The sequence below is a fragment of the Siphateles boraxobius genome, unplaced genomic scaffold (assembly GCF_051911475.1).
Source record: "Siphateles boraxobius isolate OS27281-9 unplaced genomic scaffold, OSU_SipBor_1 41, whole genome shotgun sequence".
In the NCBI taxonomy this organism is placed as follows: Eukaryota; Metazoa; Chordata; class Actinopteri; order Cypriniformes; family Leuciscidae; genus Siphateles; species Siphateles boraxobius.
The window spans coordinates 8,283,893-8,572,250 of NW_027509042.1; the positions used below are offsets into that span (position 1 = coordinate 8,283,893).

A 288,358-nucleotide genomic window follows, 5' to 3' on the forward strand; every position below is an offset into this window, starting at 1 on the left:
AAGATTTGAAAGCTACTGTGGCTGTGAAGATTTTTGATTACTTTTTTGTTTCAAAAAGCAAACACCTTTAGAAGATTGAAAATATTCAATACAGCTTTAGAAGACGTAGAATACAGCACATAAACCATGTGAGACAATGTATGATTATACAATTGTATTGAAGCACATGTAAAATCAGTCCAATGGCGTGACGGGACGTCAGAGGCGGGTGACGTCATGAACCAGGAAGTAAATAAGCCTTTACTGTCTATGGTTCAAACTCAGCCGTGACAGCTTCTGTGTCTTCACAAGCGCTATACCAGTATGTGAAACTGTCCCTGTTATTTGGTGTTGTCTATTTCTATATATATAAATATATATATATATATATATATATATATATATATATATATATATATATATATATAATATTATATATACCGTAATTCCTCAAATAAAAACCGGGGCCTTTATTTACGTGAATTGCAGAAGGTAACCGGCTTTTATTTGAAGCAGGCTTTTATTAGAGGCAGGCCTTTATTTCTAATTCCATCTTTTTCATAAATAATAGGATTGGGCCGATAGACGATGCAATCATCTATTGCGATGGCTGACAGACATCAGTATGTTGAGACGGCATTGCGATCCCCCCGCCCGCCCTGTTTCCATGGTGATGCGTCATGCTTGGCACGCACGTGATTCACCACAGCCAAAATAGCGCTGCATGAGAGATGTAGCACTTTTTTTTAAAAATATTAACAAACTTGCTTAAACTTCCAAACTCCGATTCTCAAATACATGTAAGAGAGTTTGTTGTGTCGTTTAAAAACCTTTAATGTATAAATGATCTTGATCTGTAACGTAAGATGTTTGTTTGGGCCACAGCAAGTGAATTCATCAGTTTCTCACGAAATACATTAAAGTAAGTGGCCGGTGAACTGGGAGAAGAACAGAGTAAACTTAATAGTTACTTGCACTGTGATATGAATAAAACCCCTCGGCAAATATATTTGAATGAATTGTTATTACCGCTTCCATAGACACTATTGTGTATTTTACAAACTATAAATGTATTGTTCTTCTTATGTTCTATAAATTGTATGTATTTAAATGTCTGAAACCTAAAATAAACATGATGTGGTTAAAAACACTGAATAGTTGTGATATACGGTATGACAAGCGCTGAAAGCTCAGCGTGAAAGCACAGTTTGAATCTGGCAGTTATGTCGCGTGAGAGCGGGCCGACATCGATGATGAAATGTAGAGGAAAATATCTAGTGGAAAATGAGTATGTTACGTTATGTCATTATATGAAAGGCACAGGAGATTACCTATCAACACTAAATTTTCCCCGGCCTTAATTTGAGACCGGCCTTTATTTGTCTGTGTTGACCCCGCCCCCGGCCACTATTAGAGGCCCGGCGTTTAATTGACCACCGGTTTTTATTTGAGGAATTACGGTATATCAGTATGGCGAGCAAGCAGCAGTTCAGAATGTGTGTGCACCCCTGCCCACGTTATTTAACGGGTGGGGACACACGTTCTTTGTGTTGTTTGTTTGGGAGAGGAGAATGCACGGTCAGCGCTCGAGGGCGCTGACTGTGAGCACTGTGATGTGCTTCCACTGCGGACGCTCTGATCCCGCCTGGCGTTCTTTAGCGAGTACGCCCAGGCCCGCGTTCCCCAAAGCTCAGGTCCCGCTGCTGCTGAGGCACAGCGAAGGCTTCAGACTTGGGGTTCGCAAATGGATCTGTCAGCGGGGTTAGAGACGGGCTCTGCCTTATCTCTGCCCTCACCTGACAGAGCCAGTGCACTGTATCAGGGTTCGGAAGCACGCGCTGCGGTTTCTTCCGCCCACTGTTAGATCTGTTAGTATCTCGGAGACGTCTCCCTGTCCACTCCTCTCGGACTGGATGCGATCGTACAGACGTGGCCGAGGCTACGGCCGAGGTGGTGGTGGTGATGGCGCAGTGGATAAGACACATGCCTTTGGTGTGAGAGACCGAAGTTTGAATCCACTGTTAGACACCAATGTGTCCCTGTGCAAGACACTTCACCCCTAGTTGCTCAAGAGACGTGCTACCTCTGACAAATATAGCAATTGTAAGTCACTTTGGATAAAAGCGTCAGCTAAATGAATAAATGTAAATGTACGTTTGTATGCTTTCCCCCCGATTGCTCTGCTCCTGCGAGTTCTGGAGAGAGCTCGCAGGGACCATCTGCGCCTGCTTCTTATAGCCCCGCGGTGGCCGAGCAGAGTATGGTTTGCAGATCTAGTGTCTCTTCTCAACGGGCCTCCTATGGAGCTTTCCGTCAGGAGAAACCTGGGGCCTCATTTAGAAATCTCTGCGTAGGATCCTTACTAAAAATGTACGTGTGCCAGAAAGCCAAAAATGGCTTACGCAAAAAAATATTCAGACTTATAAAACCGTGCGTACGCCAGAACCTGCGCAGAATTCACTTTATAAATCGCAGTCAGCAGAAGATTGTGCGCACATGCGTTTTCACCCCGAAGCAACCATATATGGAGCTTACAACGCCTAGTTTTACTATGCATATCCTCATCTGCATATCATTTGCATATGATTATTCATCCACGTGATAACATGTTTAATGGTACAAGACATTAGGAAAATATGAAATACAGATGTGCCGTCACATTAGTTACATTAATACAAATCATTTAGTAGCCTATCCTTTCCCTTGTTTTTGAATAAATAAATAAAATAGTTTAAAATACATTTCAGAAAGTTTTTCTCAATCTTTTCCACTGGCCGAATATTATTTTTAATTGATTTATATTTTTAATGGAAACAGATAGACCTTGTTGTGCATTAATTGCACAAAATTTTTTCTCAGACAATCTACTATTATCATGATAAGCAATTATCTCTGTAGTTAAAACATTAAAACACAGCATGCCAGAGGAAAAGTGTTCAAAAGCATTGCATCCACAACAAATATTTCTATTTATTGAATATAAAAAATGTTGTAACTTCTCAGTAATGATTTCATGTAGTTTAAGTGTTTAACTTCATTAATGAGAATGGCATATTTATTCTAAATGTTTATTTCAGAAGTAAAACAGTTTAAATCATTCTTTTATTTATTTAAACTGCTATTGTGAACATGCTTTTTTTTGTTATTGTGAACTGTATTTATGATTAGGACTTTTTAGGGTGTTTTTAGTTAATCTGCCGTTAGATGTAGGCTAGCCTATATGCGTCAGTTTCACTTAACGGCTTGGTGAGTAAAATTATATTTGTATGATCTTTCTGTATAATTTTCTTTAGATTTTCTGTCTAAAAGAGAACAAAAAGACATTTAATTCCAGCTCACCATCGGTGTCGCCAAACTGCTCCATCTCCAAATTGTTCGTACGCGTGGGTCAGAGTTTGCGTGCAGGTGCGCAAATTTTCCCGTCAAGTTTGTTTTTATAAATGACAACTTATGCGTCGGAAGTGCCGTACGCCTCTTTCAGGGCCTGTTTTGTGCGTATGCAAGGGTTATAAATGAGGACCCTGCTGTCCCAAGTAGAGGGCTCGATATTTCACCCTCGTCCCAAACTGTGGAACCTGTGGGCTTGGCCTCTGAGGGGGCCCAGCTCATAGGGTCAGGTCTCTCAACCGAGGTTGTGGAGACCATTCTACAATCCAGAGCTCCCTCCACGGGGAAACTTTATGGCCTGAAGTGGAAGGTTTTCACTTCATGGTGTAGTGACTGTCAGCTGGATCCAGTTAACTGCCCGGTTGGTACAGTGCTGGAGTTTCTGCAGGATCGGTTCACTGCAGGTCTATCCCCGTCCAGTCTGAAGGTTTATGTGGCGGCCATAGGTGCTTACCACATTCCTTTGGGTGGAATGTCTGTGGGTTAAAGACCCTTTGGTATCTCGTTTCCTACGTGGCACGTTGAGGCTGGGGCCTGCTGCGCGCACTAGGGTTCCAACTTGGGACCTGGCGATTGTCCTCCAAGGCCTTTCCCAGGCTCCCTTCGAGCCCTTGGAGGAGGTTTTCTGACATTAAAAACTCTGTTCCTCCTCGCTATTTCATTTCTAAAGAGAATAGGAGATCTTCAGGCTCTGTCGGTTGCTCCCTCGTGCTTGGAATTTTTACCCGGCATGGTTAAAGCGTTCCTTTATTCTAGGCCGGGTTATGTTCCCAAGGTCCCCACTAATGTGGCCAGATCTATAGTACTGCAGGCCTTCTGTCTTCCTCCGTTCCAGGATAGGGACCAGGAAAAGCACAATTTGCTATGCCTGGTTAGGGCATTGGATGCTTACGTCCGCAGACTGTGGCGTAAATCCGAACAGTTATTTGTCTGTTTTGGACCCCATAATAAGGGATTCCCTGCATCTAAGCAAAGAATGAGCAAGTGGGTGCCTGAGGCTATCTCACTTGCTTATGAGTCGACCGGACAGCCTTCCCCTATGGCTGTTCGGTCTCACTCAACTAGGAGTATGGCGGCCTCTAAGGCCTTATTGTCAGGAGTTCCTCTACAAGACGTTTGTGATGCGGCAGGCTGGTCCTCACCTCACACATTCGTTAGGTTCTATTCACTGGACTTGGACTCTACACCAGGGTCCCGAGTGCTCTCGTCCTTGCGTCCCCTGCCATATCTCCTACGTGCCTGTAAGCGACTTGTTCAGACCTTATGAAGCTGTTTCGGCTGGGTTTGAACAGGCTTATATACTTCCTGGTTCATGACGTCACCCGCCTCTGACGTCCCGTCACACCATTGGACTGTTTTACATGTGCTTCAATACATAATCACGCAAAGCGTTCCCTTAGTGTCAATCGACACAACGTCTTGTTCCCTCTTCAGGAAACCGAGGTTACAGTCTTAACCGAGGCATTATTCATAGAGGTTTTAGACCAACATGAGGGTGAGTAAATGATGACAGAATAGACATTTTTGGCAACTAACCTTTTAATTAGTTAACTAGTCATTTAGTGTTTTCTTTACCTTCAAACTTTCTTACCAGCCGTAATCTTTAACCACTATTACACACCTCCCTATAGACAAAAGAACAAATGTTAGATTATATAATATTTGATATTTGAGTGCCAGGAAAACTCAGTTTGAGTTTGTCGCTTTATTTATTATTTAAGACATGTTGGTCATTGTGAATACATTCGGATACCAGTTGAATTTTTGGTTGCTCTTTAAATTCAGCGAGCCTCTGATTTTCAGATTGAATTGCAATTGTTTTTTGGGGACAGATGCTTCAGTGCAGTCAAGGTATTTCTATTTATCAAAATTGATGGATTCCTGACCTTGTGGGGGTGTTTAAGACATTTGCATCATGTTGACTCTATTGACAGCAAAAGAATAAACGTGAAATATCTCAAGGGCAAAAAAAAATTTCTGTTCAAGAGTCTTGCATGTTTGTTTATAGGACTTTTTCGATTTTGAAAGACTGCTACAAGTCAGCCTGAGATTATTTCAACGATGATAGTGCATATTGCTTCACGTTCATAATCATGTTCTTTTAACATCAAGAGCAGCACATTTGATCTCCAGATTAAAGTCTCAAACTTTTTATTTAGACTTGAGAGTTAAATACAGATTATAAAGTATGCATTTTAATTATTAAGATCTAGACCTAAATCAAGGATAACTTCAGCCTCTCATTTTCATCTTTTGAAAGTGATTAATGATCATCGCTTGTTTCAGTTCAAGAGAAAAGTGTGGCATTAGGGATTGGGTGCATGATGTACATTTCTATCCACTAAAAATCTGATTTTGCAGCTGTTTTTGAGACCTTCGTGATGTACATATTGTTCCTCTGTTATGGCAGCAGGAGCCAAGGCCATCAAAATCTCAGCCAGGAGGACATGGGCTGCTAGAACCGAACATTATTTCCATGGTATTTCCTTCAAATATAGTCTGTTTAGGACCATGACTTGTGCTTCATTGCAATGTGCTTCATGGCAAGTTATAGTCTAAATCGCATAATTTCCCAACCTGAAATTATTTGTTTATTTTCAGTCTCATAAAAGACATATACGTAATATACAACCAAAACAAAATCGTATGTTTTGGGAGGTAAATTAAATTACAATTAAATATACACTCTGGAATGCACAGTTGCATAAATGCATACGAAAAGATTATTACCTTGAGCTGAACACGCTCAAAACAGTGGAGACGATCGTGGACTTCAGGAGGAACAGCCCAGCACTCCCCCCATTCACCATCATGAACAGCACTGTGGAAGCAGTGGAGTCATTCAGGCTCCTGGGCACTTCCATCTCTCAGGACCTGAAGTGGGACAATCACATTGACTCCATTGTGAAAAAAGCCCAGCAGAGACTGTACTTCCTTCTCCAGCTGAGGAAGTTCAACTTGCCACAGGAGCTGCTGATTCAGTTCTACTCAGCCGTCATTGAGTCTGTCTTATGCACTTCCATCACTGTCTGGTTTGGTTCAGCTACCAAATCAGACATCAGGAGACTACAACGGACAGTCCGGACTGCGGAGAGGATTATTGGGGCCCCCCTGCCAAACCTCCAGGACCTGTACTCTTCCAGAATGAGGAAGAGAGCAGGTAAAATCATCACAGACTCCACTCACCCTGGACACCACCTGTTTGAACTGTTACCGTCAAGACGGCGACTCAGATCACTGGCCACAAGAACATTTTGGCACAGGAACAGTTTCTTCCCGCAGGCCATTTCCCTCCTGAACAGTTAACACTCCTCCCAAGGCATATGCCTTAAGTGTAATACTCCCACTGTTTAGTGCAATACCCTACAACTCAGGTGATACTTATATGTAGATTTATTTATTTATAATATTTAAAACACTATAAATATGTTCATAATCTGAAAATGTTTATTCTGACTAAACCCAACTGTGATACTTTTATTCTCATATATTTTTATTTTTATTTTTTATTCTTATAATTTGTAGTATTATGTTTCTTGTTGTATTTGTATTTGTATATGTCCACTGGAAGCCTCAGTACCAAAACAAATTCCTTGTGTGTGCAAGCACAATTGGCAATAAAGCTCTTTTTGATTCTGATTCTGATTATGTGCCCCTTAACCTGTTTAATCCCAAATTGTTTCTTGCAATTTGAGTAGATGCATATTACTCCTTAGACCTCCATAACACTCAAACAATATTCCCTCTTTAATTTTATGTTGGCTAAGTTAGTGCAATATTAGGTTTTATACTCAGTCACAAAAGTGACCAGTGGGAAACACCATAGTCAGAATTCGTCAGAATTCATACAAATTCTTCAATTAGACCTATTTACACAACACATTCCAAGACATCCAATGCCTCGTTTTGTAATTTCATGAAGGAGGCTTAGTGAGGTGAAAAGGTTGTCATGTACAAAGTTACACCCTGGAGGAACTTCTGCTTGTTCGGCTAGACCCCCATGGGCCAGACCATGACTACACTTGGGCCCTGTCCTAGGCCAGTTTCAGGGAGATGTGTGTGCACTCATTCAGTGCACTGAAGATGGGCCGTACGTTGTAGAAAGGGTTGTTTGTGGTCATGTGTGACCTGCAATTGTTTTTGTGAATAAAATTATATGAAAACACTTCAACTAAGGCATCAGTAAACCCTCATAGAAATTTTATTAATACGCATTCAAGTGATTCTGAGAACGTAAAGTTGAGTTACTGAGTTCAAATGAAAAAAGAAATCAAATTGGCTCCGAACATCTATATACAAAATTCATATACATTTTGAAAGGATATATTTAATCTAGACCCTCAATTAATGGTTGCTTGTGCACTGAAATGGAATGTATATTTGACCTGGTTGCAAATTTTTTTTAAGGGAATGTTCACCCTAAAATTAAAATGAAGTCATCATTTACTCACCCTGGTGTTGTTTTAATGTCGTATGCCCTTCTTTCTTTTATGGACCACAAGAGGAGATTTTTTTTTTATCTCCCACTTACGCTCATCCATATAATGGCAGTAAGTAGCGACCAGCATCAAGCTTTTTTTAAAAAGACGCAAAAGTACATCAGAATGATCCCATGCAACACTTGTCGTATATTCCAACTGTTCTGGGTGTATACAATATGAAAGTTAATGCATTATTTAACAAAAATTCAGACCTTGGCCATTGGTATTCAGTGCAAAGCAGCACAACGTGCACGTTCTTGTGACCCTGTAAGCGCTGCAGTTCACTCTCTCACCCAGAAAAAGCACCCCATTTGTGAGAAATCAACATTAACAAAAACGCGACATGAAATACAATCCATGTACCTTCTTCTCTGAGGTGAATATATCCGTTTGTTATCGTGTTCACATCTTTCACCTGTCATTCTGTCTGTCCGGAGAAATTAAACTTAGTGAAGAAAGTACAAGGATTTTTTGTGATTTCTTGGCATTGTATTTCGTTGTGGCGAGGGAGGCGTGGTTTAGCGAAGTCTGTAGCGGGAGAGAGAGGAGGGAGCCGAGCGGTAAGTAGGTCAAGTGCAAATGACGAACACCTGTGTCTGATTGCAGTAATTGGCGTGGAGAGACCGCTTATAAGCCGGCTGGAACAAGAGAGAGACAGAGAGAGACGGACTGAGGACTCGCCCGTGCAGCCAGTAAAAACAGCGCTCCTTACTTGCCTGTTGTTCAGTGTGTTTTGTGTAAGTTGATCGCCGCAGCGCTTGCACGACGATTGTGCTCTATGTGCGCCTTTTCTGTTGATTATTTTCTGTTAATAAAGCGAGTCCCAGTCACGCCGACGCCCCTTCCTTCCTTCCTAAAAGAACCTGAACCTCATCACACTGGTGCCGAAACCCGGGAAGGAAGAAGAACGCCGCCGCTGTCATGCAGTCCCCGTCAGGAATGCCATTTGCGGAGATCATCCAATCGCTCGCGGGTCTGCATCAAGAACACCATCAAGCACTGATGGCCAAGGAGGAGGAGCAAGACCGACGGTTCGAGACGCTTCTCCGAGCCCAGCAGGATGACCGCTAGCTGTTCCGGAGCTGGATAGACCGGGAGGTTTGGGCCTCCCCTTCATCTCCAGCCATGGCCTCGGCTCTGCCCATGCCTTTCAACAAAATGGGTCCACAAGATGATCCAGAGCCTTTCATCGATTTGTTTTGAGAGGTCAGCCAAGGCCTGGGGCTTGCCCCCCTCGGCCTGGCCAATGCGGCTTATCCCGTTGCTCTCCGGAGAGGCACAGGTGGCCGCACACCAACTGCCAGTCCAGAACCTCCTGGTCTATGAAGACCTGAGGCGTGCCATCCTACAGCGGGTCAGTCGGAACCCAGAACAACACCGGCAGAGGTTTAGGTCACTGGACCTCGAAGAATCCGGCCAACCCTTCGCCTTGGCAAAGTAGCTCCGGGACTCCTGCTGCAAATGGCTGATGGCCGACGGGAGCGACGTCGAGGACATCATCGACAAGGTGGTGCTGGAGCAGTTCATGGCGTGGTTACTGAAGAAGACTGTGCAATGGGTCCAGTGCCACTGCCCGATGCCGCTGAACCAGGCCATCCAACTGGCGGAGGACCAGGTGGTGGCATGTCCAGTGGTCGGTGAACCCCTACCAGCTGCTTCTCTCTCTCTCTCTCTTCCCATGTGTCTTTCCCCAATCCTCTTCCTAAACCTGTCCCCTTTCCCAGGTCCAGAGGAGGCTTCACGCCCCGACCAGCACCCCGGTGGAGGACTGGGGCCATGGCAGAGCCAGTTCCCCGCGCCCAGAGCACCCCCCAGGCGGGTGGCCTCGAGTTCCGGCAGCACCACAGCATCTCCCATGCCTCCGTTCTCTCCATGGCAATTCCTTGACCCGCTTCCCGACACTAGGGCGGCGGGGATGTCTGGGCCGGCCTGTTGGCGTTGCGGGGACCCTGGTCATTTTGTCGACTGGTGCCTGGTGATGGAGGTGGGGACACTGGTCAGGGTCCCCGACACACTGCAGGCTGCCCCCGATCAAGCTGGCCTGTACCAAAAACCAGTGAGTATAAAGGGGGGTATGTATCAGCCTTTGGTGGATTCAGGTTGTAACCAAGCCTCCATACATCAAAGCCTGATTCAACCTGAGGCATTGGATAATAGCCGCATGGTAAGGGTACGGTGTGTGCACGGGTAAGTTGTGGAGTATCCCTTAATGCCAGTCGCTATTCAATTTCGGGGACAAAAGCATAGTGTAGAGGTGGTCGTTAGCCTGCACCTGCAACACCCGCTAATTTTGGGGACAAATTGGCCAGGTTTTAAAGTATTATTGGGATACTTATGTGCAGGTGCCCCTGGGACAAAAAGAAAGCGGGGGAAAGGAGCTGTAGCTCAGGTGGGAGAGGCTGAATCGGGATCCTCTGGGACTTGAGGCCAAGGCACGGCGACCAAGACACGACGTTCATGTCACAAACCATTCGCAAACTTTATGAATTATTGGGCATTAAATCGATTCGCACCAGCGTCTATCACCCACAAACAGACGGCCTGGTGGAACGATTTAATCGCACGTTTAAAACCATGATTCTAAAGTTTGTGCGGGAAGACGCCAAAAATTGGGATAAGTGGCTAGAACCCCTCTTGTTCGCTGTACGCGAGGTCCCGCTAGCCTCCATGGGGTTTTCCCCCTTCGAGCTTCTCTATGGGCGTCAGCCCCGCGGGGTGTTGGACGTCCTTAGGGAAACTTGGGAGGAGGGACCTTCAAATAGTAACAATGAAATTCAAAGGGCCCTATTATAACGATCTGAAACGCAAGTGTCAAAGCGCAAAAGCGCAAGTAACTTTGTGGGCGGTTCCTGGCGCTGTTGCTATTTTCCCGGCGGGATAAATGCCTCTTGCGCCTGGCGCAAATCTAAAAGGGGTTGGTCTGAAGTAGCTTCATTATTCATAGGTGTGGTTTGGGCGTAACGGGAAACAAACCAATAAGAGCTTTATATCACATTCCCTTTAAGAGCATGATGTACGAGGTGCGCTTGTTCCATGGCGCAATACTATTATAACGGCGCATTTACCAGGCGCGCTTCAGAATCGGTTCTCAGCCGAGGAGATCGATGTTCTCGCAAGGGCCGTAAAAGAAAGAGAAGTGACATTGGGGTTGGGACAAACCCACCCAAATTAGCTTCGGTTAAACATGCATATAATAATTTGGGTAAATGTGTAAGCTTTATGCCTATTTTCCCCATCGTCATGGACACAACAATGATTTCCCTCGTGTTTTAATATTTTTCCTTATAATAATGTATCATTTGCAAAAAGTTAAATGCATCTGTGAAGAGAGAGATGCGAGATTCTATGAGAGAATCATCTACAGTGTATGCGTGTTGTTCACACTCTGTATTATGGCAAGACATGCGCGCTTAAAATAGCATCTGAATGTACGCGCAACGCACCATTGACTTTAGACTAGTTTTTTTCTGGTCAGTGGCGCAATTGTTTTATAGAATAGCAAAATAGCATGAAGGAAAGTTTGCGCCAGAACACACCTCCTCTTTGCGCTGAACCGCCCCGGGGAGCGCAAGTGTATTTCTTAGTTAACCAACGTGTGTCTGTGGAGGGAAAAGTCTGCTTTGCGCAGGTGCAAAATAGGAATGATACATGCGTCAGTGTACAAAGTCATTTGCGCCGGGTGCAAGATAGGGCCCACTATGTCCTGGACCCGAGAACAAAACTCCACACTTTGGGCCGGCTATCTATGAAGAATTTGTTACTGGCTCAGGACAAACAAAGTCGGCTGTACAACAGGGGGACTAGACTATGCGAATTTGCACCGGGAGATGAAGTGCTTGTATTGCTCCCTACTTCTAGTTCTAAATTACTCACGAAGTGGCAAGGACCCTTTGAGGTCACACGGCGAGTTGGAGATCTCAATTATGAGGTTGTCCGAACAGATAGGGACAGGGCACATCAACTTTACCACCTCAACCTCCTTAAAAAAAGGGAGTGAGCTGGAGTCAGTGATGCTGGCGACGGTGGTGAGTGGAGAGGAGGATCTCGGTCCAGAGGCGAACACAAAACCTCAATCTCTCGCTCTGGCACCTGGAGGAGACCACCTCTCACCCTCCCAGATCACTGACATACGCAATTTACAAGCAGAATTTGCTGATGTGTTCTCGCCCCTGCCTGGCCGGATGGATCTCATTCAGCACCACGTTGAGACAGAGCCGGGCATAGTAGTACACTGCCGGCCATATCGCTTGCCTGATCATAAGAAAAAAGTAGTGAGGCGGAGTAGGCAGCGGCATATGCAGCGAATTAGAGGCTATGCTAAGCTATTACTAGACATGGGAGTAATAGAAGAATCCAATAATGACTGGGCGAGCCTGATGTGCCTAAAACCGACGGCTCGGTCCGGTTCTGTGTGGATTATCGCAAGGTGAATGCTGTGTCGAAATTCGACGCTTATCCAATGCCAAGGGTTGACAAACTACTTGAACGGCTGGGTACCGCTCGCTTTTATTCGACACTGGATTTAACAAAGAGATATTGGCAGATCCCCTTGTCTCCCATGTCCAAAGAGAAGACAGCTTTCACAACACCGTTTGGATAACACCAATTTGTCACTCTTCCTTTCGGCTTGTTCGGGGCTCCGGCAATCTTTCAGCGTCTGATGGACAGAATTCCCCGGCCGCATGCTGCATATGCCGCTTCCTACTTGGATGATTTCATCATCTATAGTAATGACCAGGGCCACACGGAATCAGCGAACTTTTTTTGTGATTTCTGTGCTGAATTTTTGGAAAAATCTGCGGAATTATGCGAAATGGTTTTAAATGTGTTAAACAGGTCTTAGAGTATTGGAACTGAAAACATTACAAATATAAAATATTCACTTCTTAATTTTTATTTAAGGTTTACAATACAAATACAAATAGAACAACAAAACTAGATCTCTCTTATCCTCCATCCACTAAAGATGGAGAAAATATTACTTTATCAATTGTATTGTATACAAATCATTAAACATAAAAATGAGATCTGCTGCAACAGGTGGCTTGCCCACTGGCTGGAGGAGAATAGCAAGAGCACAACGGCCACAAGCATCTGTTGTTTCATCTGCAATTACATAAACAGGAGTTCCATGTACAGCCTTCTTGATGTCCTCCAAATACTGAAGAAATAAGTTTGGAAGGTAATCAGAGCGTAGGTGAGATGGAGCTGGAATTGACCCTCCCTGTTTGCAGTACTTCTGTAAAAATGAGGAAAATTGAGTTTTTTTCCAGAGGGATGTCAGCTTCTATGAAGGTCTTTATGAAATCATAAACGAACTCCTTTCTTTCAGCTGTAGATGGAGTCTTATGCTGCGTTCACACCGGACGCGAATAGCGCGAATACGCCTCATTCGCGCGTCAAGTTCGTGCAAATGGCGCGATTTGAGCGTCTGGCGCGTTACGCGCAAATGGTGCATTTTGTGCATTCACGCGTTTGACGAGAATTCGCATCTGCCGCCCGAGTTGAAAAATCTGAACTTTGGCGTCAATTCGCACCGCGTTAACCAATCAGGAGCCTAGCTGCCTGCTGTCACTCAGGAGGTAAAGTGACGTAAACTCCCGCTCGGAATCTTTCATTCCAAAATCACTGACAGCTATGGAGGAAAAATTAATTCTTGCTGTAAGCAGTCACCCAGAATTGTACGATTCCACTTTTTTTACAGAGACAGGTACAAAAAGGACCTTGCTTGGAAGAGGGTCAGTGAGGAGATTGGGCAACCTGGTAAGTTGTAAATACAAATTAATCTTTAATATTTGTCCACTTCTTTACGATAGAAATACTACAGTCACTGTAATTTCTTGAACAAGAACATGTGGACATGCAAACTCCAGGCGCAGCTCCTGGAGCAAATGATGAAATTCGCCGAACTGGGAACGCCTCCGGAGGGTCTGGTGGACCCAAGTACGGCGACGACGACCCATACGCCGCTGTTCTGCTCTCCAGAGCAAATACAGAGCGGTGACTCTCTCCACGAATGCTGGATCAACATCAGCCATCTTGTAAAAAGATGGCCGTCAACGGGTTTCGCCTCCAGAGTTTCATCGGATTTCGCCTCCGACGCGCGTGACGCGCGTAAATTGCGCTTCAAACTTTTGTTTTTTACGTGCGTCATTTTCGCTCTTGACGCGCGAATGGATTCAAAGTGGTCAAGCGTATAACTAGACGCGGTAGGCGCGAATTTGACGCGCTATTCGCGTCCGGTGTGAACGCAGCATTAGACATACAGGAGGCCAATATCTGCGTTCTAAATGATGCTGGGGGGGGGGGGGGATAAAGTATTTTAATTAGACACATTAAATTAACGCTACTCGGTTACTAACGTAACCTCGGTTCTCTCTAAAGAGGGAACGAGTATTGCGTAAGTTTATCAAGTTTAGGCAACTGCTGCAGCCTACCAGTGAGCCCGGCGTGACGTCACGCCCAATGAAGGGCGCCCGCGCCTTCATAGCGTCACAGCCCGCCAGAATGGGCGTGGCTTAGCCTATAAAAGTAGGGGCTGTAGGCTGACTTCCCTGGTTTTTCTTCGACTGAAGGGAAGTCGCTGGTGGCGCAAGCACGGGCGGTTACGCAATTCTCGTTCCCTCTCTAGAGAGAACCGAGGTGATGTTAGTAACCAAGTATCGTTCTCTTACGAGAGGTTCTCTTGTATTGCGTAAATTTAGCTTACGCTACGGGAACACTTTGTCAACGCCGTGCGCGCCAAGCATCCACCATGAGACCCCGAACTTTCAGGGGAACCCCATAAGTGGAAAAAATAAGGTGGCCAGCCACGCGGGCCATCACTTGTACATAAGCACACATAGGGAATACAGAGCAGCGCGCCGGTCTGTATAGGCACATGGCACATACCCTACTAGTGCATCTCAACCAGAGCTGAGTCACGTGAGAGTGATCTGAGCAGTAAGATCTGGGCAGAATACACCTCTCCTTCAAACTGACAAAAGTTTAGCCTTTAAGGCAGGAACTTCTAGGTTATAAAACCTGACAAAGGTAGACGGAGAGCTACAGCCCGCCGCTACACATATGTCATGGATAGAAATCCCACTGGACCAAGCCCACGACGATGCCACGCCTCTCGTGGAATGAGCCCTGATGCCCAGAGGGCATTGCAGACCTTTTGACGCGTAAGCAGCTGCTATAGCGTCCACTATCCATCTGGACAGGCTCTGTTTCGAGGAGGGGAGACCCTTGGTGCGCCCACCAAACGAAACAAAAAGCTGTTCTGAACGCCTGAAGGAGGCGGAGCGCGTAATGTAAAATCTCAGCGCCCTGACAGGGCAAATAACTTGCACTCTGAATGGAGTGCCCATCACTTTAGGAACATAGCCATGTCTAGGTCTGGGCCCGAACTCAAGACACGACGCGTTGACAGACAGCGCATGCAGGTCCCCCACACGTTTTACTGACGACAGTGCAGTCAGAAAGACGGTTTCCAGTGATAGATATTTCAACCCCACGGAGTCTAGTGGTTCAAATGGAAAAGCTTTCAGGGCCTCGAGGACCGATGAAAGATCCCACATAGGAACCGACGGGGGGCGCGGCGGGTTCATCCTTATAGCTCCTCTAAGGAAGCGGATGACCAACTCATGTCTTCCCAGTGACTGGCCGTGCGTTGATTCTGCGAATGCTGCCACGGCCGCCACATATACTTTGAGCGTGGATGGGGACCTCCCCTTATCCAACAGCTCTTGTAGGAAGGTGAGCAAATGCGCCACCCCGCATGTCCGTGGGTCCAGACCTCTGTCGGTGCACCATCCGGAGAACACCGACCATTTAGACGCGTAGAGCCTTCTCGTGGAAGGAGCTCTAGGCTGCGTGATCATGTTCATCACTCCTTCTGGCAGGGCAACGAGTACCCGTTGATCAACCATGCGTGCAGAGACCAGCGCTCTGGATGGGGATGCCAGATCGCGGCGCGAGCCTGAGAGAGGAGATCTGCCCTCACCGGAATCGGCCACGGAGCTGTAAGTGACAGCCGTGCTAGTTCCGGGAAGCGAATCTGGTTCTCCCAACACCGGCCTATTAGGAGCACCGAGTGGCTCGTTTCCCTGATTCTCTTGATCACCAGTGGTAACAGAGAGACCGGAGGGAAAGCATATAGCGGGAGGCTGGGCCAAACCTGGGCCAGCACGTCCTCGTCCTTCGAGAAGAACGTCGGGCATTGAGCTTTGTCTTTTAACGCAAATAGGTCGACTTCCGCTCTGCCGAATAGGCGCCACAGCTTCTGGACCGTTTGGGGGTGCAGGGACCCTTCCCGTGGGGGAACATTGTCCCTGGACAGTTTGTCTGGGCCGTCGTTCAAATGGCCAGTCACATGCGCCGCCCTCAGCGAACGCAGGTGCATCTGAGACCAAATAAGGAGGCGTTCCGTCAGATTGCAGAGATTTCTGGATCTGACACCGCCCTGACGGTTTACATAGGATACCACAGACATGTTGTCCGAGCGGACAAGAACATTTTGGTCCTGTATGAACGGGAGGAAGCGCTTCAGCGTGTTCTCGACCGCTATCATTTCCAGACAGTTTATGTGAAAACACTTCTCTTGGTCTGACCACTGGTCGAAGACCGGTCTGCCCTCGAACAGCGCGGCCCAACCCGAGTTGGACGCGCCTGTCGAATGACTTTCTGATAAGAGATGGTTTCCATAATCACTCCCTGCTGGTACCAGTCGGCTACTAACCTGGGCTGCAGAGCGCTATGCAGGTCTGAGTCAGTCTGATTTTCTGGCCGCCAGAAACCCAGGCTCGGCGGGACGCGCAAGCATTCAACCAGCGTTGGAGCGGGCGCATGCACAGTAGGCCCAGCTGAAGCACCGCTGCAGCTGATGCCATACAGCCCAACATCCTTTGAAATGTTTTCAAAGGGAGAAAACTGCCCTTCTGGAAAGATGCGGGTAGGTGGCGAACACGGCGCGGGCGCTGTGTCGATAAACGAGCCGTCATGGTCACCGAGTCCAGTTCTATTCCTAAAAAGGAAATAGACTGGCTGGGCAGTAATGAGCTCTTGGTCCAGTTGACCGTGAGACCCAAGCTTTCCAAGTGACTGAGAAGCACTGTTCTGTGAGATAAAAGTTGTGTCTCTGACTGTGCCATTATCAGCCAATCGTCCAGATAGTTCATTATTCGCAGCCCCTGACTTCTCAGGGGGGCGAGCGCCGCGTCCATGCACTTCGTAAATGTACGGGGTGCTAGGGACAGGCCGAACGGCAGGACGGTGTATTGATATACCTGACCGTCGAAGGCGAATCTCAAAAATTGACTGTGACGGGGTATTATCTGAATCTGAAAATAGGCATCCTTCAGATCTAGAGAAATAAACCAGTCCCTCGGGCGAACGTGCGCATGGACTTTCCTGGTCGTAAGCATTTTGAACGGTCTTATCGCAAGCACTTTGTTCAAATGTCTTAGATCTAGGATAGGTCTGAAGGCTCCGTCCTTCTTGGGTACGAGAAAATATCGGCTGTAAAAACCTGACTCGCTCAGCGGTACCTTTTCTATAGACCCTTTGCACAGCAGCTTTGCTATTTCTGCGTGAAGTAGGTGTGCATTCACTGCATTCACTATCGTCGCGGTCCGGGCATGAAAGCACGGGGGACGGCGAATGAATTGAAGTGTATAGCCCTGGTTTATTGTGCTCAGCCCCCATTCTGAAATCCCTGGGATAGTTTCCCACGCAGCTATGTGAGCCGCTAGGGGGCGAATGGCCTCCGGATTCAGATCACCGCCATTTGTGGGCTTGTGAAACTGAACCGGAGCCGAAAGCGCGGCGCGGGACACGCGCGTCTTTTCGGAGGCGATGTGTCTGTTAGTAAGCGTGAGCGCTCGTGAGCGGCCACGTAACTTATATTCTTAACCTGACATGTATGAGGCTGTTCTGGCCGTGTGACAGAGCGGGCATAAAATAGGCGTGAGCACAGAGTTGTGGGTACGTTTCCTACATCTAGCACTCGAGCGGCATTTGCCAGCTTTATGAGAGTGGGCTCTGCGGGAGACACGGGGGGTATCGTGTTTCTGTGCAAGTGTGAACACCAAGATGTCTACACTCAAGACACCAACGGCGTGAGCCGGATAACCAGACATTATACTCACTTGAGATTTCTCTGGGTCGCCGCGAGAACGGCGGATGTGTGCAGGCGAGCGGGTTGCATTACCGGCTCGTTGGCTGCCAAATACACCGCTGCAGTAGCCTTATCTAAGGGGACTGACAAGGCGAGACATTTCGACGGCGGCGCGCAAGCCCGTCCGGGTCATGCAGAGAGCTCTAGAGGGCTCTGCATGACGCGCGAACGGGGACGCGAGGGCGGGGTAGCTCTCTTGTAACGTAAAAAGAGCTAGCCGCGTGCTCGTTGGTCGAGCAGAACTGTATAAACATTTCTGCTCTTACCACGCATCCAGTACGTCGCGGATGTTGATGCCCGTCGCGGATGTTGATGCCCTCTCAAGCTCTCTGCATGACCCGGACGGGCATCAACATCCGCGACGTACTGGATGCGTGGAAAGAGCAAAACTTGTAACGTAAAGAGAGCTAGCCGTGTGCTCGTTGGTCGAGCAGAACCGGGAACAGCGTTTGTATGAGGGCGCGCGCACAAGTAGTGGGCACGGGACCTACATGTGACAGATGATGCATGACGCGCAAACGGGGACACCAGGGCGGGGTAGCTCTCTTGTAACGTAAAGAGAGCTAGCTGCGTGCTCGTTGGTCGAGCAGAACTGTATAAACATTTGTGCTCTTACCACACATCCCGTACGTCGCGTATGTTGATAACCGTCCGGGTCATGCAGAGAGCTCCAGAGGGCTCTGCATGTCGCGCGAACGGCGACGCGAGGGCGGGGTAGCTCTCTTATAACGTAAAGAGAGCTAGCCGCGTGCTCGTTGGTCGAGCAGAACTGGGAACAGTTTTTGTATGAGGGCGCGCGCACTAGTAGTGGGCACGGGACCTACATGTGACACAGATGATGCCCGTCCGGGTCATGCAGAGAGCTCGAGAGGGCCCTGCATGACGCGCGAAACGGGGGCGCGAGGGCGGGGAAACTCTCTTGTAACGTAAAGAGAGCTAGCCGCGCGGCGCTGTGGTTAAAGACTTCGATTCGAGCCCCTACTTTTATACGCTAAGCCACGCCCATTCTGGCGGGCTGTGACGCTATGAAGGCGCGGGCGCCCTTCATTGGGCGTGACGTCACGCTGGGCTCACTGGTAAGCTGCAGCAGTTGCCCGCAGGGCAGCCAATGAGCACGCGAGATGGCCTGCTCTAGGTCTGCTAGCTGCTGCACTGCGTTGACAATGAATACAAAATTAAGGATAATTTTTTGGCTTCAATATCTCGATAAGATGGATCTTTCCCGTAGCGTAAGCTAAACTTACGCAATACGAGAGAACCTCTCGTAAGAGAAAAATACGTTCACCAAGCTCATAGTCACATTATTATACTATCCCATTCTATTAGGCTATACTTTTCCCATAATAAATGTTCCCCCCAAAAAACAAATAAGTATTCTGAATTTATATGCACACCCATGCTAAGTTGACTAAAACGAGGAATAAAAAAAATCATCTTTTGGAAATTGATCTTAATGCTTCATTAAAAAACTCCTACCTTTAAGGATCAATTAATGAACTTTCTATTCATAAAAGAATCCTGAAAATGCCCCACATCATCATAACACACTCTTCATCATACCTAGAGATTGGCATGGGGAACTTTCCATAAGATCATCTCTCAATGCAAATCAAACCAGCTATTAGGCTAACTGAAATAAAACCATGCTAATCTCTAAGTATGGTGAAGGGTATGTGATGATGTGGGATATTTTAATTCCAAAGGCCAAGGGAACTTTATCAGGATGCATAGTATCCTGGATCCATGAAATTTATGGGAATTTAACATATGCACACTGTATTTTAAGGAAGAACATTTATTTATTTAGGCTACATTATTCATTCAAAAAGAAAATTGGTGTCCTTAAAGGTTGGAGTTTTCCTCATTTTTTTAATGAAGGAATTAAGATTAATTTCCAAAAGATGATTTTTTTTTCCTCTTTTAAGTCAACTTTAGCATGGGTGTATTCACTTATGCTGACCTCTGTATGTATGTGTACACACACACACACACACACACACACGCACACACAATTAGATATATTGTTGTTTATAGCAGTATATATCACATTAAATGAAAGCACTATACAACGTGTTAAAAAAATTGTAGTGCTGGGTTGTATGATGACAAAAAAATGAATTACGGTATTTTTAAGAAGCTGGTGTTAGTTGTTCTTTTATTTTTTTATTTTTTCTTAGTCTTTATATTGGCTTATTTTTATGCCAGGAGTACATATATTATAAAAACATAGCATATATACAAATGTATTATCAAACGGTTTGTAATCAAATAAACTAATACAAGTGCTTGGTTTACTGGTTAAATTAAATAATGTGAAATGGTTTGATTTTTGGTATAAAAAATTATAATAAAGAAATATATTATTAGCCTATTGTTATTATTATTTCTTCGATTGAGGTACGTTCGATTGTACAATAATATTTCTGTGATAATTTCATCATGTTAAACCGAAATTTATTTTGAAGGGGTTCTGAGTGTATCTGACAATGAAATGCTGGATAAACGTACACAAATCTGCGGCTCTCGTTTACAGAGACTCGCAGACAAATCAGACTTTAATAGCAGTCTTTAATATTCACAGACACTTGTCAATATAGCGATTTGATAGGCTACTATAATCGGCAGTGAGACTGTAGTTAGTTATTTCAGCTTTGGGCCGGTATTGCGATAGCAAATAGTAGCAAATAGGCCTATACACACAACCCAGCACTGTTCTCATCATGATAAATTTAGGTTGTATATTGGATAATGACACTTTTCATTACTTTTCAACACAAAGAAAATATAACTTTAAATAAAACTTACCAAGAGCAGTCCCATTTCTATTCTTGTGGCGAGCGGATTTGAGATGCTCCAGTGCCGTCTGTCGCCTCAGGTAATCAACGGAGTGTTGACAGGCTTTACAAAACATGACTCCCCCATCCTCATAAAAATCGTTTGTAAATTCTTTCTCTCTGTCCTGTGCCGTGATTTTTGCAGACAAATGACATTTCTTTAATTCCTTCAGAATTAAAGAAACGTCAGTTTTATTTTAGCATTCACTCTCTCTCATTAATGAAACGAAACACCAATCAGTGCAGCCTACTACCCCTCACAATCGCGCGACCGCGTGCAGGTTGTAGCCTGCTTGTCAATGACGGGTACAATCTGCGGAGGTTTCTGCGGGAGTCTGCGGGCACAGATTCCGTGCGGGCCTGGTTATGACTGGCAGCGTCATATGCAGCATTTGCGGGCTGTTCTGAAGATGCTGAGAAGGACTGGGCTCACGGCACACAAAAAGTGTGCGATTGGGCGTGTGGAAGTTAGGTAACTGGGCTTCCACTTGGGTCATGGTCAGGTGCGTCCCCAAATTGACAAGATGGCCTCAGTTGCAATCTGAATGAGGCCCAAGACCAAAAAGGAGGTTAGACAGTTCCTGGGGCTGGCGGGATATTACAGGAGGTTTGTTCCTAACTATTTGGACCTCGCCTGCCCGCTGAGTGATTTAACTAAAAAGGAAGAACCAGATACGGTCCAGAGGACGGAGCGGTGCCAGCAGGCTTTTACCCAGATAAAGGCTGCTTTATGTGGCGGACCGCTCTTACATGCTCCTAACTTTTCTATCCCCTTTATCCTACAGACAGACGCGTCGGACAGGGGGCTGGGCGCAGTCCTGTCCCAGGACATAGAGGGTGAAGAGTCGTACATAAGTACGTAAGCTCTCCAAGAGAGAGACTATATACAACACCATCGAAAAGGAGTGTTTGGCCATCAGGTGGGCCGTTCTCACCTTCCGCTATTATCTCTTGGGACGGGAGTTCGCCCTCTGTTCGGACCATGCTCCCCTGCAGTGGCTCCACCGCATGAAGGATACCAACGTGCGGATCACCCGTTAGTATCTGGCTTTACAGCCTTTTAAGTTCAAGGTGGTCCACAGGCCGGGTGCACAGATGGCCGTGGCTGACTTCCTCTCCAGGAGGGGGGTGGGGATTGGTGGGAGGGTTATGGTGGGGGGTGGGGGGACGGGGGGACGGGGGGTGCAGGTCGGATGGCTCATGTGAACCTCATCACATTCGTGTTTAATAATACATAAAATTTCATTTAGTATATCCCAAAAACACTTTCGTGTTGCATGGGATCATTCTGTGATACTTATACGTCTTTTTTTTAAAAAAAAAAAGCTTGATGCTGGTTGCTCTTCACTCAATTCAATTCAATTCAATTCAAATTTATTTGTATAGCGCTTTTCACAATACACATTGTCTCAAAGCAGCTTTACAGAAATTGCATTTCGGAAATGTACATAGAAAAATACAGTTAGTTAATCAAGTATTAATTTATGGCATAACATATCGCCGGCTTTGAGTCGTCTCTTCACAGGCGTCGAGTCGTCTCTTCACAGGCGTTGGGGCATCTGAAGTCTCCGTGAGAGGCTGGATACAAACTGGAGCTGACGAACGCTATTTACCTCGGGACTAGCGTCCCGAGATAACAGCAGAAAGGCAGATGGGAAATAATTAGCATAGCTGATGTTCATAATGTTAATGCATTCGAACCGATTCAGCAGTATCAAAGGTTAAGCATTAAGTGAATGCTTGGTTAAAGAGATGCGTCTTTAATCTAGTTTTAAACTGGGACAGCGAGTCTGAGGCTCGTACAATATCAGGAAGGCTATTCCAGAGTTTAGGAGCTAAATGCGAGAACGCCCTCCCTCCTTTAGTGGACTTAGATATCCTAGGAATGACCAGAAGCCTCGAATTTAGTGATCTTAAAGAGCGCGATGGATTGTATGGCGATAGAAGGTCTGTTAAATACACAGGAGCTAAACCATTTAGGGCTTTATAGGTCAGTAGGAATACTTTGTAATTGATACGTAACTTAATAGGTAACCAGTGTAGAGATGATAAAATAGGTGTTATATGATCATATTTTCTTGATCTAGTAAGAACTCTAGCAGCTGCATTTTGCACTAACTGTAGCTTGTTAATTGAGGATGTAGGACAGCCAGCTAATAAAGCATTACAGTAATCTAGTCTCGAGGTCATGAAAGCATGAACTAACTTTTCTGCATCAGAAACAGATAGCATGTTGCGTAGCTTAGCAATGTTTCTAAGGTGGAAAAAGGCTGTTCTTGTAATATATGAAATATGATTTTCGAAAGTCAAGTTGCGGTCTAGTATAACACCCAGGTCTTTTACTGTAGTGGATAAAGTAACAGGACATCCTTCTAAATTAAAGTTGTATTGTAAGGGATTTTGTGGGTAGTTTTTTGGACCAATAAGTAGTACCTCCGTTTTATCTGAATTTAATAGCAGGAAATTACACGTCATCCAGCATTTTATATCATTTAGACACTCTGTCAATTTAGATAAGTTAGTGTTTTCATCTGGTCGTGATGAGATATATAATTGAGTGTCATCAGCATAACAGTGGAAATTAATTCCATGTTTTCTTATAATATTACCAAGTGGCAGCATATATATTGAGAATAGCAGAGGGCCTAACACCGATCCTTGCGGCACTCCATAGTCTACTGACGTTATCTTTGATTTTTCCCCATTTAGACAGACAAAATGGTAACGGTCTGATAAGTAAGATCTAAACCAGCTTAATGCCTGTCCCTGAACACCAGTGTAGTTTTGTAGTCGATCCAGGAGTATTTTATGATCGATAGTGTCGAACGCAGCGCTTAGATCGAGTAGAACTAGTATTGAGATACAGCCTTGGTCAGAAGCTAAAAGTAAATCATTTGTAATTTTAACTAGCGCAGTTTCTGTGCTATGATGCGGTCTGAATCCCGACTGGAATTTTTCATAGATATCATTTTCTTGTAAGAAAGAGCACAATTGAGCGGACACAATTTTTTCTAGTATTTTAGACATAAATGGAAGATTTGAGATGGGTCTGTAATTTGCTAAGTTATTTGGATCTAATTGCGGTTTCTTAATGAGAGGTTTTATTACTGCCAGCTTGAATATTTTTGGAACATGACCTAAAAATAAAGACGAGTTAATAATATTAAGAAGAGGCTCTTCGACTACAGGTAACACTTCTTTCAGTAGTTTAGTGGGTATTGGATCTAATAAACATGTTGTTGGTTTCGATGCAATGATAAGTTTATTTAGCTCTTCCTGTCCTATAGTTGTAAATCGGTGTAGTTGTTCTAGAGGGGCCATAATTGAGGCTGAATCATAAGACATCATAGAGGATTGTATATTTACAATTGTGTTTCGGATGCTTTCTATTTTCTCATTGAAGTAATTCATAAAATCATTACTACTATATTGTAATGGAATATTTTGCTCTGGTGATGTTTGTTTATTTGTTAGTCTAGCCACGGTGTTGAATAAAAACCTTGGATTATTTTGGTTATTTTCTATTAGTTTGCGGAGATGCTCAGCCCTTGCTGCTTTTAGAGCCTTTTTATAACGTGACATACTGTCTTTCCACGCGATTCTAAAGACCTCTAAATTAGTTTGTTTCCATTTACGCTCTAAGTTACGAGTTTCTCTCTTGATTGCATGCGTAGCACTGTTGTACCATGGTGCTTTAGTTTTCTCTCTTACCTTTTTTAATCTAATTGGTGCAACAATATCTAGTGTACTAGAGAACATGGTGCTCAAACTGCTAGTCATTTCCTCTAGTTCATCTGTTTGTTTGGGTGCACTGCGCAGCTGAGATAGATCAGGTAAGCTATTTGAGAATCTATCTATAGTGGTTGGAAGGATTGTTCTGCCTGGTCGATAACGTTGCGCAACGTGACAAATTTCAGCAGTACGTATTATACAAGTTACCATGTAATGATCAGTGAGATCATCACTTTGCGGTATAATATTTATATCAGTTGGATTGGTTCCATATGATATAATTAAATCTAGTGTATGATTTAGACGATGAGTGGGACCGCTGACGTTTTGCGTGACCCCAAAGGAGTTTAATAAATCTGTAAACGCAGTCCCTAACGCATCATTTGTATTATCTACGTGTATGTTAAAGTCTCCAACAATTATTGCTTTATCGACATTGACCAATAGATCTGAGAGAAAGTATGCAAACTCTTTTAGGAAATCAGCATAGGGCCCTGGAGGTCTATATAGGGTAGCCAAGGCTAGAGATAATATGGATTTGTTTCTTGCATCTAAGAGCGTAACATTTAGCACAAGTACTTCAAACGAATTAAACCTGTGACCTGTTTTCTGAGTAACATTAAGAATATCTCTATAGATTGTTGCAACCCCGCCGCCACGACCGATCAGACGGGGCTCATGCTTATAACAGTATCCTGGTGGAGTGGACTCATTTAGACCGAAATAATCATTTGGTTTAAGCCAGGTTTCAGTAAGGCAAAGTACATCGAAACTATTATCTGTGACCATTTCATTTACAATAACCGCCTTAGGTGTGAGCGATCTAATGTTTAGAAGACCTAGCTTTAGAAATTGTTTTTGTTCACTGATATTTAGATTTTCTGGTTTAATTACAATAAGATTTTTGCTAGATCCTACACTAGATTTATTGTTTGGCCTCACTAAGCGAGGAATAGACACAGTTTCTATATAATGTTCTACACTACTTATATCAATTAAGTTGGGACAGCAAAGACTGTGATTTGGACTTTGACTTACTAGTCATATGGTGTGTAACGTCTTGGAGATGTTGTCGGACAGAACAGCCGCTCCGATTCTGCTGGGGTGCAGGCCATCAGCACGGTAGAGCCTAGGTCGCTCCCAGAACAGATTCCAATTATTTACAAAGAGCAGTTTCTGTTCATTACACCATGACATTAACCATTCATTTAGAGCAAATAATCTACTGAACCTTTCTTGTCCTAGTCGGTACGTGGGAAGCGGTCCAGACACGATGATAGTTGCTTCAGGCGATGTGCTGCGAACCGTCTCGATCAGGCTTCTGTAGTCCTTCTTCAGAACCTCCGTCTGCCGCAGCCTGATGTCGTTCGTCCCGGCGTGTAGGACCACAGCTCCGACGCGCTCGTCACCGTTCAGGATCTCGGGAATCTGTGCAGCGACATCAAGAACACGAGCACCAGGAAAACAGTGAGTGCGCACCTTACGCTTACCTGAGGTAGCACGGACATGACGGACCATGGAAGTGCCGATGATCACGGCGGCGTCACGTTCCGGCTCGCGAAGAGGGGAGAAGCGGTTCCGGGTGGAGATCTCGAAGACCGGGAGGGGGGGGGAAGTCCTTGGTCTGGTCCTGGCTCGTGTCTTCCGCTGTGGGATCACCCAGGGTCCGTGGTGTTGCCTCGGTGCCGGAGTGAATGAAGGCAGAGATGATCGCGTCCTCCTGGGCAGAGAAACGCACGGAGTAGACGAAGTCGGAGTCAAAAAGTTACTAACCACTGACTTGTGAGCATCGGCGCGTGATGTTTCGAGCGTTGATCGCCGATCTCGCAGCTCGGCTTGCTTCACCAGCAGAACGCGGATCTGTTTTTCACTGCCATTATATGGATAAAAATTCTCCTTTTGTGGTCCATAAAAGAAAAAAGGGCATACAGCATCAGAACAATTTCATTTTAGGGTGAGCAATCCCTTTAAATGAACTAAATGAAATGCCTGCAATATAATCACAAAACACTAGATAAATAATTAGTTTGTGCGTGGATCAAATATTAGTTTAAATATCCATAGCATTTTACAATAATTTTAATCATAGCAATACTAATTGCACTAATGTCTTCTGCCAAAGCACATACCCAGACCCACAGCTGTGGCAAAACCCAGTTCATTGGTTATGGCCTGATTGAAACTTCAGCAAAATTAATCAAGTAGATTGAATTTTCAGTCCAAACAAAGCAAAAACAATCAATGACACTCTGAAATAAATGGGCGTTGAAACATTCTAAAATGAGCAGAGTCTCAGAGGCAAGCTAAAATTTAATTAAAGTCAGACATTCATTTAGGTTATTGGAACTTTAACTAAATTACAAGAGTAGTAAATGACTGAACCTCAGAATCATTTTTGGAATGAAGAAACTGGAAAAAATATGATGCCGGCCCGTGATCCAAACGTAGAACTTGAGTTGGGGAGAAATAATTAGCCTTGATGGCCAAGGAGAGCATGTTGATGCATGTGCTATTTGAAATAAGCTGAAGATGAAATACTTTTTGTTGTTGTTGTTGGCTAATGCCCTAAATACCATGCAGAGTTTGAGCATTTCAGCCATGAACTCGTTTGCATGCACCATACACACCACCAACACTTTAAAAATCCATCAACACTTCAAAATGTGTAAGCTTACATGTTCAGAAAATTTCATTTTTTCTTATTGTCAAAAAAATAAAAGAGGGCAAATAGGGTAAGCTGTGCAATTTTAATTAAATTGTGCTCTGGAAATGAGAGAAAACTAATAATTATATTTCAGTATGTCTGCTATTTAGTTTTTTAATATTCATCATGAATGGTTTGAATATTCATTTCCTGCATTTAGAGGATAAACTTGCTATGCCTATTGGTTATGCCAATGGCACAGCTTACCCCTATGCATTTGACACACTTTACCCCAAAGCTACCATTTTTGGTAAAATTCTTTATTCAATAATTCATAGCTAAATGTAGGCCAAATCATTTACAATAGTTTTAAACATTCTCAATTCACCAACATATAATGCATGTTACACATTATACATACAGTTAAACTCATTTTTAAATTAATTTGCTTTTGACATAACATTGTTTATTTTCCATGTAGAATATTTTTTTTGACATGCAAAGCATAAAAACATTTTCTAACAAAACTGTTAGAAGGACATGAGAGGGCAAAAGCTGCCATACAAATTAAAACACTAAGGAGTGGGTGGAATAATGGGTGTTGGATGTAAACACATGCCTGCTGGTCTTCATTTTATCAGACATTTCTGTATTCATGAGATTTCACATGCTATGAGGCACTCAGCAATCCGTTATGACACCAAAAGACACTTCTACACTTTCTCTGCATCATCCTAACTGCCAAACACCCACACAAAACCATCCTGATAGCACGGGGAACACAGCAAGAAATAATTGATGTGCTCTGTGTGCTTGTTTTTTTCACCCTCAGTTTGACACCTACTGAGGGTACCAGTGCCAGAACGTGGTGGCACTATCCAGATGCATCCAGACAAAGATGTTTCCTTCAGGGAGTAAAGGTTATTTCACTAGAATTTTCAATTTTATTTTCAGACAAATAAATAATTATAAATCTGTGTTTTTCTGTCAGTCTGTTTTTGAATTACATTAAGTCAACTGAATATATTAAGTGAGGAAAATGAAAAAAGTAAAATATATGCAAGCTAAAATGGATAGCGAAATGTTGATTCTGTAGCTCTGCATCAATACGTTTTTCTGAATCGTTCCCTATCCCCTATATTGTCTCAGTTTGTCTTAGTCTTGTTTGAGTCACTATTTCAGTTGCAACCCAGGCTCATGGGAAATACGTTACTCTGCCTACATTTTTGCAAAAACTGAAATACGTACCTCCAGGTACGTTTCCCTGCACTTTTCGGGTGAAAAGTCCACCAGAGGCGTGAGGTGGTATAATTTTTTCTCCGTTCCAGATGGTTAAATAAAGGTTATAAAAATGACAATACCAGTAATGTTCAGACTTCTCAGTAGGCCTATACACTCATTTTAATATAAATTAGGAATTTATTTCCACGCTTTTGAGGTGCCACACAGGCAGCCCAGTCGCATGGCAGTTCGTGATATGGTCACGTCATTTAATCTACTGGTTCGTGACACATTTATTTCATTATTTTCGTGATATCAGCATTTTTACTTCCCATTTACTTCTCTTCAAACAATAATGAGCTGACTGAGTCCGAAAGGCCCTTTAGGTCTTTTCAGCTGAAAAAAAGAGAAAAGAGAATATCATTATGTAATATATATTGGATTATTTAATGGAAAAATTACTGATTTACCTTACAAATATTTGTTGTTACATTATTAGGCATTAAAAGCATGGTAAGTGTTGTGATTAATATGCATTTACAACAAATATCACTTTAAAACTACCAATACTGAGGTAAAAGCACGGACAGATTTGTGGTTACTGTCCTTTTACCACACCTATCACAGTAAAACTAAGGTTACGGTTGTAAACGCATGGTAAGGTGTTGTGGCACCTCAAAAGCGTGGAAATAATTCCTAATTTATAATAAAATGAGTGTATAGGCCTACTGAGAAATCTGTACATTACTCATATTATTGTTTTTATAACCTTTATTTAACCATCTGGAACGGAGAAAAAACGATACCACTTAGCGCCTCTAGTGGACTTTTCACCCGAAAAGTGCAGGGAAACGTACCTGGAGGTACGTATTTCAGGTTTTGCACAAATGTAGGCAGAGTAACGTATTTCCAATGAGCCTGGGTTGCTCAGTTCTCCCTTCACAGTCTGTCATTGTTTGGTCACTCTTACATTTAATGTGTAATGCTCTGCCAGTTTGCCTGCCTATCATTAAACTTCGTGTTGGAACTCTAATCATTGTCTTCATAGTTGTGACATATATTGTGCCATTCACCATGTAGAAAATAGTAATTGTGTTAACAAGTGACTGATTTCAGCGCAGCTTCAGCTTCTATTTATAATGTTGGGGGCCGGATGCTTTCTTGAGAGCATTTGTTTGGACAGGAAATCTGATTAGAAGCTGAAGTGCAGAGTGATGTCATCAAAATCATTGATCCATATTGGCGGAAGTGAGAGACTGAAAGTATTGAACGCTTATATCTTCTAAATGTGAATTTTGTCATTGTTTTGGAGCACACTAGCCTATCTAGTAAAAGGCTGACATATTAATACTAAAAGCCCAAAAAGTTGAATTTGGATTTCATGGGGACTTTAAACGCAATCTACACATGACACACAAATAACACACATTTTTGATGCAATTTTAAAACGTTTAATTCAATACATAGAGCTAATGATGCAATTACTCTCATACATGAGAAAAAATGCCTCAAACACATATATTACACAATGTGTGTTATTATTAGTTATCAGTGATCATGTTTACTAGTTTTATAAATTGTTAAACTAATTATATATATATTCTGTGAGTTTGTTTGTATATGGGCTTGTAATGCATTCTAAGATTGCAATGTTGTTTTAAGCCGGGTGCACACTGTGCGATTTTGGCCACGATTTGGCCGTCTGAGACAAATTCTGCAAATCATAAAAGAATCCTATGATCCTCTTTGATCGTTAGTTTGACATATTCAGACAGCCGATTAATGACCATTGAGATCAAATTTTACCTCAGAAGAAATTCTGGCAGTGTCAGAAGACACTCCCAGTCAAATTTGACTGAACGCGTCATTGATTGATGATGTGACACTCCGGACAAGTTTTCTTGCGTGCGTGCATTTTTAACACGTCTTGACTGTCGTACAGTCTGACATTAATGACAACTGAGATCTTACAGTAGCCGCGTTTCCATTACCCTTCAAATTGCGCAAATTGAAATTGAAAATTTAAAATACGCCCTATGGAAACGCGTCAATTTTGCAAAAACTCCCATTTATCGCAACATACGCTCACATGGGGTGGTTTTTCAGGCAATTCGAAAGATAAATATTTCACAAAACTGCGATTGAAACCGTGGTCACCTGACGTAGATGACGTGGTATGTTTGGACAGATTGCGAGACAGAGTCCTTTATTAAATTCATAAAAGACAAAAGAATTACAGGAATACTGGATTCTAAACCTCAAAGAAATGCCACAATCAAGACCAAGAAGCAGATATGAGAAACACCCAGAAACACCTCATATGTGCCACTCTCAAGAATAAGGGTCTTTCCTTGTCATCAATGCTTGGATAACGCACATACCTCTCCTTTTAATAATAATGGCCAGTGCGGTGGCTGGGATATACATAAACCTACCAACGTCCATTGCCATGATTTTTGGAATGACTTATCACGAGAGGAAAAAAATAAGTTTTAGCCGCATAACAACGGTTAATGGAAATGCCGTAATTTTGCATTAGTTTTTTGTCGACATTTAGAAAAAGTTGCAAACATTTTGCGCAAATCTGTAATGGAAACGTGCCTAGTGTGACATAGCTTACAGCGATGATCATGTTTGTACAGTCTGACATGCAACAATTGTAAATGACTATTATAAAGCGCACAAGTGGCTTTAGAATTTGGCCATGGTGTATATAGCTATGTTTCCATCCACCTATTTATATGTGAATTTTTGGGTTAAAAATGTGCATAAATTCAAAAAATGTGCATAAAATACTTGATGCGCAACAAAACAACAGAGGATGTGATTTGATAACTGGACTAACCAGTGGACTAATTTCATTGCACAGCATCTCAAATGTTGGTTTGATCATTCTGAAATGTCTGAGCCAAAGTCATCAAAATGGTTGGGTATAATTACCTCCCAGAACCGTCTCAAAGATTGCCTTCCCAAACAGCAGATCAGTCTGAAATATAGTGCTTGAGTCAAATGAACATGTCCTTATTTCTCATTAGAGACCTTGGCAAATCTGTTTTAAGTTAGGTTTCTGTTTAGCATTAAACATTTATGCTCCCCACTAATTCTTTGTAAGTCCTTCATAGGCTACAAAAGAGCTGCTATGTAATCATCTCTACTGCAAGTTTGCTTAAATCCCATCTCTAAACCATCTGCTCCATTTACTCAAGCATAATAAAGGATTATGGCACTGGATTATGGGGGTCTTGTTAACAAACCATGATACTACAGAGAAGGCTTAGATAAATGCGTATTGCTGAATTTTACGATACAAGACTGCAGTTCTACTGGATTTCTGCTCATATGGTCCTCTTTAGCCATTCACAATACTCTTGGTCTGAAGTCAAAAAATTTCAGCGCTAATAACTCTGAGATGATCCAGGAGAGAAGCGGTGTGGAGGAAGGAGGCCAAACACCTGGCACACTGAGAGAAAGAAAAAGAGAGAGAGGCACTAATGGGATATTAATAAGCCCTTTATGAGGCTGAAACTTCATTACTGTGCTGGCAACAATGTCCACTATTACGAAAGCAGTACAATGCTTGAGCTGTGTTTAAATTGACTTTTGTTTATAAATGCTTATAACAATTTTCTTTAAATGATGTGCTTATGGTGGTCATGTCGGAAAAGATCGTATTCATGAGTCGAACTCACATGAAGTAAATACGACTGGGAAGCTTGGGATTTTCTTTAAGCCCAGAGTTTACGAGTTGAGGGCATGTCAGTGAGAAACGTGGCAGAATGCCACAATATAGCCCTACTTTTAGGTATTTAGCAGTGACCTTTTCAGGCTTTTTTATTAAAAACAAAATAAGCTAAGTGCACAAAATATAATAGCATTGTAATATAACAATAAAATATGTAACGAAAACATTTACATCATAAATTAATTAACCCGTAAGACTTGCTTTCATCTTCTAACACAAATGAAGATATTTTTGATGAAATCTGAGAGCTTTCTGTCCCTCCATTGACAGCTACGCAACTGACACTTTCACGCTTTAAAAAGTTCATAAAGAGATCGTAAAACTAATCCATATGACCTGAGTGGTTTAGTCAAAATTTTCCGAAGAAACATGATCGCTTTAAATGATGAACAGATTTAATTTAGGCTTTTATTCACATTTAAACATTGATCAGGGAACATAAACAGAAGCTCAACCGAACCTGCTTGACACGCATGAACAAACCTCTTGCGGAAACTCAAACTTGCTGCATATGGTATAGACAGGCGTATGTCATGGACAACAAACTCAGGTGCATTTTATTGATGGCATTTTGAATGCACAGAGATACTGTGACGAGATCCTGAGGCCCATTGTTATGCCATTCCTCCACGGCCATCACCTCATGTTGCAGCATGATAATGCACGGCCCCATGTTGCAAGGATCTGTACACAATTCCTGGAAGTTGAAAACATCCCAGTTCTTACATGGCCAGTGTACTCACCGTACATGTCACCCATTGAGGATGTTTGGGATGCTCTGGATCGGCATATACGACAGCGTGTTCCAGGTCCCGCCAATATCCAGCAACATCGCACAGCCATTGAAGAGGAGTGGACCAACATTCCACAGGCCACAATCAACAACCTGATCAACTCTAGGAGAAGGAGATGTGTTGCACTGCGTGAGGCAAATGGTGGCAAATACTGACTGGTTTTCGGACCCCCAATTTTATGAAGAGAAACGATCGCTTTACATGAACAGATTTATTTTAGGCTTTTATTCACATATAAACATTGATCAACATAAAGAAGTTGTGGTAAACGGAAGCTCAAGCATGTTCACTTGATGTGCGAGAACTCAAATTGACACCAGTTTGTTACAATTTTAGCAATAATCCTACTTGTTTTGATATTTTGTGTTCTGATACAGTGACATTCATACATTTTTAAGTTTGTCTGAAATGTACAAATACTTTTTTATCACTAGAATACCTAAAAGCAAAGCAAGGTGGGTAATTCTTACATTATAAAAAGAAAAAATTTAGTATTTTTATGTCATTATCAAAATTCTGAAATTCAAAAAGCTATTGATTTATCTTTTTGGGTCCTTTTTAAATTCTTGTGATCACAATTTGGATAGGCAGCTTTTTCACATTCCTTGCCGTGCGTAAAGGATGTTTTCAACCTATTCTCCACCTTGAACTACCGTTCTTCATGCTCAAGGACGTTTGCAAGTGACGTTGCCATCCCTGGCCTGGTGAACCAACACCATTCATAGCTTCCCTTTGTCATTTTTTTCCCATTGCCATCTCAGACTCTTACTAAAGCAAATATTAATGAAGAAAAAAAATTAAAGGCCCCGGGAGTGGGGAGAATAAAACACCTTTTGTGTGGCGTGAAATGAAATTTGGGTCCAAACAGGTTTAGTAGCCTTGGGAATTATTGGAGGTTTTGCCTATCAGATTTAAGGGAATGTTATAATTTGGATGTGAGGGGTGTACTGTGTGTCAGGCAGGTGGGCAGTGGGGGTCCGACTGTATTACCTTGGTTTTTCTTTGTTCCTCTCTTTCGTACTTCATCTCTTTCACGTATGAAGACGTGACTCACTGATAACTCTGAATGAAGGACAGTGCTTATAAACCATCCATCCCTCATCAGAACAACTGAGAAGCTGCCTCTTCACGTTATTACGTGACAACCCTTTGTATCTGTTGGACATTGGCACCTGAAGAAAAACAAAACCTTGAAGTCCAATTTTGTTTCTTTTTTGTGTGTGTGTGTGTTTGTAGTGCTTGGATCCCCCTCCCCAGGGGAGAGAAACCTGTGAAACCAGCTTTTGAAGACCATGACATCCAACATTTCGTTCTTTCTCTGCTTGTTGCTGGTGTCTCTGGGTTCGACTGCAGTCATCACCGGGGTGAGTGACCCTTACAACTTGCAGGTCCTGTGTAGAACACTATAGAACACAAACACTCAATTATTTCTTTTGTTTATTCAATCCTAATAGTAACATTGTTTGGAAATCACTGTTTGAGTATCAAATTTGATTGAAAATATATATTTCATTTGAGGTATTTTTTTTACAATTATTTACTGCATCTATAAATTTTAAGTGCCATTGATGTGTAAGTTTTGTGGTAGACCTTCTTTTCATTCCACTATGTAAAACAAATTACATTATATTTAATTTCTGCAGTGTAGAACTATCATTGGAGTAATACTGAGTGGAGATTTCTGTTTATTATTCATGTATGTGTGTATCTAGATAGATAGATAGATAGATAGATAGATAGATAGATAGATAGATAGATAGATAGATAGATAGATAGATAGATAGATAGATAGATAGATAGATAGATAGATAGATAGATAGATAGATAGATAGATAGATAGATATAATTATAAGTTTGCATAATCCAGAATATGGAAGAAAATGCTGATAATTTTAACAAAATAAGGGAATCATAAAAATTGCTAAAATATTTAGTATGTCCTGAATAAGCCGTTTCACATAACAGTAAACATCTAAATGTATACATTATGTATATTTATATGATTTATTTATTATTTTATATTTATTTATTTGTTTGCTTTTGATTTGTGTCTGGTTCAGGGACAATACAGACTGTTGAAAAAATTCATAATGCTCTTTTTATTTTTTTATGTTAACTTATTAAAAGAAGTCAAGTCATTTGTTGTCATCAATCCTCATTCTTACAAAAGTTTTACCATGTTAATTGAAAAAAGAGGATTTGCTAGTCATTATTTATCTTTAGAAAATCAAAACAATGCATGGCAGTTGATTTTATAAAAGGTACAAAACTATTTTTGTTAATATCGTGACTTCCTAGATAACCTTTCTTAAATTTGGCCAGAATCAGTTTGCTAAAGGGTATTAACTCCAATAGCTGATGTTAGACTCCCATTTAGACAAATCAAAGCTTTGCATTTCACTTTTAACATGGCATGTTTCCAGATTTTAATGGGCACACAATTAAATAATGTGATGTAATAATAAAACAATACATTTAATACTGCTAGGCACATATTCATTAGGGATGCACGATATATCGGCCATCATATCGGTATCGGTCGATATATGTTCATTGTAATGTTATTGTTATCGGTTTCATAAGAAAATGTGGCCGATATATTAAAGCTGATAAATAATGTTTTTTTTTCCTTCAGCTGAGACACTTCAGACATTTAAAAAATTTGGATTTAGATTTATCAGCCAATGTATTGGTTTTTGGCTTTCAAATATAAAGATTTATCAGTTATCCTTCTCAGCCAAAATTTTCATATTGGTGCATCCCTAATAGTCATTCATGCATGCATCTAATCGATCGTTCCTTAGCACTGTAAAGTTTAAACTCAGAGTTTAAACAGAGCATTTCTAGGGTCAGCAGAGATGCTGTGCTGTCTGACATGAATGTGTAGGGATGCTCAAATGCATTTCCTTCACACCTGTCAGGACAGTAAAGCCTACAGCACTCTCAAAATATGCGAGAGTGCTGTCAGAACAACCCCAGGCCTAATGGAGATGGAGGCATGGCATTTTCAAACACAATGAGACCATCATCCTACACAGCCTGTCAGGGCAAACCAGTAGCCTGGATCCATGAGAGAAAATCCTATGCCACCCATGGGCTTAGGCTCAATATATAGCTTTAAAAATACATTGTATGGTGGATGAGGTGGAGTGGACACACTGAACATTTCATCACTGATATGCTTGCTTACTAGAGTCAAAAGTGGACATGTTGATGTATTTATAATGAGAAAGAGCCCTAAGACCTGTGTGTGTGTGTGTGTGTGTGTGTGTGTGTGTGTGTGTGTGTGTGTGTGTGTGTGTGTGTGTGTGTGTGTGTGTGTGTGTGTGTGTGTGTGTGTGTGTGTGTGTGTGTGTGTAGGCATGTGAGAAGGACTCTCAGTGTGGAGGTGGCATGTGTTGTGCAGTCAGCCTGTGGATCCGGAGCCTGCGAATGTGCATCCCAATGGGTCAGAAGGGAGAAGACTGTCATCCAATGAGCCACAAGGTTCATTTCCTCACTTTCCTCCTCACATTCATTATGATTTTTTTATGTTCCTGTTTTTTATAATCTTTCATTTCGATTTAGGTGCCATTTTTTGGGACAAGACTCCATCATACATGCCCATGTCAGCCCAGCCTATTCTGCATCACCACAGCCGATGGCAAGTCCAAATGTCTCCCGCCATTTCCTTTCCAGGATCAATACCTATGATGAAGATCCTTGATCTCTGTATTGCATGCTAATGTTTGTATAAAGTGTATAGTTGTAAAAGTGTTTTAGATCTATTTATTGAATTTATTTAATCTTCATGAAAAATGAATAGAAAGTAAGAAAATAGAAATTATAGAAAATAAATTAGCAAATGAGGTCATAAAATGCAAACAGTATTGGCAAAATGTCAGAATATGACCTAAATAAATATTTCCATTGCACAAAAGGTTCTTTATAGTGTAAAAAGGTTCTTTCTATTACTAAAATGTTCTTCACAGTATGAAAATGAAATGGTTCTTTTAAGAACTGTTTGCTGAAAGGTTATTTGGGGAACCAAAAATGGTACTACTATGTCATCGCTGTGAAAATCCACTTTTGGAACCTTTTTTTTAAAGTGCCCCATATGCTTTTTCGAATATCACCTTTCATGCAGTGTGTAGCTGTTTGTGAATGTAAAAGGTCAGAAAAGTTTTAAAGATAAAATTGCACAACAAATAAAGTTATTGTCTCCTAAAAGAAAGAATTGATTCTTTTTGATATCGAAAAGAGTCGTCAGTAATTCCAGACTCGCTTCCTGTTACATACCTCCGTAATAATGCCGGCCTATGGTCTTCATTGGCTGCCCACGAACAACGTCTACTTTGACCAGCCCTCAAACACTGTAGGTGTAGCTGAGGCCTGGAAGAGTTTGGTTTGTGTTGTCAGTATGTAAAGAAGAGGCTGTTTTCAGCGCAGTGAATCCACTTTGCATGCACTTCATTCTAAGCACTTTATGCAATTCTCGAACTGGAATTGATACAGAAAAAAAACAAAAAAATATCACTGTGTGTATACAAGCACTGAGGAAACCTCAGGAGCTGAAATTCAAATATGGTAATAGGTGTTTCGTTTCCAACACACGCTGTAAGTCTGACCAATCAGAGCAGATTAGGCTTTTGGGAAGGAGGGGTTTAGAGAGACTGAATCTTCGAACAAACCGTTTTCAGACTCTTTGAGAAATTGGATGATATGCAACGTATATTATGAGAACAAGTATTTTTTTGACTTTGGATGCATGTAAACCTATTGTAGGAGACCTCCAAAACAAAATTAGAAACCTTTAAAATAGCATAATAGGGGCACTAGAGTGTAGTATCAGATTATAATTGTATTTATATAAATACCATGGTACTAAATGATTACTGTATTTATTTGCCATAGTATTTACGTGACACTCCAAGGTACTTCAAATAATAGTGGTATTAGTATGGAACATATGCAAAATATGCATGTTTGAAAGAAAATGTGCTACTACCATGGTACTGTTTTGTAAAAAGATTTTTGGTGCATTTATCTTGCTATTTCATAGTAAATATAATGCAAATCAAATAATAATGAATATCTATTTAAGTCCTGCTATCACAAATATCTCTATTTAAAGTAACTATTCAATTGGTTTAAGTATCCAAATACTCCGTGGCATTTTGTGTAGATTAGTGTTTGGGCTTATAGAGGATGTGTCAAAGCACTCGGGCAGTACTTTTCTTAAAATGCTTACTCTAGTATTCCTCACTTCAGTGTGTCATTGTGAGGGAACTGTCCTGGGAATGGGGCCACTGTCACTTTATTTACTCTCCATTGCAGCCCTGAAGAACACTGAGTACTGGAGCTGGAACACTGTGTAAAATTGTGTCTTTGTTAAAATAACTGACACACTTAAAGAACGAATATAAAAACTCATCTGTACGTTTTAAATAGGCTTTCCCTTTTGAAGAACCCTTTAAGTCCACTAAGGTCCAATTGCTTGAACAAAATAAAGAGTAAGCCACATCCATAAATTGGAGAGAAGTTTACACTGCGCTGTTGCATGGATAAAATATTCATGGCCTGCTTTTCAAGTAAATATGTCTTTCCATCAGACTATAACTGCTGTTTTAGTGCACTAGATGGAAGGAGTCCAAAAAGAAGGCAATATGTGTGGTGCATCTTACACAAGACGGGAATGCAGGGCAAATAGAAATGCTTTTTTATTAAAGCAAGTCCCTTGGTCCATATGTTTTCCTTTGGGCGCTGCAGCCACCATTCTGATCAGCATGGCAAGACAGAAACTGCTCTAAAAACAGTATGTTGTTCATATATAATATTGTTGTGTTAACAGCTCAGCAGATTGTGGCCTATTTCTGTCTCTCCTCTGGGCCTTCCATGGATGGCAAAGGCCGTTTAAATAAAACACTCCAATTAGCTGATGGAGCTTTTCCTGTATGACTTTTATCCTTCTGTGGAACACAAAATAAGATATTTTGAAAATCAATTGGGTCCAAAACATTGTTAAAATAAATAATCATTAAAAAAAATTGGTGAGATATATATCAAAGAAGAAAGTCATACAGGTTTGGAACAGTGATTTCTTTTAAATTATCTTGTTAAATTTATGTTTTTCCCTCACTCCAAAAAAAATGATATGATCAATAAGAAATGACAACAAATGTTTTTACATTGCTTTAACTCATCAAAACAATTTTCAACTTTTTTTTAATAAGTTATACAAGATTCATTTCATTTTTTAAGTCAGTTTAATGCAATTTAAGTTGAAATGACTTGAACATCCAAGTTGATTGTACTTAAAAAATTAAGGCAGCAACTTTTTTGTTTTTTTTACAGTGGTTAGAATTCTTTACAGGCATGTACGTAACTACATACTCAGGATTGGGCGGGGTGTAATGTAATCATTTAAGAAAAAACAATAGTTGACTGCTAACCTAAAAATTAAGGGCAAACCGCACCTTCAATGTCTGTGGTGTTTATGACCTTGTCTCTTTTTGATCCCTTTTTTAAACAGAAATATTTTCCCTCTTCAGGTATTTCCTGCTTTCATCTATAAAGCCGCTCTCTGGGATGTACTGTTTACATTTATTGAAGACAAATAATCTTATTTCACATCTCCAGTGGCCTGTATTCATTCTGTCAGTGCAACGCACCAGATGACACAAATGTAGCGCTGGAGTGGTGCTGAGGGGAGGTTCAGGAAAAAAGGGCTCTGTATTATATAACTGTCTGTAGGAAGGGGGGGGGGGGGGGGGGGGGGGTGGAAACGCAGCCAAAAAATTTCTCCCTGGATGAGTGTGTCTGAAACATCACATTACAGCTTAGGGTTTTTTCCTCACAACATCTAATGAGATGGAGGCTTAGCACAATATGTACAAAAACCACATGTTTTACAGTACATCAGTTTAGTCTGACATGGCATCAAAATCCCCTTTTAATGCCTTGTTGGCCTTTTGCTTGCATTTGTCCTCACATTTGAATCATGTATTGCTTTAGCACACCAACACAGTACATTTATAATCATTTATTTTAATTAAAATACAAATCATGGTCTCCTCAACACTGACCCATCAGCCAAATTTGCATGTGTCCACTAAAAACTATTTTCTGGTATTTAAAGGGACTGTGAGAGAGACTTGATTTATTCACTTTAGTCCATGTGATTGTAAAAAACCACTGGCCATTTTGTTCACACAAAAAGTCATAGCAAATATATTACATATCAGTTATAAAGAGTTCCAGAATATAAATAAATCATCTTTTTACATTATTTACATCGATATGTGGATTGCATAAATGTGGATATGGATCTGATATGCAACATTGGTCTTTTTCGCCTCTTTCTGACAGAAAAGATCACATGCTACAGTGGCCCCCCAAAAAAGTATCAGGACATGTATGAATGACATTGCATTAGATAACAAAATATCAAGTGGCATTCATTTAATACAAAGAAAAGCACATTAATGGAACAAAATTCAACTGGGCTTAAATAGGGGAGGCTGGAGAGTGTTTTAACACAGAGTGAGTTTAACCAATCAGAAATGAGCTCACTATACATGATGACTCTGGAAGCTGTAAGACTAAAAAATATGAATGATTTATGATGAGGCAAAACAATTGTGAGGCAAAAGACATTTATGTTTATATTTAATGTATTTGTATATATTAATATTTTGAAATTGTATTATATTTTATATTTCATTGTTTTTGAAAATATATAATATAATGTAATATAATGTAAATATTTACCCTTTATTTCCCTTTTTGTATTGAAATGGATTTGGCAGTTAGTGATGGGGGTGGTGCATTAATCATGATTTTAAACAAATATATCTGATTACCACAAGAAATGAATGCACAAAAGTTAAAACATACTACATTATTTATATTAATGTTGCACCCATTTCCAGTAGAAGGGTGGCTTGTTAAAGCAGTACTTGTAAAGTCAAGTAAAGTTTGTCCTTGACCTGAATTTATACTGTTTAGGGAGAAGTATTAGAATCATAAACTGCTTTAATTTGAAGAAGACAAATATGGGAATATTATAATCAAAATATGACGTTTAAACACTCCCCGGTCTCACTACTTTTTGGGGCCACTGAATGTTGACGAACAGGCAGAGTCGGTGAAAACAAGTGAGTAGAACACTTCAAATCACACAGTAGGGCTCCATGGGTGTTTGTGTAGTCAGGCAACACGGCAGACAGGCTCTTAATCTCATCCTCAACTCCTTATTGAATATGAAACATATTATGGGATTCGCCCCCGCTTGGGCGAACGTCAACCACACGGCCGCGGTCAGGAACACCTGAGGAAGCGCGTTTCCCTTCACAAACACCCGGATATAGCACGAGACAATGTATGGCGCCCAGAACAACAGAAACGCCAGCGTTATCATGTAATACATCTTTCCTATCCGTTTTTCCATCTTGAACTCGTCCAGCACGAGCAGCCTACGGTTGGCGTTGTGTGACGCTTGTCTGATGCCCACTAACGTCGGCGGCGTCGGACCGCGTCCAAACCCCGCGATCCAGTTGGCAGCGGCCTGGCCCGTCGCGCCAGGTCCGTGAAAGGTCCAGTTCTGGCTGATAGCCGGAACCAGCTGCGCTGGTTTCATTTTACGGTGGTCGTAAACAAAACACAGCATTTTGACATACACGACGTGCGTCGTGGCCACAATCACAGCCAGCATGAGCATGAAGCCCAGCGTGTCGTTGGCTTTCACGTATCTGTGCTCAAATACGCACTGCTCTTCCTCGCGAATAAATTTGTAGGTCCCGACGTCGAAGACAGGTGGAAATGCCATGGCGACCGAAAGCGTCCACACCATACATATCACCGCGACGCATGTCCATAGCGTCATGCGTTTGGAGTAGAACCTGTGGTGCGCGATGGCCATATAGCGCGTAACGCTGACGCAGAACAGGAGAAACGCGATGTGGAAGCAGAACAAGACAGCCATGAACGCAATGATCTTGCAGCTGAGGATGCTGTAGCTCCATAGGGAGCCGCTGTTGATGGAGATCATCACGAACGGGAAGCACACAGCCGAGCGGATGATGTCTGCGACGCACAGGTCGAGGAGGAAGTAATATGGAGCCTTGTGGAGCGAGCTGTCTTTCAGCACCAGCACGGAGAGCACGGTGTTCCCGAGCAGGCTGATGCAGGTGATGAGCCCCAAAGACGCCAGTTTGACCGCAGACGCAGTGATGGCATAATTCTGGAGCGAGGGGTTGCTTCCCCCTGGATCACTTGTGTTCGCCATCTGTGCAAGCACAACCCAGCCTGGGCTTTGTAATCCGACATTAAGCAGTCCTGGTCCCCCAGTTTGATATACAAAATATCAGCCCTAAACAATTAGTCGAGTCTTTTATATGACCATACCTCTAGCCGTTTGGAGAGCCAAGACATCATTTTGTTCATGTCAGCGACGCCCGATTCTTCATTCTTAAAACCAGATGCTGGGTAATCCATTGTTTGTTGAAGAAAACACACCCTAATAAACACGTATCCGTATCACTCCCCATTGATCCGACGATCTGAAAATCGCGCTCTTGTAGGCCGAAAACAACCGAAGACCTATCAATCGAAACATTATTTTTTAAATAAACAACAGCCTATATACGTACGCATCCAGTCTATTGTGGAGATCGCGGCGGAGCATGTAGTCGTCTTGTCTAGTGCGTTCTTGTTTTGGGGGAGATGAAGGGGGGGAGTATAATGGGAACCTCCGATGACAGCAACGCTGGGTCCGTCTGGAGAGAGGTGCGATTCTGACACAGTCTACACTAGAAGCAGCCTATGACGCCTCGCGATGCGTCGCGCCGCAACGGCAAGGCTGTCTACACTGATGCTGTAGGCCTACGTCATCTTGGGACGTTCGCTAACGCGGGCCAATCAGCTGTTAGCTCGATGATTTCGACAACAGTTAAATATATGTATACATCTTTATATAAAGCCTACTACTTTCTATGTAACATTAAAATCTTTGTTATATGCATAGGCCTAACTGTAGCATTACTAAAAAATAAAATAATATTTTTGCAAAATGCTTACTAAAAAAAATAGTTAGGGAAAATAGTTGATTTAAACCAGTACAGCAGAGACCACATCAGTTGGATCTCATGAAACGGCCAGTTCTTTAAATATAGCGATTCAAATTAATCACCATCTGAGAAGGGCTGTGGTTTTAATTTATATTAATTCGACAATGATCAATTAACAGTTGTGATGTTAGTGGCACATGAAATGAAATATGTTCGACTTTGGACACTTAAGCCACACTTTTAATGTCTGAGTGTAACTGCCTTATAGCCTATAGAAAATCTTAAACCAAGTGGTACTGCAAACAAACTAGATTTTTTTCTTAGAAGAACTATATGTTTAGCTACTTAAGCCATTTCTGCAATTATTTTTAAGAAACGGGTCCCAATGTCAAATTTAGTCGATGTACCCCTAGTAGAGTATTTAGACCAGTCTTAACACAGTTCGTGGTGGCAGCTCATGCCGTGTGTAAGGTGGGCGGAGAGCTGTCCGTGGTGCTGAAGTGTTATTTTGACTGATATTTGTCAATCAGCGCGCTGTTGACTTGATGAAGTCACTAAACCTGAGAACAGTAATAGAAATAAGCCCTTTGAAGTCACACTGTGACATGAGAGAGGGAATATATCAAACAAATGTCCAGGGCAAGGTGTGTGCCTGAATCGAGGGTACTTCATTCCAGGAGAGAAGCAGCACCAGTCAGTTTTGTGATGAATAGCGTCATCTAGTGTTTAGATATTGTCATGCAATTAAGCACAATTTCAGCTATTTCGATAGATACATCGCATAAAATATGTCTAATAGCAATCCTGTTGAAACAAAATATTAAACCAAGTGACATTCACTGTAAAGAAATCTTTATTTCTTTCAATCAATCAAACACACCCTTACCTTCATTGCTCCGCCCCCAAAACACACAAACACGCAAGGCATTGGATGTATCTTTATCATAGCTGAAACAAAGCAAAATTATGCTTAAAGTGAAGATGATGAACGAACGACAAGGAAGAACAAAAAAAGAACTTACAGTACACAAGAGTGTATACAAGCAAGAGTTTGTTGTTGGTCGCCAGCAGCACACTTGGGGCCTATACCCTGAAGTCGGTTTATGTGGCTAGCCAGTTATGTTTCAATGTAGTTTACGCCAAACCCTGGGTTTTTGGCACCATGAAAGATATCCACGGCTATCCTGCTGCGGGACAGGTTATGTTCCAGGTAAGAGATCTCAAAATGCAACTGGACCAATCAGCTCTGAGCAAAGTGACACATCTCTGATGCAGTAAAGCCACTCCCAATGTTTCTACTCCAAATTAAAGGTCACTAAATAGCAAATGATTTTTAAAGACAAAATCTTCTGGCTTTTAGCAATGCTTATTTATAAAAATAATTTTGTATGCTTTACATATTATTTATGTAATTAGTATACCCTTTATCCATTATACATGTACAATTTTAGTTGATCAATTGTTATTAAGCATGTAGTAGTAATTGAATGGGTAATATAGCCTAAATAAGCTTTAGAATCAAAAGATAAAGCTATAAAAATGACTACATATGAGCTTAAATGTTCAATTCTCTCTATACCAACTTTATAAACTAACTATTACTTACACTAGTATAGCAAGATATTTTCTTGTAGTTGTCCTCTTTCATAGCTCTTTTCTTCTTGCTGAGTAAATTTGTTTAAATTCTTAATATTTTTCAATCTCGAAATATTCTGCAGAAGAGAGAAATGAATCTCAGTTTCACTGTTCCACAGCATGTGATTGGCTGTTCTCTACTGATGTCACACCTATAAACTCCTAAACTCAGCTTCAAAGACTGAGCTGACAGAAAAAGTTGATGATCAGCGTTATGGTACCAACGAAGCTTGATTGGATTGGTTTGGTTTGGTTTTTGTCAACTCGAAACTAATCCTAACCCTGAGTTTGTTCAACTACTATCATGGTACAGGGCCCAGTGACAAACAATGACACTCAAAACTGTCCTGTTGCCATTGTTGGGCAAGCTAATTCACTACACTGAAGCTACTACCTGGGAAATGTAGCAAGCTAAGCTACATGAATATGGCAAAAGTAATTTACAACATCTAAGCTATTTTTTAAATATTCATTTTTATATTGAACCAACTTAATTCCAAATCAATGCTATCTCTGTGATCAATAAAACTGTCAGTCAAACAGATAGGCAGGCATCATTTGTCAGTTCAATTGTTCATTCAACACCTGTTCCAAACCAATTTGGCAACAAAAAACAAAACCATACCTTTATAAAACCATATAACTTTATAAAACTACAACAAAACCAGGTATCGTGAGTGTATGCATCTTTCCATTAAGTACATTTCTCACGTGTCAGCCCAAGGATCGAGATTGGTAGTGATGTCACCATCCGGAGCAGAAGGTGGTAGTAATGCACCAAAAAGCTGGCTTTGGGCCCAATGAAATCCGTTTTATTTATTTTTTGGACTCCCATTTTAATGGTTAAATTCAATTTTAGTAATCAAACAGCTAATTAATTGAAATCATGAAACTTATACAATTTAACAATAATTTATTAAAATGACATTTTGGGGCACTATGAATTTTCTTTTTTTTTTTACACCAAGTTCTGTTTTATTTTTTTATTTTTCTTGATTGCTGTAAGGATCCACTGGAGGGAAGTTGTCGAGAGAACCCAGGTGTATTTTATTTCAAAGAAGATCAAACATGAAACAAATACTTGACAAAGACTCTTGGATGTGACGTGAACAGTCTCTTGTGCGGCAGGCACGACGTGAACAGTCTCTTGTGTGGCAGGCACGACGTGAACAGTCTCTTGTGTGGCAGGCACGACGTGAACAGTCTCTTGTGTGGCAGGCACGACGTGAACAGTCTCTTGTGTGGCAGGCACAATGTGAACAGTCTCTTGTGCGGCAGGCACGACCAGTGATGGGAATAACGGCGTTATAAATAAATGGCGTTACTAACGGCGTTATCTTTTTCAGTAACGAGTAATAAAACGAATTACTGTTTCCCCCGTTACAACGCAGTTACCGTTACTGACAAAATAATGTGGCGTTACTATAATTGATCTCACTGAAGCAGTTTTCATCCGAGTAGGCTCTCTCTCCGCCATAGGACCTGCAAAGTTGTTTTTCTTGTGTGTGTGTGTGTGTGTGTGTGTGTGTGTGTGTGTGTGTGTGTGTGTGTGTGTGTGTGTGTGTGTGTGTGTGTGTGTTTATGAGGCGAGAGAGACCGAGTGTGTCCGAGAGCGCGCTCAACAGTTGCGCAAGAGAGACAGAGGGTGTCCGAGCATTATATAGTTTGTTTATAAATAGATGACAAATTTCAGCATTAGAATAATCTCTATAGCCTATTGGTATCATCTGTAACGTTTTAATTAATTTACATGGTTATAAAAGTAAAATCTAAAAAATAACCTGCAGGGAACGTTCTGGGAATGTTATAAAAATAAAACCTAAAAATAACAGGGAACGTTCTGGGAACGTTCTCTTTAGGTTATAAAATAAAACCCGAAAATAACCTGCAGGGAACATTCCCAGAAAACATCTTTGTTTGACAGTTGTAAACACGTGCGGCAAACATGCCTAGAATTTGGCTTAAATAACCTCTGATGATGACATTCTCTGTAGGTTATAAAAATAAACCCCCAAAATATTATATTTTATTATTATTATAATTTTTTTGGTAAATTGTTCAGTATTATATCGAGAGAGCACTTCTTGTTAAACGGTTTGCTTTTGTGAGGAAGAAAATACTTAGGCTATACAGTATGTCTACTAGTTGTGAAGTTGTGTAACAGTTTTAGCATTTTAATATGCACTACAAAGAGTATGTATATTTTTTATTATTATTTATTCATTTCGGTACATTTGTTAAGTAGCATAATTTATTTTTAAACTTATTTGTTGGCCAGTTGTGGTCTGTGCGATATTAAGTAACCATCTATGTTTTATTGTTCTACTATAATGATAATATTTAGAACAATATATTGAATTTAATAGGTGTCTCTCACATTGTCCCACAGCAACATTTAAATAGTATAGATTAGTGTTCAATCTTTTATAATAATAATTTATTCTATTAAGTGTCCATTTCATTCATTTACATATTTAATACTGGGGGCATCCAAGTTATTTGACATAGGCCTATTTGAACATTTTTTAAAAAAGTAACACAATAGTTACTTTCTTCTTACTTTCTTACTTTTATAAGGATGCAACTCAGTTACTAACTCAGTTACTATTTGTGAGAAGTAACTAGTAACTATAACTAATTACGTTTTTAATTAACATGCCCAACACTGGGCACGACGTGACGAGTCTCTTGTGCGGCAGGCACGACGTGAACAGTCTCTTGTGTGGCAGGCATGATGCGAACAGTCTCTTGTGTGGCAGGCACGCCGCGAACAGCAGAACGTGAACAGTCTCTTGTGCGGCAGGCACGGCGTGAACAGTATCCTGTGCGGCAGGCACGACGTGAACAGTATCTTGTGTGGCAGGCACGACGTGAACAGTCTCTTGTGCGGCAGGCACGATGTGAACAATCTCTTGTGTGGCAGGCACGACGTGAACATTCTCTTGTGCGGCAGGCACGACGCGAACAGCACAATCGTGAACAGTCTCTTGTGCGGCAGGCACGACGTGAACAGTTTCTTGTGCGGTGGCCATGATGTGATGCGCAGGCTCGGCAGGACTGACGTGAAGTGCAGGCTCGGCAGGACTGACGTGAAGTGAAGCTCGGCAGGACTGACGTGAAGCAGCTCAGGCTGGGCAGGACTGACGTGAAGCTCAGGCTCGGCAGGACTGACGAGAAGATCAGGCTGACGTGAAGATCAGGCTGAACAGGCATGACGTGAAGAGACTCAGACTTGGTAGGCATGATGTGAAGAGACTCTGGCTTGACAGGCATGACTTGAAGAGGCTCTGGCTTGGTAGGCATGATGTGAAAAGACTCAGAATGGGCAGGCATGACGTGAACAGACCCAGGATGAGAGGATACTGTGGGTTTGCTGTGTTCCTCATCCGCAAAACCCACAGTAAAAGTTGAGCCACTTAACAAAAAGGGCATAGCCAATATATTCCTCTATGGAAAAATGAATTTTCCCCCCAGGCAGTTCATAGCGCACGGGTTCGTCAATTCAAACCTAAAAATGTCTTTTAAAGCCACGTCATTAAAATCTACCTGGTAGCATAGTTCACAAAATTCCTCCACATATGTTTCCAGGGGACGATTCCCTTGGCGTAGATTTAGGAGGGTAACCGTGGGGTTCATGGTGGGCAAGTATTCTGTAAGATCCACTGGAGGCAAGTTGTCGAGGGAACCCAAGTGCAGTTTATTTCAAAGAAGATTAAACATGTAACAAAAACATGGCGTGGCATGAAAAAATCAAAATCAAGACATGAACATGAACGTAGACTTACAAACAGTAGACAACAGGAAACAATACTTGACAAAGACACATGGCAAACATGAGGGCTTAAATACACAGACTAATGACAAGACAAGGGACACCTGTGAACAATGAACAGACGATTAACCAATGACAAGACACATGGCAGGATCACATGACAAACAGGGAATCACATGACAGACATGGAACATGACATGAACAAACCAAAAAGTGACGGAAACAGGACTAAATCGTGACAATTGCATTTTAATGGTTTAATTAAATTGTAATAACCAATTATTTAAAATTTATTTTGACGGGTTGCCATGTAGACCTTTGAATCTGTGTGTTTTTATGATGACGATAGTTTTTGTGTTTGTGTTAAATAGATTAAACAGCGCGTCTGTGCCATTCATTCACAGACACATACGCAGAGCATGCATGATTCCTATTTAAATAGTCTTTATGCGGTTTAATATCCACAGACACTAGTCTATATCGCGATTTTATTTAAGTTTAGTGACCTACTTTTCATCCAAGGTCTGACAAATTCCGTGAAATTCCACGTTACAGTAGGTAAATTCTGTTTTTATGCCTGGATTCTGCAATTCCGTCCGTGTTTTCCACATCGCGGGAATGAATTCATATGGCCCTATGGTTCCCAATGCCAACCACCATAAAACACAAAGAATATTTTAGCTTGAGCTTTAGAGATGCTAGGGGAAATGTAGCTTGTGTGGACACTACCGCACTAGATCAAAAAAAGAGCTTCGCTACTGAAAAGTTATTTGATTCAGAAAACAGCGACGCTACCCCCCACGCTACTGAGAAATGTAGTTAAACTAGTAGCTACTGTCCAACACTGCGTGTTACTATAACATTACAACAACAGTCAACAGCATATATTGGTTCTGTGAAACATAGCAAAACCAATGTTACTCATGAATGGAGCAGAAACATTTTCAGGATTTCCCCCTTCGGTCTCTCCAGCGCTCGAAAGCTTGGAAACCCAAAGCTCTTGCCTGATCATAACCCTTTTTTCCAGTGATAGTCCTCTGAACTTTTCTTTTTTGTAATATCTCTCAGCCATCTGTCTTTCTACAATCTCCCTCTTGCTCACTCTCTCTTTTCCCTCATCATGTGTGGACACGCCCCCTGCTGCTGATTGGCTACAGGTGTGTTGTGGTGCTCCTGTGATCCACTTTCAACAGTGTTTCTCAGAAATCACTTACTCTGCACCGTAATCCTTTAAAATTGTTTAAATAGTAAAGAAGTTCATTTTGAAATTATTATTAATATACTTTAACAGACAGTATTGAAGTCTTTGAGACTCCAAAGATAAAGGTGAAAAGTGAAGTCAGTCTCAGCAGAAGATTGGGATCAATGAATAAATGAAAGGATTCAGTCACAAATGATAGGCTATGTGTATGTGAACATATTTACGAAAACAACAACAACAGAGACAGATATAAACTTTTTCATGTGGTTATGTTTTCCTTCACTGTTGTCATCACAGGTTTTATTTATTTATTTATTTATTTGATTTTGGCTCCACCTTGTGGTCTTTGTCGGAATGAATGTGACATATTTGGGCAGTTCATCTAAATAAATAATTAAATAAATAACTGCTTACAGTATAAAAAACATTTCTCCTTATATATACATTTTGACCTAAAATGTTGTTTGTTGTTGGTACAATACAACTGTTTTCTGTGTAATGTTAAATGATAATTGTCGTTCATTATTCCGTTCAATGTCAATATGATTGAGTTAAATACTTTCAATTAGATTTTAGGTGTATTTTTGATTATATTCGTGGTTTTCATTGCCATTAACTTACTTTAGCATGCTAACAGGAATTCTCTTTTATGCTCTGCATTCTTATTAAGTATAGATCATAATAATAATAGTAAAGTCATCTTATTGTTCAAAGGTCAGTAGTGAAAATATGTAAAATTGTCCTACCTGTGTCATGTCAGAAGGAGATAAAGGGCTCTTTGTTTTTTTCTACAATAGGCAAATATCAGCTATTGTTCCTTTGTGTCTCGGGGACGGATAACGCTTATGAGCCTTAAGAAGAACAGAGTCCTCTCGTTTCATTTGCTTAATTACCTAATTAACACAACTCTAATTACTCCCGTTTTGAGCATGAGTGCATATTGAGAAGATGTTACATAACGTAATCCTCAATTAATTTGTTTTAGAGTGCCAATTTATTACAACAAGACCTAATCCACAAGGGCATCAGTCATGCCAAATCTACATGATGTCAATACGATCCAAACAAAATAGGCCTTCTTTTATTTTCGTTTTGGGAAACATGCAACATGTAAGTCTTGAGAAAACGGCCTGGATTTTTCTGGAAACATCTGGAATATGTATTAAAGTTGTGTTTTATTATAGTGGTGACCTTTTTAACCTTAATGGGGAATGTTATTTACTATATACTACTATATAACATGTTAGAGAAATTCACATAGACACATTCTCTATAAATAATTTCAAAGGCAGATGATAAAGGTGTACAAATACAATATAATCTGTGTTATTTTATAGTGTTGTGTCATCCGTAAGTCCATTAAAAAATTTTTTTTTAAATTAAAAAAAGTCCATGCATTCATGACTGTAAGTTGATGAAATTAAATAACTCTTTATACAAAAGCAACAGATACCTACAAAACGCTGATGCATTTAAAATAAAAAATCGATTTGACCCAAATAATTTGGATAATCATTAAAAAGGTGAAAAGATAGGCTTAGATGTATTTCCTGTCTCATGTGCATACTGGTTTGAAACATATTTTTAAATATATTCTAATATAATCAATCTGATATGTTGGTTTGCTGCTCAAGAAACATTCATTAAAAAGTGTTATTAGAAATAAAACATTGATGGTAATAATAAATGTTTCTTGAGCATCAAATCAGCATATTCGAATGATGCTGAAAATTCAGCTTTATCCTCACAGGAATAAATTACCTTTTTAAAGTATATTAAAGTAAAAAACTGTTCTTCTAATGTAATAATAGTTCATAATATTACTGTTTTTACTGTATTTTTTATTAAATAAATGCAGCCTTGGTGAGCGTAAGAGACTTCTTTCAAAAGCATCTTTTTTTTAATGTTTTCAAACTTTTGACAGGTACTGTATCTGTATCTTTTAATGTTTTTTTTTGTATATCAGAAGATGTCTGTCTCTTTCTTGAAAGTATTCTTTGTTACTAACAGTGGACACAAAGTAGAAAAATAAGTCAAAATGGAGTATTTCTCCATGAAGGGTGTGTCTGTGATGGATGTATCCGTCTCATGCCTGCAGGCGTGTAGTTTTTCTGGATAAGAATATAGGCCAGTGACGCCCCTTGACATTAGATTTCATACCGTTAGTAATATGTCCTGGGACAAAGCATTGTAATGCATCTCCTTGTGCTCTGTAAATGTCAAAACAGTGTTTATGAGGTACATTGGATTTTTGGAGAATTCTTCAGATGACAAGTCAATGTTATTCCAACAATCAATTTAATAAAATAGAAACAATGGTAGCTCTGGGATGCATGTTTTGCTGCAGGGTTATTACCGTTAACTATATATATATATATATATATATATATATATAACATTCCTGTTAATTGAAACAAAGCTGAAATAAAATAAAATATAATATAAATATTATTTGAAAAACTTAAACTAAATGAAAATTAGAAATGTTTCCTTATTGGCAATAAACTGAAGTAAGTTTAAGTTGAAGTTGAAGCACTAAAATTATTAACTGAAATCAAAACTAAAACTGAGATGAATAAATAACGCTACAGTAAATAGCAATGTTATGAAATTAATAGAATGACAAAACCACATAGCGAAATTACTAAAAATGTAATTAAAATTAACAGGAAAACTCAAAATATAAAACTAAAAGCTAATTCAAAATATTAATAAAACTATAATAAAAATAAAATTGCCATATTCTAATTGGCTTGTCAAGGGATTGAAGTCTTTTTTCATTGGTTTGAAGTGCTGGGGAGACAATCACAGTAAATATCAGAATTTAAGGGGGGAAAAAAGCCCCAGATTACTTATAATTCACCGGATCAATTATTTTATGATATAGCCTACATTAAACTTTTGACTGAAATAATTTGAACTCACTTTCCACTGTTAATTAACTGAAATTAACTGTTATTACTTTCACTACAACTATTAATATTCTCTTTATCTCTAGCAACCAATACTTCCCTACGCATTTATTTTATGACAAAACTATAAATTTAGCTCCAAGTGTCTGCAGGAAAAACCCTATTCCAGAGGGTGGCGCTCTATATCCGTGAAACACATCAACTTGGGCCCATAAAGCAACATTAAGTTTCTTTCAAAAAATTACTGTGCATTTCAGTCCTTGATCAAGGACAGTCAGATCTCTCCCTTATTCCAAGATCTTAGATTAATACTGCTCACACTGAATGCTAACCAGCCTACAGAACTGACCAAATGATAATAGGCTACTTTTTCCTATTTTTTTAAACATTTTTTTAACGAGTTATCTAATTATATAAGTTTATATAAGGTTTACTTCACACCTACAATAACTGTTCCCTGCTCACTTTTGGGATTCCTCTTGAAATGTATTTGTGGGTAGCTGATATGAAATACTTTTGGGTATAAGAATTTCATATCAGCTACATATATATAATCTTTGTATAGGCCTATATGTTTGAGTTGCAGTTATACATGTATTATACCCTTATACATATCATTAATATAAAATATTTTGTGCTACCTTTATTAATTAGTTCCAGGAGACTTAAATGAATATTGTACTATAGTAGGCTATAATATTATGTGAATTGTGAATTTAGTTACGCCTAAATCTGGTTATAACCACTGTGTAGTTAATAGATTATAGTATGCTGCTATTTAGACTATTAAATCCCCACATTCTCTGCACTTCCCTTCTTATGGGTTGTCCTTAGCCTGAACTTTCACCCCCCACCTTGTCTTGCTTCACTGGACAATTTAGAGGAAAAGACGACAGAAATTCTGTATTTACATCAGTTGAAATTACCAAACTAGCAAGCAAAATTTTTTAGAATTATGCCAACCGTGAAATAAGGTAATCCCGTTTTCTATGTAACTTACGTAGCAAGCATATCTCTGACTTTTTGACACACTTTTGTTTTGCAGCGCAAAGATCTGCAATGAATGTTGTTTACAGCAGGTGGATGTGGATATGACGTCACGGGCGTAGAACATCAAAAAATAACAACATCCAAATCCGCGATTCTCTCTCTTTTCTGTGTGTGCAAAGGCGCAATAAACTGTAATAACATACGAAGCAGCTCCGTGTAGAAAGGCGGCGTGAAACGGGCTCGAAACTGCTGCGTTGCTCCCAGTCCAGTGTTTGCAGTTGAAGTTAGTACCGCTGGCGGAGTGATATATTTGTTGGTTATTTACAGTGCGTTTTATAGCACGCGCTCATGGTATATACAAGATCGCGTGAAGAGTTGAATTTGTAATCGTGCACAAATTTCCGTGTCTATCTCGTCCCTGTCAAACCCCGGTAAGTTCATTCACCTCCTGTATTCTGCAACATTTTAGGGCACAATATGGACACAGTTTGTCTTTGTTATCTAATTGTTGCCTTATTGTTTTTAAGCAATATTGGCGTAATGAGCAAATTAACAAACAACATTATTGTTCGCGTGCATAACGTTAATAACTGCTCGATGCATTTTAATTGTAGTCTTTAAGTACTTTTTCAGAAGTTAGCTCTTTAGCTAGCAAGTTACGGCTGTTCGTTTTTTGTTTTGTTTGTGTAAACAACATATCGTTATACATGTGTGACAGCTCTGGTGTGATGTGATGCGTAAAGACAAAGTACGTTATTGAAATCGCGATTCGTTGCTATCGATGGCGTAAAAGTTTGCGAGCCGAGATTTCTTTCGGTGTTCAGTGTATTATAGGGGTCTTTTCCCCACGTGTTCCCTCAACCACAAACACTTCTACTGGTGCATCTCTTCGTTTGGAGTTAAATATAACATTAACAGTGCAAACGAAATCTGTTGAGAATATCGCGACAGTTTCCCTCGTGCATTAAAAAAAAGTTCAGTGCAGTTCTTATCATCCGGTTAGGTTATGGAGTTGAGAGCTGAAGCGTTCAGAATTAAGTGTTCAGCAAGAGCAGGCTGTGTTTCAAAACCTAGTGAGTTGCCTAGTTAGACAGCATTTTGAGGATCATATGGGTTATGAACGTTAGAATAAACGCTGTCTTGTCTCAGGGTTTGAAATGGAGACACAGCCGAAGTACAGCTCGAGTAAAATTGCTTTTCAACATCACTGTTGTAACAAGTGTCAGAGATAAATGTGCCTTAGCTCGTACTTTCTGAATGTGAACCACACAACCGGTGGATAAATATCCTACATTTAGGCTACTTAATAAAAGTCTATCAAATGTTTGAAAAAGTGGAGGAAATAAACTTTTAAATTGTATGTAGCTTTCTTGTACAACACAATAAAAGAAGCTCTTTTCGTTTAGTAAAATGTCAGTTTTAAATGTTATTTATAATAAGCCTGAAACATTCTACACATTACTATATTTGGTCCCACAATCGTTTTTTATTACTAAATATATATTTTAAATATTATTTTCTGTTGTTCAAACATTCACAAATTAAATAAACAGAACATTTGTACATACTCATAGCCTACTCACAATTATTTTTACATATTTTAGAATGTTTTATTTTATAGTATTTATCTGTTTGCATACATATTCAATGGATCCAGATGTTAATCAGTAAGTGCAGATTTTTATTTTGAAAGTGGAAAGGAATAAGAAATGTTGCTTTTTGCATTTGTTTGTGTATGTATATTATTGTTAATATAATTTAAGGGCATAAACTGAAATGACTAATCATTAATTGTATTATTTACCATTACCATTTCCCCCCCCCTCATTGATTCTCATAAATGTAACTTTTACACAACTTTTCAAATCACACTTGTAAATGGGAAAGCAGCAGCTTTAGCACCCAGCGTTGGTAAGGCTCAGTTCTTTGGATTAGTCATTGTCTGAGGGAAGGAGAAGACAAAAAAGATTTTTTTTTTTTTTGTAGGAGAAGGAAAGTAAACAGCCTCCAACAAGCGAACCTTGACAACCCAGATTAAGGAAAACATTGGAGATCAAACAGTGCTGCTGCTGGGCCGTTGTCATGAGCTGCCTGAGAGAGAGAGAGAGAGAGAGAGAGAGAGAGAGAGAGAGAGAGAGAGAGAGAGAGAGAGAGAGAGAGACTGTTTGAACAGGCACTGGAGTTTGTGCTCACTTATGCAGAAATGGACCTCTGCAAACGTAGACTGACCCAGGATTAAAAGCACTAGCTGAACTTTTCTATACAACTTTTCGGCCTTGATGCTCAACAGCAGGAGAGCCTGTTATTTCATCCGTTTTATGATGGGCGCGCACTACTGTACTCACCAAGTACCCGTAGTAAAAAAAGACAAATCTTATGCCTCCATGCTGTATTTTCCTTCCCCATATATACTTTTTCAGATTCCAAAAATAGACTTGGGCGTAATGTTACTCCGTCATGGTATTACAGGAAAAGCGTGCAAAATTTTAATTCCAAAGCTAGTGTTTTCAGATTTACTCGCAATCGTTCAGAAGATCATGATGAGTCAGATGTGTGTAGTGGTTACCGCACAGAAAGGTTATTAACATCTTCACTGAGGTAAAGTGCATTTAAATGAACTGTAATCTGAGAATCGTGGAGGTTAAAGACAGCTCACCGAATAATGCATGAAGTTGTGATGTCTGAATCATAACGTGGGATAGAGGTTGCTGCGTCCCGTGTCTTGCTGTGTGTTCGGGCAGCTGTTGTCTCTCTTTAGCGTGTGGCTTTCATGCTGGGTTGCCTGGCTAGAGAAGCCAGGCCGTTGGCCAGTCGCTGGACGGCTTAGGGTGAGGATGCAGCCAGGATCTTGTTTCTATGGCAACTCTGAACGCTGTCAACGTTCGGCAATACGTTTTTTTTTTTTTATAAGTTCATTATAGCTTGTTGTTGTTGCCACCTCAAAGTCCCACTGCGGAATCCAGGTACTTTATCATGTGTGTACTTGCAGGCAGTTGAAAAGTGGACTGGAAGTTGCCACTTTTTTTCTTTTTGGGTGAAAATGTGATGAACCTTTCTTTCTTTCTTTCTTTCTTTCTTTCTTTCTTTCTTTCTTTCTTTCTTTCTTTCTTTCTTTCTTTCTTTCTTTCTTTCTTTCTTTCTTTCTTTCTTTCTTTCTCACTATATACCAGTCAAAATGTTGAACACATTTATGTATTTAGCCTACTTGTTTACATTTAGAATAATAGTAAAATCATTAAAACTATAAATATCACTAATGGAAGTATTGGATTGTAAGTGACACATTATTATTTTTTTAATTGTATAAGAGTCATCAAAATTGCCACCCGTGTCTAGATTTCAACTGAGGTGCCATCTGGGATGCTTTTTAAATGGTATTAAATGATTTCTATTTATCCTGGACATTTGACAGCTGCTTTTTCTTCAATAGTCATACCAACTAATGCAATTATTTTCATATTTAGCATCATTTCACATTTATCTGCCAAAGTATATAAAAAAAAAAAATGAAAGCATGAGCCTTTAGATCAAATATTTTTAAGATGATGAATGAACCTTAATGATTTATTTAACTTTATGATGTGAAACTTAATTCATTCACTTCTGTCCAAATGCATGACTAGTAGTGTATTTATATTCAAAATGTACTAAAATCGAATGAAAAGAGTTTGAATCCATGCAAAAATGGTTTAGTGATCAATGTATAGTAAAGAGAAGGTCACTGATTTGTTAACATAGAAATTGTTGACTTCTAGCTATAGTCATCTTGTATGTCCTTTTATTGGATTGTAAATCCAAATGGATCGGATTAGAGGCTGGATTAAATGTTGAAATGGTGTGATACTCACAAGTCGCTTTATGCCAGCTGTGAAGTTGACAGCTGAGCTAGGATCAGCTCGTTGGATCAGTTTCTCACTGATCTAGCCCCGAAGAGCTGAAGAGCAGCAGCCAATGCCTGAATTTCTGAATCCTTAAGCAATATAGATGCTGCTCTTTCCAGTAATTCAAATCATTGCATTTGTTGACATTTATGTCATGCATAATGTGCATGAATTCTTTCCAGCATTTTTTCTTTGCAAAAATTGGCTTTGATATTGATAGAGTTCAGAAAGAAATAGCCGGAAAAGGTACAGCACGCGAGAACTGCATACAGAGGTTTTCATTTCTTGTGTGAATATTTAAATATATATTTTTATTTTTTATTTTTTATCTGCTGTAATGCAATAGTTCTGCTCAACTGGTTTACCCAGTAGTTCATAATCAGATTTTTACAAATAAAAATGAATTAATTACATACATTTTATTTATTTTAGGTTTAATATATTTTTATTATTTTTATATCTAAACATTTTTTTTTTTAAATAAAATGAGTTAGGGCTGGGCGATATGACCCAAATCTTATATCACGATATGAGTAATTTTATTTTATGATAATGATTTATGACAATATAGTTATTTTTGCTTCAAAATCATATCGAAAGTTGATATTTCATAAATCTCATCACCAATCACAAAAAATGAATACTAGCTAACATGAAAGCTCATTGGAAATTAAATAAACTGTGATAAAATAGGATAAAAAAACCTACTATAGAACAAAGATACAAATGAAGTAGACCTACCTGAAAAACTGCTAGCACTAAACGGTAGGTCTATAAAAATAATACATAAAATGTGGAAAGTAATCAAATGTACAAAAAACACTACATAGTCTTCACTGTGTAAATTAAATATACATTTATTCTTATTGAAGTTACAAAAGTGTTTCAGTCAGGAGCAATGAATTTGTTTGATTAACATCAATGGCACAGACTGCAGCAGATATATTAGGTTGCTGTCACTTTAAGACCGGATGCACTGATCTAATATACTGATACACATTAGGGTGACCACCTGGTTATTGCTCTGTTGCTGGACAGTAGATGTGATTTTGTGCAATTTTTGGGAAATGTGTGTGAGATAAATTTACTACTATTATACTATGTAAATATTGATTTTCATTAGTTGGAAAGACTATTTGGGATCATATTGGATGATAATGTTCTAAATCGTCTATAAGCTTTGTTAATTGTGACCGGTTCTGTGACTGGCACTCAATTTGCCCAGGTTCAATTGATACTACTAAATACAGTAGCCAACATTTGAAGTGAATCAAAAAAGTTCATCAAAGTTGTCCCAAGACAAGAATGGGTATTGTTCATGTTTAACTTTAATGAAAGGTTTTGATCCACTTCAAATGTTGACTATAATGAACTGAATTACAGCGACTTGTTTATTTTCCTTTATTAGACTATGCAAACAATAAATCAGCAGAAATATACATTGATGTCTCATTAGTGGCTTTTTCTATGGCCCGCTATATGTATAATAACTAAATACATAATAACATAAAACGTATAATAATATAAAAACAGATTCAAATAATACGTTTTCATGGCGGTGCAACACGTTAACATCACGTGAGCTTAACCGCGATAGAGACGATAGTCCAAAATCTCTACTGGTTGACAAATATCTTTTTTCCAGATAATTTTCAACCCATTTTATCTGATATTATCAAAACTCAATTTTGATAAAACTGTATAAGCTTGAAAACATCATCTTGGCGACATATATAATTAGCAGATTTCACAACAGCAATGTTTTTTTTTTACATTGCAGAAATTAAAATGTGTTCGTTTATAATGCATAAAAACACATGCACATGATCAAAAGATGTAAGACATTCACATACAGAAACTCTGAGCCATATGCTTTAATATACCTCAGCTGGCTATGGAGACCTTCACACCAGTTTTCACACAGAGTTCAGAATTTACACATCATAACCTCTATTGCACTTCTGAAATCAGAGCAGTGTTGCTGCTGCAGTAAATAACATAAATGTATACGATAAATCTAAATCTCACTGCTTGCCTTATCATGACACGTTCAAAACTTTTTCACATTGTTGGCTCTTGACTTTTGTATGATCTCAGATCCATACATCAGGGCCAGTAGTTCAGATTTGCTCCAAAGCAAATATGATGAATGGATATTATTTTAGACTGCATGGTAGAAAATATATTTAGACGTATTTGTTTTGATATATCATGAATATGTATTGTTTTATTTTAATAATAATAATAATAATAATACTATTTATGTATTATTATTATTATTATATTTTTTTTACATGAAGACTTTACCACTTGTCAAGCCATCAGAGTAACAAGTTCTGAAAATGATTTACAATGCTTAAAGAATACTTTCAAAACAGAGGAGAAACATATTTGGAAAAGCATAGAGTAGATGCTGATATTGTTGACTGGTAATTAATGTGCGTTTTGTCTCAGCCTGTGAGACGTTTTGTCTCTGCTTACGTGTTTGTTAAAGGGACATCGTTTAAGTGCCCTCCAAGGGAATCGAGTTTTTCCTCCCTCTCAATAGCAGCATGCTCTCAATTAGAGTATGTTTAATCAGGAAACCGGCTCGAGTACTAATTACCTTATCATAGCATGCATGTTAATTAGTTTTGTGAGAAGGTTTCTTTTTTTCCAATTGAATGTTCAAATGAATTCAAAGGAGAAAAAAAATTGATGAAACTTTTCTTTGATCTTCTGTTTACAACTATATGTATGTATGTGTGTTTATACCAAAATGTGGCCTATTTGCTGGTTTGAACTTCGAAGCAATTCTGGTGGTCTTAATTGACGTGTTGCTTGTTTATTTGATATGTAAGGTCTCATCTGATGGATCATTATGAAAGCATGGTAATTATCTTAAACGCTCAACTCAAGAGCAAACCTGCCTCATTCACATGAAAGCGCTCACGTACGGCCTTTTTTGCTTGCCGCTTTGAAAAACCGACTGAAAGTGAATCATTTTGAGTCATTGTAACCTCACTTCAAGAAGCTGCTTGAAAGATGCTCCTCGCAGCTCTTGGATGGAGCCCAATCTGTGCTTGACGTGCTCTAAAGGCTAGAAGACACACTGACTCGCTGTTATATCCACGAGTTGCCATACATGTGGTTTTGCTCTTTGTGCACCAGATTACCCAGGCAAATTGAAATGTTTACTGAAGTGCTATGACAACATTTATTTCAGGTCCAGAAAGTTCCTGACAAAAATCTGTAGTTTGTCAAACAGGTGGTGATATCCAAACCCTAAAGAAAAAATCAAACTCTGTAACAATGAACCACCATTTTTTGGTTCTTTGTTTTTCTAGTGCAGAGCGAAGTGTTGAGAAAGATGCCTGAGAAATGTACTTGGGGATTACTGGATATTTCTCTAAAAGCATTTTGATGTTATGAATGAGCATAATGTACGATCTTCTGAAGCGTGGATTGATCAATTGGCCAATGCCGAGTGAACTTCAAAGCTCGAAAATGAGAGAATCAATCTTTTGATTTAATATCATAGAGCGGCGAGATGGGAATTTTGAGTGCATTTCTGTGTACTTCATATACAATTGTTTACAGTGATTAAATGGATACTTTCAGGAGGGTTTATCACTTTGCTATGATTTAGTGTAATGGTTAGAGCAAATTACACTTTGATTAATGAAAAATGTATCCATATTCAAAAACAAATGTCAACCTAAATTGAATTCAGGTTGTGGAACATTTTTTTTTTTTATTGACGGTAAAGCCATAAAGAAAAATCATATTCATCAGTACTGCAACATTGACTGTTGATGTTTGTATATTTGTGGTTTCAGACACCTCAACGAGACTAAAGGGATTTAAGCATACAGTCTACAATCACCTGTCAATTTACCTGCTGAAACAGTAAGAAACTTCATACTTATTCTTTTTACACAAGCTCTTTTTCATTTACAATGGATTGTAATGCTACTTAAATTGTCTTTTTCCACACATTTGTTTTTCTTTTTTTGGTCACCACTGATATATCAGCCCATATTTATATATTTTGAGATCATCAGCATTGACTGATATTTGTTGTTTTTGTTGAGAATTATTACATATAGAGCATACATTATATTTGCATTTATATGGGAAATTGATCACCCCAATCAGCCATTAATAACACGTTTGGTCTACGTGTCACAGTTTTGCATTAAAAGACTCTAAACAATCTGCAGAACAGTAAAAATGGAGTACAGCTTCAACAATCAACTCCAAATGCAACCTAATAATAAATAATAATAATATGTTTATTTTTTAATAGAGGCTTTCAAGATTCCAAGGTCGTTTCACAAAATAATACAAACATTCAATTTCAATTCAATTTCATACAAATTAATTCCTAAGCATAATAGATATGACATCTGAAGTTATCATTCTTGAGAATTACTATTCTCCTTAAGTTTAGATAGTCCTCCAATGGCCCTTGCCAATCATGGCCTCCTAATAGTCCCCATCCACTGAATTGTCTCTCTCACTGTCTCTCCTCTCTCCACCTATAGCTTATGTGTGAGCGCACTGGCGCTGTTGTACTGTGGCTGCTGCACACTGGTGGTGGTTGAGGAGAGATCCCGACATGATTGTAAAGCGCTTTGGGTGTACAGTAGTAGTAGTACATATGAAAAGGGCTATATAAATGCCTCATTCATTCATTCATTCTCAGTGGTAACTGGCAGTCGAATAACCAAATTATTTAGTCATGGGTTTTAAACGGGCACGACGGCAAATGGATGTCAAGTAAATGATGCAATTTATTCCCCTTTTCCTCCTCCTCGCCAGGCGGGCTGCCACGGGACTTCTGCCAGCCTTAAATAAGTGTTACCCAGATGGCACTTGCATGACGCCCACTTGGTTACAGAATTGTTCCGCGGGAATAACTCGGCTTGCCACAACAAGCAATAGGTCAATTGAGCAGTGAGTGCCTGTTGCTTGACCCGTTTTGCATATGCAAATCTGCTAATGTTGTGTCATTTCGGTAAATTCCAGGGGAAGGCAGGCTCTCGGGGCTTCCTAAATGAATTGGAAAGGAGCCCAGTTAATGAGGGCGGAGGGGAGAGAGGTAAAAAGAGGAGACGCTTGCTTCCTCAGCTCACTTCCTTTTGCAAGTACATCACTTCCAAGTGTCTCGGCTTTGCGCGAGCTGTGGTAAAGGGACATGTCTGTAGTTGGGCTCTCGTGGTAACTTGGATAAGTAATTTTTTTTTTGACCTCTCTTGCTCTTTTTGTTTTTTTGAACAAAATTCTATTTTTAGGAGGTGTGGAAGACAATGCCATGGTGTTTTCTCTCTCTTTTCACTCCATCGGCGTCCACTTTCGATACCTATTTATTCCTCTCTCTTTTTCTTTCCCTGTCTTTCTGCTTTGTCTATCCTTTTCTCACTTTCACCTTCCAACCCAACCTCTTTTATTTTCTGCCACACTTTTTACGCTTCATGGCGTGTAGGCGGGCTGCTCTATGGGTGTCTTCTGTTTTTTTCCTGGTCTTTACAATTTTTGCTTGTCAGATTGTACGAAATGTTCCCAGTGAAATCTTGGGTAAAGGCCACGGCTTTTATTGCGGACAGTGCGATATACATCTTTGTTGAATTTGGTCACAATTAACAGTGTTGTTTGGCTGTTTTACTGTACATCAGTCATGTCATGTTTTGACATCCTTATTGACAACCTAAATTGGAATGGTACTATGTAAATATTGGCAACGCTTTGCCTGGAAAATATACAAAAAAGAATTGTTATAGAAATGTCTTAGTTTCAGAATTTGTCACAACTTGTACAGTGTGTGCCCCGACTTAAGTGAACTGTGTTCTCTACATCTCCCTAACATGCCACAGCTGCAATCGATGCTGGCCGAGCCGACAGCAGGAGCAGGACAATGAGATGATTTTCTTCTGCCAAGACTTAAGTAAACAATCCAACAATCCATAGGCCCGAAAAAACCCTCACAATACAAGCTCAGCTTACAACAACCCAAAGACCTTGTTTTCATTTCTCATGCTTTTTACTAAACAAACACTCACACTGCATATCACAATTTTTACCCCATTGGCAGCCTGTTACATTTTGTAACATTATAGTTCTCTTACGAGAGTATCTCTCGTACTGCGTAATATCTTACGCTATGGGGAAAACTCTTTTCCACGAGATATTGAAGCCAAAAATTATCCTTTAATTTTGATTAATGTTAAACGCTGTGCGGCAGCGTGCAGACATAGGCAAGACGGCTCGCGCGCCTATTGGCTGCCCTGCGGCAACAGCAGCAAGCCTATCGAGAGAGGCCCTGCGTGACGTGACATCCAATGGGGGCGCTTCGCGCCCATTTCGTCACGTCCCGCCAGAATAGGCGTGGCCTTGGCCTGTAAATACACTCGACAGGCTGATACAAACTGATTTTCATCTCTTCAGCGAAGCACTACTGCATCGCTGGATCCGGAGTGAGAAGCCACGCCGTCTGATAGTAAGCCTTCTGCGGGACGAGCCTTCGAGCCTGAAGCCGCTGGCCTTCACCTCGCCGCCTTCAGCCGCCGTACCTGCTACGCTTTCCGGCGTTAATATCCTTTTTCACTGCTAGAGTGTGTGTTCGCCGTCGCGACTCACACTCTCTCTCTCTCTCTCTCTCTCTCTCTCTCTTTATCTAAAAGAGCAGCGTCTTTTTGAAGACCCTTCGTTCCTGTGGAACTATTGCCATGGTGACTCTGAGGACTTGCCTGGCATTTTTTCTCCGAGTCTGCACTCCCGCCCGCTGTAGTGCCGCGCCGCAAAGCGCCGTACTCAGCGGGTCCTCGAGCCTTCTCCAGCCCGTGAAAGCTCGCCGGTTCGCCCGCCAGCTTCGCCAGCTTCAATCGAGTCGCTCGCTGACGGCTTCCGCCATTAGGCATGCGTGGGCATGCGTCACCGGCGAAATGAGGAAAGAGTGTATTTTTAGTCCCGCCGAGGCCGGACCAATCTCCATTTCTCAAACATTTCTCAGCTCCTCTTAGTTTGAGCGGCTGAAAATGTCAATATTGCAGCAATGAGACTGTTGTATAACACGCACGCCTGCAAACAAACGCCAACACACACAAAACTGTGATGACGCTCTATTATGTGTTCGAGCTATTTTAAGCTTTTGTCGTTTCCCCCTGTGGCTCAGTGGCGAAACCAAAGCCATCGCACGGGAGACCCGTGTTCGATCCCAGCGCTCGCAGCAGATAAAATTTAGTCTCGCCGCGGCCAGACTTGCACTGAAACCTTTCGCTCGTTCAGTTCCAAGAAAATGTGACTGTTCCAGTGTATTTTGCAGTAAACAAGCCGGTACCATGGCCCGCTTGCCTGCACAGAAATGCCGTTTCCACGGCAACCCAGAAAAATCATATAAGCAATGTATTTTCTGGTATTCCGGCCACAGCCGATGGTGTTATGAGTGTAATAAAAATGCCCACAGCCCAGTGTTCATTTCTACACACAAACACAGCCCGCCACAGTGCAGGGCTCGCACATATGAAATCGACTCATGTCAATTGTGCATTAAATGTAGTGAATGTGCCCACAACCCAGTGCCCACAAACACTACACTCTGCATGTGCCACGTTTTCTGTAAAACGAAACCAACACACATACAGTCAGCTAAGACCCACGGTGTTTAAGTCTCGCCACGGCCAGACTCCACCGAAACCTCTCGCTCGTTCAGTTCCAAACAATGTGACTGTTCCAGTGTATTTTGCAGTAAACAAGCCGGTACCACAGCCCGCTTGCCTGCACATTAACGCCATTTTTACGGCGACCCAGATAAATCCCAAAAAAGAGTGTATTTTCTGGTATTCCGGCCACGGCCGATGGTGTTATGAGTGTTGTAAGAATGCCCACGTCTCAGTGCCCATTCCCACACACAGACACAGCCCGCCACAGTTCAGGGCTAGCACAAATAAAATCGACTCATGCCGATTGTGCAAACGTAGTGAATGTACCCACGACACAGTGCCCACAAACACTACACGATGCGTGTCCCACGGTTTCTGTAAAAACGAAACCAACACATATTCAGTCAGCGCAAGCCGACGGTGTTTTCAGTGCAGTAAATGTGCCCGCTGTCCCGCGCCCACATTCGCTCACAGACACGCTGAACCCTACGGGGTTTGTCCCGCACGCTCTCTCTCTACAATCTGTCATAGAGAAATCGAGCGTGACCAGGCTGCCTGCCGTGATCGGCGCACCCCGCCTCGCACACTTTAAACACAGTGTTTATGTCTCAGCACACCGAAGCTCTGCAGCCGCCGCTATGCCGCGGCCAGAGCCCGGATCTCATTCTGCCTCTAGCTATTCACGCAAATGCGTGGGCAAAGCTTCCCGGGGTATCAGAATGGGTGTTGAACACTATAAAAAGAGGCTATTCGCTACAGTTCGCTCGACGTCCCCGCCGTTACACGGCGCGTGTCGAAACCACGGTAGACAACAAAGTATCTCATCTACTTCAAACCGAAATAGCGAAACTACTGAGCAAAGGGGCCATAGAACCTTTATCTCAGAGCGAAGGGGGTGTATACAGCAGATATTTTCTGGTACCGAAAAAAGACGGGGGTCTCAGACCCATTCTAGATCTGCGACAGTTGAACAAAGCGCTTCTGAAACGCAAGTTCAAAATGCTGACAACCAGCAAAATCCTCGCGCAAGTGCGCCAGGGAGACTGGTTCATGTCAATAGATCTGAAAGATGCCTATTTCCAAATACAGATTACGTCACGTCACAGGCGATTTTTGAGATTCGCCTTCGAGGGCCAGGCATATCAATACACAGTCCTACCGTTCGGCCTGTCCCCAGCACCCCGCATATTCACGAAGTGCATGGACGCGGCTCTCGCACCCCTGGGACTTCAGGGCATGCGAATTTTGAACTACTTGGACGATTGGTTGATTCTAGCTCGATCACGATCAGAGCTCATAGAACACAAGACCACATTACTCGAGCATCTCGAGAATCTGGGTCTCACAGTCAATTGGGCGAAGAGTTCGCTGTCTCCCAGCCAGAAAATTTATTTTCTGGGAACAGTGATAGACTCGCTGCCTATGACAGCAAGTCTGTCGCCGGAGCGGGGACTGGACATTCAGCGCGCCGTGAAATCCTTCCGCCGCGGCTCTATAGTCCCGCCCAAACGGTTTCAGAAAATGCTGGGTCTCATGGCCTCAGCATCTTCGGTACTTCAGCTGGGCCTGCTTCGCATGCGCCCACTGCAGTTATGGCTGAAAGCGCGAGTTCCGCCCGGGGCATGGGCCGCTGGTCTGTTTCGCCTCAGGGTCGACAGGAAATGCGTCTCGGCTCTGAAACCTTGGAAAAAAGCCGACTGGTACCAGTCAGGCGTGAGTCTGGGGACTCCCTCGAGTGTGATGGTGGTGTCCACGGACGCCTCCACCTCGGGATGGGGAGCGCTGCTCGAGGGCAGACCGTTCTTTGGCCAGTGGTCAGAACGGGAGAAGCTCCTACACATAAAATGTCTAGAAATGCTGGCAGTAGACAACGCGCTAAGGCGCCTTTGTCCCCAGATAAAAGGCCGCCACGTCTTAGTCCGGTCGGACAACATGTCAGTGGTGGCGTACATAAATCACCAGGGCGGCGTCAGGTCCCGAAGCCTTTACAGGCTGACGAAACACCTCCTGGACTGGGCTCAGCACAACCTGCTTTCACTGAAAGCAGCGCATGTGCCTGGTCACCTGAATCTGGGACCAGACAGACTGTCCAGAAACAATGTCCCAGCAGGGGAATGGTCGCTGCACCCGCAGACGATCCAACTGCTGTGGGAGACATTCGGCAGAGCGCAGGTGGACCTGTTCGCGTCCCAGGAAAACGCTCACTGTCCGAACTTTTTCTCCAAGAGCAGGGATGCGCTGGCCCACGTATGGCCCCGACGCCCCCTCTATGCTTTTCCCCCCATCTCGCTCCTGCCTCAAGTGCTGGAACGAACCAGGGAAAATGGATGCCCAGTGCTGCTCGTGGCTCCGCTATGGACGAACCAGACTTGGTTCCCAGTCCTATTAACAGCTGACCAGCACTGCCCCGTGGCCGATACCGGTGAGGAGAGACCTCCTCTCTCAGGCAAAGGGCTCGATTTGGCATCCTCGCCCGGAATTATGGTCCCTACATGTGTGGGCCATCAACGGGTACCCGCTAACCTCCCGGAGGGAGTGTTAAACACGATCACGCAGGCTAGGGCCCCATCTACTAGACGGCTCTACTCCTCGAAATGGTCAGTGTTCTCTACCTGGTGTCAAGCTCAGGGCTTTTCACCCGTAGACTGCGGGGTTATGGAAGTGCTCTCCTTCCTTCAGGAGCTGCTGGATAAGGGTAGAACCCCGTCCACGCTCAAAGTATACGTGGCGGCCATAACGGCGTTTGCAAAACTGACGTCTGGCCAGTCAATGGGGAAAAACGACCTAGTCGTGCGATTCCTCAGGGGAGCTCGGAGGCTGAATCCTCCCAGACCTCCCTCAGTCCCTATGTGGGACCTTTCTACGGTTCTGGAAGCCCTTAAAGGTGCCCCATTTGAGCCAATCCATTTGTCAGACATGAAGCACCTGTCTTTCAAAACGGTATTTCTATTGGCTCTTGCTTCAATGAAGCGCGTGGGGGACTTACAAGCGCTTTCAGTAAGCACGTCCTGTATGGAGTTTGGGCCTAATGACTCAAAAGTCATACTCAAACCAAGGCATGGGTACGTGCCCAAATCCCTCAACACACCGTTCAGGGCCCAGGTTATTTCCCTGTGCGCCCTCCCGGTGAACAATGAGGAGGCGGATGCTAATCTCCTTTGCCCCGTCAGGGCGCTGAGAGCTTATGTGTCCCGCTCGTCTGTCTTCAGGCGGACCGAGCAGCTCTTTGTTTTGTTTGGCGGACGCTCCAAGGGACTGGCCGTATCAAAACAGAGTCTATCCAGATGGATAGTCGATGCCATAGTGCTGGCTTACACTTCTAAGGGCCTGCAGTGTCCTTTGGGTGTCAGAGTGCACTCCACGAGAGGCGTGGCCTCTTCGTGGGCGTGGTCTAGTGGGATTTCCTTGCATGATATCTGTATGGCGGCGGGCTGGGCCTCGCCGTCTACATTTATACGGTTCTATAACCTAGAGGTTCCCGCCTTACAGGCCAATCTGCTGTCGGTCTAGAATTCAGTACTATCTGTCCCGCTGCGCCGGCGCAGAATGCTGAGTTTTGCTTGAGTATCGCTCACTGATCGATAGAACAGCTCCATGGGTGTTGAATAACCCGTACTTTTGCCCAGTTCAGGCTGAACGCGTTCACCCTGTCTGCGGGAAATACTGTTAACATAACTAGCTCCTGTTGGGATGCTATTTCATGGGGAATGATGCTTGTAGCCTCTCTTCTCCGACTCTCTGTGAGTCTACGGTGATTATGCACTATATGAGCCCCGGGCTACTGCCCTTGGGACTTTAGTGTGGGATCCCAGTACGCACGCCGTCTTACATTGTGTTCCCCATAGCGTAAGATATTACGCAGTACGAGAGATACTCTCGTCAGAGAACGTACTCGGTTACTAACGTAACCTCGGTTCTCTCTAGAGAGGGAACGAGTACTGCGTATCTTGCCGTTCATACAACAGCGCTGGTTCGCTTCAGTGATGAAAACCAGTTTGTATCAGCCTGTCGAGTGTATTTACAGGCCAAGGCCACGCCTATTCTGGCGGGACGTGACGAAATGGGCGCGAAGCGCCCCCATTGGATTTCACGTCACGCAGGGCCTCTCTCGATAGGCTTGCTGCTGTTGCCGCAGGGCAGCCAATAGGCGCGCGAGCCGTCTTGCCTATGTCTGCACGCTGCCGCACAGTGTTTTACATTAATCAAAATTAAAGGATAATTTTTGGCTTCAATATCTCGTGGAAAAGAGTTTTCCCCATAGCGTAAGATATTACGCAGTACTCGTTCCCTCTCTAGAGAGAACCGAGGTTACGTTAGTAACCGAGTACGTTTTACAAACAGGACATTTTCGGGTGCATTTAAAACCCTTAAATACAAAGGTTTGAACTTCAGAATTGCAATTTGATTTTGATTGTTGAAATAGATGGATTTGTATCACATCATTTTTAATAAATTGTTGGACCAGGATGGAAGAACACTTAATTTTCAAGAATGCATTACATGTGTTGATTTTTCTTTCCATTATAATTCAGTAAATTCCTCTTTATTTCAAACAAGTTTCAGTTGAACTTCATGTAGAGTGTGACTAATTTATTTAAAATTCCAACTAATGAATTGAAAGGAGCCAATTTAGTAATCTTGTTTTAACAGTTTATTGAAAGTCTGCTTTCTCAAAAAAGAAAGAGGGCATTTAGGTGGAGATATATTTGTTGGTTTGTTGTATTGGTGTGCATTAAAATTCAGTTAGAAAAAGAGAAATTGTAGTATAATAAAGTTGGCTGTCTAGAAAGTGTCTTTTTCTGTCTTTTTTAAATAAGCGGCAAATTAGAGAGCGGTTTGAATCAGTCCGTTTACATTCGATTTCGCAATCACTCCTCTGTACTATAAGATGCCAGTGTGTAAAAGTCAAGCCAAAGAGTTTTTTTCTTTACAGGCAGTAAAATTGATTGTTTTAGCACCTTACAAATAACAGCAATAATTGGATGTGCATATAACCTCAATTATCAAAATTTAAATGCTGCGGATTCTCCTTTGGAATTTAATTATATCGCAGCTTGTAATCGACTATAAACCCAAACAAAACAATCAAAACATATTAACAGGCTCAGCGTGATAAGGGAAACAATCTGAGATAAACCATCTCATGGATTCCTCATGGAACCTCCTCACCTTGTATTTGCTCCTGTGTGATCTCTCTGAAAGCATCAAAGGATGCAAGCTCTCTCTAATGTTTCTCTTCCTTCTACCCAGAGAATAACCCCTCGATCACACTGCCAGCATTCTTTTTTAAAAGCGCAAAGAAAGATGAATTTGGGCCATAAAGGCGCGTATCACAAGGGCTTTTTATCCTAAATGGTCCTTAGAATTGTTATCTATAGGGATGGCGCATTCCCAGCACTGTCGTGTTCAATCAAGTGTCCACTTAGCCGCGGCCAGGAGTAATTGTCCCCAAGTGGGCCACACACTGACCTGTTAATGTCTGTGTTGACCCTCTAACCTTGTCAGCACGTCTTAGAACAGAGCTCTAAATCATCTCGATCTCCTCCGGCTCTTCCCGTGCTGCCGGGTCAAAACAGAGACCGCCTCAGGCAGACCACTCCCTTAAATTGTCCTGTCTTTGGTAGGTCATTGTCTTGAGGATGAGGTCCAGATACAGGATCCACACTTCTTTATTGCTGCACAATCATGGTGGTGGTAATTAAGTGCTGTGTAGTGCAATAGTAGATGAAACACACATACAACTGTATGATAATGCAGTAAAACTATAAAAACACACTATAAAGAGTATTTACTGTGTGTGGAACACTTGTAAATGGATTTTAGTGTGTCTGTGCAAAACTTGTTACCACAATGCTAGTTTTTGTGGTTGGCTGCAAGAGCATTGCTGTGTGGTTGCTAAGTTATGGCTGATGTTTACACACTGATGTTAAATAATTTGCAGATTTTGAAAAACCACCAGCACCACCAATAAATGTTCTTTGGTGGTTCTTTGCATCACCTGAGGTTCTTAGGTATTTTTTATCAAGAACCATTTTTCACTGTATAGGGCCAGAGACTTTATAAGGAGAGGAGATTAGGGATGCTCAGATCAGGATTTTTGCAGCCGATACAGACTACCGATTTCTTATCATATGATTGGCTGATACAGATTCCAATCATTCAAGCTTTATATAACATGTAAGCTTTCTGTTGACTCCTTACACCCTGAATGCATTTTTAATGATTTCATGTCTAATTGGGATACTTGAAAGTAATGGCTTATAACTCTACAAAAAAGTATCATCAAGTACATAGTCTCATTTGATAGAAAACCTTTTAAATTTCAAATGAAATATATTTTGATCTGTTGCTTAGAAAACCCCAGAAAAGGTGACTTTTAATTTATTGATTTATTATTCATTTTTGACATGAGTATTAGAAAAAGGACCCTATATCTGACAGGCCATAAAAACAATTTTGGACTTCTTCACAATCATGCCAACTGCATATGGGCCAAATTTTGCACAGACAATAACGTCAGCTTTCGCTCTCTTTTCTCAGATGGTGCAGTGACACACACCCGCCTCCTCTCACTCACTCGTCTCATTCACTCTGGTAAATAGTGCTTTTATTGCGCATAATTATTCATTCCTGCAGGTTTGGTGCTCAGACCAAAAGCGCATACGCCACTGATCTTTATAAGTGGAGGGCACATAAGGCTAGGGCTGGGTATCGTAACAAAATTTTCGATACCGATACCTTGACTTCGATACCGGTTCCTGAACGATACTTTTTTCGATACCAATTTTATCAATATAACATTACCTAAAAAAAAAACTTTGATTTTTTCAGTTTGTTGACTTTTTTACACTCATATTTTGAGTCTGTAAAAAAGCACCAATGCTAAAGTTTTCTATGTTTCCTAATCATTTAACAACATGTATTCTTTACTTCAATGAGCTCATTGTTTCTGCCTTAACTTAATGCATTGTTTAACAATGAAACACAGTCACCCCTGATAACAGATCACTCTAAATTGTAATTTATTTAGACACATGCATTTTCTGTAAAGCTCCTTTGAAACGATATGTATTGTGAAAATGCTATACAAATAAATGTGAATTGAATTAAATATAGGCTACTGGGGTGCGGGATATATCCCTCGCGCTCAGCACACATGAAGCTTGCGCAAAGCACAGGCAAAAGTAGCCTAATGATTATGGATGTGTCGGGAAACGATAGCAAGGAGATATTTTAATTGTTTATTAATGAACAAGTGTTTACTAAACGTGTTGGCTGCAAAGATGATTATTGCGATTTTGCGATGCTGACTCGTCATCCCTGCAGTAGTGAACGCGCCCGCACGACTATATGGATTAGGTAATCAAACTATTTATTTCTAATTGTTTCGTTTAAAAGTAGACATATTTTGAACATATATAGAACTATTTCTCATGTCTGTGAGGCAGGTATCCTATACGCTGAGTTTTGGTTTATATGTGACGGGCTGCAGTTCTTGTAGTCGAAGACGGATAAACTTTCTACTCTCGAGTGTATTCTGTGCGCTTTTAAGTGCCTTATCAGATTTACCGTGTTATCGGTCTTGGCAGCAATTATCTTGTCGAAAATATTGCATCGTGTGCTTATGGCATCGAGTCGGGTACATATGTACACTTTTGATCATTTCTACATATTTTATATCTATCTGGGTTGGACGCTTACACACACACACACACACACTACAGCCTCACGTGGGACGAGCCACGTCTCTGGGCAGCCGCGTAAACTAGTGTTTTTCCGCCACAGCCAATCATACTGCATGTTTATTGTTTCACTGACGTTGACGAGATTAACCACTTAAACAAGACATGTTTCGAGGCAATTCAGTCGGTACCTAAAAAGTACCGAACTCGGTACCCAGCCCTACTACATAAGGCGCCTCTCAGTTAGGGCTGGGCGATATGGTCAAAAAATCATATCTCAGTATTTTTTTGTTAAATGGCGATATACGATATCTCGGTAATTTCTACGTTTTTCTATTTGGATAAAGAAAATCTGTATTTATTAAAAAAATATATATTTTTACATCCTGCTCAATGATATCCAAACAATGTCGATATTGAAGGATATGGAAAAAAATATAGCGAATGTAATGTACTGTAGGCTATGCAATATTAATATATGCAAAAAGGTGGTTAAAATCACATTAAATTCTAACATTACAATCTAAAAACAAAAAAAATGCTTTTGTTTTTAAAATGACTAAAGGCTAAACTAAAAATAAAAATAAAAAACAAAAGCACAAACTAGGCTAATTATATTAGCCTGCATCTGATTACCCCCATTATAATGGTCACTTTCATAAAAATATACTTGTAGGTTTAAAATTTCACATATGGCACATTTATTGTCTAGGTTAGTTAGGACCTTTGTAAACAAACAAACAAAAAAAGCCTCAACAGGCCATATGCAAAAAAGTTTGAAAAATTATTTCGCCAGCATAAAGCTTTGCTCAAATAAAGCAAAAGTGAATTGCAGTTTATGTCCACCAAGCGAGAGAGAGTGAGAGAGAGTGAGAGAGAGAGTGAAAGAGTGAGAGAGAGTGAGAGAGAGTGAGAGAGAGTGAGAGAGAGAGAGTGAGAGAGAGAGAGTGAGAGAGAGAGAGGGACGAGCGAGAGGTAGTACTGCGTGAATGCGCTACGGCGCTCTACAATCAAATACGATATTGAATGGGCTTAGTAAAAAAAAAATTGTTAATAATATTCGAAAATCAATGTGTGGCGGTCAGCGTTGATATTGTGGCAGGCCGCCACAAATAAATGAACGTATGGGAAACCCTGCCATTTGACTGACAAGCGCCGCCTCCCCACACAAAAGAACATGCAACTAACAAGAGGGTTCACCGAGAGTCTCTTTGGTAGAGAGAGATAGAGAGAGAGAGAGAGAGACGAGGAAAACAAACAAGCATGCAAATGGAAATTATCGCGGCTGGAAAAATTATCGAGGTCATTTTTTTTATCGTGCGATTAATTGATTTATTGACTCGCGACAGGCCTACCTGTAGGGCAGCGAGGCAACAAATCAACTGCCTAAGCTTTTGGATAAAGTCACTGATTCATTCAGCAAACAAAACGTGTTACTGTAACATGTTCACTGGACCCCTGCTGGATCCCTTTCAGTTTGCTTACAGAGCAAACAGGTATGTGGATGATGCAGTCAACATGGGACTGCATTATATCCTGCAACATCTCGACAGACCAGGGACTTATGCAAGGATCCTCTTTGTGGACTTCAGTTCGGCCTTCAATACCATCATACCTGGTCTTCTCACAGCCAAACTGACTCAGCTCTCCATACCATCCTCGATCTGTCAGTGGATCACCAGCTTCCTGACGGACCGGCAGCAGTGAGTGAGACTGGGGAAACACACATCCAGGACTCTCACCACCAGCACTGGCGCCCCCCAAGGGTGCGTTCTCTCCCCACTGCTCTTGTCTCTGTACACTAATGACTGCACTTCTAAAGACCCCACTGTCAAGCTCCCTGAAATTTGCCGACGACACCACTGTCATCGGTCTCATCCAAAACGGTGACGAGTCTGCTTACAGACTGGAGGTTGAACAGCTGGCAATCTGGTGCAGTTATAACAACCTTGAGCTGAACACGCTCAAAACAGTGGAGATGATCGTGGACTTCAGGAGGAACAGCCCAGCACTCCCCCCACTCACCATCATGAACAGCAATGTGGAAGCAGTGGAGTCATTCAGGTTCCTGGGCACTTCCATCTCTCAGGACCTGAAGTGGGACAATCACATTGACTCCATTGTGAAAAAAGCCCAGCAGAGACTGTACTTCCTTCGCCAGCTGAGGTAGTTCAATTTGCCACAGGAGCTGCTGATTCAGTTCTACTCAGCCGTCATTGAGTCTGTCTTATGCACTTCCATCACTGTCTGGTTTGGTTCAGCTACCAAATCAGACATCAGGAGACTACAACGGACAGTCTGGACTGCGGAGAGGATTATTGGTGCCCCCCTGTCGAACCTCCAGGACCTGTACTCTTCCAGAGTGAGAAAGAGAGCAGGTAAAATCATCACAGACTCCACTCACCCTGGACACCACCTGTTTGAACTGTTACCGTCAAGACGGCGACTCAGATCACTGGCCACAAGAACATCTCGGCACAGGAACAGTTTCTTCCCGCAGGCCATTTCCCTCCTGAACAGCTAACACTCCTCCCAAGGCATATGCCTTAAGTGCAATACTCCCACTGTTTAGTGCAATACCCTACAACTCAGGTGATACTTATATGTAGATTTATTTATTTATAATATTCAAACACTGTAAATATGTTCATAATCTGTAAATCTGAAAATGTTCATTCTGACTAAACCCAATTGTGATACTTTTATTCTCATATTTTTATATTTTTTATTCTTATAATTTGTAGTATTATGTTTCTTGTTGTATTTGTATATGTCCACTGGAAGCCTCGGTACCAAAACAAATTCCTTGTGTGTGCAAGCACACTTGGCAATAAAGCTCTTTCTGATTCTGATTCTGATACTGTCTTCACGAGCGAGTCATTGAATCATTCATTCAGCAGAGATTCATTCAGTAACGAAACTCAAATACTGAATGTTTGCTGGATAATTCTGCAGTGGCTTTGTTTGGAACTATTTCATTGTATAGACTTTTTTTTGATTTTGAGGAAAAACAAGGATGAGAGGGATAGAATACAGCCCGTTTAATGGATTGTACTGTTGTTTAACACAATTCTGATTGTTCAGCTGTTAAAACTTCTTTCTGAAAAAAAAAGCAACTTTCAGTAGACGAAAGCTCCAAAGATTAAGCGATCTTGGACCTGTACATCTATCCCTAACAGCCTCGTTTTCATCTGCATTAAATTTAATATGGCGCCTAACCTGATTAGAGAAGTTTTAGGAGATCTGTGTGAAAACAGTTATTTATGCAGTATGTTGCTAAGTTATATATGCTTCATATTAAAGAGGGTTTTTGTAAAATATTTGGTAGCAGGTTAAATTGCTCTAATTTTTTCTCTTTTATTTTAGATTATGTGTCTCATTGTAATGGATGGGTAGACAACATCTTTGATATAAAGCAGAAGCAATATCATGAGTGTTGTACATTTTATCACACACAGTGTGACTTTTCTCTAGTATTTTCGCAGTTGTGGGAAATTTGACACACAAATAACTGGCAATTATCAAACTACTCTAAAGTGGCTGGTAACTGGTTTCTGTCTGAGACTGACAGGGCTGGCAATTTGTGTGAAACGTGTGGATTAAAACCACATGTTGGAGATGCCGAGGGGTGTTGTATTGAGCAGCTGGTGTGTTACCAAAATGAAATGGCTGAGTCAAACCTTTGAGTTCTTGTGTGCCCAGAGGAAGATGTTAGTGCTTTGAGGTTGATCATTCATACATTGAACATTTTTTTCACATCAACCAACAGGCCATTCCTCATCATGACAAAGCCACGCCCAGATTTATGATAACTTAGCAAATATATATATATATATATATATATATATATATGAAATATCACATTGACATAAGTATTTGGACCCTTTGTTGTGACATTTGGATCATCTTTGAGATGTTTTGACACTGTTATTGGAGTCCATCTTGCAGAAGTATTCAAACCCTTTCGTATTTATCATTTTGTTATGTTGTTGCTTTGTGTTAAACTACTTTAAATGACTTTTTTCACAGTCTACACTGCATACACCATAATGACAATTTTAAAAACAGATCTGTGACAACTTTGCAAATTTATTAGAAAGGAAAAACTGAAATAAGTACATGGCACTGAGTTAAGAGTTTAAATACTTAAGCATAATTAAAGCAACTTTACAGCCAGGGTATGATGTGACAAGCTTTCCACGTCTGCATTTAGCTATTTTCTGCCATCCTTCTCCTCAGATCCTCCCAAGCATGGTCAGGTTGGATGGGGACCATTGGTGGACACTGAACAGCCATTTTCAGGTTACTCCAGAGTTGATCGACTGGGTTCAAGCCTCTTGCTGGGCCACTCAAGGACATTCACAAAGTTTCCCATAAACCACTCTTGCATTGTCTTAACCGTGTGCTTAGGGTTATTGTCCTGTTAAAAGGCAAACATTCTGCCCAGTCTGAGGTTCTGAATGCTCTGGACTAGGTTTTTTTATTATGGCTAACTCTGTATTTTGTATCATGGAGCTTTTCTTCTGCTCCCTGCCTCTGAAAAACAGCCCCACAGCATGATGCTGCTACCACCAAACTTTACTGTTGGGATGGTAGAGTATTGTGCAGGTGATGAGCAGTGCCTGGTTTTCTCCACACATGATGCTTGTAACGGAGGTTTGCCAGGCCAGAGAATCTTGTTTTTGTCACATTCTGAGAGAGTCCTTTAGGTGCTTTTTTTGCTAATTCCAAGTTGGTTTTCATGTGTCTTCACTGAGGAGAGGTTTTAGTCTGGCCACTCTGTCATAAAGCTGAGATCAGTGAAGTGTCCTTCTGTAAATTTCTCACATCTTCATAAATGATCATGGAGCTTAAGTAGAGTGACCATCAGCTTCTTGTTCTTGGTCACCACTCTAACCAAGGCCCTTCTCCATCAATTGCTCCGTTTGGCTTGGAGGTCAGCTCTAGGAAGAGGCCTGGTTGTTCCAAACTTCGTCCATTTAAGGATAATGGAGGCTACATGCTTCTGTGAACCTTCAATACAACAGAATTTATCTGTTTTTTGTTTCATCATTATGGTGTGTTGAGTATAGATTAATAAAAAAAGTAATTTAAAGTAGTTTAAAGGGACTATGTGTAGTTTTTTTAGGCATTTTATTATCTAAAATCAATATTTTTATTCATAAATATGTCCTCAATGGTGTACAAATACCTCTGCCAATTATCTGACTTATCCTCGGCTTCCATGTCGTTCCGCCATCTTGAAAAACTATAATAGCAGAGAGGGTCAAAAAGTACTAGGCCAACGCGTTTCCACAACGCGTTTTCGTTCAGAGCCAGCGTCACGTAACTGAAAGCAGCAGAAACGGAGGAGCAGAGCAGTGAGAGGCGCTTCACTGCCCCGGCAAGTTTAAAAGGCTGCATTGCACTTTTATTATTCATACTGTAACATTAGTTTGTTTGAAATAACAAACTTGTTCACCCGAAGGGAAACTCGACGAAGTACTATTAGAAGACATCCTGTCATAGCTTTTTGGTACATAACAGCTAAGTTACCGTAGATGCAACACGCATTTGAAAAAGCGAGGCGCTGGAGAGCACAATTCGTTTGAATGCAAAATACAATTTCACCGCTAGATGGGAGAAATTCCTACACAATGTCCCTTTAACATAAGGCAGCAACATGACAAAATGTGGAAAAAATTAAGGCGTTTGAATACCTTCGCAAGCCACTGTATACGTATTTAAGATAGAAGCCTATAGATGTCTCAAAGACATAATGTATTTCTCACTGAACAAGAAATAAATGATATGGCTTAAGATATGAAATAAACAGGTGAGAAAAACTTACTGCCTGCTTAAATGTAAATTATCAATTAAATGATCAGGTTTTGTATAGTAGTAAAAGTAGCTACAGATTTACAAATTTAACTGCTGCTGGCAAAGAGTTTAGAACTATAAAATGTACGTGGATATACACTGTTTGCCTTGTCATTTAAGAATTAAGTAGACGATGAGTGCGTTTGACTAATCTATCTAGGCTACATTTTTTATTCTTTTTAAGTGTCCTGCCACAAGATCATTTTTGTTTTATTCTACTTCCTGTTGGTAAAGATGTAAAAATTTGGATTTAAAGGTTTATATAAATATGGCTAATTTTTATTTATTTATTTTTTCTTCCTCTCTTTCAAGGAAGTTTGGATGATCCACCTTTGTCCTGGAGTAGTTTCCACCTCTCTTTCACTTTCATGTGCTCTAGCTGTTCTTCAAATACTACAGTACTCCTCCTTTTCTCTCTCTTTATACCTGTAGCTATGTCCTATTGCTCCTTTTAAACTCCCTATTTTTGGAGTTCAGTGATGTGAGAGTCATAAATACCAGCGAGGGGTCTTTTGGGATTGTGTATTTTCTGCAGCAATGACAAGAACGCGGGCGGCTAATCAGAGCGGCTCTTATCTGAAGCTGCTCAGCGCCCGACACGGAACAGAGGAATGCGGCCAACTAAGGGGGTTAGAGCTTGCTGAATTCCATGCAGAGGAATTACATGGAGATGAGCTGTAATGCAAGGGTTGATTTAAAAAAAAAAAAAAAAAAAAAAAAAATTGGGTCTGTTGGGGGCAGACTGTGAATATTTGGCCTCTAGGTGGGGATGGGCCTGAGTTTGTATGTACCTGAGTTTTTTAGTTTTTTTTAAATTATTTAAATCTTAGTGTTTTTTTTTTATGTGTGTGTGTGTGTGTGTGTGTGTGTGTGTGTGTGTGTATATAGAGATAGAGAGAAAAATAGACAGTCTCATGAAGTCTTGTTTTTTTGACATTGTTGCTAAATTGATTCAAAATGTTTGAAATAAAAATAGTAAAATGTAGTTAGACATCAAGGCATGTGGTTTTTCACTAAATCAGTATTTTATTATTTTTATTCCAGCACCAATATAAAACTGCAAACCGAAAGTACAAAAAATAATAAACAGTAATATTAATAAATATATAAAATGTTTATTAATAAGCAATATCAATAAACAACATATATTTTACTAAGCTTTTTAAAACATGACATATGTTGGTTGTACTCAAACGAATTTCCCAACTCAATTTGCATTTGCTAATCATGTTTAAGCACTATTAAGATATCTCTGTCTTGGCTCTCTCATTGTGAAAGTAGTAACCAGTGTGCTGTAGTCTTTTGGAAAATTAATAGGCAAATAAAAAGTGCATTAAAATCATTGCAATGTTCGAATTGTTGGTTAATTTTATATTGCCATATAAATACTTCCGGATACATCGTAAAATATGAAATGTATCGCCTAGCCTTCTGTTGAATAGCATGGCATCAATAGCCAAGCAATTTGCCCTTGCACTAATAAAATGCCACCAAGAAGACCTGCGCCAGGTTAACGGAGGACAGACACTCCTCTCTGTTTTCGTCACTTTCTGTTCTCTCTCTTTTTCTCACCGTCTCACATTCTTTTACCCCCTCCTTTTTCTGTCACTCTCTCTTTTTGTTTCCCTGTCGCTCTTACTGAGAACACACTTGAGTAACTGCTGACCTCTGCATTAAGCGTTTTACTATGCAAATCACCTCCACTGATACTGATTTGTCTAAGCTACGTGTCACCGACTTACGGGATCTGACTTAATGTTCCAGAGAATTCTGTCAAGTAGTGTGTGGCCGCAGTATTTTCTTAGATGAGTCGTCCCTCGAGTCACTACCATTCATCAGAACAGCACTGCAGATTTGAGCTGATTATCAGATGCTCTGTGTAAATATCACAAGTGTCATAAATGCATGCCGTTGAACATCTGAAAATGCGTTAAGATGCATTTAGGTCAGCTCTGGAATTAATTTGTCACCAAATTAAGCATTTGTGGTCGGATTTCATCACGTTTTGCCTTTTTCCTTTCTCATTTGAGTCATCATCCAGGTTTATGTGGGTTTAGTGAATTTAAGGGACTTCCCCCACCTTTAGAGAATGGTATCAATTCCTGTTTGTAATTTTGCTGATCTTAATATGCACTTGTGTCTTTCTTGTCTTTTTTACTTATTTTGTATTTCAGATTGAGCTGTCTGCACCGTATCCAATGGTTCCGCCCCTGTGTTCCCTTTTCTGAATTCTGATTAGAACAATGGAATGTCAATCTCATCCAAACAAGTGACTGTGGTATGTTATCTTCAGTTTTCTTCCTTGAAACCACACGATTGAATATTATCTGCTGTGCTGCATCTTTTTTTTCTTCTTTTTTTTGCATTGTAGTTATAAGGTTGTATGATTTTCACTACACCCGGATGATTTTTTTTAATTGCTTTTTCATATCTCAGAAGACGTAATGTTTTTTTTTCACATGTACTTCAATTAATTATCAACTTTGTCTCAGAAGTTTCTCATAAAAGTCCCTTGGAAAAATAAAAATGGAAACAAATAAAGCAATTGTTGACATACTGTAAATGTTTAGTTTTGGAAGAAAAAAAGAAAAAAAATCCTGACATATTAAAGAGATCTCCTATGTCTTGTCTACGAGAACAGTCATCCTGAACTATTTTTTATTTTTATCTGGGCTGGGTTTGTTTTCTTCTACTCAATGGTTGATACTTCTGCCTTTGCCCCACTTTTTATGCCACTGTCCCTTCACACTTACATTTGGCCGTCGTTCACGAGCCTTCCTGTCTTTTTACTTTGCAGCTTCGTGTGAGCATGCTTGTATATTTGCGACTGGCAGAACACTTTTCTGTGCTTTAGAACTGGCACGGTGCCAGTCCCTGCCTTTGCCCCTGATCAGAAGCAAACGTGACATTTGTGCCGAAGTAATGGAATCCTTGCACAATTAAATCCCCGACTGCGAGGTGAAGTCGCTCCTTCTATCCCTCCATCCTTCTCCTTTCCTTTAATCCGCAGGAGGGACGGCTGTGATGATGAGACCGTCTCAGCACGTCGCCCCTCTCTTTTGCTCTCCGTGCCACTTTTTGTTTTTAACTTCTCCACATAAACATCTCTCTGCCTGGCAATTAATTACCACAAATGTCAATTAACCCCCTCCTTCCAAAGAATAATATCGTAGGAGAATTAAATTTCAATTATAAGAATTACTTTGGAAGGCGGCAACGTTAAATTGCTTTAATGAATTGTGCTGAAGGTGACAGTTGTTATTTTGCAGCCTGTCGTGGCGGGAGACCTTCCGCCTGCTCTGATACAATGTGAAGTGGAGGATGAATAGAGGAAAACAGAAAGATGGGAATGAAATGAGTGTTGAGAGGAACAGAGAGGATGTATTTCCTGGAGTAACTGCTGTACGTAATGCCTCATTTGTGGGATACAGCAGGGAATGGCGTGAATCATTGTTCTGTGCCAGCGAGAGAAAGCACTTAGGGGTCTCTCTCTCTCTCTCTCTCTCTCTCTCTCTCTCTCTCTCTCTCTCTCTCTCTCTCTCTCTCTTTCTCTCTCTCTCTCTCTCTCTCTCTCTCTCTCTCTCTCTCTCTTTCTCTCTCTCTCTCTCTCTCTCTCTCGCTCTCTCGCTCTCTCGCTCTCTCGCTCTCTCGCTCTCTCTCTCTCTCTCTCTATCTCTCTCTCTCTCTCTCTCTCTCTCTTTCTCTCTCTCTCTCTCTCTCTCTCTCTCTCTCTCTCTTTCTCTCTCTCTCTCTCTCTCTCTCTCTCTCTTTCTCTCTCTCTCTCTCTCTCTCTCTCTCTCGCTCTCTCGCTCTCTCGCTCTCTCGCTCTCTCTCTCTCTCTCTCTCTCTCTCTCTCTCTCTCTCTCTCTCTCTCTCTCTCTCTCTCTCTCTTCCTTATTTGACTTGCACAACTGCTGATGGTGCATTTGCCCACCAGTTTTGCTCCAGGACCTATGTTATTATATTTAAAGATATAGTTAATGCAAAAATGCAAATTCTTTCATCATTTACTCACCTTTATGTTGTTCCAAACCTCTGTTTTTTTTTCTTCATTCTACTGGTTGTTCTTTCCCATGCAAATAGTTCACATTCACATGGGGACTGGTGGTTTCGGGTTTCAAAAAGGTCACAGAGAAAGGTGAAAGTATCAAAAGCATGGTCCATATGACTCACGTGCTATATTACAAGTCTTTTAAATTCTTACGTTGGGTTTGTGTGAGGAACAGATCAAAATAAAAGTTGTTTTTCACCAAAATGCTTCCTGTACAGTGAGCTGTTTACCTTTGTGAGTTAAATTCGAGAAGTTCAGTTTGAGTTCAGTTTGATTCATGAAGAAGTCATTTAGTCTTGTTCTGAGATCTAGATGAACCGATTCTGTCTCAAAAGAATGATTCCTTCAAAAATCGTGCAGTTGTTGTAGAGAGGAGTTTTCTATTTGTCTGCCAGGTTATAAAATGGCTGAAAATATTCTTGCATTGTGACTTGGTTTTAACTGCTTTTTACATAAGTAAAAAAAGTCCAGTTAGTAACCACGCAGAACACCCTGGTAACTTCTAGGGTTGTAATCACATCTCGGGTAAAAATCATACCGTTCTCCACCCACGGTTGGGCATGCACTTGGATCGCGGTTCATCTTAAAACGAACGATGCATACGCATCTATAATACGATATGTTGAAAATAAAGTCTGAAACGGACACAGTTAGGCTGTTTCTGTCGATGGATGAGATGTTAAACCGAGGTCCTCACTCTCTGTCGTCATTAAAAATCCCAGGATTTCCTTCGTAAAAGAGTAGGGGTTTAACCCCGGCATCCTGGCCAAATTTGCCCATAAGCCTCTGTCCATCAAAATGGTCTCCTAATAATCCCCATATAAACTGATTGGCTTCATCACCCTGTCTCCTCTCTACCAATAAGCTGGTGTGCGTTCTGGCGCAATATGGCTGCCGTCACATTACCAGGTGGATGCTGCACATTGATTGTGCTTGAGGAGATTCCCCATGCTATGTGAAGCGCTTTGAGTGCCAAGAAAAGTGCTACATAAATGTAATTAATTAATTCCCCATAAACTTTGTTTAATGCAAGTACCGTATGCTGTAAAATGACCAGTCATTTACGCTGTCATCACCCCAGGTGTTGATAGCACGCAAGCGCAGGTAAGACCTGAACAGCACACAATGCTATCTGTGTTTAAACAAAAATTTTTATTTAAGCCTGGCCAAAGATTTGTATGTGCACTCATTCTAAGCATGCAAACCCACGTCTCGGACAGCGCGCAAATATCTAGTTCTCTTTCAAGTTGCAACGGACAAATTCACACAAAAATGATTTCAACATGCCCATCTTGTCGAGTATTACTTCAATTTCTGTACCTGAAAACTACTGTTAGATACCTGAAAAACCTGAAAAGAACTATTTATTTTATTTGTATCAATGATCTAATGTATTTTTGTCTTTCTTTTTTTAACTTTTTTTTTAATTACAGTAGTCCTTTTTTCCCTGCACAGCACATATCGAATCGTACCGAAACCATGAACGTGACCCTCGCGATAAAAACTAAACCTTGAGTTATTTGTACTGTTACACCTCTAGTAACTACCTAGCAACCACTCATGTTGGAAAACACAACTCTCATTCTCTTCAGAAAATGTAAAGAATTAGTAACTACATATCTTATTTTTTTGTTTAGTAACTAGTTACTAAAATGCATCACATACTGCAATTTCTCACCATAATTTATTGTAACTTGTGTGTGTTGGTACGCCCTTTGTGTCTCTGACATTTCACTATGCAGAGTGATGCACGATGCAGTGTGTGTGTGTGTGTGTGTGTGTGTAGGGAGGTATGAATAATATTACATAAAATAGAGAGGTCACCCAACAGTTTTTTTTTTTTTCCCAGAGTTGAAGGTTAATTTGAAGCAACAATAAAACAGATGCTACCATTTCTTTATCATCTTTTCTGGGTAATAAACTTTGGACAATCTCAGCATACCCCTGCATTTGAGTTGGACTAGCCCAAGACATCTCCACATATTCTCACCATCAGTGATTAACATCTCACTTTGCTGACAATGATTTTCTTTGTTCATCTGATTGTAAAGTGATAGAGAAAAATATAAAATTGGACCTTGATGCTCATCAAAAGCAAATTTCATCCTATAGTAAAGAGAAATAACGAATGAGATTTCTATAACATCTCTTTATTTCTCATTCACAGTAGTTAGATTAAATGGAAAGTGACTTGACTCTTGATTGTCAGAATTTTCTCCTAATAAACACCCCAGAAGTATTTCATGTACATTATCTGCTTTAGAGCAAGGATTCTCAACCTTTTTTACTCCATTGTCCAACACTATTCAATGGAATTATGACAAAATTGCTTTTTTCCAAACTTTTCTTTTAACAGAAACTGGTGATGTTAATATATTAAATTAATTATTAAATGTATGTCATCCTGAGACCTCTGCCCCCTTGTTGAGAACTACTGCTCTAGAGTTTCAATCCATGCTGTACAAAAAGTTCAAGAGATTCCAATATGATCTCAAAAATTCTCATAAAAATCTCCCACAATCACATTATTTGACCTATTCAATCGACATTAATATTTTAGCTCTATACACTTACTGTACGACAATTTCATTCATGGAGGAACATTTGAGACAAAGTTGAACTCCAAGTCTCTTGAGCAATAAAATTATCCTCTGTGATTGGTTTGACAGATAGATTAAGCAAATCATTGTAATTGTACCATTGTCCATCAGTCAGTCAAGCAGAAAAATGCTGTTTAGCGAATTGAGTACAGATTGAATCATGTACTGGCCAGTTGCATATTTGTGGCTGTGCAATTAACAACAGCCTAGCAGCCCCCCACACACAGTTCAAGACCACCCCGACGGGCATGGAAATGCAAGTACTGTGTGATGTTTTTCCAAGCTTTTTCCAAGCATCTGGTTATTGACTGCCATCCACAGGGCCGGACACACACGCATGTATTTACATTGGGCCTACAGCCCTCTGACTGGGCAACTGAAACTCAACACTCATTTAGCAGTGGCTCAACATACGGCCTGCTTCACAACTTAACACAGCACACACACACTAAAAAGTTCATTTGATCAGTAGCCTGCCTTAATTGCTTCTGTGTAACACACACCGCAGGCTAATGCAGGGGTCTCAATGCTGGATGTGTCCACCTCACTCAAGGCTGATTTTATGAACACCTTTGTTGTACGTCCTTGTAGTTGCAGCAGGTTTGTTTCCCATCCTGTCATATTTCTCTTAATTCACTTCTCTGTAATCAGATTTTATTTGATAAATTAATCTGTTTATGGTCATTTTTGAATGTGTGTCATTTCTTTGAAAAGGTCAGTGCTGAATCAGTAAGTTAGTCATACATTTTCTTTCTAGATAAACAGGAAAGAAAGGTCTTTAATATCTCAGGAGACCTAAATGAAACATAACTGAGAACTTCAAGTAATGATTTGGTTTCAGAGGTTTTCCCTAAATAAAAACAGACACAAATGAGCTTTTTTTGCCACGCACACACTGTAAAGTCTAAGGAGTGAAAACCGCATTTAAAAGCGAGAGTGAGTCCCCTAAATTATCAACAAGAATGAGTCAGGCTCTTAGCGCTTATAGACAAGAGATACATGCACATTAAAATATGTATTTTAACATGCATGAGAGATGTATCTCTCATCGTATGTCGTTAACATCTAGTTGTTCAGTATGGTTCCATAAGGTTTCTGTAGATTTTTTGTAAATACGGTTGTCACTACCTACATTTTTCAGGAGTTAATTCAGTTGTGGAATGGGGTTGTCACTCCCATAAAATACTGAACTGTGTGTGGACAGAATGGGATTAAGCATTAAAAGGTGAAGTGACGACCGAATTTAGCTGTAGTGTGTACGTGGCCATTGTTGCCATGCAGTAAGAGGCTCCATTTATTCAAATTTAAACAATGTTTCACCTTCAATTTATTGGGGGGATTTTAAATAGAAACAATGGACAATTGTAGAGGTTGATGGCTCAGCTCAATTTTCAATTTGATAAGAAATGTTTGAGATCACATTGAAATCTGTGACTTTTGATTACAGACGTATTACAGACTTACTAGATTGTATCTTGAGCATATTTTCAGATATTCACTCTTAAAAAAGGTTCTTTATTGAAATCTATGGTTGCAAAAACATTATTGTTGAAAAAGTATCTTTATATTATTGATGTTCTTAACACTAAGAAAAAATGGTTCTGTGAAAAACTGTCCAATGTACTGTTCTATTCATTGAGATGATAACCTCCTTTTGGAACCTTTCATTTTAAGAATGTTGAGATCTCTGCGGAACTATTGCGAATGGTCAATTATTAGTCTTTTTCTCAAGAGAAAAATCAGCAAGGCAAACATCTTCAGTTCCTCTCCTTTTAACCTCATTGCTTTGCAGGAGTAACAATTGAGATATTTGAGAGATCTCATTTGTGACTGTCTCTGTTAGATTAGCTCTGCAATATAACCGCAAATCAGTGTGATATTAATGACTGCTTTAGTGGAGTTTATTCAGTCTTATTCACTGTCCCTTCTCCGCCTTCACAAAAGCTTTGTTACACCTAGCTTCCTAACTTCCTGTTTCGCTGGCCGGTGGTGGGCCGATGTTGTAACGTTGAGTATCAGGAAAATAACACAAGTCCGGGATGGAGTCCCAGCCAGCTGGCCCAGTGTGCGTGTGTGTGCGTGTGTGTGGTCGTGTGTGCGTGCGTGCGTGTGTGCGTGTGTGAGTGTGTGTGTGTGTTTAAAGGAAACACCAGAGCAACTTGCAGTGAGCAGCAAATTAACGCCCATATCTCCTATCTCTCCCCTCTCTTTTCACTTTCCTGTTTGGACTCGAAGGTGATTGGAGGCACAGGCTATGACAGTTGACGGAAGGAGGGAGAGAGAGAGAGAGAGAGAGAGAGAGAGAGAGAGAGAGAGAGAGAGAGAGAGAGAGAGAGAGAGAGAGAGAAGAGAGAGAGAGAGAGAGAGAGAGAGAGAGAGAGAGAGAGAGAGAGAGAGAGAGAGAGAGAGAGAGAGAGAGAGAGAGAGAGAGAGAGAGAGAGAGAGAGAGAGAGAGAGAGAGAGAGAGAGAGAGAGAGAGAGAGAGAGAGAGAGAGAGAGAGAGAGAGAGAGAGAGAGAGAGAGAGAGAGAGAGAGAGAGAGAGAGAGAGAGAGAGAGAGAGAGAGAGAGAGAGAGAGAGAGAGAGAGAGAGAGAGAGAGAGAGAGAGAGAGAGAGAGAGAGCAAATAAAAGAGAAAGCATTTATTTACAGTGTGATGCTAGTTTAGAATGCGGTTTCACACAGGATGTGCCCCCCTGCTTCGGTCTGCTGGGGGCAGGCAGGAGCTCGGGGTGGTGGCCTGTATTGTGGAGCTGGTCTAGATTCTGAGCTGGATCCACCAGCACACCCTCAACGCTGTTTCCTGTCTGGGTGAAGAGAGATGAGAACAGGTTAGCGCAGGTCACTGGGAAAGAGAGCGGGGGATGAAGGACAGTCGAGGGTGTGTGTGTGGGGGGGGTGTTTAATTGTCTCAGATATGTAGAAAGGTCATGTGTTGGTTTTTTTGGGCCTTTTACCTTTCTAGTCACCGCAGTGAACCAAACGCAGTCTCACAAGAAGAATTAACATCCTACCACTGCTGTATAGCATTGAATCAGCGATTAGCATGTGACACTCATAGTCATTTGAGGTGGACGTCCTCCACAATCCCCAGAAACAATCAACATGCCGATGTAAATCAGATGCACTTCCTTCGTCATATTCCTGTTTATGGGACAATTTCAACTTCTTTGTCATCTTACATTAGAGATATTAGTGGGGGGGGTTTTCTTAGAGAAGGAGTATAGTGAATTTTCTTTATTTTTTTAAATATTTTTTTAAATATTTTTTAGGAGAAAGGCTGTGAAATCTATTTGTGAAAATGCAATGGGAGATCAAGTGACTTGTTCTTTGACATTAAAATTCTCCATCTAATCATATAAGGTTAATGGCCTTAATGAGGCCTAAAAACGCAATGAGACATCAGATCTACTTTTTATTCACGGATCGCTTGTCTAAATAGGAGAAGTGGCGCACTGACCGTTTAGCCTTGCACTAATGACAAGTTCTGTGAAGTTTGAGCTGAGAGAGCAGACTTTGGGTAATGATGAATACATTGAACATCATGAAAGCTTTATTAAGGAGATATGGTATTTTGATTCAAGGTGTTATGATTTGTCCTTGTTAAACTACTTTCTGTAGTGGATGATGTTCACTGTTTGATATAGCACCTAATTGCCATATTTTTGTGGATTTAATTGGATGCAGTATTTTCTACTTAGTATTTTTTTCATATACATATACACAAAAGTACAAAAGTTTGTGGTCAGTAAAATTTTCTCTATGCGACCAAAAATAGTAAAAAAAATTAAATAAAAAATAAGAAAAAAGAAGGGGTAAGACAGAGAAATGAGACGCAGCCTTACTATTACAAATTGTTGTTTTTTTTAGCAAGTGAGTCAGAAGCTGATTCACAAGAGCTTTGTCTGATTTAGTGAGTTCATTCAGTGAAGGATTCGTCAGACTGATTTAAACCAGGAACTCTTTGGTCCACGCTGGGCATACTGTACATTGAAGTAAAATATGATTTTTTCCTATCCATTTATAACTATCTGTTTTATAATATTTTTTTGTCCATGCACTTTTGTGGCATGCACTCTTTCAAAGGTTTGTGTTCAGCAAACTTTTTTTCAAAGAAATTAATACTTTATTCAGCAATATGCATTAAATTGATCATGCATTAAATTGAAGTTACATTAAAGACTTTTACATTATTAAATGCATATTTCAAATAATTGCTGAACTTTTGAACTCTGTTGGAAAAAACTATATAAAAGTATTTGTAAAAAATGCACAACTGTTTTCTCCATTGATAATAATAAGAAATATTTCTTGAACGCCAAATCAGCATATTAGAATGATTTCTTAAGGTCCATGTGACACTGAAGACTTGAGTAATGATGCTGAAAATTCAACTTTGTCTTCACAGAAATAAATTAAAATAGAAAACTGTTATCTCCAATCATAATAATATTTTACAATATTTCAGTTTTTACTGTATTTTTGATAAAAGCCATGGGGATCATTGGAGACTTTCAAAAACATTAAAAGGTTTTACTGACCCCAAACTTTTGAGTGGTAATGTAATTCTAATTAATAAAATATAATAATATTTAATTAATATCATTTATTTTGAATGGTACACTGGGAAGTAATGCAAAGAAAAGGGACAACAGCATGCAAAATTACACCAGCAAGGCTCAAACTTACAAACCCGAAGTCTCAGAGCATGTGCGCTAACCACTAGGCTACGGCTCGACTATAGCTTCGTGTAGCTGACGTGTTTGTGCCTGTCCCCTGGAGAGCAGGAACAGGAATCTGTCCATTAAAGCGGTCTCTGAGAACACTAGTGTACACTAGGCCAGAGGGGACAGGAGCAGTAAATCTGTGAAAGTGGATCTAGACCTGACAAACATGTGCAGAGCTGAGAAATACAAACAAACAACAGGCCTGTTTATCTCCCGGTTGGGTTACAGAAACACACACACACCACTACAGCTTATGCTTCCTGAGTAGAGTAGTAGCATCTCTGTCTTGTGGCACTTTAGTTTTGTCTCTTGTAAACACAATTCACTTGTTTTTGAGTCCATTATCTAATAGACCCAATAGTCAGTCAATACAGTCTTACGGACAGCCGCACCATTTTGCATTGATGTATGTATTTATGTGCTGTATGCAGAAAAGAGCGGCTCTTTTGTGAACATGGTGTAAACAGCCATTCAATAAACCCATAGACAGTATCAAGCTACAGTAGCTTTTATATCTGTGGCTGAATTTTTTTTCTCACTCTTTTTTAAAATAATGTTAACGTGGCATTGTAAAAGAGACGGATGATCTATATGGCAGATTGATCAGCGGGTAGAGACCCCATTATCTCTTTCCGTGTTAATTACAGTGTGCTCAGCTTGCGTGTCAAAAGACGGATAACTGACGAAGGTAAAATACCTTATTTATGCTTTCGTACTTAGCTGGCGGCAGCTTTCCTCCCTCTTTTTTTTTTGCCTCCTCAGCGCTGTATATTTATCGTCCAGTAATATTACACTGTCAAAAACGATCATCTCTGCGGAGATATTATTCTCTATCGTCACCTTCACAGGAATCCATTTGGACCAGCTCGATCTCAAGTTACCGACTCTTCCTCTGCATGCGAAGTGGCTGAGCAAATTTGCACAGAGATTTTTGGTCGTCCCCCGGGACGGCAGAAAGGTAATTCGGGTTGCGTAAATCAATATGTGGGCAGCCCAGTCATACCACAACGAAGAGACATGGCACCGATCTTGGAATGCCCTGACGTTTTGTGGCTTTTAGTGGGGTCACATTTTGCTAACGGAAAAACAAAAGCAGAAAGTAGCAGGGGGAAATTTCAGTCACAGACACCCAGATGCAGTCAATGCTCACCTGAATAGTTTAAAGTCAACTAAACCTGCATTTTCAACTTTAAATAAATCATTGTTGTTTTTTGTCAGACAAAAGTGCATGTTAGCTTGTCATATATGGTGAAAACCTATAAATGGTTTTAAGGGATAGTTCACCAAAAAATGTTTCCTAACCTGTATGAGTTTCTTTCTTCTGCTTAACACAAAAGAAGATACTCTGAAGAATATGAGTAATCAAACAGTTGATGGGCCCCATTGACTTCCATAGTATTTTTTTCTTTTCATACCATTCAGTCAATGGGGCCCATCAACTCATTGGTTACCCATATTCTTCAAAGTATCGTCTTTTGTATTCAGCAGAGGAAAGAAACTCACACAGGTTTGGAATAACATGAGGGCGAGTAAATGATGACAACATTTTCAATTTGGGTGAACTATCCCTTTAACATGTGCATTATGTAATTTTACCATAAAATACGGTCAAATTGATGGTTTTTGCTAGTAAAAACTTTTTACCATATAATTAACCTTGAAAAAAATAACAGCACATTCCAAGAGGTGCGTGTCATCACATATGATTATATATTTTTAATTAAAGGCGAATTATCTATTTCAACTTAATAAAACCGTTTAGAAATCATTTGGATGGTTTAATAACCTGTTCTGGTGAGAAAAGTGACTTTCCCCGCTCCCCCTAGCGTTCCCAGGCAGAAAACCAACCTTGCAACATGGGGACTAACGTCCCGGTAAGTTGGAAATAGGAAGTCTCGTGAGAAGCGAGAACGAGCGAGAAACACAAACTGCTTTACAGCAATTCTACATAAACACACAAGCTGCCCTCAATGTGTATGATGTATTACCCACCCCGGTAGACATAGCTCCACACGATAAAGTTGGCCGGCTCCGATAATAACAAATGCACATGAGCAGCGGTAGAAAGGGGGAGGAGGGTGCCGCAATTGAGTTTTTTTACGACATTGTTGTGAAATATACGCCCCAAAGCTGTAGGGGTAGCTCGCTGAGAAAACATGCGACAACAAAAGTGAAAATCAACTAAGAAATAGCTAGAGTTGCCGAGTTCCCCTTTAAATAGTCTTGTTTCGTCTCCTTTTTCTTATTGGTGATGTACATTAGCTTGCTTTTTTTTTTTTTTAGTGTTGTGTGTTACCTTGATGATGCGTTTAATATGCTAACTATAGTGTGAGAGTTTACGAAGACAGACTGAAAAAAGTCACGTTTGGTAGACCTTACACCAAGATCACGCAGCATATTTATTTTTGCGCTGTGCCGACGGGCCCTTTCTTTTGAAACACGCAGCAGTGAAACCCCCATGAAGGGACTTTTCAACCCTGTGTTACAGATCTTTTTTCCTTTTTTCTTTCTTCTTATCACACAGCATGTGGTGTGAGAGGTAACATCAAAACAGTCTTTCCTGTGGTTTTGTGTAAGGGTGTCTTAATCCTCAGGCCTGAGTTTGCACCTCTCACCAGAAAAAACACAGTGTTATGAACCCTCACATACACACAAATTGTCTCGTTCTCCCTTTCAAAACCATTTATGCTTTTCATCGCTTCCTGTCTGTTGACCACACCGAAACAGTGTTCTGAAAGGCTGTCTGGAGTCAAGCTTGATAACTAGAATTGGGTAAACAACAACAACGAAAAAAAAGTTGATTCGCTTGGTTTTCTTTGCACAGAACAGACTGTCCTGGCCAGGACTGTTTGAATTCAGCATAGTGCAAGGTGAATATCATTGTTGTACCATTCCTGCAATGATAGCATTATCGTCTATTACTGCACCACATCGGTATGGTAGATATTTTAGCATTGTGTATGCAATACAAAGGAATTTATTTGGTTTTATGTCTGTTGAAAATTTTGTCTGGGTTATGTGTGGGTGGGTTATGTGTGGGTGTTCTTATTTTATCAGGCGTCAGATGTTACGGTGAGATGTCAGAGCATCACCTGGTGGACTAGCACAGAAACATAGGCCCTCATTCAACTGGCAAACCCTCACATACTGTATAACTATGAGAAATCATATGGACAGTTGTTTCTGCCTCGGAGTAAAAAAAAAATTGTGACTATTTCTGTGAAATCTCACAATGTGATGTTTTTTTAAAAAAAAAACTTTTTTTTATATTAGGTAAACTATGTAACTTAGGTAACTTTTTTTTTGTTGTTGTTTAAAATGAACATTTTAAATAAGTCAATACATCATCAGTTCTTGTTCCAAAACATGTTTTTGTCTCACCCTGATTCATTATGGTAAGCCAGCCCTAATATAAGTGTTTATATTATAGACCTAGTGAGATGGTTGTCACGGGAAATATCGTACATATATCGTCCATGTCTCGTCATATCCGTAAATGGAGAACAGTTGCTTCGGGTACTTTGACGTATGTGGGAGTGGTGTAGGTTAGTTGCCACAGTGAGTGAGAAAGATTGACATGGAGCAGCTAAATCTTGAATCTCCGGGGAATCGCCTGTTAAAATAAATGCAGAATAGAGGCGAGTCTGCTGGCAAAAAGAGAACGCGACAGAGCTCGTAATAAAACGAGAATCAACATCGGCTTGGCTTATTGGAGATGCCGAGAGCTGAGGGATATGAAATGTTGTGAAAGCAATATGGAGATGGCATTTTTATTACTGACCAGTTGAGTAAAGTATTTTATTGAACTGATAAATCACATGTGTAGCTCTCTATCATATTTAATTGTAAAGCATTTTTGTTGAGGGTGATTACATTGTGATTGTTGTAGCACTGTGCTGGAATTTATTTTCAAGGAATTACGTGATATTAACTCTTTCCCCGCCATTGATGAAATTTTCGGACTTTACGTGTTTTCAATGTTATACGGTAGGGGGCGCAATTACGCATATTCTGAAAGAGTAAAGAATCCCCAGATCAAAACACAGGCAAAAAAAAGAGCAGAAACAAGCGAATTATTATTATTTATTTTTTTTATTTTTATTTTTTTTACAAAACATAGGCTCTGTTATTTCATTTCAGAAATTGCATTTTCGGTATAAAGATACTCAAAAAACGAATGATTATGGGGGCCATTAAATTGTGAAAATTATCAAAAATTAGGGTGTTGGCTTTTTTTTTTTATTCACTGGTGGGGAAAGAGTGGATGGGTATAGCTACAGTAATGTCTTCAGCTAGTCAGCTTGAGATTCTTTCCATCTAAATTGGTTATATTTCTTAAGCCTAGTAGTGAATGTTTTATGAGCAGTAGGTTCACCATATTCATCCGAACAGACACACCGAAGCACAACCAAAACGATTTAATTCCGCAAAATGTTTGCAGTTTTTTTTTAACGCTAGAGGGCCAAAAGTTACATAGTCTACTTTTTAAATGTTATCTTACAATTACCTTTTTATTTTTTAACTGAGGTGGTAATTGTTTCCGTAAACTTACATAAAACTGCTTTGTGTGATTTCCATGTCACTGTAGAGGCACCAAATATAACTGTGAAAAATGAATGTTTCCAAACAAATTGGCAGAACACTCCCCCTTATCTTCTATTGGTCAGTCTGTTAAGTGGTCCCGCCCCCAGACTCAAGCTATGGGTTGAACCCTAAGTTATGTTTTTCCTCAATATTCTGAAAATACTGTAGAGCTGTTCAAAATCTTTGAAAAAAATCCATCACCAGAAGGTATACTTAACATAATGATTTAAAAATATATTATAAAATATAGAGTATTATCTATATTGTAGTATTGAATATAGATATATTTTATTTCATATTGTTGTCTGTTTATGATTTACAAAACTATCTTTTCTCAAAATATCTTCTTTTATGTTCCACAGTTTTGTACATTTTGCAAATGGAACAAAGTTTGGGGAAATGCAAAGCTTAATCAGACTGAAATGTCTGTCCATTTACTAATATTGTGGTAGAGTTCAAGCTTAGACAGAGAATATCCGACAGAATAAGATTGGGGGAGGCCTGATGGGGCCAAGAAAGGTCGTAATCTCAACAGATGCCACCTCACTTCACCATCGACACGGCTCCCACAAACCACTGTCCCAGTGTATACAAATGCAGCATGTATTAAAAACACTCACGCTCACCTCTTATCAGATTACCATAGCCTTACGATTGGCCTTCCAATGGCCTCTTTATTTAATAGAAGGTTCCTTTCTTCTTTGAGATGCCATAGAGTGTTATATCACTGCGCTTGAGCACTGTTATCTATGTTGAGGCCTGTTCCTGTAATGGGCTTTATTGATCTAAACAACATCAAGCTGGCCGTGATGTTATTAAGGTGAAGATAACTTCACTGTAACTTCCACTCAAACAATGTATTAGTGTTTTATTGGGTTTAAATAACTTTGGCTTTTAGACGCTAATGCAGCTGGTTAGTCACCCTGCTCTTTTATGGCTGCAGGATCTTAATAAAGCTTTCCTCTTTACATCCTGCTGTGTGTGAGCGTGTTTGTGTGTGTGTGTTAGAGAGGACAGGAGATGCCAAGTGCTTGCTGGGAAGTTTCTACGCCTTCAGTAAACAGCATGAACTCTAAATAATCTGAGTAATTATATGTTGGTGGTATCCGTATTAAGCACCCTGTTATCAAACCTTAGATCGCGCCGACCCGGACCTTTAAACTCGATTCACATTGCTGCTTTTTTTTTCTCCCTTTGTCAAATTAACATATGTGGTAAGAATTATTTGTGGTTTTAGTCATTTATTAACTGCGTTTCACAGTGAACTTTTTAAATGGATGTTCAGATGTGTGTTTTTTCTTTTTTGGTCTTCCAAGGGCACACTGAATCCAATATTTATGAAATAACGATCCCATTCATCTACAGGCATATTTTCTGTATGAAATTTAATTTGCAGCTATTTAAAGCCATGCTTTTGGTAATGAATTATTTTGTCATCCTGCTTCTGATGAGATTCATCTTTAATAACTGTAACAATTATTTTATTAAAAAAGCCATGCATTATGGCTATCTCAGCAAGGTCTACAGCGAACGAGGATTCTCATTAGGAGGGTATTATTACCCCTGCTGGGCTTTCATTCACACTACCCAACTTAAATTACATTATGTGTCAACAATGTTTGCATTAAATTTAAGCAGTCATATTTACCAATTTTTCCCTCTCTCTCGCTCCCTACTACTGACACATTTAGATGTATTAAAAAGATAAAACACAGTTCTCGATCTGATAGGATGGCTTATTGAACGTTTACCTCAGTGCTGACTTTTAATAACACAATAATATTGAATTTGTATGCCAGTTGTTTTATATTAAAATGTTTTTGAAGGCTGTAGCCAGCCATATTGTGGTCTTGAAGTAGCAAACTTCTCAAACACACAGAGAAAAGATGGAGGCATGCAAATAAAAGCTTCTTTTGACATTGAAACCACATAGCAATGCAATAACAACTGCTCAGTACATCGTAGCAGCCAATTAAAGAGAGAGTTCATTTAATAACACTCATGTTGTTCCAAACTTGCATGACTTTTTTTCTTTCTTTTATTATTTGGACAAAAACACATTTCACAATATATATTCTTTAGTGATTCAGTGAAGAAAGAATACATGTTTGGAATGACACAATAAAAGCAAAATTGCTGTAGGAATTCATTTGAAACTATTTCACTTAGAAATTGCTAGTAAACGGCATTGAATTAAATGTGAAATTTTGAGGCAAAAAGACTGAAGTAGTATTTTCTTGTAAAACATACTGTAATGCTTTGTTTTATTCACAACTTTGAAAAATCGTTTCAATCAGTCAAACAGTTTTTTTTGTGTATTGTGGAAAGATTTGCATGGGTAATTGCATTCATTTTATTCAGAAAATTATAAATACAATTCTTTTTTGGAGAATATAGTTTTGTCTAGCAGGTGTATTTGGTAAAACATTGTGGTCTGGTAAGCACATCAGACCTATGCGACGTCACATTATTTTTTGTGAAAACATCAGATGTTGTACTAAAAGTGGCTTTTTGGTGGAAACTGATCTAAAGGTGGATGACAAAAATCACAGCTGTGCACAAAAAAAGCCAGACTATTTGCATATTAAAAGCACGACCAGCATTACTGTATGACAAATGTTGCAATTTTTGTTCTCCAGTCTTTCAAGGAAGTCGGAATGTTCCAATCGGAAACAAATAATGTGTAATACCTATTTTAATGCTTCCCCAATTTCTTACCTGATGCCTATAAAAGGCGCATGGGACCATCTGCAAACATGGAAACCAAACATTTTAGGCTCCGTTCCGCATTTTACCACGGCACACTATACACAAACATAATGTTTATGGCTCACTAAGCTGAACCTATCCTGGCTCGAGATAGAGGCGAAATTACTGAATGTGAGGTAATCGGTTATTTCAGTTTGACCACTTCCTTAAATTCCTGCTATTACATAGTTATATGTGAGGATTTGTTTCCAAAGAAAACCTCTGACTCTCCTGTAGGTCTAATGGCTTGGTTGATTGTGCAAATCAAATATTTAGCTGGACTTTAAAAGTAAAGTGGAGACTATGATTATCTATACCTGGAAATTGCAGTGTTGGGGAGAGGGCACAGTGATGTACTTGCAGGACAGTTTGTCTTTAAAGTCAGCCATTCTTCTTCTAGACTTTGGCCTGGGAATTTTGCTTCTGTTAATATAATGATACATTGTATATATCAGTGATTTTAACACATAACATTTCTTAAATAAACCTAAAGAGACTGATTTTGTTATAATGTTTCTCTTGTGGCTGTAGATTATAAGAGCAATAAGACGTTTTATAAGTGTTTTAACAAACCTGTCTTTATCTAATTTAATGAATCAAGTCAAACTTGAACAATTAATTTGCATCATATCTCAGAAATGTTCACTGAAGTTGTGCATTTGATTGGCTTTCATTTTTAATTTGCTTCTTTTATTAGTACAAATAGCCTATAAATAGAAACATATTGCTCGCTTTTGAATATTTATTGTTAAATTTGATTTAAAGGAAAATGATTAAATGACATTGTTTTCATTTAGTGGAATACAATCTAGACATATGCATTGATTTTTTTAAACTTGACTTTATTGTGCTATGAGCATTAACCATTTTAAATGTACTTGTCTAAGTTATGGTCGAGGCTATAATTTAATGTTATCCAGGAGACAAAAAAATATGATGAAAATCACCGTAGTAAGCTGTTTAAACAAATGAATAAATATAAAGATTATACAGTATATTTAATGCCAGCTAAAGGCTTTTAGCTAAATTGCCTGGTACCCAATAAGCAAAACATTACTTTCTTTGTCAGTTTTTTTTACATCATTGGAAATTTATCTTGTTTTAAGCAGAAGCCATGAAAGAATAAAAAAAAAAAAACCATCATGCGTGATGTTAACACAATGGTTGTAAACCTATATCGACACTCAAACACAGTTTGATCCTGTCCATCCTTTCAATTGTCACATGGTCTTCATTATCGTCACTCCACCAGTTACGGTAATCTGCTAAATGTAGCCACCTCTTCCAGCATATTACTTGGATGTTTAACCCTTTTCTCCCTTCTTCAAGGACAAACGGTGTACGTGACGGAAGATCTCTGTGCGAAAATCCCCGAGCTCTCTTGAAGCAGCAGATCCCTTTTTCAACGCCAGCTGTTCTTCCAGATAAACTCTGCGGTGTGCTCGCAGATTCTCTTAATATGATTCCGCAGGGTCGGGCTCAGGAGAATAGACGCGAAACAAGCGTGCCAGGAGAAAGTGAGCGTTGAATTTTTCATCAGCAGGCCCCTCGTAGTGCTGCAGCACTTTTTTAGTAGGCGGCCGGCTCATTCATGAGCAGATGTTCAGCGCAGGTCCAAGCTGCAGTTAGCATGAACTCTGTTGCCCTCTCAGCCGTTGGCTGCAAGGACGTTGGCAGCGACCCCGGCATCTGAGAATTCATTCCCGGCAAAAAGCGTTGAGCGCCGCTTCGCCCAAACCCCTTTTTTTAGCCGCGTTGCCCAGCCCAGGAGCCGGCCAGAAATGGAGGAGGGCTTTTCTTTTGACAGGCCATCAGTCTTCGCTCTGACACTGATGAAAGACTCGCCCGGGTCAACTCAGGGGACCGGCCCCAAAAATTCCTGAAGACAATTTTTCTCAAGTTTATCATAAATTTTTTATGACGTCCTCTGTATGAAAATAAGCCACCTGGCACGAAAACCTAAACAGCCCCGTTTTGAAAACAAAAGCAGCCTTTTTTGCGTCATTTGCGTGAAGGTACCCTTGAAACGGGGAATTGGTATATCAGATTAATGCAGGTGGTTTAGGGGAACGCGTTGGTCAGGCTAGTCGCTACACTAAAGCCCAGCTGCCGCTGTGGTTAGCCAGGTGGTTCGGTTAGTGTGGTGACCTCAATACAACCCAAGAGACTTGAATAACAACCAATACAGATGAAGCATTATCGTGTTTCATTTACATAACACTGTTATGTTGCCATACGTCCATGTAGCCTTTTCCCGTTTGAAAAGGCTCGAACGCCAAACCTGCATATGTTCCGCATGGAAAGTGTGAAATGTTTTTCTTCTTCTTCGTTGCGACGCATGTAAAGCTGTAATTGAAGGATGATGAGGTTTTTAGTCTCTTTTTTTTCTCCCCCTTCAAGCACTTGTTTTTTTCAGCACGTCTCCTACTTCACACTATCTAATTGGCCATTTTCAGGTTGGGTTTATGAGAGCAAAACTAATTAGTGTTTCTAAATTCAGAGAGCAAGAAAAAGGGAGGGAAAAAAATGAAAACATGGTTGAATGGATTGTTCTGGTTTCCTCTCTGGTGTCAGGCTCATAACAATGAAATAAAGAGTCTAATCACTTTTAAACTGCTGTTTTTTTTGTGTTTTTTTACCAACACTGAATGTCACTTTCTCTCCTGGCATTTTGTTTGGCACGATCACAAGCCCGGGAATAAAGCGAGTGCTTGCCCTCTTTACAAAACTTTTTCCTTTGTAATTCGTGGGAAGGCAATGCAGGGAAAAAAAAACAATGCTCATGTTTTTAGGTGGGGTCATTTCTTCTTTTGATTCAGAACGTCCTGGTGAAAGACGGGGAGGGTGGAGAGTTTACAGTAGCTTTGACTTTTCGCCCGTTACCTTTATTCAGAGAGCTCCAGCTGCAGCTCGCCCTCAGGAAGGCCACCGCGGGTGCGCACTCACACACACCGGCCCTCAGTGTGAAAGAAAGCCCTGTTTGAGTTGGCACGCGCAACTTTTGCTACCTCTGCAAGACAGACACCAGCGGCGTCCGCGCTGGCCAGACGGTCCGCTGTTCTTCTAATCAGGATGTGCCTTCTCCACCTCTCTCAGGAAACACATTTCTGCCTCTCCCTCCCCTCAGCACTAAAAAAGCGGGGGACGGACTTGAGGGAGAAAGTCGGTGAAGATGAGTGACAGGATTGGAGTCCGAAGGGGATTGGGCTAATCTGAGTTTAGTAGCACTCCCTCAACACCTCACCCTCCCAGTCTCCACTGGGCCTTCATTTATATTGAATAAAAAAAAGTTTATAGGTCAGTTTAACAATGTGCCGTAAAACTCGCACTATTTTTATTTTTCTACCTTGCTGCCGGAGGGATTTGCGTGTTGAGGGCCAGTAATTAAGAAGCTGTGAATCCAGGGTTAGGGAGGAAGAGTGTTTAAATGCAATTAGAGCACACGCTCGAATCAATTTGAACCCAATTACAGTTTTCGTAAATGTGCTATTATTTGTTTAATCAAGGGAATTTTGCCCTCTTAAGATGCTAAAAATGTATCGCGATATTATTTAAACACGGAGCGAAAATAAACTCGACGGAAGCGGTTAATGAACAATTTCAAAGTGACCTCTCTCCGTGTGCCCTCCCTCGTTACCTTGTTCTTCTCCGAAAAGAAAACTCCATTTGATTTGTCTGGAGATAAAGCTATCACAATATCGCTGGATAATTAGCACAAAATCCACATCAGTTTTTTTTTTGGGAACTGGATGTGGAGCACCAGTCTCTGATGATTCAAAGTTTTAGTAGATTTCCTCATTTCTCACTGATGCTTTTCCTGTATGTCCTTCTCTCGTCTCTGCCTGCTCTCGTCCACCAGTCTTTCTATCTGCTGTCTGTTCTACAGGCAGGAGCGTGCAGTGGTCCAGCCCTGTGGATGCTGAACGGTACGTCTTACGGTTTTAACCGTGTATTTGTGTGCCTGAAAATGCATTTGGACACTCTAGCCACATTTCTCAATTAATTTCATTGCATCAGATTACTAAATATTAAACCAAGTGGCATTTGGAAGCAAAAGATGCGCTACTCAAAACTACACTTTTTATGAGACATTCTTGTAATTACGTTAAACCAATTGATCCCAAAGTCATTTTAGTGAATGTATAAAGTCAGTTCCCCTCGAGTTTTTTTCCCCCTTCAATTACTACATGAACAGCAATTCTGCTGTATGTAGTTTAAACAATCCAACAAACATTTTTTTTAAATTTAATGTTATAATTTATTTAATTAATTTAAATAAATGCCAGTTGTTTTAATATTTAATTCCTACATAATGCAATTTATTTAAAAGAAATGCCACTTACCAAATGCCAATATTTAATTCCCATCGAATGTTTTTATGTATTTCTTTAGAATAAATACCACTTGATTTAATATTTAATTATGATTTAATATTTTATTTATTTAACAAATTGCTTTTTATATTTAATTTACTGTCTAATGCATTTATGCGTGTATTTCTTTAAAATAAATGCCACTTATTTATTTAGCTGTTTGGTAAAGCATTTATTATATATTTATTTGCATATATATATATATATATATATATATATATATATATATTGTATTAATAAATTCATATTTAAATGCAACTTGGTTTAATATATAATTCTTACCTAATGCAATGACATTCATATGTTTAAGTGTGACTTAATTGTCTAGGCAAAACACATCTGTTGGAAAGTGCTCACAGAACAAGGTCAGTTCTAGCTAATCTGAATTCGAAGACTGTACGCAGTTTATCTATAGTGTACCACCACAGTTGTTTTTGATCCATGTCTCTCACGGCCTTCACTTCCTGTGTGATGTGTAAACAAAACAAACAAACCATGACACTGCCCACGTCACAGTGCCAGTCTATGTTCAAACCCTGTTGTTTACAGTAAATGTTCATATATGTTCATGACCTTCAGTCACAAAAAGCATCCGTTTGCGGCACATGACATGCCGTATTAGTGCTTATTGGCATATTGTCTTTGAAACAAGTGCTCAACAAACATTAACGCACATATGCATCTAAATGTCTCAATTCTGTCATCAATGTTTGATGCGAAATACATATTTTAGTCAGTCTTTTGTAATGCATTGTGAGTTTAATGGAGCTTCTGCAAAGTCTATTCCTACTAGCTTGGCCAGACAACGTTTTAGAAAAGTGCTTCTAACAGTTTTACCCGCTAGTAAAACTGTGTATGTTACTGATTGATAGTAAATGGAAAACATGAATGTAAATTGTGTCATTTGATAATGTAAATGGAGAGCCGAGCTATTTTCCCCCACCCCCATAAAGAAATCAGCCCTATTTACATAGTCAGTTGTGCTTATGAGACTTATGGAAATCAATCTCTTGTCATTTTCCAACTACACAATTTCACGTTAGTTCAGAGATCACTGATTTGAAAGTCAATATGGTGACATTGGCTCGGCTCCATGTTGGTAACATGAATTAAACATAACAAACAAAACAACATGCTCTTCCAACAAACTTTTAGATGAGTTGTAATGCATTAATCCCTCACATTGCATGCGAATGAACCCAAAATGATTTCCTCTTGAATACTGATTTTTTTTATGGCGTTTAAGGAAAATTTAGCTTTTATGAAAGTCCAAACTTTTGGCGATCTGAGTTCAAAAGCACTCCAAATATGTTTAAGTGCAGGTTATTATTATTTAGTTATTCAGATTTATGACCATAACAGAAAGGGAAAGCAGGTGGTTTCGAGCTTGTCCATTAAAGTGTACTTTGCAGGGTCCAGTTTTAAAGTGGCCAGCAAGGCAACTGTGACGAGAGTTATTGAAGAGGGTCTTCGTTTAAACGTCTTGCACATGGTTTTCCACTTTCTTTAAAAGCACTTTTAGGACTCATAATTGCTACTTACATGTTGCAGATGGGTTAGACTAATGAGGGGACTACATTTATGACTCAACATGAGGACATGAAAGCTGTTCTTGCTGTTGAATTTAACCTTTTTAATATTGACTAATTATTTAGGTTAGGAAAGATCTTAAGGCACAACGCGGTACTTCAATACATTCCATTAGTTACATTAGTCGACACCTTTCAGAGCTTTTCTACCTCGTTTTTGTAATATCTTTGAGATGCATTTGACTGTAGCCTCACTTGCTTGTGCAGAATATGACATTATAACATAACATCATAATTGAACTGTACAGGCCGGTTGACTGCTTAATAAGACCTTTGAGCAGTGATCACACCTCGGCTGAATGTGGCCCAAATCGTTTTATTTTTCTTAACTACTGACATGTGAACAGAAAAATATTGAATGAGTATCTGCTTTTTTGAAGGCGTGAAAGTCTGTTCAGAATTGTGCCGTTTGCTATGTCTGTTCCCTGACTAGTGTTTTTTTGAGGCTTTAATCCATATCTGTTGGCTTTGAGGTCATCTATATGCTAACTATCTATATGCTTTTAAAAAGTCTATTGGCTATTTAAAAAAAGGACCCCTTCGTTATGTTCCGCCCCAACTTCCTGTGTAAATAGGAAACACCTCAGCACAGGAAAGAAAACTGTGCTTGTCAAGCCATTTCTTTAAAAGATCATGCAAACAACCATACAAAAAAGAAACTGAGCAGAAAATTGGACTTGCACACTGTGGTTTGTGCTGCGAACTTTGGTTTCACATACAGAGTATTCTCCTTTTTTTCCGTTTTTGTCATTTACACTGCCGTTCAAAAGTTTGGGGTCGGTACGTTTTTGTTGTTGTTGTTGCTGAAAGACTGCTCTTCAAGGCTGCAATTATTTGATCAAAAATACAGTAATATTGTGAAATATTATCACAATTGAAAATAACTGTTTTCTATTTTAATGTAATTTAAAGTGTAATTTTTCTCCTGTGATGGCAAAGCTGAATTTTCAGCATCAATCCTCCAGTCTTCAGTGTCACATGATCCTTCAGAAATCATTCTGATATATTGATTTGGCTGCTCAAGAAACATTTCTTATTATTATCAATGTTGCTTTACAATTTTGTTGAAACCATGATGCAATCTTTTTTTTTAAATAAAAATGTAAATAGAATAAACACTTCTAAAGAACTTTATTTGAAATCTTTTTTGTAACATGATAAATCTCTTTACTGGCACTTTTAAATAAATACAATTATTCTTAATGTGTCTTTGCTGTTGCTTAAAAAAAAAAAAAAAAAAAAAATTACTGACCCCACACTTTTAAAAGGCTATATCTATATGCATATGTGTGTTTAAGCAAACTTATTAAAGTCATTAGCAAAACTGTTCACTTAATGCACTTCAGGAAATAACTTTTCTATATTTCCTCCATAAAACATTTTTTGGTTAATTTTTTCAACATCTCGATTTAATTAACACTAACTAATTTAATTTAGTTACTGTTACATTGTCTCTTTTTTAGTAGTTTTGAGATTGAAACTCCAGATGCAGTTATTTTTTTTAGTATATTTCTTTTTAATACACGCACACATTTGGCAATGTCATTTTGTCCAGAATGGTGACATAAGGGTCCATCCCATCTGTCCGTCCCCTCTCTCCCTCTGCTCTGTGGTGTTATACGCCCCTGCTTCACACAGCTCTGCCAAAGCGACTCACCCCAGCCTGTTTGTGCCCTGTCTGTGTTTGTAAATACACAGACGGAGGACGCGGGTGCCGCTCGAGGTCATGACTGCCTCGCGGACGCTCAAAACCCAATGTGACAAGCAACAGATGAGTCACAGCACCCCGAATCTAAAGAAGCAGATAGTTTCTCTCTATGTCTCGCGCTCTCTCTCCCCTTGGGTCATGTAAAGATTAGTGACACCTTCGCTAGCATCCTATAGGCCTCTGCCAAATCCTGCCATATCATCCTGCCTCAGTACCACCCCCCTTTTTCTTTTCTGTGTATCTTACTTTCTTTTCTCACACAGTCATATTCAGAGCTTTGTTCTCGTTTAAAGATGGCTGCTTTTCTCCATGCCAATTAAACATGAGGCATTGGATAATTTTATATAAATGGGTAATTGTTTCAAGTTTTTTTTTTGTCAAAATATATATAAAGATTAATATTTTGTATTGTAATGTTTCTTTGTGTGTCTATATATATATATATATATATATATATATATATACTTTTTTTACTAATGATTTAAATAGTTTTCTTAAACACACATACATCACAGAATTAATTAATTATATATATATATATATATATATATATATATATATATATATATAGCCAAATTATTAAAATAAAAACAAACTTGAAATGTATCTCTGTACAAGGTGCTTTTTTTAAGTTTTCTTTTAAAATGCACATTAGAATTCACTGTCTCGTAATATATCAAATTTAAAGGGCCATATATTTTCCCCAAAAAATGTTCATCATCTTCACACACTTATTCCTGACATTTTTGCAAGATATTCAGTCATATTTTTTTCTTTAGAGACAGATAGACGGCATCGAGTCAGTATCTCCCTCTCAAACTCAAAAGATCAAAGCATCTCTCATCTTATCCTTCTCAAAATCTGAAAATCCAGCTCGCCTTTTTTTTTTTTTTGCCAGCCACACAAAGTATCAAACGCTAGCCGGCACGCTTGGGCCCAGGATTACGATCCTTCCAGTATAATCTGTCCATCTTTTTAAGCAAATAGCTTGACTTTCCATAACCAAGGAGAACAACTGGCATGCATCGTTCTTGTTGACCTGATGAGGGTGTTTAAATGCTAAGCTGGATGGGATGATGGGGCCTGAATCTATTCGCCAACTTCAACTGCTAATTTGACCTTGCAGTGTTGACCCATATTGGACTTTTTTTTCCAGACACCCTTGTAAGAAACCTGTGTTAAATTCATGTGTGTCTATAGGCTGGTTTTCGACAATAATCTCCCAGAGCTTGCAGTTATGCTATATGTAAATGTACTATTATCAATGCATCCAATTTGGTTAAATGGCGTAGTGTGGGTGGCTGTTTTGATCCTTGTACCCACAACACTTACTTCAGACTTTGGGCACTTATTGTGTTAGTTTGGTGACCTTAGTGTTTCTAAAAAATGATGTCACAGTAATAGGAATGTGACTGTTTGGTATGTATCTGATTGATCTTTGTCAGGCAGGAAAGAAATGACAAACCGCTATCATGTAGTGTGTGTACCTGCTTCATACTCATATGGAAATTGCTGCCATATATCTAGATCTAAAGTGAATCATTTAAATATTCAAATATGGATCCAAAACAATTTGCAGGCATTACTTTGCATAGAGTGTTATTTGTTGGTGTGGATTGTGTTGGAACAAAGAGCGAAGGCTGGCCGATGGGAAGCAGCAACGGATACGGCCATTTCTCAGAATAGCGGGAGATAAAGTTGTTGAAGTGTTGAGACTACAAATGAATACTGGTAAGTTCTTTAATGGAAACTAGTTAAAGTATTGGCTTGTGTTTTAAAGCTATGGACAGTGTTTATAAGTGTAAGTTTTTTTTTTCTTATTTAAAATAAATATTAAGACACTTTTTTTTAACTTTGTGGAATTGTGATTCAGTTGCAATTGGAATTTAATGGAGCAAAAAAGAAGGTGGTCATAATTTACTGACCCACATGTAGTTCCAAACCTGTATGATTTGCTTTCTTCCTCAGAAAACAAGGATATTTTGTAGACTGTTTTCCATGCTCTGGAATGTTTAAGAGCGAAAAATTATGCAAAAGCACCATAAAATATCAACATTTCAATCGTTTTCACCTAAAATCTTGACATCCTGCCTAGCATTTCTTTATGCTTTCATCAGAGATGTATTCATTTGGATCTTTTAAGTGAATCTATTAATGATTCATTCACAAAGCAAGCTTATTTGTTCTGGTGTTCATTTCAATGACTAAATTCAGTTCCAGTGGTTAACAGGTTTTGGTATACATTTTCTTGAAAGTTTCTCTCACAAAGAATATATCATATTAACCATACTGTATGGATAACCTTTGTGATGCTTATGGTGATTTTGTGTTCTTTTTCAAATCTTGAAAGTCCTTTATTGTAATTGCATGGTTCTCAGGCTTCAGAATTTCTCCTGTTGTGTTCCACAAAAGAAACGGCATCATATTGGTTTGGAACGACATGAGGGTGAGTAAAGGACGACAGAATGATCATTTTTGAGTGAATAAACCTGCTTGAGAGTTGTGTCCACGTTGCTGCGGCGCTGAAAATGGCCCTTAAAACATCATAATTTCTCTCCACATTTCAACACAAAAGACTCTATTGTGGCCATGCTGTGCTGATGTTTATTTAAAGTCTCCTCTCTCACACAGTAACGTACGTTTCACCCAAAGAAAACACACCACCCCCCTCTTCACAGTAAATGTGAGAGTGTGTGTCCGTGAGCGGGAGGGAAAGAGAGGGGGAGAAAGAGTGGAATAAATTAAGAAACATCAAGTGGTGATTTAGTAGGAGAGATAGAGACAAGACAGAATGTGCTGGGGTTGGGACGGATAGACAGGAGAAATAAAGGGGGTTAAGAGATGGAGGAAGACTGGAAAAAAATAGGCTGGCTGAATGTCTGACAGGGTTAAACACAGTGAAAGATTACCAGAGAAATCTAAGACATCTGTAGCGAGTATCAGCAAGAGTATTAATTAGGAGGAATCAGCGTTTTTTAATTCTTTTCTAGGTGCTTGGCAATAACGTAGAGATGAAAAATTGAAAGCCTTAGAACACTGTTTAAAGCTAATGTCATAGTCCAGTCACTTGATTTAATCATTTATCGTAACTTCAATTTCAGTTAAATGATTGTAGTCATGTTATGCTGCAGAAGGAATTTCTTATAGGAAAACAATCTATAATATTTTTTAATTGATGCAATGGGACAATTATGTTAAAATGTTAATAAATATTTTCAAAATAAAATGAAACTTAAGCTGTTTTGAGTGGTTGCTAGGGCATACCAGGCTTTAAAAATAAATCTATTTTATTGTCTACAAGGGTAAAATTGTAATTTCTGATCATTTTATGATGTAATAGCCACATGATTTGAGGTACCATTCATGCTCGTATCATTCAGGACTAGTTACACATTGGCGCTTATTATAGAGGTTTAGAACATCCCCTTACCCACAAGATGAGCAATAATCATAGTGATTTACCCTGCTATGGACTGTGAAAGGAGATTAATCTACCCTAAGTTTTACTTGAATGGTGTGAAACTGTAAGACAGTGTCCAGTGGCATTACGTAATGCATGATATTCCCCAGTAGAGGTGCAGCACGTCACAGTGAGTCAACTAATGGCATTTGATTGTGCTGGTCTAGTGACCTTAGTGTAAATTAACCAGTTTTACAATCATATCCGTAATGTTGCCTGTCTGATTTATGCTTTAAGCATACTGTTGTTGTTTTGTTAATCATATAAACCAATAACGAGGGAAGGCGTGGATCTCGATTGCTCTTTTAAAGCTGCTTTAAAAATATCCCTTCAGCTCCACTGATCATTCCTTTTGTTGAATAATTGATTTTTACTTGCTTTTTGAGTAATTAATATCTGATCAAATTAATATTAACACTGCCTGAAATATTTATGATGAATGATAAAACTATGAACTATCTGCAAGATGATAAATGGCAAGAAAATTCCAAATTAAGATAGAGTCATTAGTCTGTTTTTCATCTTGAGTTTAAGAAATAAAGGAGAGTATTATTTTTCCAGCTACATGCAAATTAGACTAATTCGGCTCTATGTTGGACAGTTAAAAAACTAAACGAAGTTTGCACAGAGGGAGAGATGACATTTGATGTTTTTTTTAATTGGGATCAGTTTGTAACGAATAGGTGTTTATGATAGTCAGACGGGCTTGATGCGACCAAAATTTGACTCTGGCAACTCGTTTATAGTTTTAACAGGGTTTTCTATCTCTTTTTGAAGGTTAAAGTTCAAATGTTAAACACAGGGATTAAAGTTCTCCGTCGCTACGACGGATATCCGTTAATTGCAGTGAGTCTATGACGGATGTCCGTCAATTGCAGGGTTCCCGTCTGTCCATGCCCTAAATCACTTTTCATAATTTTAAGGCCGTAAATAGGCTTTCGTTTCTTAAATAGTGTGATAAATGTCTTAATTTTAGTTTGAATAGGTCTTAAATTAAGGAAAGACGAGGTGTTAACCCTGCTGAGGGGGATGTGATAAAGCCTGGATTGGAGCGAAAGCAATTTCCTGTCTCCACTCTAAGCATTCTGTAATCACTTCGCTTAAGGTCCACTTCGGGTTTTCAATTCCCGCTCACGGAAAAACTGCTCCGTATTCACTCATTTAATTTTAGTTTTTGAGAAGTGAATGTCAGGCTACAGCTGGTTTGCTGCTGTCCGAATTCGAGCGTGTTTTTTCGAGCGCGAATTCGGGCGCCCCCCGCAGCGTTGGTCTTGTTTCACACTCAACTTCATTCTATCGAACCCTGGTGCGTTTGCGTGCATATTACGTCATCGCAAACGTGCACGGCGCATGATAGAAAACAGAACGCGGGAACTTCGGACTTGCGTCCTTGGTAGTTCAGACTTGCCAAGTTCAACTCGGGAGAACGAACTCCCGAGGACGAGAGGACGCGAGTCCGGTTATTCTGCAAATGGAACAGCGCAGCGGCGTTCTTGATCGCGTCACTCATCTCGCTCTGGCTACTCCGGTTATGTCTTTGTATATTTTAGGCAACAATAAAACGAAATATGGTATAAAATACAACTCTGCCTCTTTTCATCAACAATAAAACGAAATATATATAAAACGCCTCTTTTCATTTATAAATGAACATATTATCATAAACATATTGGCCAAACAAATGTGGTTCACGCAACGCACATTGATTATCTTCACTGCATATATTTATAACAAAACGAAATATAAAACACAACCCTGCTGCTATTTTGTTTTCATTTTAAAAATATGAAACAATATTGATCATTAAAACTGACATTTAACAAACAGAGGCAGGGTTGTATCGTTTCATTTTATTATAAATGTACACATACAGTGAAGAGAATGCATAGTAAAATATATATAAATAATATTTTATATATTTTAGAATATAACATTACACAACCCTGTCTCTTTTTGTTAAATGTCAGTTTTAATGATCAATAATATCCAGTATAAAAGTATAAGTAGCCTAATAGGTAGGCTAAAAGAAGCTATACAATGAGAAATAAAACAAACAATTCAGTCAAACATTAACTTTGTAGCCTATTAGAGAGCTGACTAAAGTTAAATAGCCTAAATAAAACTTCACTTTGCCCTCAGCCAAAACCATTTGCCATGGAACAAACTATATTTTAATGTAGTTTAGCATGTTTGGTCTTATAAGATAAATAAAAACATGCACTGAAAAGTTATGTAGATGGTTGATTATTTGTCAAGCTAAGTAATTCTTTTTCATAGATTAAAATAGCTTTTAAAATACGCAAACTGGCAATATTAAAGCTGTTTAAAACATCTCCCCTTAAAACGCTATTGGTCTCGACTACTTAAATAAAGTTAAAGGACTGTGTCTTGGCCTAAAAAAAGTTCAGTCAGAAGAATTTTTTTCACTTTACTCCCTGTAAACATTTCTTAATGTTGGTTATTTCCATCATATGATTTATCTTTTTGACATGACTGCTGGAACAAATCATTTGGAAGCTTGATTTATACCTGATTGCAGCCAAGAGAGTTAACTGATTTTTTTTTTAACCCTTAAACGCATTTTTCCATTCATCCAAAAACAGTATAGGGTTGCTAACGATCCAAGGGGTGTAAGAGTGCAAGTATATATTTTTCCTGCACAACAATAATTTAATCTTTGATGACTGAATGAGTGCAATTCCCCTTGTCTGATACACACACTCATAGTTAACGCAGGCAGGAAACAAACAAGTAGGAAGTATCATCAGCAAAACTTAAAATGGCTCAGCGATTTACTGCAGAGCAAGTACTGAACACAATCAAATATTAGTCTCACGGTCACTTGGATGGTGGATCTGCTGAAGAAGCTGTCAGCGATCAAAATCGTATATGATCCAGATGCTGAATGTACTGGGAAATGAGCTCTGATGAGGACGGTGATGATGGTATAAACATCCGCTCAAACTGAACCCTTCAGAGCTCCAACAGGTAACAAAATATGCTTTATTTGATTCTTATGTAATTGTTACTCTAATATCAGGGGAGTTTTATTTTACTCCATCCGCGATCAATCTGTTGTTAGATATAGATCCGGGTCGCTAAAGACCTGAATATGTAATAATGATTTGCGAAACATTCATGCATTTAAGGGTTAAATACTGAGGTTGGATGACATCATGTCACCCATATGTTGCGTAGTGGGGAACATGGAGATGAACGAAACCTGTGGAGACGTATTCAAAGCAAGAACTTAACCTGAAGCAGTTGTTTTCAGATCTAGTTGTTTTAGGCAATGAGTGATTATAGGATGTTGCCATTTGAAGGTTTTGCCTTTAATGGTGCACATCGTAAGTAAACACATTAAATGTGAACAAAGATTTTAATATCAAAATTCAGTGGAATTATGAGATATTGTACAATGTAAATGTACAAAACATCCTGTTTCTTTGACTGTTTGGATGGAATTTATTAATCTATGGTGCGGCAGCTCTTGTGGATATTTTTGCATAACAATGTGTTGTCAGAATTAAATATTCATAGTTATCTGAAAACAATCCATGGTTTGGACTGAAATGATAGTTGCTGCAATAAATATAGTCACTTGTAATGATAGTTCTGAATTTTAATGCCGGTTTATGAACATAATAAAGGCGACATGAAAGACTTGCCATTCAATATCAGATAGCCAAGGAGAAGCAAATGATTTCAAATATTTGATATTTAAATTATTTTCAAATGAACAGAGAAGTGAGCAGAGAGAAGGGCGAGGAGTTTCCCCCGGTGGTCCTTCGGGGGCTTTGTTTCTGTGGCGTGGCTCATTAGCGAAGCGAGCTCATAGAACCGGCACACACACACACACACCGAGCAGAGGCCCTGAGCGTGCCGTCGACATGCGCACGCTCTCTCTTTGCGGGAATGCTGACCGAGAAGCTGTCCTGATTAAAATGACAATAGTCTAATTAACTCGACCTCTGTGTCAGTGCACAAAACAGTGCGAAAAAAGGAAATTGACAGGCCAAGCGACTATTTCTTTGTCTCCATCCAGAAGTGAGAGATTTTCTCCTCCTGTCGTCGCGTGGTGCGCCAAACCATTTCAGAGTTGAGTTAATGGCAATTATTTTCATAAGCTAATTAAATCTAGGGCCTGCTCTGTGTTTCTGGTTGCGAACCCTCGAGAGACTTAACTTAGGGCTAGCGCTACAAGCACCTTTAAGTAGCAGTCTGTTAGTAATTGAGAAAAATTATATACTTATAAAATGTTTGCATTTTATCTGATTCTAATCTCGAATTTGTGAAATTGCTCATTTTTAGGCAGAGCCAGGGCGACTTAGCGGGCTAACCTCCCTCACCCCGTTTTTCCTCCACCCCTTTCCAAAGTCAACGAGAGAGAGATAAAGAGGAACAGAGATGCCAGACGAAAGGAAAGGAAACCATTTCGCTGACAAGTAGAAGAACACTAAGCCAGATAACAGCGGATCTTTAAAGCTCTCAAACAGACACCATTCTGAAAGTTGTATTTTCCTCTTGCCCCCGCAATCTGTTGCCATTATTCGATTGGTTAATCTCATCTGAGGGCGGAGAAGAAAAAACAAGTGGAAAAAAAGAGAGAGTAGAAGAAAAGAACCGCTTAGATGAGTGGAGTGGAAAGTGCTTTCAGTTCTATTATCCTTCTTTTGGTGATTGCGGCCCATAGGGAGATAATTACGCTTTAGTCTTGAGTTAATGAAACGAAAACTTTCTTTCTTTTCTCTCGGCTGAAAAGGAACGGTTGATCTTTTGTGCCACTATCTGAAGGCATCTCCCACCCTTGACAGGGGCACATTGAGGATGCGTTTTGTTTTAGGCTGAAAAAGCCCCCAACCATACGCACACACTTGGGCTGTCAGTTGAGCAGCGATATGACACATCCTTCAGCATATTGAGTTGCCCGTTCCTCTTGCTTCAGATGCTCTTCCCTGTAGCGCTGCTGCTAATAAAATACACCAAAAAAACAGAGAAATACTCTCCACATAACACACAGCCTTTGCTCAATAGCTCAAAGCAAAAGCAACTTTGTTGCAATACAATTATGCAATTTCGATTCAACAAAATAACTCATCTCATTAGCAAATTAGTTGTTTTATTATTATTGAAACTATATAAAATGTAATCAGGCTTAAATATTTTTTTTTTACAAATTTTTTTATCATTTATCTTCCAATTTACAAAATTAAAAACTGAAGCTTGTTGGAAAAACTGGAATGATCAGATGTAATTTGTTACAGGTTAATGCAGTTGTTTTTCTAGGATAACTAGAATGAGCAATGAGATCTAGTTAAGAAATTGTTCTCCTATGTTGTTCACATTTACTTACTGAGTTCATTTGTGTAATTCAGATAACTAACTATTTCAAAGTAAAGCCGTGGCCTTCTAGTTATGGTAATAAACATAATAATAATAATAATAATAATAGCAATAGTAGTTGTTGTCGTTGTTTGCCTTTAATACTTTTAGCTTGAAGTCATCATCTTATCGTCATATTTGTGGGGCAGTTTTGTTTTTTGGTGTCGGCGTTTATTGAAGTTTATGTGGAAAATTTAGGTTTGAATCTCGATCATGTCCCATTTGCATTCTTGCCCTCTCTCTGCTGTTTTCTGTAAAGCACAAATTAAATTCTAGCAATATTAATTGAATCATTAAATAATAAAAAGATTAATATATGTCATAGAGCTTTTAACTAGACATTTCTAGCTTCAAATCATCTTGTGTGTTGTGGTGAAAGTTTGTGTTGCACCGATCCCCGTCCACATCTGGTGTGTGTGGCTTTAGGACCGGAGTAGTCTGACCCCTCCTCCTCCTCCTCCTCCTCCTCCTCTCTCACATTTCATCATCTGTTCTGCAGCTCTCCACTTCTCACTCACTCGTTCTTTGGCCTCGCTGGATCCATCTGCTGTTATTATTTGCCTCTGATAATTGGCTTGAACAATGGAATGCCTGTGTGTCCCCCTTGCCTTTGAAACAAGACACCCTGTTTATTTTCTGGAGGTCCTGTCTGTGCTCTCTTTGTTTTTTTCCCCTTCCTCACTCACCTCATCCGTCAATCCCATTCCCTTCCCCTTTCCCTTTTCTCTCCTCATCTTTCTCTATCTCTCCTCCTAAGGTTTTCGCTCTCTGCTTTTTTTTTTTTTTAAGTGAGTTGTTAAAGTCACACATGTAAGTGCGTTTATAAATGAGTGTCAGGCTCGGGATTCTTTGCAGGAATGAGTCGTGATTGCTCAGCTTACCATCGATCATGTGATGTTGCATCTCTCAACTGCCACTTTAAAGTCGAGAGAGGGGGAGGAGTTGCGAGAAGTAAAGCACAACATTATTGAACTGCACTGTCCTTTTCACCTCCACCTTTGTCAAAAGTTGTTTTCATTCTTATATACATTTCTAAGGTTTTAAGTTTGCAAGAAAATTGGAAACATCCGATAGAGAAAGAAGGTTCTATATAGAATCTTAAAGGGTTCTGTCATTTGCTTCATATAGAACTTTTAGGGGTTCCCTTAATGGCATTATTATGGATTATTTAAAAAAAAATTTATATGAGTTGAACAGAAACATACTTTATCAGTACAAATAATTGAAATAACCTTTCAAATAAATGGAAGGATTGTGCAGTTATTTAAGATATTTTCTCCTTATATAGAACCTTTTTGGTGTAATGAACCTTTAGCGTGTGGAGTGGAGAAATTGAAACTATAAGATTTAATCAATTTGTTTTTAAGAATTTACAAAATAAGGAACTGAAGCTTGCTGGAAAAATTGATTCTTTATTTAAAGAACTTTTTGTTTGAGAACTAGAATGAACAATGATAAGATATAGCTAAGAAATGCTTCCCAATGAAGTAAAAATAATAGAGCACTTACTCCTTTGGGAATCATCAAACCAAACAATTCGAGTTTATCTCCACTGTAGTCCATTTCTCTTTCTCCTCAGCTGTAGTTTGATTAAAGTAGTCCAGGGCCAGGACGGGACAGGTATGCGTTTCGCAGCAGGCACTGGTGTGATCAGTGCTAGCCCTTCATTTGCTGAGTGTTTGTGTTTATGCAAACGGAGGCCCTCTTCCTGCATATTCAATCTTCGACTCAGGCTTTTGTTGTGTTTAGACCACATACCTCCAGCCCCTGAGAGCAGGGTGCATGTGTGTGTGAGCCAGAGAGTGCGAACGGGGCAAGGCTGCCGGTTGCACACTGCTCGCACCTCACTTCCAACTTGATAAAGAGGCAGCTGTTGAAGAGAGGACTTTTGTTACAGTGTGGATCAAAGTGTGGGACACTGGAATTGTTTGGATTTGGCTTGCGGAGCACTGGGTTATGTTCATGGGTGAGTGTTCAAAGACTTTAAGCGATGCATTTATTCTCCCTCTTCCTCGTCAAGCTAAAAATACTGAGTAAAATTTGTACGTTTCTGACTGTGCATCTCATTGTTTCTCTCTCTCTCTCTCTCTCTCTCTCTCTCTCTCTCTCTCTCTCTCTCTCTCTCTCTCTCTCTCTCTCTCTCTCTCTCTCTCTCTCTCTCTCTCTCTCTCTCTTCTGAGCAAACTACACGGTATCTGCCTCCGCTCTCCTGTCCAATTAGATCTTTCTCACAAAAAGAGAAGTGAATCTGTACTGGGAGATTTTGCTCTTTCCTCAGTCACTACGCTCACTCTCACTCTGTCTCTGCACAGGGAAATGGAATTTGTGGGTTATTGATATTAATAGTACACAGGATCTGTGGTCAACGGAGAGACGAGAATGGATGAGAAAAAGAGAGAGAGAAGGGGATTTGGTGGGGAGAAAGAGGAAACATGATGTCAGAGGGGATGTTAAAGCATGGCTGATATGAAAGAAATGAACCTTAAAAATGCGTGACATGATAAAAACAGAAGTGGTGTTTTGTTTGTGTAGTGCTTAGGAAAACTACAAAAAGTTTTGTATTTAGCCCTGTATTGTTAATATTGTTGAATAAAATACAAGCCATATAAATATGCCTAAATATTATTTGCTATATATTGCTATGCATTATATCAGCCACGTTTCTGTATGTATTGGTGTTGACCGAGGTCATTGCATAATCAGAATGGTTCAGAAAGTATAAAGTATTTTATTATTGAAATGAGTGGTGGACATAAACTATCGTTCAAGAGTTTGAGGTCTGTAAGATTTTTGTTGAAAGAAGTCTCTTATGCTCACTATAGCTGCATTTATTTGATCAAAAATACAGTAAAAACTGAAATATTGTTAGATTTTTAAAGAGAAAATTGCATTTTAAATTTTTAAAATAGAAAACAGTTATTTATTCCTGTGATGCCAATGCTGAATTTTCAGTATCATTACTCCAGTGTCACATGATCCTCCAGAAATCATTCTGATATGCTGATTTTGTGCTCAAGAAACATTTCTTATTATTATCAATGATGAAGACAGTTGTGCTACTTAATATTTTTGTGGAAACTGTAATGCAGTTTATTTTTCAGGATTTTTTTTTTGATGAATAGAAAAGTATCAATTAAATAATGAATGAAACAAAATTGCTAATGAAAGCTATTGTGTAAAATAAGTATTTATACATTTGTTTAAATTCAGCAATTTTGTGTTTATATTATTTGCTATATATACTGTAATATTAAATACCAATATGTTGGCAACCCTGATATTGGCATTGGCAGCAGCCATTACAAATTGGATGATGCATATTTTCTTTTTTCAAATAGACATTCTCAAATGGTTTCCATTTTCTTAAGCGTGTTTTGAGTAAATATCATGGAGCTTAAGTACATTTTTTTTTTTTTAAGTACAGTTCGTATTTGTGTGATTAAATTGTATTAAATTGAACCTCTTGATATCCATATTGGCATTGGTCATTAATAAAACTATAATATTTCACTGCTTAAAAAGATAACATTAAATAACTGGGTTAAAACTCACAGTGACCAGTGTTAACCCTCATAGCCTTAGGCTTTAGCTGTATAAATGTCATCGGGGGAGAGGAAGAGAGAATGAGAAATCGCTTTACAGTAGTTTCATGCTCTCATGGCGCTGGTCCGTACTCAAAAAAAATAAAATATAATCCAATTACAAAAAAAGAAAAAGAAAGAAGAGGGGAAGGTGAGCTCAGTCAGAAAAGAAAACAAGTGCAGCTTTTTATTTATCTTTTGGATGATTAGAATGTGTTTTGAAAGTCTGGCTGGGTCGTTTCTGGTATCCAGAGTGAAAGAATGCTCTATTCAGCTCGCGCTCTTGCCTGTTAACATTTAAATAGTGTAAAGAAATGCACTGCCTTGTTTGTTTTGGGATAGGAACGAAATACCGCTGCCTTGGTATTAAGACTGTGAAAGCTGTGTGTGCGTGTGTACTCTGTGTGCTCAGCAAAACGTGAGGGCAGGTCTGAAAAAATGTCTAGACTCAGACAGCCTGACAGTCAGCAGACTATGTACCGACTCGCTCGGCCTCCAGAAGCTCAAGTGACCCTGCGTACAAGCCAAGATAAATTAGGTTTCTCGTATGTTTGCATGTCGGAAACCGCCGTTGTTTACACGAACGTGGACGTGCAAAACAATGGGCGAAGCCTGCTTGTAAGCGAATTATAAAAATGACTTGCAGGTTTTTTTGGGAATAGTTGAAATGAATCTGGCTCTGGTAAGAGAGTGAGTGGGAGAGAGAGAGAGACCTCTGCTCAGTCACCTTTTTGTCAGGCTTTTGTAAACATCTGCATTTGTCTCAAAGTGAGTCATGCTATTTTCCTGTATTTCAGAGGACAGACAGTGACTTGGAAAATCATGTGCACACACCCTAAAAACAAACACAAATGGACTCAATATAGATATCACAGCCGGTCCTCTGCTCAAGTCTCTTTTTTTGCGGTCTTTCTCTCTCCATTTTCTCCTTTTCTGAAATTATTGTATTTTTTAGAGATCAGTTTTTCCTTCAAAATATTAAACGTTCATAAAAGTAGTTCACATGACTTGCTTGCTATCTAAAGTCACACAATAGCTGTGTACAGTATGTGACCAAATGACCAAAAATATAATGACCAAAATTCCACCGTAAAATCTTTTAGCTTTCAAATCTCATCCGTCACTTTAGTTTATTCAAACTTTGAGAGTTAATAACATATGAGAACCAATAGAATCCGGTATCATTTATATCAAACCTGAGTTTGAATATGTGTATAAACAAATGAGGTTTGTGAGATCAACATGATTGGAATGATATCAGTATATAATTTTAGTCTGTTCCTAACACAAAGCTATAAAATACATCAGGGCCTGGTTTCACAGACGGGGCTTAGATTAAGCCAGGATTAGGTCTTAGTTCAATTAGGATATTTAAGTAGCTTTTATAAACGTGCCTTAGAAAAAAAAACATTACTGGTGTGAATCTTGAGACAAAACAGTGGCACTGGCATATTTTAGGATATGTCAGAATAAGTTGCTTTCAGTTAAAACAGCTCAAACATGCATTTTAGTCTGGAACTAGGCCTTGTCTGTGAATTCGGCGGCAGGGTTATTAATAAAAAGTGCATAAAGGTGATGCAGTGCAAATTGGGTATATTGTAGTTAACCTGGTTAAGAATTTAATCATATTAGATGTATTAATGTTAATACATAATCTTGGTTCTTATGAATTTTGTCAAACTGGATATATTGCTAGTATAACATTCTCTACTATTACTATTACATACTCATACTATTACAATCTCATTATTATTTCATTAATGTATTATTGAATATTAATCACATTAAGTTTATTTGTTAAAACTGAGTAGCCTAAACCAAATGGATGGAATTTCGATATACAATCAAAATATATAAATCTTAAATATTAGGCCTGAATGTTTTTTGAGTGTATTGTATAACTTTTAATAACAAATTTTTTATGATTTGTAACATTTTATGATTTTACGCAAAAAAAAAAACCCAAGAGTGTTTATTTGAAAGTTCTTTGTTGTTGTTGTATGGAATGAGGGTGAGTAAATGATGACAGAATATACATTTTTCTTTTAATAGTCTTCACACGCACTTTTGCCACTTTATCACAGATACAACACCCTTCTACACTATTTTCACGTCAAGCCTGCTTGTTAAAGGACACTGGATAAATTTGCTTTCTTGACCAATAGGGGAGGAGAGGAGCTGGTGGTCACAGCCTATGAGCTACACTCAATTGCTGCATAAATTAATATGCTAATAATCAGGAATGTTCATTTATGACCCCGCTGCAGAAGTAGCCACAGATATGCTATTTAAGCATTTGCAAACCGATTAATGGAATGGATTTGCTTGGTGGTAAATATTCATGTGCTCTTGTGTTTTTGGTGAAGTGAGCAAAGAGATGGTCCATTAGATGGACTGAAGAGGCGTTCATAATGACCACCAGGGCCTTTTCCGTTAGGATTGGCTTAGTTTTAGCCAGGAATTGGCTGGAGTGTTTGATTCAACAGCCTGTATGATGTAAATGTGGCTGAATAAGAACAATGTTTGTAGAAGTCCTCTTCAGGTCTGGATTTCCAAATGAGATTGTTGATATTCATGTGCATGCTGTCATTTTTAGCCATTGTTGTCATGTATGATCAAAGTTTTTGCTGGCCATATAAAGGTTTGCGATTCTAGGTGAAACGCAATTACTAGGGATGCACCGATATGAAATATTTGCCGATAAATCTAAATCCAAAATTAGCTCAGCTACGCAACTACCACTTTGACGCTTCAAAAAAGTTCATAAAGAGATCGTAAAACTAATCCACATGAATTGAGCGGTTTAGTCCAAATTTTCTGCGGGAGAGACACAATCACTTTATATGATGAACAGATTTAATTTAGAAATTGTTTACTGTACTTTTTATTAAGGTAAATATCACTTTTGTGCAATTATGCAAAAAAAAAGTGTCAAAATATGATGTAATTGTCTATTGACAATTGGTGTATAAAATGCTAGATATTAAATTAGCCTCAGAGACACAGCAATTTTATTCCAGTAAATGTTTAAAATGTAATTTCCACCACAGGAAAAATGGTGATTTATGATGCTGGAAATAACATTTTTCGTGACTGTTTAGAAGGGAAAAGACTTTTGAAAATTTTTAGCGAGTTATCACCCTTACACAAGAACTTAACGTTTGTCTCTTCGCTATCATCTTCAGACAATATTTAGTCCATGTGATCATTTAGTTGTCTCTCCCGCCACGTTTCCTCCATAACACACCCATGAAGCCGATCATCTCAGCAAGTTCCCCGAGCACCAGAGTGCTGGTTCTTTTCCTTCTCCAGCTGGGTCTAACAGTATGAGTGTATTTATTCACTCCCCAGGCCTCCTCCACCCCGCGGCTCAAAACACCAGCATTACCTCCAACTGCATGCATTCAGTCTGGACTGATATCGATTTAGCAACACATAACGGTGCTAAAAACTAAAAGGTAACTGCTGTTGCGCGTCTCTCTTCCAACAATCCCCCCCCGTCCTTAATGCAAAACGTTCTCATCATTAGAATGAGAGAACATTTGTCTAAATGAGCGTTAGGCATTTCAGTAAACTCATTTAGCACCTGAGACCTTAGCAGGTGATTTGAATAAATGATGTTTAGCTTTTTAAGCTGAAAAATTCATCGCTTGTCACCATGAGCTATTGATTCATAACAGCAGGGATGACATGTTAATTGAAGTCTAATGAATTAGAATAAGAGAAAATGGAATCAGCACAAGATATGCGGAAAACTCATGGTCCTGGTGGTGACTGGTGTTTTTAGTCATTTTTAAGTAAATGCTGACCACCCACCTTAACAAGGGTGTTTAACAGATAATTGATGCAGAGACATGGACAGGCTGTAACAATGCGTTTTATCTGCGCTCACTTTACCTGAGATGAACAGAATCACTCTGCTCAAACGGCCAGCCTCTGTTTTGACTGGCAAATGTAAACTGCATAATTTTTCATGTTTGGCTAAGCTTTCATGCTTTTATTCAAATGCCCAAGGGATGTTGGCATACAGTATACCTTTCTCAGTAGTGTAGTATGAGAATATGCTCTTAGAGTATATTTGAGTCGAGACTGTAAATGCAAGCTTGTGAACTGTTTTACTCTTTTCGGCTTTTGGGAAGGAGGTGCCTTATAAAAAGTCATACATTGATGGCAATCGGAATTAAAAATTAAAATATATTAAAATAAAAAAGCAGTTATTTTCATAAGGACTTATGATCATAAGGACTTACAGACCTAAAACTTTTGTACAATAGAGTTTATGTCCAAAAATAGGATATTACTATGGTATGTGTTGTTACTAGTTTTTGTACCTATTTCTTTTTTTCTTTTTCTTTTTTTGCAACAGGTGTAGCATAGACTCTATAGTACAGCCAGGGCTTGACATTATCTTTTTGGCTCACCAGCCACTGTTACTAGTGTTTTTTTTAAAGTTACTAGCCTCTCAGCATTTTCACTGGCCACAATTTTGACATCGATACCATGGGGAAAAACTGCCATGAAGGTATTTTTAATATTTGGTTTAGTAATGCTGGTTATAAGTGATTTTTTTTTTCTGCTTCTCTCCAGTTTTGCTTAGTAGATGATGTACTTCTGTATGTCCACGGTTGAGTTCTCTGTGGTTTATCTGCAACATCACAACTCCAAAATAGTTTACTTTTAATGTCATTTTGTATGCACCGAGATGACTGATGGTTTGTGACAGCAGCAGTAATTTTACAGCTACAGCTTTTTCTGTGTTTGTTGTCTCTGCAGGGCAGGGAGGTTAAACGCAGCGCTGGAACTGAAGACGGCCGCAAATAAGCAAGTCCTTGGAGAAGGTAAACAAGTGTGTGTGTGTGTGTGTGCGCTTGTTGAGGGACTAGAAAGGGCAGAACTAGTGCTAGTATTCTATATCTGTTCTATATCTTTTTGTCAGCAGCCATATCTTCCTGTAGCCCAAGACTGGTTGCCCGCTGAAGCTAAGCAGGGTTGAGCCTGGTCAGTACCTGGGTGGGAGACCTCCTGGGAAAACCAGATTGCTGCTGGAAGAGGAGTTAGAGAGGCCAGTAGGGGGTGCTCACCCTGTGGTCTGTGTGGGTCCGAACACCCCAGTATAGTGATGGGGACACTAGGGCTGCACGATTAAGCGGAATTTAATTACGATCACGATTTTGGCCTCCCACGATCAAATTTGCGTGATCGAGCCATATTTAAAATACGTCATTCCGTTCAGAGAACGCTCCGTATCAAACGTTTTTTTTTTTTTTTTTGCAAAGCCAATCTAGCGCTCCCTAAACCACTGTCTGATCACGTGCCACCATGAGCCACAGTGCGCGAGAGAGACCGAGTGTGTCTGCGCGCGAGCGACAGAGCACGAGAGAGACCGAGTGTCCAAGAGCGCGCTTGACAGTGCGCGAGTGTGTCTGCGCGAGAGAGAGACCGAGTGTGAGCATTAGTAAATTGCATTAGTAAATTATATAAATAATTATTATATAATTACTATATAAGAGACATGGAAGTTCGATTAATGGACTCCAATAATCAGTACAAACGTCTTGTTTTGAACTATTGTTTAATAAATAGAAATAATTCGAGCACACAAACTTTCATATGGAGGATTAAGTAAGATTCAATTTATGCAGTAAGATTTTACAACTAATCACTGACACTGTACCACAACCAGGTTTTAGGTTTCTTAAGGGTCAAATAATGACTCCATTAATCAATCTTTCATAGTTCTGCCTTGAAATGTTCTCATTTGGTTACATTCTGTTATGGAATATTTGTTTTTTATTGATTTGTATATTTTGAGTTTTATTCACATCCATTATGCAGGTACAATGCAAGTTTATGTTTTGATCTCTAATATATATTTACACTATGTAAAATAGTGCCCTGTTGAAGTTTTGCTAAATTTTCTTTGTTTTATTTATTTTTATTTATTCTTTAAGGAGTTGCACTGAATTTTGGTGAATAAGAGGACCTGTTTTATTTTGATGCACATATTTGTACATTAGCAGGAATGTAGCAGAATATGGATGTTAAAGCAGTTATAATTAGCCTATGTGTCAAAATTAGTTTTGGTTAAAATCAACAAATAATCGTGATAATTAATCGTGATCTCAATATTGATAAAAAATAATTATCATTTTGGCCATAATCGACAGCCCCCCTGTCAAAGAGCACCGTCCTTCGTTTGAGACGTTAAAATTAGGTCCTGACTCTCTGTGGTCATTAAAAATCCCAGGATGTCCTTCAAAAAAAGAGTAGGGATTTAACCCCGGCATCCAGGCCGAATTTGCCCATCATCATGGCTTCCTAATCATCCCCATATAAACTGATTGGCTTCGTCACGGTCTTCTCTCCACCAGTAGAATGGTGTGTGGTGGGCGTTCTGGCAAAATGGCTGCTCTGAAGACTGCTTCACAAGACTGTTTATTTGCCCTACTGCACAGATCTTTTATTCCCTTTGTTTCTTGTATGTTTCTCTTTTTGAGACAGGATTTGGCTTTTATTAATCCCTTTCAACTTGCTGAGTCAACATATTTTTAAATGGTCATTGTCAATAATTAATAGGACTTTTTGAGTTATCCAGGTACTACGACAAGGAAAACTTAGTCATTAGCAGCAATAAATGCTATTTGAAAATGTTATTTGGTCTGATTCAGAATGGAACAGCCCTAATCAGCTGACATGGAGACCAGAGCCAACCATAGAAGTGAAGTAGGGGTGTTCATGTAGTGTATTAAAGCAGGAGGAGGACTGTGTTTGTGTTCTGTCTCTGACAGTATGGTGGACTTCCCATCCTTTCCCATGAGCTCATACTTACAGACACATTCACACACACCCAAATACGCAAACCTTGTTCAGTGCGTGTTTGATTTTTTTTCTTTTGTTATTTTGCATGTTGTTCTTTCTATTTTTCTCACCATATACGCCTTCTTAAAAAGCTTTCTGCATCGTTTGTCTGTTGATCTCCCTCTCTTGACATTACACACTACAAACACTAAAAATCTTATTGTATCAGTATCTTTGTCTTGTTTTTCCAGTAAAAATATCTAAATATTCTTAAAACAAATGTACATATAATATACATTACAGGCAGAATTCTATCAAACATGAGATTTCTTTTTAGTGAAAATACTCCATTGGCATTTGTTTTCGTAAGTCTGACAAAAAAAAAACTTTTTTGTAGATTTATTCTTAACTTTTTCTTTGGTAATGTTGGGCATTTAGTTTGTCTTGCTTTTGATATGCATTACATCCATGGTTTTAATTGTTTATTTTAAGCGCTGCCCACAATGCTATTGGCTCCAACAAGATTAGATATTTTTACTGGAAAACAGTACTAGTAATACTAGTAATATTTATTTATTTACTTACTTACTTACTTACTTACTTATTCACCCATCCAGTGAGTTTTCTTAAAGGCTTAGTTCACCCAAAAATTTAAAAAATGACATCAATTACTCATCAAATTGTCATCAGCCTACGCAACTACCAATTTGATCCTTTAATAAGTTTATAAAGAGATCGTAAAAATAATCCATATGAATTGAGCGGTTTAGTCCAAATTTTCTGAAGAGACTCGATCGCTTTATATGATGAACAGAATAGATTGAAGCAATCGAGATTGAGTTCGAGTCCAGAAAATTTGGACTAAACCTCTTGATTCATATGGATCTAATTTTACAATCTCTGTTTCTCTCCCTTTTAGCAAATGGCCATCCAAGATAAACATCATCATACTATACGTTTTTCCACAGGATTTGCATATGTTAGTGTTTAAAAATGATAATGATGCTGAAGTATTACATAAATTTATGGATTTTGATAATTTCACACACTTTCAAACTTTTCAATTTATCATGCACTTATGTACAGTATAACGCAAAATTACTTGCTTATACATTGAATTCATTCCACTTTCCAACAGAAATGCAGGTTTACTTCTGTATGGATGCCTGGTATAATCTTATCCCCACTCCACCACACTTACATAAGTTAAAGCAAGTGTATATCCACTTAAACTCTGAGTACTTTTTCAGAGAGCTAAACAGCAGGGGAAAATATAATATTTGCATGCTGTGTGGCGCCTGCCAAGGGCTAAATTGGAATGCCTCTGAAGATCATACACTTGATTATTTACTTTATTTGCCTCATCCTCTCGTTTTACGGCAACCACAAAGATGGAAATTCTGAGGTAACACCAAATGAAAAGTTGTATATTGATGCATGTTAGGGCGCAGAGGTGGATTAGGGTCCATGTAATAGCTCTTCCGAGTACATTTTATTGCTTACTACAAAAAAAATGTAATTCTGTGTATCAGCATCAGGTTGGAAATTGCTTTGTATTAGCATTAGCATTTGGTAAGCCCCTAATTCCCCTGTTTCTACAGCTGAGTGTGTTTCTATGCATTTACAAGTGCTTCCGATTTGTAGGAGTTCACTTAAATCTCTTTTTCTGCCAAAGCTATGAACATAATAAACAAGCCAGCATGGCTAAAGCGCCACACGGGGGAGATTGCTAACGAGAAAGTTAAATGCTTACGCTAGTCACACAGTTGTTTATGTGCCCGTGTGCATAACCCCAGAGAGGATTTTAAGTTCAGGATTTTAAGTTTTAAGGTTGGTAACAGCTTGAACTAAAGCTAAAGCACTTGCTTCTTTTTCAGTTAATTATGCAATTGTCAGCATTTTCTTACTAAGTAGTACTGTGGAAGTGTCAGATGTAAGTATTGTATGGATGAATAACACAATTATATATAGCAGTATTACCATGGTGTCCAAAACATACTTTTTTTGTATTTTTATAGTATTTGTACTGTTTATAACTTGAATATAAATTGAATAACAAAATGATGATATTGTATCAATAAAATTTTTGGAAACGGTCGAGGTCAAAACAGAGGTGGAACAGATCCAAATTGGCATTTTATTTTTTTGATGCATTTAAAACTGGCTACCTTTTCTTGCCGTGGCTCCATGCTTTGAAGAAAAAAAAAGTCACTTTTTTTTTATTTTATTATTTACTTGATGAAAGTGTACTTCTCTGAATGCATATTATAAAATCACGATTACAAATCCACTATGTTTTTCATGGTATTGATAACTTAATGAATTGTGCTCTCTTAGAGGTGGAAAGGCTTTGATATAGTTGGTCTGCCACTGCGTCGGAGCGAGTCTTCGTGACAGGATCTTTGTACTGAATGGAAGTGATGGCAGTGAGGCTGGCAGCAGTCTCTGCTTCTGTCAGAGGAGTTGTCTTCAGAGAGATGAAAGGAAATCTGTCCACAAAAACGCTCCGTGAGGATTGTGTGCGAGAGTGTTTGTCACGTATATCACAAAGCTCAGTTTGTCTTCTTTTCATCTGAAGACATTCGCTGTTTTTCCTTTCTTTCTTTTTTTGCATCACTTTTCAATTTCTTCATCCAGCTGAAAGGAGATGACCATATTTTAAATGGGTCAAATTGAATGAAAGAATGATTTTTAGGTGGTTCTTCCAACATGAAATGTATGCATTTGCTTTGTTATGCTTAAGTGAGGTTGTCTGTTCTTTCCCCAGTCGTTTTGTTTTCTTTGTACTAGCAATGCAAATACACCACACGGTTGAACTCATTTTGGTAAGATGAAAGTGAAATCATTAGCACATTGTTGAACATAAGCAGCTAAGCCATACTCTATGGGCTTAGTCTTAGCTTGCCTTCCTTAAAAATACACCAGATCAAGTTCTTAAATCATCATGAAAATTTGAAGTATATGTCCTTAATGACTTACACAGGTTGATGTTTATTGTTCTCTATCTGACATTCACTATTCTCATGGTCAATATCATTTTGGCAGTGCCTCGCTGCTGTATTTATTTGAGGAAGCAAAATCCCTTTTAGGGATGAAGCACCTGGGCCTGGCTGCTTAATGGAATAGCTTTAACATTAAGTAAATAAACAGCTTGCATTTGAAAGGTGTGTGTGTGTGTGTGTGTGTGTGTGTGTGTGTGTGTGTGTGTGTGTGTGTGTGTGTGTGTGTGTGTGTGTGTGTGTGTGTGTGTGTGTGTGTGTGTGTGTGTGTCAGAGACAAAGAGGGGGAGTATATTTGTGCTGTGGCTAGGAAAGGAGATACGCCTACACTGGTTAGGTGAAGTTTTGTTGTGGCTTTTAAACTGTAATAAGAGTTTGACTTTGGACTTTGTTAAAGGTGAAATGTGTGATTTCTTTGCCACTTTTGGCACCAAATGGAATTGCGAAAATATTGTTAATGCAATTACTGTAATGCATTTTTCTTCATAAGGGAAAGTAATTGACTGATTTCACAATGGCATATATCAGTGGTATCACTTTGATTGGTGATTTGTGCAAAGGTCCTACTTTTGTACTATTTCTATGGTTTGTAATTTAGCATTTTTCAAACTGAGGTCAAATTTTCAGGGTGTCTGCTGAACATTTCAGATATGATTCAAACTCCATTGATCCATTTGATTTATTTGATTCAAAATAGTAAACTGAAAATCAAAAAAAGTTACGGTACGAGGTAAAGGAACGAACGACTGTTCATATAATCAAATAGGAAAATAATACTAGACTACAATATTAAACTGCTGTAAAATGCAATATATTAGAGGCCTGCAAACAGTTTGTGGTTATGAAAGGGGCCCTTGGTTTAAAAAAAAGTCTTTAAATGCTTTGCTTTGAATGAAAAATGTCTATTTTATGGTGAAGTTATCACTTCTGATAACCATTAAATTGCTCTCTTTGCACTTGGGCTGTAATATGTAATTTTTTGGGCTAAAAAAATGTGTAATATTAAAATGAATGTTATTGTATGGACAAACGTATTTTACTTGTCACTTCTCTGGTTGAAGTCTTCTTCCCTGTAGTCTGAAAACTAATTCAACATATCCAAAAAAAAAAAAAGTGAACAGGCACGTTAAAAGCAGATCTGTTTACTGTGTGTTTTGCAGCAGGTCGAGGACCGGCCGCTTTAGTTGTTATTCATAAACACAGCCCTCCCAAGCTCGGGGGAGGGAGGGAAAAAAGAAAGAAGACGTGGAAAAAAAGAGAAAGAAGCAAAGAGCTTAAGTCCAGGACTGAAAACAGGAATGACAAACACCATTAGCTGAAAAATTTCCATCTCATTGCAACCATGTTATTGTTTACTTTAGCATACACATCCTAATATGGTTTCATCTCTGTTAAAACAGTGCAGAAGGAAGGCCAGGGGCCCGGCCCAGGGTAGGGGCCTTTATACTGACACTTAGACAATAAGAAACATATCTCACAGCCCTTGCCCTCTCATTATTACATTACTCAACCTTATCCATGTATCGGCGCATGAGCGCTAATGATATTTAGGCTTTTTCCCTGTTCACAGCCATTCATATTTCATCTTTTCCTCATGTGCTTGCTTAACAACGGTTTGTTTACCAGTGTCCTATTGGAACAGGAAGTTGGGGCAGGGCATATCAAAATAGCCAATAGCCTTTAGTCGACATTACAGTCATGATTTGATGATTTGCTACTTGCGGACATAAATGAGTGTAGGGTGAATCTTAATAAATATTTCTGATTCAATATTCCATTTTATTTGCTTTTTGTGGTATAATGATAATTGGGAAGAAAGTGGAAACAGGACTGGTACAGCTATCTTAATTTTCATTAAAAATGTGATTATAAATTTGATAATTTATAAAAATGGTCTAAAATTGTTCTATGAAATTTATAATCAGTATTTATTTTTTAAATATTAATTTATTTAAAAAGAAAAAATTTTTGTATGATAATTGGGTAGAAAATGGAAACAGGACTGGAAGGATTTTCTTAATTGTCCTGAAAATATGGTTATAAATTTGGTAATTTATAGAAATGCTCCAAAATTGTTTTATTATTTTATTTATTTATTTATTTTTATTATTTAAAATTGTTATGGTTATTTATAACTTTAGTTTTTGGATGAATATATATATATATATATATATATATATATATATATATATATATATATATATATATATATATATATATATATATATATATTATTTTTAATTTTTTTATTCTTTTAAGTAAATTCTTTAGTATATCTTTCTGTGTTCTTTCCTCTCTCTCTCTCTCTCCCTCTCTCTCTCTCTCTCTCTCTCTCTCTCTCTCTCTCTCTCTCTCTCTCTCTCTCTCTCTCTTTTAGTCTTTCACTCTTTTGTTTGTTGTGGTTGCCTGTTCACTGGTTGTCTGTGTTTGTCTTGTTTAGGTATATATCAGCAGGGGATAAGGGTTGGTGTGTTTCAGAACAGATTAGTGTAGTCACAGGTTGTGTCCCTTCTGTCACCGCTGCGCCCTCATACACGAGACTCTTCAAGCACTGTATGACCAATCAAGCTCTTTTATCTTCTCTGATTGGTGAGTAACTTTAGGACCTTTATTCTGCTCATGTATGTAACGTGTTTAAGAATCCTGTCGATTTAATCAAGGTTTTCAGAACACATTATGTGATTAGTCAGATGAGCCTTCATCAAAGTGACGATGAAAACGTTAATGCCAAGAGAAATGACAGGACATGGATATGGCTTCTTTTTTTATGTGTGTTTTTACAGCAGATCCTTCAGGAAATGGCCCTTAAAAGGGTAGATCTCTTTTCGCCCTCTTCCTTGTAGGTTAAGGATGTGGCCGGCCTCACCTCAATCCTAAAATCCTCATGCTTATGATGTTTGCTCAGCCTTATCTGCAGCTGTAGATGAATGGCATTCTGGGACATTGAGGAATGTTGAAGGTCATCCACTGTAACCTTATATCTGAATCAAGCAGACGCTTCAGTGCAGGCTCACCTTATCTATGGGCATATTGTCATAACATGGATTTAAATGGAGATTACAATTTTGTGTTGTTTTTTTAACTTTCACTTTTTTTCTTTACCTTTAGGTTTGGAGATTGAAGTGTGCACTTTTTTTTAACCGATGAGCTTTAAAAAAAATGTAAATGTGTATCTGTCGATCATTCTTTTTGTCGTTCGTTCTATCTTTCTGTCGTTCGTTCTATCTTTCTGTTGATCGTTCTATCTTTCGTTCTGTCTGTCTTTCTCTTTTCTCTTTTATCTATTGATCGTTCTGTCTGTTTTTCATCTATCCATCTATCTATCTATCTGTCGTTCTTTCTATCATTCTGTTGATTGTTATATTTTACTGTTGATCGTTCTATCTTTCGTTCTGTCGGTCTTTTTTTTCTTTTATATATCGAACGTTCTGTCTGTTTTTCATCTATCTATCATTCTGTCGATCGTTCGATCTGTTGACCGTTCCATCTATCTGTCGATCTTTCCATCTATCGTTCTGTCTGTCGTTCATGTCTATCAATATCTATGTGTCATTCATTCTATCTATTGTTCTGTCTGTCTTTCTTTTTTTTACATCTATTTCTATCAATCTAACGTTCTGTCGATCGTTTTGCCGTTCTATGTCGATCGTTCTAGATCTATCTGTCTGTCATCTCTTAGTCACTACAGACAGTAAATCAGTGACTATATTTTGCTGTGAAGTGTTTTGCTGCTTTCAGGCTGGAATAAATTTCTTTGATTAGGTTTGGTTGTGTGAGTAATGCCATGTGAATGGGGCCACATAGATTCATATTTGGTTCTTTTTTCCAAACGCTGTCTGGCTCAATCCTGCCTAATAAGTGCACAGACAGATACACTATCGTCACCTCACGGAATGGAGGCGGATAGGACATAAGTAATCCGTATTGATTTTGACATTACAATGTTGTAAGTGATAACTACGTTAACAGGCGCTATAAAACCAAAGCCCTAATTAGGCCGTATTTCATACTCACCATTAGGTAGGCTTTTTAATTCAACGATGATACCTAAGTGATCAATTTTCCCTGCGTTTTGTGTTTTAGAAAAAGCAGTGTAAAAAGCCAGCTTTGTCTTTGAGGCAAAAGGAAACGGCATTGTTTTTAACCCTCTCTTAATGAACTTTGTGTGGCCGTTGTTTGCCGACTTCAAGGTCGAATTCGTAGAATGGCTGCACATTTTTTTGTAAACATGTTTACATGCAGACATGCCTCAATACATTAAATGTGTACAGGCTCAGAGAGGCCATACCGGTTAACTCAGTGTTGTTGTTGTTTTTTTCTGATAGTTTTAGCACCTTATATGCACATGAGTCTGTTTGTGCAAACGTCTGTGTGGCCAGGCGCTCATGCACCTGCAAAAAAATATAGTTTCACAACCCCATAATGATGCTTCTCCTCACAATGAGCATCTGTTTGTAATATTGGGCCACAAGTGTTAAAAAAAGAGAAAAGAAAGAACAAAAGGCAAAAAAGCAGCAGTAGTATTAAGCTTAAGCAGCAGTGGTATTAAATATGAATTAATAGAAATGAAGCCTAGACACGGCTGCAGTGACAAAAAAACATTAATAAAATTTATGTTACTGGCACATAGGTACATTTGGACTTAGTATCCTTTAATTAGAAGTGAGATATTAGCATTTCATAGGGATTTACACAGGGAAGACACTGCCACAGACTGGAGCACTTTCATTCTGCTCTGTTCTGCATGTAATGAGCGGTGTCATTAGTTGATGGAGAGGATTCTGCCCCGACTCTACCTTGAAAGGCACATCATTTACATACTTCTTAGGAATACAGTCTATAATGGATTCCTCAATGAATAAAATAAAACGGCACTTCTTTAAAATTTCAAGAGTAATGTGCACAGGCTCTGATTCGTTTGTTGGTGCGGTTTGGCTAAGCCAATTGAGATGAAGTCCTGGCGGGTTGGTGAGGAGAGATTGACTTATGTCTGAGAGTTAAGACCTCAGATTTTGCTCTGGGAACGGAGAAGTGCGTCATAAATTCGGAATGAGATCAATAATGTGGTGACATGAAAGTCTTAAAGCTGCGGATCAAAAACAGGGGGAATGTATGACACAAACTATGTTTGTGTGATCCGTCAAGTCCGGGTTTGATGGTTTTTGTGGGATGATTTGGGTTGCAATGCTGTCATTTCTGGTGCAGTTGCTTTTGGTAGACGGCAATAGTTAAATGTCATTATTCATGATAATTCGACTGGAAACTGGAGGTGTTTTCCTTCTACTTTCAAATGCAAGTTTATAAGCCCTCAGATGTCATCCCTCCCCCATCTGTCTCACGTATTACTTTCACTTTTTTTCCCCCCTCTCCCACCCATCGAATCAGCAGTGAAGTGATTTTGTATTTTATTGATGAGCTCCAAAGTGACAAGTGTAGGAAATGGAACCTTTGATCAGAGCGTCTCTAAGAAATGGAAGTTGAGGGTGTGAAGTCCGCCAGGTGAGACACATCCAGCCTCTGTAAGCTCCTCCCTCATACATTTGAGCGAGACAAGTACCCTCTCACCATCTTCCTGCCACCCCTACCCCCCCCCCCCCCCCCAAACCACCAAAAACACATATTTGTTTAGGCTGTTTTCACTCCAAGTTACATGAGTGCAGATTACAGCTTTTCATTAGCGAAAATTGGGTATTTGTTTTAAACTTTAACCAGTCACTTTGATATGCTAATTACGCTGTAATTTAATTTGAGTCCCGTAATGATGATGCCGTTATTATGGACATAAATGATGCAGTTAAGCAGAGAGTAATCTCATTTGCATACTGTACATGCCAGTAAATTAAAGCCTTTCCTGCTTGGCTTCAACTTTAATTTTCCACTTCTTTTCACACAGCCTCTCTCCTAGCCCTCCATCTAATAACAGGCCTTTGCTTGTTTGATGTGGAGAGCCGCTGCTACGCTCCGAGTCTATTCACAATATGTAATACATAAAGGGGGCTCGTTAGCACACTGAGTGTGCCTCTAAGATGCTGCCATTAGTAGGAAGAGGTGGGTCTCACTTCGGGCTTTTTTTGCAAATACTTGCACCCACCACAGCCCCCCTTTTACCCTATCACGTTTATGTTGACAGCTCCTTAATGCACTCGCAGTAAATCCTACAATGTCACCATCTTAATTCTCATAATTGATTTTTTTCTGTTATGTATATTTTTTTTCTGTAATAAAAAAACAAACATATAATTTTTTATATATATATATATGTTAAATACAATATAAACATATTCTAAACAATAAAATGTAATATGTTTATTTATTTATTTGTTTTATAGGTTGTTTGAGTCTCATGGTTAGTTGATGTATAGCCGTGTTGGAAAAGAACAAAAATAAAAGAAAGTGATAAGTAAAATGCTTATCATTCTGAATAATTCTGAATGCGCTTCCTTTTTGTAATTTAAGAAAGATTGCCCAAAAGTCTCTCTCTCTCTCTCTCTCTCTCTCTCTCTCTCTCTCTCTCTCTCTCTCTCTCTCTCTCTCTCTCTCTCTCTCTCTCCCTCTCTTTCTTTCACTGGGTGGAGGGGATATTTTATGGACTTTAATGCTGACAATACAATTGCCCTTCAGCGCGAATGCTTTTCCATTTTGTACCATAAAGAATATTATTTTCCTGCCAGCCAATTTTCTCCGTTAGTCCCTAATTGGCTCCATAAATCTGGTGGCGTGGAGGGTGAGGAATGTTTCGGTGTCGCAGAGTGTAATCCTCACCCTTATTTACCAATTCATTAAGATTCATTGATGCAGGATAGGGTGAGAGGAAATGACAGCATAAATCAGGGTTCCAACATAATGACCCTAATCAGCTGGGAATTGCAGAAAATGGCATGATGAACTATGTCCTTGCGTTAGTGCCCACTGTACGTTGTCATTGTGCTTGCTTTATGGGTGGGACGCATCTCCCTGACACAGACTGTATTTAACACAAAAAAAGAGTTGTTAAAAAGCCGATTCCATTAAAGCGCTCATCGGTTTCACGCGAGGTCTTTTGCCGTTTACCCCCAGCATGCCCTTTACCTTTGGTTTAATGGAAGACAAGGGACTCAACCCTTTCTTTTTAACCCTTTCAGTATACTGTATTAATATGTTTTATATTAATACACAAACCTCTATAGGAAGAGGTGACACCAATATGGCAGAATGACACCAATATGGCAGAACGGGTGCCATATGTCCGCTCATTTTCTAGTAAACATTCAGGAAGACGATTCACTTTTGAGCACAAGTCTACCATTTCGGCACCGGCACCTCACAGCTGTGCAATATGCCTTTCTCGATATTGGCTAAGTATGCAAAGGATGGAAAGTATACCAAACGATGTTGTGGTTTGATGTCTGTGGTGAAGAATCTTCGTTGTATAAAACTATAGAGAGGTCATGCGATTCCTGAATGCTGAAAAGTAGTCTTTCGGGGTTCCCCTATGGTTTTTGCTTTTGATCACAAGACGCAAGCTGTGACGTCAAATGTTTTCGTGCAGAAGTTAGGTTTTGTGCATGCAATCTCTTAAATTGCTGAGATTATACAGCATGTGTATACCCGATAAAGCCAAACGACTAGTCGATCAGCATGATTTACAGTATGCCTATTGTGTATTCTGTAATCAACACAGTAAGAATCAGAAAAAGTGTTTATAAAGTGATTGTGTTAACATTTTCTTGTCATGTATTGACAAATCAGAGGGTAATTATGGTTGTTATTAGATCGTTTGATAATAATTTTTCATGTAAAAACTTCAGTTGACCAGTTCTGCGTAGAACTTGTTTATCTTGAATGAACTTTTTGGTTTCTTTCTCCCTTGTTTGAGTAGGGGTTTTTTTTTTACAATAAGCTCACAGTAAACTATCTTATATACTTTTATGCGTGCCTTATTTTATTTATTTTTGCTGCTTTTCAGATGCCTTTTTAGACCTTGTTTCATTGTTATAAAATTTTCCCTTAATTGTGTAGTTTTGACAAATTATGCAAAAATTGTGAATATATTAATTATTTGTTTTTGTTTTTCCAATTCATAGTAATGATTCATATTATTACAGAATACTGCCAAACATGATACATTGTTCGAAATGTGATGGAAATGACAAACAAAGGTGAATTCATGTTTGTTTAGTCAAAAATATATATTTAATTTACTTGTTAATACTTTTTATATAATTTCATTAAACTTTTTCAAGCATTTAAACGATTTCAACTTAGCAAGGAATTCAACTTAGCAAGGAATGATGTTCATATGCTACTGGGCATGTAAATTAGGTAGTGAGTATTCGGGTTCCTCTGCTTGACTGTAGTTATGTTGTTGCCTTTTTCCATTAATGCCAATTGACACTATGGCAGTGCTACTGGGTAATTTACCCCCAAGATAATGTTTCTAATAATAAAGGCCCTCTCATGGTTTAGACTGGAAATATTAATTAGACAAAGTTCGCGGAGGCTAAACTCCCCATCCCACAAATATGCGGTTGACACATTTCCTCTGCGCAAAAGTCCGTGTTCGCTCCACCCACGGGAGTGCTCGTTGCACGAATTTCAAGTAACAATGATTAAAAATATATGACACACTTTTAAATAATATTAAAACAATATGCACTTTGGCCAGTCCCAGAGGATGCGGGAGATTGAATGCCTTGTTTTCTTTGCCGAGTGCGTGCGGGTGTTTGACAGTTGTAATTTGTCCGTTGTGCTGTGGGGCCTTTTGAGTGAAGTCCTCCTTCCCCACGGCTCGATGCCTCCCATGCGTACGGTTGAGACCCAGCTCTCGGTTACTGACTCTTCGCTGCCGTGCTAATCATCCCAAGCTGTCTGTGAACCAATCCTTCAATGTCGCTTGAAGGAGAGTCGCTCAGGAGTTTGTCGTAAACTGCTCATGACTGTAGTTCCACATCCCAAAATTGGCCTTTCTATCCTGGTAGCGGCTGCATTAAAACTCATTAGACTTTTTCTTATTTACTTTGGTCTCTATTGGCTGTTTCGCTAAAAATACCGTGGCCTGCCTTACTTTTGTGCGTTCCATCATAGTCTTGGCACAGCAGCGCCTTAAACGCAGCACAGACTTTGTCGTAAATTCATTGAGGAGACAAACTGTTTTGTGTACCTCTTGAAATTATACATCTATTTAGCCTCTCCTGCTGGAGTTGTCTTCCGGTTGATGGCATCCTGATTGTTCATTTCTTGTTCATTTCTCAAGCTTGTAGTGTGATAATGGGTTCATATTTGTTTGAATCATTGTGCGCAGCATTAAGGAGCACCGGCACCGGCTTGCAGTGATGGTCTGGTGATATGTTTCAATCTAGATTTCACGCGCAAGGATCTTATTACGTTTCTCTCAATGTGTAATAAATATATGTTTAGACCCCTGTATCACTCGTTTTTGTAGCTCTTCAGAGTAGGGATAAATCGATTTGGAGAGGTAAATGAAATAAATGTGAGAGCGGTTGGACTGAGAAGACAAAAAGCAACTGTTTCTGAAACTGAAAAGGACTTTTTCAATACCTCAATACTTTGGGACTTGCCACTCAGAAGAACACTCTACTCACTACCCTTTTGGTGCTTGAAAAACTAACTTTTCTCTTTTAATATATTTTAACCCTTTGGGGTCTGAGATGTTTTCTTGGCCCTGAAGGTGTTTTGACATTTGTGCTTTTTTCAGTTACACATAAAAAAAAGACAAGGAACTTCCGCACACTATCAATACTCGCAAATAAGAATCAGATTTTTTTTAGCAACGTTTCGGTCTCTTGACCCTCATCAGGCATATCATTCAGTTACACTCATACATTTTTTCTTGACTTAAGTGATATTACACAAACTGTGCAACAATAATAGTTTATTCCTGTGATGGCAAAGCTGAACTTTCATGATGAACATCATCATCATCATCATCATCATCATCATCAACATCACTGAACATGATCCTTCAGAAATCATTATAATATGCATATTTGGTACTCAAGTAACATTTCTTATTAGTATCAATGTTGAAAGCAGTTGTGCTGTTTAATATTTTTGTGGAAACCATATTTTTCCAGGATTATTTGATGAATAGAAAGTTCAAAAGATGTTTTGAACTGAACTGATAAGAATGTAAATCTGTACCTTGAAATGCAATGTAAGTCGCTCTGGATAAAAGCGTCTGCCAAATGCATAAATGTAAATGTGTTTGCATCAATGTAAAAGTCTTTACTGTCAGTTTAGCCTGAGTTTCAGTTTAATAGATCCTTGCTGAATAAAAGTATTGATTATGCACCTCTTCCAGTTGATATAATGAAGCATATCCAGGCTTCAGTATTCAAGGAAAGAGATTTCTGCTGTCAAATTCCCCAAATGGACAAAAGCACCATACAAATTGTCCATATGACTCCACTGGTATATACCAATTCTTCTGAAGAACTGCATTTGGATTGACTTGAGGGTAAGTCATTTTTAGTTGAACTATCCCTTTAAGAGAATAATTGTTTATGCCTTCACCACTTATCAAATACTTGTTTTGTACTGACTTAGTCAATACCATAGTGAGTGTTAACAGTACAATCAAACTCAATGCATTGTCATTGTAAATAGAGTATAGACAAGAACCCACAGCCATAATTGATATGTTCCGAGCATTAGTTACTGAGTAATTGACTGGTAATGTTTAACTGGTTTTACAAGTTCCTTGATGCTATTTTCGTGGAGGCGATAAGGATGATGCAGCGTGTCTGTTTGTTCCGCAGACTGAAGCCGGACGTATAGGAGGAACGTGAGGTCCTGTTGAGTGACACATTCCCACCCCTATCTAGTTCACATTCACGTTGGCCGTTAGCAGCTGTAGCCCACCCGTCCTAATGCTTCTTTAAATGTCAGGAGAACGACTGTTTGTTTGTCTTGAGTTTGTTTATTCAAGACTGGCTGCATTTGCATTGACCTTGCTATCCATACATGCTTGCCCGCCGCCTTCCATTCTCTCTCTTTCTCTAAAGAATGTTTACATTTCGGCTCGCCCTCTGTGTAACCTATGGAATCTGTTGATCATTCCACCTGGTTAATGTTAAATTGCTCTTTGCGAGAAGATGTGTTTGTTCATAAACAGAAAGAAAAGGCCCTGTTCTTCCACTTGTTTACCGTAGTCATGGCAGCAATCAGTTATTAAACAAATAGCAAGCTTTGTTTGTAGGAGCTGCCGGACCGGCATTAGCCTTACAAGGTCTGGAAGTAAACTGAAGAAAGCACAAAAGAAAAGACGAAACCCGTCTGTCCAAACGTGGTGGGGTTTTGTTCTCAGATTGCCGCCACAGTAGTGTCGAGATATGTTTCTGGCCTGGAGAGGCCCGCTGAGATTAGAGTTGCCGTTTGGTCTCGCTGTGAGATCTACTTTTGGCAGAATGTCATTGCTGCTGTCATTTCCTCTTTGAGAGGGTGATGAGCAATTCTTTTCCACAAGGGCGAGTTGGTAGCCCTGATTGTGCCAACACGTGTGAATGATGCAAAGTTGTGCCTTGAGACGGAAGACCCAAACTGAAGGTAACACCATGCTTGATATCTTATCTAGTGATAGACAGACTTTAAGGAGGCTTGATTGCGGTCATAAGTTAACTTATTTATAAAACATATTATTTCACTTTTAAAAAAAAGATTTTTAAATGTACCCCTGGGATTTATTGAATGTGTGTGTGTGTATATATATATATATATATGTATATACGTTTTTCAATTGTAGTCTTTTAAAAAGGCATCTGAAATAATAAACTAAGTGCAATGTAGTGTTGTCAAAAATATAGGTTTTCCATACATATCGATACTGAAATATTTGAAACTCTTCCACAGGATACACAATACCAGCTCTTCCTCACGCAGTCGTTTCATTTGGTCCGGATGAACATTTTTGGTGTTACAGGGTTTAAATTTCAGCGTGGGATTGCGCATAATTTTACCCATTCCCGCATATTTTGTGCTCACACCCAAAGTGCACGCACATAAACTCAAGTATATATAAAACAGTATAATGGGTCTGTGCGTCAGGTCTTAAAGTGACAGCAGCCTAATATGCCGGCTGCTAAATTATGGGATAATATTAAAAATACCTACATGGCAGTTTTTCCCTATGGTATCAATGTCAAAATTGTGGCCAGTAAAAATGCTGAGTGGCTAGTAGCTTTATATATATATATATATATATATATATATATATATATATATATATATATATATATATATATATATATATATATATATAAATAATTTTTTATATATATATTTTTTGTTTGGTTTTTTGTTTGTTTTGACCAAATAGTGTAGAATATTAATATTGTCCATTTATTGATTATTCACCATAAAATGAAAATATTTATCAGCTTATCTATATCGGCCAGAATCTTTATATCAGTATATTTCTACATTCATATATGAATAATTGGTAACACTTTATTTTACTGTGTCCTTGTTAGATATGTTGCATGTACTTACCATAGTAATAACAGTAAATTATGCATAAACATGCAACTAACCCTCAACCAAACCCTAATCCTACCCTAACCCTATAGTAAGTACTTGTTGTTTACAAGTAATACTCAGTTCTTAAATATATAATTACACTGTAACAATGACACCTTAAAATATAAATAAATCATTTTGGGGTTGAATTTCATTCACAACTATATTGCCATATACACACTGTACTGTAATATTAGGTCATAATTTTGTTCATACTACCCATAGCCAAAATACAACTGTCTGTATTACTCATCATGAATCCTTGAGAAAAGATAAACTTCAAGATGCTCTCACACCTTTTCAGTCGAACAGATCATTGTGTTGTCTAGACAAGCAACAACGTTGAACCTAAACAACAGTGTGATCATGGGGTTTTGTCGACCTTATTGTGACTACTTATCTGAAGCGTAAGAATGTTGTGCTTTTGTTGAGCGCTTGTGTAAACAGGGTTGGTGTGAGAGCACAGACTTGTGAGAGCAGGTGGGCTTTCATAACTTACCGGAATGACAGCATCTTTTTAACGTTGATGGAGTCTGCTTTCCGGCCTGGTGCACGGCACACACAAACAAACTCTCGCCATAAACACACTCAGTCAAATCCTGGGAAATAATAAATAAGGGAGAAAGCTCTTGATTCTTCTGTATCTGCTCATGCTTTTATGTAGGCCAGTTGTGGTGTGCACATGATTTGGTGTGTGTGCTTGCAATATCAAATGAACCAAACAAAACGTCAACATGAACAAATTCTGACCTTGTTGTATTATCTGTTGTTTGTTCCAAACACTTGTTGTGTTTAGCAAGCAAGCTTTTTGTGGGGAAAAGGAGCAGACATCTGATGATGGAGGTTTGTTTGGGAGGTGCCTGATAGTGGGGGCTTAATCTCAGGGAATTTCCATTATTTTGAAGTTTTTGCCTTAAGTCTTTGTTTTCTTTTTATTTAAAGCCACCATAAACCGTGTAAACAAACACATCTGTTTCTTCTCAACTCTCGTTTGTCTGTTATTCATGTTTATGTTGCATGCCTTTTTTGTACCAAATTCAAGACAAAAAGTCACCAGCAAAGAATTGCACTTTTATTATCAAAATGGGTCGAAACTCAAAGCTGGAATCATATTGATGAGACACTAAAACAATAGCTTAATTCATAAAGCCGTTGACATTATTAATGCCCTTCCACTAGATTATTTCTTCCCCTCCATCTATTTGATATTTGTGATGGATAACAGGCATTTTCTTTCATCCTTTTTTTTTTATCGTGATATTGCTGCTTTTGAATTATTCCATGGTGAAATTTAATGAGAAACTAGATTTATGGGTTTCATTTGTTTGTCAATTCCGAAATTAATTGGGTGTTAATTTTAGCTGGCCCTCTTCAGACGTGGAATTGGGCGCGTGTGCATTACTTTGCATTCGTTGCAGCTTCACGTCTTTATTGTGGGTCACTAGTTTCGCATACATTAAAATAGCCCCCCGGCGCATTCTCATGATTACTTTTAGAGATGCCACGCATTCGCAAATTTACGCCTTTCCTTTATAATTATGAAAATTTAGTACGGAATGACAGTGCATGCATAATAGCCATTATCACCCTCTTTTATGGAACACAATGAAAAAAGAGAAAGAACAAATGAGACCGTAAAACGTAAAAGAGACAGAAAGGGGGAGAAGCTTGCTAAACAAGCCACAGCTTGTTTGTGGGAGTACCAGGTACTTGGTCCGTTTATCTCTAATTGAAAGGATGATTTTTAGCTTAGAGCAGTTTATGTATACATGTAATTTATTGAATTAGTGAATTTATTGAATTTAGTGTATTCAGGGTCTTTTAGAGATAAAAAACTAAAATATGTGATTTAAGGGGTTAAGAAATGGACAGGGCTTCCTGAGATTTTAGTCATCGATGTAGTTCAGTATGTGTGTGCGTATATACATATACATGCATACATACACACACACACATATATATATATATAATAATTTTGTTCTAGTAGTTGATGTGGTCCAATTCGTACCATTCTTCTTGTTTACATCAAAACATAGAATAGAAGAGCCGCAGCCCTTCGGTGGTCCAGATGGGTCAATCCCCAATGTGTTCTCCTGCGTCTGTAACCGTCTCTCCACTGCAAACCTGGCTGAACAATTATCAAGCTCCTTATTACTGTCTGAGAGGGTCAGCATTATAAATCTGAATTCTTTTCAATTTTCACCTGCCTATGTGATTAGCACCCACTGCTTTAAGGGCATTCATTCTGCCTCATATCAATAATTAATAAGCCAAGGTAATTTACTTCTGCCCGACTTGGTCAGCTTCATTAAGATGGTCTGAAACAGGGCTACAAGGCAATCCTTGCCAATGAGGGCCGCGATGAATGCAAAAGATATAAATGTAAGTGTCTATCTCAGGACGACATGGACAGATCAGGAGAAAAGTGGAATTTTTTGTGTATCGCAGGGTTGGTCAGTTAGATGGGAAGCGTTGGAAGAACAAAAAGTCTTTTTGTGAGCCTGAATAGACATCATTAAAGTATAATGTATTATTGGAAATACTTTGGAAGTATATGGGAATATTTTCAGGTTTGTTTATTTGTGCGCGGGCCCAGGACCGCGGCGTTAACTCAACACCCTGGATGCGAACGTTTGCTGAGAAGTTTTGATTCTTGAGATTTGTAATCCGACCGACTCCCCTACCCTGTTTCCCATTAAAAAGCCATCGGGCTGTGGTTCTTCTGGGAGCAATGCGAGTAAATATATCCATTTCACTTGAACAAGTTTTGTTTGTGAGCGAGTGTGTTTTCTTGGGCCTCTCTGCTGAGACGTGACCGAGGTTTGTGTTCCCATTCTGTTTTGCTTTTTTGCCATTTCTGCATTCTTTCAGGCCCAGCAGAAGAATAGAAAACAAACAGAATATGATTGTTAGTTTCTTTTAAGGGAAAGATGGGAAAAGTGAAATTGAGCGGGACAAAAGGAAATTGACGTTTGCGTGGAATTGTTTTAAAATGTTTTTTTTGTTTGTTTTAACACTCTTTTTGCATCTCTGCTGCAGGTTTTTAAGTCATGATGCAAGAGTCGGGGACAGAGGCGACAAACGGAACAGCCAATCAGAACGGCGCCACACCTTGTGTGGAGAGACACAGAGAAGTTCAATCCAAGAGCGCCACACCTTCCTCTGACATCACAGCATCTGACCTCGTGAACTTCCAGCAACAGCAGGTCTTTACTTTTTTCCTCCTTACTGTAATCATCTGTTCATTCATTCAAACTTTCTCTATTTATTTTTCTTCCTTTTCCTTTATTCCTTCCTTCTGTGTTTTTCCTACTTTCCCTTTATTCATTACTTTCATCCATTGTTCCTTCGTTAGTTGGTTTGTTCCTTCTTTCAGTTCGTCTTTTCTTTCTTCCTTCATTCCTTTCTTTCTTTCTTTTTCATGTTCTAAATCATTCCTTCCATCTTTTGATTATTTGTTTGTTTCTTTGTTCCTCCCTTCCTCTTTTTATTTCTTCCTTTCCATTTCTTTCTTCATTCCTTCCATCCTTCATTTGTTTGTTCATTCCTACCTACGGTCCTACCTTTTCTTTCTTTCATTCTTGCACCTGTCTGTTATTAACGCATGTCAACAGCATCCTTCTCTCCCCTCTTTAAGTGCTTGTAAATATTTAATCGTCGCACCCCCTCCAACCAGAGTACATAAACACATTATTATGATTATTTATGTATATTGAGAGCGGTCTGAATTTTTAAACGCACTAAGTGCTCTTTCTGTGATTGTGTTTTTGGTTGCCAATGTGTTTATCCCGGCATCTCTGCATCTGCATTCAGGTGAAGTATTTATCAACAGACAAATGCATAGGTGCAATGGAATTTACAGAAAGTTTTATATGTGCTGAGTCCATCTAGGTGCCACAGATTTCACCTGTCGCTTTGTAAACACCCCTAACACTCAGGTGGAAATTTTGCAGAGCTTCCATTCAAAGCACCAGAGCGTGGAGTGTTGCAGCCGTTTTTATTTTATACCTAGAGCGCCCAAAGCATCCTCACTCAGACTAAAATAAACAGACAAGCGCTTTCTGTCTGTCACACGGCAGCGTGTTGAGCCGGCCAGCATTGAAAAGATCAGCCAGTCGTATGTTATCTGCACCCCACGGCATGATGGGAGATGTTGTCAAGGGTTGTTTGGTGGGGATGGGGGCTTCTGAAGTAACTGTCTGCCGGAGTAGCATGGCTGTCGTTGAACTGAGGAGAGCGATGCCTCGGCTTTAATGCCAAACAGGACAGGTTTGAGAGCAGAGAACAACCCAAAACTGATTTGTTTTGGTCTTATTTCATACATAGGATATTGATTTTGTATTGTGTTTAAATTAGTAAGATGTTGGTTGCAAATTGGAATTATTATTTTGGATCACGAATAGGAATAAAAATAATTTGACATTTTAGATATTTCCCTTCAGTCTTCTAGAGATCAATATGTAACTAGAGTATATCGCCATCAATCAATAATCTGAAGCATCTGTGATTGGCTCTCGCTTTCGCCTTCCCGTGTCATCTGAATTGCTTCAGTCTGTCGTGTGCTTCTCTGACTTAGCGTGATGTTGTCGGTTTGAAAATCACAGGCATGCTGAATTCATTACCGCAGTCGTCACACAAAACCATGGATAAGATTTCAATAACTGCAGGCCACAGTTGAGTAAACAGTTGCACTGAAACTTAATTCCTGTTGACTTTGCCTTCATTCTGTGCCAGGGGCTCAATCTGATTCACTCGGCTGAGACAACAGGGGTTACTACACTGACAAATGCAAGGAAATGGAGAGAGAAAGAAGGAAGAGGAGATAGAGAGAGGCTGAACGCCAGAGCGCTTGACCGATTCAGGGATGTGCACTTGACATTGTATTCAAACATTTTTTTTTAACATTTACTTCATAGTTTTACTGTCACTGTGATGCGAGGAGGAACAGTTGCTTAACTGCATTTTTCAGTAACATACAAGTAAAATAGTCTAACTTAAAACTTTCCAACAAGTAGTCACATTTTGCATCTTCTAATTTAAAGAAAAATATTTAGTTTAACACTGCTGTTTATCACTATTTTGGAGTTACATATATTCTAGTTTTTAGCTTGAGAAATACTGCTGTGATTGAAGTCTAAAATCTGATTTATTTTTGGGATTATTATTTTGGAAATATTATATAATATTATAAGGCTTCTCCGAACAGAGTTAATATTGTAGTCTAAATGTCAAAGCCTATACTGTAAATTATATATATATTTTTTTTTTTATCAGCTTTGATCATTACAGGTTCTTTTGTTTTTTCCCCAAGCACAAGGATTCAGTTATGTGATAATTGACAGCTTTTTTACAACACATCAGTCTCTTTGCTTGTGTTATGCACACAATACATAAAACGTAACCCTTTTAAACCTCCAAAAGCCCAGTTTCTTCTCTGACAAGCTGTAGGGTTTTATTATCTTTCAATTTATAAACTCCTACGACTCCTTAAATACGTGAAAAACAACAAACCTGGAGGCTGACATATCATCTATCCTGATTAGTCGACATAACTGTGAAAGACAGTGCTCATTAATAAAGACTAGGGATAAAATAATTGTAATCTGTTTGATCATCTCGACCTTGACAGGGGAATTTATCTTCTCGAACTAGTCAGATTTGGGGGGAAGTAGACCATAAGCTTCATTTAAACATCTCCATTAGGAAGTCAAATCCCCAGTGCTATTACCTTATATAAAAGAGATGTGTCCCTAAATGGGAGTTCTCTAGATAGAATAGAGCCTTTAGATTCAAATAAAGCCACCTCAAACGTCTTTCATCCTTGTACTAAAGAATTTAGGTCCACTCTTTAAATGGTTTATGCATATAATTCACCAAAATTAAAGGAACAGACCACCCCTGTCAGCATTTATGCAAAGGATTTCCATTATGGAACTAGCGCCATCTCCAATGAGCAATTCATTTCTCTTTGGTCTGTGGTCGACAAGATCAGGGGGGGAAAAAACATGTCTGTGGACATCCTTATGATGTAGTTGGGATGTGATTCCAGGAAAAGCAGTGGAGGAAAGAAAATTGTGAATGTATCAAGATGCTTGTTTAGGGAAAATATCAAAAGAAATTGTATGAAAAACTATCCATTTGCCATGTTCATTAAGCACAGTTAATTATATATACACACGTATATGTATATATAATTAAGTAAAATAAAAAGACATAACCTCATGATAAAATGAATTGATCTGAACTGCAATTAGATTTGTTTTAATCAAGAGTCCTAGTCTACAGAGTCATAATAAAATCATATATTATATTCTGTTTGATGCAGCGAGGATTGGTTTAGATGTGTTTTGTACACATATATGTGTTGTTTATGTCGTTTTTTTCTCTTTTTTTTTTTTTTTTTTTTTTTTTGCATGTCAGCCATCGCTCATTGCTGCAGCGACTGCACCCACAGGAATTTCCCCATTCACAATACAAACATCCTTCCACAGCCACACAACCAAGACAGCCATCTGATAGATCGCATCTCTCATGTGCTTCCCGAGAAAATATGACACAATTGTGGCCCAAACAGGGCATCATACTGACCTATATTTGATCTCACCGAATGCACAGGACACTCTGTACAACCTAAAGCAAGAACACCGTCAATCCCGATCCGATTGCGTTCCGTCACAGACTGCTATTCGGGGGCCTCTTTAAAAAGTACAACAGAGTCTTGTCTTGCACTCAGCGAGGCAGAAAGAGAAGTTGTGGTTTTCAGCAACATCTTTTGATGAGGAAGTGAAGATGATCTTAAGAGATAAAGATTTAAAGAAAATAATGCCAGCCTGCACTTATGCAAGCGCAAAACATATTTGTGTTTTTTTTTTTTTTTTTTTTTTTTTTTGCTTTCTGCAAAAGGAAGTCAACCGATGTGAAGCACACTAAAATAACTGTACAACAAGGATGTTGTCGTACTTTTCTGATCCAGGCTAAGTTTACAGGATCATCCTTCTGTTTTCCAGAAATTCATGGCAAAAGTATAGCTCAGATCATTTGGCCAATGAAGAATCTGTCAATAATTTGGTCAGATAGGCTAATTTAGTCGATGATGATATATACACAGAAGTCAGACATGTAAAATAAGACTAGCCAATTATGATTTTTTCCCCCCCATTATTCAAAGTGTTGTAAAAACTGTTGAATATAGCTGCGACTGTTGTCTCTTGATCTTGAATGCAGTGATGACACTGATAATAAATGTACAAGATTTTAAAAATGATTTACAGTACATCCTGTTGATGGTCTGTCGGAGGCGGATTGACAGCGAAGAGGGTGTGTTGCTCAGCGTAGCTCAGATAATTTGGTCAAGAAGGTGAGACATATTTGAGATTGATTTGAGATCTCTGATGTTTAATTGCGTACTGTGGTATCTTGGATATCAAAGCACTGTTTAAGACATTGAAATCTCTTCTAAAAGGGGAGACACATATGAGGTCATTGGGCTTTTTGATTTGCTCCCAATTAATCTCAATGCTGCCTTGGAGAAACTATTGAGATTTTAAAGATAAGTATATAAAGATATATATATATATATATATATATATATATATATATATATATATATATATATATATATATATAGCTATTTTCTTTGATATTCGCATTCTTAAGAATGTGTGCATCCAAGCCTCTATATGGCACAATTCCTGATGAGTTATGAGTGATTAAGTTGATGCATATATAATCTCTTGCATGTTTAAGCAAGCAGCGATTGCCAGGAATACTGCTCAGCTGATGCTGCTCTTAAATTTGAAATATTAATGCCCTGTCTCACGGCAGTCTTTTTTTAATCACATTTTAGAGCACCCTCACTCAAAGGCATACCAACATCATCTCAAAACCACAAAAAAGAAAGAAGACTAGACATATGGACAGACAAGAAAAGCTACAGCATGAGTAAGTGCTGTTCTTTGATGGGAGGGCAAACTCATCTCAGTTCATTCTGACAGAATCATGCTTTTTTTACAAATCATAAGTTAAGGATGCAATTAGCAAGGGCTTTTTCTTCTTGTTGTTTTCCTCTGGCCCTTAAGCATGGTTAGGAGCCGATGAGGTGATGTCTTCGGGTTGGTCACAGGCAGAACAGTCTGAGTAAGCACAGGTGCTTGCATTATGCAACGTGTAGCAAAACCTACAGGAGTGACAGAAAGCATGTATGGTGATGAAGATGCATAAACATGCTCCTGCACGCATCTGATGACACCTCGCCCAGAGGCAGGGTTGTGCATCATTCAGAACTGAATTGAGAATGCATTTTAACATTTTCAAAAATTAAATCTTTTAAAATTTGAATACAGGCAGGCATACAAAATACAAACATGTAATCGGATTGAATTTTAAGTAGAATTTAAATGTAATATGCAAAGAGAGTCCTATAACCAATTTTATTATACATTTTATATTAAAAAAGGTTTAAATTTTTTTATATTTGAAAACAAAAACAAGCCTCCAACTACACTATACTATATATTATATACAAGCCTCCAAACACTATATATTATATCTAAAAATAACATAGTCTATATGATATTGTATATGTGAAATGTTATTGTATATGTTAAATGTTAAGTAAATTCCTTTTCTTGTCATTGCAATTCCAATTCAACATCCTGTAGGCCTTAGATTCGAACTAATGAATTGGGGGGAAAAAGAAGCAAATTCTTAAACTCATTCTTAAAAGCATTTTAGCAACCCTGCTCAGAGGAAAGATGTAAGATGGTGTAGAAAACACACATTTGTGCTCTTTTTCACTCTCTTTTCGCTTTAAGGTATCTGCTTGTAAACTGTTAATATTGTCAGATTGCACTAGAGAAAGGCAGAGCCTCCGACTTATTGCAAATCCTGAGCAGGAGATTGGTGTTATGACACCGCATATTGCCCCAAATTGCTTTATTGGTAAAACGCTAGTGCTTCCTTCAATTTTGATAATTTTATGGAATCCCTCGTTGAACGGTTTAATTATGTTATCACCCAACTGGCAACATCTGTCTTTATCCTGGAACAGGTGACAGTTTTATTACAGGACGAATCTCTCGGCTGGATCTCCCGATTGATGGCCGATCTGATTCATAATCGTACAGATGGAGATTGAAATTGTACATTAATGTGCTTGTACGTAGAAGAGAGGAGAAATAATTATTTGCAAAGCGGGAGGAAAAAAAAAACAGAAACACGCTCTGTGTGATTCTCCAAAGCCTGCTACAATTGAAGCATATTGCTTTTTGGGATCGTAACTAATTGTTGCAGGCAATATATCCCTCTGGCAGTGCACTTCTCACCCCCGATACCCCCGATGCTTTAGCTCGCTCATTTACAGAAGTGACATTTACAGCAGGCTGTCTAGAATCTTCAGGACTTAGTCGCATCATCGCAACAGCATCTCTGATCTCCTCTGCGGCAATGACATGCAATTCGCCAGCGATAAATGCATCTTCAAGTAGTTTACATCCTGTTTACCGGGTTTGAACTGACGGCTCGGCAGTGAGGAGCGCTCCTCCGCAGTCGGATCGGCCGGAGCGCTGTAGAGAGCCTCTACGTTAGAGTGTGTGCTGGAAACTGCTTTACTAATGGATCTCGGGTCAGATGGTCAGCAATGGAGACAAGTAGTGGAGTGAGTGAATGTGTGTATGCATTTGAAGAGGCTGCCAAAGTGAGCCCAAATGTGTGCGTCCATATGCGTGAGTGGGTGGGTTTTGCATCACTGCATGTGTATAAAAAGGAACATCCTATTGTTCCACTTCCCATATACCCTTGCTTTAAAATGGGGGTCAATTTGTGTGTTTGCTATGCTGGTACCATTAGTGAGTATGAAGCAGTTCTTATTGTCTGCTGAGGCCGGATGGGCTTTGATGCCAGTGTGTGTGTGTGTGTGTGTGTGTGTGTGTGTGTGTGTGTGTGTGTTTGTGTGTCTTAAAGAGGGGAACTCTACACTCAGAGCAGGTGTTCCCAGCAGCTGTCAGACTGTGGCTGCACTGGGAAATGCATCCGTGTTGTTTTAGTATTAGATGGCTTATTTGGAGTCCCGAAAGCAGTAAGAGAGGATTTCTTCTTAACGCACCGCTTGAGTTTTCTCATGAAAGAAAAACCTCTGTCTCTCTATAATCCTTCACGCTTTTCAAACAATCAAACATTGCTGCTGCGTGCATGCCTAAATAGAAATGCATGACGACATCATTTCATACTTTTAAAAACGCACATATTCCCATTTTCACACGATCTCGATGTAGTCGTCGTCATTGGATCAGAATGTTTGCATACAAGCAAATGAAAAGACTATTTAGTGGAGGGTGTTTCTTTTTGTTTCGGCTAATATGACCCAATTTATTAGGGATAAAGTTAAAAGATGCCACAATATCATGGGGATACGTTTGAGCGTGGGGCTTGTGCAATTTTAATGAGTGTTTCTCTTTAAAAAACTTCACAGAATTAATATGTATCAAGAAAAGTATTTTTTTTTCCCAAGGACCAAAAACTTCTGGGTAATTAATATTCATAGACTGTGCTTGTTAACACCCCCAATGCAAATGCAATGGAGATCCAATTAACATAGAATGGTCCCTGAGGAATCGGGACGATAAGGGTTAAACGAGCTATTGAAATTGAAACTAGGCCTTTCGGCCCGTTTTTAAAACACTTATTTGTTTCAATAAAATGGTAAACCGTGTAGCTGTGCGTTTCTCAGATTAAGGCATCTCAGTTGGGCTCTGGAGGCTCAGAATGAAGGTACTGATGTGTGTGCGCTGGTAGTGCCCACCCGTCACTAATGCAGAAGTGCTGTAGCTGAGGTAGCTTTTATTTCTTATTCATAATCTGCCGGCGCTTGGCGGATAATAGACGTCAGTGTTCATTCAGAGAGCGGCACGTCAGCCAGACCGCGGCTGACAGAGCAAAGTGCTGGGGTTCTGCGCGTCTCTAGCTAGCTACCGGCCCTTCCCGTATCGCTCCCAGGGGGGCCGATGAGAAACGCACCTGCCGAAGCGCTACAAGCGGCTTGAAGACTTAATAATGCCAATAAACGTGATTGTCGTGTGATTTGATGATGATGTGCTGCAGCTGTTTGTTTTGTTTATATCTTACATTCACATAGTTCCTCACAGAATCAAATCTACATCAGTGGATTATTACTGTAGAGAGGGTTTAAAACGTGGGAAGAACATTATAAAGACGTTTATGGCACACATAAAGATGCTAGAAAGCATTATTGGTAATTATAAGCATCACAGGACAGCTTTTTTGCACTTGTTTAGTAATTGTTTTTAGGAGGTAAAGAAATTACCCCTGACATTCAGAAGCTAAAACAAAGATTTACTGTAGTAACCATAAAATATCATATTTACAACTTTAACTATGGTAAGATGAAAATGTCTTCTTAGGTCTGATAGGTGTCTTGTTAGGATCTGATATGCATTCATCGTATTGTATTGTATTTTATATTCATAATAATTTATGTTTAAATATATTATTAATTTTAGTAACTAAAAGAAAATAAATTTGCTTGCACACTTTTGTTACTATGTTTGGCAATTTTCTTAATAGTTAATAGTTCCCTTTTTAATAGTTGGTTGAATGTGGTATTAGGGGAGGGACATGCTCATTCATTTTATCTGACAGAAATTGTGTAGTTTAAGATGACTATTTATTTTCCGTGTTCCCAGAAGAGAAAGATGTTGCATTTTAAATATGCAATGTGCATATCTGCTGGTTTACAGAAAAACACACGATTTGAGAGTTTAAAAAACGAATAGACACAAACTCAAAGGATTTCAAGTTTTTAAGTATCAAATATCACATGATCCTGTGTAAAAATATTTCAGGAAATAAAAAAGCTAAAATTTCATTCTGTTAGTCCAGAATGAACAAGTCTGACCCCTCTTCCTCCAGCAAACCCAGTTATGTTCATCACAGCCCTTTCATGCCATCACTCCTGCCAGTAATAACCACTTCCTAGGTGTTCGGCAGTGATGTGGCCTCTATTCCAAAGAGAAATGGTGCTGGCCGCTGACTGCTTGTGTACCATTTGGAGAATGATATTCCCTGTCAGTGCCGTGATGTCTTCCCATAAATATCAGTGATGGCACCTTGCGTTCTAGGAATGACGCCCACCATAAATAGTTCCCCTTTTGCACACCGTACAAATAAATCCTTCATCCTACCCTCCTTTCCTTTTTTTTTCTTCCATAAGAAAGGAAGGAGGGAAGGTAGAGATGATGTATTATTTACATGGGCAATAAAGAAACAAATGTTTTGCAGCATGGAAGAACGCAGAGAGCAATTCCCCTCGCTGTGGTGGGCCGGTAGACGCTCTGAGCGTCAGTGAGCTGTTGTTATTTGCTTGTTTACAACCTCTGACATGATGTAATGGGACGGGCCGTGAAAGCACTAGCCAGCAAATGGCACAGAAAATAAGACGAGGTCTTTATGTCTGCACACACTCGCTGTCTATCCCTTTTCTCACACTCGTTCTCCTATTTTTTTTTTCCTTCTTACCCACTGTACACACAAATATAATGTGCTTTTGAATACAGAGACATGAACCCTGAATACAAGTCACTGTTTTTTGCATTAAGATCTCCCAGTGGTGAATCGAAAGAGAAAGAGGAAAATATCATGTCCAGCCATGAAATGCAAAAGTGAAATCTAGCAGAAAGAAATATTTATGGATATTTTCTGCTTGATTAGATGTGGGCGTCGTGAGCCGGGAAAGACAGAGAGCTGTGCGTGGCTTCTGATGTTTAGAGAGAACACAAGAGCAAGAGTTTGATTGTTTGAATGGAAACAGGGTTAGAATGATTGTACTGTAAATAGGAATTGGAGAGATTGAAGCATCCATCAGTAGTCCTTATTCTCAGACTGTACGCACTACGCCACTACTATTCCCAGCATTCCCTGAAAATAGACCTGGATGGTACGACAGTATATATCGCAGATATGTCAGCTTCTAGAGTTTCTGTTATAGCTTGTTAGTTTTCAAATTGTTCTGTTATTGATTTTTACTGTGTTAGATTATCTTTTAGTGGGTGAAACGTTTGTCAATAGCAAGAAAAGCTGATAATAAGATAGAGACCTAAAAAACTCAATAGATTTTATATAAACTTAAAAATATATATTCATTCACCGGTCAAAAGTTTCTCTTGTGCTCATCACGTTTATTTATTTGATCAAAAATACATGAAAAATTTTACAATATTATTACAATTTAAAAAAATGGTTTTCTATTTTAATATACTTTAAAGTACATATTAGTTCTGTGATGCAATTCTGAATTTTTATCAGCCATTACTCCACTCATCGGTGTTGCATGATCCTTCAGAAATCATTATAATTTGCTGATTTATTATCAATGTTGGAAACAGTTGTGCTGCTTATTATTTTTTTATGACCTGTGATACTTTTTATTCATCAAAGAAACCTGAAAAACATTAAAAATAGTAATGTTTCCATACATTTGACCGGGAGATGGACTGCTACTAAATTTCTCCGCTGATGATGATTAGTCAGAATGATATCTGCCTATGAACATTGAAGTGACATTGTTCTGTTTTATTGATGTATTTACGCAGGTGAAACACAGATTGAGCAATTACATGCAAGTTGAACTGTATATTGCAACATACCTTCTGATGTTCATGCATGTTTTTTTGTGCTATAACTTATATTAAATTGGAAGAATAAACTGCTTGTACTACAGTTATCTGTCACGTCACACTGAAGAGCATCAAAATGTAATTTTATTGTTTGGATTTTGTGATAAAATGGACAGAATATGAAAGCTGAGACATTAGATGTAGCAAAGCACAATGTTTGGTGTAGGGAAAAACCGTGGACCTGGCAACCCTGTTTTGAACCACGGGTGATTTATGAGGTCTGATATAGCCTGCTGTAACATTCCTATTTTTAAACTGTTAATGTGTTATTGACGCGTTAACTTCAACAGCTCTTAATTCAAGAGACGTTTTCTTCACACACAGTATGAGTTGCAGTGTGATGCGTTTTTATGCCCCCTTTTGATTGACAGGATATAATTGGCCCTGATCATTGGCTGTTCTTCACCAATAGTGAAAATAATTGCTTTTATATATATATATAAAAGCAATTATTTTCACTATTTTTTTTTAATAATTATTTTTTTAATATATATATATTTATAGGCCTATATATTAGAAAAAAAATTATTACTTTTTTTTTAATCTATATTATTTTAGTACATACTTTTTGAAACCCCTACTGCTTTGCTGTTGACACTTCCCAAATCTTTCCAGTGGTCATCAAAACAAATACGTAGCAAATGTACTATTTAGTTTTATAAACTGTAAATATTGACTTGGTTTGGTAGCTTTTTTTTTTTTTTTAGTTTTGTTTGCAGCTCTTGCATGCATATTTTTCATAAAAAGCAAGGCTGTACGTAAATGCAAATATTATCTTCCTGGGGTTTTTTTGCACTGTGAATTTGTGAGTGATTATTTTTGTGTGAATCTGCACTGATCGTGTGTGTTAAGGGGGTTGTGAAGGGTTTGTGGGTAATTTCCCTGATGTCTTCTCCTATCAACAGAACTTCCTGTAATATAAGACGTCTTAGTGAAATGCTCATATTGTATTTGACTGTAATCTATCTTCATAAACGCTCATTGTTATGGTATGATAAACATTTCTATTATCATTAGATCTTACAGTACAATAATTTAACTAGCATGCATGATGATGAAAAGCAGCGCTAGTAAATAATCTCTTAATTGCAATATTAATGCAATTGTTTTGTGCACAAGCAGTCTGTTCAGCTCTCCGGATGGCGTATTTGATCCGCAAGCATGTGACATTTCTCAAGGAACAGAGCATGTGTAAAATTATGAGTATGATTAATTTTTCAATTTCTCTCTGCGGATATCTAATAATTGTGCCCCCAGATTGCCAAAGGCTGCTATTAAACATTAAAATGCAGGGAAAAAAGAAACCGCAAACAAAGCGAAGGAAAGTTAGCACTTCTGTAGGGCAACAGATAAAATAAAGGAAACTAGTCGAGGTTTGTTCAAAGCCTTTATACTTTATACTACTGTAGGGTTTTAAAAAAAGCAAAAATGTTGTTTAATTTAATGCTGATTTAATTCACTGTTAAAGGAATAGTTTACCCCAAAATGATCATCTTTTAATAATTATTAACTCTCATTTTTCCCGAAGGCGGAAGACTTTTTTTTCTGTTGAATGTATAAGAAAGCCAAAATTTGAAAAATGTCGTCATTGCTCTTTTCCAATGAATTTAAAAGGGAAATGCAACAGGTTTGATATACCGTAGGAGATTCCTTTAAGAGCACACTGTAGTCTATTTTGTGTCTATACATTATGCGCAGATGTTTGATTGTATTTGAGATGATAAAAAGATTGTATCTCTCTGCCCGCCTATCGTCATCATCCTCCCAGCCTCCATCTTTCCTAAATCCCCAACCCCCTCATGCTTAGCAGTCTTTATCACTTTGCTCTTTCCTCTTAATATCATCTTCATCTCGGATTGCCATGGCACAGGGGAGATGCGCTTGTTGATCAAATTTGGCTCTCGTAACGCTCAGCGATCCGCTTAGCTGAAGTGTCCGCAATGTGTGCTGAATGCTGAGGACGAGCGCCGCGTTGGTGCGGTGATTGATTGATTCAGTCTGCCACAGGACAAGATAACGGCATCAGTAAATACTGATGGAGTAGCTCGCTCTACTCCTCCACAGCAGGCCACCATGGGGCAGCAAGTGTTTCAATCTGCCCTGGCCCCCTCAGGAGCTGGGTTATATCGAGGGAGAGGTGTGTGTATTTCACTCCAATGATATTTATTTAGAGTGTCGCTCTGTTACAAGAACAGTTCAATAATGAAAATCCTGTCATTTTTTTACTCATGTCATTATAAACCATTTTCAGTGCTCAAATTTCATTTGTGTTTCCACAAGAACTGAATTTAAGTTGCATAACTTAAATTTGTGTTTTTCCTCACCTTCTGAAGATTTTAAATTTAACTCTGTTGTAGAAACTACTTTTATGGTACTTTTTAGGAGCCCAGCAGGCCCTGAATACACTACTAAGTTTCGGATCAGTAGGTTTTTATTTTTTTATTTTAAATTAAAATTAAGCAGCAACTGTTTTTAACATTGATAAATAATAATTAGAAATGTTTCTTGAGCAGCAAATCAGCATATTAGAATGATTTCTGAAGGATCGTGTGACTGAAGACTGGAGTAATTATGTTGAAAATTCAGAAAACAGGTGTTACTGTAATTTTGGGCAACTAAATGCATCTTTGATGAACATAGGAATGAGAAGCTTCTTTCAAAAACATTTTAAATATCTTACCTAAACTTTTAAAGGGTAGTTTGTACTTTTGTTGTACAGGAAAGAGCAGTGTGCCTGCTAAACATCTCATTTTGTGTTCCACAGAGGACAGAAAGTCATAAAGGTTTGAAACTACATGAAGACTAATAAATAATGACAACTTTTTTTGGATGAACTAAAGCTAGTTAGTGTTAATCAAATGCTCTTTTGCTGGCTTCTCCCTCATTAATCAGCTGCTGATAAAGCAATGTTAGGATTTACACAAAAAAAGTGAAATTGTGTACAATAAATTAGTTAATCTTCTTAATAAAGCCAAAGGGGTCATGTGGAATGATTGAGGTTCTTTATAGGACATTGGGGAGACACTGGGAAAGTTCTGGGCAGGGAAGCTGGAGTTGAAAATGATTTCCAAGTGGAATATCATCTATTTTTTTCCCTCACTGTATCTTTCTCTCCCTCTTTCTTTATAATTTACATCCTTAAAGGGATAATTCACCCAAAAATTAAAATGATGTAATTTTCTCACCCCCATGCTATTGCAAACCTTTATGAATGACTACTGTGGAACACAAATAAGGATAAAATGTCGATGGGGTTCAATGTTGTTGTTGACCCCTCTGTTGTTGTTGTTGTTGTTGTTGTTGTTGTTGTTGTTCTGAAGTAGTAGTTTAGTTCAGGACTTAAGCAGCACAATTAAATGTGAGCAAATAAAGGCCTCCACATATCCCACAATCCTCAGCTCTTGAGTACAACTCAGTATACTGTTCCTGCTAAGCATTTCAGCTGAGGCAATCTATAAACTGCTGGAAGAAAGTGCGTTTCCACAGTGTGTGTATATGTTGTGTGTGAGTGTGTGTGTCATCTGTTTTTATCCATCTTACTAAAGCCAGAAACACACACACATATTTCAAACAGATGTTGAAGCTAGGAGGCGCACAAGATCCCGCAATCAAAATAATTATCCTTACAGCCAAATGTTTATAAAGTGTTTATGTGACACTAAGCATTAGATCTCACTGAAGTAGCTATCATGAGTTAAACACGTTAAACTGCTTGTCAATCTCTAAACACCTTTACACTGTGTGGCTTCATAGAATTATTTATCATTATTAAGAAATAATAAATTTTGTACACTGCAAACAATTCATATTCATACAAAATGTTATTGTTCTAGAACCATTTTAATTGCAAGTAATTGCTAGTCAAAATTTTCTGAAGAGACACGATTGCTTGAAGCGTCGCGGAAGATCAAACGTGCTGTGTAACACACAAGAATGAACCTCATTGGTTCTTGCAGAAGATCAAACGTGCTGTGTAACACACAAGAATGAACCTCATTGGTTCTTGCAGAAGATCAAACGTGCTGTGTAACACGAGAATAAACCTCATTGGTTCTTGCAGAAGGTCAAACATGCTGCGTAACACACAAGAATGAACCTCATTGGTTCTTGCAGAAGCTCAAACATGCTGTGTAACACACAAGAATGAACCTCATTGGTTCTTGCAGAAGATCAAACGTGCTGTGTAACACGAGAATAAACCTCATTGGTTCTTGCAGAAGGTCAAACATGCTGCGTAACACACAAGAATGAACCTCTTGCATGTCAAGCGAACATGCTTGAGCTTCCGTTTACCACAACTGATGTATGAGTTGATAAATGTTTATATGTGAATAAATAACTAAATTCAATCTGTTAATCCGTTTGTGTCTCTTTAGAAAATTTGGACTAAACCGCTTAATTCATATAGATTAGTTTTACGATATCTTTATAAACTTCTTGAAGCTACAAAGTGTCAGTTGCGTAGCTGTCAATGGAGGGACATCTTCATTTGTGTTACAAAGATGAATGTTATGTGTTTGGAATGACATGAGGGTGAGTAAATGATGACAGACTTTACATTTTTGTGTTAACCATCCCTTTAAGAAGAGACTGAATGTTAAGAAGGGATGTGAGTCAGATTTGAATTTGTATAGTCTGTATGAGCTCAGTGGGTCATTGCACTTACCACTAAGCCACAGCTCCAACATTTATAATGCACGTTAGGGGTGGGCGATTTGAGCAAAAATTCATATCACGATATTTTTCACTGTCCGGACGATATCGATATTATATTGCGATATGAGGAAAAAAAACTTGGAATCACATTTTAGTACACCTTAGTTAATTTACAGGCAAAATATGTATTTTAATCCTATATCTAGAAAAAGGTGAGGGGTTTAATTGGACATAGACCTGAATTTTTTTTTTTTTTTTGTGCTATTGTTGTTCTCTAAATGTTTAAACGTGCAACATGAGATAGGCCTGAATTCACTTATGTCTTTCCACTTTTTATTTTGCGGGGGTCAAAATAATTCCTTCATTAATAAATCAAAAGATGAGTAACACTTGAGTGTGGTTTATTGAATACGTTATAATCAATAAATATGAAATAGTGTGATTTCAGAGAGGTTTGACACTTAGGCCTGTTGAAGACAACATTATGTTAACCGAGAAGTTTTTGTATATTGACCAAAGAGAGAAGTACATACTGCTAATGCAGTGGTGATAATTGAATTGTTGTTTTTATTTATATTGTTGTCCATTTATCGGAATTCCATACCTCTTATACAGTAATTATATATTACTGTATCAATTTACTAATGCTCGGACACACTCGGTCTCTCGCTGTGGCTCGCGGAGTTCGCTTCGCTTTTGTGCAGTCCGCGCCTCATAGACAGACGCTGTGTGTGTGCACGTGTACGTGCGAGTGCGTGTATGTGCGAGAGACGCGTGAGTGACAGAGACAAAGTGACAGAGAACGAATAATACACTGCATGTTTTAAATACCGTACAAAAAAAATGAATAACGAAATGCATTATGTGGCGCACCGCCACGAATTAGTCTCTGTGGAAAACACTGGACTGTTACCATGCTCTCTGTTTGATTATTAATGCGCATCACGCCAGTTGGACACAATAGAGGAAAAGGTTAAACGTTCAGTTCAGCCTTGATTTTGCATCGTCATTAGTAGTGTTAAAAGTTGTAAAGAGTACCAAATTGAACAAAATAATATAACTGCAAAATTTTAATTCATGAATATCTAACGGTATTCTCGGTATTGCAAAATCCATATCATGGTACAACATAATACCGGTAGTCACGTTCATACCGCTATAGCGCCCACCCCTAATGCACGTTTACACATTTTAATTTATGTTCAGCTTTAAATTAATTTTGCTTTTTGTACATATCGTTTTTTACCTGCTTCTTTCATTGTTTAATCCAATCGTCTCACATTTCAAAAAGAACTTCTCTCATCTGTTAATGAACACGCACCTTTTGTTGAGCAGAAAACCCAGAGAACTTCATATTTCACACCAGCAATGAAATCTTGTGGTGCTTTTCACAGCCACTGAGATGATGCACAATATAAGAGCTCGCCGTAATAAAGTCAATTAATTGGCGCCCGTGGCTATAACGTGGACATTGTGTATAGATGGAGATATTTAATTTAGGCCAACAGTCCCTGTGTTTGTTCCATGGGGATCGAGGGACAGTGGTGCGTCCCGAATGAATCAAGCAGTAAATGACGAGCAGAAAAATAGGTAATTATGTTAATCTCACAAATGAATGAGACGCTGACCTCTCGCATTAATTGATTTTATGCGCCTGAATCGTATTTATCTCTCTTTTGATATATTTTCCATTAACATTTCTGATGTAATTAAAGAGGTTTTATTTTGAAGGAAATTAGCCCTGGATGCCGGCGACCACTAAAGGAAGAGAGTCACTTTTATGCCGCGTTAACGAGACAGCGACGTGTTGGCGGTGTTTTAGCTGTGCCACGCTTGCCCGCACAAAGACCTTAAAGCTTAAATAGCCCCTATTCTTTAACCTTAATCACCGTGTTGGCTTGCCAGAAACTCTGCCTGACCGCGTACACGCGCCCCATCGCGAGCACCTCGTGTGCGCTTACGCCCTTTCCGGTTTCTCATTTTTGCACCTAATCAGCATAAAATGAAACTCGTTGTGGGCTTTGCTCCATATTAAATGGGTGATTATTGGTAATAAATACTTTTTTTAATACTCACTTATTACATAGGCAGTTTTCTTGCTCAGTTAATGAGTGTAATTTGATTTGCTTGAGAGATTACAGTCCTCTCAGAATTAATGCGGCAATCCCATCCCCTGGATTTAAAGACATCTCGGATTCACAGGTCGTGTGCTTATGCGAAGCTTCCTCTCACATAGCAGCTAATGGAGTTGAACAGCAGTCTGTCAGTTCACTATATAGCTCATGTGCCCTTGGTTCCTGCCGAGCTTGTTGTTTAGGGGCTCCGCTGTCGTTTGAGTTTTAAATGGGGTTTATCAAACTTGTTCAAGTGCATGCTTTGCCGTTTAAAGTCTACTGTATAAGCTGAGCAAAATTGTGCGTATAGACTAAACAAGGGTGCACAGCTTGGTGTTAATCGCACACAATCAAACCACAAATGTTACTTCCAGTCCTCTGAGAGGTGGCACAAATTTCTTCCTTGATCTGACAGTTTCGTATTTTTATCACACATCTGCTGTAGCGCTTTCAGTCCGCCGCATTACTGGCCTTCAGCTCTAAAGGTGTGATCGTCTAGGGCTGACGGAATTTTGATGTCGACCTGATGCTGACAAGCTTTTTGTTTCTCACTTTCTGATGCCTGCTTAAAATCAGCATCTCCAAGACACTTCCAGTAATGACTTTTACTCTCAAAACAGTTCTGTTCTGTTATGTTTATTTCAAGTATAAATCACAATGTCAGTTTGCTGACTCATGCAGAGTCGTTCTGAGTTTTTGAAGCAATCTTAACATTAGTATCGTTGCAAATCAAAACACAGTTTGAGACAAACTCTGTATTAGTAGTAAAATTTAATATACACTACCATTCAAAAAAAAGATTTTTTTAAGAATACTTTTAATACATTCATTCAAGGCTGCATTCAATTGTTTAAAAGTGACAGTAAAGACTTTGTTACAAAATATTTCTATTTCAAATCAATGCTGCTCTTTTGAACTTTCTATTAATCAATGAATCCTGAGAAAAATGTATAATGGTTTCCACAAAAATATTAAGCAGGACCACTGTTTTCAACATTCATAATAATAATAAATGTTTCTTGAGCAGCAAATTAGAATGATTCCTGAGGGATCATGTGACGCTGAAGACTAGAGTAATGATGCTGAAAATTCAGTGGTGTACGTAGTGTGAATAAGTTCTCATCAAATTGTTCCAACTCCAAGAAAAAAATTGTCTTGGCTATGTATATTTACGCAAATTTCATAACATTGTTTACTGTATGTTAACAACTGTCTCATTTTCTGTCTCATCTCCATTTTTATTATGTTCTAAAGAATTTTTATAGAAACATCTGAGACGAAATTGACACTTGCATAAACCATAACAGGAAACGTCATGCTTGAGGAAAAAAAAAATGAGCAGAATTCTTCTGAGCACAATTTTTTGTTCATCTGAAAAATCTGTTTTTATTGTAATTTCTTACTTTTTTTTTGACAATTCAGCAGTCAATCCCAAAGCAGTAGACACCTTCAGCATCTCTTTTTTTATGACAAAAGCAATCTCCTCCCCCCCTCTCTCTCTCTCTCTGGGATAACATTACCCAAGTTGGAATGACTTGAGCCGAGTCTGTAATTCCCATGAAGCTGCTCCCTCTCTCAGCAACTCAATCCCAGACCGTGGCCAATCGCACTGTGATATATCAAGAGCTTTCTCTCCGGGCTCACTGCCTAATGACACCAGGAGCTGACCCTTTGTGTCTTCTTCAACCAAGAGCAGCACACACACACATTGATAAAACTGACTTCAGGTGAGATGAGTCTATGAAAACGATACCACAGAGATTTGGCAGAGGGGCTTGTGAATTATCGTGCCTGTGTGCCTCTTTGTCAGTTACAGAAATTGGCCTTTTGGACAGATAAGTACTTGACTTTAAGTTGGATATCCTGTGGGAAATTATGAAAAGTGAACCATTTTGCTAAGTCAGAAATTTGTGTTATTCAAATGTTTATTTATGTAATTTTGATTTTAATTTTTTTCTTAGGGTATTTTTAAAAAAAGTGTATTTGTTTTTCTGAGTTGTTCAGCATTCCGGGTCAACTTTTTGAAAAAATTGCAGGTTGAGGATAGCTGAAAAGGAAAGACACTGCAGAAGTGACTACATTTTGGTGAAAGGCTATGAAGATAAATATTTGTTTTCTTCGGAGTAATATCCAGTCATTTACTATAGGATTTGATTCAATTTTGAATTTGTGTTGATTTTTTACTTCTTGTTGACTTCAAGCTGGTTTGAAATCTGGCCAACTGGTCCATGCCCGTGACCATTCTTTCGAACAATCTGCCTATTTTGCCACAAAGTTAATGCATTTGCATCCAGAATCCCTTTATTTAACAGCAGCCCACCCTTTTTTCTTCGACATGCTACTGTAATGACAATGAGACAGACATTGCTCGATATATAAACCCCAAACCAAAAAAACTAAAAAAATGAAGGCACTAAAATCTAAATACTAATGAGTCAGCCTTCGCTGTGTTTGCAAGCACCTCTCGCACCCGCTTATTCTCCCTCTCTCATGCACCATACAATCTGATGCAACATCTTGAGTATAAATGCAATAACATAAAATAATAAGTTCTTATATTCCACATTCTCTGCCCTGTTTGCACTGTTTTCTCGTTTCTGACCGTTTTCCATGTTGACAAATAGATTACTGGAGCAAGCAGTGACAGGTTTACCTGAGCATTACATCCTCAAGAAGAAATTTGTCAGATGGCATTGTATATGTGTTTGTGTGATGGAGATGTAACCTCAGTGTAGCAGCCTTTGGCATCAATAAACCCGCGTAGAGTTCGAACGGTGCAAATATCTTTATTGTTTCATCACGCACCGTGAAACTCAAACAAACAAAGCCACAATAAATCTTACAATACGTTACTTCTTAAGTTCCCTTCTATCACCCTAATCAGCCTTCCCAGCAACCCCTCACAACTGACATCCTCAAGGTTCCCACGCTGATGGAAAACCTGGAAATATTAGTGAGTTTTAAAACTGTGATTATTCCTGGCATTAGTGTTAATTTCGTTAACAAAATCTGTGACAAAATGTTTGTCGACAACCTTTTTTTCAATGACTGATGGAAAAAGATGAGACGATGACGAAACCACCAACACCATTAAACAATAAACGTTAACTGTGACTATGGGGCTGTTTACAGGACACAGTTTTCAACTAAAAATGTAAAACGCATAAAAATGCATAAAAATCTTTTTATGCATTTTGGCCATTCATTTACACAACAACAGCATTTTTGGTGACTAAAAAAAACCGTCTCCATGTAAACAACAAAAACGCGAACCTCTGAAGACGATGACATCATGCACATGTGTATTACGTGTTCAGTCTATTGTGTTTCATCGCCATCTAATGGCCCGGCAGCAGGATACAGGGTTTTTCGACGTTTTTGGAGATCCGTGTGAATGGATAGCAAAAATGGCCTGTACTCGGAAAACTCAAAGGAAAAACTTCTACATTTTAAGCATATCGTTTTTTGTGTAAACGTACCCTATTTCAACATGCAATATCATTGATGAAAAAAATAAAAACTTTACCAAAATATCTTTGTTTTTGCCAAAAATGTGGAGACAAAATATTACAGAATGTTTTTATCAAGTCTCTACTACGAGATTTCATGCTTTTGGTTGCCAGATGTCAAGAGTTTAGTTGTATATATATTTTTTATATATAATCTGCATTCTGATTTTTTTTTTAAATGCATTTAATTTGACGGTAATGAAAGTGAGGCTGGAAATGGTAGCCTACTGAGAAATAATCTGTCATTTAAAAACCAGACTCTGCATTCTTAAATATAGGTTTCAAAAGGGGTTTTTCTGCAGCAATGCCATAGAAGAACCATTTTGGGTTCCACAAAGAACCTTTCGGTACACTTTTTTAAAAAGAACGTTTCTTTTTTTTAAAAGAACGAGTGTGAAGAACTAAAAATAATCTAAAGAATATTTTTCCCGTATAAAGAACCTTTCGTGCAATGGAGCGGTTCCCACAATGTTAAATGTTCTTGATGGAACCATAGATACCAATAAAGAGCCTTTTTTAAGAGTGTATTCAATATGTTGTACTGTTGTACGTTTTTTTCCCCCTGAAAATGGTGTAGTGATGTAATTTTAATGTTCAGCCTCAAATCGTCTGAAAATCACATCCCATCCTACTATATAGTTGGCAAAAAATAGTATGTGACAAAAGAAGTATGCCTGAATAGTACTCATAAAAGAGTAGACAAACATATTCTGATGACCTACTACTACCGGCGAGGTTCTGAAGTGTGCATATGATGGACACTTTACTGTCCAATGAGGCCTCGGGAGAGGATTTGTGAATGGGAGTCAAGTGATAATGACAACATGGTGAATGTAGTACATCCGGATTTTCTACAGTTTCAGAGAAAAAAAAAAGGTACAAAAGCTGTCACTGGGGCAGTACCTTTTTAAAAGGTACACTGTCGTTCCTTTTAAGTACTAATATGTACACTTTAGGTACTTATATGTGCCTTTAGGGTACCGATATGGTACCCTTTAGGTACAAAAGGGTATCTTTTGAAAAGATACCGCCCCAGTGACAGTTTTTCTGAGAGTGAGAGAGGTTGTGATTGTGGACACAGCAATTCTCTAACATAATGACCTGCATTGCTTTCTACTGGCTTGTTTCTCCCAATCATGTCCTGCCATCTCTGTGTGTCTCAGTCAATGGTGGCAAAAGTCAGTGCCACACAGACACCTCACCACTAAGAAGGTGGCATCATCATTCCTTGTGTTCAGCCGATAACGCTGATTTACTATAGTACCGAACTGCACTCTTAACGGCACATATTTCTATGTGGCAGGTTCCCCGCGCCTCTCGTTCCCTTCTCATTTTTTTCTACTTGTGGTTAATTCATCTATTCTTATGAGTCATTTAGTTCTTTAATTACCGTTAGCAGCAGATGCACAATGGAGTATTAATGTGAGTGGGTTTTACGGCCACTCCATCACCGCGAGACTGTGAAGTCTAAAGACATAATTGACGTGGAAGAGAGCTTGGAGATGAGGAGACAATATTTTGCAGATTGCTTTTCTTGTATGCTAGAAGGATGTTTATGGGTATACATCACACTAAAGGGGCAATAAACACAATCATAATTCAATAACTGTCTTGATAGACGGTATCTGGCGTCGGATGCTGGATTGAGGTGTGTATTAAATGACAAGGGAAATTTAAATTAAATGATAGAGAGCGTGTGTCTATGCGACTGTTTCAGTGCATGCTTGTGCTTTTGTGTGTTAGGGATGGATCAGGATGGTCAACTTGTCATCCAATAACCAGCTAATGGTTTAGTGATTCAATTAGTTAATTTCCTGTCGGGGTCTATTTTTTTAACTTAATATTAGGGATGCACCGTGTAGTAGTGTGATATCAGTTATTGGCTGATATTAGGGGTTTTATTATTATTGGTTCCATTATTAACATGTTAATTCTCCCTGTTTTTACTATAGATATTGTGTTTTTAACGTTTTGGGCTTTTCAGTCAACGCTCAAAGTTAATCTTGCATTTTTTAAAATCTTAACATTTTACTTTTACATCATTTATATACTTGGATTTTATTATTCATGTGTTATTTTATCAAATAAAATAAATAATTAATAAAATTGAAGGTAACACTTTATTTGACAGTGTTTTTGTTACATTTAGTTACTATAGTAATAACTATGCATAATTACATGCAACTAAACATGCAACTAACCCTAAACCAAACCCTAATCCTAACTCTATAGTAAGTACATTTAGTTACTTAATATTACTCAGTACTTAAATGTACAATTACAGTGTAACAAAGACACCTTAAAATAAAGTGTAACTCAATGTTATTTATTTTGTATTATTTATATGAACCCTAGCACCCTTTTGCAGTCACCTGGGTATCTCTGGACCCCAGAGATTCAGACAACCCATCAACTTTTCTATTTTGAAAATGTCATTTTGGACATTTCTATGTGTGTCTTCATTTAAGGCAGAGAGAAAACAAGCCAGCATTCATGCACAGATCTCAGCATACATCACCTTGTGTGTGTTTGTGTATGTCTCCTTATGTCCGGCTCTATGAATGGATCCCCTCTCTTGCCATCTGTTGTTAAGCTGCTCCTGAGGCGGAGCTTCGGAATCCAAACAAACTGCAAACTGAGGCTGTCAGAGCCGCATAGCTGAGACGACCCCCAGGCCCGGGGTCACACATCCGTACCAGGCTCCACACAGCGCCCTGTTTACTCTCCCTATACCTCCTTCATCATCTCTCTCTTTTCTCTCCGTCGCTCTCGTCCATCCATCAACAGTCATGCACCCCCAGCTCCCGCCTTCCACAGGGAAACAAATGCAAAAACACACACATGCAAACACTCTCCCTTCATACCTTCATGCACCCTCTCGGTCGCTTTTTATTATACTCGCTAGACGGAATGCTTGTCAACCCTAACTGTTACCAGTCAGTGTTTTTTTTTAGACAGTGCTTATCTACTGCAATCATTCACCGAGCCTTACATGGTTTGAGCACTGCAATTTGATATGTTTAGTGTTGTCATTAATATTGATAGATTGGTAGAAAAGTGCAGCCATGGGAGGGAGTAGTAATGGTTTGAAGTGGGTATATAACATTGATTTATTTATGTATTCTACATGAATTAGTTTAGAAATCTAAACAGCGAACGTGTTTCCAAGAGGCCGTGATTCTGCGAGCGCCTGTTTTCCATGTGAAGAGGCTTTTTGGAAATTGCATCAATTAGATACTTAACAGGAAGCTCCCCGGCCCTCTTTTGCATTGCACAACGAAACAAAAGAAGGCAGAATTAGCAAGAGAAAGAAAAACTCAATTAATACAAACAGTCCTGATCTTCAGTACTTACATTCTCATGCCAGTGAAGGAGCATTCCTGTAACGTATGCATTTTAATTAGGTGACACTGACAGTGAATGGAGACTAACACTGTTTCCCTTTTCACATGTATTTTTAGTTAGGATATTAAAGGAATAGTTCACCCAAAGTGTTTAACTGCAAAGAGAAATGATTTTTAGTTTCTTTTTCTGTGTTCTGTTAGTTTAGTATTGTCTTTATTATAGTTGAGGCCAGTTATTGGATTGCACTTGTTGCGTCTAAAACACTGTGAAAATTTAACTTTTCCAAGAATGGTTTTAAATGTACTCATTATTTACACTACCATTCAAAAGTTTGAAAATTACATTTTAAAATATATTAAAATAGAAAATGGTTATTTGAAATTGTAATAATATTTAACAATATTACTGTTTAACTGTGTTTTGATCAAATAAATGCAGCCTTAGGATGCATAAGAGAATTATTTCAAAAGCATTTCCGTAAACCCCCAAACTTTTGAGCAGCAGTATATCTCCTTAAATGTTGCCCAGACTCACATGGGTTTGGAATGACACGTACTGTAAATAAGAATGAATAAATAACAGAATTTTTATTTTGAGGTGTACTGTTTTTTTTAAGGATCACTCTCATAGCCTACTTTGTCATTTTCAACTAAAAGGAGACAGCGATGGATTGGGACTGGATTAAAATAAGCGATTGGGAACGCAGTATAGTGGTGTATCCGGATATATTTGTTTTCCTTAAACTTTCTCATAAAACCTTGACAACTTTTAAACCTTCCCAGGAAGCCCTTAGGACCATCCTGCCAAAAAAAGAGTAAATCTAATAACTGACATTTAAGAAAAAGCCCTTCAGCTCTGTGGAGAACAAGATGATGTGCTTAGGCTACGACAGTGCTAAACGCTAACCTATTAGCAGTATTTTCTGTGTGTCGTGTCTGAGGAGCCCAATCTCCAGACCTCTTAATGCTGTGTAAACAGCCTCCTCTACTACACAATGGCATCTGGGACACAGTTTCACCTGTGCGCACATCTCCCACCAATTAAAGGCCCAGTTTTTAGTCTCATTTTTCATAGTCAGGCCTGCCTTGATGTGCACAAAACCAGACCCTCAGAGGTTAACACAAGCTATTGTCTTTACATATGTCCAGCATTTACTGTCTCATCAAAGGTTTCATATCTGTGAGAAAATATTTTTTTTCATTTTTGCCTCCTACAAACATTAAACAGATTTGTTTTCTTTTGTTATTTTGTTAAACTCTGGGGTTATAACAGCCACTTTTAATAGTTAACAGCTCTAAAGCAAAACAATGGAACTGTGTGAGATAGTCAATTTATGTGTAGCTCATACAGTATGCTTTTAAATTTGACATTTCTGCTGTCATTGCCAGGCCCGATGAAGTATGCAGACTTTTTCTGCATTTTTGGTGCTGAATTTGTGTAAAAGGTAAGATAGGAAAGAATATGCTTTTCACTTAACATTTTATCTTTGACAATATTTATATTTAGCAGGTCAAACAGCATGGGGGAATTTGTCATAGTGGAACCTGCCATTAAAAAGTCTGTTACTGTCACTTAAACTGTAAAACAATAATTAATTTTTAGGATTTTTGTTTTACTAATTACTTTATCCAACAGATATTACAAATGATGTTACTTTTTTTAGTTTGCATTTTTTATTCTCACTGTATTTAGAACGTTTTGACGTAAATGTTTGAAACTACAGTAACGTACAAAACCTTGGCTAGACACGACAAAAATTGAAATTTTTTACTCAATCTTAGCTACTGATATATACTCTGTTTTAAACTGGAAAACAAGACAGAATTACCTTTCAAGAATATAATTTTTGCAATTTAAAACAAGATACATTTACTGTACTTCAGAATCAACACTGATTATAAGAAGATAATAAGCTGAATATGTATTCATATTTATTTATTAATATTGATAATAACCTGAACCTTTATTTTTTAAACTTGAATATATCTTGAAAAATTGAATACGATGATAAGTCTTTATGTTATAAACTCAAGTAAATTCCTAAGGATTTTTAAATTTACCTGGAAAATATTTTTTTGGCAATATTGACCTTGCATAGCTAGTCCGGTCTCCCCTATATACACTGTATATGACATATAGAAACTTCCTCTACTTCCTCTTCCACATACAGGGATTTATAAAAGAAGACTCTATATTAGTGTGGCAAGCGAAGCTTGTCTTACACAGTGGGAACCCCCAAAGCCTGTACATAATCCAAACGTGCTAGTGACCTAAAGAAACACACAAGTGCTGGCTTAGATATTATACTCTATACTCAAATGCAACACGTAAACATATGTATATGCACAAGGATGCTGTATGTGTGGAAGTGTGAGCGTAGGGGATGACAAATAGGAAAAATATTGTTGTCACTGTCAGCGATTACGCAGGGGGCCTTGTTGGCTTCTCGAGGGTTGTTTTCTAATCGCAAACACCTGGAGGGGTTATCGCGTGTGTGTTTGTGTCGGCGGAGCCCTGACATCAAATAATCCTAACAAGGAATTTTAATGAAGGATTCGCAAGACATCAGATGTCCGGCGCTCCACGAGTCGCAGGAGTTATGGCGCAAGAATTAAAAGGACTAGACAGCTACTGCTGACCTTTTCTTTTGCATTAAGTGATTTTAATGAATGTGTTTTCTTTCACTTTTTTTCCATCCTATCCACTGTCATCAATATGTATTTTCGCTGATTAGCATCAAGCGTTGCCCATAGCGAGGCACGTGTGTGCTCCTTCAGCAGCTCAGTCATCTGTTAGCATTATCTGTCTTTGAACCGTTTTTGTATCCGATCAGTTCAGCCTAATACGTCTCTTGATTCGCTATTGTAGCGCCCAGACAGCACGTTGTTCTCCTCACTTTAAACGTGCCTTCAGATGCCTGGCCTGTCATCGTCTGGCAGTTTATCGTGCTTGTGTCTGGAGCTGCTTTTAGCCTAGCGCGTCTATCAAACCCCCGCTACCTTTGAATGCCAGATCAAAAGAAGATGAATTCCAGGCAAAGATATGGAAAAGGGGGAGCGCAAGGGGGCTGTTTGTGCATGTGTATGTGTGCGTGTGTGGGGACGGGCGCTTTGTAAACATCACAGTGACAGCTCACAATGGGTCGCTTTAGCGCGACGCTAACCCTCCGCCAGTCAGCTGCGCTCGCTAGCTTGTTAAACAGCAAATAATTCCTTCGCCCGGGGCCCGTGCTCACCTCGGAAACGGTGCCAAGTTCATCCTCTCTCTTCTCATTAGTTTTGATCCTGACAGAGTCTTTGAATCATCCCTTCGTTGCTCTTTTGTCTTAATTGCCTTTTTTCCGTCGTATTCGATGAAGACATATCTTTTAGCTAGCTGGATTAACAACAAGAAATGTGTTATTATTAAGGTGCGCTTGTGAAGTCTTGTTTGATATAGAAGATGTTCTCCTGAAAGCGTTCTCGGCAGGAAGCAGACTTGTGGTTTGGCGTAGCCTAATGTTGGTTTTTTTAGACCTCCGTATCTCCTGGTTGATCATCTGGTTTGTTTGTTGACAGCCTTTCTGACGCAATTAACAACTGAAAGCAGCACATTGTACTTCATGTCCTCATCTTGAAGTATCTTAATATCACATCCTGTTGACTCAAATATACTTGTTCCAGCACTGTCTCAGTGCAAACTGGGCACACCAAGTATTTTTGTCATAAAAGTTTCTGTGTAAACAAAGCGTGTGCAGCGTCAGTTTGCTCATGCAGTAATCTTCATCTTACGGTTGAGGGGAGCGTGTTTTACGTTCCGTCTGGCATAACCACCAGACCTGAGAGTGAGAGAGTGAGTCGTACGCAGCAAAGTATTACTTTTTATAAAAGAAGTCTGACTAATTTCTACACTTTTTATCTTTGGTCACATGGGACTTTGCAAAATGCTGAGAAAGAGCACCTGAGAGGAAACGCCTAAATTAGTAATATATACACATGGTTTCTTGGCATAATGTTTTTTTTTCGGATTGATCAAAAGAGATAAAACATAGAGCGAGGCATTAGATTCAAATCTTGTTTCCGCTTGTTTGGGCTCGAAAACATTTAATAAAATAAACATGTAAGCATTTTTATAGACACTTTAATTCATTGTGATTTGTATGTATATCTGTATGTGTGTATAGAATGTATATGTATGTATGTGTGTGTGTGTGTGTATATATATATATATATATATATATATATATATATATATATATATACATAGGCTATATATACATATATATATATATATATATACATATAGGCTATATATATAGTATAATATAATTTTTCAGAAGAACTTTTGCTAATCAAACCTACATGATTACAACATTTCATTTGTTTATATCCACATGTTCCTGTCTTTTGAGTTCATACTGGATGGGTTTTCTCACATTTCTGCTAGTCACCCGAAATGAAAAGTTTCAGTCCATTCGTGGCACTGGAAGACTTTAGTGTCATATTGTCATGCATATTTAATTAGGCTTCTATAAATAGGGTATTTATTTTTTCTGCTGTGTGCGAGTGCTTGGCTGGTCAGTGTGGGAGGGGGAGAGCGTGGTGCTGGTGGTTTGGGTGAGAGAGTGGCTTAGGGACAGTCCCTTTCAAATAAGCCTCCGTCATATTTAACGGGCCTCAGGTCAGCATGGAAATATCGCTCATTTATTTATTTGATGAAGAGTTTTGATGGGTAGTGAAGTTTTTTTTTTCTATTACTGGAATTTAAATTACAAAGAAATTGGTATGTAATGAGCCGTTGGTATGTTATGCATACTCTTAAGTTCAGTCTGAATAGATCAGAGACCTTGTTTAAAACTTCAGCAGCTCTTTCCTGATGTTGGGATCCTTCAGATATTCAGCAAAGAAGGTATTCATGCAGTAAGAACCAGAAGGTTTGATTAACTTCCCCATATATTCTCTTTCCCATAAATTATTTGGGAAAAATCATTATTATAGTTTGGAGCATAAATCGTAGAAATTCATGCTTAAAACGAGAAAGAAAGAAAAAATTCTCATGGTGTACTAAAAAGATAATTATATTTTCCTAAAAAGTCTTTAACACTTTTTTTGTAATTGTAAAAATAGTTTTTGCAGCATATCTCAAAAGGTCAAGGAAAATATGATTCATCTTGATATAACCCTTTTACGTGTGTGTGTGTGTGTGTGTGTGTGTGTGTGTGTGTGTGTGTGTGTGTGTGTGTGTGTGTGTGTGTGTGTGTGTGTGTGTGTGTGTGTGTGTGTGTGTGTGTGTGTGTGTGTGTGTGTGTGTGTGTGTGTGTAGTAATATATGTTTTAATGTAATATAGTGTAGCGTGATGTGTTTTTGTCCATAATGATGACGGTCAGTGTCAGACGGCACTGAAGTGGCCCCTCTGTAGCCTGTTATTATATTCCTGCCTCATGATGTCATCCCACAACTCCAGTGCATGAGAAGGTCACTCACTTACACACACACACACACACACACACTCACTCTCTCTCTCTCTCACACACACACACACAAACAGCTGGTTTCTCCAACTCAGCGCTTCAGTCCTCATCTCCATGGCTTCTTTATTGAGCTCTTAGAGAGCAGAATCTGACAGTAACCATTTACTCTCTAATATAGGCCTGCCCTTCTTTCTCAAAACCACCCCCTTTTCCTCACTTTTTACATGAAGTGATGTAAATTTCATCTCATTCAATGCAAACCCACGTGTTTTGCACACTTTCTCGAGCCCTTTATAGCATCAGGTTGCTAATAACAAGCCACTAATATCAGATAATGAAGTCTGAACTCCACCCACCGAGAAGCCCAAGGGTTTTAGATGTTCCTGCGACTGTTTGTTGAATTGTGGGAGTTTTTGGTGTGATGAGGGTGGAAAGAATGAAGCAGTTATTTACTCAGATGGTTCTCTGGTGTAGGTGTGAGTCTGCCCCTGCTGTTCTATGGGAACACGCTGCTTGCTTTTCTTGGTATTGGTGCCCTTTTTTTCTTCTTTATTTCTTTTTTTTCTTCTTTTTTCTCAACTGGAGAACTTTTCTTTTTCCCAGCACTGCTGTTGCTTTTGTTTGCTCTGGATGGCATGTCTGATTATTTATGGTGGGGGGGAAGGGAGTAGTCCAGCCAGTAAACATGTGACTGCACTGTATTTTGTTTTCCACTCACAGGGCCGTGTCCTTTGACAGATATTTTGAAGGCTAATAAACTTTTTATTTGCTTTATGATCAGGGAAAGGCAGGGGTAAGCAGATGAACAGATAAATGTAGAGAGAGCGAGAGAAAGAAGTTACTGTCTGCATACCACACTAACCTTTCTGTAGCATATACAGTAGTATGACAACGTAGCATGAAACATTCTATTTGGATAGAACAGCCAGACCCACTACTACAGTTGTCAAAAATGTACAGTAGCCAACAGAGAATACAGTGCTGGGTAGAGTTAGATTTTACTTATTATTTACTCAGGAATGAAGAGATTTTAACACAAATTTTGATTGTTTTTTTTAAATTATATTTATTGTATTACATTTAAAATTGTATTAAATTATAATAAAAATGTGTATATTTAATAATACATTTATATTTATTTAATTCATTATTTGTATATAATGAATTTATTACCATCTAGTTGATTTTTACCTTGGCAAGTGCATTATTTGCTAAAAGGATTTTTGTTAAAAGGAACTTCTTTCTTTCGGTTTATTTTGGTAACTGATGTTTGCACATTCAACTTTTTTTGTAATTGTGTGATCATTTGTTTCCGAGCTGATAACACTCAATTCGCTAAATTACGCATTCAACATGGTGTCGTGTGACAACATTGTAGCGTATGTTTAATGCCATAATGTGTTAATTTCCTCTTTTTTTAAATAAAAGTAGTATACCGTATATACTAGGGTTGTCAAACATATCGGTACTACTAAAATAATACTACTAAACTACTAAACTAATTTTGACGCACCGGTGATAAAATGCTGCATTCAAACACTCAAGTTCCCGTATGTTTGAGCATTCTCTAAGCGTCAAACGTTTCTATTTTTAGAGTGTTTTTTACAAGCGTTGAGCATTGTAGCCAATCACAATCATATCTGTTAAGCGTGTAACATTACACAATGGCCTGTGCTGGACAATAAGTAGACATAATCCACTTGATACCACTGAAAACTCTCAAGGTTTTGTTTTGCTCAACGCATGCTCGCCAAGCCTTTCATTATAACCATCAAAGTGTAAACACAATGTAAATAAGAAATGTATTGTACAATTAAGACAGCTTGTTATATCATAACGATAGTTTTCGCGAGAGTGCAGAATTCAGTGAGCTTGCACTTTTTATACATTGACAGCATTAGTTATTATAAAGGGGGACTCTTCTCTTGCTTTTGGTTTATTACCCATTCGCAATTTGAATACAAGTTTAGTACTTATGTACTTTTCATGTGGCCAAGTACACTGCAAAGTTTCTGGATTGACAACCATATTTAAATACGCAATTGAATCGGAAACTTTGATGATTGACAGTGATAAACAATGGATGAGACAAAACAGGACAACTTTTCTTAAAAGTTCTTAATTCAACAGTTTTGTACCAAAATTGGTACCGAGAACCATGGAATTTCACTGGTATTGGTACCGACTTCTGAAATTTCGGTGCTATGACAACACTAGTATATACAGTAGTATGCAGTATGCTAACATTTTATTAAACAACAGCTTGTGTCTTCTCTGTTCCCTGCAGCTGTAATCTATTCACTGAAAATGTTTTGTTAACTGTTTGTGATGACCATTTTTGATAAAAGTTTCCTATTCCTATTATTTTCACCTACTTGTTTGTTTTGGGGACTAATCGTTGCACATGTGACCAAATGAAGCTGTACATTTGTTTGAAAACAGAAGAGATGGAAAAACAGTATCTTGTCCAGCTGTAAGAACATGGCATCATTTGGATTACATCTTTGAGGTCAAATAGCAGTAGGGCTGTTCTCAAGGGAGTGTCAGTCCCTAAACATAAAACACAACACTATCCAAACTGTTGTTCATGAACATTTGTTTTCTCACACCGTCTTTTGTTTTTCTCTGTATTTTTTCCTCACTCAGGCCTTACAAGTTGCACGGCAGATCCTTCTCCAACAGCAACAACAAAGCAGCGCCCTCAAGTCCCCTAAAAATAATGACAAGCAGCCTGCACCACAGGTGTGTGTGTGTGTGTGTGTGTGTGTGTGTGTGTGTGTGTGTGTGTGTGTGTGTGTGTGTGTGTGTGTGTGTGTGTGTGTGTGTGTGTGTGTGTGTGTGTGTGAAGCTCCGATGTTGCTCAAATGTTGTTTTTTGATTGCTCAGGAGATTTCACTGAGTTCTCGGATTGTTTTAGTATAAGTATCAATTGTCTCAGATGTTTCTCCTCAAATACATTATGAGAAATACAACAGAAACAAATGAGAAAATTGCTGAAACACAACATCGACCTGAAAAATGTATGTGGATATAAGGTCAGATGCTTAGATTTTGGCAGAATTAGGTGAGAAATGTTCATATTATTATCTTTGGCTTAGATAATCTGAGCAATGTTTGAGACTGTGTGCTGTATCTGCACTTTTCATGATCTTCTATTTCAAGTGTGATGAATGAAACACAATTTTTTATTATAATAAATATATAACATTTTAATTGTTATTCATAAATAATGCATTTATGAACAGCTAGTTGTTGTTGTTGTTGTTGTCTTTTTGTTTGTTTTTTTTAACATATTTTCTGACATAAATATATGTGTGTGTGTGTGTGTTTATGTGAGTGATCAGGCATTATTTGTTTACATTTATATATACAGTTGGTGGTACAACATGTACCTGTCAAAGCTTGACAAAACAGGAAATTAAGGCAGAAGGGGCTGTAGAGTTGGAAGCGCATTAGCGCGTAGTGTTCTTTCATCATTCACAGTAATCTAACAAATCACGCACAATGAAATCCTGTCAGTTTTAGCACGTTATGAGCACATGGATATCTAACGTGTGTGCAAGTGTGAAGAGCAAACAACATTAGCTTATTTAATAGAGGTACAGTAAGTATGGCATTCTATCTCTGTCTCTTTCTCTCTGATTTCACACTTAATTCTGTCATCAGAAGTTAAAGGGGGCGCCCAGGAGCATCCCTGACTCCCATCACCCGTCTCAGCCTCCGGGCTTTCTATTTGCCTATCCTTTGTGATGCAAAGCAAATCCGGCCCTTTTCATTTCCCCATCCGTGCCCCTTTAAAAGAGAGCAGCTAGCCGTGTCTGATGCAATATTTACGTTTATTTGAGATCATTCTCGCTCAGATCCTTATCTTTGTTTGAGCAAGGTGGATGTTGTTTGTTTCATGGTGGAATCGCAGGAGACCAAGGGGCATATTTGTTAATTAACGCACATCCCTGCTTTGAGTGAGTCTCTTTGTGTGTACAATCACTATATAGGCAGGCGTTTTAGTGGTACTTGGTAATGAAACGGACAAATTATTCATTTTCTAAGCAATTTGACTAAGGAAAATGAGGAAAAACATCTTAGACTTGCGTTGAAGGGTCACATCTTAGACTTGAACATCAAAGGGACCAAAACACAACATAGCAACGTGCTAAAAAATACACTAGGTACCACATAGCAACACCCTAGAATCATGACGCAAGTTTTCTGCAGGCAAGCACCACTCACATTTTCTTCATCAAAACTAGTTTTTACTGAGGTGTTGTGGTAAGGCTGCACGATAAATTGAAATAAATCCATCATTGCGGTATGCCCTAGTGCTATTATCAAATGTGATTAAATTGAATGAATATATGCATTGCATGTTTCAGAGTGAAGCTCGGGAACTGATCTTTAAAACTCGAGCAGCTCATGATCCGGTGTTTTCAGTGTCTCAGAGCGGATCACAGGAAATGCTGCTCCACACAAACTCATCTCTGCATCTTCTCGGAGTTTGGCTTGCTTATAATGTGTGTTTGGGAACATTTAACATGTGCCAACCCTCTTCTCAACCTTGTAATTAGAAGCTCTTATAAACTGGCTGTTGTCAATAGAAGAGAAGCTGCGATTTTCTGACAATATAAAAGCTTGATGATTTAACATTTGAAAGTAATGAAATTAAGGCAACCATACATTTTAGCATTGCAATTTTACAGTTGCACTGTAAAATATAATTAGTAGTAGTAGTATATGTTTCTTATTTTCTTTATTTTACAGTGAAATATTACAATAGTTATATATTTTTTTATTATTGTTATCACGAATATAGTGCAATCACAATTTTTATCAGGAAAAAAATGCAATAAGATTTTAACCCCCAAAATCATGCAGCCTCGCTTTGTGGCGTATCAGTATCATGCCATGTAGTCTAAAAAGAACTTGTGTAGATATAACTTGAAATAAGCCACAAGGGAAGAAATACGGTATCTGTGACCTTTTAGGTTCTGTGTGAATTGCCGGCATTGAGATAAAGTCGAGAGGATCAAGCTAAACCGCTTCACTCATCAGGCTGAGGGGTCAACGGCCGGCAGATTCCACTATCTGGACTGCTAGTACACAAAGCACACAGACAGAATTAAAATTCTAATTTATTTATGTATACAGAGAGCATGGCCAACCTGTCACTCACACCAGTGAAAAAGAAAGCATGTGTGTTTTTGTCTTTCTCCCTCATGCTCTCTTCTCTCTTTCTATGACTGTGTTCATAATGGAATCCTAGCTACTGCATACTGCTAAATATATACTGTATACTGCTTGCTATTATGTTGCTATATGTTTTTAAGTTTGCAAATCAGTATGACAGAACAAACATTTCAAACATGTAGCCTACAGTATGCTATGTTGTATGTCTCTTGCTGGTGCAGTACTCCTTAATGTGAACTCTTTGGCTGCGTCCAAAAGCTGAAAAATGCTTCAAAATCAAGAAACGCCCAAATCCAATGTTGTCTTCACTTCCTGTCTCCTGAGATCCCTTCATTTAATCGTTTTTTGAAGGCAGCATAGATCTATTCTTCGCTGCCTTTGATATTCCACAATCCTGTGCATTCCATTCGGTGACATGTTGAGGCTAAAAATTAAAGATGGCGTCTGAAAGTTGTGGTTGGTGGTCGGTTTGTGTGTAAATGTACGTTTTTGACCAATGTTTTCCACTTCTCATATAATTTCTAGCGAGAAATTACTATCATAGTAATTAAATATTTGCTTAGTTATCACTAAAGCATGCTTTATTTTGCTATAGATCATTAAACCGTTGTGTTGTCCGAAATCAGTTTTGTGAGGTACTTTCGTCCCTACAAAGTCATTGCCTATGGCAGCAAGGCAACAAGTCAGCTGCCTAAGTTTTCAGACGCAGCCTTTAAATCAAGTGGGGAAGTTGAGCACAATGCATTATGGGATAGTTCCCAGTGTGGTGTGCTTTGTTGTACATTTTGGCACATTCGTTCTTTGCACATAGAAAATATTCTGACACTGCATGCATACTATAAACTGCAGAAATAGTTTGGTAGTATGCCATTCTGGACAGAGCCTGCATCTTTTTCTCCCCTCGTTCCGTCCAATAGCTCTTTAGCTCATTATATTATCTGTGCACCCAATAGCTCTTGCTGTCCTGTGTGATCTATCTATCATTAGATGCTGATCTATATTAGGTGTTATTGCTGTATTGAGGCGCCAGAAGCCAGCGTCAATTTGCTTTCCTTACTCTAGAGCATTTTATTTGATTTGTGACCGTTTTCTCACCAATTCAGCATTTCAATCACCCTCCACCCAAGACTTTGAAGATTTAAGTGTTTGCACTTTATTTATTTTGGTCAGCAGTGAGAAATGTAATTGTAGCACACTAATTGTTAATTGTTGGGCTTATAGGGATCACAGGGTATGGCAGTAAACTCATGGGAACCTTTGCTAATCGATGGGCGTCTCTAACATACAGTAAGTCGTGCATTGGATGCTGGAAAATTAACAGACAATATCTCTTATATTTCTTCATTAGTCATACTAAGAGATTTAAAAAAAAAAAATGGGGGGGGGGGGTATTTATTAATATGACACACAACATAGAACACCATAAACATCTGGTGTAGTGACAAACCGGAGCAGAGGCTAAACACACTCGGCTGGTCAAAAAAACGTGAGTAAATCACTGACAAAATGACACGTGTAATTAAGAGTCCATGCCACTTTACCACTTTACACCTACAGCAGAGAAGAGAGAGTCAACAAGAGAAAGAGAGAGAGAGGAAGATTGAGAGAGTGCAACTCCCTCCTTGCTAATTACGGTTATCACTGAAATGGTAGGGCTTGAGTCATTAGTTCCATGTGCATTTAATTAGAGGCAGTCTGAAATTGGATTTAACTTATTACTTTTTCATGGATCGCTTTCTTGTCATCACTTCAAATTGGATTGCAGCCCCAGGTAACTAATTATGCCCGCCACAGGATCAGGAGTGGAGAAATAGGTAATTAGGAACAACACTTGCGGACCTTCCATGATAGTCCACCCTTTCCATGAAATGAGGGAAAATAAAAAAAGACCAAAAAAAGAGAGAGGATTATTTGCGGCGATGCTGTGAAAGCAGGTGTGGTTAACTGTGTGTTGCCGCAAGGGATGATGGGTAGGGAGCTGCCACCTATGGAGGATTACAGCTGGTTTGGCAGTGTTATTTTGACATGATTTTCACCCGCCAGCATAATGCCCGTACTAGATACGTTGTGTTTTAGTTGATCATTGCTCAGTGTAAATGTCATGCCTATCCTCATGCACTCATGAACTTTTGCCGTTAAAGGCCGCTTGAGCGTTAACTTTTGGCGTTCACGCTTGACTTGGTGAGAATACATAGCAAAACAAATGTGGTGTCAATAGGCAGCCTGAAAAGAGAGGTTGTTTGTTCCCTTGGACAGTGTTGGCGCTTGTTGAGATCAGCTGGTCTGTTCGCTTATTTTTTGGTGTAAACATGTGCAAATCATCTGGAGGAGTTTGTTGCTGTACCAAAAACTCAATGATGGAGAACTTCAGCAAATGTGCATGTTGTGAAGTGTGCTATTAGTTATCTAAGCTGTCAGACTTTTTGTCAGGTTGACACTAAAATGCATAAAACCCTCATAGACTTTCAGTGAAGAAGGGACTTTTCTAGGGATCCGAATGTTATAGAGATTTAGACCAGTAAGCATCAATTTAGATCACAATTAAAAAGGCAATGCGAATCCACTCAGAACACACTAGCATTCTCATAGAAACAGCCATTCAGGACATCTCAGCAACTGTATAGCAACACCATGGTAACCACCCAACATAATACTGCAACATAGTAAATGGTTTAAATCGAATTGTAAAAATGATAACTTGGTGTGTGTGTGCGTGTGTGCGTGCATGTGTGTGCTTGCAATTAGATAGATATAGATAGATAGAAAGATAGATAGATAGATAGATAGATAGATAGATAGGTAGATAGATAGATAGATAGATAGATAGATAGATAGATAGATAGATAGATACGCCAATATGAAAGATAAATACAACTGTCAAAGAGAAAAAAAAAACATTTTAAAAAAATTTAAAATTTGATGTAATTTGAAATATTTACATATACTTAATTATTTTTCGTTTTACTAACCAATTTAATGTTGGACCCTGATCACAGGATTCCGCTTCTACACTAAGACACCAGCAGCTGAAGTAGTTTTGTAGCATTTTATAACATTCATTGTTCAATAAATGTCCACTGCTGTGAACTACACTCGCTTGTTCTCTCGGGCCTTCATGGTCAAAAATGTCAGTTTTTTCAGTGTTTCGATGATGTCACAGGAAGTAATCAGTAGAGCTGTTTTGCACAATCTTTCTCCTTCTGTTTCTCTTTGCCTTTCTTTCATGATCATATGCAGTCGTTGGGAGGGCAAGTGGAGGTCAAGCGATAATGTCCTCTCACTTTAACAAACGATGAAGGGCCTGCACACCCCCCCCCCCCCCCCCCTTCCCCACGCACACGCGCAGACAGACTGCAATTGCTCGTCTTCATTGAGTGCTACATGACACAGTGCAGAAGTCAGGCCTTGGCTCTCCTTCACTAATACCCTCTTTCTTCTCTGCAGTTTTTTTCCCTCCCGTCTTTTTTTGAACTAGGTTTTTTTTTGTTTTTTTTTCTGGTGGAGACCCATGGCATTGTCCTGACACATGTATACCACAGAGCAACAATCTGTAACTCATTAGCGGTGTGGTGTGCTGGGGCTCGCTGGAGCTGGGCCAGAGCTTCCAGCCTCTCTTACAGACAAACCCAGCACAGCATATAGAGCCCAGCTCAGCCACGAGAAGCCAGACACGGCCTGTGAAGTCTGTCAACTTCGCGCTGATCTGGACATGACAATGAGGCTGTTTGCAATCCAAGAACTAATGTCAGTGTGGAGGGGAGTTAAATTTTTTTGGATCTGTAAGAATAATTAAAAAAAAAAGTCTCTTATGCTAAGCAAGGCTGAGGCAAAGCGGAAAAACAGGAATACTGTGAAATATTAATACAATTTTAAATAATTGTCTTCTATTTTTATATATTTTAAAATGTAATTTATTCCTGTGATGGCAAAGCTATATTTTCAGCATCGTTACTCCAGTCTTCAGTGTCACATGATCCTTCAGAAATCATTCTAATATACTGATTTGGTCCTCAAGAAAAATCTCTGATTATCAGTGTTGAAAATTATGGAAGCTTGTTTCTGCCATGTAATAAAACAATTTTAAAAGATTATTGCGACTTTGAGAAAAAAAAGTCAGAATTGCGAGATAAAATGTCGCAATTACCTTTTTTATTTATTCTGTGGCAGAAACAAGCTTTCATAGAAAATGGTTGTGCGGCTTAATATTTTTGTGATTCTTTGTTCAGAAGAACAGCTTTAATTTGAAACAGAAATAATTTCTAACATTATAAATTCCCTTACTATCACTTTTTATCAATCAAATGCATCATAATAAAGCAGCATCCACATAGACACCCAAGTATTTATAAGATGACACTGTCTCAATCTGAATGTTATTTACAGTCACTGGTGTTAGATACATATTTGCACACAGCATATTTCCTCTTCTAACGGCACAGCAAAGATATTCTCAAAAGTCACTTTTTGTGTCTCACAGAAAAAGAAAGTCAAATGTTTTTGGCAGCATGAGGATTAGTAAATGATGACAGAATCGTCTTTTTAGGGCAAACTATTGCTTTAAAGTCATCATCGTTTTGCCGCTTTTTTCGCTCTGAAGGATCTTAGAAGGAACCGTCTGCGTATTTCTCATTCCTCCATCTGTGGCTGTAGCCACGTATCATTCCTGTTCTCTTCAGCCGTTTGTTTTTTGTAGTCATATTGTAAGAATGCATTATGTGTAATGTGTAGATGAGAAACAGGTTTGGAGGATGCTGTCACGATGAGGTCATCACGCTTTTTTCCAGACCGTCTGGCTCAGCCAGTGAGTAACGTCCAGCCATCAGATTGCTGTCGCATCAACTCGGAGCGCCAACCCTTAAAGCAACAGTGCCATTTAGAGACCTTTTCACTTCAGTCATGTTTATTTTCTCCCCCCGTGCCGACCGCCTGCCCCTTCTTCTTGTCTCCTCCCCTTCTCCCCTCATCCCTCAAATCTTTCCATCTTTTCGTCCGTTTTCTGCCACGGTATGCAGATGTGTGGTCCGTGTTCCTATGACGGATTCATTCGTCCTGCGGGGAGTTTATGGATAGATGTAATTAGGTCGTATTTGAGACTCCAAAACACTAACAGCAATATGAGAAGCTTGGTGAAGTCTCTTGTGTGAAGCCACATCTGACGGCCTGTGGGTTCACTGGAGAACTGACGGTTGTCAGTGGTTAGCATGAGATGCTTGGGACAGAGGAATATAGGCTACTGTGATCAGCGCGTGTATGTTTAACTGCTTTTAGTAGTTGAGCGCTTTCTTGCTCGATCGCTAGCTCTCTTTTTCTTATTTTTTTCTTAAGTATTAATATTGTCGTAAAGAGTAGACAAAACGTATATGGTGTTGGTTTATATTTATTACAGATGTTAAAATACCTTGCTGTGGCCTTGTGCCGCTTTGTTTGGAAAGGTCGACTGAGTTTGATAAAGCAAAGATGTTCACTAGATGTTCACTTGCATTTAGCTGACACTCCTTTAGCATGGCAGTACATGGGTTAGGGCAAGTGCACAGCCAAGTGAGTGATTTTATTCAGAGTGAACACGGTGAATCTGACTGCAGTAGATGTGAAAGATATGAATAAAAGTGATGTTAATTCAGCCAGCTCACATACCTGTATTTACTTCCTGATTTCGGTCGAAGTCCACAGTAGTTGATTGTCGAGTTTGCGCGCACGTGATCATTGGTAACTAAGCAATGGTAATTTACCAATGATCGTGCGCGCCCACTCGACAATCGACTACTGTGGACTTCGACCGAATTTTAAAAAGAGGATAACACGATGTAGGCAACACCGATTTTTGTCGTTGTTCTCTGTACTGACAGCACTCCAAATTTACAAAAAAATGAGCTCAATGTTAAAATTGACCAGAGTTCTCCTTTAAAATGATTGTAGTTTTTTGGTTACACTTTATTGTACGGTGATGTAGTAACATTGTACTTACTCAAATAAGTACTGAGTAACATGAATTAACTACATGTACTTACTATAGAGTTATGGTTAGGATTAGGATTTGGTTTAGGCTTAGTTACTTGTAATTATGCATAATTTACTGTTATTACTATAGTAAGTACATGTAGTAATGTGTAACTACGTCACCTTAAAATAGTGTTAATACTTTTATTCAGCAGTTACAAAAAAAATCTATTTCAAATAAATGCTGTTCTTTTGAACTTTCTATTCATTACAGAATCCTGAAAAAAATGTGTATTACCATTTCCAAGTTATTAAGTAGCCCTTAATAAGTTTTGAAGATTGATGATGATAATAATAAGAAATGTTTTTGAGCACCATATCAGCATATTAGAATGATCACAGGAATAAATTACATTTTTAAAAATATTTTTATATATATATATATATATATATATATATATATATGAATCTATGATGTTTGGCTGCAAAGGAAGGCCCTATTTACTATATATATATATATATTAAATACATTTTATAATTGCATTTCAAATTTTATATATATATGTATATATATATATATATATATATATATATATGTGTGTGTGTATATATATATATGTATATATGTATGTGTATATATATATATATATATATATATATATATATATATATATATATATAAACATTTTAAAATGTAATTTGTAAAATGTAATTATGTAAAATGTAATTTATTCCTATGATCATTCTAATATGATGATTTGGTATATATATATATATATATATATATATATATATATATATACAGTAAATAGGGCCTCCTTTTGTAGCCAAACATCATCAATTAATCTTGGGAATGACAGATACATGTGTTTCACCCCATGCCCGAGGGATTCTGAGCCATTCCTCTTCTAGAACAGTGGCCAGGTCTCTATGTGATGCTGGTGAAGGAAAACTTTTTAAGGCGTACTCCTCCAAAATACCCCAAAGTGGCTCGAAAATATTCAAATCTGGTAACTGTGCATGTCATGGGAGATGTTCAGCTTCACTTTCATGTTTATCAAACCATTCTGTTACAAGTCTTGCTGTGTATATTGATGCATTATCATGCTGATACATGGCACCCCCTTCAATGCTTGTTTAGTCCTCCGGAATGGTTTGGTAGTGACGCACATCAAGCACAGTAGGGAAAGCCTTGATATTACAGACCAAATCATCACTGATCCACCGCCATGCTTCACTCTGGGCAGCAACAGTCTGTGGGCTTTTCCACACCGTAACTCCCAGGGATGTGGGAAAGACAGTGAAGGTGAACTCATCAGAGAACAATACAGTACGTTTCACATTTTCTACAGTCCAAGATTTGCACTGTTGGGACCATTGACACCAAAATTTGGCATTGGCAAGAGTGACCAAATGTTTGGCAATAGCAGCCTGACCATGAATATTGACTGTGGAGCTCCCAACGAGCATTTTTTTTTTCAAATGTATATACAATCCAGGTTAGTACCTGGACATCCCTTTCAGACAGCTTCCTCTTGCGTCCTGTTTGATGGGGTTCGTCCTATGCGTTGGTACGCTGATGTTACCCTGGACATTATCGCTCTCGATGCACCACTAAGACTCGCTGTCCTGGTCACAGATGAGCCAGCGTCTCGCTGCGCACCAACAGTTTTTCCTCTTTTGAACTCTGATATGTCTCCCATTATGTTGTGTGGATTGCAATATTTTATGGACAGCTGCTACTGCTCTGCTAATTCAACCTTCACACAATTCGCAACCAGGCCACGCATATATAGGCGTGAAACATCCAATACTAGTTTCATTGTCCAACCCCTGTTTGTCGTATTAATATACATATTTCAGTAGCACTTTATATTATAGTCCTGTTTCCCATGTACATACTATGTACATAGTTATTACAATTACTGGGGAAAAATAGCCCTAACCTAAACCCTAACCTTAGCCCATGTAGTTACCTTAAATTAACCAATTTTTAAATGCACAAAACTACATAAATTAAATTTGAACGATTTTTTTTACAGCAGGTAGTGTGGTAATTTTCTTTCTTTTTTTACACTGTTCAAATATGGTAGTTTGTTTCTTAAGATTTTGTTTCTTTTTCCTCTGATCGAAATGTTTTGATGACGCCTCCAAAAAATAGTGTCTGACTCAAAAAAAGGACACGCTCTGAATCAATCACAATAGCACATAAAGAAAACAACATTCCCCCACCCACTTCATTTATGCCAAACACCAACTAACTAAAGCTTGTTTTGACTGAAGTCAAAGCCGCAGCGAAGCACAGACAGTGGTGGAACACTTTTCGCTAACGTATCAGCACAGGATTAGCAAAACAGGATCTGCTCGATATTAAGCTTTTGTCATAGTGCAAATTGCTAAATGCACATATAATCATTTCACAGTTTGTGGCTTCTGTAGTGATTGTCTGTTCCTCATTACCTGTGCCAAATATCAACACCGCACACATACTGTACTGAAACTGCTGCGTCATGATAGTCAGAGGTCAGAGATGACTGTTTGTTCTCTGCTCATTCATTAATAGAAGTGACATTCAAGATGCGTGTGTGTGTGTGTGTGTGTGTTGGTCCTTCAAAACGAAGGTTGTTGAGTACAGCACCAGCTGTTTTCTGTTAACATCACACCTGTTCATGTGAAAACCTGTAAACAACAGAGTACGTTTAGTCACTGGACAGCGTTACTAATGAGTTTATTTTGACCCGCACAAAGGTCTAAGAACGGTCTTTAAACAAAGATATCTCGTCATAGTAGTAGTACTAGAACCCGTCACATCTGTAGTGGTTTTGTGATGACTCTTCACGGAGGATTCGAATGACTGTGCGGTTCAAATGCTAAACTCAAGCAGGTTACCAGCAAACACTTATCTGGGATCAGTCTATCATCCCCCCCCCCCCGGCCCATTGTCACCCTGACAGTCATATGGGGAACCGTAGAGCTGATCTGAGATGGAGCGCGTTATTGTTTGTGTGTCAGTCTTGCAAAGGAGTCAACCTGTGCTTTCCAATTATCTGTAACAAGACATAAATGAATAGTGTTGGTTCTGTGACTCACAAAGTGATGGAGTGAATAAACAGCAAGATCTATTAGACGGCTTGGATAGAAAGAGTATGGGTAATTATGGCGTACAGGCCTGAACACAGCACAGATAGATGGAGAGAGAGCGAGAGAGAGACAAGAGGAGGAGGCTTGAACTGTATGTCTGCTAAATTTATCATGAGCCCTTTGGGAGCAGTGAAATGAGAACAGTGGCCTATTACTGCTAAGAAGGTGTTTTATTGAGAATATGCCGACATTCTGCCCAGGGGAAACGGCATGGGAGAGGGGGTACGGCCGTGTGTGTGTGTGTGTGTGTGTGTGTGTGTGTGTGTGTGTGTGTGTGTGTGTGTGTGTGTGTGTGTGTGTGTGTGTGTGTGTGTTCATATGAGCCGCTGCATGCGTTATGTGTGCGTACTTCCACGGCTGCTTGCCTTTTTGCCCTTGCTTGAGCATGTGTGGTTTTTTTTCATAAGTGTGTCTATCTGCCCACCTTTGAAAGTGTTTGTCAGAGAAACAATGAAGTATTTCATTGTATCATGTATAGACTTGTAACTCTTCATTTCTGTAGGTCAGTAATTAATACAGTCAGTCTCTTATAGACTACAGAAACTGTTGTTTACAGTCCCACAAACTGACACTACAATGTTTTTTGGACCCATTCAACATAAATTCCACTATGTGAATGATTTTTTTTTTTCTATGTACAGTACCATAGCATGATGTATTATTATTTGATACTTCCACAATATTTTCTTCTAAGGGTATTACTTTTATAAGGGTATTCATTTATTAATATTGTTTTATATATATATATATATATATATATATATATATATATATATATATATAGTTGCTTATTTTTATTTTATTTTTTGCACTCGTTTTTATATTGCTATTGTAATGTATTTACTGTTTAATTTTGATTTTCAAATTATTATAATTGTTCATACAAACAAATGTATTATTAACAATGCAAAATATAAAAAGTACTATTATCTTGCCTAAATATGATTTTTTATTATTATTACATTCAGGAGTTTAAAAAAGTGCTTATATTCTAATTTAAAAAAAACTATTGACTAAGGCAGTAAGTTTAAAATAACACTCAGCGCGGCTCCACTGTTGCTTCGAACGGTTAGAACATAAGTGCTCAGAGCTAGCAAGTGATTAAAACATCACCACCTTCTCCCTTTTTTTATTATGAAAAAAGAGGGAAGTTTAGCCTTGGGTTTTCAGTGTGTAATATAAAATGTACCAGTAGAGGGCGAAGCAACTTTTCTGTGTTTTCCCCCTCTTTTTTAATAATAAAAAGAGTGAGAAGGTGGTGATGTTTTAATCACTTGCTAGCTCTGAGCACTTATGTTCTAACCGTTCGCAGCAGAAGTGTGTTATTTTATGCTGTGGAAATTAGTGGATTTGTAAGGAGTTGGACTGTGAATTGAACCCACACACAGTCTGTGAATTGAAACAGCAGCCTTTTCAATATTCAAAGTTTGAATCTGATCAAATAGATTAGATCGTACACTTTAAAGTATCTGAAGATTTTTAGATTTATCCTAAAATTTTTATATAAAAATTATTAGTTAAAAAATTATTTTACATTTAAATAACTGTCATTTACATATTTATAATATCAAAGAAAACACAAAATCCTCCCTTTTTTCTTATTAAAATGAAGAGCTGTTATTATAAACAATTCCACTTTATAAGAACAACAGTTGCAGATGCTCTCTCTCTCTCTCTCTCTCTCTCTCTCTCTCTCTCTCTCTCTCTCTCTCTCTCTCTCTCTCTCTCTCTCTTTCTCTCTCTGTGTCAGATAGGCTAGTGTTTGCTTATCTGTTGTTTAATTAAAGGGTCTCTTTTCTTCACTTTTCCATTGTTTCACCAGCACAGACAAAACCTTTACTAGGGTCAAAGGGTTAACAGCCATCAACTGTGCTGCTTTTTTCTTTTTGTTTTGTTTTGGGGTTTTTTGTTCTCTCTCTCTCTCTCTCTCTCTCTCTCTCTCTCTCTCTCTCTCTCTCTCTCTCTCTCTCTCTCTCTCTCTCTCTCTCTCTCTTTTATTTTAATAGGGTCCCACACAAAGGCATTGCTTCACCTGCCCCCTCCTCCTCCACACACACACACACACACACACACACACACACACGGCCTGCGGCGGCCCCTGCCGCTGCTTGTGTCCCCATTTGAATTGATTATGTTTAGAGGGCTGCTTGTGATTGGTGGAGAAAGGGCGTGGTTGATTGGATAGTTTTGTATCTTGTCAGCTAGGGAGCAACCTTGCGCGTGCAATCTGTCCATATCCCCGGGAAAAAGGCTCGAGACGCGGTAGCACACGCTCACTGTAAACGCCTCTCTCTCTCTCTCTCCCTCTCCCTCTCTCTCTCTCTCTCTCTCTCGCTCTCTGCTCCGCGACTCGTGTCTTCTCATCTTCCGCGATTCTCCAAACGGCCCAGCTTCACTCTGTTTACCCTGCCAGCCAAATGGAGTTTGTCAGGTTTGTCAATATGATTGATTCTGTAATTTGAAAGAGCTGTTTCTCTTGCCGTAGAAAAGTTTTACAATGCATTGCGTCCTGGGGAAAAGGAAAAGAGGCTGATTTCTCTGCATGCTGTTTGTATTAGTTTCTATCATGCTGGTTGGTTAGGAGACGTGTAAACACTGAGATGCGATTACAAGTTGGTGTTTGAAGCTTCTCCTTTCTCTTGCAGTTTACAAGCGCAGGATTTTTATGAGGCTATTGTTAAATGTCATTATGTGCTGTACATATATGTTTTTATTTGAAGACTTCTATGGTTATGCAGAAACTTGTGCAGATTTTTAGATTGCACATGCTATTCAATGTTGCATTTAATTATATTTTAAGTTTGATTGTTTAGTTTTGTGTTGCATTCTTGTGAGAAGTGCTTGCTTGTGTGTGTGGGGGGGGGGGGGGGGGGTTGTTCCCCTTCACGATTTGACACTTGTATCGTGGGCCCTCGTGTGTGTGTGTGTGTGTGTATGTGTGTGCGCGCGCATGCCAGTGTGGCGTGATCATTGAAAGTTTTGACACTCTACTGTACTAGTTCTGAATGCAGTTATTATATATCTTCGATTGCCTGTTTTAAAGATATACAAGTTGTAAAATAATAGTTTTATATTTTAGTGATGCATTTGAAAAGTTATTAAAGCATATTATTTGAATGCTGAGATGCAATAGTTAGGAAAAAAGTTTGTGGTTGTCATCATTATTCAAAATGTTATGATTGTGAAAGTTTGTGACTCGAGGTTGGGGGGGGGGGGGGTGTATGGGGAAAGGGGGTTGGCGCTTCAGTTCGAGGATGGCAGGAGAGGACGAGAGAGAGGGAACGACTGGACGTGTGGAAAGTAAAGGCTAAACAGGGAGCCTCGCGGAGGGTAACGCCACACAGCTGTGACCACCGGGCCCCTTCGTTTAGAAAGCGTGAGAGCTGATTGGGCTGACAGTTTGTAATCAGACTTGATTTATTGTTCATTAGTAGTGCATTAGGGTCCGCTCTGGCTGGGGCCGAACCGCATTTATGTTGTGTCCTGACAGGCCGTGAGCCTGCCAACACCTGTCATTCCTACCGCTCGACGCGTATCAGCGGCCAGGAAAATGTTGGTGTGTGAGAGAATATTCACATGTGTGTGTTTACGTGAGACTGGAGAACAAGCAAACTGTGTGTTAAATAGATATTTTCCCATAAGAAAGGGAAAAAAGAGTTTATTGGGGGGGGGGGGGGGGGGGGGGTATCTGGTCAGTCGTTCATGTGGCTGACCTCTTTCAGAGACGTCTTGCTCTACATTATGTGGTAAGAATCGAGAATACTTTGGTGATGACACACAGCATTGCCAGCTGTTCTTTTCTGTTGTCTTTTCTTTCCTTCATTCTCCCACAGAGGAAAAACGTTTTTTTTTTCTAAAGACGCATTTGTTCTTCCTTTTCTCCTACTCTGTTTCCAGAAAGCACACCAGGTGAGCATCCTCTCAGGAAAGAGCAGCATAGTGACGAATTGCTCTAAAAGACAATTTTATGATATACAGCAAAAAAAAAAGAAGGTTGCGGCTTCTTCCTCGACTCACACATCTGCAACTTTTTACTTTCTAAACTAATTTTAGGGCAGAACAGAGATTTAGAGATTACACTCGGTAGAAATTTTTGCCACAATTTTTGTAAAAGTTTTGATTTTATTTCACAAATTACAGCAAATATAAACTCAGTTGTGTCTTCTTTGTGCATATTAGCGCTTGCAACATGCCAACAGTATCTTCCACTCAATATTAATCAACCCTGACGAGGAACATCACAACGTGGCCGATCAAAACACAAATCCCAATTTACCGAAACCTTCATGTGATGTCATGAAAACACGGATTAGCGTTGTTGTCGTTTGGCGTTGTGCAGAATGAGACCTCTCCCGTGCGAGGATGTGACGACCATTGTCTCGAGTAAATTCTCAATTTGAGGGGGATTTGTGCGACTGTGATCTTAATTAAATCTCCACCGACTCCAATAACACATCTGAAGGCATGCGCGACGTTGCGTAACCTCGCTGAGCTGGTAAACCATAAATCATATCAGTGGGATGAGTAGAGAGAGAGAGAGAGAGAGAGGGAGGAAAGGCCGTTGGGGTGTACTGGAAAGGTGTAAAGTGGTCGAAGGCAGTTTGTCGACACCATTGTTTTTAGTGGCACATGTCAGACTGAGTTGAGCGGGAGACGTTCAGCGGTTTTGCTTTGTCTTGTTTTAGTGTGTGAGGAGAGTCACGTCAAGGGTCACTTGGGGTTGTGTTGAGGTTGTTAGAAATGATTATTGCTTCCAGTCATGTCTGTAAGGTTGCTTTTACAAGATCTCCACCACAATGTCATATTTATTTACCAGTGGGAAGCTCTTTGAGCCCTCTTTTTTTATTTTTTTATTTTTTTTGGGAGCGTGGTAGAAAAGTGGATTTGATTATAAACTGTTGTTGTAAAACATGTTGTAAACTGCTTTTAAATGTTAGAATGGCTTGCAGAGAAAAATATTATTAATTTAGTCTAGTATTTAATTAAACAGAAATTAGTCCCATAATTCTTTGTGGCAGCAGACGAATAAATATTTAATTTAAGAAAGAAATTTTAAATGAACGATAATACATTTGATATCATTTGTTTCCGCTAAATTGCTTGTGATGTTCCTCATTTGTAAGTTGCATTGGATAAACGTGTCTGCTAAATATAAATGCATAGATTATACAGTAAATGTAATGCTCATTCTTTGCTCTTTATTTAGTGGTACTAGAACTAAACAAAGCTGTCTTTGTTGGGAAGTGAAAACTGGAGAAATAACTATGAATTTGGCCAAAGCGTGCATTTAATTCTGACCACAATCACTTGAGCGCACAGCAAATTGTAATTTCTGAACGCATAAGTAGGCACTTCCATGAAGGCAGTAGATGCCAAGGGTCAGGATATTCAATATAAAAATATAAATATATGAATTCAATATGCAGGTTTTCATTCAAGTTTTTGCATCCTAAAATGCAGAAAGGTGAGAAAAACCAGTTAAACTTGGGTTAGTGTGTGATTGTTTTCATTATTTGTGCTCGAATCCCAGGCAAAAACTTAATGACACATGCCTGAGCTACATCCATAATGCACCCACCTCTGGTTTGTGTGCAAGATTAAGTGAGTATCCCCTGAGTCCCGGGGCTGATGGTCCACCCACCTGCAGTGGGCTTGAGTTAGTGTGGGAAAGGCAAAGCTGAACCTCATGCTCTCCTTCGCCCCTGCTTGTTTGTTTTACGGCAGACCGGGCCAGCTCTGCTGAGAACTTGTTTGTTTGTGGTTTAGAAGTTAATTAAAGCGCAATCTGGATTTTTGTTTTTACAGTTGCCTTGAATGGACCGCTTTCCCCCCGCAGAATCTGTTCGGTAAATGGGCAGAAAATGTGACTATGATTATCCTGTTTATGTGAACTGTAAACGGGCTGCGCGAGAGCCAGAGCGAGGAAGAGGGAATGGAATTATTCACTATTCAGAAGCGGCTGGGGGAGATGAATATATCCTTTGCTTCAGCCCTAGAGATTTTTTGTTTCATAACAATAATAATAAAAGTACATGCATGTTTTCATAATATTTGACAAGAATATCTCCATTTAATACATTAGGAATGCCAATTTCATGTTAAAATGTGTTCTTAAAACTAAGCAGATTCTCCTTTTTTTTTTTTTTACTTTAATTTTTTTTTAGCAAAACTAAATTTCCAGAAATTAAAATTGTGCATTCAAATGAATAATTACAGCTCGCACGTAGTATGAAATCCTTTTCTTTCCACGGCACTCCGTGCCAAATGAGCGTACGGACAGGGCTATTCCCTATATCTCTGGACAAGGTAAACCAAGAGGCTTCAAACAGACCAAACCTCCTCTGATTTCTCAAGGGCTTGTTATTTTGTACTTCTCAATTCTATTTGATGTCCTGACAAAACAAGATGACACCGGGGAGCTGGCATTAAAATTTGATTTATTTTTTTTTTTTTTGACTTCTTTCTTTCTTTCTTTGCAACCTGTTTCCATGCGGCCAGTTCAATGTACGAGACGCTCTGATTGAAGATTCCCCCCTTCGCTCTTCATCTTAATTGCCTATCTCTCTTTCCCTCTCTCTCTCTTTCTCTCGTTCTCTCCGTGCATGACATTTTGCTCTCTCAGGAAGAATGCGTTCTTCATTAAGTCAGTATCAGTGTTTCTGAGGTTCGTCAGATGTGTGTCAGATGTTTCCTCATTAGAGCCGTATTTTTGGATAGCGTTTCCTGTTCATAGTCATGGACTGAAGATGAACTGGACGGTGGATTGAAGCGCCAGGCTTAAATGAGCTGGATCCGCAGCTGCGTCCAATACGTTCCATCTCCCAGCTGGCATCATTTTTTTGTTGTTGTATCCCTCGCGATTCAACACCTTAATTTTAATTCCCACAAATGTTTGCACTTTTATGTTTCATTGAAGAGGCAAAGTGATGTATACATATTTATTTATTTATAATTTTTTTAATTATTATTTTTAAATGCATTTTAATTATTGGTCTTTTTGTTACATTGAACTATTTAATGTTTTTGTTTTTTACATTTTCTTTTTGTTATATTTACCTACTTTAGGTTTTTGTTAACATTTTTTCTTTATCTTTTTTTACTTTAGATTTTTTTCATTTTAAAACATTAGTGGCCGCTTTCACAGAAGGCTTAAACAAGACTAAAATGCATGTTTGAGCGGTTTTACCTGAAAGCAACTTGCTCTGACATATCTGAAAATATGCCAGTGCCATTGTTTTGTCTCAAGATTCACACCAGTAAGGGTTTTGTTTTCTAAGGCACATTTATAAAAGCTACTTGAATGTCCTAATTGAACTAAGGCCTAATCCTGGCTTAATCTAAGCCCTGTCTGTGAAACTTGGCCTAAGTATCAGGCTCACTTATTATTAATTTTTGCACATTGCAGATGTTTGCATGTGTTGGCATGTGAATGTTGAGTGTAGTGTGTGTGTGTGTGTGTAGTTTGGGTAGGGCCTGCGCTAGCACATTGCCTACAGTCACATAGCAGCTGTTTGAGTATGTTTCACTTTCTGTGTGTTAATGTACTACACTCACACCTGGCCTACCTACACCTCTTTCTAGTGAAATTCATAACCGTCAGCTTTCTTAAGTATGCTCACTTTTCTTTTCTCCTAACAATTCTTTCTCTCTCTTTTTTAGCAAACAAGTTTTGTGCTCTTTAAAACTGTCCACATGACAGCTGAAATATGCGTTCATAAAATTCCTATCTCGTTTAACCAGATATATGCTTTATCTCATAGCGCTTTCATTATGAGATGACTTGAAATATGTATTTGTTCTTTCCTCACCTCTTATCAACCGATGTGGCCATTTACCGCAATTCATAATAATAATTTCATTCCGCACACTTCCACAATTATGGCCAGAGGAGAAGAGCGAACGGCTCTGAGCAGTAAGCAGCAGTATCCCTCACTCCTCTTAAGTGCTGCTGATATAGTTGCCAGGATGATATTTTTCAGCTGAAGTGCTTCTCTTCTGCGGCAGGCCTGTCTTAAAGAGATTCCAGCTCATTCACCAGCGGATTAAATGCTAGTAGTTACAATGATCAATAGGTTAAGAGGAGGCCCATCCCTCTCTCCACTAATGACCTCAGTGGTAATGGGCAGTAAAATGTGAGCTGTAATAGCCTTTCCGCTAGAGCTGAGGTTTGGTAGAAGTGGACACATACACACACACACACACACACACACACACACACACACACACACACACACACACACACACACACATATTCATGCAGTAAATGAGGGTGTGAACTTAAAGCTGGTGTCAGTGTGTCTGTAAGGTGTGGATATAAAGGGTTTAATTGGAACAGGCTGGCATTGTAATTTTTCGTGTCCTGGGAAGTTAGTACATGTTTAGTTGTTAGTTGTTTTTTTACAAAGCGTTTACATTTTACATCCGATGTTTAAAAGGATTTATTTGGTTAACAATAAGCAATACATTTGTTACAGTATTTATTAATCTTTGTTAAAATAAAAATACAGCTGTTCATTTTAGTTCAAAGTGCATTAACTAATGTTAACAAATACAACTTTTGATTAATAATGTATTTGTAAATGCTGAAATTAACATTAACTAAGATTAATAAATGTTGTAGAAGTGTTATTCATTGTTATTTCATATTAACTAAAGAGGAAACTTTATTGTAAAGTGTTACCCAAAAATTAAATGTTAGTTTATTACACTTTTTGTTTGGAAATTTCAGTTAAGATTTTTTTCTTCTTTTTTATTCAAAACCAAATATTGTTTCAGAAATGTCATTAATATAAAATGAAATGTTTAAGTTGTAAATGTTTATTCTCAAACATTTATGAAAATTTTACAAGAAAAAAATTTAAATAAAAATTGTCCAATTCGGCAAATCCATTTTTTTGCTGAGTGTAAATGTTTGTTCATATTTTATGTTGAAAATTTAAGACTGATCAAATGAAATTTGTAAGTAAATTTAAGTTTAAATTGTTAGAAAGTTTGAATCTGAAACATCCAAATTGGCAATTATAAATTGGTAAGGATTTCATAGTCAAGTATAAATGTACAAACGTGCATCTGGTGTTGTCTGTGTTTTAGCTCGTATTGTCTCACCACCCACCCGTCTGCCTCTCTGACCTTCAGAATAGTTCATCAAAATTAGTGGCGCTGAGAAATAAGGACATGAGTGCATAATGACTGTGAAATGAAGAAATCAAGGGGTGCAGCCTATGCAAATGGTGCGCTAAGCCAAGGGAAAAATGGGCCGCATATTAAGACGTACCAACCGTGTGTTGCGGCGCCTTGCCTGTGTGTTCAACTTTGATTCCAAGCACCTCATATCCATTTTGGTGATGGGTTTATAACAAGTTCAACCCCGTCTTTGTGACATTGCATGTGTTTAAGAAGTTCCTTCAAGGTGTTTTGTTTTTTGTTGTTATATTTAGATTAGTTTGAAATAGGCGGAGGCAATGTGACAGTTAGCCCCGCCCCTTACACACTCATTTACATTCATCAAGACGTGACAAATTCAAACGCGTGTCAGCGTGATTGGGGTAACCTTGGTGAAGGGAGACTGTCGCCCTAATGTCTGGCCAATCAGGAGCAGATGTGAGACATACATCTGCGATCTCGCACACGCTTGCTAAAACACGCTGGGGATATGTGTTAACAGCTGCAAATGCCCGCCGCTATCAAGTTCAGCACAGACTTGGTTTGTCACCCAATGTCACAAAGGAGATTTTAATGGCACGGTGTATCAGAGAAAGGCTGACACTGAGACACACGCGGGTACTGTATTCACACAGCCTCTTCTCTAATTAAAGACCCCTGTCAACAGCACGAGGACCCTCTCAATGTCATCACACGCCATTTTCTTTTACGCCCATAATATGTGTACCCTTTTTATTCCACTTAAGCGTGTTTGTGTGCCCTTAAATGTGTTGTTTTGATATGTTTTAGAGAGGGACTTTTTTTTTCTTCTGTACTTCCAATCTAACAAAGAACACAGTCGACAACACATCCTGCATTGACACGATTGCATTCGTGTTAATTGATATTCAGCGATTTTAAGTTTACGTACACAACAAAACGGTACACCGTGAGAGTTGTGACCCATTTTAGTGAAGTATCGCAGGGACAAGAAGCTTCACGCTGATGAAGAGGGGGGAAAACAATCATGAAAAAAATGAAAATACAAAACGTATTCAGACAGTCACAAGCAAAACATGGACAGCACTCCAGAATAATGGCCAGTGGCCTTGTCTCTGGAGTGGGACGTTTGATGATGGGGGACGCTCTGTGGTTGTTCAAGTGTGTGTGTGTGTTAGTTAGGGTTTTCTCTTTGTGTCTGTCAGTCTCCCATCAGTCAGCAGCTTTGGCTTCTCATATCACTGGTTCTGAAAGCTCCTCAGGTGGTTTTTTGAGAAACAGATCTTGATCTCATAGCACATTCATCTGGTGCTATAAGACATTTGACATGTTATCTTTAGTGTATGTATTGTGAGTAAGTTTTATGTGATATTATCCAATTGCCATTGTATTCATATGTCCGTCCTCTTTCTGTGTTTGTAGGTCCCAGTTTCTGTTGCTATGATGACACCACAGGTCATAACTCCTCAGCAGATGCAGCAAATCCTCCAACACCAAGTTCTGAGCCCCCAGCAGCTCCAGCTGTTACTGCAACAACAACAAGCACTGATGTTACAGCAGGTACTTGCCCTCGTTCTGTTATACCGGATATATTCCTTCCGTTTGAATGTCTCAAATATTACTCAGGTTTAAACGAACACTATGAGGTTACAAGAATTCGAATTAAATACTAAGCCATGAGGATCCTTGCGTCACGATGTGAAGCGGAGTTCAATAAATAATCTGAATAAACAATTTGGAATATAATATATTAAGATATAATGTATTATAGGCAATAATCTATTATAATAGTATAATTTATAAAGTATAATATTTTATAAAATGGCAACAACCATAAACAACTAATAAATTGCCCTACAATTAGTTCCTTTCTCTATTAATGTATCAAACATACAGATAATTCCTCCCTTTCAACTGGCTTAACTGTTGCTCAGTCTATGTGACAAACAAAGAGGATTTGTCTAACGTGTAGTAGTGAAGCAATAAACAGTTTGGTAAATCTGTGACATGTGACTCAAAGAATTCGACACACACACTGTAGGTTAGTTCTCCCTGATTTTTCAGTAATTTGACTTTTGAAAGTTGTGAAATGTAAAGGTTATATATGGGGCTGCAACAACGAATCGATTAAATCGATTAAAATCGATTATTAAAATAGTTGGCAACGAATTTCATTATCGATTCGTTGTGTCGCGCGACTATCAATAAGTCGCGGAGATGTTTGAGTATAAAAAAAAAGTGTTCAGCGCGGAGCAGAGCTATGAGGCGCCAGACTGGACGCTGCGCGCGACAGAGACCGGGTGTGTCCGCGCGAGCGACAGTCTGCGAAAGATAGCGAGTGTGTCTGCGCGCGAGAGATACCGAGTGTGTCTGCGCGCGAGAGAGACCGAGTGTGTCAGCGCGCGAGCGACAGTGTGCAAAAGATACCGAGTGTGTCTGCGCGCGAGAGAGACCGAGTGTGTTTGCGCGCGAGAGAGACCGAGTGTGTCAGCGCGCGAGAGTATGTGAGTGTGTGCGTCTGTGAGTGTGACGGTGCTGATCCACTTGTCCGTGCGACACTTCAGTCGCGCCGCACTCCACTTTATTCCTATGGGTGACGTCACGCGACTTTAACGCGCCCGCAAAGCATCCCGGGAAGGCGGCGCTTCATTTGGAAAAATGCTGCGCGTCAAAAAGCTGGCCGATTCCCATCTTTATGCAAATGAATCCGTCAAACGCGACGCGTCTATCCAATAGAAGTAGTCTCTCGAGGGGCCTTTGTTCTAGACTGGCCGCTGGGTCAAAACCACGCCCATAGCGGTAAACTTGAGGAACGCCCATCAACTTACAAATGTGGAGAGGCGTGCGACACCACGCTTCAGTCGTGTCGCAAAAGTGGACGGTACTGATACCGTATACATATTTTTGTTCACTATTTTAAAAAAGCCTATATATTTGGCAGATATAAAGCATACACGTGTATGTTTTTTGTGTTAGTCCATTTTTGTATTATTATTATTACTTTAACAGCTCAGGGATGTTCAAGGAGTAACCTGTTTGTGCACTTTCTGAAGATCTTTTGCACTGTGAATTTGCACTGTCAGTTCTGTTTTTGAATAAAGGGTTGGAAATTAATGCTTTTTTTCCTTCTGTTTTTTTAATCCGATTAATCGAAAAAATAATCGACAGATTAATCGATTATTAAAATAATTGTTAGTTGCAGCCCTAGTTATATATCATGAAGAACAGGATTTTTTATGTGGTTTTGAACCATGAGGAATGTGTACAATCTCACAAATGTTCACTGCGGTAAACTTCTTCGTTATTCCCTTTCATTCCTATTCAATGTGATTTAGAAATGACAAAAATAGTATTATGTCACACATATGTTAATGTTGAAGATTTGAGGTATTTTACAGTACATTACTCTTTTAATTCTTAGGATCATGGTAGAGGAAATAATCTCTTTTGTAACATAATACTTGGCCTTCAGGAGAAAATAAATAAAACACAGCAGAAATACAGAAGAGGCATCTTTAATTTATGACACTGTGATTTTGCAGCAGCAACTCCAGGAGTTCTACAAGAAACAGCAAGAACAACTCCACCTTCAGCTCATCCAGCAGCAGCATGGCAGCAAACAGCAGAGTAAAGAGGTATGCTGACTGCATTACTTTACACACACACACACACACACACACACTCAGCCCTGGTGTTCATAACCTGCCCCCAGTGCATCAAGCAGCTGTTTCCCACCAACACAAGTACAAAATCATCCCAGTGCCTTGGTGTCATCTTGTTTTTGAGTTGAGTTGACAATGGGAAGAACCCTGTCCTGCTCTTGTATTTCTGCTCTAACCAACCTCAACACTATAATGCAATAAGCACTAAAATCTTTTTTAATTTAATTTGAGTTCTTGTTTTAACCAGTCGCAAGATAAAACATTGATCTATTTGTGTGACGTCGCCCCCGCATTATAATCTCATTGGTCCAAAATAATGCTCTAGATAACTGGACACTAAAATATACACTATATTCACTAGATTTGAAAAAAAATAAAACCAGTAATACTGTGATTACAATTTAAAATAACTGTTTTTTTTATTTTAATATATTTTGAAGTAATTTATCCCTGTGATGGCTAAGCTGAATTTTCAGAAGCCATTACTCCAGGCTTTAGTGTCACATGATCCTTCAGTGTCACATGATCCTTCATCCTGATTTGCTGATTTGGTGCTCATTTCTTATTATTAGTGTTAAAAAAGTTGTGCTGCTTAATTTTTTTTTAATAGAACAGTTCAAAAGAACAGCCTTTATTTGAAATTAAGTCTTTACTATCACTCAGTCTCTTGGCAAAAAAATATATTAATTTCTTTTCTCTTTTTAAAAATGTATTTGGCCCCAGATATTTTGAATGGTAGTGTGTTTTGATTGGCTGTGATTGTGCCGCTTCATATTTCCTGTCGGTGTGCGAGGACAAAAAAACATACACGTTGTTAAAGTTGTCCCAGTATTTGTTCTCTGTAGTTTTCCATGCTTATTTTGTCACCGTAAAATATATATAATCAATCTGAAAGTACTTATTTGCCAAAATATTTAATGAACAAGAATTTGTGAGAATTTCAATGGTCATTGCGATTCTGCAGAGATCCATCGATCCTTTTATAAGTTATCTGTGTTTATTTATATATGTGTACTATATGAACTAGAGGTCTTCACGGGTCCAAAAATTCATGCCCGAACCGGAAGAGACCCGTAATGTGCTACACCGAACCGACCCGTACCCGTCTATTATTTCAAAAGTTGGACCCGGACCCGTGCAGATCCGAGAAATGCCATAAATGTACTGCCCGGACCCGACCTGGACCAGTCTATTATTTGAAAACTGGACCCGAACCCGGCGGGAAGACACAAACCCGTACTGGACCCGATTGTCACATATTATTTCACACAAGTTGCGAAAAATAAAACTTTTTGTCTTACCTAATTTTAGTAGCCGTCGTCTCACTTCCTTGTAACGTTACCTGACTGACTGTGATGCATTACAATCCACCGACAAGAAAGTTCTATCCATGTTATTTCTCTCGTTATTCCAAGCTTAATCCACTCATTATTTCAGCTTTAAAAGTCCATCACAGTGATGGATGACAAATGCAACTTTGCACATGTACATTCTGACTCGAGTTAACTCGCATAATAACTTTAACTGTTTGCCCTTTTGAACTATAATAACGATTGCTCGTTCAGTGCCATGGCCGCTGACGTTATTTATTTGCTATCATATCTGCTCTGCATTGAGTCTGAATCTGACCACCAAAACTTTAAGACTAAACAAGACGGTTCATTTATATTATTATAAAAATGGGAGAAAATGTAAAGCGCGGTTTGGCGGAAGCTCTGGTTGCCATAGAAACATGACACGTGCTTGAGACTGCACATGCGCGCTAGCTGGATGGATCAACCTAAAATATGTTTTTTAACGCAATTTGAGCGTCATAGAAAACATTTATGTGACAGTTCACCTCAGATTTTGTTGCTGATTTGAATATTATCAATGTATTACACATGTTAAACAGACCCGGGACCCGAAGTAATAGATCCGGACCCGACCCGGACCCGGCTGATCATTTAAAATATAGACCCGAACCCGTACGGGTCCCGGGTCGACGGGTCTCGGGTGCACTGTGAAGACCTCTAATATGAACCGACTGAAGAGCACGTGATGTTTCTCCGTTAACAGAAATATGGCACAGCACAGTTGTAGTATATCTGAAGGGTTCTACCTCTTTCTCTCTCTCTCTCTCTCTCTCTCTCTCTCTCTCTCTCTCTCTCTCTCTCTCTCTCTCTCTCTCTCTATCTCTCTCTCTCTCTCTCTCCCTTCATTTTAAGGCCGTATCACCAGCTGTGTGTCTGGCTGCTCTAATGACAGCAGGATAAGGCAATGCTCTGGACAAAAGAAGCGATTATAGTGCGGTCAGAAGCAGTTCAAAGACAATCAGAGTTTCACTTCTTAACTTCCCCACTGAGAGCTTCGTTCTGTAACCCGAGAGAGTGTATAAATGAAGGCGAATGTTGTAAAACACACACACACACACACAGCCCTACACACACTTTCACATGCTTACTTCAAAGTCCCCCAGCTCGCTAATTAATGAACTGGGGGCTTCAGTTTGGACAAGTTGTGGTGCGTTGCCTCCATAAATCAATGCGACAGGACTGTTTCTCTTGCCTCTGACAGAAGCTGTCACTCTTTCTCTCTCTCTATCTCTCTTTCCCTCTCTCTCATGTCAGAAGGACAGATGAGGGGAATGGGACTGTAGAATGGGAGGGGGGTTGAAAAAAGGAGGGTGGCACCGTCAAAAGGAGAAACAATTGATCAGCTGAATGGAACGTGACGAACAGGAAGGAAAAACACCATTTTAAAGAGTATTATGTATGATCACAGGAATTTGATGCAGCCCTCAAGAGGCTCTCCTCCGTCTGTGCGTGTTTTTCTCTCTCACCCCCACCGCACCCCCCACCCCACCCCCTCCCTTCGGCTTTCTCTCGCGCAGCCATCAAAAGATGGAATACGAATTGTTGGAGCGACTCCCCCCACAGGGGTCAGACAATAACCCCCCGCTGCTGCTTTGTGCCTCTTTTATTTAAAAGACAACAACATTTCTTAGGTTTTCAAAGATTTTTAACTTTGGATTGGAGGCGAGGCAATAAAAGGGCCTGCCAGCGTCAGTCTGGATCATGTTGTCATCTGCTCTATTCTCGCCTCTCTCGCGTGCCACTCCGAGTTAACTTCCCACTCGCTATGCCAGGATGGCGTTGGGTTAGCGCTCGTGCGATGAGGAAGATCTCAAGCGGCCAAGGCCATTCTTCAGGGTGACATACAGATGAAAATAAACACAATTTATGATACGGTTCAATTTGTTAGCATGCATTAGGTGTCTTGAACATGCAGTGAACAATACTTTTGCAGTATTTGTTAATCTGAATATTACACAAATAAATGCTGTAAAACTAAATGCCTTATGCATCAATATTACTGAATTGAACTTTATTGTAAAGTATTAAATTTTTTTTATTATTATAGTCGGCATAAAATGGAAGTTGCAATTGTCTTTTCTTCTGAAAAGAGTGAAACTGCTTCTCAAACAACATAAAATGTAGGGCGGGACTAGATATTTCCATTGGGATATGATGGACTGCCCTCTCATTGGTGTACATGTCATAAGAGAAGAGAAGAAATGCCGTTGCAAGGGTGGAGAGGAAGTTATTTGGATTAAATATTAAAAGGGGGAATACATTTTTTTAAATGATTTGCTTGAATAAATTGGTTGTCATATTCCATAAAAAATAATGACATTAAAGACATCATGAAATCAAAAGTGACCGAATTAATTTTATTAATAAAGGTTTTTATGTGCACAATTCACAGTTTTAAAAAACATGTTAGTTTCATAGTCTTTCGTAAAAAAAAATATATTTTTTCTCCACCTTTGAGCCTCTTAATGTGATTTATATATTTTATATGAACTGATTTATCCATTTAAAAAACAGTAATTTACCGTAAGCTCAGCATTGCATATTTTTTTAATGCTTTTATGCTTTTAATTGTCAGGATAATAATGAAATAAAAGTCAAGGATAATGTGATCAGGACATGACCCAGACCTGACCCTGCTTCTCTGTGGGAGCACCACAGCGTGCATATGTTGTGCTACCGCTGCGCCATAGCTCTGACCATTGACATCAAAACAGTTGTATGTTTAAAGCCTCGTGATCAGGGTTAGAGTGGAGAGAGAGAGAGAGAAAAAGAAACAGACCTTTGACAGGCAGATGAGGATGGGTGGACCATGAATGAGAGTGGAAAAAAGAGCAAGCACTTTATCAGGCTGTTTCAGATCTGTTCTGGGTCTAAAGGTTGACCTGTCCGCGCCTGTGCTGCGGGACCTTTTTTGTGCGCCTTCTGTTTGGAGAAGTAAACACAAAGTGAAGCATCCTGTGTTTGGGAAGAGGGTGCGGCACACAGCTTGGCAAAGCCACATTTGCACTTTAATGTACCAACAAACACGTGCACACACAAACACGTGACCCCCCTCAGTGTCCGGTTTTTCACTGCGGGTCCATCAGAAACCTTCAGAGGAAAGCCCCTTGATTATGGCTTATGTTTAGTCGTTGTAACGAAACTGTCATATTGCATAGAGGTCATAAACAACAGTTTTAGCGTTGAAAGGGGTCAATGCGAGGGTTCAATAGCCCTGTATCTCCATAACATCACCCATTAGTTTTGACTGAGGGGTGATTGGGGATGTTAGATAATTTCCTCCCATTTATCGTCCTGACGACGCAGCAGTTTGTTCGCCCAATTCCTCCCTCTCCTTCTATCTTTCAACACCCCCTTTTCCCTGTTTCCCTTCTACTTTTACTAGCTCACTCCCTTCTTCCTCTCAAAATTCCCCGTCTTTTGGCACCTTCCTTTCTCTCTATATTCAGTTTTATCTATCCAGATGTCAGGGTGTATATTACTGTAAGACACTGAACACAAACTTCCACACAAAGTTATATAAATTGCAATGCATTTCATGATTAAAAAATCAGTCAATTTAATAAATTCATCACATGTAGATAAATGTGTTCAAATGCATTAATGCACTAACTTTAATAATGTCCAATGCATTAATGAATCACAAAAAATAAATATATTTATTAGGGCTGGCAAAAGATTAATCGCTATTAATCGCATCCAAAATAAAAGTTTGTGTTTACATAATATATGTGTGTGCACTGTGTATAATTATTTTGTATATATATAAATACACACACATGCATGTATATATTTAAGAAATATTTGCATGTATATACTGTATATATTTATAATTTATATTATATATATAAATATAAATATTTTATATATAAATAACAATTTTTTCTTATATGCATACATGCATGTGTGTGTATTTATATATATATATATATATATACAAAATAATTATACACAGTGCACACACATATATTATGTAAACACAAACTTTTATTTTGGATGTGATTAATCGCGATTAATCGTTTCCTAGCCCTAATAAAAAACTAATGAAAATGAAATAATATTGAGATTAATCAATGACTATGTTTACATGCAACCAAATAATCTGTTAGTAATCGGATTGGCGGATTAATCCGGATTAATGTCCACAATTAATTTTATTATATTTTTTATAATTGCTTCTAAATGAAATTTTCTTGACTCAGAAATAATTGTATACAATGGCATGATAAAATGAATCACAAAATAAAAATGTATAAAATTTGGCGCACAAACTGCTTAGCTCTCCTCCTATTGGACGGGTTCCCCTGTTACTTCACACCCCTGATTTATCCAAAGGAGACAGCGGTTGGCTCCCCCGGCTCTGCACTAACACGCTGCTTTATATTAAGGAGCTCCTTTCAGTCACAGGTTGTTTGCGGAGTTATGAATGGCCATAATTAAAATCCTGTGGCTCTTATTAGGAATGATTTACAACATTTCATTATTTGTCACGAGCCTCCCTGACTCCTCGTTAATTAAGAGGGTACGGGAATATGGGAATGTACCTGTCCGTGCCTGTGTGTGTATGTGTGTGTTTATCAGCCCTGAGTGAATAAGTATGTTTGTGCACGTGTTGACATAATTGTTTGTGAGAGCGAGGATGATATGTAGACCCCTCATCCTTTCTCTGTCTCTCCCTCGGCAGGTGTCTGCGCAGCAGTTGGCGTTCCAACAGCAGCTGCTCCAGGTTCAGCAGCTCCAGCAGCAGCATCTCCTGAGCCTGCAGAGACAAGGGCTGCTGTCCATTCAGCCCAACCAGACTCTGCCCCTGCACTCCCTCACTCAGGGTAAGAACAAGCACATCTATCACCCCGCAAGGGGATTTTCACACTGAGAGCAATGGGAATTGCTGACAAATATCTTATGAAAAGTGCAAGGAAATTATTCACAAAATTACAATGGGGTTTTTCATCAGCCTCCGAGAAAATATCACTTCTTTTCACACCGTTTGCCTGCAACGGCTTTTCTGTTTCCCCTTTTTTGTTTATTTATATATTGCAACATCTGTGTTAAAAAAAAAAAGAGGATCCGTAGGGTTTCGTTTTTGGGATCCATAGGGATACAATATGTATGTATAGATTTTTATTATCTCTATTATTTTCTGCTAAATGCGGGGTGGGGGGATCAATGGCCAAGATTACACACTCAACATAAAGAGGTTTTATGAAGATATTAAGGGAATATTTTACACCGAGAGCAACAGGAATTGCTGACAAAAATCTTACGAAAAGTGTTTTTGATTTACAACAAAACATTTTCAAAAGATTACCTTCGAGAAAATATCACTTTATGTATGTAAATATGTGAGGAAAAACATTTACACACACATGAAGAGGTTTATAGGAATAAATTGTTTTGTGCAGGAAAAGGTTTTGCACTTTTGATCATTTTACAGAAATGTACCAAATTAGACCAAACATTGCTCTCTGAGAGAATAGGCCTTTATGTTGTCTTTGCATTATAGTTTCTGTTGCTTTTCTCTTTTAGAATGAGAAAATGTGTCTTAGATTTTCACTCATCCATTGAATACATATATCTCTGTTTTATCTCTATTGTCTTAAGTTGGCTCCTCGTCAGCCCCTAAACATACTAGCACCATTGTTTTCTAACTTCAACCCACTAAACTAGTCAAAGATTAATCACTTCACAAGCAGTCAGTGAGTCAAAAGGTGTTTTTCCAGGAGGTGTATTGCTTTATTTTCCTTGTCATGTTTACTTAAGGAGCAGCAACGGAATAAAGACTGTATTCATACCAGTATTGTTTTGAGTTTTGTTTTCTTTCTTTCAAAAACTGACTGTACGCTCTCTGGCTAAGACAAACAAGCCCATAACAAGATAAGGCTGTATAAAGGCTGGGGAGGGGGTGTTTGGGTAACACGCAAATACAAACTGTGTTTGTTTAGTCTTGTTATTGTTTGATCAGGGCATAGTCGGAAAGCTGAGCTACTCCACATACCCACGTTGCCCTGTGGCTGGGCAAGGCGATGCTTTACAATGCGAAGCCATAGGCTAGTGTCAAATAGGAGGCCATCTCAATGAAGAACAATTTTATTTCTTTAACAAGTGATTGAATGACATCTCGAGGAGTCGTTACCCAGGGAACATTGCAAGCATGTAATGCCCAATCAGAGGGCAGTAATGAAAAACACAGAGAATGCATGCTGTTGTTCTACCGCAGAACACAAGATATTGTATAGACATATAATACTTTTACTTGGCAGTAAAGGGTAGATTATCTCCTAATTTCCTAGAACCTGTCTGTCTAGTATTAATCTGATTGGGTAACTGTAATAGCCCGTGGCAGATTCCTTGAATTGAAGTGTTAAAACCAAAGTGGTGGTTAAAGCCTGAGTACAAAATAAACTTTTGCCCAAATTAATTAGCCAATTTTAAATCTATTTTTGAACCCAGTTTAGGCTTTTGATTTTTCTATTCATCAATATGATCAAATGTGTTTCTTCTGTGTGTGCGTCTTTGCCTCTGACTGACATTTAACAAGAAATGCTGCTAGCTAGAGATGTCCTACAGGTCGCCTGGCACAGTGACTGGTAAAATTGGGCCCAAATTTGACTGGCATAGGGGGCAATTTCATACCCTGATTAAAACACTTGTCTGTGTGTGTGTGTGTGTGTGTGTGTGTGTGTGTGTGTGTGTGTGTGTGTGTGTGTGTGTGTGTGTGTGTGTGTGTGTGTGTGTGTGTGTGTGTGTGTGTGTGTGTGTGTGTGTGTGTGTGTGTGTGTGTGTGTGTGTGTGTTGTGTGTGTCCTGCAGATTTTCTGCTTCACTGTTAAAAGTTATTGATGACCTTTTTTTCTTTCACACTCCACTGCATTCTTTCATGCTCCAGCAGCCCAGTTTTCCATTCGCAAGATGTAATCTACAATATTCAGTAGTTAGCTAAGTAGTTAGCATTGGTGTGATAAGTTATGTTACCTCCTTATGTGTGCGTGGTGATTATGTGCTTGGGCAGGCTACTAAGTAAGATTACTCGGCCAGCAACATGGGCTGAAATTGGCTTATTTATTAGAGACTGACTTTGATGCGTGAATAAAATCTTTTTACATCACGGCTTCACGTTTAATGTGCAGGCACATCCAGTCATTTTCTACCCTGTTTACAAGCGTGCTATCTAGCTCTCTGGCACGGCGCAGACATCTGAGACTTCAATCAAAACAATGTGTTTTAGTCTGTATTTGGGGTTATATCACTTATTTTACTTTTTGACTTTGAAGGTTTGGAGAGGGTCAGCTGAAGTCTGCTATGAATTAGAACAATGTGTTGGAAGAGATGAAAATCATAAACGGGGTCCAGAGAGAGAAAATAACAGAGGACTGAGCAGTGTGAGCAACAGTGAGAAAACAAACAGAGCAGATGAATATTCAAGAAAGGCAGAGAGAAGAGGTGTATTTGGTGGAGTAAAACCAGTTCTGGCTTCTTTACTTGTCCCACGTACACAATGCAAAGTTTTGGGAGAAACAACAATATTAGAATATGGTGCGAGTCATTCTGAGTATGTACACAATACAGGAGGGACTCCGGATCCTGATAGTTTAAAGGGCAGTGTGTAGTTTTTTAGGTATTTTATTATCTAAAATCAATATTTTTATTCATAAATATGTCCTCAATGGTGTACAAATACCTCTGCCAATTATCTGACTTATCCTCGTAAACGAAGAATTTATTATCTTTATGTACATGTGACAGGTAGGTCCACGGAGGCTTCCATGTCGTTCTGCCATCTTGAAAAACTATAATAGCAGAGAGGGTCAAAAAGTACTAGGCCAACGCGTTTTCGTTCAGAGCCAGCGTCACGTAACTGAAAGCATCAGAAACAGAGTTTTTTGTGGCTTAATATATAAATATAAATGTTATATTTATATCATAAAATATAAATTTATCAATTTAAAACGCTTAGGTGCAAATTTTTTATCACTTTTTATCTTTTTTGAATGAATTGATAGGGCTCCATTGATAGGGCTGACATTTTGACTAAATTGTTGACTAAATCCATCCAATTTTACTGAAATTGAAAAGAAAAAAAATTGGTGGAAACCATTCCTTCGTGGTACATGGTTAAACCTTTTCTTGAATGAATTTGCTATCACTCTTGTAAATAACTCAACTTTGTGTGAACAGAATGGGATTAGGCAGAAGAGGCCTGGTTGTCTACATTGCGGCTGCTGGATTTGTGTTTGTACCTCATGTTCCACTATTAGCGCGCTCTTGTCTAATTCTGTGTACTCCTACACACACACGTTGTGAATCCCTCAAGTTCCGGAGTTCATTTTAATCCCCAGCCACACATTACATTAGTTGTCAAGTTGTCCAGTCAAGGGCCACAGGACACCGACAAGACAAATTTGCCACTAATATGAAAGCAGCGAATGTGACCAGGCATGATGCGCGATGTGCGCGGACCCATCAGGGAACTCCGGCCCCTCGTCCGGCCTCGCTGGCAGTGATTGATCAGCTGGCAGTGTGGCACTGTTTAATAGCTTCTGTAGCATTAGGGAGGAACATATTTTAGGCCTAAGGGCTGCATATCGAAGGCCCCAGTGATCATAACCCCTTTAACAGGAGGGAGAGAAGATCTCTGCCTCACAGAACAATAAACTAATAGTAGTGTCAGTTTGCCCCCAGTGGTGCCATGGCAGTCTCATCGAGGAAGACGTGGTCACTGATTTCCGCAGCCCCAGTGCGCGAGAGCATTTTTTATCGGGCTGCTGATGGGCCACAACTAATGTGGTTGTGAACCTTAAATCAACTTTCCGCTTGCTCAAACACGGTCACCAGGGTACCGGGGTACAAGGACAGGAAAAGGTTGAAGCGAGGGTTCGGGGCCCCTGTCTGGGTGTCGCCGCTACCTGCTGCGGTAAAAATTGAGTTGCTTCGCCGGCGATCAGTCAAACGTCTCAATGACATCCATTTTTTAAAAGCGCAAGCTTGTATCTTTGGCTTTTAATGAGAGGAGGTGCGGTGTTGAAAAATGACTTTAGGGCCGTTAAAGAGATCTGGAGTTTGCAAGACGGATTTGAGGACAAAGAACTGTTTTAATGCTATGTGTTATCTGCGAAATGTTACATCCATCACCGGCTACTAAATGAGGATAATGCTGTAACTTTTGCCAGATTGGTTGAGAGGTCATGTGAAGATATATGCAGACAGTTTTGGGAGATGCATCTATGAAAAAGATGGATACGGGATGGAAACCAAGGCTTAGAGTGAGATATAGACCTGCAGAGGAAAAAGGCTTATAGGGGGTGTCAGAGACAACAAGACAGCTTCGTCCTACTCTGTTACCCCTCTCATCAGCTCCCCTCCCCCCTCCGGCTTGGATTCGTTTCAGTAAACAGTGGTGTCGGGGTCACCTGGACTTGTGGGTAATTGAGGGAGAGTGGGCAGCCCTGTCAAGCACGTCGGCTAAAAATACATTGCACACTGTCACTGCGCTCCAAGTGGGGGGAAAATGATTGTTCCCCTCTATGTCCAAACCCAAAAACAATCACCAGCGCCGTGACCTTCTTGAATCCACACGGACAGATTTCCCTCCCTCACAATGACAACAGCAAAGACAAAAAAAACAAGCAAGTCGATACCTTCGGACACCGCCGTCAGAGTTTCATGAGGACGTTAAAACACTGCAAGATGGCACAAAAAAACCCAAGGAAGCGAAAGAGGGCATGTGGGAAGGTTATTGATTCGTCCTGCAATAATTTCTGCTGGCTCTTTTATATGCAAACGATCTTGTGCGAATTTATGGCAGTCCTACCAGACTCATTTCACAGTTTTTAGTCTCTCTCGCTCTGTCTCTTTGTCTCTCTCTCTCTGGAGTCTTAGCCGCCTCATTAGCTTACTGTTCTCCATTACTGACATAATTAAAATCTTTAGTAGCTTATCAAATTAAAAATATTTTCTGCTGATCGTATTGAGATCTTCACCTCGCCGTTATTTTGCCACAACAGGAATAAATTAAAACTAAGCGATTCTTACACAAATGCATTGCGCTAGAGCGCTTGAAAGAGGCCACTTCTGGTATCTGTAAAGAGAATTATTATGAAGGAGAGAGAATGAGAGAGCGAGGGGGGAGGAGGAGGGAAAACAAGGAGACAAATGAAGATAACCAAGACAAAAATTGCTCTCCATTTGCTTTCGCTCATTTCGAAAATCGATTTAATTGTGATGTTAAGCGATTGATCCCCCACTGCCCAAAACAGCCCCTTCCTGTTTAATTTCACAAAACATACAAAGAAATGTATAAAGTCACACAGTGGGTGCGATTCATTCAGCGTTCCATTCACATGCCCTATTCCTGAAGCAACATAATGGTAGTAATAGTAGTCAGATGTGTCAAAATGTGTTTGTGTGTTTCTGTGTATACATTTATATTATACACTATTGTTCAAAAGTTTAAGGTCAGATAGAATTTTTTAAAGAAAGTATAATTTTTAATCAGCAAGGACACATTAAATTGATCAAATGTGACACGACAGACTTTTATAATGTTGCAAAATGAATAAAAAAGTTATCAAAGAAAAATATTATCGGTTTAAACAAATATATTAAGCAGCACAACTGTTTTCAACATTGAAGTGACACTAAAGACTGCGGTAAAGGCTGCTGAACTAAAATAAATTACATTTTAAAATGCATATAAATTATTTAAATTATAAATTGTAATACTTTTACAATTTGTGTGTGTGTGTGTGTGTGTGTGTGTGTGTGTGTGTGTGTGTGTGTGTGTGTGTGTGTGTGTGTGTGTGTGTGTGTGTGTGTGTGTGTGTGTGTGTGTGTGTGTGTGTGTGTGTGTGTGTGTGTGTGTGTGTGTGTGTGTGTGTGTGATGTGAAAAGTTATATTATTTAATATGGAAATTTAACAAATATAATTCATAGCTTCAATTCATATTCAATATTTAACACTTCTGAATATAAGGGAGGTCCTTGGCCACTCCAATGGGTTAGTTTCATTGGTAGCCCTTTCTAATTCTCAGCCTGCTAGCGTTGAGTTGTACAGTCAGCTACATGAAACACTTTGCGTATGTGGGTGTGCATGTAAGTGTTTGTGTGTCTGTCCCAGAATTGAGGCAACATCTTGTCTTCAAGCAATTTTTCTTCCCACTTATCTTCTTCTCTCGTTTTTCAAAGGACGTATGAGCCGCAGTGTGCTTGACTTGTTAAATGAGGTTTAAGTCGTCTGTGTCAATTGGAGGCGGTGCAAAACTTTAAGCATTTTGCACATTAACATGCTTTCGAGAGTATTACCCTGGAGGCTTGTTCGTTCTTTCACGTTCTCCCTCTCTCTCTCTCATGGAGAGGGATGTTTTTATGGTCTTGTTTTGTGTGTGTGAGAAAGAACTGGATGACTTCCTTGTCAGAGAAATAATGGTGATTATTCAGATTTCATGCCTTGTCTGCATGTTAATTATTTACTTCAAGCATGAAATGTGCATGAATGCCAGGGAATTTTTGTACACAAACACGCTTCGCAAAGCACGTAGGGGTAAAAGCGCGAGAGTGAGAGAATGGCAGAGCGAGAGGGCAGGCGCTGCATATCAGCCTGTAGTGGAATAATTAATGCCCCCTTTTGTTTACTGAGCCCTTGTTTTTTATTTAATTATGCCATGAGTAGAACCAGATTAGCTGTTAATTGATTTAATTATCCAATTTGTTTGTGGCAGGCATGATTCCAGTCGAACTACAGCAGCTGTGGAAGGAGGTGACAAACAGCTATGTGAAGGAGGAGAACAGCGCGACCAATAACGGTCACCGGGGTCTGGACCTGTCGTCCCCCTCCCCCGTTCCCCTCAAAAACCACAACCAGCATGGATCCACCAACGGCCAGTACATCAGCCACTCGCTTAAGAGAGAGGGGTAAGATCGCACAGCCATTGACCTGAGATTTGGGGAGAATTGGAGGAGGAGAGTTTGAGGTCACTTTTGGTCGCAGACAAATCTGAGCACAGTTTGAGATTTAACTCTCGTTAAACTCTCTCTATATATAGTTGGATTGAGTTCTGAAGGTGGAAATCGCTGCAAGGGAAGCCAAGTTGATGGACAGATACCAATATGGCATTTCCTGCAAATGAATAGGAATTTATTTCCTCTAAGTACCTTGGAATTTTCATTAAGGACTGGGCTTGTCTACTCAATCCTGTTCATCAGGGAATTCCAGTCAAACACCTAAGAGAATGGTGCTGTTAGAAAGGTTAGATTAATTATAATACTAATTATTACAGAATTACAACAGGCATGGTTTAGTTATTTATTTATGTAGAAATTTAAACTTTTTAAAAAGTATATTCATTTTGCTTCTTATATCTTAAATATCATAAATTATATTAAATAGTTATATTGTAAATATTTTATATCAATTTGTCATGAGAACAGTTAATCTTTTGCCGAATCAATTCATTTTGTGTGGCAAATAAAGAGCAGTTCCTTTAATACAGTAACAGTTGCACAACACAGCACAACTTCGCTAAATACTGTAAAGCCTCTTTAAAGCCCTGACACTTAAAGATGTATTTGGAGGAAGCGTTGCATCACTGTGTCTTTAAGGAAGAGATTAATTTGGTTTATAACACATTTGCTTGTTTTCATGTGCTCAGGCCTGATCTTTGAACCGCTGGTGAGAAGCCTCCAGGCACTGTGAGCTCATTTATTTGTCTCTCTCTTTTCACATCTGACTCAGATTTGGCTGATCAAAACCAATGTGTCGTTATGAAAGCAATGCAAATGAAAACACATTTAGTGCTGAAAAACTAGCTCTAGCCGAAGGTAAAGGGAGAGTTCATGTACATGTCTAGTGTAGAGCAGAATGGATTTCATGACAGGTTTGCTCAACATGTCAGGGTTATTTAACTGCCCATGATGTCACTGATGCTGTAGAGCTCATACAAGCTGCTCTTTCTCTTTCTCTTTCTTTCTCTCGTTCATTCATTTGTGCCACACAAATAAGAGAGCTTGAATCTCTATTGTTTTGTTTTGATGTCAAGTCACCTTTATTTATGTAGCTTTTTTTACAATTATAGATTGTTTCAAAGCAGCTTTACCATTTCAAAACAGCTTTACAATGACGTTAACATGTTGCTACGCTAATGACACAATGCTTTAAGCGTTGAACTTCAACTCACACAATATTGACCGAATGCAATGATTGGACGAGCATGTTATGGTCCTACGCCTTCCACAGATGAGATATATACATATTAATATATTTAGACCACTTAACTTAGTGATTTCTATCAGGATGTGATGAGACTTTTAACCAGCATAGCAAAACTGTTTCTGAAATATTTATAATGAATGTTTCTCTTCTGCACTTTGGATGGATTTTTTACTGAGCTTGTTGCGGTGCATTCTGGGATTGCCTTCTCGATGAATGATACATATAATTCTGCATTAATTGTGTGCAGCATAGTTGAGTAATATTTCATTTAGGATATACTTTTTTTTTTTTTTTTTTACAAAACAATAAACTTCTTTAAAACATCTTAAAAAGTTTTGTCTAACAGTCTAACTTTTTTTTAGTGGAAAATGTAATTGAAGAAAAAGTTTTAAAGCTCTTTGAATCTACTCTTTAACACTAGAATGATTGTTTGTTGTTTTGTTTTTGCTTTGAAATCATAATTGAATAATTAGGTCTAGATAGGCAGCTCACTAGGTTTTGAAACTGATAAACTCACTCGTATCCTCACTTGTTCTATTTTAGTAGCTCTTTTTCTCCAGTCTATCACCCTTTTTCCTCAAAGTGCACAAACATCCAGTCCTCTAGTCTATCACAGCACCACAAACCTTTTCGTGCCACGGCAGGCTTGAAACACTCAAAAAGACACGTTGGAAAGCTCACCGCTCCTCTCTCCCTGCCTCTCGTTCGGTGTCAGAGATTAAAGAAGACGTCAACAGCAGTTTAGCACCCATGTTGTGAAGAAGGCGTTTTGTAGACTGAGTATCTTAGATCTGTCAGAAAAAAGGAGCAGGTGCCAGCCCTCTCTCTTCCTCCCGTTAGCTGCAGAATTAGTGCTAGAAATGCTTCCAAATCATTACTATTCAAATGCAAAGGTAATTTAGACTGCTAATAACACTGATTTCTAATCCATCTACGGATTTCCATTGCTCGAAATCCAGGATTTTGAGTGTGAGAAATGAAATGTGGACTCCTCACACACGAATGTTAATGAACTTTTAATTGATGTGGTTTTCCCAAGTCCCTCTTGTCGTGAAACAGGCGGGCTGCGAGCTGATGGACTTGCTCTGCTCTAGCTCTCTCAGATTGGTTTACCGCCGGGGTCTTAAACACCGCACAGGCCGTTTCATGTGTCATATAAAATCTGGCCAGTCACTGCGACGCCTGCAACTAAAACCTTAAGTGCATCCAGCGGCATCATTCACTGTCTTTTCACTTCCGTCTTAAAGGAAGGAGAGAGAAACTCAATCACTCAGTACATGTTTAGACGCGATGCTACCCTGCTTTTAGCAGCCTCCATCGGCTCCCACTGGTGCCTGAACAGAGACATCCACCGCATACACACCCAAATATGATAAAAGCCTTCAACGTGTCAGTCCACCCGACCCATCGGCGCTCAGATAAGGGACAAAAAACGCTCATGTACCTGTGTGAACCTTTCTAAGGTGATTGAAAATGAGGTGTCGGCTATCTGACTAAAGGCCAACAGGCCCATTCCTCTTTTTTTTAAATCTTTTTTTTTTTTTTTTTTTTTTTTTTTTTTTTCTCTAGTCAGGCTCTAATACATATATATGGTGTCTCTATATTTGTTATATATATATATATATATAACTCTTTTTTTAAACAAATATAGAGACCTTGTTCCATTACAGTATTTTTTAGTTCTCCTCAATGGACCTCTCATCATTCTCCTCCCAGAATCATTTAGGAATGCTACGCTCAGGGGGATTAAAACCCAGACAATTTGTTTAAAAGAGATAAATAATCAGATTTGCCCCCCTAAACGAGCCCCTTAACCTCCCTTTTAATTGATCTTCAACTGCAAATGATAATTAAAACATTTTCGGGGTGTTGGGAGGGGGCCGTGTGGTTGGGCATACTCTAAAGGATTGAGTCGGGGGTCTGGGGATTTGATAGTAGATTTAGAGGAGGAGTGTGTCTTTGATGATTTCTCCCCACATGAAGACGTGAGGGAGAGTAATAGTGTTGTGACAAAGTGCTCCGTTCCTGTCTGAGCTCTCCACAGACGTCAGACCTCTCTTCTTCGTTAGGTCAGCAGCGATGATACTTAGGTGCTCACAGCGTGATAATACGATCCTAAACCATAATGTAATGAAAGATGATATGACAGAGCCGTGGTGCCTCACAGGAAAGCATTTAGGCTGGTGCTGTAAGTGCCGATCAAGTTTATAAATGCACATGTTGTGGTGATTTTGATGTGCTGTTTTTTATTATTATTATTATTATTATTTATTGCAATTTTTTACTTCATCTTGAATGCAAAATGTCACCTTTGTGCTTGTTGCAAAATAATTTGTTTAGATTCAAGTCTGTCTGTCTTTTGGTATTTTTAAAAAACCTAAATACCAAAGAAATTAACACACACTTCAAAATGTAGACAAGATCACTGACAAGCTTTGACTCAGTCTTTATTGTTTTTTGTTTGGAATAAATGAGGTCATGCTAGAAAATGAGCCTAGTTTCCTGATTCACAAGTCCATAGGCAAGATGTGGCATGGCACATTTCTTGTTTTAAAAGAAATTGTAACATATTTGACATACATTTTTATTAAAATATTACATAAGGCATAAATAAAGGCAACTACTTTTAAATAAGCCTTAAAGCCTAAATGTGCATATGTTCATTCATGTTTTGTCTTTCACTGACAAATCCCATTTTTCTATTATTTCATTCTTGCACTGATAAAAAACCTTTGTGTTTATAGTTATTAAATGTTGATAATTGGAGATGAGGGTTTACTGTTCAGTAAGGTCTAAACTTTATGTTCAGTCCAACTAGATTTTTAAATCCAACAACTGCCAAAACATTCCCTTCTGCGGATAAAACAACACTGTTGAAATTGAGAAAAAAAAATAGGTGGTTCTTCACGGCTAAGCTTTATAATGCCTGCAGTGTAGTTCATATAAAAATGTGCTGTAGTGAGCTGTTGATGATCCTGTGCAAGCGGATAAATTGATAACAGGTGGGGTGTGTTTACTGTTTGCGCTTGGCGGGAGCAATCCAGATGGATTTGGGAGCTTCCTGTTGTGGGAAACACTTGTTGCTCCAGGTGGGCGGCAGGGGCCACGGTTCAGTGGTCAGGGCTAAAGGACATGCTGTCTCTCAGAGCCCCGTGCTGCCCTGATCAAAGCATTCCTCCAAGTGCATCAGAGGAGACCTATAATTGGCTATTGATTGGCCAGCACTGGGCTGTGATAGGCTGACAAGCAGAGATCACATGGCTGAGAAATCTTTATGTAGAAGTCAGTGGTCATGAGAGTTTTTTGTGCTGTGTCAATAAAACAACGCTGCAGTGTTTTTTTTTTTTTGTGCTGAAGGGGAAGGTTTCTTTATTAGTTGTCATATTTTAGTGGATAAGCCATTAATATTACATCTAGTAGTATTATGGAGATTAATTACTCTTTAGCCTCTTTCATAAAAGTCCAATGATGCGTGAGAGGTGAGTGTGCGTGTGTGTGTCAAATATTTGCAGTCCGGATATCACAGTAATGTGTCTTTTCTTCTTATAGATCAGCGTTGGATGATCATTCCCCTTATAGTCACCCTCTCTACGGTCACGGTGTCTGCAAATGGCCAGGATGTGAAGCTGTATTTGACGACTTTCAGTCGTTCCTGAAGTAAGTATCTCTCTCCTACACACACACACACACCTAGGAATGTGTGTGAAAAATGGAATGTATACATGGTTCCAATGGGAATTAGCCTTTGGAATTGGAATTGGAATCAAAATTTGGAACCAATCCTAAAGGTTGTTAATACAGTAGGAGTTTATATGAAGGATTCAATACAGGATAGTTTCATGTATGATTCCAACACAAAACTAAAACTAAAACTCTTATTTTAGTCCATAACAAATTTCAAAAGAAATCATGTACATGTTTCAAACAGTAATTTGTTTTTGTTCTAGATTAACCTAGTCAAACCTAGTGTCCCATCACAGTATTTTTCAATCCCTTTACTCCTGATCTTTAATTTTTCCTCTCTGTGTGTGGGCTGGGTTCTTGACGTGGGTGTGTGGTGTGCTGCTCTTTGCCTGCTCTCTGTGGTGTGGTGTGGTTTTCCTCAGGGTTCTGTGCTGCCTGTGATAACTGCAGTCCCCATGGTGATTACTGACACTTTGTCCCAAAACAAACAAGTGAGGATGTTTATCTACGGTGGGCCACATTCTGAGAGTACAGTGGATTTGCCCTTGTCTGCCTTTTTACAGACAAATAGAAGAGATTTCTCTCTTGTTGTTTTTAGAAACATATCATCGGTGCTTGCTATTCATATTCCTCATACTTGGGGATTTTGACAAACTTTTTGACATGGTCCAATAAGCATCCATCCAACGACCGCTCAGAACAAGCTAATAAGTACTTAGAACACTTCAGCAACCACTTAGTGACAACCAGACAACCACCCACAATACAATGACATTTAGGAGTCCACGGGACCCTACTTATTTACGCCCCTAAGGCTGGGCTTTAGGCCAATTTTCATGTCATAGCTCACACGCGGGCCGGGCATCGGGCCTGTTTTAGGTTTCTCTTTCTTTCTTATATTTTCGACATTAATTAATTAAAAGAAACTATGAGATGTGCTGTGCTGGTGGAAACAAAACGAGACCATGTATGTTTTCCTGCCAGCAGCAGTAGCAGCGAGCGTGCCTTCAGCGCAGCTGGAAGAGTTATAGGGCCTTTTACACCTGGTCACTTCATGCATTTTCTCTGATCGGACATCTATCTGATTTGTTAAAACGGTTACATTTACGCTTGGCCACAAATGTGTCTGCGCGAAACGAATATAAATCCAATCCAACCAATTCCTGAGCTATTTGCAAAGTTACCGGAGTTCACGTCAATAAAAGCAACAGATACTAGTTGCATTTTATTTATCGTCAGCTAATTTCAAGATCAGAGACCGCAATAGGAGAGAGAGTGGCATAAGCACTGGTACATAATTTAGTCTCATTACTTCTATTGAAGATGATTGTGTTTTGAGCATCTGTGACTTTCAGTTTTATTCACGTTGGCTTGCTGAAGAGCTACTCAGCTACTCTTCTGTGCCAATGCGTGTTACAGTAGCACTGTCATATCTGGCTATAGCATGTCATATAGCCTATAACATGCTTGTGATTTCAACAACCAGATACATTTACACTTGTCCAGTTTCATCTGGAATGCGTCCCAGACCACCACCTGAAGTAGTTTGAGTGCTTTTAAGATTGAACATTAGTCTGGGGAGTCTGCTCTGTATTTTCTACTGCACAAGGACTGGATTAAAACCTTCCACTGGATGCTGTTTTTTCTCTTACAATGCTCTGTAAGGGACTATTCTTCTGGTTGTAGCCATATTAGGAGGCTGTCTCGTGTCTAGGGTCTAGATTTGAGACCCGTGCAGGGATTTACGTTGAGCTGTGCCACTCACATTTTCAATGTTTTTGTACTACTATGAAAAACAAATATGTAAAATACAAAAGTTTGGGTTCAGTAAAAAAACAAAAAATTAAATTCAATTGCCTAATACACTTGTGGCATTTCCACAATCAATCTGCATCACCCTCAAAAGCACCACACTGGTATCTGAAATACCACAGCTCTAACTGTTGCTTTGGTTTTACCTGCAACCAGTGTCTGTTAACCTGCCCACTATGTATTAACTCAACTGAATCACCCCTGACCTGTCCATGCTGTAAAAGTCCATTCTATACTGGCCAACACACAGCGGCATGCTCCCTAAATATAACACCTAAAACAAATATCAGGCTAAAGGTGCACAGTTTACACAGCGTTCACCCTGATCCCTTCTCTGAGGAAGACCTGGTCTCACTTAATCTCCACAATGTGTGTGTGTGTTTGTGATGAGATGATGAGAACATGTGCCGTGTGGCAGCAGATCAGTGAGTGTGTGTCAGGCTGTATTAGTCCCACTCTTAACAAGATACAACACTGTTCCATTATCCCGGGATCAAACTAAGGCCCCATCCACACTACTACGTTTTAGTTTAGAAACGGGGACCTCTTGCTACGTTTGCACCTCCCGTCCAGACTAAAACGGCAAAAACGAAGACCTCGTCGAGCCGACCCCGTTTTGAATCTCCGGAGGGCGTTTCGGTGTAGACGGGAGAAAACATAGAACAACAGCCCGGACTACCAGTTACGTTAGTGCAAGTAAATTCTGCATTTTACAATGCTATAACTGCCTACATGCGCCGGAGGCATGCTATTATTGGAGCGATCTGTGACAATTCCCGTGTGCAGCGGCGGTATCGACCGTACATGGAGCGTCGGTTTTGGGTTAAGCCGGGAAGAACCAGAGCATGGTGGGATAATTTTATCAATGAAGTTGTAAGTTAGTTCCTGAAGAATGGTGCGAAAACTTTTGAATGTCCAGATCGGCACTTATCAACCTCAGCGAAATCTGAGGAATAGTCAATCTGTTTCCTATTTACACCGGCACGGGCATGCCCAGTGTAGGTGAATGGTGACGTGATCCGCGTTTTCAGTCGTTTTAATGTGGACGGAGATCAGTTCTAATACGCAGCTGAAACGCTGGTGTGGACCGTTTCTAAACTAAAACGCAGTAGTGTGGATGGGGCCTAAAACAAGCCCGGCTCAAAGACTCACAAGCCGAGACCAAGGAGAAAATTGAGTGGTAAGCAGAATCACAGCTGCACTCCTACCCCTTTTCTCAGTCTTGTGTGGTTTATTTTGTATTATTTTCCACCTCTGTTTCTTTCAGGGTCGAAGCTTGGGTTTTAAACAGCAGGCTCCTCGTGGCAGTTTATTTGAGGGCATGTTTAAAGCTGGCCCTGGCTCTTTTGCAGATAGTAACATAGTCTATCTCGAATCTGTTTACATCTGAAGAAAAAAGTGCATTCACTCTGTCCGCCAATAGTTAAGAAAGTTTGCTACACTGGAGTTTCTAAACCACAGATCTGATATGTTTTTGGATTGTGGTTCACATCGTTGCCTTTTTTCTATTGGCCAAACCCATGATTCACCATTTGCTTATTGAAATAAGAGAAATTAGCATTTCAGAGTTGAAAAGAGTGAGCCAAAGAGAGAGAAGTTCTCTCTTTAAGTACACTCTGCAATGTTTACACAAGTGTTTTTATCGTGGCAACATCTTGTTTACTTTTCTTGCCTGCACTAAACTGCTTGGAACATGCTGAGAAAACATTTGGAGATGCTCTACAAAGCTGCCTTTGTAAAAAGAAAGGCTGTGTGAGAGTTCAGCTGGCACGCTGAAAGGTGTTAACCGTCCATGTGCTAAACATTCCCACATGTACATCCTCCACCCGACAGCCCTGAAGAACCATAAACAGAAATCAGGGAGTAAATTAGCTGGATGATAAGAGTTTTCTGGGTAGCTAGAGATGGCGACGTACGGTGAGAGATGCGCACTCGCGTCACGTGGATCTCCGCCAGCCGAGCCAGCAACAACAAAATATGATGTGCGGCAGTGTTGTTTTAAACCATATGGATATTTATTATATATTTAAAGGAAAATATCTCGTGCTGGATGGTAATTCGAATACATAAAAAAAGGAATCCAGCCACAATGTGTGTTTCCATCAGAACAGGAAGGGTAGGGCAAAGGTTTATATAACGGATTGGACACAAAGGTCCAGGGCATCTATGACCAGGGATATTTGAAAGGTCGAACTCTGTATTGTGAGTTTTGGTGTCGTCTTTTATTTATCTTCTTTAAAATTCCCATTGCTTAAAGATTTGAATAGAGTTTGTAGAGTATTAGTCTTAGAACTGGTTTCTGCTTACGGTTACCTATTGCAAACACGCACATTGTATTTCCCATCCTGGAAAGTGTTTACCCATCAAAGACAAGCAGTATGAGTAAACAAAATCAGTAGATAGGCATAATTCTTTTACATCATGCAATGAGTTAAGGAAAAACAGGCGGATGTTTAGCTATTGAAACAGCTGCGTGTGTTTGGGAATAAAAATTAGTTTGTCCCGCCAACACTATACTAGAAAAGACCTTTCAGGGTGTCAGCCTCCTAGAGCATCATTAAAACCTGGGCAGCTAGCTTCAGTGATATGTAAAATGCTGACTGTTTAAGTAATGTCTATTTAACTTGTTTTATTGTGGGCATTTACATTAGGGGCTGTCATCCTGCCAGAAAGCTTTTAAACAGCCTTCCTTTGAAGTCCAGAAAGTGACACATGCCAGCGCTCATAGTGTTTCCGATGTCAATTCTGCCGTTCTCAGGAGCTCCTCTTGTCCAGACACTCTTCCGAGAGGCTGCATTAAGGGCCATTTGAATATTTCATTTCCTATTAATTATGCACTGTGACTCTACATGTCATTAGACGGAACGGAGGAGAGGACGGGGGAAAAAAGAGAAACGTCCACTGTAACAAAGGATGAAAAGAGGTAGCGGGGGCTTGCCGGGTGATGCGAACTACGAATTCCAAAGCATGTCACGTCCAGCCATGTTCATTGAAAATGCGAGACACCCTGCACCTATTTTATCTCTCCGCAAATGAAAACTGGGTGGTTGTTTTGAAATGTTTACATGATCCCTCTTCAACCTTCCCTGACTTCAAAAGCAGCTTGTTTTCAGTTGATTAATGTTGGAAGCCAGAACAGACATAGTATAGTTTTAAACAAGGTGTGGATTTATCATGGCCACGTTAAAACACTCGCCGCCTCTAATCCTTGTGTTATTTCTACGAAAAGATCAATTCAGAATATCTTTAAAGGTGCATTCATGCAGTGTCAACGTTCAAAAAGACATGTGGTATTTATATGCTCATTCTGAAGGAAAACAGAGTCCGTTTGACGCTCGTTTAGATCATTTCCCTTTCAAGGTTGAGTGCTCCACTTCCGAAGTCAAAACCGCTCTCTTTCACGAGTGTTGTCGAGTGTGTTTTCCCCACATGTTTCTTCAGCCGTGCTCGTATGTTGTCTTTATTCTTAATAATGGCGCCGCTGCCATCATGTCACGCCACCTCGCCAAATTTATTACTCCATCAACATCAGTTCTGGCTCCCCTTGTCTCGGCCCCTGCTCAGGTCCGGGCACGACATTTTGATTTGCTGCAGAAGACTGTAAATGCACATTTGGGAAGAAGAGCACGTGGAAAACGCTACCGTTCCATTCCACCAGCCTCTGCCTGGTGACAGTGACCTACATGGTCAGCGAAGATGCGATATATTTTATGATATATATAATATATTGGATCCATTAGCGGGCATAATGAAGTAGTGAAATGAAAGGGTTTTTGTGAAATCAGTTCAAACATCCTGCACGGATTATGATTAAATGATTAATGAAATGCCCCTGCATAAGCATTTTCAAACCATAATTCATGCGAGGGCTGATAAAGATCCTCCAATCATATTTCCTTCAGTCGTGAGTCTTATCTCCACCATTTTATATAAATCACCACAAAAAAAAGAAGAGGTGAAAAAAAAGGAAAGCTTGGCCCGCTTTGCCAAGGCCAGCTACTTATTTAGATTAGTTATAAACGTGCGAGGGAGAAAAAAAGGTCTTGGCGGTATAAAATAATCATGCATAATTATATTCATAATTCAAGTTTATGACAGATTCCATCTCTTTTCTCCTTGTTGTCCTTTGCCTTTTTCCTCCTGGCTTCATTTGAGTTCTCTTAATCTACATGACATAATTAACTGAAAAAGGCACCAAAAATAAGAAGAATCCATTTAATTTTAAAAGCTGGGAGGGTTGTGGAGTGCACGTCGGACAATTTATAATATCGTTTTATTCACCTGAGTTTTGGCGAGGCACTTTTCCCGTCCGCTCAACTCCGTTTCTGTGAGTTTGCATGAAAAACAGCCACTTCGTGAATTATGCATGAGGCATGTAAAGAGCGCTTCTATTTACGGTAATGCAGAGATCTTGTTAGAACACTCTTCATTTGTGTTTGGGGAATTTGATATTTGTGGATGTGTGGACATTGGCTTTATTTACTTTTTTATCATTTTAGTATGTGCGCATCTCAGGTCATTTTCACTTTTCCAATATGGAGAAATAAATGACTGCCCTGCAGAATGTGCAGATAATGTAATTCAATATTTTACCATGAAAGTTTTATCAAATGTTTAATAGATGGCTGTAAAATATGGTACTAAAATGCAGGCTTCTCTCTCTCTCTCTATCTCTCTCTCTCTATCTCTATCTCTATCTCTCTCTCTCTAGACATCTGAATAATGAACATGCCTTGGATGACAGGAGCACTGCGCAGTGCCGGGTACAGATGCAAGTAGTTCAACAGCTGGAATTGCAGGTATCTTCTCATTTCTCTTCGTTCATCTCATTTTCTGGCTTCATCAAAACTTTGATTCTTCTCTCTCTCGCTCTCTACTTTTCTCTCAAGTAGCAGCTCAGAGATAGAAGAGGGAGGGATAAAAATGAAATTATTTTGTACATTTGTGAGTAACCAGTCATTAAAAATGTGTTATGTTCGCATGACAGCTAGGCAAAGATATATGGAGTGCCCTAGGGCTAACTCCACAAGATAATTACATTTCCAATTTTACTGGGTTTTAAAGTCGTTTATGACTTTTAACTATTTGGCACCACAATAAAACACTTTGTGAAAAACCCCAGACGCACCAACAATGGCGGTTGCGCCGACCAGTAATTTCAATGGATTCATTGACTCATTTTGTTTATTGTATTGCATTGCTTGTTAATACACATTAGTCGTGAGTCGTGACAAATACTCGCCGAATGGCATCATAGAGCTGAGGATAAATGGTTTGTGTAGAGTTTCGGTTTTAAGAGGAGAAGCGAGACATCTTCTCTCTTGGATTCAGTCAGATCGCATTAGAAAGTGCCAGTGCCATTGTGCATCAATTAGCACATTGAACTGTTGTGCTCATGCAGGCAATTTGAGGTCAAATCCAGCTAAATATTTTCATCGATATTTTAATTTCTTAATGTATACAACTTTTTAAAATATAGGACCTTTATGAATGCTGGGAAAATTCACCCCAGGCATCAAATCAAAGTGTAGTGATCATTCTCTATCTACTCTACATGCTCATCTGTCTATATATTAACCATTTATACTCTATTCAAATGCCTGAAATATAATTAGGCTTTTAGGGATTGTCATGATGCCGATAACTTTAAACTTTTCTTCTATATTACACCAAAGCAGAGAGAGAGAGATTTAAATAACCACAAATACAGTGTAGATTCAGAAGAAGTACGGTAGCAGCTGAGAGGAGCAGAACTACATAGGCTGCATTCCTCAAAAGCAAGTCTAAGTAGACCATAGAGACCAAGTCCATTGGTGCCAATGGTTTCTATGATCTACTCAGACTAACAATGTTTTTGGTCCAGATCAGAGTGTGTGGAGGTCGGGGAGGTACTCTAATGTTGATTGTGGATTCACTTAGGCTGAAGTAATCATGACTGAAGGCTAGTGTATGCGTGTTCATTCTCATTTGCTAATAAACCCTTAGGGTTTTGTCTCTGAATCAAGTTTAAAGGTCACATGCACATTCTGAGAACATGTATGTCATGAATAAACATACATATGTCAGTTGTCCTTCCACAAGGTATTATTTGTTCAGCTCAGAGAATATTACACTAAAATGCATGTAAAAAAAAACTAAACATTTCTCATTTTTTAAATTTATTTTCAATTAAAGTTATCAAAAGACAAAGAGCGTCTCCAAGCCATGATGACTCATCTTCATGTGAAGTCTACAGAGCCCAAACCCACCCCACAGCCAGTGAGTACTCATGTCTTTGCATACTATCCATCCTAAATAGCATGTTAAATAGGAATTAGAGCACACAAAATGATAGTATGTTGAATGTGAATAGATTATATACTTTCTCATGTGGATTTTTGGAGTTCATCTCTGTTTCCTTCTACGGTTCTTTGTCATTCAATTTTTGACTTTTCTTGTTAAAGTAAATTTAGCATGGATTGAAAAAAATGAGTTTTATTTTTTGAATAAATAAAACTTAAATTTGAGTGAAAATGCTGATGTTATTTGCTAGTCCTAATACTTGCATACATTACATACTGAAACAAATGAAAGTACATACTTTTAAGGAAAAGTATGAATTTTTAAATCGGGATGCACCATGTTGTTACTCTCTTTTCCAACATTTTTACATATTTTTTTTTAAAATAACATTGCTGAACCATATTTTAGGTTACAGCTGTTCATACAGTTAAAAGATATTCTTTAGAAATAAGTTTACAACAATTCATGGAAAAACAAGGGTTCACAATCCATTACAAATATTCAAATTGATCATTGATCAGTCGCCTTCTCTTCGGTTTGCTCAGCACACTGATCATTTATTTGCACCCTGTGGTGCTCAGGAGCCCAGAGATGGTGTCCTGGGATGGCGGTTCATTCAGTGGAGCTCTGCCTCTGTCTCATGCTGATTGTTTGGATTAGTATTTGTACAGAGGTATCTGACGCTTGTGTATAAAAATCGGTCTCAGATATTGATAGTGTTGTTAGCTGGCCATCTCTCCCCACGGGCAGCTTGTAGCAGATAGGAGGACCATTACAAATAATCCACTTCATTATGAGCTGCCATTATTGGTTTTGTGTACTGTATGCTTGATGGTCAGAAGCCATTATTTAATTTTACCATTACTTGAAATGTGTTTACAGAGTTTCCATTTGGTGACGTTTTACTCAACAGCATTGTTGTACTAAAAGCCTTGACATTTATTTCAAATTAGCTTGGCTTATTTGTGAATGTGTCTTTAGTTTTAGAGTCACGATTTTACTCATGAACAAATTAGATGTTTTTTGCAGTCTGATATACTGCTCATTAATCTTGCCCCAATAACATTCATATTTATCAACAGCTCATTTTAAGAGATATTATGCCTCAGGCTGCAGTTGTTTGTGTTTGTGCATGCACATGTGCATGCACGAGTTTACGAACGAAGGTGTCACTAAGCGTTCTCGTCAGTGATCTGACCTTTTCATTGTCCATAATTAAACAGCAGATTTTTTTGTTGTTGTTTGTTTAGCTTTTTTTAGCAACTTGTCTTCTGTTTTCCATGGCAGCTTGGCAAGTCAAAGCCAGTATAATTAGATCACCAATTACCATTTAATTATTTTCAATCTCAAGTCTCATTTTGCCGGTGTATTGGAGAGCACCCAAAGGGGTACAGGAAAACAAAAGGAGGACCATTACTCGCCTGTCTGGCCTATTGTAGAGGCTACTCGCTGTGGACGAGGATTATAGGTAACAAAGCTAGCTGATGTGCACACTCATTCAGGTTGAATGAGTCCATACTATTCTAAACCTCTGGCCCAAACTGAGTCCCTTTTCTTAGTCCCACTATTTTTGCATGTCATTTTATCCTTGCAGGGAAAGCCTGATAGGTCTTATATGCTCAGGCTTAGGCTGTATCTTTTAGTGTGTGTTTAATGGAATCTAAAGTAATTTTTCATTTCAAATTTTTACGTTTATTCATAAAAAAACGCTTTCACATTACTTTCCAAATTTTCTTTCACCAAATAAATAAGTAAATGACAAACAACCAGTGTTATTTTAGTATCAATATTTTTTGTAAAATTTTTGTTAATATTTTGAATTAGATTTTCTTTTTTGTATTTTCTTTTTTCATTTTAAAGTTGTTAAAGTTTTAGCAATTTAGTTGTTTGTCATTTTTATATATTTTTCCTTTTTTTGATGTCAATATAGTTTGTTTGTTTTTTACTAGGTTTTAGTTTATAATTTTAGTTTATTTAATTTTAGTCGTTTTATTTCAAATAGTTGGCAAGCAACATTTCTTTTTTTTATACTTTTTTTTTAGGTATTACATTTTTTTTATGGTTTTAGTTAATGATGATAACCCTGCAAACAGCTCCTTTGCCTTCCTAAATAACAAAAATATTATTATCTGTATTTTTTTCATTATAACACACAATCCCTGCAGTGCAGTGATAGACAGTAGTAAGGAATCATAACTGGTACTATATGGTGAATTTTAACATGACTGGATCCCGTTATTGACCAATCAGCATCGAAGACCAGAACTATTGGTTTTCTAATGTGATTTTAGCACAGAAAGAAACCAATTAACAACAAAAAAAGGTTAGATAAGCATGAAGACAATGACATGTCAAGGATGAAGCTACTGTCATCCCTCAAATTTCTTTATTATGTACCTGTCTATCAAACGGAGCATCTGTATGGTAATGACCGTTAATGGGGTGTGTGGTAATTGCGTGGCCTGCGACGTATCTGCGTGGCGGGGGGTTAGATGTTAAACACTGTCTGTTGGTTTTCACACGCCTCGCCGCCGTCTGCACTGTCAGTGCCGCCATTATAGAGCAAAATTAGACATCTGATACCTCCAAAGCAATTGACAGCCTTGACATTTCATTAATTTGTTCACCCAATCTGTAGGCGATTGTGGCACACGGCGAATAATCCACCTCCGCATGCCCTCTCGTTGTTTTTTTTCTTTGCCCCTCTCTGCTTGTCCATGCATTCATCGCTTTTCCACCCTCCCAGTGAAATCATGTTTAATTTGGTAACAAGGCCTCCTTTGGCAAATTAGCAATTAGAACAATTTGGTTGGGAAATATGTATGTGTGTCATTAGCTTTTTTCCCATCGCCTACAAATTAATAGCAGGAGCATCGGGTCAGGAACGCGTTTTCCACTCCAGTAGAAGAGGAAATCTGATGCTGACGACTCAACGCAGCTGTTGGTAGCGGGACTGCACCTTTACAAACCCACTGGTTAATTAGTTTACCTTATAGCCATTATTACTAGACCCCCACATCGTGCCACTTGATAAGGGAGGAAGAAAGTATTTTTCTGGAAACTATTTCTCCAGAAGAACCATCTTATGCCAAACCATCGGGCTGATGAGGGTCATTCAGATGTGACGTTTAATCGTAGTATCACCCCTGTAAGTAGCCACTAATTAGGGTCCTTACAATACAATTTGAGCCCGTAATTAGTGTAGATTGACCTCTCTCTGTCTGCGGCTTATTAGGAGCCTCTTAGGGCTCGGTGAGAAACTCATTCCATCAGCCAGCAAGACTGCTACTGCCGCCCAAGAGCAAAGAGAGTGAGCTAGGCATTCTGGGAGCAAGCCAGCAGACCAAACAAAGAGGCGACCAGGGGGCTGTACGCTATTTGCCTACAGAATGATGGACGCAGAAAGCGAAAGCATGATGTTTACAAATATTTACAAACCAACATGCTCCTCTGTGGCGCAGAGATTGATTGGATGGTGTGTTAACAATTAGCATCCGCAGGCATCAGTGGTGACTAACAATGCTCTGTGCTTCTTTTCAGCTGAACCTGGTGTCCAACGTAACTTTGTCCAAGACGGCTCCCGAGGCCTCGCCGCCCCTCAGCTTACCCCAGACACCCACCACCCCGACTGCCCCCCTCACGCCGCTCTCACAAACTCACTCTGTTATCACCCCCACCAGCCTGCACAGCGTCGGTCCCATGCGCAGACGCTACTCGGACAAGTACAACATGCCCATATCTCCAGGTACGGGCAGACTCTGGGAAGCTTCCTTGTGACATACAATACATTGAATTAGTGGGTGAATCTTACAATAATATGCCAAATCACATTTCCCCCCAAAACTAAAATAATAAATTATATTAATTAAAATAATTAAATGAAAATGTTTTATGCTTCCTAACATTATTTTTATGGCAAATAAACAGCTCAAATTAAACACAAAATCTCATTACTGTATTATGTCTGGATGTTATCTTTATTTATTTTATGCATTTATTTAATTTTTGTAATTATTCTCAGTGTTGATTCTCATTAGATTTAGTATTATTCTATTTTACTACTGTCATTAATTCTTTTTTAATACTACCATAATTTATACATACTATAGAATTGTAAATAGCACATGATTACTGTATTTATTGATTGATTTATTTACTTAATTTTATTGTTTTATCACAGTAATGAAAATGAGATGTTTGTTTATAATTTACCTTCTCTTGTATGCTTCTTATATGGAAAATAGCTTTCCAGTTTTTTTTCTGATACACTTTACCCTATACACTGTCACAAATTACAGTTTGATGTAAGGTAAAGTGTGACCAGATTTTCTATAGTTCAATTCTTCATATTTTTTTTGTCTGGTCTTTGTAAACAGATATTGTCCAGAACAAAGAGTTCTACATGAATGCTGAAGTACGACCTCCTTTCACATACGCTTCGTTAATACGACAGGTAAGACCGGAGCCTCTTCCACATGATGCATTTAACTCATCTATTGCATTGTAATTGAGCATCTACTCTTTAGATTTTACATACATCCAACATGCTCCACTGCAAACTTCTTTAAAGACTAACCCCTAAACCCCCACCGCCGCAGCCGTTAAATTTCAGATGCAATTTAACAGCAGAGCTCAAGATTAGCCATCTGCAAATGAGCGTGAGAGCACTTGCTGTTCATAGAGGGGCAAAAAACCCATATATAACAATTGCTTTTGATTAAGTATTACAGCCAATGTGATTATTACGGAATTCATTTCACACAACAGTAGGAACGGGGCGTCTTTGAGATGCCCAGTCAATTATCAGGCCTGAACCGGTAATCTGTGATCACACGGGCATTAATCTGGGCCCGGGATAATTGCCGCTTTATAATCTGGCTCTATAAAATAGATTTTTTTTTTTCAGTTTTTTTTTTTTTCTTGTTCTGGTCGTTTAGCGGAAAAGGATGTACTCAAATTGCCACATTTGCATAAGGAAGCGTTCAGTAAACAAAGTAGCTACCATTTGAGAACGGAAAAGCATGGAGCTGTTTTACATGCACCCTCAGATCAACTTTAACTTGACATACCATGTGCATCTCACTTTGTTTTTGCTCCAGGTTTAGATGGAAATGAAACAGCTTTTTGCTTATCAGCGCGTGTGTGTGTGTGTGTGTGTGTGTGTGTGTGTGTGTGTGTGTGTGTGTGTGTGTGTGTGTGTGTGTGTGTGTGTGTGTGTGTGTGTGTGTGTGTGTGTGTGTGTGTGTGTGTGTTTTTTCAGGCAATACTAGAGTCGCCGGAAAGACAGCTAACACTAAACGAGATCTACAACTGGTTCACGCGAATGTTTGCATATTTCAGACGCAATGCAGCGACGTGGAAGGTGATCTCACAGTTCTTGTTCTCTATTTCCTGCTGTTACTAATATACAATGAGTTTGGAATTTTCCCAGTAATTTTTTTTTTTTTTAATTAAGTAGATACTAAAAAACAAAAAACTCGTTGTTGATGAATGTGGAACTGTTAAGCCCCTGGCAGTAGAAAACCACCCCAAGAATTCAGCACAAACCACTCTTATTGGACCACACAATTCTTCCCTCATGACAAGCATATATGAATAAGGGAGATACAGTGGAATTCTGAGACTACATTACAGTTCTGGAATTTAAAATTATTTATTTTGTTTAGATGGTCACTTTCTTGCTTCCTTTCACGTTCCTTTTTATTTAACTTATAATAACTTTTCATAATAATGTTATGCTGCTTATATAATTTGTAATTAAAAAAATGATGAAATTAAATCAAATTAAAATGCAAAATATACATATTTTCACTAGACTTTTAGACACCACTGTATATTTTAGTTATTTAAACACTGTCATACTGACAAAGACATTATCTATTTCCAGGAATTAAGATATCATAGCATAATGACCATTACAAATATATCTGAATTATTCCAAACAACACCAGCCCTCAGAAATACAAACAGAAAACATGTAAAATTGCTGTACTTTATACCATTTTGCCCAGTGAGATTTAGTTAACAAGTTCAAATTACCTAGAGAGAGTATGCATTTTCCCCCAAATATGATTTATTTCACTTAATGGTCCTTAGAAGTTTCTGGAAGAGACCCCCTCTTCATTTGGATTTATATTGAAAGTGTTTTTTTGTTTTTTTCTGGAAGAATTTCTACAGCTTTTAGGGGAATCTGGTCATTTGATTAGGATGTTTTTCCCCTGGCTGAGTTTGTTGAGCATTGGCATCTAACTCAAGCGTTTTCAGTTTCCGTTTTTTAAGTGAGGCAGAAAATGATGAACTATCTGTGACTTTTACCAGAGCTGAATGATAAAGCACCAGAGTGACAACACCCACACAGGCCTCCATCAATCAAGGAGGGCTTTATTTGCTAAATATCACCCTCATGTTGTACAAATGGCCTGATGAAAGGGTAATTTATAAGGACGCAACAAGCAGAGCACGTTAGAATTACATTGTTCAGAATTCCTCCAGTCGTCAGTGTCACATGACCCTTCAGAAATCATTCTAATATGCTGATTTGGTGCTCAAGATTTTTTTTTTATTATCAATGTTGAAGACAGTTATATTTTTGTGGAAACCGTGATACTTTTTTGTCCAAAATTATATAATGATTTGAAAGTTAAAAAGAGTTTTAAATGGATTTTTGCTGTTACTTTTTTAATTTAACGTTACTCTAATTTAATGCATCCTTGCTGGATAAAAGTATTAAAAAATATATTGAGTGTATATAACATCAAAACAGCTAGTAAAAAACTGTGGGAAATGATATTGTATTTGATATATTGTCTGAAAAATGTTTTAATATGTTCTGCAAGTTTGCTTTTCAGGTAAAATATATATTACTGTTTTTTTTTTTTAGATTCTTAAAATTCTGTCATCATTTACTCAATTCAAAATGCTAAAATTTTTTTCTTCTGTGGAACAAAAAATATGATGTTATGAAGAATGTGCTGCTCTTTCAAGCTCCAAAAAAACCACCATTAATGTAATATATGGCTTTGTGTGACAAACAGACCCATATGTAAGTCATTGTTCTCTTAAAAGTCCTGCTATAGCTAACAAATATCAGTTCAAACAAAAGAATCAGTGCCGTTTGGTTTCATTGACATTCAAGACATTCTGCATAACCTCTTTTTTGGTTCCACAGATTTTGAACAAGGTGAGTAAATGATGACACAATTTAAAATTCCTTATTGGAAATGTATTACAACGTTAAATACAAAAGAATGTGGGTTTTATAAAAAAAATGTAAAAAAGCTGTTGTACAAAATATTGAAATGTCAAATTTTTTCCAGCAGTTTCCTTTTGCACTCATAGCTATTTTCTTTCTCTCACACCAACTGCAGAATGCAGTGCGGCATAACCTTAGTCTTCACAAGTGTTTTGTGCGAGTAGAAAACGTTAAAGGGGCGGTATGGACCGTCGACGAGCTAGAGTTCCAAAAGAGAAGGCCGCAAAAGATCAGTGGGTAGGTGTTCCAGCGCCACCCCATACAGCATGGCTGAGCAAACCCGTGTCTCGTGGTGTTGATGGATGGGCTCCATGTCATTGTCTCTGTGCTGTGCCGCCCATTGACCCCCTTCTAGCTTTAGCGTACGTCTCTGTGCCTGTATGCGAGTTATGTGCTGTCTGTATGACCCGTAACCCCTGGTCGCTTGTGCTTATCCATTCATTCACTTCATATCCTCTTCTCTATCACTGTCTGTCTGTCTTGCTACATCCGCATCTGGCTGCTTTCTGCCCCTCTCCCCCATCCCAGGGTGCTGTGCGCACCAATCTCTCCCTGCATAAATGCTTTGTAAGAGTTGAGGATGACTTTGGGTCCTTTTGGACCGTAGATGATGAAGAGTTTAAACGCGGCCGCCACATACAACGAGGTCGCCCCAGGAAGCATGCGGCGGACGAAAGCTGTGATGATCTGCCTGTACAGTAAGCTCCGCCTTTTGCCCCACCCCCTCCCTGCATGCCCCGCCTCCATGTGCTCGCTCATCCTGTATGTATCTTGTGCTTTTGTCATATCTAGTTTTTATAATAGATGAAATGGCTTATTTGAGTGTCATCTGATTTGTAATATGTGATTTTAAAATGAGACAATTTTACATAGAAAAGCTCTGTTCCAACTTGGCGAGCTTCCTTGTAATCTATTGTCTACATAGGAAATTACCTTCTAAGTATGTACTGTCGAAAGAAGTAAACATCCCATTCTTTTTCTCTATCCACCATTTTCCTACACCCCATGATGATTTGGGATTAATTTCTGTTAAACTGTAAAGCATCAGCAAAAGTTTCAATCTTTGGATGAAATATTAAGCATTTTCAAAAACTAGGCACCATTATTCTGTTCACATGTAAATGGCAAAGTGTAAAAGCAGTAACAAATTCCTACAAAAGACCAGGATTAGCCCCAAAAGCTTGATTATTTTCTCAGCAATATTTCGGCTGAGTTAAATATCACTGTAGTAATATATGTCTGTGTAACATATGTTGTCTTAATCAAAAATGTAATAATATTTCAAAGAGATTACTGTCATTTTAACAGAAAAAAAATATTGTATTTACCTGCTTTAGAAACATTCCAGCAAACACGAGTGCCTCTAGTGCCAAACTGGAAGTGCCTCCCATAATCTAAAACGCAGTTGGGTCGTTAGGAAAAAGGTGGATGGTAATTTATTTTTAACAAAATACTTCAACCAAGGCTGCTGAAATAGTTTTGCACTCTATAAGATCTGATGCTAGCATGTTGCTAAGATAACACAAGTATAAGAATACACAGAAATATTGGGTACAAGATCAAATCAAGCAAAAATTTTAAAGATACTTTTTCGATATCGAATTAAATGATTTTTTTCCCTCCTAGCTTGTCACAGTGCATTCTGGGATCCCCTATTCCACAACTGACAGATGCATTGTTTTAGATATTGGCCAAAACAAGCTATCATTATTACAAGGCTGCATTATTATTTTGAAACAGCCTTCGCATTGGAAGTGAAGTAGGCCAAGTAGGCAGCTAGTTTTGGGACAGAGCTCCAGTTTTTAAGAGCTTTTGATAGTTTAGTGCCCTCTATTGATTTTGCTATTGAGTTTCATTGGAAATCAGATTGTACTCTAAATACTGACTTCAGTGTAAAATCAATCTGCTCAGTAGACCGGAGACAGTATGACTTGTTTCCCTACTGAGCTGAATGTGTGTTTATATTTTTGTCTCTACAGAAGTCCAGCTCTGGTAAAGAACATCCATACCACTTTGGGATATGGTCCCGCCCTTTCTGCAGCCTTCCAGGTAAAATCACAAGCTTGCAGCATCCAATCCTTATCCCATATCATTTATGTTTTGTTTTTTTAGTTGCTAACTTCATCCAGTCATTGACTGTACAATATAGTACTGCATGTACCCATTTTGTGTACAGTTGTTGAAGCAATAAAGCTTGCCTGAAAATATTACTCTTTTAGCTGGTTTATAAGGTGACGGTCTTGCTTGACGAAACTACAGTTTTCTATTATTCCCTTGAGGGCACTACGAGAATGATAAAGCACAAATATATCAACTAATTATCGAGTACACACCTAATGTGCATTATTTGCTTTTCATTTTGTGTCACTAGCACTAAAAAGCTTTCTGTCTTTTTGTTGTTGTTTTTTGTAGAAAATTAAAACAATTATCTTGAACACAATCATGCCATCATTATCACTTTCCATAATAGTCTTCTAAAAAAAGCTAAATTGGTTATTAATTTTGAATGAGCCCGAGTATCTGAAGGCCATTGAATAGTCCCGATATTTTGAAGGAATTGGTCCCACCGAGTTCATCCCCTCCATTCTGTTTTAGGCTTCAATGGCAGAGAACAACATACCTCTATACACTACCGCTTCCATCGGAAGTCCCACTCTTAACTCGCTTGCCAGCGCCATCCGAGAGGAAATGAATGGGGCCATGGACCACGGGAACAGCAACGGTAGTGACAGCAGCCCTGGACGCTCACCCCTGCCAGCTATGTGAGTGGCTCACATCCCACCTTTAGAATGTGTGTGTGACTGAGATAAGAGCGTGAGGTACAGGGAGATGTCCATGAATCATTAGGCTCACGCGCATGCAGGCTGACGCTCGTACAGCTTAGGTGGTGGCCATTTTTCACCAGGTCACTAGGAGTTGAAAATAGTCTCCGAACGCACAGTAGGGTTTTATGTACATTACAGTAGATGTTTAGCCAGCCGTGAAATTATATAGAAAACTGTAGTTGACGGAGGAAGCAGGAATTGTGAATGCAGTCTTAGAAAGGAAACCCCACCTTTGGCAGGTTTCTAGGCTGGGGGCGCTCGTAAAGAAAATAGTGTCTTTCCATGTTATTTCAAGGAGAAGTTTATAAACTGGCTTTTATTACGGGTCAATAGTGTGCGGCGTTCTACGTTGAGTTCCTCCCTAATTATTGCCTCCATTTTGTTTAAATATTTACAAAAGTGGTGAATAGAAGATGACAGAACTGGCCTCCTTTTTCCACCCAGACAGGACTGGTAGCACGTCCGAACACTCTCCGAGCTGTCGGGAGTAAAAGAGAGGGAGGGGTGGGGGGTCGTAATTGGCCTCGAAGAAACTGCTCCAAGATTTCCATGTAGCTGAGCTGCGGTCGGGGTTGGAAACCACAGCTCCCCATACACTTGTTGTATGGGAGGGGCCGCCGTGTTGTTTGAAGCTTAAAATAATACGGTGCAGACAACATGGTTTCCAGATGTTGGAGGACAGAACGATGAATTTGTTGCTCGGCCAGATTTATTGCCAGCAAATCGTTCTTTTTTTTTTTATTTTTTTATTTTTTTTTTTTTATGGCGCGGTAATGAACTCGTGAAGATGTGGATGAGAGAAACGCTAATGGCAGGTGACATAGCTGCAGGCCTGCCCCATCCGCAGGATACAGAGAGACAGGATGAGGCTGTCTGCCTCTCACCTCTCCAGGCATTTGCCAACTTAACGCACCCAAAAGCAAAGATGTTGCCCAAACACGAAGCTGTACAAAGTGTGAGGATGTACGAGCATACATAAAATATTCACATAAAAAGAGTTTTTTTAAGTTATCCAGATTTATGGATCATGTTATCAAGGGCATCGCATTTCAATTTCGGTGGAAAAACTTCTTTTCTCAGAAATGGAAATGGTTTGGATGTCACTGATAGGCAAGGAAAGCTTTTTTATTTTAGAATCTGTTCAAGCATAAATTATTTTCAATGCAAACAATTATTTATAACTGTAATTAAAATATCAAATAGTATTTCCCAAACATGAGTTTTATAAAGTGTGTAAATGTATGACCCTGCATAAAACAGGAAAAGGAAAATCCTTTTTTTTTTTCAGAATATTCTGATTAATATAGTTTATTTTTTGTGATTACATTATCAAGAGCATCATTTCATGAAATAAAATATTAATAGCATGTGCTTTAGGCAAGTACCATGGTACGGTAATTCCATTTCTATGACGTATTTTGGATTACCATGTTAGTGCCATGTAACATGAATATGGTTAACACCCACTACCATGGTATTATCATCTGACACCATCACTTTACCGTGGTACCACCACAGTATTGTTTTGTAAAGTGTTACCCTTTGCAAAAACTTTTTTAAATGAATTTATTTAGAATTTTCTCGAATCAAACCAATTGTGTGAACACATTTTTAACTCAAACTTTTTCAAATGGTGTAATTAAATGTCAACTATTAAAATGATTACATACTATTTTCAGTTCAAGTATATAATTATATCCAACTTAACATGCTATGAAGTAAACCAGGCCTGTAATTATGTTGTAAACACACAAGTACATTATAGAACCTCTATATGCTTGCATTATTTCTTTTGAATCATACACTGCCTTATGTTTCAAAGTCGTAAATAATAACATCTAACAAACGGGCTTCCATCTGCCTCAACTGTTTGTATTGTTGCAGATGTCTGCAATCAGACGCTTCAGTCCCAATTACAATGAAGGCTAAAGTGGAGTGCATCTCAGTTGCATATTAATAACAATTTCATGTTTGCCCTCCAGCTAGAGAGGCAGTGGGATACATGGAGATGCTTTGATCTGAAACCGATAGAATGTGGAGACTTTTTTTATTATTCACACACAAATATGATAACTCATTAGCATGGCTACTTTCTTAACAATCGTGGCTGAGACGCACATGAGAGAAATAAAGATTGTGGCTTATTACATTTGCCAAACATGTCTCAGCGAAAACCTACAGTTTGCCATGTGAGACTAATTAACTTAAAGGCTTTGCTACAACTGCTTCTAATGTTTATTCTTTCATTCGTTTCAGTTTTGGTCCTCGGTACAGTCAGCGCTCGCTCATTTGGCGCTCTATTCCTGCAGTGTTTCTGTAATGAGAAATTTGGCAGATCTCATCTCTGTGGACAATCCTTTGCCCAGACTGTAGGCCGGGGTTCATGTTTTGCCTTGTTTACAACTGACAGCGTTATTATTCTCGTAAGGGCTCTGTTTCTTATCACAGGCGTTTGTGTTGGGCCCCGTCGTCAGCGCCTCCCCCTTCTCTCTCTCCCCGCCACTGCTTTTCTTCCCCTTATTGACACTTTGGTTAGAAGTTGCATTAATTTTGCGTGTATTTAAAGTGTACGCCATGCTGTCTGGTCACCGTGTTTTTTTTGTTGGTTTTTTTCACGCGTGAAGTTGATTAATGACGGAACCTTGCGCAGGGTCGTCCTCTAGAGACCCGCCTCACAGGTTGTGCATGTTAACGAGAGAGAAGAGCGGCACTGATGCCACACCACCGGGAAGCTGACAGGACGTCCGCTCGCTCGTTCCTACGCCTGCCACCGCTCTCCGCAGTCCATTCTCTCGTCGCAAAGTCGTATGTTATTAATCTCCCTCATTTATCAATTCAAAGTGAAAACCCTGTTGTCAGGCCAGCTGTGGAATATAAAGCCGGCTGGTATCCCGGTGTTGGAAGAGCTGAAAGGGAAGTGGAGTTATCAGGAGTGCCACCTCTGTCAGTCTTACATTATAGAAACAGCTGGTTGTTACTTTATTCCTTTTTAGTTTTTTAATATTTAGACAGTGGGGTAGCACTGATTCAATCATATTGATTATATGTTTTTAATTGTCACGATATTGCCTAGAAACTGTAGATCCATATTTCATTTATTTATTTATTTTACCAATTTTTATAGACGCCCTCACCAAAAACGATTATTTGGTGTGTCGACTTAAAAACTCAAATTAAAGAAAAGAAGTCAAAGCCACCAAATAATATCATTAAACAAAAGAATATTAATTAATGAAGATTTATTATTTTTTTATGAGAATCTAGGCTTCTTTTTTTTTTTTTTTTTTAAATAAATGAACGTTCCTGTTCTGTTTTTTCCGAAGGCATCATATCAGCGTAAAAGAGGAGCCACTGGACCCTGAGGAGCACGAAGGCCCCCTTTCCCTCGTGACAACAGCCAATCACAGTCCAGACTTTGACCACAACAGAGATTACGAGGACGACCATGGGAACGAGGACATGCTGTAAGCCTGGTTTCTCCCAGGTCCTCTGCCGAAGAGGCCATACTAACTGCGGTCACCTCCGAGACCACTCCAGATATAGACTGGATTCACAATTCTCTTGTTGACAGCTATTAAAAATGTTCCGATTTACTCTTAGTGCCATTCAATACAAAACGAAATACGAGATAAGAAAATTTATTCCATTTGGAAGTATTTTTGATTTGTTTCTACTTTTCGTTTAAAAGACGAGATGCATACATTTCTACTCATCGTCTGATGAAGAGACATTTGGTACTGGGGCCTGCTTCTACTTCGTTTCTGCATAAGTGTCACTGAGACCAGAGCGGACATGAAAACACAGCTGAGAAAGACTCGAATAAACACTGATCACAAACTCTCTCTCACACACACACAAATCATTAACGCTTCAATGAGCGTGCCACTCACAGTGTGCGTGTACTTTTGTGACTTTAATTCATTGCCTCTGCCTTCAGATCTTCTTAAAGGATTGTTCAGCCAAAAATGAAAATTCTGTCATTTACTCACCCTCATGTCATTCCAAACACATATGACTTACTTTCTTCCGTGAAACACAAAAAGAGCGCACTTGGTTGCTTTTTCACATAATGAAAGGGAATGCTCTCCCTGGGAGTTCATGGGAGAAGTAAGCAGGGTCTGAATTGTGATTCTTTTGACTTAAGTCTTCTCAATGAATTAGTTCAAAAATCACTGATTCTCGTGTTCAACTCACTGACTCAGTGATCTGCTCACGGCTCACAGGAAGGGAAGAATGAAGTGAATAGCGGCTTAAATTTTGGTTTGTGTCTTATTCAAATCAATCTACAACTTGGAATATAGTAAAATGAGTAAATATATGATGCTTCTGTGTCCTTTTTAAAAGCTCAAAAGCTCTACTCCCAATTAATTGTAATTGCATGATAAAAAGCAGTGAGTACCGAGGTAGCAGAGTTTTTAGGGGTAAAAAGTAATATGATGATGAAAAATTTACAGAATTTTCTTTTTTTTAAGTGCACTATTCCTTTAAGTTTGCTGTCATCACGGCTGGAGCGTATCTGTATGGTGTTTTGAGGGTTTCTGGGCAAATAATTTAAGTGTAGTGTCCTCTCATTACTCTGTGCTGTTAGCTATATATTCATTTTGTTGGGTTTGTTTGTTTTGGTAACTGATCAGACCTCATGAATAATGATGTGGAGTTATAGTGTGCTTAGCACTGGATGAATGTTAAGGCTTCTCATGCTCTCTTTTTTCCCTCTTTCCTTTCCTTTCGAAATTGAAACAGAATGTCGCATTACCGTGTATTATTTTTCTGTCATTTGTTCCTAGCGTTTCGAATCGCCACTTTGCAGTCACATTGCTGTTGTGTGCGTCTCTCTCTCACTCTCTCTCTCTCTTTCTCTCTCTCTTTCCCTCTCTCTCTCTCTCTCTCTTTCTCTCTCTCTTTCCCGCTCATGAAGTCCATCTGCAAATGCACTACTCGTAATGAAGGCTCCCTCTCCACGCACCAATGAAGTTTAATTTTCACGTGGAATGAATGACAGAGAAATCAACGCAGGTTAACGTTTATCGTTCTGAAATTATACTTTCAAAAATCCCCTTTTGTGGTGATGCATGTTAGCGTCAACCAAATCGCTGATCGAAACCATCATCTGTATTGCAAAATGAAATGTCAAAAAATGTTGAAATAAGCAGCATGGAGGGAATTGTTAGACATAAGCTAATTGTGATTCCTGTCTGCAAATATGAAACTTTTTGAGGACACTCAATTCTATCATTTCAAAGACTGTCTGGATGACTTTAAACTGCATTCCCTCTAGTTTCGGTATCTGTTTCACCACATCAATGACCTGCTCAGCCTCTGTTATTATTCATGATAATAATTACACGTGGGATTAAATGTTAAAGGGATTATAAACCGAGGCTGACGGCACAGCCATGACCACTGAGCATTACGGCACTGGGGCGGCCCACTATGACCATTCGCATCTTGCCACATCACCTTGTAAATGATTGTTTTCGAATGACTTTTTCCACGCAGGCCAGTTGAACCCGGGAAACAACTCTGAATTGGAAGCTGCTGCCGCCGGCTAGTTTAGATTCAAAATTTGGGACTGTTCAAAGATGAGAACAGACTTTAGATTAGGCTTTTACAAATCGTACACTATTACGGTTTTTGTTTAGTTTTTTTTTTAATGACTGCAACCAACCACTTTCTGTGTTCTTATTTATTACTTGCATTTTTGTTGTCATTTTTTTTTACTTAAGTTGATGTTTATGTCTCTTATCTGTGACTACCAAAGATACAAGATACTACAAGTTGATATATTCTATGTTCCATGCAATAGCTGAACGAAAGGCCAAATATCCTTATAGTGTTCCCCACACTGGCCGGACACAAAAATTATGAAATGTCTGAAACTGTGTCGGGCTTATTATGGTGAGAGAGAGAAAAAAAAGCCAATGGGCTTGTTTGATGGGCAGCTGTATGTCTTTGCCTGTGACCAAAATAGGAGAGTAGAGGCAGAGATGGAGACCAACACACGACCAAATCAAAGCAATGTTGTCTTTGGGCCAACGTAAAGGAAAAAGGGAGTGTTCTATCAGGAAATGATGGCTATAAAGGAGAAGGATATGGATGAAAGAGTTTAGGACTGTTCACTGTCATCACAGGAAATTTAAACCCATTTGCATAACACAATGTGAACTGAACTTCAACTGGACCACACAGTGATGAGAGTTTTATTTGTTCTCATACTTTAGGTTTTGTTTTTTGTCCATTTTATTATTTGAAAAGATTGTATGCCACTTACCTTGTAAATTCGAAACGGGGTTCCCGATGTCCTTTTGTCAATCTTGGCAATGCTCTATGATTGTGTTTTAGTGTCTGTCAACTTATTACTTTTTTATATTAAAAAACACTCCTGTCAACCAATAAGCTGGGTACAAGGTACTTTAATGGCAGTTACTACTATTTGTAAATGTATTTCTTATTGATGGGCACCCTGTGGTTCACTAAAATGAATCGAGCATCCGGGCAGCTGAGGGACAGTGGGAAGATCCGGGCTGTTTCTGATTGTTATTCTTGAGCAGGTAGATGAGAGCATTCACCGCATGTGTAGCTCTGCATTACTGAAGAAATACAGCATGAGAAACTGTTAGTATGCATACCTCACTTCAAACCTATAGGGAATGAGTTACTAAGAAAATGATGTAACATTTCACTCAGTTGCACTTAGTCGTATGTCTTGCATGTTTAGTCTAAAACTGTAGCAAACTATTTTAAGAAAAAGATTCTTCTTTTTTTTTAAAATATTTAAAAATCAGAGCTTGTTTTATCATCAGGGTCTCTCTCTTTTTTTCTTCTTTTAAACCAATCCAAACCTCAGGATTTTTTATCGTTAAACGCCATTCGGCTTCAATTTATTTGGCTTCTCACATGCGGTAAACTGTTTCCTGCCTCTGCTCTTTTAGCTCATGTTGAAATAGGTTGTACATAGACCAATTTATAGCTTGTGTGTCCTCTCATCTTCTGATTCTTTTCAAAGAACAAAAAAATACTGTTTGTATTACAATGTTTGCTTTATCACAACTGCTTTGTATTTACTAATTAAAAAGACGGAAAATGGCAAAGAAATGAGCTACTGTATGTATTCCAATAGCAAACTGTGCTGCAAATGTAATTGACTTCATAATCCTTGCTTTTCTGGGGGGGGGGGGGGGACTTGCAGACACCTGTGAGCGAGAGGGGAGGGAATGGATCCGGGGATAATCCTCGGGTTTTGGATTCTAAAAACTGTAAAATGCAAAACAGATTTGTCTCTGTTATCATTGACCGAAGCGTTTTGTTCGGTCTTTCCCTTCTTTCCTTGTGTTAAGCTGTTTTTAATATGTTGGGGAAAAGATCCTGCTTTTCGGGTCTAGATTAGCTTTAAAAGCAGACGTACCTCATCCAGAGCACAAGGGGAAATTCTAGCATGCAAAAATAATTTTCTCAATCCCTATTTTTCTCTTTCTCTTACTGTATTTTCCACTGAAACTATATCTAAATGAACAATTTTGCTTAAAAGTTTAAAAGTTAATTCAAAACATTTTGCCAGGGATGTAGGAACTTGATTCACAAAATATTCTCTGAAATATATTTTCTTAGTATCACACATATTTACCTTGTTTTAAGGTACAGTTGTCTTGTTTTCCAGTAAATATAGGCCTACTGATAAAGGAAAAAAGTTTGCTATGAGGAACGTCTAAGAATCATCATGAACAATATTGATTTGTGTGTACGATCTCTAGAAACCTCTGCAGGGCAAATTAGACAATGTATCTTGTTTTCTTTGAGGCAATAAAACTTAAAATGATGTCTCATAATCAGTGTTGGGGAAAGCTACTTTTAAAAGTAATGCATTACAATATTGTGTTACTCCCTAAAAAAAAAAGTAACTAATTCATGGTATCTGCGGGGTCTTGAAAAGTATTAAAAGGTGATAAATCAATTTTGGGAAAATTAAGACCTTTAAAAAGTCTTATCACGGCTTTATAAAGTCTTACATTTTGAAAGTATTTTTCCTGAATTAGCTGTCCAACAGTTTGAGTCCCAAAAACATCGTAAAAGTGTGTGAATTTATTAATTATTAATAATAAAACGAAGAACTGAGGCATATATCAGCATGATTGTTGTTGAGGGTGGAGCAAAGTTTTGTTTTGTTTTTTAATAAACTTTGCTTTGATTTACTATCCCAGCCTATTTGATTTTTCTTTTTTTTTTATCAGAGTGGTCTATAGTCTTTATCACAAACTAAAACTGTTAAGTTAAAAGTATCACTGATGTAAATGGTTACAGCTTGAAGTGGCGGTGAGGTATTAAAAAATATTGAGAGGGTCTTGAAAAAGTCTTGAAAAGGTATTAAAATTAACTTCAAGATTCCTGCATATATATACCCTGTAATTGCATTATTTAATTTTCCGTTACTTCTTCTCACCTGGACTGAGCTTGCTTGTTTTTTTAACAACAAAACAAGTTCACTTTTTTACAAATGTAAAGCCCTGTTACACCAAAAGTGAAATGAATAAGCCTCAAGTGGAAGTGCAAATTCACATCTGTATGGTTAATAAAGTGAGATTAAATACATAAAGTATATGTGTTATATTTTTATTATTTGCAGGTTGGCGTAAAATTCCGAGTTTGCATTTCACAGTTTTATTCTTTTTGAGGAGTACTGAATCTGTTTTTGTGCAAGTGAGATCAGTAAATGCATGCTCACATTTAGTCTAGAGCTACAATCGAAAATCTTTACTTTCTCACTTTGCTGACTACTCCGTTATAGACAGTGTCTAAAACTTGACTCTCATGTTCGATATAGATGCAATAAAAATGCATTTTGTTTCTAAATTCTATGCATATTTCATGTGCTCCTGTACATAGTCACACTCTAATAAAAGATACAGATAATTGTTTGTCATATATGCGCATATGACATGCAAAGATAAGGCTCAAGGCAAGACTGAACTGCGTTTATCAGTTTCAGCACAACATTATTGAGTGTCTTTCATAAGATTATAGACAGTGATATTTGGGCTGTGTGTTATGGAACGCTCAATGCGACGTCTGTAATGACCGGGACTATCATGGCAGCTCGCACATTAAATTACCTTCTAATTAAAAAGAGACAGTTAAACTGTCCTTTAGAAACAGCAATTTAGGTAACTGCATTTGACCAGCTATAAATTGTTACTGCATTAAAATCCCAGAAATATTAGCAATATAGATTTCTTGATGGAAATGAATGCTGATGATGAGGAGTTTGCGTTTTATGAGGGATGCACAGGATCATGCTAGCCACTAAACCGCAGACAGAGATCAGGCCTAAGCATTTTTAATCTTGTGAAACAAGCAATTACAAATAGTTGCATTGATTTGTTAAAAAGCTTTAGGTGACATAAATTGTTTCCCGCTTAGCTTATTGCTCTGATACATAAATGTCACTGAGGATATTATTAATTAAAGACAAGATTTAAAGGAAACAATATAAAATTATGGTTCGACTTTTTGGTGGTAATATTTTATCCCGTGTTTGAAGCTTCTTAATTTCATTGCTGTTGTCTCTTCAATATTGCCTGCTCAGAAAAGCAAGCTAGTTCTCTCCTCATCCGCTGTCATAGTCTACTGTTCCTGTTTCCAACCAAAAAAAGATTGTTTTATTGTTATGACTGATTGAAAAAGAGTAAGAAGCCCTGCATCCCTTCACACTGCAGCTTCTATGGTTTGTCTTTGGATAAAGAGTCACTTCAAAATCTATGAAAGCAAATTATTGTTTTAAATTCTATACTGTTAAATTTTTTTTTAAAGGATTTGGACATTACATCATTGTTATTTTAGTACTATTGAGATACTATTATATTTTACTAATATTTTCAATTAGTTAGTCTTCTTATATTTTCTCTTTTCATTTGAAAGTTTTTGTCATTTTGTTGTTTTTGTAATTTCTATTAGGTTTTTTTAAAATGTCAATATATTTTCATTATTTTTTCATTAAATTTCAAGTTATAGCTGAAGTAAAATATTTTATTTCAGTTAGAATGTATTATATTTTAAGTAACAATTTGTTTTAAATGTTTTTAGTTTGTTAACAGTAACCTGAATTACAATATATATGTATATGTATGTATGTATGTATGTATGTATGTAAAGGCTTGAAATAAATTAATTTTAGGTCAACCACAACTAAAACTGATAATAAAACATAAAAATACATTTTCATTACTTATTTCATAAGTTCATAAGTTGACAGAAATAAAATTAATATTTAATTTAGTGTAGTTGCAAGACAACATTTCTCATTTTAATTTAGTTTAATTTGATGTCTTAAAATAAAAATGAATAACTATATGGCCTATAAAAAACTATATAGCCTATTAAAAGAACACAACAAAATTCATCATAGTATCTTTGCAAAGCATGAATACCTTTTGATCTTAAAATGAAAATTCCCTGAAAAAAATCCACACACACACCAAAAAAACTGTCTTTATCATGTCATTCACACCAGTCTACTTATGTTACCAAGTGCGAGTCTAGCCCTTATTACCGAGCCCACAGTCTGCGTAGGCTTTTGGAAATGAAATGGACAGATTAGTGCATTATCTTATTTACATATATTGAATTGCAGTAACAAGACTCCGTTCCTACCCCTCGTTTCATTCTAATTAAAGTGTGGCAATGCAACAGAAATCCACACAAGAGCTTTGCTTTAATAGTCAGAGCTGGCAAATTCCCAATCCTGCAACGTGGCAATTAGCAGGGGCGGTAGTGTTTGCTATTCACGGGTTTGATGTTTAAAAAAAAAGAGAAAAGTTTATTAAGATGAGCTGCTTCGGGCACTGGTGGGCAATAGACCTGCTGCAATTAGATTCCAATTATTTGTCAGTTTCTGATATTGTAAACCGCCACTTACCGCATCAGTTAAATTGACACACTGTGCTGCTTGGTTTAGCCTGTAATTAAAACATTTTGTGTTAATTAGATGATGACCACTTCATTCCAGGGCCTCTTGTGTTTGGAGCTTGTGTTTTTGTGATTTGCATCAGGCATGCTGTTTGGATCATGGGTTGTCAGATGCTGAGTTAATCAGCCAATGTTTTGATTCAATTACAGCCAGCTGTTCTACAGGCCTCGCTGGGCTGCGCATCCACACACAATTGCAGGAAAATTCATTCATTATAAAATTAGATCAATAATATGCTTAAAGAATAATAATTAATATAATACTTTTTTAAAACAAACATTTTAAATATATTTGCATTCTTATAAACATATTGTATTTTTGCTTTTAACCCCTTAGCTGTCATCCCCCTTTTGATAATTGACATTAAAATGCAGTATGCAAACCTAAATGGTTGTAATTCAAGAATGCTTTGGAATATAGACCTAAGTTTGGTCTTGTTTTAAAGAAAACAATCGGCAGATTATTACTGAAGTGAAAGCACTTCAAAAAATTAAAGTATGAAAAAGTTATGGAAGTTAAAATTTACAGTAAATCAAATATACTTTATTAATATATTTTTTTTAATATAAAATAAATATTTTACAAAATATTTTTTACTATAAAATTACTATAAAATGAAAGCTATATATCCAACCAAGTTGTGTTCCAAATTTAAAGTTGATATCACAAAAATTGAAGTTCCCATGAGATTTTGTTTAGGCGTTATACCAAAAATAGCCACCGGGTGCCATTGCATTCCATTGAATTTAATTGTATGCCATAACAAATTAATACATTTCTATCCAAATATCACTTCTGTCACTAAATATGGAACCTTGAGACTCAGACCTTTCTGACAATATGTGTTTTGTCAAGATTAGAACATTTTTGATAATAAATTATGAAAGATGATGCCCAAAAGGGGAGGGGCCTAATAAAAAAATACCGTTTCTATGGTAACGCAACGTCCAATTTCAAAACGGTTTTTACAGGATGAATTCTGAGTTCGTAAGCTTTCAAATGATACCTAATTTATGATAACTACTAAAATATGTGATATAATAATAATAAAAAATTCTATATATATATATATATATATATAATATATAATATACTTTTTAGAGGACTTTTTACTTTACTTTTTAAAATATAATTTTATCTTTTTTTATTGACAAATACTAGATTATGTTTTATTATGAACTTTTAGCATTAAAAAAAACAAAGTTTCAGTTATTAAAAGTGTGTACGTCGACTTTTTGTGACAAAGGTCAGAAACTCCTGTAATGACGTCGATTTTTTGAGGTGCACTCTTGTCATAAATTCATATATTACTGTTCATACAAAATTTGTAAGAAAAAAACAGCGCTAAAATATCTATTCAGGAGTCTTAGACCATTCCAACGATATATAGTTTGTCATGATTAAATTAGGATTTAATAGTAATATTTTGAAGTAAATTTCGGTTGCCCGTATACGGGCAAATGACAGTTAAGGGGTAAAAGTCAAATAATCAAATTTTCAAATTCATTTACTTAGCACTCATTCACAATTTCTTTTTTTAAATCATTCAAACTGCATAAGCTGACTGGTCATACAATCAAAAATTTTCTTTTGTGCTAAATGGAAGCATTGTTTGGATTAATTTCCACATATTTTCCATATTCAAGCGGGATATCTGAATAATTTAGATGATGCGAAACAACATGAATAATTACGAGTCTCGTCGCTTTACGCCACCACGCATTAATGGATGTGGCCAAGTTTACTTTTCATTTACATATCATGAGTGTAAAAAGCACATTTGCTAATGCATTCATCTAAGGTCAATACATATTCAACCACTAAAGTAGGTCTGAATGACCGTGGAGACGTTGTGGAGACGTTCTGTGTAGTATTACACACATATATACAGTATCTATATATATGGAATACAACTTAGTATCTCTAATACCAATGTATGTATCATAGCAATTATGTGAAACTGCAAAGTTATAGTACATTTTATTTCATGTTTCTGTGTTTTACAGATTGATCATTTCCAGGTCTAAGATGAATAATTATGGAAAAATTCTAAATCCTAAAAGCAGCAAGGCCTACGTTCCCCAACTGTCTCATTAATATTTGGCACATTACAGTTTGAGATTAGAGCCCTTTTACTCCTGTACACACTTTTGTGCGTCTGATGTGACTCTCAGTCAATGCAACTCTCCACATCTCTCATTTCAGCCCAGATTTTATGCTCTTCTTCAGGGGAGGGGATGGAAAATAACTGTCATTAAAATATGTCATGGCAGCTGTTTACCTGCAGTGAACCTTGATTGAAGCAGGTCTGACTTTACACTGATGCCCCTCTAATCTGTATGACTGGCATGTTAATTTCCTCGACGCTGCCATTCAAAAACACAAACATGAAATGTTGGTTTTAGGTCTGGGAGCCCAGCTAGAGTGAATTTCAAGTACTTATTCAAATATTTCATTAAAATGTAAATTTTACATTGGTCCAACGCCTAGCTGTGCACAAGGCATGACTTAAGAAGTTATGAAGTTATAACACCAATCACCTCCCCCCCCCCCCACCCCCCTGCCTTTCCAACGGCAATTAACTTGGACTATAAATGTCCTTACCTTGTTTTATCTCTTCTAACCGAGTGCCAAGAAATGCATCAAATGCAACAGGAGTGAGACGGCTCAGCATTGACCAGTATTGGGGAGGGAAAAGACAGAAGCCAATTAAACATCAAGCGTCCTGCAGACTGCTAGCTAATCAATCCTCTTATCGCCACAAAGTGCAAATGCACTGATGGAAATTGAGGCTATGAGGATAAAGGCATGGTGTTGAGGAATTGTAAATTAGAGATTGTCCCTAAATGCAAATGCGTGATCTAGAGGGTTTACCAGCATGGTTCATATAGAGTTTTGGTCTGTTAATCTGTGTAGCATCAGTGCATGTATATTGTGTGCAGTGTGACTCCATAGACCTCTAGTCATTTTCAATATATTAGGCAAATATCAGGAGTTTAAGATTGCAAATTGTCGTTCAGCCCAGATTGGAGATTTAACAGTGTATTGACAGGAATGATGTGTTCACAATACATCTCGAGCTTTAATATTCCTGTATCCGAGGTGTGGGTATAACTGGAAATGGCAATCTGATTTAATCTGTCACTTCCCGACTAGCAAGCTCTCGTTTTTTGTGTTTTCCTGCCAGGAACAAACGCTCAAACTCGGCGGTTTGCGAATTCTGGCACGTCACGTTCCGTCTCCCTTCCACTTTATTTCGATGGCGCAGACAACACTCGCCTCCTGTTTCTTTATCTACTTCCCTCTCTTTTTTCTTTCATTTTTAACATTCAGGGGGAAGATAAAATGGTTGCAGGTGGTGATGAAAATAAAAGCCATCCATCATTATTTATTAGGCATGAAAAAGATACACAATAATGTAATTTAATCTCTCAGCAGACAATTATTTCCACATATTGATAATGCAAAGCGAAAAGTGCCATGAATCCTAATATGATGTTTTCTTTTATTGGTGTATAATACAAGCAGAACAAATAATGTAATTGTATCAGGAAGAGAATGTAATTATTTGCACATGCTAACATTATAATAGCAATCTGCCTCAGACAATGGTATCAGATTATTTTGCTGTGCTTAACTAGTTACAATTTGCATTTACTTATTATGTCTCAGTGGCAATAAAGCCGCCCCCTCTTGTGCTTGAAGTAGACCGCTGTTATTATCTGAACCCCCGTCTCCAACTTTTGATTGTTTGCAACTTGCTGAGATTTGAGATCATGAAAGTTTAAGTTTACACCCAGGAGGAGTGTCGTCTTTATTGAAGAGTTTGATAATATCATCTTGCATTGGACTAATACTTTTCAGGTAGTTGTACGCGATATATATCAGAGTTTATTAAAGTTAAAGCATCAAAAACTCACTTTGATCATTTCGTAAGACTGGAGGGTGAATTATGACGGCTACAATTTCACCTCTCATTGCTTTAATGGGGTCCAAAAGTCTACTAGTAGACCACTAGTAGAAATGCTTCTTAGAATCTCAGAACCTTTGGACTCTCACGTTTTTCCAACAGGATCATTGCTTCCCAAGGACCCCAGAAAGGAAGCCCCACAAATCCAGAGCAGACCGAGGCAAAAAAGGCCATCCAATAATAATTCATCGTGACCTAACATGCTGTGAGAAACAAAAATCCTCCTGAACTGCAGCCTTTAAACAGATTTTCTCTATTATTTGTAATGATTAACCATTAAACATACATTAAAAAAGCATCTTGATGCACGGACTGTCAGGGCACATCAGGCATGCGTCCTTCTCGCCTGTATCTTTAATAAAATGGTGTTCATGCCATATTGAACTAATGACCAGGAGAGTCAATGTAAAATTAGATCAAGCATCCACACTTGTGTCTCCCTGACATTATGAAAATGTTTTATTGATGACTCATTACAGGCCGTCCGGCATGAGGTGAGGGCTTTTTTTCTCTCTCCTCGATCCATCCTAATAGAAGATGCAAAGCCTAATAATGATAATGCCTCCTGAATAATTAATCCCCCCAAAACCCAATCCATCTCGACATGGGACATGTACATATTTTAGCACCTCATTTGCATATTTAGAACAAACAGCAGCACAAACCCATTAGAGGGGCCAATGCTCACCTCTTGTGTTTGATGCATAGTAATGAAGGGCTTTTGAGTGATTGGCTTTTGAGAATTAAAACGAGGACGGCCGGATGCCGAAAAACTCCCAGTGCTTCTTATTTCAGCGGCTGCTCCCATACTGTGTTCTGCATGCATCCTCCACCGGAGGCTAGAGCACTGTTCTGAAGTCATTAGTGATTTGTAAATGATGTTTGCTCCCTTGTGACATATCATTTGAAATGCTATTTCTAATAATAACTGATATTAAAAACAACTGTCGCATATTCCACAAACACGAACATCTTGAGGGGGGCGAGCACTTCTTAATGTCAATAGGAATTGTGATCTGAAAGCACATCTAACAAATATTAAAGATTCCCTGGGGTTTCTCCTAAACATTTAACTGTCTTTCGCCACAAAGGCAAAAATTATACAGGGGAGATTATGCTTCCAAATTGGCCGAGGATAAACTTGACTTGGAATGAAAATGGAAGAGCGAATTCATTCTGATATTTTGTGCTGTGCTTTCATCCATCAAGCTAAAATAATGGCATTGTGGCTGATTCCGGTTGCTGTAGCACAACGAATCAGAGGTGTGGTGATAAAGCAGCCAGCGCTCCCTTTGGCATTGTCGCCGCCTCAAAACCACTCATTTGAACTGTCACCTCCTTTCTTAATGAGTCCTTACAAATCCACAGCTTCCTGCGGTGCGTTTCCTGCAGACTTCATCGTGTGGGGGGAGAGCGGGGTGAAAGGAGAAGGGAACAGAAAGTGAGAGAGAGATACAGTAGTTGGCACAGCACCCTACGCCAGCTCAACCGGAAGCCACACCAGCGCTGTGGTCCTGTTATACCATGATCGTGCACCCCAACGCCAGGTAATGCTGCCAATCGGCACCAGACGAAGCCCGCAGACCTTCTCTGGATACGCCACTGGTCTTTGAAATTAAAGTCGGCTTTAGTAATCCACAGAAATGTCCCCCTCAGACTGCTCTTGCTTGCAGTTTAGTTTCACCCCGGCTGGCGATAAAGCATGACAGAAATGCAGAGCGCTATCTGCTAGCGGACGAGCTGATAGGTTCTGCCAGCTTATCATACAACAGGCAGCTAACCTTCCTTCCCCTGTGTCTGGCCCCAGAACACAATTGAGGAGTCAATTTACAAAAGCATTCATGTTTGGTTGTAAATAAGACAGCGTGTTCACCCTTCAAAAACGGACGGCAATGAGGAAGGAAAATGTAAGTGCACGAAGCATAGAAAAAGTTCTGATTTAACCTCGTTTCTACCCCAAAGTAAGTCACAACCTGGTGTAATACAACAGACTGGGAGCAGGAGTTAGCAGGAATGCATGCAAATCCAGGCCGAGGAAGGGGCTGCAGATTGACATGGATCTAGCCGAGCGGGTTTCGTCTGTACCAGGGTGGGATTAACAAGCTTAAAGAGGGCTTAAACACCATCCTCCAAGTTTACCTGTTATACTGCGCAACTTCATCAAAGGACGGGTGCAACGCCGCCTCAAAAAAGCTTTTTATGTTTGTTCACAGTTGTCAGTCTTGGGAACGAAGTCATTTGCAGGGTTAACGCTGGTAATCGCTTCAAAAACAAACCTCAAACTTCAGGGCGTAAGTATTATTGATGTGAAATGGACTTAAATGTGGGATTGCACAAGTCATATTTTGCCTAAGAAGATCATGAATTCAGGCACCTCCGCACATAAGGTAAACATCAAAGTTCAGATTTTTGACAATTGAATGTCACAAAGTCTCAACCTCACAAAGTATTTGAAAAGTAATGCATATTTTTTTCACCTAAAACTGTCTGGTTTATAGTGATACATGTATATTCTGGATGATACCAACGAAAAATCTATAATAGTAGCTATACTGCCCAGCCAAAAGAAAGTCACTGTTTGGATTTAAATAGGCAAATGCTTAAGAGTCTATGATTGGATCATTATTGCAGTGATTATTATGTTTCTAGCATGTTATGTTTGGCAACAGTTCTTCTAACCCTAATTGCTGGAGTGCGTAGATTTTCATTTCTAAACCATGTAGGAAGACACATCATGGTCATATTCCAGGATGACAATGTCAAGATTCCCCATGCTCAAAATTTGAAAGAATGGTTAGGAGGGAGCATGAAGAATCATTTTCACACATGAATTGGCACCTGTGAGTCCAGACCTTAAACTCATTGAAAGTCTGTGGGATGTGCTGGAGGAAACTTTACAGAGTACTGGACTCTAGCATTGTCAATACAAGATCTTGATCATAAATGGATTGATGGAAATAAATGTTGTCATGTCATTTCCAATAAGAGGTGCATTGATTTTTTTTGTCAATACAAAAAAAGTGAAAAGGGAAAGTGAATTTAGGCATCACAACAGTGTACAGTATCCACAATTATAAATATTTATTTTGCTATAAAACAGTAAAGTTTGAATTTAGTTCAAATATAGTAAAATAATTAAATATATTATTCATACACTAACTAGATCTAAATGTTAAAGTGGTAAAAATATCCAATATTTATAAAATATTGCAAAATAAAAATATTAATAGTGCTAGATATTTTTATAGGTTATCTAAATATTACATTTAAATAAAATAAAAATAAAATAATTAAAAATAATTGAAAATATAAAAAAAATTTATTATAAGAAGTGGAGTACATCATTAATTTTTGCTGCCTTTGTGCACGCAAATAGTTCTTGCCAAATACTTTGTTTCTGCATGTTAGAAAAGTGCAAGAGTGTTCCTTTTGGACAGGATGTGGCTCTGGGCACAGGGGCTTTGAGCGCTACCTCCAAGGCTCTGCAACGAGCACTACATTTCAGACCCTACAGGCACCAAAAAAGAAAGACAACCACAGTTAGCTGAGGTGAAGTTAGAGAGAGAGAGAGAGAGAGAGAGAGAGAGAGAGAGACCCTACAGGCACCAAAAAAGAAAGACAACCACAGTTAGCTGAGGTGAAGTTAGAGAGAGAGAGAGAGAGAGAGAGAGAGAGAGAGAGAGAGAGAGAGAGAAAAAAGCAAAGCCAAGCATTTTTTTAAGTCTCTGTTTTGACTGTAAACAAAAATCCAGCAAAATGGTGCCAACTCAAACAAAAAGATTTGGAGTTTGTTTTCTGCTTAGAGGTTTAAGAGTTTTCTGGGCGCTTTTTCAATGTGGGCTCGCCTAGCATTTTTAGTATCTTTCAGGAACCGAGTGCCATTTTAAAAAGCACTGTATTTTGTTTTGTTTGGGTTTTGTATTTTCCTCCTTAACAATGATAACATTTTTCTGAACCGGAGTCGCTGCCAATGAAATTAATGGGAGGGTTGTCGAGTGCATACAGGAAGTGAGCTTTTTAAATAAACACATTGTTTCAAAACTAATCCACACCCTTATTGTTTACCGTTGGAGAGCAGAGTCTGGGTGTGTTGTACAGACAGCTTGACACTGGCCTCCCCCAATTAATCCTCCCTGACAAGGCCATTCTGATTTAGAGGGAGGAAAAAAAGGAAAAGAGAAAGCGGGAACAGGGTGGGGGAGTTTTCTCCTCAGATAGAGGGCAGACAGAGTCTAGATCAATGGAACACCTTAATGACTCCGTCATCAGTAGGACACTCTCGGGGAGTTTCGGAAGGTCCTATTTACATGACTGCAGGAGAAATTTACACAGGAAAATTAAATAAACAAAAGAGGCAATTATAAAGGGTATACCGTTAATATAGATATTTCATATATTAAATATGTTCACATTATGATTCATTATGATTCATTATTTTAATGATGTTCTGTTAAAGAATCTAAATAATAGAATAATTTTAAATAATTAGTAAGTAAAATTGTATTAATAGGAAACGGGACAGGAAACAGTTTATCTCATGTGAGATGCAAAATAAATTGAAAATATATTTCTTAACGATAAAAAATCCTGAGATTTGGATTGGTTTAAAAGAAGAAAAAGATAGAGACCGTCATGATAAACAAGCTCTGATTTGTATATATTTTAAAAATATATATATTTTTCTTAAAATAGTTTGCTACAGTTTTAGACTAAACATGCAAGACATACCACTAAGTGCAACTGAGTGAAATGTTACATCATTTTCTTAGTAACTCATTCCCTATAGGTTTGAAGTGAGGTATGCATACTAACAGTTTCTCATGCTGTATTTCTTCAGTAATGCAGAGCTACACATGCGGTGAATGCTCTCATCTACCTGCTCAAGAATAACAATCAGAAACAGCCCGGATCTTCCCACTGTCTCTCAGCTGCCCGGATGCTCGATTCATTTTAGTGAACCACAGGGTGCCCATCAATAAGAAATACATTTACGAATAGTTTTAACTGCCATTAAAGTACCTTGTACCTCTTGATGGAAATTACATCACAACATTTATTTCCATCAAGAGGTAATTTTAAGGGTTTGTTCCTCACTATTAACAACTTTTTTTATTACTGCTTATTAATAGTTAGTAAGCTACTTGATAAGTTTAGGCATTGGGTAGGATTAAGGGATGTAGAATATATGAATGCCCTTTCTCTTCTAAGACAATATATCGACATTAAGCATAATCTCAGCCAAATAAATCCTGTTAGATTAAAAACAAATACAATGTGTAAGCCTAATCAATAGCATCTCCTTGTTATAGAGAATCAATCTGTATGAAAACATCAATGTTCATCCATCAATAAACCAACGTCAGGGTATCAATTACATCATCACAATATGCAGTGTGTACTGCTCATAAATACCAATAAATGTTTTTCACTTTGTTAATACAGCCCGTTAATTCATACACATAGTTGTGACAGATTGAGTAGGCCGCAGGTTAGTTTTGATCATTCTTACATCTACCAATAAGCTCTGTTTAACTCATTTTATCACGTTTTATTTAATCCCCCAAAATCAGCACAGAAAAAAAAAAAAAAAAGGCTAAAAAGGCTCTGTCTGAGTATGCGCGTGCTATCATTGCTCTCAAGTCTGCATAGGAAACTACAGTCACTTTGGACAACTTCGTTTCCATGCGCTCCAGAGTTGGCGGCTCTAAAACAAGCTCGAAAGCCATGAAACCTGACCTCCAACACATGAATTACAATGACCTCATCCTCCACTTCTCCTGCTTATTGCCTTTTAATGACTCCTGATTCATATTACCTCGGTATCAAGGCCGACATCTTTTCCCTTCACCCTGATTCGTTTATTTGTTATTCTGATGTGGGCCAGCTACACTTAGCTTGAAGTCTTGTCTGGTCCAACCATATGTGCACAAATAGATGGCAACAAGAAATGAATGAAAACAAATAAAAGGAAAATATACTCATCACACGTCACCACAAACTGCTCTCTGAGGCCTTCTGTTTTCCAGCCCCGGCTCCACACGTGGCCTGCCTGAATATTCAAGAGACATTTATAGGAAATAAATTAAGAGACGAATTCAAACCATATGGCGGCAGGGGGTGGGGGTGTTTGTGAAAGGTCCTGCATCAAAGCTCGCTCCGCAGATCGCACCATATTAGCTCTGTTTTTCCAGTCCGGTAGAATCAGGGAAGGGAACCACAGCCGCGCTGGCGATAGGAAACATATGAGTGTGGACAGCAGACGGGGAACCCAGAACGCAGGGTTGAGGGCAAGGCGTAGAAACACATCGGTAGAAACGATTACAGCGTGTGTAAGACATATGTGACCCTGGATCACAAATCCAGTCACAAGTCGCACGGGTATATTTGTGGCAATAGCCAACAAAACATTGTATGGGTCAAAATTATCGATTTTACTTTTATTCCAAAAATCATTAGGATATTAAGTGAAGATAATTTATAAATTAGATATTTTGTCAATTTTCTACCCAAAATATATAAAACATTTATTTTTGTGAGTGAATGCAGCACAATCGCAAACATAAATAGACAACTGTAGGCGATTTTCTCAATGTTTTGATTTTTTTGCACCCTCAGATTCCATATTTTCAAATAGTTGTATCTCAGCCAAATATTGTCCTATCCTAACAGGATGTTTATTCTGTTTATTCAGCTTTCATATGATGTATAAATCTCAATTTCAAAAAATGACCCATGTGACTGGTTTTGTGGTCCAGGGTCACATATGGTGGCATGGCTGTCATTCATGTGGTGTGAGTTTGTATGTGTTTGCAACATGTGAGCTATTTGTTATATTTGCAGGGTAATGTAATTTGACTATGGTTTGCTTACCTGCTGAAAGGTTTCTGAACTTTATAGAGGAAGCGAAAGAATATATATACAGTATATAATATTTTGTTTTTAAGGACTTTGTTTAAGAAATGAATACTTTTATTTAGTAAGGACACATTAAATTGATCAAAAGAGACAGTAACTACATTTATGATGTTACAAATAATGTTTCTATTTTAAATAAATGTTGTTTTTCGGGTGATTTCAGTTCATCAAAGAATCCTGGGGGGGGGAATAAATGCATAACGCTTTATTTCCTAGCACGAGGCAGCAATCAGGGCAGCTATTAGCCGAGTGAGTTCCTATAGAGAGCTTAAGCCCCTCCCCTTCCGGTGGACCCCCATGGGACCTTATTTTGGAAAAATATTGTATGGTAGTCAATGGCGATCGACAACAAATACTTGGATCCTGTTTGAATTGTGCCCTGAATTACACATATGTTTGTCAATTTAAAAGATACATTTTAAAGTCAAGAAAGTCGCAGTTTGATGTAAAACTGTTGAGGTATAAGAATGTGAAAATACGTAATTACAAAGACTACAAACCCAAAAGGTGCGCATGTGACCTCAAACCTTTTCTCTCAATGAATGAAGCTAACTTTAAGCTAACGTCTGTAATTTTTTCTATAGTCTAACGTTATAATCGTAACGTTACGCCGTCATGCCTGTGTGTTTTGTACCAGACTGCACACACACACGAGCTTGGTGACGTACATTGTGCGAGACGAGAGATGTAGTTCATTGAGCGATTTTCACATAAAACTAAATGTTACTCTTCTGTTTTATGACAAACTGTGACTTTCTTGACTTTCATAATTATCTTTTAAATTCACAAACATCTTATGTGTAATTAAGAGCACAGTTCAGATGAAATAAAAAGATAAGTTGTCTCTCGCCATTGACTACCATACATATTTTTTCCGAAATAAGGTCCCATGAGCCGGAAGCGGAGGGGAGGGACTTAGACTCTCCCGCAGACACATACTGTAGCTGAACGCGGCAAAACGAAACCTCACAAAGAGTAAAATCCTGTAAGTGCTTCGATTATGTTTATATCTCCATAATAATTGCTTATAGTAAAATATTAGGAGTTCGAGTTTCTATATCAAAAGTTGCATTAACTAGATACCCAGTGAAATGATAAGAAGAGTACGTTTGTCTATGTTTCTTGCTACTGTAGCTGTACGTGTATGAAGCCAAATGATCAGCCAGCTAACAGCAGCCCTACCAGCTAGACTAGTTATTCAAAGCTATCTTAACAACCTAATTCTCCAGCCAGTGATTACGAAAGATAACCAGGACTTAATTCAAGTCTGTGAGTTGATTAAAGTGAATGTAATTTGAGCATGAATGAGTATGTACATGAGAGCTTGGTAAGCTATCTAGGAAGCTAATATTATTTTTCTTAATTTAGAATCCTGCATAATGGAGAGAAAAAGAGGAAAAAGAAAGATCACTGACATTTTTCAAGGGTAAATTGTGCTTATCTGATAACATGGCTGTTGTTGGGGGAACATAAGGGATGAGAAATGCTATGTGTATTTGATCAAACCCCTTGAAGGTGCATGGTGCTGCCATAATGAGTACACCTGGTGGATTTAACTTCCTTGCTCAAGGACAGAATGACCTGTTATTCACTTTGTCATGTCAGGGATTAGATTTATATAAGGTGCTGTAACTTTGTTGCTCCAGAGTTAGAGGGTTACCTGTTAGATTATAGCCACTTCTCCAGACACCACTACAATACTAGGCCTATCCCAAACCCTGAAAAACATCCCAAGACCATTATCCCACATTCAACATTGGTCCATATAATTTTGCCTACAGTATATAGTGTAGCAAGATAGTCTTCAGAATTTGGAATAATTTAATAATAAAATTTTAGGGGACCCCCCCAAGAGTCCTAAGTCATTTCGAACCCTGCCAACTGAGATATTAAAGTGTTGTTATTTGTGATTTTTTTGTGAATTCTCCAGGGAGTTACATGCTGTTACAAGAGCATCCTCAAACTTCAAAGTCACCATTCATCAGACACAGTGGTTGCTTCTTTCACATGTGTGTTGGTTCTTCATTGTCCTATCATTGTTCTTTTTGTCAGTAGTCGAGGTCACAGTGAGTGCATGAGGGCTATTTAGTCAGTTTCTATTTAACTTGAATCTCTTTGTGTGTCCGAGATCTGTTTGCCTATTGTTTTCACTCCTACTTCCATGTTTACACCTTGAAACTGGATATCTTCCAGATCAGTCCAATCATTTTACATTTACATTTATACATTTAGCTGACGCTTTTATCCAAAGCGACTTACAATTGCTATATATGTCAGAGGTCACACGCCTCCGGAGCAATTAGGGGTTAAGTGTCTTGCTCAGGGACACATTGGTGTCTCACAGTGGATTCGAACCCGGGTCTCTCACACCAAAGGCATGTGTCTTATCCATTGCGCCATCACCACCCCTTGTTTACAATCAGATTTGCAACAGAGGTGTCGACAGACATGACTGACATGGCAATCCTGCAACCAATCAGGGCAGGTTGCCACTGTCAGCATATCTCGCTGCAATGGGCCACATACCCCGATTGTTTACACTCAGCAGCCATGTCAGTCACAAGAAACAGCAGTGACATGTTAATGAAAGGTGCATACAGGCTTATTGCATCCATATTCAACACAGAGACAGGGCAGAGAGCCAAGGGGAATTAACAGTGGCTATGCTTCAGTCAAGAACCCAATAACTCACAGCCCTTAGGCATGACTCCTCAGAACACACAAATGCAAAACTTTTGAAGTTCAAAGAATTCTTAGAAAAAGGTGTAAACCCTCAAAAAAAGGGGAGAACTGTTTCTAACCTGTTGATTTTGGAAGCCGTCTAGGAATAAAACAAGTAATACAAACAGACTCACTTGTCTTCGTCCATGATAAATCAACAACAAAGCACAGCTCAATCCTGTGAGGGCTATTTTAAACAGGGCAAAAAATGATGAACCCCTAGACTTATCTCACAAGTTTTGCCGCCCGTGAATTTGTCAAGTCCATATTTCTGAGTAAGTCCTTCATTAATGCTGTTCATGTTAATTCATACGCACAATGCAGCGAATCACAGCAGCGGTAGCATCAGGAAGCCTGCTGAGAGCCAGTGGGCTAGTTTACCTCAGGACCTAAAGAAAATCACTTCCAGGAATAGATGGAGGAAAAGAGGTTTTCATCAAAGCCGTAGGCCTAAGGCGATAATTAACTGCTGTTTAGTTTGAAATGTGGAAGAATCTGCAGAGATGGTGACATTTATTTATTAGGGCTGCTTGCTAAGGCAAGCGTCGCTATTACTATTGCTCATACCTGATGAACAATGAACAAACCCCTAACCTTAAGTATTAACCATTGCATGCTATGGCAATGAATGACATCTCAAACTATTGCGGTTTGTTGAGGAAAGAAGCACTATTAGTTTTTAGACTTGCAAAAAATCGGTTCTAAAAATCTCTCATACTTTCAGTGAGGAAGGGACAGATTCATATAACCTGGGGCCTCATTTATAAAATGTTGCTAGAAAGCGTGCCACATTTGGATCTTACGATCATTTCCCCAATGTGTGTGCGTGTGATTCAGAGAACAAACATTAGACCACTCTCTTAAAGATGTGAAATCTATAAATCGCAATTGATCTTGAAATTGTGCGCAGCTGAATGGTTTCAGATCTTCGCCTTGTAAACGCCACCTGATTCATGTCATTAACGTCCAAGTCAACATCCAAATCCTTGACTTGAAAATGGCGAGCGGCAAGAATTGCTTAGATTTCAAAATACCTGCAGTGCTCCAACTCTCTTCCACAAGGAAAAGTACGTAAGCGTAGTGCTAACCACTTTTCCACGGCAAAGACCGTTTTTATAAATATGAACATTGTCATAGATTTTAGTGTCTCTTCAGAACATTTGGACTAAAACGCTCAATTCATATGGATTAGTTTTACGATATCTTTATGAACTTGTTAAAGCGCAGAAGTTGTGTAGTTGTCAACGAAGGGACAGAAAATCTCTCATTTTTCATCAAAAAGATCTTCATTTGTCTTCTGAAGATGAACGAAAGTCTTACGGGTTTGGAACGACGTGAGGGTGAGAAATGAATGACAGAATTTTCATTTTTGGGTGTTTTTTGGGCCCTTTAAAAATTTAAAGGAATAATTTACCATTTCAACAAATGTTTTCAACAAAAGTTGTTTTCACGAAGAAAACGAAGTAAATCTTTTACAAAAAGGCAACAAAATAAGGCAATTTTTGGAGCATACAAAATCATTTATTTCATATTCCAATGCAATATTTATACAATGTTTCCCGATAAAACAAAGGCAAAATTCTGGTGCCAACCTTCACGATTTAAGGCTGTTCCTAAAGCTTTTAAACTCCAGCTAAAAAAGTCCCCATGGCTTTTTGCATGCAGCATACAGCCCATGCCAGGTAGGTATAGAGACACGCTCTCGTTTCTTTCTCCTCTAGTGAACTGCAAACTCTGTTCTCCTTCTTTCCCCTTCTCGTTCCCTGTGTGCCACCCGCACATCTGGAGCGGGCGTCCTGCTTCACCAGTTTCCAGGAGTCACCTGATTTATTGATATTTAAAATGTTCTGATGGTTTTATGTGCTTTGAATGGATTCTGAATGAAAAGGCTTAGTCAGAAACCTGCATGAAAAACATCAACGGTAGTAAAAAAAGCCTTCAACACTATATAGAATGTATTTAAAGAGAACGGTTTGATATATAATGATAATTTAATAGAAAATGATTTGAGCTGAAATATGCACACACGTTACGATGGATAGCATCAGCTTTCATCTTTTAGCCATACTGACCTATTCAAACAAAGCAAGCTTTAATGCAGTCAAAGCATTGTTTGTACAAGCAGATAGAGATCGAGAACTTTTATTCATGCACTCTCCATTAAGCTTGTCACTCTCATTGGTAATTTGTATATGTTGGCCATCAGTCTTGTCTCTAATATGTGTTTGAATCTAATTCCTGAGATAGTGCTCCACGAAACGAATAATATCCCCTTTGTTGCCACTTCCAGATTTATCAAATCCCGCCCTGACATTTTTCTTGACTTATTATGTTTGAATAACCCTCGTTTGCAACATTTTCGTAAGCTCCTTACAGATGAGGTAATTGTGTTTTTGCTTCAGAGAATGTGGGCTATGTGAAAAAAAGCCAGAGATGGCTTTCAGCACATGTGAAGTTCTGAAAGATATCCATAACTCTTAAAGACTCTTAATTTGAACCAGGTATTTGTGCTGGGTGGGGAGGAAAGCACTGTTTATAAATTGTCTAGCACGGTAAGTCCGTGTGACGGAGTCCAAGAAGAGAATAAATTTGTTTCTGGTTTACAACTGTGATGGCTGATGGCAGTAGCAGACTGGCTTGTGGAGAGGTTCGCTGAAAAAAAAAAGTCCCAGGTTTTCCCGCAACATGCACAAGTGTTGTTTTGTTGATAAACAGTACTTTTTGGAGACCAAAATGGTGATGTAAAAAAGTATAAATTGATGAATGTGGACATCTTATGATAACATGCCAAGCATTTAAACAGCCTAAAAATGCCAGTGACCCACAGTAAGAATTTGATGCTTTGTGCCAATAAAAATAGCCCTGCTCTGTGTGTGTCTGTACATGTCAGTCACAAGCCTGAATGAAAATAAGGTCCTATATTAAATATTTGACTGAAATCAAAGAAAACACAGCAACATCTGGTGTTAAAATTGTAATGAGTCCAATCACATGACATGTTTGCTTAATCTACGATTGCAAAGGTCTCATTATGGATACAGCGGCCTGTATTTGCAATCCAAAAGCTCAGCCTTGTTAGGCTCGCCACTGACTCATTACTGCAGACGACCGGCAACTCTGACAGGCAAGCGTTTACGCAGTACTGCTATCTAGTATGCACAACATTTAATGAAATACACTTTATAAACAAATGAAATGGGGGAAAAAGCGTCAACCAAATGACAAGTAACTCCGGGCTGACCTTTAAAAAGATTGTTTGAAACGGAGCCAGTGCTGTAGGCTCTTCAATGGGTTGTTGACAGCTCTGAAAGGCCTTGCAAATGAAAGGACTTGTTATCTTTAGTGGTAGTAAACCTACTATGAAAAATCTGCAAGCATGGAGCATTGAAAATAAAAAAGCAGCAATTGTGGTCAATCATTTGTTAAACAAAACATGTAGGAAAATATATGCTATTAAAACATGGGGAGAATTTTGATTTGCATTAAGAATGCAAATAAGAAAGTTTTCAAATTTCTGCCAGACAAATAATAATGCAGGAAACCGATATGCGATGCTTTCAAGTCAACCCCTGTGAATGCAAAACAACAGATCATTGATTTTAACTGGCTAGAATATGAAATGGATCATTAAAGGTGAGAAAAGCTAACCTTTTATTCATCCAAAATGTAAATGTCACTAACGTCCTCTGTTGTTACTAAAAAGAAACGTATGCATGTATGCATTACACATATTTTGTGCAATATACCATATGCATTCATATTTTATATTCGTTTAATCAATAATGTTTAGTGAAGAAATGCAAGATCTTTACATAAAGATGGTCTCAGGTTAAAAAGAAACTTCATTACTACAATTTTAAGTGATGTCAATCATTATACTTTTATGACCTCAACATCCTGTTAATTATTCAATGTCAGAGGTCTGATAGAAATGTGCACATGTACAGTACACTATATATTGAAGAAATGGCATATTGAAGAAAAAAAAGGGGGGGCGGGGCAAGTGAGTAAAAAATACATAAATAAATAAATAAAAATATGTTATAAAAAGGAATATTCTTATTTCCAAGATGGCAAGGAATAATAGGACTAAAAAAAAATCTAATACAATATAACAAGAAAAAAATAAAACATTATACATTAACATTATATATTTATCTGCAGTCGATCGGCTCCTTTATTCTAGAAATAATAGTTGATTCATCGACCCTTCATTTTTAAAAATTAAATTAAATAGAATAGAATAGAACTGAATTTAAATAAATGAAATAATAATAATAAAGCAATAATAAAGCTAAATTAAATTAAATTAAATTAAATTAAATTAAATTAAATTAAATTAAATTAAATTAAATTAAATTAAATTAAATTAAATTAAATTAAATTAAATTAAATTAAATTAAATTAAATTAAATTAAGAGATCACATGGCGGCAAAACAAAAAAATAGTAATATAAAGGCATGTAAAACACACACACACACACACACACACACGCACACGCACACACACAAAGACACACACACACACACACACACACACACACACACACACACACACACACACACACACACACACACACACACACACACACACACACCACATTGGAATACAAATGCAAAATAACCTTTCTTATTTCCAATATGAAAACCTGTTGCTCAGTAATGACTAAATTACTAAAAGATAATCTAATACAATAAAAATTTATGAAAAAATAAATCGATATTATATGACAAATTATCTGCAGTCGAAAGGCTCCTTTATTAAACATCTATAAAAAATTACTCATCGACCCCTCAAAATAAATAAAAATAAATAAATAATAAAAAATAATAAAATCCTTTTTTTCTCTTTAATTTAAAAATTGACATTCATGTGTCTTTGGGTAGGCTTATAGTTGTTGCACGCTGTGCCACAAATTATGAAATAATTCTGTGTGCTGTTGTTGCATTCTTCACATCAAAAGCACTTTTAATAAGGCCATTATAAATACATCAAAAAAATCTACTCTGATATTCAGCAAACAAGTCAATCCAGGATGCCCACTATTCACTGCTCTTTTACAGGGGTATTGCGTCTTCAGACTGAGAGGGATATAATGAAGGCCAGTGTACTAGATTTCAGGTTCCCACTGTGTTCAAAGATGCCCGTCATATCAAAAGCACTTTATAATGGAAATAAAGGTAATCTTTCCATTCCTTTGAAACCGAACTCAACCATTCTTCTCCTGTTGGCTGGAAGCAAAGAAAACGTCTCGGTTACGTATGTAACCCTCGTTCCCTGAGTAGGGAACGGAGACGTTACGTCGGATGACGACGAATGGGGGTTTCGCTTAGAACACCTATCGACTTCGAGTATTACAAAACGAGCCAATGGCGATGAAATGCCATGGGTCTGCGGAATTTGCATAGCGTATCTCCGCCCCACCGCGTGGGTATAAAGGAGGACGCCGGCAACATGCAGGTATGTCTTCGCTGAGGAGCCGAGACTGAACTCAGGCGTCTGCCCAGCGGTACAGCGGAAGTGGCAGGGAGACGTAACGTCTCCGTTCCCTACTCAGGGAACGAGGGTTACATACGTAACCGAGACGTTCCCTTTCGTAGTCACTCCGAGTTACGTCGGATGACGACGAATGGGGGTCCCCGTGAAATCACGCCACCTTCACAGCTGTCTTCCAGTGCCCTGCGAAAGTCTGATCCCCTTGTCGTGATACTGGCACAGACGAAGGAGTCCTACTTAACACAGGAATACCAAGGTACACTGGGAAGCATATCTCAGAGGAGATATGCCGCAGCATGCCTACCCGTAGGGAGGACTTAAGATACACATATGGCCGGAGGGCTACATATGGGTGAACACTGAAGTGACCAGCCCGAGGGGTGGCAACTTTCAACTCCAGGAGGGCAAGATGGCTTGCCAAGGGAAAGACACATGCTCAAGGAGGCTTACAGTGGAAATACACATGTGGGGGTTACTCAGGGAGGAACCATGCACACGGAGGCACCTAGCCGACGCCCAGGCAATAGACACTGGCGCCAGCGTCAACAGTGCAGGAGGAACTCAGGGCTTCAAAGAGGAAGGCTCACCTAAGGAATAATCGCACGTATCCAGTCCGTGGAGTGGAATGGCGAGCAAGCGAAGACACCTGAGCGGGTCCAGCACGAGAGGACACAGGCTCCACTCGGAGATTATAGAATCTGGCGAATGTGTTGGGTGTCGCCCAGCCTGCAGCTCTACAAATGTCTGCCAGCGAGGCGCCATGTGCTAGAGCCCAAGAGGAAGCCACACTCCGAGTGGAGTGGGCTGTCACACCAAGGGGGCACGGTCGGCCTTGCTGTTGGTAAGCCAAAGCAATGGCGTCCACTATCCAGTGAGACAACCTCTGCTTTGAGAGAGCCTTTCCCTTCAGTCTCCCACCATAACAGACAAAGAGCTGGTCTGAGGTCCTGAAACACTGCGTTCTGTCTACGTAAGCGCGGAGAGCGCGTACTGGACAGAGCAGTGCCAAGGCTGGGTCTGCCTCCTCCCGGGGCAGCGCTTGCAGGTCCACCACCTGGTCCCGGAGGGGAGTGGTGGGAACCTTGGGCACATATCCAGGCCGGGGTCTCAGGATCACGTGAGAGTGACCGGGCCCGAATTCCAGGCACGCTTCGTCAACGGAGAATGCGTGCAGGTCCCCTACCCTCTTGATGGAGGCCAATGCAACCAGGAGCGCTGTCTTCATAGACAGGAACTTAAGCTCAACTGGTTGCAGAGGCTCAAAGGGAGCCCTCTGCAGGGCATTTAAGACCACTGAGAGGTCCCAAGAGGGAACGAGAGGAGGGCGAGGAGGATTCAGTCTCCTCGCTCCTCTCAGGAACCTGACGATCAGGTCGTGCTTCCCCAGAGACTTACCTTGAACTGCTTCGTGATATGCGGCGATAGCGGCCACATACACCTTCAGGGTGGAGGGAGACAGCCTTCGCTCCAACCCATCTTGCAGGAAGGAAAGCACGACAGAGATCGAGCATCTCCTGGGGTCTTCTCGACGAGAAGAGCACCAGTTGACGAAGAGGTTCCACTTCAACGCATAGACATGTCCCGTGGACGATGCTCTAGCGGAAGTGATGGTAGCCGCCACCGCTGGTGGCAGGGAACTCAAACCTGACTCGTCCCGTCCAGGAGCCACACGTGGAGCCTCCAGAGATCGGGTCGAGGGTGCCAAAGGGTGCCCCGTCTCTGAGAAAGGAGATCCTTCCTCAGAGGAATTGGCCAAGGAGGTACTGTCGCGAGGAGTACCAGTTCGGAGAACCAGGTCCGGGTGGGCCAATTTTTTTTTTTTTTTACGGCGCAACCAGAATGAGCTGCTCCTCGTCCTCCTTGATCTTGCACAAGGTCTGTGCGAGAAGGCTCACTGGGGGAAACGCATATTTGCGTAGGCCCCGCGGCCAGCTGTGCGCCAGTGCATCCGTGCCGAGAGAGCCCTCAGTCAGGGGATAGAACAGGGCGCAATGGGTCGAGTCGTGAGAGGCAAACAGATCTATCTGTGCGTCCCCGAACTGGTCCCAAATCAGCTGAACCGACTGGGGATGGAGTCTCCATTCGCAGGAGATGGGCCGAAACCGTGACAGCTCGTCGGCTGCAAAGTTCCGATCTCCCGGAATGTAGATAGCACGAAGGGACCTCAGGTGCTTCTGACTCCATAAGAGGAGGTGGCGTGCGAGTTGCGACATACGGCGGGAGCGTAGACCACCCTGACGGTTGATGTACGCTACAGTCGCGGTATTGTCTGAACGGACTAGTACGTGTTGACCCCTGAGCAACGTGAGGAAACGGTGCAGGGCAAGGCGTACTGCCAGCAACTCGAGGCAATTGACAAGCAGAAGGCGCTGGGGTCCTGTCCAGGAGCCCGCGGCAGCATGTCCGTTGCACATGGCGCCTCAGCCCGTGGAAGAGGCATCTGTGGAGACAACAACATGCCTGGAAACTCGTTCTAGGGGAACACCGGCCCGTAGAAACTGAGGTTCCACCACGGGGTGAAGGTCTGACGACAGGTCGGAGTTACTGTAACTCGGAGCGTGCCATGATGCCATGCCCACCTCGGGACTCGATCGCGAAGCCACAGCTGAAGCGGTCTCATATGAAGCAATCCGAGCGGCGTTGCCGCAGCTGCAGATGCCATATGCCCCAGGAGCCTCTGAAACAATTTCAGTGGGACCGCACTCTTGTTTAATGGCTGAGTGGAGAAGGCGACCAAGTCCATGCCGAGAAAAGAGCTCCCCTGCACGGGGCAAAGTTTACTCCTTTCCCAGTTGACCCGAAGGCCCAGACGAGCTAGGTGCCGGAGCACTGGGTCCCTGTATTCACAAACCTGGTCTCAGGAGTGAGCTTAAGACAGCCAGTCACCGAGATAGTTCAGGATGCGAACCCCGTGCTCCCATGGAGGAACAAGGGCTGCCTCAACAACCTTGTGAAGGCGCGAGGAGACAGGGCTAGCCCGAATGGGAGAACAGCGTACTGACATGCGCGCGCCCTGACAGCAGAACGTAGGTACGGTCTGAGTCGAAGGAGAACGGAGACATAAGAGTAGGCGTCCTTCAGGTCGATCGCTGCAAACCAATCCTGTGGCCGCACACATCCAGAAATGCGTTTGGCCAGGAGCATCTTGAACGGCAGCCTGAGAAGGGAGCGGTTCAGATGCATAGGTCCAGGATTGGCCGTAACCCACCAGACTTCTCCGGGACAATGAGGTAGGGACTGTTAACCCGGACCTCATCTCGGCTGGAGGGACAGTCTCAATCGCACCCTTCGCCAGTAGGGAGCAACCTCCGCTCTCATGATAGGGGCATAGCCACCGACGAAAGTGGAGCGGACTCCCGTGAAGACGGGAGGAGACCGTGCGAACTGAATCGCATAGCCGAGCCGATGGTTCGCACGACCCAGCGGAACAGATAGGGAGCTCTAGTGCAGGCTCCCAACTGTGCCAGCGGAGTGAAGAACCACAGACGTCCCCCCGGTGGTGCAGCGAAGCGGAAATGACCAGCCCAGACGAGGGCGGCATAGCGGCCCGGTGTGGGGGCAAGGTCATAACCGCACCCTGACAGAGGAGGCCAGGGAAGGACCAGCGTTCCACGGGGGCCTGCTCTGTCAGGGGTCTGGCGACAGAGGGGGACAGGGGCGAAACGGTCCGTGGACGGCACGCCGTGTCAACCACCTCTGGGGCAGAGGGGGAAGAGGAGAGCACGGCTTGTGGGCGGCGCTCTGTGTCGTCCGAGAACTCTGTATGCTCAGAGAGGAGAGAGTCAGTTCTTCCTGAATAAGGATTCTTCCCCAGCCCTCCACCGGGGAAAGGAGTGGCCCTGCTACCAACTCCTGGAAAGAACTGAGTCTCATCTCTGAGCAGCCCATCTCAAAAGTGCCGCTTAACCCGGCGTTTAGCGGGGTGCGGGGCTGGAGAGGGCTGAGGCATCCCCCTACGGTCTTCCAGAGCCAGGCCCGGGTGGACGGGCGGGGTTGGAACCGTGGGAGGGAGCCTTCGGCGGTGGGCAGACTGAGGGATCTGAGCGGACGGCGGGCCGTCGGGCAGAATAACCTCAATCTGCTCACGGGCGGTTGAGAACTGTGGGCAGAAGCACTCAACCGCACCGCCGAAGAGGCCGACCTGGGAGATGGGGTGTCGAGCAGACGGGTCCGCCCGACATCTTGCACATCAGACCGGTCAGCCCCAAACTGGTGAACATCACCTGACTCCGAGAGCGTACGGCCACTTTCGTCGCTCGGAGAGCAAGGTCAGTGGCGGCGCGCAGCTCACTGAAGAGCCTCGGGTCAGTCCCGCCCTCCTGCATGTCCATGAGCGTCTGGGTCAGGTAGACCAGCAGAACGGTCATGGGATGCAGTGAGGCAGCTGCCTGTCCTGTGGCACTATAGGATTTCGCCACAGATTACTGTGACGAAAAGAACTACAGGCTTGGACGGGTGCTTAGGATTGCGCCGGGAAGCACTCTGAGGACACAGTAGCATGGCAACAGAGCGTTCAACCGGGGGAACCCCAGTGTACCCATGGGCAGCGGCCCCTGAGGGGAGGAAAGGCGGATGAGACCAACGAGAGGACCCGTGAACTCATCATGCACGTCCGGGAGGAAAGATATTGGGGTATGCCGTGGACGCGTCGGCGGCCTCACCCAAAAACCAATCGTCCCGGGAAAGCATGGCCATCATCTCCGGATCAGACTCAGGCACAGCCGTATGCACACCAAGGGGTGGCAGCTGTGAAGAGTCGTCATTTCCAGAAGAATCAAGCCCACCTAGTGATGCTGCTACAGACACAGCATCATCCTCTGTAGCTTCAAATGAAAACACACGGGCCACCCGTGGGTAGACTCGTGGAATCATCAGTTCGCTAGCGGGCACCGTCATTAAAGAGGGGGGGCTGGGGCGTGGACACAGAGTCGGCGCCTTGTTCCAGACCAACACCCTCAGGTCACCCTGTCCACCAGCCGAAGATCGGGTAGTGGATGAGGGGACTCTCACTCTTGCGAGTTCACCGAGTCTCGACCTATATATGACGCGATGATCACGTTCCCAGAGAGAACATGAGTCATCCACGAGCGCTGTTCAAGCATGATCAAAGCCCAAACACACTAGACAGCGCTCGTGCCCATCAGAGTCCGATACCAGTCCGCTGCAACCAGAAATGCACGGGCGAGCCGTCTTTAAAAAGACGTGCCGCGTGCGAGCTCTTTTATGAGAGGAGAAAAAAACTCCGCGATGTTGAAGCGCACAGGGAGACACACACACACTGGCAGATCACTGCACAGATCAGCAGGCACTGTGAGCTCGCTGCAGATCGCCGTCACACCAACACCGGAGAGAGAAGCTCGTCTCATAGAGCGAAGTCAGAGATGATTGTGGAGTGAAGAAATATTCTTGGCTCCGAAGCGAAAACATACCTGCATGTTGCCGGCGTCCTCCTTTATACCCACGCGGTGGGGCGGAGATACGCTATGCAAATTCCGCAGACCCATGGCATTTCATCGCCATTGGCTCGTTTTGTAATACTCGAAGTCGATAGGTGTTCTAAGCGAAACCCCCATTCGTCGTCATCCGACGTAACTCGGAGTGACTACGAAAGGGAACAGGAGATTTAGGGTTTAAAGGAGTGAATCAAACGGAAGAACGAAGCTCGAGGAGAGGTATGGTCTTCTTACAGGTCAGAGCAATTGGCTGAAGAGGTGTTTGACATTGAAATGATTGCACAGTGTGTGGTTTTTGTGCGTGAGTGTGTTTTGATCAATGCCTGTGCTTCAGCCAAGCATGGTGTTTTGTGGAAATACTGTTAACAGAAGAGTCTTCTTCTACACGTTTGCTCTCAATGTCAGAAGCTCAAGCGTTGACTGCTGACAAACCCATAAGAGGGCCTTTTGATCCCAGACCTGGAGTGATGCACTTATCTCCTTTACCCAGCCAGAGCCGCTGTGAAGGCGTGCAACACGCCTCATATTCTCATGATTTATTAAGGACCAGTGCTGGGCTGTACATAGACCTTGCCTACGGAGATCAAGTCTGCTCTTTGTATCCTTTTCTTGCTTTTTATCCACTTCCCTAATCTCCCTTTGTGTAGCGTAGCACGTGTTTGTACATTAGGCCATGGGGACCCTCTACCTCCATGCAGTTTCATTCCAATGCAATATTTATAAGAGTATGGTGGACACTGTGGAACTGTGCTCTCTAAAAGCATCTTCATGCAGCAAAGCCTCATGGGAAAGAGAAGTGTGACTTAAGAAAAACAATTCTAATAAAATAAGGAAAGAAAAAAGAGCGAGCATGAAAAAACATCATCATAGGTGTAATACTGTAAATGCAACGGTCAAAAGTTTGGAATCATTGGGATTTTATTTATGTTTTTGAAAAACGTCTCATGTTCATGTTTTGATCATTTGATTAAAAAATACAGTAAAACAGTTCTATTGTGAAATATATTAAATTTAAAACAGTTATTTTAATAATATTTAAAACTGTAATTTATTCCTGTGATGCAAAGTTTTCAGCATCGTTGCTCCAGTCTTCAGTGTCACATGATCCTTCAGAAATCATTCTAATATGCTGAATTGCTGTTCAAAAAACATTTCTTCTTATCATCAATGTTGAAAACATATTTTGCTACTATTTTTGTGGAAACTGTGACTTTTAGAGTCTTTGATGAATGGAAAGTTCAAAAGAACAGCATTCATTTGAAGTAGAAATCTTTTGTAATATTATAAATGTTTTTATCAAACCTAGACTTTTGAATGGTACTTTCACTCCACGGTTTCCACAAAAAAAATTTAAGCAGCAAAAAGTGTTTTCACCATTGATAATAATAAGAAATGTTTTTTTCTGTACACAACAATTAGTATATTAGAATAAATTCTGAATAAAATGTATAATTATAATTACATGTTATTGTTATTATCATAATTATATTTATTATTATCAATCAAGTAATTTAAATTATATATATATATATATAATTTAAGAAAAAGAAAGAATAATACAATTTCTTGTATTGGCTGTCAAATCAACTAATTTTAAATCAAATAAATTACATAATGCTACAAATAAATTATCGCAAAAGGGATTATATTTGCTGAAAAAAGACCTAATATAAACACAATTCGGAGTTATTATATTGTGGCAGAAATAAATATCTAATCACTAGTTTATCCTTTCTAGAAAATAGGGGTTTAAACCCTCTTGTTTGGCCTACAGTGTCTCCAGGACAAACACTCAGTATGCGTTTACCTCCGAGACATCATTGAGAGTGTGTTTAAACAGCAATTCAATTTTAACGTAGCAGTACATCTGAGAAAGCAAACTAATAAAGTCTTAGAGAGGCATGATGTTGCTGGACACTTGGTGTTACACAATATCTTAAAGGCAAATTGTAATGTTTAATAATGTGTTTGTGGTGGGTTATTATGATTCCAGGACCCTGCGGGGGTGATATGGGTTTATTGACTTCCTGTGATGTTTTCTTCTTGTCCCTCGGTTAATTGAGCAGGTTTGCTGTGCAGGAGAGCAGGTGTCCTCACGAGGTTTAGAATTAGAGCTGATCACAGTCTACACAACATCTGCAACACACTGATGATGTTCATGCATTCTCTTTTTAAAACCTCACTGCTCACAGTAGAGGAAGAAAAAAATGGTTAAACTCAGAAAGGTGCTGGCTGAAGATCTGTGAAGAGGAAATCATTATTTTATCCACATAAAAACAGGATCTTCCAAAAGTAGAATAGTGCCAATGAACATTGAAAGTCTCAAATGTCTCATATTTTACACAAACCCATTACGGCCAAAAGCACAAGGAAGAACAAAGTCCAGGACAGGTTACATTATAGGTTGTTTATTAAAATCAAACAGGTCCAGAGTGGTAAGAGTATTGATTTTACTGCCAAAACATAATCTTGTTTTGCCATTGTGATTCTCATGTTGACATCAGAACACGCCGCTTTTCACCCAAACGCTGCCAAGTAATGGTGTTTACCCCATGATCGGCTGATAGTCGCCATGACAACATACACCACAATTAGACGAGAATAATCCCACCTTCAAACATGTGCGTAGTTAATCACCTCAGCAGAGAGGAAGTGCAAGAAAAAGGCAAAAAGGGTTGAGTTCTCAGCCACAGTTCAAAACTAAAACTTTTTTTTTGTGAGAACCCCAACAACCCTGAAATTGCAGATTTGATACAGAGCAAAATATTTGGAAGCTTGATGTAAAGTAACTCTTAACGGAGAGATAAATCTAATTCCGTCTTTCTGTGTTTGTTAATGTGTGTATTTGTCATTGAATCTTGACTGTCTTTATGAAGGTCAATCAATTATTTATTCAACCAATTCGTTCAAAACACTGATTCATTCAGGAACGAAACACCACTAATTTGTGTTGCTCTGAAGCAGTCAATATTTAATTCTGCACTGCCTTTCACACCAAGGACAATAACTATAACTGTAACGTTTTAATGATGAATGATAAAAACATTGACAGTGAATCAGAATCCACTTGACTTTTAAGAGCTTGGGCATATAAAGAGATGCAAATGACACTTATAAAAGGACAGAACATAATGTCACCTGGTGTGAACTCGCTACTGCCAAAACATACACAACAAGCTGACATGAGCAAGTAAGACATGCTGCTGCTGTACAATATAGCGTCCATGAATTAGTAGCAGATCTAGAGGTGGAGCTGGGGAAGGTGGAGGGTTTCTGAAGGGTTTCACTACTAAGGCAAATGTTAACCAAGTATTTGAGGTTGAGCAGCGAGCTCATTGGCTACTGATACAGCAGGAACTAATCAGCTGTGCCCTATAAAGATGTGATTGCAAGCAGGTTGAGCTAAGAATCAATTAGCCTGAGCCGTCTAGAGTTTCATGACAGAACTTTGTATTTTTCATTATCATATATCATTACTAGGGTTGTCACTTTACATTCGAAAAAATCGATTGCACAATCGATCGGACCAACCAACACAAGTTTCGAAAACAAAAATAGGGAATCGATTTTAACCAAATATGTAAACTATTAATTTTAAACCAATTAAACAAATAAAAAAGACAGATGTAACAAAACTCACAAACGAATAGCAGAATAAGAAAATAAAGAATTCCGAAAGTGCAGTAGGCGTTGCAAAAGCTAAAAAGAAATTTCCCACGAATTTCGGCTGCTGCTGGTGTTTTGCCAAAAAAATGGAGGACAACGACGATCAACCTGTGCGACATGAGAGACAAGTGATAACCCATAATAACTTGAGGAGTTCGATATGGAAGCATTTTGGGTTTTGGACGGTTACGTTCAATAAAAAAAAAAACACATGGCCTGTTCTCAAGTAAGTCCATTTAAAGTTTAATTTTTGAACAGTTGTCTATAATGAATTGAATCATTACGTAAAATAATTTTGGAGATTTTTGAATAGCCTAAATCATAAATGCAGCCCTGTTGTAAACTGCAACAGATGTTGTTTCTAGTCCACTGTCTGATTTGGAGAATGTAGCGGCCCTGCGTGTTTATCCTACACGAACTTCACGTTCAATAGGCTAGTCCTTCAGTGAATTTTAAGTTTTATTTTCACTACAATCGCCTACGTAGGCGAAAATTGTTTGACATTTCTAATCGAAAACACAGCCATGTTGAAGCCTGCAATAATGGTTTTCATTGATGTTATGGCAGTCCACTCTGCTTATTGTTTTTCGATAATGTTGCACTCCTGTTTGTCATTGTGCACGAAATTTCACGCCAATAAATCATCAGAAATATCGCTGACTTGTGCGTCTCAAGCGCCCTCTTTACGTTCATCCTAATGCCTGTTAGTTGTCCGTGGATTGGCCTATATTTGGCATTGAAAATGGAAACGTCGTTAGAAATGGAAAACCTATTTTACAATCGATTAAATGAACACTTATGTCTCAAAAATCGAACAGGATTTTTTCACAAAAGTGACAGCCGTAATCATTACAGTTATCATTATTATTGTTCTTGGTGTGAACGAGTCTTAACTAGTAATATATTGCCTTAAATGTATGTATTCAATGTGATATCTTGTTTATATCACACAATATCAATATCACACTCATAACTGAGTGTTTTTGTAAAAAAAAATAAAAAATTGATAGGCTTACATCTAATAAATCAAGGATTGGATAGAAAAATGAAGCAGGCTTGGCTGCAGATTGCTTTTGAACAGCAGAGTTCACGAAACCACCTTCAGACTAACCAAACAAATCAAACTCTGCTAACAAATGGACTTGGGTGAGCAACACCAAAACCTCTAGTGTGAAAGAACCATTAGACATCTTTCGGATGAGAGGTCTTTCAGAGTAAATAAATAATTGGTGGCTCTGCCATCCAAGCATTTCGTAAACTGCTGTCAATTTCACTCAAACACATTTCTGGCCTTAGCACCGGCTTTCCTCACGACAAAACAACAGAAAAGGAAAAAGAAAAGGCGAGCTCCCATTCCCCAAAAGCCCACCACAGACGCCATTTACTCTCCCCCTCTGCCGTGTTAACAGAAAAACTTCATTTGGCATGTATTGTTAAAATTTTTATTAATGGCAATTTGTGTCACTCTGACAGGCCTCTTCTGGAGAAAACATCCAGGCCTTGTACAAATCTATCACTCAAGTTGTCAAAAAAATTTGTTCTCATGCAATATGGATAGGTTGTATGCTGGCAGAGATCGGGAGAGAGAGAAGGCGGGAGAGAGACAGGATCTGTGTTCGGAGACTTCTCCATAAAAGAGGTCATGCTGCTCATATCGGGAAACCTCAATCACAAACAAATGTTTTATTTAGAGTACTTAAGCGTTGTTTACTTGGCGCTTGCTCTCTCTCTTTATCTCCCTTGCTTTCTTTCAATCTCTCCGCATCCATCTCACATCCCCTGTTGCCTTTCAGTATGTTTTTAACCACCGGTGTCATAGGAAATGATGATAAACTCATGTTGACAAAGCCCTTATCTATATTCTTGAGGAGATGAGGGATGAAAGCCATCTACAGTCAAATAAAGAAAATATCCTCATATTACTCTATTAAGTTCCCCACTGTATCTATTACCTTAAATACTATTTTACTTACCTTTAAGGTTTGTATATTTAAAAACTAGCTTCAGATTTGCATTCCTGAATTTTTAAGAAAACCATCAACTCCGACTTTGCTAGAGTAAAGATTTCTTGATAAATATAAAGGTTTGCATGTTTTTTGTTTTGTTTTTTTGTATCATTTTTGATACATCAAGCTTTTATGGCTCATATTGTAGATAGGAGAATATAGAGATTATACTCAAAGAGAGGAAAAAAACTCAATTTTATTCAGAGGGCCAAACTGAGCAAAAATATGCAATTTGGTGCAGTTGCTGACATTTATCAGACCAAAAATTAAGATGAAATTCTGATAGCTTGCAATGTACAGTAAATCAACGAGATTTGTATAACACATCACTTAAAATGCATATACGTTATACTGTTATAAAAACTGTGTCTCAGAATAATGTCTTTAGTAAGATGATAAAGCTCTGTTTTTTTTCAGCAAAAATGCAAATGCAATGATGATTGCATAAACGCTCCTCAAAAGCCTGATGCATGACATGATATAATTTGTATAAAAATTAAAAATGTATGTAAGGATAATAAAGTAAATCTAAGTTGTTTCAGTCCATTAAGTGTTCATCTTAAAATATTACTTACAATATAAAAGTTATATAACATGTACTATATAAAAATCAGTACAATTCACAGAAAAAGGTCTGACCCAAAGGGGGACATTTTAGAATTTAGGCCTTAGAAATGTGTATACAACTATGATACAATTCACTTTGTTTGGTTAATTCCATTCAGTAAAACAATACACAGCGATTATGAACCATACAAAAAAGATAAATAAACAGGTATTACATTTTCATTAAGTCTTTTAATGTTTAAGTGTTTAAAGTATTAATTTAGCTTTTTACTCTCCTTCCTTTCATATAATTTTTCACTGCAAGTGGTTGACCAGCACTGACAAGAGTGACAACATGAATACCCGCTAAACAAAGGAGACACTTGTACAAGAAAATACAATGACAAACAATGGATTGTAATTATATGACATCAAGCACAAGCGTATGGGGCGAGAAGCAGAAATAGAAGCAGAGGTATTCATAGAGACTCTCCTCTTCAGAAGAGGTCATTAATCATAGAAATGTGGCCGTGGTTATGCTCTCCTCTCATGGAGTGACATATCGCTGTTCTTCCTGCTTTCTTTAATTGTGTCTGCTCTCCCTGCTGGGCCATTGGCTGCGGGGCTGATGGACAGAGGAGGCGGGGCTCTGGCGGGGTGCCGCTCAGCGAGTCCAAGCTTTTTCTTTCTTTCTGTGACCATAAACAGCCTCCCGCATTAACAACACACATGCATAGCGGTGCAATAACACTCTCAGACAGGTGGAGGTCTAAGACACTCTCTCAACTCGATTCACTTTTGTTTTCATCTAATCCTCTACATATTTTTGTGACCATGACCATGGGTGGAACACAAAAGCTATTTTACACATTACACTTTGTAAAACTCCAAACTCCAAATAAGTAGCATAAAAGTATTTTGACTCCTGTACTATATTACACATTTTCTGAAGTTATATGACTGCATGATGTGGTGAACTTGCCAAATTTTAAGTTGATATACACTATAAATTGCTCTACAATTAAATATTCTGTAGGACTGACTGCCATGACATCAGACATTATTGGTTATTCATGTCTTGTGACATCAACAATAAATAGATTTTCAGTAAATAATGCCTTAAATTACAGCTTCAGAAGACTTGTAAAATACAGCAAAATATTGTTGTTTATATATGGAAAACGTCTCGGTTACGTATGTAACCCTCGTTCCCTGGGTAGGGAATGGAGACGTTCCATCGTGACGACGAATGGGGTTTCGCTTAGAAAGCCTATCAACTTCGAGTATACAAAACGAGCCAACAGAATACAGCTTACAGAATACACATATGACCCGGAGGGGGGGATGCATATGGAGAACACTGCAGGGTGGAATATTTCAACACCAGGGGTGGCAAAGTGGCTTGCCAAGGGAAAGACACATGCTCAGAGAGGCTTACAGTGGAAATACACATGTGGGGGTCGCCCAGAGGGGGGACCATGCACATGGAAGGCATCTAGCCAACGTGCAGGCAATATACACTGGCGTCGACGTCAGCAGTGCTGGAGGAACTCAGGGCTTGTCGGGAAAGCTCACCTGAGGAAATATCACACGTATCCAGTCCGTGGAGTGGAATGGCGAGCAAGCGAAGACTTCTGAGTGGGTCCTAGTACTGACTGGTTGAAGCGAGTACATGACAGGACACTGGCTCCACTCGGAGATTGTAGAATCTGGCAAATGTGTTGGGTGTCGCCCAGCCTGCAGATCTGCAGATGTCTGTTAGCGAGGCGCCATGCGCTAGAGCCCAAGAGGAAGCCACACTCCGGGTGGAGTGTGCTGTCACACCAAGGGGGTATAGTCGACCTTGCTGCTGGTATGCCAAAGCAATGGCGTCCACTATCCAGTGAGACAACCTTTGCTTGGAGAGAGCCTTTCCCTTCAGCTTCCCACCATAACAGACAAAGAGCTGGTCTGAGGTCCTGAAACACGGCATTCTGTCTACATAGGCGCGAAGAGCGCGTAATGGACAGAGCAGTGCCAAGGTTGGGTCTGCCTCCTCCAGGGCAGCACTTGCAGGTTCACCACCTGATCTAAAAAGGGAGTGGTGGGAACCTTGGGCACATATCCGGGCCGGGGTCTCAGGATCACATGAGAGTAGGCCAGCCCGAATTCCAGGCACGCTTTGTCAACGGAGAATGCGTGTAGGTCCCCAACCCTCTTGATGGAGGCCAATGCAACCAGAAGCGTTGTCTTCGTTGACAGGAACTTAAGCTCCACTGATTGCAGAGGCTCAAAGGGAGCACTCTGCAGGGCAGTTAGAACCACTGAGAGGTCCCAAGAGGGAACGAGAGGAGGGCGAGGAGGATTCAGTCTCCTCGCTCCCCTCAGGAACCTGACGATCAGGTCGCGCTTTCCTACGGACTTACCCTCGACTGCGTCATGATGTGCGGCGATAGCGGCACATATACTTTCAGGGTGGAGGGAGACAGCCCTCGCTCCAACCCATCTTGCAGAAAGGAAAGCATGACACTAATCGGGCATCTCTGGGGGTCTTCTTGGTGAGAAGAGCACCAGTTGACGAAGAGGTTCCACTTCAACGCGTAGACATGTCTCGTGGACGATGCTCAAGCGGAAGTGATGGTAGCCACCACCGCTGTGGTAGGGTACTCAAACCTGCCTTGTCCCGTCCAGGAGCCACACATGGAGGTTCCAAAGATCGGGGCGAGGGTGCCCCGTCCCTGAGAAAGGAGGTCCTTCCTCAGTGGAATAGGCCAGGGAGGTGCTGTCGCGAGAAGTACAAGTTCGTAGAACCAGGTCCGAGTGGGCCAGTAAGGCGCAACCAATATGACCTGCTCCTCGTCCTCCCTGATCTTGCACAGGGTCTGTGCGACATACTGCGGGAGCGTAGACCACCTTGACGGTTGATGTACGCTACTGTGGCGGTATTGTCTGATCGGACTAGTACGTGTTGACCCTTGAGCAACGCAAGAAAGTGGAAGAAAACTCAAGACAATTGACATGCCAAAGGCGTTGGGGTCCTGTCCAGGAGCTCGCGGCATCATGTCCATTGCACATGGCTCTGTAGCCCGCGGTGGAGGCATCTGTTGAGACAACAACATGCCTGGAAACTCGTTCCAAGGGCACTCCGGCCCGTAGAAAGCTGAGGTTCGACCACGGGGGGAAGGTCTGATGGCAGGTGGGAGTAACTGGTAGTCGGAGCGTGCCGTGTTGCCATGCGGTCGCGAAGCCAGAGCTGAAGCGGTCTCATATGAAGCAATCCGAGCGGCGTTGCCGTGGCTGCAGGTGCCATATGCCCCAGGAGCCCTCATATGCCCCAGGAGCCCCCAGGAGCCCTCGAATTGTTTCAGGCAAGTCAGCTGTGACGGGGGCGGGGCTGGAGAGGGCTGTGGCGCCTTCCTGCCGCTTCCTCCACAGCACAGCCTGGTGAGGCTGCTGCTGGGTCTGTGCGGGAGGGGTGAGTCGCGGGAGGGCACCCTCGGCGGTGGGCAGACTGAGGGATCTGAGCCGACGGTGGCAGCAGCGGGCCGTTGGGGCAGAATATATTGGATAGCCTCAGTCTGCTCCTGGGCGGCTGAGAACTGTTGGGCGAAGTCCTCAACCGCACCGCCGAAGAGGGCGGCCTCGGATATAGGGGTGTCGAGTAGAAGAGTCCGGTCAGCACCCCGCACATCAATCAGGTTCAACCACAGGTGTTGCTCCTGGACTACATTGGTGGACATCACCTGACCAGGAAGCGTACGGCCACTTTCGTCGCTCGGAGAGCAAGGTCAGTGGCAGTGCGCAGCTCATTAAAGAGCCCTGGGTCAGTCCTGCCCTCGTGCATGTCCCTGACCATCTGGGCCTGGTAGACCAGCAGAATGGCCATGGCATGCAGTTAGGCGGCTGCCTGTCCTGCGGCTCTATAGGATTTCGCCACAAGCGTAGACGAAAAACTACAGGCTTTGGACGGCTGCTTAGGGTCGCACCAAGAAGAAGCGCTCTGAGGACACAGTAGCATCGCAACAGAGCGTTCAACCGGGGGAACCCCAGTGTACCCATGGGCAGCGGCCCCGTCGAGGGGAGGAAAGGCGGAGGAGATCAATAAGGGATCGCAGGAAGACATGGGGGTCTTCCAGGATTTCGTGATCTCCTGATGCACATCCGGGAAGAAAGGTATTGGGGTTGGATGCCGACGGGTGTCAGCGGCCACACCCAAAAACCAATCGTCCAACAGGGAGCGCTCAGGACAGGGTGGAGGGTTCCGCTCTAATCCGATACTCGCAGCGGCCCGGGAAAGCATGGCCTTCATCTCAGGATCCGACTCGACAAATGACATATGCACAGCCGAAGGTGGCAGCACTGTCGAATCTTCACTTCCTGAAAATTCTTGCCCGCCCTGTGATGTTGCGATGGACATCAGATCCGATTCTGGAACGTCAAAGAAAACCCGGTGGGGGTCCGAAGACGGGCCCGTCAGCGTCCCGTGATCGCTCAGAGAAGAGCGTCAGTGAAGAGGGGGGCATGGGCCGACGACGAATCGTCGGCGTCTTGTTCCACACCATCACCCTCAGGTCATTCTGGCCACCAGCCGAAGTACCACCTCTCGTGGAGGGTGTAGATCGGGGTGTGGATGAGGGGACTCTCTCTCTAACGAGATCATTGAGTCTCGACCGTAATGACTCGATGGTCATGTTCCCACAGAGAGAACACGAGTCATCCACAAGCGCTGCTCTAGCGTGATCAATGCCCAAACACGCACAACAGCGATCGTGCCCATCAGAGTCAGAAATGAGTCTACCGCAACCAGAAGTGCACGGGCGAGGCATCTTTAAAAAGACATGCCGCGTGCAAAGCTCTTTTGTGAGAAGAAAACCCTTCGGATGTTGAAGCGGAGTATGTCATAATTTGACTCTTTCTCTCATATTTATGACTTAATATCTCATAATTAACAACATTTTATTAAGACCTTGACAGACATGGTTATTATAAAAATTGTAGTTAGTAACGTAATCCATTACGTAACACATTTTAGGTAATATAATCTTGCTACTTATTGATTACTTTTGACTGGTTTATCACATTGAATTGAATATAATAATATTCTATAAATAAATTCTGAATGATTTACTGCTATTGTGTGAATAATATGTAATTATGTAATCAAGAAAGTAGTGACTGTAGTATGATAGGAGTATTTTAAAATGTAATATAATCTAATTGCAAGTACTTAATTTCTGTAATCTGATTACTGAATTTTTGTTTCAGAGAACTATTCCATAATCATTGCCAAGACAAACTAAAAAAGAAATACAAATAAAATTGAGACATACTGCGGCAGGCCTTATAGAAGATTTGAACTGATATATGTACGTGCACTAGCAACATGCACAGTCTATATGCACCGTAACCCACATGTGAGAAACCAAAATCGATGACTGTGTCAATACAGTGTGTCTAAGTGCAGAATTAAAGGAGAGAGATACGGCAGGAGAGAAAGAGAGACACACATCATTCGATCAGGACATACTGAGAATTATTTACAAGCACATCCCACTGCTGCGATCAGTGCAGATTTTAACAGAGCATCATTTTAACAGTGACTGAAGTCCGTCTCCCAAAGCAGGGGTGGGGGGGCATCTTTACCCTAAGGGCAAAAAACATCATTAACATTATTATTGTTTGAATTCTCTTTTTTCCTTACTATTCTCCCTCCTTCTCTCCAGTAATTCAAAGGAGTCATATTTATATGCCCATCCTATTGAGTGTATAATTTCTATAGAGCTTGCATATGCAAATATGCAAGGGTTTCAAACAGCAGAAAACACATAGCCTATGTGCAATTATGTAAATTGTATTTTGTTATTCATGCAGTTATTCGCTTGCATATTCGGTCATGCATTCATTTGTGGTATTAATGCCTAGTAGAGCTGTAACAGAGGGCTGTAGGGCTCTCTCCACAGGATCAAATGCTGAGACAATAGACTGATGCGCTCACGCCGCACAGAGAGCTGCTAACTTGACTGAGAGTCAGAAAGAAAATGTTGTCTTAAAAGTGACACAGGCTCACAACAGAGGAGGAAACAACAGAAAGACACACGGTTTCCTTTCTCTTATTATTACTTTCAGATGTCCACATCTGGCATTACACAGTGTTATTCTCAAAAATGTAAACAGTTTTTGGAGGAGGCACCTGCTGGTCCTCATAAAATGGTGAAAGAAATGTCTGAGCTGGATTGGATTTTTATTATTATTATTATTTGACCAAGAAAAAACTAAAACATTTAAACTTTCTTAAAAAAAAAAAATTGCTATAGTACAAATACCAAGAAAGACTGCATTTCTTTTCAGCACAAAGCACTTAAACTTCACTGGTTTTGTATCAATTCAAGGAAAACTTGACGTGTTCTAATCCTTTCTGCAATACAATTGGGTTTTAGTTCTTTCTTCACTTCACTGTGTCACTGTATTCCCTGTTCGCTCTCCCATCTGAGCAAGCCACAGCATGCTCTATGTTTGGCTAAACTGCGTAACAAATTCAAGAGAATAGCTACAGTCAAAGACACACCACAGACTCCCAATAGAAAAATAATCTTTCATAATTTATGATTCCACATGGGCCCTGACATTGTAGCCTGCAAAACCCAAGAACATCTCTAATATTTAAGATGTAATGGCCTCAAAATTGATGTTAAAATAATATGATTTTTAATAAAGATATTTTTTACCTAAAAAATCTAAAAGGCATTGCACAAAGCAGTGTTATTTTAGTATCACTGAGATATTTTGAATCAGTTTTTATTTGTATATTTTCATTTTAGTTAAAGTTTTGTTGTTGTGTATTTTTGTCATTTATGATTGTTTTCTTAAGTCTATTTAGTTTTTATTCATTTTTATTCAAGTTTTAGTTATTTTAGTACATCGTTTTGACTTTTACTACTGACATTTTTCTCAGAATTGCGAGATAAACTTACAAGTCAGAATTACACAATATAAACTCTCAATTATGAGAAATAGCTGCAGTTGTGAGAAAAACTGTCAGAATTGCTAGATATAAACTCGCAATTGCAAGAAAAAAAGTCAGAATTGCAAGATATAAAGTTAAAATTGCGGGGTTTTAGAGTAAAATTACAAGTTATAAAGTCCAATTCTGAGAGGAAAATAATCATCTCACAATTCTGACATTTTATTGCAATTCTGACTAACTCACAATTTCGAGAAAAAAAAGTCAGAATTGTGAGATAAAAAAAGTCGCAACTATCTTTTGATTTTTTTTTCAGTGGCAGAAACAAGATCCCATAGCTATAACACAAATTCAGAAAATTTCAAATACATTTTTAAATTATTTTCTGTGGTAATCAACAGCATGCCACCATTATGCTTGTTTTGAACCCAGAACATTTTTTTACATGCTTTAACCCCTCTGACCATTCAATGTAGAAAAGACTAATTACTATAGATTTAGTCTTGAAGACACATACTATTTGCTAATACTGTTTGTAGCTATATTCATTATGTTAGTCTACACCTACACGTAAAATAATCATAAATTAAAGAAATCCTCCATATGCATAGCTACAGTAAGTAAATTGGCAATTAAACTAAGAACAACACATTATCACAATGGCGAACCATAGCCCTATTTATATTGATCAGTGTTATATGGGTCAGCAGACATTGTAATATATTTGCTCCATTTCTAAAAATGCTTCAGAGATTCTAACATAATGAAGCCAAGCACTGACCCATCAACTGCTGTGAGATTTCCAGTATAATATGAAGTAACACTGATGGGAAGAAAAGAATAGCGTGATATTGTAAAGTATCAGATGATATTACTGACTGTCTAATATTGCTTATGCTCACATGGATATCTAAATTGTAATGACTCTATTCTGCAAGCTTAATGATGGCTGAGACCGCCTGTACTTCACTTATGGAATAGATTGAATTACTCCCTCTCTCTCCTTCTCACTCTCCAACACTCATCCACACATAAACACCCTTCTCACCTCGTTTAAGCACCACACAGTCATATAGATCATTTAATCTGAGAGATAATGACCAAGAGGGAGAAGTCGCAATGAGCTTGCGTTTCATTAGAACAATTCCTTTAATTGCGTTTCTCTCTATCTCATCCTTCTGTCCTACTTTGTGGAATCAGCAACAATGAGCAAACGGTTCACACACGCACACTGGGTTTATTATTTAGAGTCTCAAGGATAAGGACACTTGGGCTAAATTGCGATTTACCTCGGTACAATGAAAGAAAGCTAAGGGTACAGGATAAAGGGCATTGAGTGCTCTACCTCAGAGATCTTTGGCAAGCTAAACAGCTGAGTGTTTGGTTGTTTTTCACTGACAGGCTCCCAAATCGTATCTTCCAAATCCCTTGGACCTCAGAGAGTAACCATTGTAAATTGTAAAATTATGTAAAGTACAATAGGTTACCCTGCTGCTGCTGCAAAAAAAAAAAAAAAGGTTTAATTAAGCTGGATGTAGTTGGTTAAGCTGGCCTCCCAGTCTGGCCAAGATGGTGTTCAGCTAGTTTTAACAGGTTGGTCAGCTGGTCTACTAGCCTGAGTATCTAAAGAAGGGGCCAAAACCCCTCTAAATCCAACCTGCTAAACCCGCTATGACCAGGCTGGAAGACCAGCTGAGTCCAGACAACCACTTTTGTCTGATTTAAGCTGGGGTTTTTTCAGCATCTGTAAGCATTATGCTAAGCTATTAATTAAACTGAAAACAAAAAGAAAGAAAGGTCCATCTAAAATAAAATGATAGGCCATTATTTACAGCTATCTTGCTATGAACTCATCAAAAGCATGTTGTTTGCCGTATCAAGAAGCTGCATTAAAGGGGTCATGAATTGAGATTTTGACATATAAAAGGTTATCATTCAATAAGAATAAACTCTGCAGAAAGACTCGTTGTGGAATGTGCCTCTTTATGACGTAATAGTGTGACGAAAGACCACCTCTGCAGAAGAAAATCAACGCCTACTTCATCATTGCAACTTTGGCCCCGCCCACTGGCGTGTTAGTGAGATGACAAGGATAGAAGAGCACAGGATCACTCACTGGCTAAAAATAACATTACCATCCAAAGGATCCTAATGGTTATTTATTTTCAACAATGTGAATTTCTCAGTTGAGCATTATTTGTTTGTTCAGTACATTTCACTGTGAATTATTTGGTAAATCAGTCGCAATTTCGGCGCATGCTTTGCAAACAGATTTTTGCCATATGGACTCGACAGTAATCCGAAAACAGGTAAGTAACCGTGGTAATTCTAATGCCTGATCTGTGACCAGTGATTTCTGATATGTAACGATTCATGTACAGTCAGATTTTCTTTGTTTATGTGTCAGTAAATCAAGCCAGTCACTAAATGGTCAACTTCACATTGTTTCTCTTAGTAGGATGAAAATAATCTGTTATTTAAACTGTGATTAAATAATATATAGAAAGCGATCAAAGAACGCTCAATTTAGAATCACTGGAGCTGTCAATCAATCAGCGCGAGTTTATCAATGACTGAGTTCTGGACTGTTGCCAAAACTCCGGTTATAATCAACAAAAAAATTTTTTACATCGAGTTTGCACAGTTAGTTATGATGAAAGCGTTCGTTAGAGTGAAGAAATCGAGTTGCAATGACAAGATTACTGCATGTCAACATGTCTGTGATCGGCTACAATGCTCATCACTGCAACCTTTCATGCCACGATCTAAATATAATGCTGTAGTCAACACTGTTTACGATTAGTTTATCTTGAGAGCTGTAATAGTAAAAATGTGCTAAACATTTCTGAGAGAGTTCAACATGTAATACTTATTTTATATGCAAAGATGTTAGCCAATCACAGCAATGGACGTTAACACCGAAGTCTCACAGCAGAAACTCCCCTTCAAACAGAGCGTTTCTTAAAATTAAGTAAGGAAAAATGCCTTTTATTTCTATATTTTGACCATTTTTGATGTAAACATCATACAAACATTATAAGTCCACCCCAGAAAACATAAAATAATAAAATAATGCAGTTCATGATCCATTTAAATTTCTTTAGATGCTAAAATATGCTTATAAGTCATTGTTCAGTTCTCAAGTCAATGAAAACACAGTTCCTCGAGCTGAGCACCATTTCTATCTGTGAAAGAGACGGTGAAATAGAAGCTTGAAGCAAAGAACACTTTTTATCAGAGTTACCTAATGTCCCAATAAAACTAGAAAAGTTCTAAAGCCTTGTATAAACTTGCTGTTCCAGAGAGCATTCTGTACACACAGCGAAACTAAGCCACACACAAAACTAACCACATACAAATACACATGAGGAGATCATGATTAAATATGACCTGTTCTAAATTAGCGGGTTGGTAAGGTTTAGGAAAAACAAATTGAAAGTTAAAACAATCCAGGAAAGTTTAAACCAGGACAAATGACGGAATACTCTTACCTCACCATGTTCAAAAGTCTTGAGCATCTTTTCTCCCTGTAGATACTTGACAGTTCACCCAAAAATAAAAATCCTGTAATTATTTAACCAGTAAGCTATTTTTGAAGAATTTTACATAGCTCTTTTTAATGCAACTACAATTGACAGTGACAATGTCTGTAAAGAAAATTAAAAAGGCACTATTCAGTATTCTGAAGCCATATGATAGCTCTGAATGAGGAAAAGGAAGTAATTTATTATTTATAGTATTT

The 288,358-nt window shown here is 39.2% G+C and overlaps 3 protein-coding genes across 22 annotated transcripts; 2 read left to right on the forward strand and 1 right to left on the reverse strand.

The window, feature by feature from the left end:
- Positions 1–34,207: 34,207 nt before the first annotated feature.
- Positions 34,208–37,149, forward strand: prok2 (prokineticin 2). Its single transcript, XM_077199935.1, has 3 exons — positions 34,208–34,337; positions 36,334–36,459; positions 36,541–37,149. Exons 1-3 carry the CDS (start codon positions 34,266–34,268, stop codon positions 36,664–36,666), a joined length of 324 nt encoding a protein of 107 aa, XP_077056050.1. The 5' UTR covers positions 34,208–34,265; the 3' UTR covers positions 36,667–37,149.
- A 3,585-nt stretch (positions 37,150–40,734) lies between these two features.
- Positions 40,735–42,767, reverse strand: gpr27 (G protein-coupled receptor 27). The gene has a single exon (XM_077199936.1). The coding sequence runs from the start codon at positions 42,236–42,238 to the stop codon at positions 41,123–41,125; it is 1,116 nt and encodes a 371-aa protein (XP_077056051.1). The 5' UTR covers positions 42,239–42,767; the 3' UTR covers positions 40,735–41,122.
- A 10,871-nt stretch (positions 42,768–53,638) lies between these two features.
- Positions 53,639–243,037, forward strand: foxp1b (forkhead box P1b). Of its 20 annotated transcripts, none has more exons than XM_077198082.1 (21): positions 53,723–53,960; positions 61,229–61,298; positions 80,766–80,869; positions 101,159–101,225; positions 122,166–122,230; positions 142,742–142,908; positions 175,111–175,206; positions 197,290–197,427; positions 199,410–199,502; positions 205,569–205,710; positions 212,598–212,790; positions 217,637–217,744; positions 224,295–224,382; positions 225,758–225,841; positions 229,406–229,610; positions 230,242–230,318; positions 231,126–231,227; positions 233,646–233,815; positions 235,097–235,166; positions 235,713–235,879; positions 239,266–243,037. In XM_077198082.1, exons 6-21 carry the CDS (start codon positions 142,753–142,755, stop codon positions 239,408–239,410), a joined length of 2,034 nt encoding a protein of 677 aa, XP_077054197.1. In that variant the 5' UTR covers positions 53,723–53,960; positions 61,229–61,298; positions 80,766–80,869; positions 101,159–101,225; positions 122,166–122,230; positions 142,742–142,752; the 3' UTR covers positions 239,411–243,037. The 20 variants fall into 20 exon arrangements, 19 of the variants coding, with proteins under 19 accessions (XP_077054204.1, XP_077054196.1, XP_077054207.1 ...); XM_077198093.1 differs by lacking the exon at positions 233,646–233,815 and adding an exon at positions 233,233–233,354 and having other exon boundaries at positions 53,725–53,960; positions 199,413–199,502; XM_077198090.1 differs by lacking the exon at positions 233,646–233,815 and adding an exon at positions 233,233–233,354 and having other exon boundaries at positions 53,726–53,960.
- The last annotated feature ends 45,321 nt before the right edge of the window (positions 243,038–288,358 follow it).

Excerpts from the sequence above, each read along its gene's own strand:
- prok2 (XM_077199935.1), top strand. The coding sequence starts at position 34,266 with ATGACATCCAACATTTCGTTCTTTCTCTGCTTGTTGCTGGTGTCTCTG. Across the intron at positions 34,338-36,333 it reads CGACTGCAGTCATCACCGGG|GCATGTGAGAAGGACTCTCA; the intron begins GTGAGTGACCCT and ends GTGTGTGTGTAG. Across the intron at positions 36,460-36,540 it reads GTCATCCAATGAGCCACAAG|GTGCCATTTTTTGGGACAAG; the intron begins GTTCATTTCCTC and ends ATTTCGATTTAG.
- gpr27 (XM_077199936.1), bottom strand. The coding sequence starts at position 42,238 with ATGGCGAACACAAGTGATCCAGGGGGAAGCAACCCCTCGCTCCAGAAT.
- foxp1b (XM_077198081.1), top strand. The coding sequence starts at position 142,753 with ATGATGCAAGAGTCGGGGACAGAGGCGACAAACGGAACAGCCAATCAG. Across the intron at positions 175,207-197,289 it reads ACAAGCAGCCTGCACCACAG|GTCCCAGTTTCTGTTGCTAT; the intron begins GTGTGTGTGTGT and ends CTGTGTTTGTAG. Across the intron at positions 235,167-235,712 it reads CCCTTTCTGCAGCCTTCCAG|GCTTCAATGGCAGAGAACAA; the intron begins GTAAAATCACAA and ends ATTCTGTTTTAG.